This window comes from Anoplolepis gracilipes, chromosome 4 (assembly GCF_047496725.1).
Source record: "Anoplolepis gracilipes chromosome 4, ASM4749672v1, whole genome shotgun sequence".
Lineage (NCBI taxonomy): Eukaryota > Metazoa > Arthropoda > Insecta > Hymenoptera > Formicidae > Anoplolepis > Anoplolepis gracilipes.
The window spans coordinates 7,794,006-8,023,321 of NC_132973.1; the positions used below are offsets into that span (position 1 = coordinate 7,794,006).

The 229,316-nt window shown below is 31.6% G+C and overlaps 18 protein-coding genes, 1 long non-coding RNA gene and 1 pseudogene across 78 annotated transcripts; 15 read left to right on the forward strand and 5 right to left on the reverse strand.

Annotated features, from left to right (window-relative positions):
- Positions 1–600: 600 nt before the first annotated feature.
- Positions 601–7,353, forward strand: LOC140664704 (cytochrome b5-related protein-like). Of its 2 annotated transcripts, none has more exons than XM_072890116.1 (6): positions 601–1,005; positions 2,845–3,092; positions 3,476–3,743; positions 4,049–4,340; positions 4,699–4,914; positions 5,271–7,353. In XM_072890116.1, exons 1-6 carry the CDS (start codon positions 960–962, stop codon positions 5,545–5,547), a joined length of 1,347 nt encoding a protein of 448 aa, XP_072746217.1. In that variant the 5' UTR covers positions 601–959; the 3' UTR covers positions 5,548–7,353. The 2 variants fall into 2 exon arrangements, with proteins under 2 accessions (XP_072746217.1, XP_072746218.1); XM_072890117.1 differs by lacking the exon at positions 601–1,005 and adding an exon at positions 1,119–1,221.
- Positions 7,215–13,089, forward strand: LOC140664703 (cytochrome b5-related protein-like). 4 transcript variants are annotated; one of them, XM_072890114.1, is made up of 6 exons: positions 7,215–7,353; positions 10,096–10,343; positions 10,729–10,996; positions 11,365–11,656; positions 11,971–12,213; positions 12,579–13,089. In XM_072890114.1, exons 2-6 carry the CDS (start codon positions 10,119–10,121, stop codon positions 12,853–12,855), a joined length of 1,305 nt encoding a protein of 434 aa, XP_072746215.1. In that variant the 5' UTR covers positions 7,215–7,353; positions 10,096–10,118; the 3' UTR covers positions 12,856–13,089. The 4 variants fall into 4 exon arrangements, with proteins under 4 accessions (XP_072746215.1, XP_072746213.1, XP_072746214.1 ...); XM_072890112.1 differs by lacking the exon at positions 7,215–7,353 and adding an exon at positions 7,910–8,382; XM_072890113.1 differs by lacking the exon at positions 7,215–7,353 and adding an exon at positions 7,920–8,382 and having other exon boundaries at positions 11,998–12,213.
- Positions 13,090–13,320: 231 nt separating this feature from the next.
- Mhc (myosin heavy chain) lies at positions 13,321–62,334 on the reverse strand. Of its 40 annotated transcripts, XM_072890105.1 has the most exons (27): positions 62,219–62,237; positions 59,077–59,473; positions 54,412–54,555; positions 52,495–52,651; positions 51,996–52,228; positions 51,560–51,623; positions 50,908–51,006; positions 46,220–46,323; positions 43,713–43,850; positions 43,059–43,328; positions 38,701–38,871; positions 34,971–35,150; positions 34,426–34,844; positions 32,673–32,790; positions 30,461–30,724; positions 26,925–27,134; positions 22,272–22,645; positions 21,798–22,026; positions 21,142–21,425; positions 19,965–20,043; positions 18,777–19,506; positions 18,198–18,559; positions 17,686–18,081; positions 17,245–17,589; positions 16,774–17,022; positions 15,882–15,949; positions 13,321–14,255 (listed from the first exon to the last, which is right to left on the reverse strand). In XM_072890105.1, exons 2-26 carry the CDS (start codon positions 59,281–59,283, stop codon positions 15,908–15,910), a joined length of 5,868 nt encoding a protein of 1,955 aa, XP_072746206.1. In that variant the 5' UTR covers positions 59,284–59,473; positions 62,219–62,237; the 3' UTR covers positions 13,321–14,255; positions 15,882–15,907. The 40 variants fall into 40 exon arrangements, with proteins under 40 accessions (XP_072746206.1, XP_072746205.1, XP_072746201.1 ...); XM_072890104.1 differs by lacking the exons at positions 15,882–15,949; positions 19,965–20,043; positions 32,673–32,790; ... (1 more) ...; positions 46,220–46,323; positions 54,412–54,555 and adding exons at positions 20,656–20,734; positions 33,563–33,680; positions 39,849–40,019; positions 50,256–50,359; positions 54,624–54,767 and having other exon boundaries at positions 62,219–62,334; XM_072890100.1 differs by lacking the exons at positions 15,882–15,949; positions 32,673–32,790; positions 38,701–38,871; positions 54,412–54,555 and adding exons at positions 31,779–31,896; positions 36,429–36,599; positions 54,624–54,767 and having other exon boundaries at positions 62,219–62,332.
- Positions 62,335–78,870: 16,536 nt separating this feature from the next.
- Positions 78,871–82,867, forward strand: Usp30 (ubiquitin specific protease 30). The gene is made up of 6 exons (XM_072890724.1): positions 78,871–79,340; positions 79,736–79,888; positions 80,114–80,277; positions 80,464–80,892; positions 81,100–81,435; positions 81,826–82,867. Exons 1-6 carry the CDS (start codon positions 79,241–79,243, stop codon positions 82,081–82,083), a joined length of 1,440 nt encoding a protein of 479 aa, XP_072746825.1. The 5' UTR covers positions 78,871–79,240; the 3' UTR covers positions 82,084–82,867.
- Positions 82,868–86,391: 3,524 nt separating this feature from the next.
- Med18 (mediator complex subunit 18) lies at positions 86,392–87,947 on the forward strand. 3 transcript variants are annotated; one of them, XM_072890259.1, is made up of 3 exons: positions 86,392–86,428; positions 86,841–87,100; positions 87,237–87,947. In XM_072890259.1, the coding sequence occupies exons 2-3, from the start codon at positions 86,895–86,897 to the stop codon at positions 87,694–87,696; spliced, it is 666 nt and encodes a 221-aa protein (XP_072746360.1). In that variant the 5' UTR covers positions 86,392–86,428; positions 86,841–86,894; the 3' UTR covers positions 87,697–87,947. The 3 variants fall into 3 exon arrangements, with proteins under 3 accessions (XP_072746360.1, XP_072746358.1, XP_072746357.1); XM_072890257.1 differs by lacking the exon at positions 86,392–86,428 and adding an exon at positions 86,441–86,616; XM_072890256.1 differs by lacking the exon at positions 86,392–86,428 and adding an exon at positions 86,602–86,739 and having other exon boundaries at positions 87,237–87,946.
- Positions 87,948–88,601: 654 nt separating this feature from the next.
- LOC140664470 (RNA-binding protein 1-like) lies at positions 88,602–96,689 on the forward strand. Of its 8 annotated transcripts, XR_012046460.1 has the most exons (7): positions 89,088–89,286; positions 90,087–90,302; positions 90,601–90,690; positions 91,878–91,925; positions 93,679–94,274; positions 95,628–95,714; positions 96,081–96,689. XR_012046460.1 is itself a non-coding variant. In XM_072889599.1 (6 exons), the coding sequence occupies exons 2-6, from the start codon at positions 90,094–90,096 to the stop codon at positions 95,831–95,833; spliced, it is 456 nt and encodes a 151-aa protein (XP_072745700.1). In that variant the 5' UTR covers positions 88,602–88,740; positions 90,087–90,093; the 3' UTR covers positions 95,834–96,689. The 8 variants fall into 8 exon arrangements, 7 of the variants coding, with proteins under 7 accessions (XP_072745700.1, XP_072745697.1, XP_072745699.1 ...); XM_072889599.1 differs by lacking the exons at positions 89,088–89,286; positions 93,679–94,274 and adding an exon at positions 88,602–88,740 and having other exon boundaries at positions 95,812–96,689; XM_072889596.1 differs by lacking the exon at positions 93,679–94,274 and having other exon boundaries at positions 89,087–89,286; positions 95,812–96,689.
- A 769-nt stretch (positions 96,690–97,458) lies between these two features.
- Positions 97,459–105,279, forward strand: LOC140664471 (RNA-binding protein 1-like). Of its 3 annotated transcripts, XM_072889605.1 has the most exons (5): positions 97,459–97,613; positions 98,555–98,770; positions 99,103–99,195; positions 104,015–104,101; positions 104,474–105,270. In XM_072889605.1, the coding sequence occupies exons 2-5, from the start codon at positions 98,562–98,564 to the stop codon at positions 104,475–104,477; spliced, it is 393 nt and encodes a 130-aa protein (XP_072745706.1). In that variant the 5' UTR covers positions 97,459–97,613; positions 98,555–98,561; the 3' UTR covers positions 104,478–105,270. The 3 variants fall into 3 exon arrangements, with proteins under 3 accessions (XP_072745706.1, XP_072745705.1, XP_072745707.1); XM_072889604.1 differs by having other exon boundaries at positions 104,015–105,279; XM_072889606.1 differs by lacking the exons at positions 104,015–104,101; positions 104,474–105,270 and adding an exon at positions 101,669–101,899.
- LOC140664440 (uncharacterized) lies at positions 102,012–102,794 on the forward strand (annotated as a pseudogene).
- A 320-nt stretch (positions 105,280–105,599) lies between the features above and the next one.
- On the reverse strand, positions 105,600–110,217 carry LOC140664732 (SET and MYND domain-containing protein 4). 2 transcript variants are annotated; one of them, XM_072890151.1, is made up of 7 exons: positions 109,290–110,217; positions 108,454–109,009; positions 107,790–108,112; positions 107,311–107,519; positions 106,910–107,034; positions 106,449–106,658; positions 105,600–106,248 (listed from the first exon to the last, which is right to left on the reverse strand). In XM_072890151.1, the coding sequence occupies exons 1-7, from the start codon at positions 109,597–109,599 to the stop codon at positions 105,927–105,929; spliced, it is 2,055 nt and encodes a 684-aa protein (XP_072746252.1). In that variant the 5' UTR covers positions 109,600–110,217; the 3' UTR covers positions 105,600–105,926. The 2 variants fall into 2 exon arrangements, with proteins under 2 accessions (XP_072746252.1, XP_072746253.1); XM_072890152.1 differs by having other exon boundaries at positions 105,601–106,248; positions 108,454–109,023; positions 109,290–109,428.
- Positions 110,218–111,041: 824 nt separating this feature from the next.
- LOC140664733 (aquaporin AQPAn.G) lies at positions 111,042–143,107 on the reverse strand. Of its 3 annotated transcripts, none has more exons than XM_072890154.1 (5): positions 142,511–143,107; positions 140,020–140,146; positions 128,034–128,224; positions 113,008–113,151; positions 111,042–111,718 (listed from the first exon to the last, which is right to left on the reverse strand). In XM_072890154.1, exons 1-5 carry the CDS (start codon positions 142,610–142,612, stop codon positions 111,320–111,322), a joined length of 963 nt encoding a protein of 320 aa, XP_072746255.1. In that variant the 5' UTR covers positions 142,613–143,107; the 3' UTR covers positions 111,042–111,319. The 3 variants fall into 3 exon arrangements, with proteins under 3 accessions (XP_072746255.1, XP_072746256.1, XP_072746257.1); XM_072890155.1 differs by lacking the exon at positions 142,511–143,107 and adding an exon at positions 140,393–140,515 and having other exon boundaries at positions 111,043–111,718; XM_072890156.1 differs by lacking the exons at positions 140,020–140,146; positions 142,511–143,107 and adding an exon at positions 130,088–130,417 and having other exon boundaries at positions 111,049–111,718.
- Positions 143,108–148,916: 5,809 nt separating this feature from the next.
- LOC140664365 (aquaporin AQPAn.G) lies at positions 148,917–159,150 on the forward strand. 3 transcript variants are annotated; one of them, XM_072889399.1, is made up of 6 exons: positions 148,918–149,216; positions 154,659–154,916; positions 155,680–155,964; positions 156,219–156,428; positions 157,300–157,339; positions 157,457–159,150. In XM_072889399.1, exons 2-5 carry the CDS (start codon positions 154,659–154,661, stop codon positions 157,336–157,338), a joined length of 792 nt encoding a protein of 263 aa, XP_072745500.1. In that variant the 5' UTR covers positions 148,918–149,216; the 3' UTR covers position 157,339; positions 157,457–159,150. The 3 variants fall into 3 exon arrangements, with proteins under 3 accessions (XP_072745501.1, XP_072745500.1, XP_072745499.1); XM_072889400.1 differs by lacking the exon at positions 157,300–157,339 and having other exon boundaries at positions 148,917–149,216; positions 155,680–155,958; XM_072889398.1 differs by lacking the exon at positions 157,300–157,339.
- Positions 159,151–159,609: 459 nt separating this feature from the next.
- Positions 159,610–160,781, forward strand: LOC140664366 (uncharacterized). The gene is made up of 2 exons (XR_012046446.1): positions 159,610–159,745; positions 160,557–160,781. It is a non-coding gene; the product is annotated as an uncharacterized lncRNA (long non-coding RNA).
- Positions 160,782–161,341: 560 nt separating this feature from the next.
- On the reverse strand, positions 161,342–168,073 carry LOC140664362 (uncharacterized). The gene is made up of 2 exons (XM_072889394.1): positions 167,597–168,073; positions 161,342–165,879 (listed from the first exon to the last, which is right to left on the reverse strand). The coding sequence occupies exons 1-2, from the start codon at positions 167,747–167,749 to the stop codon at positions 162,490–162,492; spliced, it is 3,543 nt and encodes a 1,180-aa protein (XP_072745495.1). The 5' UTR covers positions 167,750–168,073; the 3' UTR covers positions 161,342–162,489.
- A 1,206-nt stretch (positions 168,074–169,279) lies between these two features.
- Positions 169,280–176,629, forward strand: LOC140664363 (sodium/potassium-transporting ATPase subunit alpha). Its single transcript, XM_072889396.1, has 10 exons — positions 169,280–169,573; positions 169,894–170,206; positions 170,575–170,703; positions 170,992–171,398; positions 171,891–172,160; positions 172,754–173,068; positions 173,270–173,693; positions 173,836–174,124; positions 174,377–174,947; positions 176,498–176,629. Exons 1-9 carry the CDS (start codon positions 169,307–169,309, stop codon positions 174,945–174,947), a joined length of 2,985 nt encoding a protein of 994 aa, XP_072745497.1. The 5' UTR covers positions 169,280–169,306; the 3' UTR covers positions 176,498–176,629.
- Positions 176,604–179,641, forward strand: Cpap3-b (cuticular protein analogous to peritrophins 3-B). Its single transcript, XM_072889397.1, has 4 exons — positions 176,604–176,759; positions 178,221–178,538; positions 178,724–179,120; positions 179,413–179,641. Exons 1-4 carry the CDS (start codon positions 176,723–176,725, stop codon positions 179,537–179,539), a joined length of 879 nt encoding a protein of 292 aa, XP_072745498.1. The 5' UTR covers positions 176,604–176,722; the 3' UTR covers positions 179,540–179,641.
- Positions 179,642–181,769: 2,128 nt separating this feature from the next.
- On the forward strand, positions 181,770–185,285 carry LOC140664755 (protein obstructor-E). Its single transcript, XM_072890195.1, has 5 exons — positions 181,770–181,989; positions 183,048–183,242; positions 183,621–183,805; positions 184,566–184,798; positions 185,107–185,285. Exons 1-5 carry the CDS (start codon positions 181,941–181,943, stop codon positions 185,141–185,143), a joined length of 699 nt encoding a protein of 232 aa, XP_072746296.1. The 5' UTR covers positions 181,770–181,940; the 3' UTR covers positions 185,144–185,285.
- Positions 185,286–186,532: 1,247 nt separating this feature from the next.
- LOC140664844 (protein obstructor-E) lies at positions 186,533–189,888 on the forward strand. Its single transcript, XM_072890364.1, has 3 exons — positions 186,533–187,541; positions 188,432–188,849; positions 189,410–189,888. The coding sequence occupies exons 1-3, from the start codon at positions 187,286–187,288 to the stop codon at positions 189,435–189,437; spliced, it is 702 nt and encodes a 233-aa protein (XP_072746465.1). The 5' UTR covers positions 186,533–187,285; the 3' UTR covers positions 189,438–189,888.
- Positions 189,889–193,090: 3,202 nt separating this feature from the next.
- Cpap3-d (cuticular protein analogous to peritrophins 3-D) lies at positions 193,091–197,865 on the forward strand. Its single transcript, XM_072890576.1, has 5 exons — positions 193,091–193,246; positions 194,439–194,657; positions 195,571–195,838; positions 196,839–196,973; positions 197,177–197,865. The coding sequence occupies exons 1-5, from the start codon at positions 193,192–193,194 to the stop codon at positions 197,190–197,192; spliced, it is 693 nt and encodes a 230-aa protein (XP_072746677.1). The 5' UTR covers positions 193,091–193,191; the 3' UTR covers positions 197,193–197,865.
- Positions 197,857–208,286, reverse strand: LOC140664939 (protein obstructor-E). The gene is made up of 3 exons (XM_072890577.1): positions 208,072–208,286; positions 200,471–200,875; positions 197,857–199,271 (listed from the first exon to the last, which is right to left on the reverse strand). The coding sequence occupies exons 1-3, from the start codon at positions 208,118–208,120 to the stop codon at positions 198,958–198,960; spliced, it is 768 nt and encodes a 255-aa protein (XP_072746678.1). The 5' UTR covers positions 208,121–208,286; the 3' UTR covers positions 197,857–198,957.
- A 13,782-nt stretch (positions 208,287–222,068) lies between these two features.
- Positions 222,069–225,709, forward strand: LOC140664495 (uncharacterized). The gene is made up of 5 exons (XM_072889637.1): positions 222,069–222,225; positions 222,748–223,155; positions 223,514–223,656; positions 224,337–225,154; positions 225,706–225,709. Exons 1-5 carry the CDS (start codon positions 222,069–222,071, stop codon positions 225,707–225,709), a joined length of 1,530 nt encoding a protein of 509 aa, XP_072745738.1.
- Positions 225,710–229,316: the final 3,607 nt, after the last annotated feature.

Genomic DNA, 229,316 nt, shown 5'->3' on the forward strand with positions numbered 1-229,316 from the left:
GTTTTTATTCCTGCACGCATAGGTAAGTATTTTTCATTTGATAAATGATTGATATCATGATGAGGCAATATATATATGATACGTAGTGCGAGCTAAAAGTATTTGTTGTACATTATAGCAAACATAAAATAATACGCAAAAGTAGATATTAAACACTAGTTATTTTTATTTAATTATTTATTTATTTTATTTATTATTTTTATTTACTTTTTTTATTATAAAATATATTTTACAACAGCTGGAAGAATGTAGAGATTTTTAAAATAAATATATTAAAATAAAATTTAATGATATATTTTTTGACATGTATTTATAGCTGAATTTTTCTTTGACAAAATAATTAATTTCGACGAAAAAGATTTTACATTTTTTATCACTTGTAATCAAATTGATCACATTTATACTAAAATATTATGGTTTTTCAAAAATCAAATAAATATTAAAAACGGTAGAAATGATGATAACAGTAGCATACATATATTATCAATAGCTCCCTCTCTCTCTCTCTCTTTCTCTCTCTCTCTCTCTCTCTTATCTAATATTTATTTAAAACTACAAACCGATAAAAACCGATAGAACCGAAGAATTTACATATTTCATTGTATTCATTGCATTTATTTCAATTTATTTATTGGTGACATAAATGATGCGGCCATTTCATTTAAATATGTGGCGTTATTTCATTTAAATATATGGCGCTGCCAATGGTCTCAGAGTCCAACAAAAGTTTCATATTCATGGTATCAAAAACGACGTCATTATCAATGTCAACTGTCGTGTACCGAGTAAGATACACGAACCTGAGAGTATATTTATTCTTTATTCATCAATATCCCTTCCACGTTTCATGTCTCGATACCCTTGCACATTGGCTGTGTCTCGTAACCGGATTATTGAAGGATAAAATGTGTAAAAGATCATTTACTTGATCGAGAGCTCACGTAGCGTATACTCCAAACATGGATACGTTAAAATCAAATGGACATATCATCGACGCATTCCGCAGTGAGTAAAATAAATTTTGTGATGATAAATTTGTTATCGCATATAAATGCAGGCAAGTGTACAAAAAAAAGAAAAAAGATAAGATGTTTGTTTCGTCAATTTGTTGCTGCAATCTGTGAGACATCAAGATAGCTGTGATAACTGTCTAATACATAGCTGAAACAGTGTTTTGTTACAGTGATATAATGATACTCGTTGAGCGATAATTATTAAAAAGTATATATGCAACTCTACTGTATTATTAAATTAATAATTATTATTTTTATATAATATTTTTTATATAACTTATATATTTATATATTTTTTATATATTTTATATATTTTTATATATTATGTATATTTTTATATATAATTTTTTAAATTAATAACCGCTAAATAATTGTTTAATAAATCAGTTGATAATCATTGACACAAAAATGCATTATTCTTAAATAATACGAATTACTTATTTGACAGACGGTATTGAAATATTAAAGTTGAATGCTTGAAAACATGTTTTAAGTAGAAACTGCTAGTAGATATGAATTATCATTCTGCTACTGATTATATATAGTAGATAACAAACACATTTGCAAATATAATTGCTATATGTGAATAATGCTTATATTTTATGGAATTTCTATGCAAATTTATTGGTAAATGTTGTTGAAATGTTTCACTTCCCCGATCACTTTAATTTTCATGTTACATATATTATAGCAAATAAAATCCTGAATCATGTGCAGACTTTAAATCACGTTGCAGACTCTTTATAGTTTCTGAGACACTTTAAAAAAATTACATTTTTATTTCTGATTATATTCAGTTTTTCCTATTGTGTATTATTAACACTGCTTCTTTGTTGACATTATTAGTTTGAATACGTTATTTTTTTTATCTTTGGTATCATTATTGTATTATAAAATAATATTACACAAAATAGGTATAAAGAGCAAATATAATAACGTTTTTAATAAAAGTAGTAATGTATTTCAAAAAACAACGTTAAGATAAAGCCGCAATAGGAAAATCAATTTTTCTGATCTTCAGCGTAAAATATAACATAAATAATAATACAAATATAGAATGGTTAAAATTGTTGAAGTGTAAAAATAAATAACAAATTGTCAAATTATAAATAGCGCAAAAAATTATCAACGCGTGATAAACAAAAATATCATATTAAAACCGCTAACATAACTATTTTTACAAACAGTTATTAATTCAGGATGTTGTAATAAATAGGTGCTATAAAGGTACTTTGAACTATAGTCGGAACAAAGTATCGTTATAGCACATATTACAACATCCTGAATTAATAATATTTTGTAAAAATACTCATGCCATTGGTTTTAATATGATATTTTTCTTTAGCGCCCGTTGATCATTTATTCAGCTATTTATAATTTGATAGTTTATTTATTTTTACACTTTGACAGTTTTAACCGTTCTATGTTTGTATTAATATTTATGTTATATTCTACGCTGATGTCAGAAAAATTTGGTCGAAACGTTTGCTTAATTTTCCTATTGCGGCTTTATACATGTCGTGGGTTTTCGAAATACATTATCCCTTGTTTGTTTTGTGTAATATTATTTGTTATCGATTTATCGAGCTCTTATTTATGTATAGTTTTTGTATTACTGTTATAAAATTTTATATGGTACTTTATTTTTATTTCTGTCAATCCTCAGAGCTTTCAACGTTCGACTATACGAGTTTTAGAATACAAAAAAAAGCTTGTATTTTATTATAAGATATATGCGTAGAGAATTCATCTGGAAGAATATATAGTTTGATTTCAAGGAAATTTAAACTTCAAATCTATCGTATTCCATTTTGTTGTGTATGTTTTGTAGAGGAGATTAAGAAAACCTTCAGTATGTCAAAGACCAGTACGGTGCCCGGATTGGCTTATTTAGCAGCGAGAGAGAAGCCGAAAACTGCGGCTAATTTTCTGAATGCTAGAAGACAAATCGATGGTGCGGAAGGATTGTGGAGAATCGGAAACAAACTCTACGATTTAGAAACTTTTGCGAAATCACATCCTGGTGGTACAGAATGGATTCGGCTCACAAAAGGAACCGACATCACCGAGTTGTTCGAGGTATCAAATCAAAAACAAAATTATTCTTCTTATTCAGAATTATTCATCTTAAAGCGGCGTTGTTGTAGTATTTATTAATGTAATAAAATCATAAATTAAATTGATTTATTTTTAAAATGTTTTTTTTATTGTTAATAGTTATAATAAATTTATATTAGTTTGACTTTTTATCATAAGATTATTTTTATAATCAGAAGGATAGTTTGTAAGAATATTTTCTCAATAAACAGAATTATAGATTTTCGTTATTTCTTAAGATATAATTTAATTTTTATTCAAATTTTTATGATTATTTTTTAATAGTCATAATTATCTATATAATTAAAATTATATATACTTATTGTTGTGCCTTCAATTGAGATTTTCCAATTCTAACATCGTAGAGTCATCACCTGACCGACAATGCCGAGCGGCTACTGCCAAAATTCTACGTTCGTGATGCCGCGACATCGCGATCGGTGCCATTGACCTTTTTATCAGGCGGCTTTTATCGCACATTCAAGAGACGCGCGGTCGAGGCTTTGAGGAGCGTCGATTTTCATCGGTCGTCCACGACGACGAATCTCATCACCGACTCCTTGATGGTCACGACTTTCGCACTGAGTCTCGCAAGCGCCTTCGCCCATTCTTACGCTATTGCCGTTTTCGCTAGTGAGCATCCTCGAAATTTTAAATAACCGAAATGTAACTAAAAACATTTGTTAACCAACAAGTAACGCAATAATAAATAAAATTAATAAAAGCCTTTGAATGTATATAAACAATTAAATATTAAAATAATTTTTCAATTTTAAATGTGAGTATATATGTATATATTTAGTGTATAATACTTGTTTATTTTTCTCATTATACTATTAAATATATTAAATATATCAATCTTGATCGATTTAATTATTTGACTTTGTTATAATTAATTATAATAAATAATGATTATATAATTATTTAATTAATTCTAGGCATTTTTCTGACATGGACGACCATTGCTGCGCACAATTTCTTTCACATGAGAGACAACTTTCGTATGTACTATTTCGATCTCAGTTTATTTTCCTCGAAGGATTGGCGTATTTCGCACGTAATGAGCCATCATATGTATACAAATACTATATGGGATTATGAGATTTACGTAGTCGAACCATTTCTTCAATGGATTCCTCGTAAAGATAAATCCTTCTTCGCGGGGATAATAAGCAAAATCATCAGTCCTATCGTCTGGATGTTATTGTTTATTGTTGAAGGTCTTAAACGGTAACAGTCCATTTTACATTCTTTTATTAAATTAAAAACAAATTAATATATCAATTTCCTGCAGTATAAATCTAGGTTTTGAATTTTACATTAATTTTGTTTTTTAATTTTAATAATCTGATGCTGATTAGGAATTTATATATTATTTTAATTTTATTATATAATCTCTCTCTTGTTTTTTAATTCTGAAATATATGTATATATACTATTTATAAAACATTTTTTTATAAAATTTTCTTTTTATAAAAGTTAAATTTTAAATATATGTACCAATACATACTATTTTTCGATGTTGTCTGACAAAATTTCAACTTCTTTATGATTTCGATATTATACTAAAGATTTTAATCATTTTCAGATACTATTCGGTATTCAAGGAATATGGAATTTTTGAATTTCGTGACATCATCCCGCTTCTGCTGCCTTTGTCGATGAGTTTGCTGGCGCCCAAGATTCTCGTCGCATTGAAGCTGTGGCTGATAATGGTGCTGCTCAGTAGCGCCCTGTTTGGTTTGATTGGCTTCAACGCGGCTCATCATCATCCCGATATTTTCCATGACGGTGATATCTACAGGTTACACATCGATTGTGTTTTCTTTCATTAAATTATTGAATCGCTCTATTGATTAGTCTCTCTAATATTGTTTTTCTTTCATTCTAAATAACAAATAATAATATGTTTTTAAAAATTTTTTTAGCTTCTCACTAATCTATATGCAAGTTTAAAATTGATTTAGTTTTAATTTAAAATATTTTAATTGCAATTTTAATTTTAATGTTGACATTATATAATATAATTCTAATTTTGACATTTTAATATAATCTTATAATAATTTTTTAAATAGCAAAACATAATTCTCTTGCATATTTATTATTTACTTTAAAGTATATTTATAATTTTTTTAATTATAACTTTTTAATATTCCCAAGAAATGATTTGGACTGGGGTCTACTAGAAATGGACTCAGTGCGCGATCGCGAGGTGATCGACGATTCGATCTTTTTGGCTCTCACAAACTTCGGTTCGCACACACTGCATCATCTGCTACCCACTGTGGACCATCACTATCTGGGACTGTGCATGCCGGCTTTTCTGCAGACGTGTAAGGAATTCGGCCTTAATTCGGACAAATGGACGCAGTGGGAACTCATTAAGGGACAATTCAGGCAACTCGCGCGAACCGAAACGAAGAAGAATCATAGATAGTGATTCTTATCTTTGCCACGAGACTCTTTTGATTCCAAATTTCTTATATATTGTTTATATAGTTTTTAACATAAATGTATGACCTAATTGAATAGTGTGTTTGTAAGTTGAATTAAATTTCTTTAGAGTAACGTAAATCAATAAGATATTTTATAAAAGAGATAAAATTTCTTAAATTTAAATTAAAATTCCATGTAAACATGTGGAAAAAATAAATAAATATAGATTTTTCTATTTCTCAAAAAGCAAGAAAAATCATTTGAGAAAAGGTGTATATTTGCTTGTTAAAACCAAAAATTATTTTTCACTAACGTTTTAAATTGCTATAAGTTATATTGTATGAAAAATTAACTTGACAGTTATATTGACATTAAACGTTCGTTCGCATTTATAGTAGAATGCGTAATGAACTCTATATTGATTTTGAATTTTGGTTGAAAAATTTGACATATATAAACGAGGTAATTTAATTCTTATCATTATTTATTGTTTATTTACTTTAATAAATATACATACTTTGTCTCTCTTTATAAATTACAATTAAGTTTATAGATACGACATCATTTGGATGACACATGTAATGATACGCGCTGTTGATTAACCGTTTTTAACGACTCGCTTTGTTCGCGTTTCTTCTCGCACGTATATAAATATATGATTATTTAATAATAACTTTTTTTTTATTTACGTTCAACACTTTTACTTGTTACGTTGTGCATCTTGCAAGAGCGAAAATGTTTATATGTTTATTTAGTGTTCTATTATTTTTCCTCTTTATTTTTCTGTGTGCGTATGTATGCATGTGCGTAAATATCAATATATTTAGCCTCGATTGGCTTTTGCTTTCTCATCGTCCGCTCGCATGTCCTCTCGCTCTCTTACTCTCATTCTCCCACTCTCTTTCTTCCTCGACCGTCAGCTCACATGGTGAAGCAATATACACCATCTCTTACGTCCCCACCTTTTCCTTCGATCTTTTTGTGCGAGCGTTAATTTTAATTTTTCAATTATTTTTATATAAAAACGCTTCTGTGAAATACTTGATTATCTCATCAATACATTTTCTATTCTTTTTAAATCTGTTTCTTATACAAAAAAAAGTGTTGATATAGAATATGTAAAGAAATGTCGTGTAATCATATATTAATCTAATTTAAGTTCAATTTGAATCATAAAGATATTGTTGCGTCGCAAACAAACCGTGATAGAAATCATAAGAAATAAATCTGGCGCACAAACACTATTTTTTACAATCTCGATCTTTTCGCACGATTCTTTTATCGATTCTCTTCTCTCTGAACAGTTATCTTTGTATTTTTTCTTATTTTTTATAAACCGCCGATTTTTTAAATAAAAAACCTACAAAACATACAAATAAAAAAAGAATCATTAACCTACAAGACATACAATTAAAAAAAGAATCATTAACAATAAAATTATGAAAGCATTTGCTCGATCAAATACATAATATAGTTCAACATTTTATTTGTGAGTTGTTGATTCAGTTATCAAAGGTTAAAGAACAAATCAATATTTAATTTAGCTGTAATCAGCGATCGTCCCGCATGTGTAAACATTACAATTTATCACTTTTCCTAATAATGATTAAAATAATCCTCTCAGTCTTTCTAAAGAACCTGTGAAATTCACGGTGCTTTAACGAGTGCAGTGAAAATTAATTTATCGTTGCAATTTAGTATATTTTGTACTACTGCAACAAAGGAAACGATATCGACGCAATTAATTCAGTTGAATAGGATGTAAATTTTCCTGCATCATCTGATTAAGGTTTTTATTCCTGCATACGTAAGTATTTTTCATTTGATAAATGATTGATATCATGATGAGATAATATATGTATATCTGATACGCAGTGCGAGTGAAAAGTATTTGTTGTACATTATAGCAAACATATAAAATAATAGGCAAAAGTAGATATTAAACACAATAAGCAATTTTTATTTAATTATTTATTTATTTTATTTATTATTTTTATTTACTTTTTTTATTATAAAATATATTTTACAACAGCTGGAAAAATGTAGAGATTTTTAAAATAAATACTTTAAAATAAAATTTAATAATATATTTTCTGACATGTATTTATAGCTGAATTTTTTATTTTAGAAAATAATTAATTTCGACGGAAAAAGTTTATCATTTTTTATCACTTGTAATCAAATTGATCACATTCATGCTAAAATATTATGGTTTTCCAAAAATCAAATAAATATTAAAAACGGTAAAAATGATGATAACAGTAGCATACATATATTACCAGAATAGCTCTCTCCTTCTCTCTCTCTCTCTCTCTCTCTCTCTCTCTCTCTCTCTCTCTCTCTCTTTCTCTCTCTCTTTCTCTCTTATCTAATATTTATTTAAAACTACAAATTGATAGAAACCGATAGAACCGAAGAATTTACATGTTTCATTGTATTCATTGCATTCATTTCAATTTATTTATTAATGACATAAATGATGCGGCCATTTCATTTAAATATGTGGCGTTATTTCATTTAAATATGTGGCGCTGCCAATGGTCCTAGAGTCCAACAAAGTCTCGTATTCATCAAAAACGACGTCATTATCAATGTCAACTGTCGTGTACCGAGTAAGATACACGAACCTGAGAGTACATTTATTCGTTCCTTATTCATCAATATCCCTTCCACGTTTCGTGTCTCGATACCCTTGCACATTGGCTGTGTCTCGTAACCGGATTATTGAAGGATAAAATGTGTAAAAGATCATTTACTTGATCGAGAGCTCACGTAGCGTATACTCCAAACATGGATACGTTAAAATCAAATGGACGTATCATCGACGCATTCCGCAGTGAGTAAAATAAATTTTGTGATGATAAATTTGTTATCGCATATAAATGCAGGCAAGTGTACAAAAAAAAAGAAAAAAGATAAGATGTTTGTTTCGTCAATTTGTTGCTGCAATCTGTGAGACATCAAGATAGCTGTGATAACTTTCTAACACATAGCAACACATCTGAAACAGTGTTTTGTTACAGTGATATAATGATACTCGTTGAGCGATAATTATTAAAAAGTATATATGCAACTCTACTGTATTATTAAATTAATAATTATTATTTTTATATAATATTTTTTATATAACTTATATATTTATATATTTTTTATATATTTTATATATTTTTATATATTATGTATATTTTTATATATAATTTTTTAAATTAATAACCGCTAAATAATTGTTTAATAAATCAGTTGATAATCATTGACACAAAAATGCATTATTCTTAAATAATTCGAATTACCTATTTGACAGACGGTATTGAAATATTAAAGTTAAATGCTTAAACATGTTTTGAGTAGAAACTGCATAGATATGAATTATTATTCCACTATTGATTATATACCTAGTAGATAATAAACACATTTGTAAATATAATTGCTATATGTGAATAATGCCTACATTTTATGGAATTTCTATGCAAATTTATTGGTAAATGTTGTTGAAATGTTTAACTTCGCCAATCACTTTAATTTTCATGTTCCATATATTATTGCGAATAAAATCCTGAATCACGTGCAGACTTTAAATCACGTTGCAGACTCTTTTATAGTTTCTGAGACACGACATTTTAAAATATTACATTTTTATTTCTGATTACGTTCAGTTTTTTCCATTGTGTATTATTCACACTACTTCTTTGTTGACATTTTTTGTTTAAATATGTTATTTTTCCATCTTTAGTATGATTATTGTATTATTAAATAATATCATACAAAATAGGCAAGATAAAGTGCAAATATATTAACGTACTTAATAAAAGTGGTAAGGTATTTAAAAAACAACATTAAGATAAAGCCCCAAGAGAAAACTCAAGCGAACATTTCGCTCAAACTGACTTTCAGCTTAGAACAGTTATTAATTCAGGATGTTGTAATAAGCATGTGCTATAAAGATACTTTGAAATACAGTCGGAACAAAGTATCTTTATAGCACATATTACAACATCCTGAATTAATAATATTTTGTAAAAATACTCATGCCATTGGTTTTAATATGATATTTTTCCTTAGCGCCCGTTGATCATTTATTCAGCTATTTATAATTCGACAGTTTATTTATTTTTACACTTTGACAGTTTTAACCGTTCTATGTTTGTATTAATATTTATGTTATATTCTACGCTAATGTCAGAAAAATTTGGTCGAAACGTTTGCTTAATTTTCCTATTGCGGCTTTATACATGTCGTGGGTTTTCGAAATACATTATCCCTTGTTTGTTTTGTGTAATATTATTTGTTATTGATTTATCGAGCTCTTATTTATGTATAGTTTTTGTATTACTGTTATGAAATTTTATATGGTACTTTATTTTTATTTCTGTCAATCCTTAGAGCTTTCAACATTCGACTATACGAGTTTTAGAATACAAAGAGAAGCTTGCATTTTATTGTAAAGTATATATGCGTAGAGAATTCATCTGGAAGAATATATAGTTTGATTTTCTGGAAATTTAAACTTTAAATTTATTGTATTTCAAATTTTTTTGTGTATATTTTGTAGAAGAGATTAAGAAAACCTTCAGTATGTCAAAGACCAGTACGGTGCCCGGATTGGCTTATTTAGCAGCGAGAGAGAAGCCAAAAACTGCGGCTAATTTTCTGAATGCTAGAAGACAAATCGATGGTGCGGAAGGATTGTGGAGAATTGGAAACAAACTCTACGATTTAGAAACTTTTGCGAAATCACATCCTGGTGGTACAGAATGGATTCGGCTCACAAAAGGAACCGACATCACCGAGTTGTTCGAGGTATCAAATCAAAAACAAAATTATTCTTCTTATTCAAAATTATTCATCTTAAAGCGGCGTTGTTGTAGTATTTATTAATGTAATAAAATCATAAGTTAAATTGATTTATTTTTAAAATGTTTTTTTTATTGTTAATAGTTATAATAAATTTATCTTAGTTTGACTTTTTATCATAAGATTATTTTTATAATACAGAAGGATAGTTTGTAAGAATATTTTCTCAATAAACAGGAATTATAGATTTTCGTTATTTCTTAAGATACAATTTAATTTTTATTCAAATTTTTATGATTATTTTTTAATAGTCATAATTATCTATATAATTAAAATTATATATACTTATTGTTGTGCCTTCAATTGAGATTTTCCAATTCTAACATCGTAGAGTCATCACCTGACCGACAAGGCCGAGCGGCTACTGCCAAAATTCTACGTTCGTGATGCCGCGACATCGCGATCGGTGCCATTGACCTTTTTATCAGACGGCTTTTATCGCACATTTAAGAGACGCGCGGTCGAGGCTTTGAGGAGCGTCGATTTTCATCGGTCGTCCACGACGACGAATCTCATCACCGACTCCTTGATGGTCACGACTTTCGCACTGAGTCTCGCAAGCGCCTTCACCAATTCTCACGCTATTGCCGTTTTCGCTGGTGAGCATCCTCGAAATTTTAAATAACCGAAATGTAACTAAAAACATTTGTTAACCAACAAGTAACGCAATAATAAAATTTAATAAAAGCCTTTGAATATACATATAAACAATTAAATATTAAAATAATTTCTCATTTTTAAATGTGAGTATATATTTAGTGTATAATCTTGTACTTTTTCATTTTTCTGATTATATATTAAGTATGTTGAATATAATGAATATATTAATCTTGATCAATTTAATTATTTAATTTTATTCTAATTTATTAATTATAATAAATAATAATTATAATAATTATATAATTATTTATTCTATATTATATATTATATATTAATTATATATTATATATTATTTAATTAATTCTAGGCATTTTTCTGACATGGACGACCAATGCTGCGCACAATTTCTTTCATATGAGGGACAACTTTCGTATGTACTATTACGATCTCAGTTTATTATCCTCGAAGAATTGGCGTATTGCGCACGTAATGAGCCACCATATGTATCCCAATACTTTATGGGATTATGAGATTTATGTGCTCGAACCATTTATTCAATGGATTCCTCGTAAAGATAAATCCTTCTTCGCGGGGATAATAAGCAAAATCATCAGTCCTATCGTCTGGATGTTATTGTTTATTGCTGAAGGTTTCAAACGGTAACAGTCCATTTCACATTCTTTTATTGAATTAAAAAAAAATAATCTATCAATTTCCTTCAGTTAAAATCTAGATTTTGAATTTTACATTAATTTTGTTTTTTAATTTTAATAATCTGATGCTGATTAGGAATTTATATATTATTTTAATTTTATTATATAATCTCTCTCTTGTTTTTAATTCTAAAATATATGTATATATACTATTTATAAAATTTTCTTTTTATAAAAGTTAAATTTTAAATATATGTACCTATACTTACTATTTTTCGATGTTGTCTGACAAAATTTTAACTTCTTTATGATTTCGATAGTATACTGAAGATTTTAATCATTTCAAGATACTATTCGGTATTCAAGGAATATGGAGTTTTTGAATTTCGTGACATCGTCCCGCTTCTGCTGCCTTTGTCGATGAGTTTGCTGGCGCCCAAGATTCTCGTCGCATTGAAGCTGTGGCTGATAATGGTGCTGCTCAGTAGCGCCCTGTTTGGTTTGATTGGCTTCAACGCGGCTCATCATCATCCCGATATTTTCCATGACGGTGATATCTACAGGTTACACATCGATTGTGTTTTCTTTCATTAAATTATTGAATCGCTCTATTAATTAGTCTCTCTAATATTGTTTTTCTTTTATTCTAAATAACTAATAATAATATGTTTTTTTAAATTTTTTTAGCTTCTCACTAATCTATATGCAAGTTCAATATTGATTTAGTTTTAAGTTAAAATATTTTAATTGCAATTTTAATTTTAATGTTGACATTATATAATATAATTCTAATTTTGACATTTTAATATAATCTTATAATAATTTTTTAAATAGCAAGACATGATTCTCTTGCATATTTATTATATACTTTAAAGCATATAAAGTATATTCATAATTTTTTTAATTATAATTTTTTAATATTCTCAAGGAATGATTTGGACTGGGGTCTGCTAGAGATGGACTCAGTGCGTGATCGCGAGGTGATCGATGATTCGCTCTTCCTGGCACTCACAAACTATGGTTCGCACACACTGCATCATCTGCTACCCACTGTGGACCATCACTATTTGGAACTGTGCGTGCCGGCTTTTCTGCAGACGTGTAAGGAATTCGGCCTTAATTCGGACAAATGGACGCAGTGGGAACTCATTAAGGGACAATTCAGGCAACTCGCGCGAACCGAAACGAAGGAGAATCATAGATAGTGATTCTTATCTTAGCCTCGAGATTTTTTTGATTCCAAATTTCTTATATATTGTTTATATAATTTTTAACATAAATGTATGACCTAATTGAATAGTGTGTTTGTAAGTTGAATTAAATTTCTTTAGAGTAACGTAAATCAATAAGATATTTTATAAAAGAGATAAAATTTCTTAAAGTTAAATTAAAATTCCATGTAAACATGTGGGAAAAATAAATAAATATAGATTTTTCTATTTCTCAAAAAGCAAGAAAAACAATTTGAGAGAAGGTGTATATTTGCTTGTTAAAACCAAAAATTATTTTTCACTAACGTTTTAAATTGCTGTAAGTTATACTATATGAAAAATTAACTTGACAGTTAGATTGACATTAAACATTCGCTTGCATTTATAGTAGAATGCGTAATGAACTCTATATTGATTTTGAATTTCGGTTGAAATATTTGATATGTATAAACGAGGTGATTTAATTCTTATCTTTATTTATTGCTTATTTACTTTAATAAATACATACTTCGTCTCTCTTTATAAATTACAATTAAGTTTATAGGATACGATATCATTTAGATGACACATGTAATGATACGCGCTGTTGATTGAACGTTTTTCGCGACTCGCTTTGTTCGCGTTTCTTCTCGCGAGTATATATATATATATATATAGACATATTTTTTAATAATAACTTTTTTTTTATTTACGTTCAACACTTTTGCTTGTTACGTTGTGCATCTCGCGAGGGCGTAAATGTTTATATGTGTATTTATCATTCTGTTATTTTTCCTCTTTATTTTTCTGTGTGTGTATGTATATGCGTGTGCGTAAATATTAATATATCTCGCTTGGCTCTCGCCCTCTCATCGTCCGCTCGCATGTCCTCTCGCTCTCTTACTCTTATTCTCCCATTCTCTTTCTTCCTCGACCGTCAGCTATAATGGTAAAGCAATATACACCCTGTCTTACGTCCCCACCTTTTCCTTCGATCTTTTCGAGCGAGCATTAATTTTGTTTTGTAGGATCATACAAAAATTCGAAAAAGATGACGCGACTTCGTGTTCTCCGGATGTGATGATCAATCAATTGCTCGATTGCGAGGTGACGATGCCGTTGAGAGCTCCGAGCGAACTCTCGGGTTCGTTGTATATATTCGTGTCTTCGTTCGATGGACTCGATGAGGACGATGATGTTCTTCCTCCTTTTCCTCCTCCTCTTACCCTTCTTTTTAGTTTTCAGATGTTTGAGTTGTTGTTAAATTCTTGTTCTTTTTTTTTTCTTTTTGTTGATTTATAATTATTTGTGCGAGTTTCTCGGAAGGAGCTTTACAGTTCACCATCAGGCTGCAGGTCGAAGCGTGGTGGGAATGCGGAACCATCTAACAGGGGTTTGAACGCTGGTCGGTGTGACTGAAAGGAGACAGAGGCGCAAAACGTTAATCTCTTGTCAGTTGCAAATAACCGTAAATGTGCAGGAATGTATTTGCGGGTTTTAATAAATATAAAAATATATAAAATTCTTCACGAATTTAGAAAACATTGATACGGATATTAAGGAGGCGTAGGGGCAGGAAACACGTGACACGTTCTCTGTGTCATTTGCTGATCCAACTTTCCTTGTTTTTTAACATTTGCACCCGAATGCGTCAATAGAATCGAGATGACGTAACGAGGGTCGTGACACCTCTATGTTTTGCTAACGAATAAATGCAACAACGTGATATCTGGCATATTTTACAAAGAGAGAGGGGATTTATCTCAGACATATATAACTCTCTCGTGATATTAGTTACAACTAATCTCTTTGCAGAAAATCACGATTTATATGTTACAGTTCTTAATGTTAATACTGACTTGTTAAAAATAAAAATTAACAATGATGATCTATTAATGAGAAAAAAAAAGAAATCTTTTCAGATTGAAAGAAAATAAAATAAACGAAGGTTTTTACTCTCTCTCAAACCAGAGCAAACATTGTATCTCATAGATAAAAGAAAATTAAAGAAATCACGAAAAATTTTAAAAAGAGGAGGACGCATGTACAAATATAATCGGCATACTTTAACTTGAGTAAGATAGAAGAATATAAAATTCCTCGAGGATTATTCCAAAGAGAATTAACGTGAAATTTTGCGACTGACTCCTGAGCTGAATGACAGAGAAGTGCGAAAATGCGCTAAATACTACTAGGCCAGAGATTGAAACCGGTTAAATAATTTTGAGCTATATTGAAAATTAAATATACTAAAAACATATCCAATATACATTCGAGAAAATAATTCAAGAATAATGAATAATAATTCATACACAGAGAGAAAAATTTTTTTAAATTTAATAAAATTTATGTTTGAAATAGTCGAAAAAAGCTATTTATTTCAACAAACTAATAAGATTATTGGATTTTTAAAATAACGTGTATCATATCATATTGTTTAATTCAACGAAATATAACTTTTTTCACTCAATAAAGATAATGTTTCATATGACATAATGTTGTTTGAATAAAATCAATAAATCCAAACAAATCGTTCTCTCTGTGTAGATTGATAAATTTATTTGTGTGTTTTATTTAATATTAATTTAATAAGTAGGTTTTATTGAATTAAGAATATTTTTTTGTTTTATACATTGACTGGTTTTTTTGCCGCGATACAAGGTTGTACCTGCGGAAAATAATTTCCGGTTCCAATCGCTATTGATAGAGTTCGAGAAAATTGCTCTAACGTCGTCTGTACACTAAGGTCTACTAACTTTGCAATGTCTACAAGAGAGAAGGTTCAAGGAGATGCGATACACAGAGTTAATGACGAAGAACAAGCTCGGATCCACTCGTGAGAACGTTATCTGACACACAGGTGCAAACGTGACACTGACGGATGCAGGGGGGAGTCGTAATCGCGTGTTCCTCTCGCGTTTCGTAAACTCCTGATCGTATAAACTCTGATCCATTCTCTTTCTAATCTGCGTCTAACTCTATTTCTCTTTCGTCACACACACCTCACGCACGCGCCTCACGACACGTGTTACGGAACTTACATGGACCAAGCGCGGCGTGTGTGCGTTTACTCCAACATGGAGGGCGCCGCCTTACGTTTCTGTTGCGGCTGTACACAGGAACACAGAGATCGCTAATTAGACACCATCCGCAATCGACTTTCGCACTTTCTTATTCCGATCTCTGAATAGCTTTGCGATTTACGTATCGAGTTCCCGAACGCGCGATCGATGATTTCTAACGATTTTCTCGAGATTTATTTGATTTTTGTCACAATGCTTTGCCGAAGCCTGATGAGACTCTTTTTTCTGATAAAACGATTTTTTCTAATAAAACGCGACATACAGAGTGGTCCTAAAGTGACTATCTATTTTGGTGAAATTAAAGATATTTTTAAAAATTATCATACACTGGTATAATAGTTTGTCTATTATTACCTATATAATACAATTTCATGAATTTATAAAAAGCTGTAGAGTAACATTGATGGTCGCTATGTAAAAGCTAATATTTAAATTAGATACATAAAGTATATGTTTTGTTTAAATATATATTTTCATGTCTTATATAAAAGTATTTTTTATAATTCCTATTATTTTACAGAATAAATAGTCACACTTTAGGAATACCCCGTATTTCTGATTGCAATATTAAGAAATAAATCTCTTAAGGAAAATCACAAAATTTATGATTAAAATTAAATTACATATATTAATTTCAAACAAAAAAACCTAATAACTTTCTTAAGTCTTTTTCGTTTTTTTTAACACTATTGCGATAAAATTAAAAGCAAACGCTATTCGACAAATACTTGATACTATTAAATAACAAGAAAATTAAAAAAAAAAAAGAAGATATACATATCGTATATTTCGATATCGAGCGTTAAAGATTCAAATTCTAAGATAATGATGGAAAGATTTGATAGCTTACCACTGGGCTGAGTCCGCGCGCGGCGCTTCCGCCACGTCCCTTGGTGCGGAACTTAGTGATAGCTTGCTCGGCAAGGTCCGCTCTCTCCTCGGCCTCCTCCAGCTCTTGCTGCGCCTTACGGAACTTGGCAAGATTCAACGCGGCGATCTCCTCTGCTTCTTCGATCTGCCTCTTGTATGTCTTGATCTTCTGCTGGAGTTTGTCGACCAGATCCTGCATGCGCTCGTGGTTCTTACGGTCCTCGTCCGCCTAGAAACGAGAATAGCAAACGGTTACTTAAACTATGAACAAACATGAGATATAATACAAAAGAATTAATAATTTAATTTATTAATGATTATTAATTTAATAATAGGAATAAAAAATTTAGAAAAATGCAATCTGCTATTTAAATTAATTCCTTTAATTATAAAATGTTAATAGGTACAACGCGCGATCAGTGTGATATTTATCGATAAGGCGGGACTTTACCTGGAAGCTCAGCTCCTTGATACGACGCTCGGACTTGCGCAGATTCTTCTGGGCGTCGGCATGTCTCCTTTGCTCGCCGTCGAGCTCGTTCTCCAGCTCGCGCACGCGCTGCTCCAGCTTCTGGATAGCCTTCTTGCCACCCTTGAGGGCGTTTGCCTCGGCCTCGTCCAGGCGTACCTGCAGTTCCTTGATCTGTGTCTCTAGGGCCTTGCGCAACTTCTCCTGAGTCTGAGCGTGGTCCTGCTCGGCGCGTAGTTCGTCTGCCAATCTGGCAGCATCCACCATTGCCTTCTTCGCCTTCTCCTCCGAGTTCTTCGCCTCGTTCAGCAGCTCGTCCAGATCGGACTAACGGAAAAAAAATATATGCCATAAATATGCGACCTTCTTAAACAAAGAAAAAAGTTCTTAAAATATTGTAGAAATTAATTATGTGACACTCACGTGGAGAGTCTGCAGTTCGGCCTCGAGTTTCCTCTTGGCGCCGGAAATGGAAGCGTTCTGGGCGCTCAGTTCGTTCAGCTGCTCGTGACAATCGGCCAGCTCTTGTTCGGCCTGGCGACGACCGCGATCCGCTTGTTCGAGAAGAGTGCGGCTCTCCTCGAGCTCGTTTTGCAAGGCATTAGCACGACGCTCCGAGATACCAAGGAGTTCCCGGGCTTCGTCGCGCGCTCTCTGTTCCTCTTCAAGAGCGGTCTGCACGTCCTTGAGCTGTTGCTGGTATCGCTTGATGTTCTTCTGCGCTTCAGCATTCGCCTTGTTTGCGTGGTCCAGCGCGATCTCTAGCTCGTTGATGTCCGCCTCCAGCTTCTTCTTCATGCGAAGCGCCTCAGCTTTGCCCTGGGGAGCAAATTTGATTGTAAGTTCAGAGCATCCATATAATTTATTTCTGTATCATTTTTCATAAAAGTGTAAAAAAAAAAAATTAAAATAAATTTTCTAAAAGCACGACTTACCTTGGCTTCTGCTTCGAGGGAAGCTTGCATGGAGTCGAGAGCACGTTGATGATTCTTCCTGGTATTCTCGAATTCTTCCTCCTTCTCCTGGATGCGGCGGTCGATCTCCTGTCTGACCTGGCTGAGCTCGAGCTGGCTGCGCAGCACTTTATTCTCTTCTTGTTCAAGAGCGGCCTCGGCCTCCTCGAGAGCGGCCTGAAGCTCATCCTTCTCAGCCTCCAAGCGCTTCCTGGCCTTCTCGATTTCGTGAATGTTGCGGCCACCTTCGCCGATCTGATCCAGCAGATCCTTCACCTCGTCGGCAAGGTTCTTGTTCTCGCGACGTACTGCCTCCAGCTGTTCCTGACCTTCCTCGTAGGCGCCTAATTAATCAACAATTAATTTTGCGATGAAGTTAGAATAGTTTAAATAAAAAATGTTATTAAAATTAAGAGAAATTAATTTATTAATGAATTTCACTCATTTTAGCAAATTAATTTTAATTCATTTTAATTGATCTTTTAGGAAGTTTTCGAATTTTAGTTTTCGCTTATTTTTATCTTGACAGTTTGAAAAATTGAAATCTCCAGTTTCTCTCACCTCTGAGCCTGAATAACTCGGTGCTATAGTTGCGACACTCTTTCTGACTGGCGTCGAGCTCAGCTGCGAGATCGTCGACTTTGAGCTTCCATTCACCGATGATCTTGTCGAAGGCCTTCTGTTTCTTCTCAGCGGCATTGGCGATGGCAGTGGCGCGATCCACTTCGATCTGCAAGTCCTCCACTTCTGTGGACAGCCGTTGCTTAGTCTTCTCCAGAGCGATGACCTTTTGATTGAGAGACTCAATTGTTTCCTCAGCCTCGGCAAGTCTGGCCTGCAGCTTCCTCTTTGCCTCTTCGAGCTCTTCAGCCCGGGCGACGCCTTCGGATTCGTACTTGGTGCGCCACAGTTGTGCCTCGGCATTAGCCTTGCTGAGCTGACGTTGAAGATCGGCCTTGCCCTCCGCTTCTTCCTCAACCTGCTCGCGGATGTTGTCCAAATCGTGTTCCAGGTTGCGGAACTTGCCAAGTATGGTGGCACGTTCGCGCGACTCCTCGTCCGCGAGCCTCTTGGTGTCTTCCAATTGCGTAGTGAGTGAGATTTTGATCTTTGACAGCTGGCTGACCTGTGATTCGGCGTCCTCCAGTTGACGCAGCAGATCGCTGTTCTCGATCGACAGCTTCTTCTTCGCGGCGTCAAAGTCGTTCAAGGTGCGGTTCACCTCCTCGAGCTTACCCTGGGTCTCGTTCAGCTGATGTTGCAGTTGCTTGACGATCTTCTCTTGAGCAGCCTGAATTTCAAAGAAAATTTTTAGCGCCCGATCGATCGCTGGAATTTTTTATATCGAGCTCGCCTTTAAATAGTGTCTTGATTATTTAAGTTACAAAAGTAAAAAGAAACTCTTTAACCAAGAAAAAAATGATCAATATAGTCTGTCAATTTTATCTGGTGTAAAAAAATTGAAGATCTTCTATCTTGTCGAAAACTTTATTTTAATTTTTCAGCTGATAATACTAATGACTAAGACACAAAAAGGCAAGCTCGCATATTTACACACACATACGCAAGCGATGCTGAGCAAGCGGGAACTATTGACTCACACGTCAGATAAATAGTTCATGAATGAGCTTGGGAAAAGAGGTAGATCCACAGAGATCTTTTCTGATGGCCGTGGCTGCGTCTCTGCACCTAGCGAAAGCTGTTAGTCGCGTTAATCCGGATATTATTAACGAGGGACCGGGGGCTTACCTTCTCGTTACTCAAGTGGTCACAAGACGTGCGTAAGTCGTTGCATTCGCTGTAGTATTGAACCTTCTCCTTCTCAACCCTAACAATTGACACGGAAACAATTCATGGGATCACAGATGAATGACAATGACGCGAATTATTTCCGATTTGCATTCCAGAATGCCGGATCAAATTGTCTCATTGCAATTCGTCATTATTTTTCGTAACGAAAATATAAGTAATATGATTGATAATAAAAAATAAGTAGTAAATAAAAATTACAACTATTTAATTAAACTAAAATTGAACATTTTAGTTAATTTAATCCGAGAACTTAATTACTAACATACGATACAAAGATAAGCTCTTAAATTAAAAAAATAAAAAATGATCAATAAAAATAAAATAATAACGAATTTATATTCGTAATTTATTAATTTCTTTAAATATTTTATCTGATTTTTATCTGAAATTTAACATATTTTTGCATGTTAACAATGGATATTTAATCCAGCATTCGTATCATAATTCATGATAATTCGACTAACAAGACATCTTTCCAAAATATATATCATTCCATTCTGGTAATTACATATTTTATAAATCAAGAGAATTATCAAGGGACGTACAGGAAGTCCGAGATTACATTTGGAAACTCAACAAGATGCACGAGGAGACACTCTGGTCATATCTCTTTTTCATTTTCAAATACCTTCTCCCGCGAAACTTGATCCGTGAGAGCACGCGAACCATTCAACTCGGCGTGGATGTCATGTCGACCCTTTTCAGCTCTATCGCAAATATTACGTTAAAGTCCCCTGTTGCTTTTACAATTTATTTTCAACTAAAGCCATTGATATAAAAAAAATTGAAACTTGTCTCCAGTTAATCACTTTCCTAATCGCTTTACGATAGAGCATAAGTTTCTCTCAATAAAAATATCCTAAATTTGTATTATTATTTATGAATGTGTGAAAAAACTCTCAAAAATCTTTAAATTATAATATTACAAATAATTATCCAGTTTTTATTATCTAATAATTCTAATATTATCTAATATTATTAAACCGTTTTATTCCCAATTTCTCTTCGTCAATTTTAAATTTATAAGAAAAGTTTATTTATATAAATAAAAATGTTTTAAAAATTCTATTATTTTTTTTTTTTTTAAGAAAGTGAATCAGTTGGATAAACTCACCTAGCCTTGAGCTTGTTGAGGGTGTCGATCTGTTCGCCCATCTCGGCGACAGCGTCGTTGTGCTTCTTGCGCAGAATGGCCAGCGAAGATTCATGCTGGATGTTAGCCTCCTCGAGATCTCTGCGGAGCTTGCTCAGTTCAGCTTCGCGTTTCTTGTTCAGCTCGATCTGAGCGGAAGTGGCACCGCCAGCCTCCTCCAGGCGTTCACCAAGCTCCTCAAGCTCGCGAGCGAGATCGCTGCGCTGCTTCTCGGCTTTGGCACGTCCGCCGCGTTCTGCCTCGATCTTGAAGAGAAAAATATTCACATTATTATATATTTCCATAGTTATGATGACAAATCATCGTATAAGAGACAACAAAAATCTGATTTCTTTTTTAACTAATGTTTCTTAACTACTTTCAGAAATTTTTTATTGAAAAATAGATTTCTCTATCATTTTCAATTGTTTTCAATTTATAAACAATTTTGAAATTTATTTTTTTTTTAGATTTATAAGAATTAAAAAATTTAATAAAATGTCAATTTTAATGAAATTTTTCAAGAGTAATTAAAAGATATAAATTTAAAAAGATTCAATGAATTAAAATATTTCTTTTTCGTTTTTTTTTTAACTAAAAACTTTGAAAGGCTGTAAAGTACACTTTTCTTATCATACCTCTTCCTCAAGTTCTTCAATTCGAGCCTGCAATTCCTTGATCTGCTTCTGCAGTTTGCCGACAAGGGATTGCTCGTCCTCGAGTTTAGCGGTCAAGGATGAGAGTTCCTTGTCTTTGCGTTGAATAGTTTGTTCGAGTTCCTTCTTATTTCTCTCGAGATCAGCGACGGCTTCCTGTGTGAGTTTCAGATCACCTTCCACCTTTCTCTTTGCCTTCTCGACGTCGGCACTGTAAATTTAATTTCAACAAATTATATAAATATCCTTGTTATCATAACAATATTTTTTTTACTCTTTCTTTAAAAACATTTTATATTATATTGTAACAAAATTAATTTCGCACAAGTGTAAAAAAATAAACTGTTAATAAAATTTTTTCTTTAACAAAAAGTCTTTATCAAAAAATTAAACTAAATTGTTAGACATTCTATCAAGAGATCAAATTCTTATCAAATGCATCGAATTATCGCTTACCGTGATTTCTTCTCGCGTTCAAGGGAGTCCTCGAGCTCATCAAGAGTCTGTTCGAGCTTGAGCTTGACTTTGTTAAGGTGGTTGACCTTATCCTCAGCGGCCTGGAGCTCCTCGGCGGTCTTCTGGTTGACTTCGCCCTGATTCTTCTTCTCTTTGTTGAGTTTGTTAATGAGCTCATCCTGGTGAGCGATTTCATCGTTTAGATTTCTGATCTGATGGTCTTTTGTCGCTTTATCTTGCTCGGATTTCTGCAGATTTAACTCGAGATCCTCGATATCCTTCTTCAGGCCAGACACTTCTTGTTCGAGTTTCTTCTTGTTTTGGAAGAGGTTGTTCCTTGCATCTTCCTCTTCCTTGAATCTGTCATTGAGATCCTATGCGAACGAAAAATATCCAAATAAATATCGACAATATTTCTTCAAATATTATGTTCAAGTGTCCCAATTATTATTAAATGTATGTGTGTTTATGATTGTATTTATTTATATATTTAAAGTTTTTAATTATTGTTTTTTATATATTCGATTTTAATTATTCTATAAATATCCCATTTTATATTTATATTTGCTTTCCAATATTTTATTATTTAATATTCTACTTTATTTCTCTACTTTATTTTTTATAGTATTATTCTTTTACACTTTATTCTATTCTATTAATATTTTATTCATTTCTATTCGCTTTAATATTATTATCGCAGATGTGATATCTTTAAAAATATGACTCAGAAAGTGTCTTATTTTTTTAAGATGACATAATCGCAAGATTCCTTTATACAGAAGAAGTATTTAGGTCGATGACAGGTTTACGCATAAAATTTATCCCGCTGGAGTATCCTTTGACGCGCGCCAAGTTGCCTTCATCAAGAATGTCGAACGCATCTCTCTTCCTCGCTACACGAATTCGCGATTAATTGGCAATGACGTGCAATTGCAGGGCTTACACACATACGAACGCCTAATATTAGTTAATGCGGGGGCAAAAAATATTGGCACGACGTCTCGCCTGGCCGATGCGATCAATCTCCTCGTTCATCGCTTATCTCTTCATCGTTTATTACATTCGCTGATTCGGCGAGCCGAGTCTATATTTGTCGAGAGAAAAATTTGGTATTTCTCGCGAGCTTTCTTCTATTTCTTGCGGACGTTTCAAGAACAAACTAAAAAAAATCCGACGAATAAGAGGTGAAAAGAGAGGTTGTCATGTGGAAAATGAAAAAAAAAAAACACGTGTCCATCTTATTTATAATTAATATTCAGACAAAAATTAAAATATACCATTTTGAAAGTAAAGAAAAAGAATCATTAACTAATTAATTAATAAGTCAAAGAGACTCGCGAAGAAGAAGAAGAAGAAAAAAAAGAGAAAGAGAAGGGTGTAATTGAAAGCCGAATTATTTTTTCTCCCACTTAATCTGGTGCAACGTACCGACCACGTGGAAGTCGAGATGGAAAAATTGACGAGGATGACATAAACCTCGTCGACGATGATGAAGAGATCACGAAGGAGATACGGCTGCATGATTATGACGCACGCGTATGCACGCGGTAACGGGCATATAAATATACCGTACACCTGTTACCTCCTTCGTTTTCTCTCTCTCTTCTCTTTCCAGCGCGCTCTTAAAGCTACCGCCCACTTTTAATAACCTGGAATCTGGGATCTGCTAAATTTGCTGCACGCTCCCTCCCTCCCTCCCTCCCCTCCGTTCTTTTCCCCTCTTTCTTCTTCCTGCATCGTCTAACCGTAAATGGTGTCCAACATAACGCGGCCGTAGCCTTCCGCTTCTATGATCGCGATCTCTCACGACCGGGTCAATCGCGATGAACTCGATGCGCGAGCTTTTAATAGGTGGCACGCGTGATCGTGATATTAGCTCTTTAACGAAGTAAAATAGCCGCTTTTGATATATAGTCTATGATAGTTTGATAGAATTAGAGACGAATCGAAGGAACTAAAATCATGTTTAAAACATAAAAATAATGATAAAAATAAATTAATAAAATAAATAAGTAAATAGATCAAGATTAAAAATAAATAAGATGCTAAAGATAAGTAAAGAATACTTGATGTAATAATATAATCGATGAATGCTATAGATATTCTTGATGGTCTTTTAAAAGAAGTCTGACAAAGAGATTATTTTATTTATAATCTCTTAATAATTTATAGCATAAAGCCTCATAATTTATAAATAATTATCACAATTATATTATAATATCTTTTATTTCTATGCATTGTATTTTGATTTGCAAATAACTCAACAATTTTTATTTAATACTTTTTGTTTATTAATTTAGCTTTAAAATACTTTTTATCTTCATATATCGTCGTTTTTTTTTCATTTTCGTCTAATTTTATCGAGATAGAGTATTAAATTGCTCGTTGGAGAACGACGAACGGTAGATGTTACGAACTGACGACGGGCATCGGAGGGCGTCGCGATGACAAGCAATGACGGGTCGGCTTAGCCGCGACTCTTAAGTGAATGTTTAAGACGCACCGTTAAAAATAGTCAGCCTGGAATCTGGCTGGAGAGAAAGAGAGAGAGAGAGAGAGAAAGAGAGAGAGAGAGAGAGAGAGAGAGAGAGAGAGAGAGAGAGAGAGAGACAGGAAAAGAGAGAGAAAATCTGAAATTCTAGTCACGATTACGACTCGTCTATTTTCTGCGAGCGACGCCTTCAAGAAATTATGACCTCTTCTCCAGTACACGTTTGTATGCGTGCTTACTATTGGATAAAAATAATGTGTTTCCACGCCAACGCGAACGTCCAGAATTTCGGCGTTCTCTCAGCTTCCTCTAACATGTATTTACAACGAAGAGAAACAGCGAGGAAAATATAAAATTATCGTGGAACGCGTAATGCGAGAAACTTCTTGGGAAACCGATCCCAAAATAATTTAGAAATCGAGCCTAATTATTGCGAGGAGACCTGTGTAAGATAGCGGATTAATTAAGAGTCAAAGAAAGAGAGAAAATTGAATATCAGACAAGTGCCTTTGAAAATTTAAATTTTATAAAAAATTTCATAATATACAAGAGATAAAAATAACCCTCGTTAATAAACATATAATTGTTATACTTAAAATTGTAGTATTTAATTCCTAGACAACTTTCTAATATTTTTAATCCGCCTCGCTTAACTATTTTTTAAAAAGTCTTTAGAATTCAAAGAAATTGATCAGGAGTGATTTATTATAAATTCCTCTATTTCAGAGAAGATTAAATATGTTAGCAATGTGAGTGTCATTGAAGGGTCACGTTTCGTGAAGTTTCTCGGCAAGTGTCGTCTGTGCGCAACGTTGAGTCGTGGAAAGGTATAATAAAATTATGTAAACACTCACGTACATTTATCATAATTTTAGCATACCTCGATATGAATATATATAAGCGTCGTCCGTGTAACCGGATGACGCGTCCGCGACTCGCTCGGCACTCGGCACGAAGAAAAATAGCGCGTCTGACTAATTCCGCGCCTCTGCTACTTTGTCGTGCTACTTCGCGCGCCTGCGAAGCCGTAATCCGCCACGTAATTCGAGCCGATTTAAATCACGAAAACACTCCCTCCCGCTGATAATTAATGGCATCCCGATTTAAACCACGTTCTTTTAAAAAAATCTCTCCCGCTCTTCGTCCTCCTCGGAAAGATTTATGAGCGATAATTTAATACGACATAAATTCGGCGACGGAAAAGGAAGGAATTTCAATCGTAAGAATAAGATTATTTTGTTAAGTTTTAAAATTTCTTAATATTTTTGTAAACTAAAAAAATTGTTAGGATAATTATGAATTTTTCTTTCCTCAACAAAATTTCATCTTTATTAATGTTATACTTTGTTTAATGCTGCTATTAATATTATTGTTTAGTATTGTAATTTGATTTGAAATTTATTAATTAAATATAATTTAATAGATGCGACTGCATTATAGTCATCTATGTGCGATGATGCTAATTATATGACTTCTTGCCCTTCTGCATTAAATTATTCGCAACTTGCGCCACTGTGCTAATTATGCCGCTAATTATATTACTTTCTGCCCTTCGTAATTAACTCACTTATAGCTAGCGTCACGTGCGAGTAAATTCGATAATAATTTCATATTGCGATTTCTATAATTATCACCACTTTTTATTGTTCTCGCTGAGAAATTCTTTCATATGGAATTCTTATTAACTAACATAATTACACATAATTATACATGCATTATCAATAATAACAAAAATATGTTTTATAATCTTTATTTTTAATAATTTTGGCAATATTATTTTTTTTGTGCAAATTAAATTAGCAAAAATTATTTTATTTTGTATATGTTGTCTCCAATTGTCGAAAATTATGATAATAATTCTAAAGTTACGTGCATTGAAAATATAATAAAGAAATTTCATGTATTTAAAAACCAATATTATTTTAAAATATAATTTTTAATTTTCTATTAATATAAATCAAAATTTTTACGTAAATCTTTATGATAATCTTAATAGGAAATATTTTTAAGTTTACCATTAAAATTAATAATTTTTAAAGAAAATTGTTAAGTTTAAGATTGGTAATAAATCTAAATATAATGATAATCCTCAAGAAAATGTTAATAAATAATAATTTTTTTTGATAAATTAAAAAAAATCAATATAAACAAATTATTCTTACCTGAAGCTGTGACTCGAGGTCGGCTTTCTGTGCAGCCAATTTCAAGGACTTCTCCTGATAGTCGGAAAGCGAGCCCTTCTCACCCTCCAGCTGGCGTAACAGATTGGTCTTCTCGGTGAGGAGCTTGGCGTTCAGATCCTCCAGCTCTTTGCGCAGCTTCTCTTCCTTTTCGAAAGCTTCCTGTGCTTTCTTGGCTTTCTCTTCCAGCGCCTGGAACGAGGCCATTAGATCTTCGAACTTGGTGCCATTCACCAGCGAAGTCGGATTCTCGATCAACACCGTGTCGCCCATAATCGATCACTCTCGAAGAAATTAACCGAGGAATGCACACGCGATTAAAGTATGTTACACTTAATTTCAATTCCTATTCTCACAGAAATGGGACGGGAAAAGAGGGGGATCTTCGTCGCGCTAGAGGGATCCCGGAGAATAATCGATCGATCGAACGTCGCGAGAAGCCTCGACTGAAGGGGAGGCTCGATCGCTCGAAAAGACGAAAGGAAAAACAGCGCAAAAGACTCGAATACGAGTCCCTACTTTCGTATCTCGAGGTATCGAGAAAAACTCGGACACACCTACGCGGTAAGTATATATACGTATATATAACTGTGGGGCACGCGAGAGGATGAGGCCTTCTCCCTCTTTGTTCGTCGTCGGGCGGATTTCGCGTAATTTCGAAGGGGTCGGCGCGAGGTCGCGGGTCCAACTGGTCCCGGTATCGGTCCAAGCCCAACTTTTCTACCCGTGTCCCTCTACCGTAACCGTCGATCCGGCGGCCAGTAAGGAGCGAACAGAGCGACGATCCTGATCGTAGGCGTCCCCACTCCAGTGGCGCCTCGTCATGCACACACGCATACACTGCATGCGTAAAAATATTTATAACCGATCCGTTATACCACCCCTGAGGGGAAGGGGAAGAGAGCAAGTTGCGTCGAGAAGGGGCCTGGACAGAATTAGAAGCGATCTGAAAGGACCGCCGCTCTCTCCAGCGGCCACCCCCTTTTTGGCGGCTCCAGAAGGTGCAAAGTGGATAAGTGGATCACTAAGAGATCGCCAAATGTGAGAAGATATCCAAAGGCACATTCGAGCGCACTTAGAGTTGACAAATTTTCTGACTCTGTAATAACGTGTCTCGAATTTCTTTTATCACGAGATGATACTATTTGTCACTTTATTTAGATTTAGTCAAATATGTTTCTAAGAAAATTTATGTATAAAATATATATATATATATATATATATATATATATATATATATTATATAACAGAAAAAATGTAAAATTAAAAATAAAATTACTATTCAATAATGTTATAATCAACTAAAAATAATGATAGAGTCAATTAATAAGATTAAGCGTTTTTATAAAATTCCAGAAAGACTGAAATAGATTTGATAATAAATTCATTTGCAGAAATTCTTTAGCAAAATATCGAGCAAAATATTGAATTTGATGTTATACTGATGACTTCAGATTCAATTTTGGAGAAAGCAATTGGCATTCAAATATATATCTATAGAGATATAAGAGTGAATACACATTTAGACGAAATTAGAAGCAACAGCATTCCGGAGGAGGCAAAGCAAAATTTGTAAAATACGGCGACCGTGTATCCTGGCTTTAGTGCTGAAGGACGAATAATTGTGTAATTCTTTTCGAAAGAGCCGAAATCTATTAATAAGAAGCCGCTCCGGTAACATGATCGAACGTTGATTCACCGTCTCGGTTGCCTTTATTATGCTTCTAATTCGGGAACTTAGTGGTATCAGTGAACCGAACTGGAGAACGAAAACATACAGGGGCTCCTCTAATTTTCTCGTTAATTCGGGATTATTAGAGTCGAAAATATAGGCAATTTGATAGCGCAGAGAAGAGAAGAAAATCAAAAGTTTGATAAAATTAAAAGCATCGATATTCTAAAAAGGGTCGCTTAAAATTTGCAGATTTTCCGAGATCAAAGCAAAAGAAAATTTTTTGCTACTGAAATCTAATCCGTGCTTTGAAATTAAAATTAAATCAACAAAAGGAATTTAACAGTATTTTTTAAAATAAGAACAAGTATTTTTGGAAAAATAGTGAAACTTGGACAAATCGAATTTAGAGCTAATAAATATACATATATAACGATTTTAATAAATAAAAAAGAAAAGAATTTATGTATCATAATTTTCTAAAGTTAATTTATATATATACATATTTAAAAAAAGATGTAAATGTAAATATAAATGCCAGAATATTAATTAAATTTGACACAACTGTTTCTTGTAAAATTATGTCTAATAAATAAGTAAAAAAGGCAAGTATCGCGTATTTCATAAATATAAACCTAATAAAAAAATTGTTGAAGGAAAAATGTGCGCTATAAATCTAAATTACGAAAGTATTACGAAAGTAAAACAGTACGTGAAAATAATTCGATTTCGGAGAAATGCCGACTTGAAGATCGTGAGTTTGCGCGAGAAAGCAAACTGGAAGACCAGGCGGTGGATAAATAAACGGGTATGTCTGGAAACTGGAGCCGTTACGAGCCGAGCAAAAGAAGAAACAAATTCCACGGACGAATTTGAGCGCAGGATGGCACAGTTAAGCACGAAACTGTAGTCGTAAATCATCGTCAAGTTGAAGCTTTATTTTGCCAAGCTCTCGCAACCTTCAGCGAATTATCGATTTTCGCAGAACGATTATTTCTCTTTTGCAATACTTTCTCTAAAGTAGTGAGCGTTAACAACTATTAACAATTTATTATTTCTCTATAAAAAAAGGTTAATAATTAAAAATTTCGAAGTAAAAAGTGAATAACTTAGAGAGTGAAAGTTTATAATTCGTAAAGTTAATTTAATTAAAATATCTAAACTTTATAAATTATATAATTATATAATTTATAAATTATATACTTAAAAAAACAGTTAAAATTAAATTAAAATAAATCAAAGTGAAGACTGAGAACTGTACATAACAAAATAAAAATAAAATAAATATTATAGAAATTAACAATAAGAGAAAATACAAATAGCATCTCTGAATTATTAATATTAACGAAAGGAAAGATGTATAAGAAGATACTAAAATCTTCATCGTTCTTATAATCAATACACAGGATGTTGATCGAGTATCTTACTTACTGCTTTAGAGTTTAAAACTATGGAAAGATAATCACATATGTAATTAATTAATGTATAAATATGTTGTCATGATGAATTAATTACGTAAACAGTTAAAAACTCGATGACATTTTTCGAAGAAAATTTGATTCTTCTATAGTTAAATCAAATAATAATCTTTCAATTTTACAATATATACTTCAAATTCTTATTCTTTTTTTTTTAATAAAATATACATACAAGACTTAATATCTTTTTTAATCAAATAATATAACTTAAAATCGAATCACACAAATAGAGACATATATATTTTAACGACAAACAATTAAAAAATTTTGAACAAAAGAAGAGATCAATTAGAGACTCAATGTCTTAATAATAATTTTCTTTGAGCTAAATGATTTGTGTGCAAAAAATATCTCAAAGAGAAACTTACGGCCATCTCGTCCTCGATGCGAGTGACGTTGAGAAGAGGCTTGATCTTCTGCCACAATTTCCACCATGGCCAGGTGCGAAGTTGGAGGTACTTTCTCAAGTTTCTCTGGACGACTTGGAGGGCCAAGCGTTGCTCTTGGAGCTTCTTGTAATCTTTACGGGACAAATAACCTCTGATATAGGCTTGCATCCAAGACACAATCTTGCTGAGACGCTCGTCACGAAGTTCTTCCATCTGACCCAAGACTCCGGCACGGAAGAACACCTATTTTTTTTCAAAGATAAAGAGAAAGCGAAACATTGAGATATCGTTCATCAGGATAACTCTTTGAGATGATGTACCTCGCTTATCAATCCCATATCATGATTAATTACCGATCCTTAATTTGTAATAATCAATGAAATTTATAATATTTGATTTGAAAAAATTCAAATAAGATCTCTGGAAATTTTTTGATAATTTAAATAAAATTTAAAATCCAAAAAATTGTTTTAGCTCAAAATTATACAAATAGTTATATAGATAATTCCATGAGATAGATAATTTTTATAATTAATTTATAATATCTTATTTAAAGAGAGATAATCATGGTACATCGCATATATTAATTAATTTCCACAAACTGGCCTTCCATGCCGCTTTTAGCTCAGAAAGGGGGTCGTTATTCAACGATAGGAGGTGGACAGAGATTGCCTCACACTTATTATATCACGCTGAAAATTGTTTTGGCATAGGTATCCTTTGTTAGCATGAATGATGATAGAGCTTGTCATTAATTTCCTCGAACGAGGCTGTAAAAATGGTTAATCGCCGAAGCCGCGTAGTGTTAAATTAATTGTCGGCGACATTTGATAGCCAAAGTCAATATAACTGAAGAATAGAAACATTTATAAAAAGAAAAAATATTCTAATAAATAATATTTTGGAATTTCGAAGATTCTAATCTTAATATCCATTTCTATTTAAATTTTTAAATTTTAATGATTTTTTATAATTTAAGTATTTTTGTAGTCTATCAAATTCTTTAAAATTTTAAAATTATTATTTTAAATTATTAAAATTGCAATTGTCAAATATTTTAATTTACAAAATTAATTTATAAAATTAAAATATTTGATTTTTCTCGTATTTTAATGTTGACAAATAAATCGTCGACGTTGTAAGAATCAAATTACACGAACGTCCAAAAGACATCATCAGAGTATTCAATGATTCTGAGATTTGTCTTTCCGACGTTCTTGTTGCCCGTAAGTTTGCAATAGCATTGGCGCGTCATGACATTATTGTCACAACGTGGACCACAACAGGTGTCCGATACCTTAGTGTGACCCATGCGGTACTGATCACTCTCCAGATTGATCGCTTCCAAGATGATCTGGGTAGCCTTTTGTGGCTCGCAAGGCTCTCGAACGGCATTGGCGCACAGAATTTTGTATCTGTGTTCGTGGCCGACCACCGGTGTCAAGTATATTGCGGTTTGGTGTATTTGGTCATACATATTGATGGTATCATGTGTGTGTTCACAAAAAACAGACAGAAAAAATCAACACGCCAGGTTAGAGACTTATTGTATTATGATTCTCGTTGCTGTAGAATCGAGAATATATTTTGAGGGGAGGGGAGGAGGGCAAAGAACAAAGAGTAACGAATACATAGTATCTTTCCAGGATACTATAATTGGGGAGATCCTCTCGGTATTGATCTCTTCGACAAATTAAAGCGCGAGTTTTTAAGAGTCTTACTGTTGAGAATTTAATCAAAAATTCTAACATGTATAAATTAAATTATCATATTTTCAGATAAATAATTTTTTATTAAAAGTAAAAAAAAGATGATAATATATAAAAGATTAAAATGTTGCTTAAAAGTGTTTCTCCTGAATTCTCGCGCTTTGAGATGCTGTCAGCTTTACGTCTACCACCCAGTCGCTAGGAGCATTGACGTATCACGAGTTAAGAGTACATCACCAACGATAATAGACAATTATTTGCGATTGACAATGTTCACGTAATCGAGACTGTATCTCGCCCGATTATATCAATCATTATATTTATTATCAAGAGATTCTAAAACAATTCGAAATTAAAAGGAAACAAAATTCTCGATCATCGACCATTGTTGATCGCATTCAAACTCGTGTTTCGAGATGGTCGTTGTCGACCAGACCGTTGTTGTGATTGTTGGAGGCAGGAAAGAAGAAAGGAAAACGTGCCTTGGTGTGTCCAAGACGGTACATATCAGGGTCGAGGCCGGTGGATTCCAAAACGGCTGCGGCCGCTTCCTTGGGCTCCTTCGCCTTGTCGACCGCCGCCGGAGCCAAAATCTTGTACCTACAGGGTGCCGGGGTATACAGGGCAAAGGGGGAAGGGACAAACATGCAAACTAATTAATACAGGGATTCTAAATACGAATATTCACATATTTATACATATCTTCTCGTCGTTCCAATCGGCTCTCGCTACTTCCCAATCGCTAAATTTATTTGTAAAGGGATCGAGGTCTACTTAACATCTAGGGAATTGATATTCTAATCTAATCGGATCTAATCCAAACGAAATCAACAGATTCGGAAATCTCATTGGTTCTTTAATCTGTTTTTACGAAACGAATCACGGGGAAAAACTGAACGATCAATCGGGTGACATTCAAATACGATTATACACGATGATGACGTTGCATTCAATGAGGAGAACGACGTGCTTTTACAGAATGAGATTCCAGTGTGGATCGTCTTTAAATTTCGCTAACTTAAAATTAATCTTGAATTAATTATTAATTTGTATTATACAGTTTTACCGTCAAGACGTGACAGAGATAGCCTTTATATATTAATAATAAAAAATTTGAATATTTAAAATTATACGAATAATTTTATCAATTGACTTACATTGATTACTCTATCACAAGATTTATGTCACCAGATGCTAAAAATATTTTTGCGACTTTAAAGCGAGAAATTTCGGACCATCCACGTGGAAAGATATATTTTTGAGACATTCTTTGAATATGGAATATAGAGTGACTCTAGTCCATTATTGTTTAGAGAATCAACGGAGAAACGGAATCGTCAAATCTGTTTATACGAGGTTATCATCAACTAGCCTTGGTGTGACCGATCCTATAGCTGTCCGGATCAAGAGCGCACGCATCGAAACACTTAGCCGCGCCAACCTTGGGATCTTTCTCGGCCGCCATTGCGGCCGGCGCTAGGATCATGTAACTACATGGTACACAACATAAAAGTCCAGTTACTATGTACGTTCAATGCTTAATAAATTTTTCCAATACTTTTGGAGAAATTAATCGAAAAATTATAACGTTATACAGAATTTAAGTTAGGAATTTTTTAAACCATTTTTGAATATATGTCTCTTAAATTGAAATTATTTTAGTTACCTATAGAGTATTTCGAAACCTGCCATTTTTGTGCGATTTAATAATTATTGTTAAACAAGAGACCCCAAGCCTTTTAATAAGAATATAAATAAGATTGTTTTATAGCTGTCAAAAAGATCTGCTACTATGTTTAAAAAGAGATTATATAGTAAGTAAATCTAGCATAATAATAATTAAACTAGTCTTTCTAAAAAAAAAAAAAAAAAAAATAGTAATTCAATAATTTGAGTTTCTCTAATGTAAACTCAAAAATAAGTTAAGTAATAGCAGATGTTTCTAAATTAGAAATCATTCGGAATGTGCTCGAGAAAATTCAGAACAACTATTTTTTAAAGTAAAATTCGAAATTATTGCAAATTTTTAAATTATTTAAAATATTAAATAAATTTTGAAATATTACATCTATAATGCAGTAAAATATATTAAATTATTATTTTCTTAACGCTTATATATAAGAGACATTTTAATATTTTAAATGCTTCTACCAAAAATTCATTCACTTTCTCGAGCCATTGGCTTTTCAATTATCCACAAAGATAATATAATCAATTGAAAAAAGAGATTCTCACCGTAGTTTGAAATCGGGATACACCATCCTGTTGGGGAAACCTTTGCGACAGATACGAATGCCTTCAAGCACACCGTTACAAGTGAGCTGATGCATGACCAAGTGAGAGTCAATCACGCCCGGCTGCTTCAATTCATTGGGGATAATGCAACGGACAAAGTGGGGCTGAGTGGCACGCAGGGTGGCCATCAGATTGTTCAACTGCTCCTTGTAGGAGGACGATACGGTGGAGAAACCACCGCCCTTTTTGCCACGTCCACCCTTGCCGCCGCCGCCGGCATCGGCACCACCAGATTGACCGGGATGGTCGGCGAAGATTTCCACCAACAGCTTGTTGGTAGATTTCTTGAATTGATCGACCACCGTGTCGTTCAGCGGGTCCTTGTTCTTCTCCAGCCAGCCGGTGATATTATATGGTACCTGAGACCCGAAGAAATTTTCAATTTTATCAGTATCGAGAAGATTAATTTTTTTGTTAAAGAAAGACAATAATATTAGGCTCTCTTTTCTTTGTGTTGAATATTTTTGTATAAAGTCATTACATACGTTGCCGGCATAATGACCAATCGCAAAGTGGGCTGCCTGTTGGCCTGGTTTGGGCGGTTTTGGTTTCAAAAAGTTAGGACTCTTGCCAAGATGATTGTTGTTCAGCTTCTCCTCAAAGGTCTTGTCAGTAGCTTTGGGGAACATAGACTCCTCTTCAAGAATGGAGAGAATACCCATAGGCTATATCGTGAAAAAAGAAACGGACAAGTGTGTTAGAATTTATATATCTCCAAAAATTCGCATTTTCCAAGAGTAGCGTTACGCAAATAAATATACATAATAATTATATTTCCAATGAATTAATTGTGTAAACATTTTTTTTAATTAAATTGCGAGAAATTCAAAGTCAAAGTTTTAATCGTAAAAAAAGTATCTGTAAAATATATCTCGCGCAGCAAAATCTCGTTAGTGTCCCAATTTTTACTGAAAACAGATTATTAAATGCCTCGTTGATACTTTGTTATCTACTTGCTTGATACTGTGTCATTAATGTACTTTTACTTCGGTTAATCAATTGCTTTCTCGAATGTAAGATTCATATATGGATTAATTGTCGATTAATAATTAATCTTGTAAACTCTACGTACAAGACAAAAAAAATACTTCAACGCTACTCTTAGTATTGCGTTATCTGTAATTCTACAGTATGGATATACCTTGAAGCGATGTTTCGGTAACAATTTTGCACTTTACTGACATTTCTATTCGCATACATTTCTGCATCGTAGAAGTGCAACTGTCTTTTTCCGATACATCGAACTCTTTGTTCATTATATGCTACAGCGATATACACGATGCACCGGATCTATCACGCAATTTTGCACAATCATAGAAAACGTTGATATTTAAATTATATATAAAATTTTTTAAGGAAAGCAATTATATATATGTATATTAGATGTAACTTTATAAACAAACTTTACTTCGAGAGAAATTGATTTAAACACAAAAAGTACAGAATTTAAAAAAAATTTAAATATAAAAAATATATAAGGGCATTTAATATTTTTTATTTAAACTAAATTATCTTAATTTATTTAATTTAAATAATCGTTTAACTATTTAATTTATTTTATAAACCGTGTTAAGTAAATTAATTTGGGTCTAAATTCAAGGTTGTATAAATTCTTAAATAGAAAATAATAAAATATAATATGTAATAAAATAAAATGAAAAAAATAGTAATTTTTTCTAAAACTGACAAAAAATTGGGAAAAAATTTGCAAAAAAATCGTAATCTTACGCGTTAGATCCGTGACATTCTAATGTAAAGAAGATGATATGTACATAATTAAGTACACACAGTCAAACAACATTGGTAAAAGGCACATAACATTGACAAACAGTCACGAATTCGTGGCCAAGCTGGATTTTTAAGCGGTAGTTTGCTAGATAAGTTACTGGATCAATAGCCGAATGATCCAGGCTCGAGTCCGTGTCCTGCGCGGACCGGTTTACCTTCTCGATCAGATCGATAGTTTGTTGGAGATCCATGCCGAAATCGATGAAGGTCCAAGCAATACCCTCGCGCTCGTACTCTTCTTGTTCGAGCACGAACATGTGATGGTTGAAGTATTGTTGCAGCTTCTCGTTGGTGAAGTTGATGCACAGCTGCTCGAAGCCGTTGTACTGCATCGGAGTTTGTTCATGCACCACGCCGCACACAGGCACACAGCGAAGAGAGAGAAAGATAGCGACAGAAAGAGAAATAAAAAGAGAGAAAAAAACACAGAGACAAGAAAAAAAAAACAGGATATGAGCAGGACACCGTCCGTGTCCAATCGGGCGGTCTCTCGATTGATTATGATCTGAAACTTCTCGCGGAGCAGTCGAAAGGTGATGGCGTCGAGAAGACGAAATTTCAGAATCGATCGATTGGAAAAACGCTTAAGAAATTTCATTTTCTAATGTGTATTGATTTAAGTAATTAACGATCGCTTATTATTTCGATTCCTCGACGCCGGCGACTCGTGCTTCACCTGTCGATCGCTGCCACGAGTGATGAACAAGAGTGTAAAAGTGTGACGGACTGGAGGAAGTGGAGTTAGTTGATCGAGCAGACAGGCAAGACGGAAACACATTCAGCGAAGATGCCGTTCGAGCGAAAATATATGCGTGTGATTCGAAGAAATCACGAGCCTCTCCTCTCAGGCCCGTTTGATCTGTCGACCTGTCCTGGCGGTACCTTCTCGATCAGATCGATAGTCTGTTGGAGGTCCATGCCGAAGTCAATGAACGTCCACTCAATGCCCTCGCGCTTGTACTCCTCTTGCTCGAGGATGAACATATGGTGGTTGAAGAACTGCTGCAATTTCTCGTTGGTGAAGTTGATGCACAGCTGCTCGAAGCTGTTGAACTGCTCAACCGAGTGGCGCAGCAACGGGAGCCCATGCGAACGGGGAGGGTTAAGCGAAGAACAGAGAAAAAAAAAACAGGGAAGAACAGCCGTCATTAATGCTGTTTGGAAGGAGAATACTCGACCGATGACTTCGATTTGTAACTTTCATCGATCATAAAAGGGTCAAAAGAAAGGAATCGATACCAGGGTCAAAGAGGCATCGATAAGGTACTATATCTTTGCAGTTTATGAACAAACGAACATGCGACGAAATCGAAAAATATTTCTGAAAAGCAAGATCTTTAAAAGTAGATTTTATTTATTTTAATATATTTTTTTTAATTGACTTTATAAAAATTAAACAAAACGTTGGAAAAATGTTTAAAACTGTCGTATTTCAGACATTTTTCGCATTACGTCGTGTAATATACCGCAATTAAATACCAAACACATTTTCAGTTAAACATTTTAAATATAGATAATTAATCATGTAATTATTTAAATCTTTGATTAAATCTCTAATTGGCATAATTCACTTTTAATCAAATAATAGTAGAAGGCTGTTTTTCAAGTTCGTCGCATGACGTATGATGGGAAAAGACACTCGCTTGTGCCGTTATGTGGTAAACTTACATGATAAACACTGACAGTACATTCGTCGTGTTAACTAATTTTATCCAATTAATTTAATTTATTAATTGGATAAATTTTCAGAAATGAATTGCGGGGTCGACACTCTATGTGCTTTTGTGACAAGGTAAGGGACGCAATTATACTGGGTCATTAATTATCACTATTTATATTTTACAAATTAACTCTCACTTCTCGAGCAAAGCTAGTTTCTCGCTAATTTCAGTCTCGCGATACTAGCGTTTAATTTTTTATTCTAAAATTCATTGTTTTCATGTAATAGAAATTTCACTTCATGTTCGTTCCAGTCTCTTCAGGATTGCGAACCAGACCCAGTGGATTGTCGAAGAAGACATAATGATGCCTGACTATCGTTCAATCCGTTGAACGATCTCGAGGGAATATTCTTCACGGACACGATCAGTGCCGTTACAGGAATGTGACGTTACGAGGGAACACGAAAGGGGAAAAATGGCTTAAGGTACCCGTACTAAGTACCTTGGAAAGTAACGCTACAAATTATCGGCGTTTCTTCGTCATCGTCGAAGAGCCGACGAGAAAAGATTATAACAGACGTAAAAGCACGAAAAGAGTCAACGGCGAAGCAACATCTACAATTCAACGATTCGGTTCTGTTCTTTGCGAAAAATCGGCTTTTCGTTCACAAGCTGGTTCGATATCTCTCGCTCGTTCGTCGTCCACGAAGCCGGATCAGCTCTTAGGAATTTTGCTTAAACCTTGATTTGCGGGGACTGATAATACCTTCTCGATCAGCTCGATACAAGCTAGCAAGTCCATGCCGAAGTCAATGAACACCCAATCGATGCCCTCCTTCTTGTACTCTTCTTGTTCGAGTACGAACATGTGGTGGTTGAAGAACTGTTGCAACTTCTCGTTGGTAAAGTTGATGCAGAGTTGCTCAAAGCCGTTGTACTGTCGTTTTTGCAATTGCACGTACGTGCATAGGCATGCGACGGGAATAGACGTGGAATAGACGGTAATGGATAGAACAAGGTAAACAGAAAAAGGTAAGGGTACAAAAAAGGAGAGGAACAAAAATTATTATACATCAATTAGACGAACACTTTTACACAATTAAATAAGTGTTTGTGTCATATGTGTATGGAGTATCTGACATTTTCAGTTTATCTCAAAATTCTGAAAAGTCTAATCTCGAGAAGAAAAATGAATTTTATATATTTATAAAATATAAAATATATATTATTTATTTAACTTTAATTTCTAAATTTCTAATAAATTTATTGTAAATCAAATAAATTTTATTTCACGCGTGCTTTTGTAATACATAATTTAAATATATATTTTTATCCAAGTTTTAAAATTTTTTTTACACTATTGAATATATATTGAGTAAATAAAAAGAATCTAAAACAAAATATTTTCTTTTTTCAATTTACAATTCATATCTGTTTGATAAAAATTTGATTGTACGACGTCGACGTGAAAAATTTATAAATTTTATTTTTGATGCACAAACAGAAACTAGAACTAGCCTAAGTAAAATTTAAGAGAGGTATGCGTTCATCGAAACAATACACGCGGCCGAAATCGCGAAATCAACAGCACAAAAAAAGGAAGAGGAAAATGAAGGAACGAACATATATGCTTGATGAGGAAAATCAACATGAACAGAAGTGACTAACGATTATACAAAAAAACAGTGGGCGATCACTTTGTTGAATTTTAAGACAATAAGCGTTAGTGTAGCGGTCTCCTCTGATCCGTGATAAATAGCCAGGGATTTCCGCTTGCCTAATAACTCAATTCTCGTATCGTCTATTTTGGTCGTTATTCAGCTTTGAATTATTATTTTTTTATTTCCAGCCGAACACCCGTCTATCAGGTTTTTGCTGGCCAGAATCGATCCGTCGTTTGTCGCCTTATTGTACCTTCTCGATCAGATCGATACATGCGACCAGGTCCATGCCAAAATCAATGAAGGCCCACTCAATGCCCTCCCTCGTGTATTCCTCTTGTTCGAGGACGAACATGTGATGGTTGAAGAACTGCTGCAGCTTCTCGTTGGTGAAGTTGATGCAGAGCTGCTCGAAGCTGTTGAACTGTTCGAGAGCAAGAAACAGGCATGCATACGTGTATATGTCATTTTATAGTTTTCTTCCCTTTCTTTCCTCCGTATGTCTTGGCACGTCTTTTTTGCACTTTTGTGATTTTGTCGCTCTGTTCCTTTCTTACACACGTGAGGGTCAATTTACAAAGGGTTTCTCTTCAAAACACACGTTTTTACAGAATTGTGAACGTACCTCAAGTTTCGTTTCGAAACGATTGATATTTAAAAATATTCTCAATCAAGTTTCCTTTTTTCTAATATTGTTACACATGGAAAAATTCTTTTTTTTATCAAGATATTTTAAAATAATTTTGCTTTATCTAACGCAAAAGATTTTATTTTTATTGTTAAATTTTTCTTTTAATATATTCTATTATGTTTAGCTTTTTTTTCTAAATTTGTCAAACTATAAAATAAGAGAAATCAGATTCGTAAAATATAGAATATAAACTATAAAATATTCGAATTCTATCGTTTCGATCTATTCGAAACCTGAGGTTAATAAAGATCTCATTATGAGAATCCATAGGATTTTACAGGGTGTCCTCGTAATATGAATCGGTGTTGTAGCGCACCGTTTATTGATAGGACAGATTGGTGTCAACCTTATCACGACCTAGCATGAGGTCGCTTTTTAAAAACTTGTGATATGCTGCGAGAATGCTCGAGTGTCTCGATTTTGATGTACAGAATATCGATCGATACATTTATGCATATTTATTCACAAAAAAAACATAAAAAGGGTGATTCAAAATTGAATTTAATATTGAAAATTATTAAATATTAAATAATACTTTATATTATTAAGTCAATAAAATTAGTTAAAACTTTCTTTATGGTATTAAACTATTTTCACTGAAAGAATTGTTAGGCTGAATTTTTTTTATACTGAAATGTATCATCGATTATTCTGAACATAGGATTGTGATTTGAATGGCATAAAATGTCTGATCACAAACGAAATATCTTTGTAAATACCAAATATAGGGTTCAACAATATTAGTCTACTTTCAACAACTACGATTATCAACTGTGTCAATTTTACGTCAAGGGGGGAAACCAACGTAAAAGGGTTTCTGATTGATCTTGACCGTCCTGTTCACCAATGGACAGTTAAACACTGCACGTGGCAGGTTCAAGAAAAGAAGGTAGTAGACGGATTAATCATCTTTAAACTACCATAGTACATACATAAAGTAAACTACCATGTTTACTTTACGTGAAGTCCACTGTTTCGATTATGACAATAATGACAATGGGATATTCCTTCGATCACTGAGGGAAAAAAATTAAACTCTTTACCTCTGATGCTGCGTGCTTCTCTTTGAATCTTTGACAGAATGAGAGTTCTTTGGGAATTCTAAGAGTATGCTTTTGACAAAGCGATTCCTATACATATAATCATGCCGTTTCAATGAAAAATTGGAGGCTAATAATAAAAGAAATTCTGCTATTTCTATCGAGGCGTGCATTCCAAGAAAAATTCGAGGCAGCTAGAAGGGATTTTTTTCTGAGTCATGCGTTTTTTCGTTGAAAAATGACTATTCTAATTTACATATTTTTACATATATTTTACATATCTCGGAAAAATAATAAAAATAAATAATTACTATAGATGCAATTCAGGATGATACAGAATTATTTAGAAAATTAACGATCCATTTAAATTCATGTTGGATTTACAGTACCTCAAATGGGGGTTGTCTATTTAAGGAATCATTCATCAAATTATTCAATAAAAATTCTCAAGTTCATTCCGGATAATATAAATTCATTCAGGAGATTAATGTAACGCCTAAACGCTGGGATTTACAACAGTCCAACAGGTCGTCGACATTAAAGGAATTATCCATAAAGATATTAAAAAAAAATTGTCAATATTATTCTGAATAATGCAGACCCGTCTAAAAATCTAAAGAGACATCTAAATTCACAAAGAAATGAGAACATCCGAAAAACAAAAGGTCTACAAAGATTTAAATCATCCTTGAAGAAATTCATCGAGATTAACTGTTAACGACAAGATTAACGTGCGATTAGCCACTACTAGAGTCTACAACGATCTATATAGTCTACATAGATCTCTTAGAGAGATCGCGTGGGAGAGGAGGGCGGATCGATCGTTCACCTTCTCGATCAGCTCGATACAAGCTAGCAAGTCCATGCCAAAGTCAATGAACTGCCAGACAATTCCCTCCTTCTTGTACTCCTCTTGCTCGAGCACAAACATGTGATGATTGAAGAACTGCTGCAACTTCTCGTTGGTGAAATTGATGCACAGCTGCTCGAAGCCATTGAACTACGAGATATCGAGGTACCGAGATATAATTACGGGATCTAAAGGAGAACCTTTCGACGACTGGTTCGATACGATTGGTATAAAATACCATGCGAATCCCGATCGCTTCTCGTGACTCTCATTTGGTTTCGAGAATCTCTTTCTTTCCTGCTTTACTTCGTTATAGGAGAAAGTGAGGTTTGTGTAATGGACGAAAGTGTGAATTCTTCGCACCTTCGCGGTCATCTTTTTCATGTGATTGATTTCATTCGTGATCACGTCGACGATTTAAAAGAGAAAACAAGGCTGTTGTTGTTTTTTTGATATCGTACAAGGAGTATCAAGAAAAGCTGTATAATAATCAGAAAAGTTTATTTTCTATAGATATTTGAGTATTAAATATTTAGATAATTAAAATGCATTTAATAAATTCGACCAATCTCTGTTTAAAATTAAATTTATCTTAACACGAAACAATTGTATGATTTGATCGTGCTTTTTTAATCGATCAAATATCGATAGAATATAATAAATACTGTCTTATCATTATTATACAAATTTTTTTAGACACCTTGTATAATATGACAGCGATATTTTACTGGAAATATGTTTTACTATTTGTACACGAGAGCTATAATTGACGAAAAAATAAATTGCTAAAAACTTTACGCAAAAATCGTCGACGATCACGTTGATATATATATATATGTGTGTGTTTGTATGTTTTTGAATCACGGCTACGGGGAAACTTACGTCGAAGATCTCGAAACCAGCGATATCCAGTACACCAATAAAGTGCTGCCTCTTTTGCTTGGTGTCCAGGGTCTCGTTACACTTCTTCACCAGCCACTTGAACAACCTGTCGAACATCGCTTTCGACATGGCGCCCACAGAGTAGGCTACCTGGTCTTTGTTACGACCCTGGGTGACGAACTCGTTACCGACCTTGATCCTTGGCTTCAGCAAGTTCTTGTAAAGATCAGCACAGTCGCAACCAAGCAGCTTAGCCACGCGATCACCTTCCTGTAATACAAAGCATAATTATTCCTCCCGCAATATTTTTTTCTGCTCTCAGTGCGAGGAGAAATGTCACATAACGATAGTGTCTATTATCAAAGGAAATAGATAAGAAAATATCCGTGGCAAATATCGCAAAAGTACTTAAAAGATTTTAGAATATTTCTAGAAATAAATAAATATAAATATATAATATATATAATAATGGATTATATATGTTATAATTTATTAAAACTGGCGCATTTAAATATTCTAAGTGAAATAAATAAATTATTATAATATATATAATCCACTTGTACATTATTATTAAAAACGACAAAAATAATAAAAAATTATTTTGTTATAAGTATGATAATTATGGTTTCTCTAGTAGCTATTTGAAATTCTCACCTCAGTGCCATCGGCTTCAGCCTGTTCCTCACGACCCCTCTGCTTGAATTTCATGCCACCCATATGCATGACGGCCGCAGTGATCTTATAGATGTTATCCTTCTCTTCCTGGGTGAAGCCCAATACATCGAAAGCTTGCTGTTATAGAGAGAATCCTCGTTAAAATTTTCATTCTGCCGTCATTCTCATGTCAGAGATTGTTTAAAATTATTGAAATTAATTTGCGAAAGATGTTCTAAATTTTTCGAAAATGTTTTATATATACACTACACTTTTTCTGAATTTTATTTGATATTGATTCAGAAATTTAGAAAAAAATGATTTATTTAATGAGTTGGAGAATAATTTAATAATTCTTTATCACGAATCGAACAAATTCAGAAAAAAAAATCATCCAAACAAAACGAATGATAATCTTTAGACTTCTCTGACATGATTTTGTTATTAATTTCAAAATTTACATAGACAAGAGCGACAATTAGAAAAAGACACAAAAGGACAACACAAATAGTTACACTCCCAAGCACGGCAAACGATCGATGTAATCTATTACATTGTACATTGTTCGGCTTCGCGCGTTGGAAGTTGCATGAAAAAAAAGAAAAGAGAGAAAGAGGAAGAAAGCTAATGCAGCGTCAAGCACGATTTCATCATTGTTGATTAAGGTCATTTATTGGACAATTGATCGAAGTTTCCATCTTAAAGCTTGAAAAAATTTGGAAAAAAAACTCTTACAATTAGAAGCTCTTGAATTTCACAAACGTCGATCAATTATAATTCTAGATTAATTGATCTTTAATCAATTAAACTAAAAAATTAAAGTTAATCATTACGTTGATCGAAATAAATGACCGTAAAAATTCAGCTTCAATCAATCGTGGGTCAATCGATTCCTCTTCCGTTTTTTAACCATAATTCTGGAAGGAAGCAAAGAATCAATTGGACAAAGATTGAAATCAGCTGGCTATTGATGAAACCGATTGGAAGCGTTCTCGCAGCAATGGCGAGTCGAGAAGCGAAAGCAAAGCTCGTGTTATACGTGGCTATAGCTCCTTTTCTTTGAGCTGCTGGTGTCAACGAATTAACACCGTCTACGTAGTCGTCTCAGGACTACTCTGCTATAAGAAGAGAAAGAAGATAAAGAAGAAGAAAACTTGAAGAAGAGACGACGAGAGATTGCGAGCTGGATCTTTAAATCGCGTTCGTCGCAAAGTGCCCTCTTTGTGATAAAGAGGAACAAGATCGCCCTTCAGGGTCAGCCTGGACGATTCCTCGTCGTGTCAATTCCAGCCCCTCTGTTTCTTCGAGGAGTAACTTGAATTGTCGTTCGTCTTTACTCAACGTCGCCCTCGATCGATGAAGAATCGCTTCCTCGAGGCTGCGTCCAAATCTACCAACCTGGGAGGCTTTTCCAGGGGGGAAATAATTATCAGGGGAACCAACGGGGTTGTTAACTACTGGAACGTAACGTTCAAAGTATCGTTGAATCTTTCAATCGGGATAGAAAAGAATTCCCTTGAGATTTCTTCAATTTCTCCAGGTGAAAAAACTGGAGTCAGTACCAAAGGGCAATAGTACTACTATGGAAGTTGATGAAATGTCGTATTATGTACATGGTAGTTTTATGCGGAGATCAATGAAACAACAATATCTCTATCAGAATTATATTAAATTATATATCAGAATAATATATGATAATATTGTAAATAATGTTACACATAAGATAACGTTTATATAAAATTAATACAAAATAAATATTATTATATTTTGAGATGATTATATAGTAATTTTTGTAAGATTTTGTAAGATGTAAGATTTTTAAATATAATTTTTAAATATAATTCAACTCATAACAAGAAAAAAATTAATAGATTAAAATAAATTGTTTTCATCTGTTTATGTTAATGTATGCATCGAGAAATAAAATCCAAAAAACTTTAAAACACTAAAGACAACATTAAACTTAATTAATAATTAAATTATTTTTTAAGATTCATTTTTTTAAATTAATTTAAAAAAATAGTAATAAAAGGTAAAATAAAATAATTTGAAAGTTGAATGAAAATATTAATAAAGTAATAACTTTATGTAATTATATTGCTGTTTATTATCATCCGTGTAATATATATATATATTCCGATATCATAAATCAATATCTGGGATAGAAAAACAACAGCGACGTCAATCTTCGAAAGATCAACTATCTTTATCTTTAAAAGATCATCTGTCTTTATCTTGTTAATAAATTATTTATATATATATATATATATATATATATATATATATATCATGTTATAATTAACTCTTATTATAATGAATATAAATTATTTATATTCATTTTTAATCTAATAATAAAATATTCCACAAAATCTTTTGACCTGATTGAGATCGCTGTATTACAAGGGGTGGGTTCCATATATTCAAATGATACAAAATCGAAATTTGATGGCCAAGAGAAAGGGGAGCAATGTTTCTCCACAACCGAGGTGATAACTAAGGGGACTTACGTCCGTCAGCAAACATTCCTCGCCATCATCGACGTTGGGGATCGTGATCTTTCCTTGAGCTACGTTGTAATAGTCGTATATGTTGTCGGATAAGTAACAGATATCTGCGAAGCATTTCGAAGAACAAAATTGTAGTTTCAATAATAATTATAATCTCGACATTCACGGTCTCGTTTTCGAGGATTCGATTATCGAGCCATCCTTGATTTATTAGCGGCCATCGACTTGCGATGTCGAACGTCGAACCTTGATTCTCGATCAATATTATGCTGTCAATTTTTGAGACTCAAAGTTTCTGTATGATTATATTTTTATCAGAAAGATTTTGAAGAATTTTATCTTATTTAAAGAGATTTAAAAAATATCTAATAATGATAATAATTATATATATTTTTTTTTCACAATAATCTCTTTTTTGCAAAAAGTTTATATAACAATTCTGAGAAATTAATTATTGTAGTATTTTACAAGAATAAATTTTTTCTTCTTTAATACTATTTTATCGCTAAAGTATTTCAAAAACTAATTTTCTTTCTTCTCAATATATTATTTTTATTTAAAAATTATTTCTTTTACTTTTGACAGAAAAATTTTTAAATTCCATTTGACAAAAAAAATTTGATACTTTCCAAGAAAAATTACTTGGAGAACAATTGAATCTCAAAAGAAAGGGAAAACGAAGATTATCATGGCATATGCGAATGCGCATTTCTAGCACATACATACATACACACATATATATACGGGGTGGACGAGAAATTTGAGGGCATATCGGGGAGCGGGGCGATCAGTTACTATCTTATTTCGACAGAAGAGAATACTTCTCCAGTGTGAGAAAGCCTCGCGCCCCCAATCTCCCCGCACCCCGATTGCGGCGGCAGGCAGCTTTCGCAGGCGGGGGGCGAGGGGGTGGCGAATCCTCGGACAAATCTCAGCACCACTTTGTTCATCATTCAAAGTAAAAAAAAAAAACAGGAAATAGAAAAATAATTCTTTTCATTACAGAAATTTAACACTAAGTCAGCTGGAAAAAAGCATCTATTACACTTTAATAAAATTTGAAAAAAATGACATTTTTTATAAATCCTTTATAAATTATTATTAATAAAATATTTGACTGTAGTATTAATTAATAATAATTACTAAAATAATTTAACTTTAATCGTTTGACAGATAATTTCAACAGAATTATCCTTCTAAGACATTTTAATATTTTTTCCGCGGCAAAACACAATATAAATTAATGCTGTTAAATTATTTCATAAAAAGCCAAGTGGGTCTGAATTTCGCCGAGGCTCAGAGGCACCCTGGGGGCTAGACTTACATCCGTTGCATCCATTTCCAGACCGTCGTTGACTCCCGGAATTCTGGTCTTACCCTGATTAATGAACGTGTAGTTGCTGATCCGGTTGCTCAGCATGGTCAGTTCTGTATTAGTTCACATTTTTTTCAACTCTCGATCTTATAATCAGCAAGCGAGCGATCGCGAGCGATCACCGTCGACACTCCGATCACTTTGCAAAGATTTTATTCATCCCTTTTTTTTAACAACACACTTTATTACTCATATTAATTCGAATAGCAAATAATTTGTAATTTTTTTGTGATAAATTACAAATAGCAAGTAATTTACGATTGATTAAATAAATAATTAATTTAAAGAATTAATTAATATAAATATTTTCGTAAAAAGCGATCGAAGTCGTCGGTGTTCGCAACGATTTGCAGAAAAAAAAAATGGCAAGTTATTGGCAGCAAGTATTCGCTGAAAGAATGATAGAGCAAAAAAGAAGAAAAATAGAGAGAGAAATTGAGAAAGAAAAGAGAAAAGTAAAGAGAAGTTAACACAGATGTCCATGTGTGATGCTGTAAAAATATTTCTAGTTATTAGTATGACATGTTGAAGAGCTGCAATGAAAATATAGAAGAACAAAGAGCTAAAAAGAGAAAGAAAGTGAGAAAAAGAAAAGAACATTAAATGAGAGAAAGAGAGAGAGAGAGAGAGAGAGAGAGAGAGAGAGAGAGAGAGAGAGAGAGAGAGAAATACAAATAACATATAAAAACAGATACAGATAACATATAGAGATAACACATAGAGAGAGATGACACATAGAGATAACACATAGAAAGAGATAATAACACAAGTAACATTTCACACGTACAAAAAAATAAAATGGCAAGTAAAAGCTATACAAAAGGTTCAAAGTGTATCGAAAAGAATTGTTATTCAGTGTAATACTCAATGAACGACAATACTTCTCCAAAAGCGATCACTTTTCACATTTGGAAAGGCGACAATTATGTACACAGAGGACTTAGTGCTTAGAGAGTCAGACCAGCGAATTTCGAATAGAAAATAAAACAATTAACAGAATCATCAATTTAGAAAATGATAAAATTACATAATAACAAGAAAGAGGATTTTTTTTAATAAAGAAAAGCGTGAAAAGCTTTTGTAGAAATTTGAAAAATATAATAAAAGAAAATATGTATTTTTTACGTTACTAATAATAATGAATTATTTATAAAAAAAATTATTAAAATAAAAGAAGTAAGAGATTGTTTATTTCTTTTATCTCGACGCAATCATTGACGCCGGCTGATCGTGCCCGTTGCACTTACATCGGTAACCAAAAGCTCTTCGCCGTCATCGAGACCGGGTATCGTCGTCTTGCCTTGCGACACAAAGTAGTAGTCGTTGATGTTGTTGGACAGCAGCAACATCTCTACAGGATGACCGGGTGGAAAGAAAAAAAACATGCGGGTGGTTAAAACAACCGATGGTGGACCATTGTTTCCTGCTGGCTTTCCATCGTGCTACATCGAAAGGGAGAAGGGCCTATCTACAAGGAATCTGTGAACCCTTACGAGTTTATGGGTTCTCTCAACTGAGTCTTAAAAAGGCAGAGATATAGGGAAAACAAACAATTATAAGATGGAGCTACCTGCACTCATCAGGGGTTAGCTCGACGAGGAAATCATCGACCGCTTGCATTTTTTCGTTTCTTTCAAGTATTATGTATATGTATTATGTATACACATATGTATCTATATATATTTTTTTAATTAAGTTATAAATTTAAATCTTTAGAATCAAAAGAAACTCGTTTCAAAAATTTGTTTCCTATTTAGATATTTTTTTTTTATATATATTAGGAAAATATCTTGATATTAGTTTTGGTCAATTTTTTATAAATTGTGTCTAGACTGATTTTCTGTAAGTAATTTTGATGGGTGTATTTTTTGAAAATCTCTGAGAAAGAGTCAAGCAGTTTGAGATGATTCTCTCGTCTACGATATCAACTCGATACTCAAATTACTCTCTCAAAGTACGTGTCTACAGTACAGCTCTGCAAAATGTCGCTACTCCTTCTGCGGATTGCGCTAGGAGAATGATATTATATACAAGATGTTCCAACTCTTCTAGGAGAGATATCTACACACACTGATATGTTACACAAGAGATACGTGTCCGTCGTCATCGAATTTTTTGAAATTACATAATAATTTTATCTTATTTAAGAAAAAAACAAAAGCAAATAATGTAAAAAGTATTTTAATTAAATAAAATTTGTTTAAATTATACTAATAACAATTCAAATTCAACTTCATAATTAAAATTTTTGAAATTTTTTCAAAGATTATTTTTATTTTCTTTTATAAATTAAAATTGCTTTACTTACAAAGCTATTAAGACATCGTGAGCCTCAATAGATAATATTTTTTTATTTAAAATCATTGATATGTTAATTAAAAAATAATTTAACGCTCTATGAGTGAACATTAATATTTGTGCCATCCAATTTAATTGCGATGAAAATCGACTTTGATGAACATGTCTCTCCTATGATAACCTCGTTTTAGAGGCATTATTAATTATCTGCTACAGTTGTTCTAGGCAACGATATACAGTTAATTCAAGAAAACTATTGATTGGCCAGCAAATCGAGGTGTCATATACATGAAGGGCAAGAGGTTGGCAAAGATAAACGAGAGGCGAGAACCCTGCGATTTTTCGTCATCGTCAGGTCCTTACGTCGGTCAACTGACACTCCTCGCCGTCGTCGACGTTCGGGATCGTCGTCTTGCCCTGAGATACGAAGTAGTAATCGTTGATGTCGTTCGATAGGAGGCATATTTCTGCATGGAAGTGAGGGACACATAATTTGACAATGAGAAACTTTACGTAGATGCGTGAGAGGAAGAAGGGCGACCCTCTGGGCGATTATCGCGCCTCAAATTTATCCTTTCTCTCTCCCCAGCTTCCACAGCACCTGTCTCATCTTCCTGACCTAATCTCGTTATCGGGATCGAGAGCGATCGCAAAACTGTCCCGAAGAAATAACCGCTACCTCGAGAAAATTAATTTCTCATTTCGAGAATAATTATTAAGATTAAATTATATACTATTTTTAATATTATAACGTTATTTTCTTGTATGTAAATAATTGATATAATTAATTTCTCATAGATAAATAAGATGTATTAATGAAACTGAATTAAATTAATTATAATTTTTTTCGTTATATTATATTTCAGAAATATATAAATATAATTAATTTTTCGAGGCAGCGATAATTTATCAATACGATTCTTAGAAAGAAAACATTTTTTACTTAAATCGACGCGTGATATCTAAATTTCAATCAGATTTCAGTTTCTTTCTCGCGGAATATCAGTGATCTTACCCTTCAATCCCTTGACTGATCCGGACATCATCTGGTAAAAGATGTGATAAGAACGTTCCAAAGTTTGTTGAGAAATGACACGAGCCTTCTCCAGCAGATCTATACAGGAGTAAAGATCGTTTAAATATACCACGTAAAAAGAATACCGCAAAAGAATATTTTATGATTTTAGCAAAAGGATCGAATAAATTATATTTGTTAAATAGTTTATTAAAAACATCTCCGAGAAATAAAAAAAAAAATCAGCGTTTGCTTGCAGGTTCCTGCTTGTAATTAAAAATAATATTTTTTTTTTCGTTTTACTGATAGAAATTCATCGAAAATACAGTGTAAAAACGCACGTAATACATTGTCGTTTATAGCACGAAATTAAGTAAGGAGTCATGCGATGACGCGAGCGAAATTCAAGCCAAATGAAACCAAACGTAGCGGTCGCGCAAAAATAACTAAACGCAATCGAATGATGCACACGCGAATCTAAGCCAACTGCGTTTCTACGGTATACATGTTGGGTCATGACGATAATAAACGCGTTGCTCTTCCGTCACCTTGACGTGACTACTAAACATCGATATTGCGTACTAATTTACTACGCGAAATTAATAATAACTGCGATTTTTTTTTCAATATTCGCAAATAAATTAATACTTACAAGTCTCGATATCAGCACCGGCTAATTTTCCAGAGGGACCGAAGTGAATACGGATGAATTTACCCTATTCAAGAGAAGACGAAAATTAATTCGTTTATTAAAATAATTAAACTTTATTAAACTCTCAATCGCGTTCGACCAGAGAAAAAAAAACAATTATTAAATAAATGAATTTCATGAAGTAAATTTAAATAAAACTAAATTTCACTCACAATTTTAATTCTAAATTTAATATTAAAAAATATTACACATTTCTGAGTTTTAAAATAAAATTTTCATAGAGCAGTTTCTTCTTTCTCTCATTTTGTCGATATTTTTTCGAAATGCTATTATAAACTTCTTACGCAATCGTTTATCTTAACTAAATATATAATGGCTATTTTGTCTTGTATATTGGACGCTTCGTATATTTAAGCGTTAAAATAGAAACACTTACGAAACGAGAGGAGTTATCGTTACGGACGGTCTTGGCGTTACCGAAGGCCTCCAGGACGGGATTGGTTTGGACGACCTGGTCCTCCAAGGAGCCTTTCTTCTTCTGACCTGGCTCTTCCTTCTCCTTCTTGGTCGAGGCACCGACGGTGGCGAAGTACGCGATTACCTTTTTCGTATTCTCAGTCTTTCCGGCACCAGACTCACCAGTGATCAACATAGACTGATTCTCGCTGTCTGTTGGAAACGAAAGACACATAAATTTTACACAATGCACGACACAAAAATGGACAAAAGTCAGTTTTTTTTTTAACTATGTTGTTTCTAAAAATTAAGAAAGATGTCTCTTACATAATTTTATCCACCAACTTCGAGATAAATTAATTTATCTAAATTGTTAGAGAAAATTATGTCTCGATTTTTTTTATATTAAAAGTACTATAATAATTTTTTCCAACGGCATTGCAATTAATACTGTCTTGAATAATCGTATTTTTACGCACTGGTAAGCATGTTGACGTAAGCTCCATCAGAAATGGCGAAAATGTGCGGCGGCACTTCATTACGCCTCTTGCCACGATACAGTTTGGCGCACCTCGAGGTGTACACGGGGAATCTTTTATAGGGATTGATAGCCACGCAGAACAGGCCGGAATAGGTCTGCAAAGGTAGAGAGATCGACGATTATCTAAAAATCAATCAATACACTCGAAAGATCGAGAGCTTAGACTTCCATGGCTCTACCGGTCTCTGACGGTTCGCCAAAACGAAGATTTCTCGATCCTGAACATCCGTTTCACCTCCGCAAGAGAGGATCACATCGCAATTACGTGCACAAAAAGATCGACATATTTCTGCTATCCGAGATTCCGAAATTGATAAAAAAGATTAATTATGACAAAGAGCATGAATATTTGATCTAATAAATAAAATATACAATTTAAATATGTTATAAGAATTTATAAAAAATTTTTTAAATCTATAGATTTAATAAAATAATGTTATAAATTTAACATAAAATAAAAGATTATTTGTAACAATATACATAGTTTAGTTCTGTTTAAACTTCGAATAGTTGAAATTTGTCTGTAAAATATAGTATCGATAATGTCTGATTATTGCAATATATCAAAATCTTTATATTAATAAAAATTGTTAATTTATGAATAAATTAATATTATTCATAAATAACATTTAAATACAAAGAAAAATTAAAAACATCCATTATGTATATTAATTCAATATATAACATTTTTTAATTTCTTATATAAATTGAAAAGTTTAATAAATCAATCAGTCAATATCGATGACATTAGCGAAAAATACACATAAAATAATCAAAATATGGAAACGAAAAACAGGTTGCAGGAACAGTCCATCTTCCATCATAGAGGATGCGACTCGCGTCTCGAAACGAGAGCATCCTTTGGAATTTCTGCTTTGTGAATACGTGGAGAACCTGGGGCGCATTCGATTAAATACAGTGGATACAACATTCAATAAGAGGAAACAAATAGCGATAGAAAGATCAATCGCACATTTTGTGCGAATCAAAAAGGAAAAAGATGTCATGAAGAATTTATTAAAATATATTTTAGCAATGACGGCAAAGCATGAAATAAGAATATTTCTTGCTTCGCATCTTTTCAACATAAGTGTCAAATCGATGATCAAATTATGAGATAAATATCATTATCAATTCAGAGGAAAAAAAAAATAATTTTCAATATTGAACAAAAATCACAGAAAGTCGTGGCACGTCATTGTGCTTTTTAACGACGTCATCCTCTCACTAAAACGAAAACTCATGCATCTTCCGATGATTAAAATATAGAATGTACACGAAAGTCATCGTCATCTTTGCAGGAAAAGGATTATAAAAAAAATGATAAAAAGATCGATAAGAAGACATCGTGGCACGTCATGGTGCTTTTTGTGACGACGTCGTCCTGTCATTAGAAGAGAAATGAATGAATAAATAAAGGTAGAAAAAAGATCATGCATTCTCCGATGATAAAGATATCAAATGGAAAAAGGATCATCATCCTTGCAAGAGAAGGATCATCGGTGGAAAACATGGAAATAAAAAAAAGCCAGGAGACGTCGCGGCACGTCATCGTGCTTTACGACGTCGTGTTCCTGAAGGATTCGCATCCTAGCGAGCTTTTTATCGCGGATGACGATAAAGTAAAAATTCGAAGGATCTCCTAGGAACATCGCGTGACGCGTTCTGGCGTTTTGAGCGACGAGAGTCAATCCTTCGAAACACCGTCATTCAAGAAAATTCTGAGAGAAAGATGCGAGATTGTCGCGACTCGCAAACAGGAGAAAAACACTCGAGACCAGACAAAACTAGACAAAGCCCCCTTCGTTCGCAGTAGCGAGGGAAGAGAGCGAGCATCTCTCCGTCGCTGCCTTACATAGATGAGCTGGGCGTAGTAACGTTGCTTCAAGTTGTGGAGGACCGAAGCATCGTTGAGATAGGTCAGATTGGACATGTCTTCGGCTTTCTCATACTTGGGCGGGTTCACCTGCTGCAGCTGGTCCTTCTTGAAATCCTTGGTCTGTCATCGGGCCCCGAGAGAGAAAGAAAGGACGGATTAGCGGTGATAGATCACGATAATCGACTTACGTAGATTAATTTGGCGTAGTAACGCTGCTTCAGGTTGTGCAACACCGATGCCTCGTTCAGGTAGGTCAGGTCGGCCATATCTTCGGCTTTCTCGAATTTTGGCGGATTCACTTGGGACAGCTGGTCCTTGCGGAACTGTTTCGTCTGCGCGAGCATTGCAAAATCTTTTTTTTTTTTTTCTTTTTTCTTTTCCATGTCTTTTCTCTCTTTTTTGTTCCATCATTATTATACGTATCAACCGATTTTGTTAATCACGTGTTGCATTTAATAATTTTACCGATTTCTCAAAGTTATGTGCAAGAAAAATTTTAAAAACACTCCCGAGTTCTTATGTAAAGTATATTAAAAAAATGTATTTTTTCTTTTTAAGTCAAAAAGAACGAATATCTCGATTTCTTAAATTTTTGAAGATGAAGATACAAAAAAGTTATATATATATATATATCAAATTAATAATTTAATTTAAATATTTATAATAAATATATATTAATTAAAAAATGTTTTTATGCAATAATTTCAAATGAAAGTTAAAAATTAAATAAAAATATTTAAAATCGTCTTTATTCAATTTTGTAGTTTAAATGTTTTTAAACTTTTTTATGCAATTATTTATTTATAAAAATATATTTATAATTTATCGAGATGTAACAGCATTCAACTTTACAGCAGAAACCGTCTACGATTGCTATCTTTAATATATACATACTTACGCTCTACCATACTTTTTAACGCTTAAAAATTAAATTAAGTTTTATATATACGTATAATTATGTAATCAATCTTTGTATATGTAAATTATAATTAATATGTATATATTATAGTTAATAAAATACATAAAAAAATTATCCTTGTATATTTCATTGTTATAATTATTTCTCCACTATCAACTTTCAATTAGTAGAATAATAGAAACGAGAAAATTAAGAGAGAGAAGTTAGTTAGTATTATAAAATAATTATATATATATAACTATAATATTATACTATTATCATAAATATTTTAAATATCAATAAAAACATTAATACAATCTCATTAATTTTGTAAAAATTAATTTCTACAAGATTAGAGTTGAAAGAGAATTGACATGAAAATTAATCGCGATCTAAGGATGGAAAAAGGGATTGCGCTAAAAATCGGCGTAAGAGATAAGGCTACAGAAAGAGACGAGGCATTTTTTCTCGACGATTCTATTGCGTAAGAAAGATTTTTGGCAACTGCTGATGACACTTCTGTTTCTCTCTTTTCTCTCTCTCTCTCTCTCTCTCTCTCTCTTTCTTTCCTTCTTTCTCTCCTCCTTTCGCGGACGTGTTTCTCTCGGGCCTCGCGCACGAGAATTTGCTGCTCTAAAAATACGTTGACCCGCGTTTCGAGAAGTGGTGTTTCGATTTATTATTACGCTAGGCACTAGCGACGACGATGCTAACAATAGCGTTTAGGCTTACTGTTGGAACGAGGCAGTACGGGTTTGCTGAACCATTATGTAACCGACGGAAACACAGAACGGGGCCGTTTGTTCGAGAGTGCCCCGAAAGTGGAATTCGGGCCTAGTGCGCAAAAATAGCACACTTTCCTCGAAATCGAAAGTGTGTAAAATGTGTGGCGATCTTTTAACGCGACGTTGTACTTGAGAATATGATTCAACCGTGATTGGGATTTAATATCATCGATAATTATTAATGAAACAATTTAACTTATTGATATTTTATTTATTTTCTAATCGCGAAATATATTAGCAAAAAAGAAAAGGAGAAAAACAGAAGGTAATGAATAATAAAATTACATAATTTTAAGTTATTTCGAAAGCACTTTTGAATAAAATTTTGGATTTCAAAACTCTACTATTGTATGTTTCTCTATTGTAGAAAAAGAAACAGAAAGAGAGAGAGAGAGAGAGAGAAAGAGAAAGAGAGAGATTAAACAAATATTAAGAATTTCAAATCTGTCATTTTGTATTTGTAACATTCCTTTAAAGCAATATTATAAAAATTCATATAAAAGTTTGATAATCTCGAAAATCTTCCTAATTTTCTTTTACTTTTGTAATGCTACAAGAAAATTAAAAAAATGTTTTAAAAATAATGACGAGAAGAATTGTATAATATATTGATTAATTAGAGTCTGTCGAGAAACATTTTTATTAATGTGAATTGAGCGAGAAATATTCTAGCAACAAGATTGATATCGATTATACGTCTTCCCTTGCTACATTAGAAATCTTTATCATAATTTCTGGCTAATAGAAATTTGGTATCAAAAATAATATTAATTATAACATTAATTGTGAAAAATCGAAGATTTACTGGAATTTAATAGAATTCTGTAAAATAAAAAAAATAAAAATTTCTATATTTTTCTTACAAATTTTACTAATTGTATTTACTAATTATGCCTTAAATTCTATTCATTCTACATATATTTTTATTATTCGATGAACGTTACGAAGAACAGTAACAATGTGACACTCTGTCTACTATTGTTATATAAATTTCAGATTTTGTTAGCAAAATAAAAATCTATATACTTACAATATTTTTTCTAAGATTTCAATGTAATTACATACTCAAAATTATTTAAAATTTTCTCAAAATTGATTGCAAATTCTCGCTAATTTAAAATCTCTTTCTCGTCTCATGAGAAGAGAGACAATGAAGTATCGTTAAAATTCCAGCGTCTTGTTGTAAAGACAAATTATTATTGCTTATTTTCGCTAGTAGAAAAGAGAGAAGGAGAGAACAGAAAATCACCCTTTACATAATGCATTTTTTCACAGGTCTCGAAAGAGATTTTATTTCTGTCTAAAGAGAAAGCCTACGCCTTCGAGCGATCGAGTGACAGAAGGTCGAGAGTACTCGGTGGCGGCGGTTTGCGGCCGGTTTTCTGTTCTCCGAAAATAGATCGCCAGCAAGATCCCCGTTTCTCCCCCTTCTTTTTATATATATATAGAAGCGAGCAAACCCCCTCTCCCTTTCTCTTTCTATCTCTATCTTTCTCGGCCGGCCGAGCCGGCTAAAAAATCGCCAAGGCAGCGGTAGATATCGCGCCTCGATCCTTCCATGGCGATCGATGGAAATCGCTGTGCGGTAAACAGACGCTCCCCTCTCGCCTTCCGAAAAATTTATACGAGCGAACAGATTTATCCGGCGGAATCGGAATGCGCGCCTTCGCGTTGACGCCTCCTTCGTGCGTAATCGAAAATTCGCGTGAACGATTTCCCGACGTAATCGCGTTCTCAAAAAATATTACGCCACTTTCAGGGTCTAGTTCGAAGGAGTGAGAAAGAAAGAGGCAACGATTGTTGTAAAATTTGGCAAAGATTTTAAATAAGTCTTTATATTATTTGCATTTTTTAGATGGTAGAATGATTTATATCTTTATATTATATTGAAATTTTTATTATTTTTAATGCAAAAACATTTTTTCCCTGCAAACAATGAGATAGAGTCGCGTATTTAAAAGTTACAGTAGAAAAAACCGTTCTACGACAGACAGGTAGAAAAGGAAGACGTATGGACAGACCGATGGCGCTTTCGATGTAATAGGATCGCGACGTTGATTAAGTTATGATGTAATTGTGCTATTTAATTCATAATTATGATAACATAGCAAAAAAATTAAAAATAAAAGCAGTAAAGAATTTTTTTTAATGTAATTCTAAATTGTATTCTTGTTAAATATTTAAATTGAATTTAATGAAATAAATTAACTGTATGAAATACAAAGACAAAGCATCATATATATATATATATATATATATATATATATATAATATACTCGAAAATATAGTCAACGTTATGATTATTATATACTTAAATTGAACAATTATCAAACATTCAAAATTTGAATTAAAAAGTTACCTGGAGTTTCTTATACTTGAGTAAAATATTTAAATTATGAAAGTATATATTTATATAAAGTATATATATTATTAGAGTATATATATTGTAAGAGAATCACAAGTATTGTTGTGATTCATATACTATTTTTACAGAACATTGAGTATTTTTTTAAATTAATTTATTAAATAATATGATTTCTTAAAGTGCAAATAAAGTAAAATCGCAATTACATTGAGAATTTCAAAGTATGGAAATTTGGAATACTCGTTGTAATCACTTCCGGTGATATTATAAGACAAATATCAGTGTCTTTTTTATATACTCAATATTCACAAAATATTGAATAATCTTTAAATATCTTATCATTTGATTATTCGAATAACGGTCGATTTCTTCAATTTTAATTTCTTCTTAAAATTGTTTAAAAACTATACTTGGTATAAAAATTAAAAAAAAATCTATCTTAGAGAGAAGTAAAATATAAAACTCCTTAAATAAAAAACCGAGTCTCTCTCTTATTGGTCGGTTACTATTTTCCAAGCAACTTGATATGTTCATTCTAGGATAATGGAGGTCATCAAAAGAAGAGATTATTTGCATTCAAGTAGTAGACATACCTCGCCGCCAGGCAAGCCGACGCTAACGACGTCGCCCTTGGTGGCTTTAATCTCGCCGAGAAGGTAACCCTCCTTCTCATCAGGTACCCAACACGCCTTCTTCGCGTCATAGGGTTTTGTCTGGTCGATTCTCTTCTGCTCGAGAGAGACGAAGAGGTATGGGGTCGGATCGGGATCCTCTCCCTCCTGGGGCTTCACGGCTGGCATCCTCGATGCTTCCTCTGGGCTTTACTGGCGGTAAACTGATGCCGTGGCACTCACAGGCTATCTCGTGAGGTCTCGCTTCTTTTTCGGTGGGAGGGGAGGACTGTTCCTCTTCTTCCTGTCGTTTGCCTTCCGGGCTTGTTGTTGGTTCGGCGGCGGACGGACTACTTCTGGCGGCACGTTTCGGGCGGCCCTGGGGAACGATCGGTTCGAAAATCTCGATTGCTCCCAGTTACCTAAAGCTCCCTTTACGAAACTACAACTGGTCATTGAGATATCTAATATCTTTCTATTAATATCCTTTAAGAAGGATAAAAATAAAAGCAATGATTATATATTTCAATTAGTAAAGATTACTTCTACTCCAATTATTTTTAATCTAATTTTCAACTTTATTTAATAAATACTATAAATACTCTTTTGTGCGCTAATTTAATATCTCTAAACAATGGCCGAGAAAATATACTTTATGAGATGTCTCGAATATCTCACAAAAATCAATACTCTTTCATAGATTTTTTTAAAAAGATTTTAAACTTAAAGTTTATTTTCTTGAATAAAAATGTTAATTATTTATCTTTATTTTATCTTTTTATAACTAATTTAAAAAATTTTTTAAACTTGTTTAAATAATATCTACTTTTGTTATTTAAAATATGTATGTATGTATTATAATAAAAAATATAGAAATACATATTTTTTTTACATCTGTCTTTAAAGTTTAAAAACTTTTTATTTTGAACATTTGTAATTATTTAAAAATTATTGGATCGCGTCAATATATTTGTTAAAAAAAAAGATTAATGTTATCTTATCAAGTTAGCATTTACGGAATAATAATGTAAAATATATCCGAAATATTTTATTAACAATGTATTTCTTTTATTATTTAATCAATTTGTAATATTAAAAATATGTTTTATGAAAAGATCAAATGGGTAATATTTCTTAGCCATTGTCTTATATGAGAAGTCTGTAGTTTTGTAAAGACGAAAAATATTTTAAGATTATCGTCGATAATCGTCGGCTTTTTTCTTTTCTAGTTTCACTTAAATATTAAAAAAAAACCATTTTTATAGTAATAAAAATGTATTTTATCCAATACGCTTCACCTCAGATCGATTTTATGTGATGTTGCTATAATGTCACTGGCACTAATACTGAACGATTGTGTGTGCATCACGAAGAAGAGTCGTGAAGAAGAACGCGATAGGGTATTGCATAATCAGATAAGAATACAAAATGGAGCAGGCATGAAGCGGCTCTGGCGATCGGACCAAAAAGAGCGATGTGTATCGCATTACAAAATCTTCGATATTTCCGTTCCTTTGAACAAATATGAAAAATATATAATATATAAAAGAAATTTGTAAACTTATTGGCTTAACAAAGTTAATAAAACCTAAACTTTAAATGATAAACAAAATCAGGCTTACATATATGAATCATAATACAGAACAATATTGAAAAGAAGGAAGAAACGATATAAGTTTTAAAAGAATAAATGCAAATAAAAATATAGAAAATAAAAATGATAACACGAGAATTTTACATCTAGACCTGCTGAATTTTTCATCTGATAAATAAAGAATTCACGAAAATTTAATAAATGAGAAATCTCTGCAATTTTTAATACAAAATAAATTTTCTAAATAGAAATTTTACTTGCATAGAGAAATGGATTCTGTTACTTTTTTATCAATAAAAGACTATTACAGTACAATTAACTTTTTTAATGTGCGAATTTTTTAATTTAAGGCAAAATAATTTGCACAAAAAATATTCAATATTACTATAAAATATTGTACAGAACATTTTTAAATTAAAATAAAATATGTCATAATTTTATTAAGTTGTTGAATCATATTATCTAAGAAAATTAAACAAAATTGAAAAAATTAAACTTTTATTTGCAAATCTGGAATTAACTAGCAAACATTAATTATGAAAATAATCTCTAAATTAACTCAATGCTTCTTTTTTAATCAATATATCTATGTTAACTTAAAGTTAATACAGACTCTTTTGTTCTATATAAATATTTAAATAATTTTATATATTATTATATATTATATACAAATGATAAATTATAAATATATAAATATAATTGAGACAATAACACAAATGTGATTGCGTTTCGATGACTCGTTTAAACCGAATTGAACGCCTATAACTCAAACTTGGTAGCGTTGCACATTTATATATATTTCTGATGCATATTTCATTGCTTCCAATGAAAAAAAGAAACACGATTGGAAGTCGATTTAATGGAGACCGGAAATCCTTTCTTTTAATTTTATCTAATCGGGACAGAGAAGAAGGTGGGAAATATAGAAGAAAAAGAAAAAAAAACGAAAAGGAAGTGCACACTATGTCTTTTCACCGGGGGATTATAAACACACACAGGTAAAGGCCTCTTCCCAAGAGTCCTGACACATCCTCGCTCGCACCTCGGATTTTCACACGAGTACGGCACTAATTGTAAGAATCGACGAAGATCGAAGACAGTCACTCCCTTAAAAAAAATCACTTTTCGCCCACCTGGGGGTGACTTCCTTCCCGGGACAGATTCGGCACAGACGCACACGCGATCCTACCGAAGGAGAGCTTGAAGAGTCCTTTCTCGACCACTCGGTCCTCTCGCGAGTGCCACAGATTCTTATAGACCTAGTTTCACCCTATCGCTGATAAATCCAATTCTTATCACCAATCCGCTATAGCGTGTACACACGTGTGTCTGGGTATTCGTTGATCTCTCTGAATGTGCAACCCGATAGATGATGCGTATTGGACGATATCCGGATGTTACATCCGGATGTTTTTTTTTCTTAATATTTTTCTTTTTTTTTTGTCTTAATCAAAAGAGAAAAGAGAAAAGTGAAAAAAAAAGAAACAAGGCCGGCGACGTCGTGCGACGGACGCGACGTGATGCACTTACGTTAGAGAGCCGTTCTGTCGGGGAAACGCGCGGGGGCTCCCAATATAAGCGCGTGCAACGTGATCCTGGGGTATAACGTGGCCACCGATTCGTCGATCTGGTCAACCAATCGTGGATCGCGTTACTTCCACGGTCAATCTACCTTTTTAGGCGGACGATGATACCGAGAACGCGGTGCGACAAGGGGTGGCCGCGACGCCAACGAGTGAGATGAAAATAGACATCGGAGCGAGACGCTGATGCTCGTCGGTCCCCTCCACGGACTAACGCCGCTGATGGCTTCCCCCGCTTGATACCCTGGGCTACCCCCGGCCGTGGCGAACGTCGCGGACCTCGAAATGGAAGAAAGAGGTGGCGGAATTTCGGAGGATGCGCTCGCTTCTTCACCGAACTCGATTCCTCTGCGATGTCGTCGAGAAAAAAAGGAAGAGAGTGAGAAAAGGGAGAAAAGGAAGGAGCAACAGGCCACGTGGAAGGCGCACGTGGCCGCGAGCGTTATTCGGGGTGCGCGTCGGTAAACGGTGGTTCGCTCATGTCCGGTTATGTCAAAACAAATTGACAGTTGATTGGAATAGATTGATATATATTTTTCATATTTATCTCATGTTTCATTCTTGTGCTTAATCGTTGATAATTTTTTCAGCAAAATCTCATCATGTCTTCCATGAGCTATTATTTTTTCCCTGGATAATTTAAAATTTAGACTAAAAAAACATTTGACACTTTTGACAAGATTTTTCGAATTTCTCGAGCCTAAGAATTTTTAATTCAAACTCCGGTGAACGAATATAGTGCTTTTTCTTTTCTTTTTAATCATCTTTTTCCTCTTTATACATTTTTTATAAATATTTACTGTTTTATTAATTTCTTTGTCATAGCATCTGAAGAATTTAGATATAAACTATATCATGTAGATAATACATATATTAAAATACGGTATGGACAATTAAAGTTGGCAACAAATTTTAACTTTAAGATAGAAATAAATGACAAAAAGTTCAAGATTCAAGATTTATAAAAATTACAAGATAGTTTTTTACAATATATAATAATATATGTAATAAAACAAAACACATCTACATAAAATACCTTTTTTTAATTATATTTTATCTTGTTTTTCTTTTCTGTTTTCTTTGAGACATCGCTGATGCACACACATATATATATATATATATATATATATTATATATTGTACATACTCAGCTCTTTGTACAACATATGTATAATTGCTGCGTAAAACTGTAAAATTGATGATGAGAACTTGATGCGTATGGCGTCTGTATTTATACATACGCAATCGAGCAGATCAAACAACGCGCTTTCTTCTCTTGAGAGAACCTTTAAACGCGCTCCAGTAAACGCGCAGTGGTCGCGGACGAGCTATGATCAGACGAAGACGCGGTACGTGGATCTTTCACGGTAAATCGCGTAGAAATAATATTTACGTTAACCGAACAGCGCTGTAAAATTTTATGTCGTCATCGTTTCGATCGCTATAACACACCGTCACATCTCAAATGCATCAAAATAGACATTGATCATATATACATATAAATAAATATTAACGATATAAATGGAATTTTCACATCAATATCTCTGAGATATAATATTATTGCAATATTTATAGAAATTATAAAATTCAAAATTATGAAATAATATAAACTGAAAAATTATTTTTATATTTATTTATCAATATTAATATTAAAATATTATTGTCATTTTTTAAATGGTATATTATAAAAAATATAGACAAAATAAAATTTATTCTCTTAATGTCAATATAATAAAACATTATTCCATTTATCGTATATTATATTTTAATATTTATACAAACAATCCTATTTTTGTATCATTAAAAATATCTTTTTTTTCTTTTTTATACAAAAAAAAATTTAATAATTTCTTTTATACTAAAATCACAAATTTTTTAACTTTAAAATTTTAATCTTACCTTCTACTCTAATTAAAATATTTTACGAAATAAAAAAATGTATACTTTCTACATTACCTAATATGATTCTAACACAACATCCTAGATATTTGGCCAATATGTGATAAACTGCGAGATTTCTCTTATTCGTACAATTTCAACAGTTCAGCATAGTGCAATAGATAGCAATGCAGTTTTCTCGCGGAGAAATTGGATCTCTTCCAGTCCTCGTTAATGACAGGAAGAGATGCACAGAGGACGATGATTCTTCGGTCGATGTGTTGTACGGTATGTGTCATAGGGTCGGTTGAGAAACTCGTCTTTTCCGTCAACTCATAATGATCTGCTAGAACCAATAAAACACGTTGTAAAACATAAAAGATGTAACTAAATCATACAATGTTAAAAAAGATTGTAAGTCAATAAAACTTTATTTTTGGAAATTTAAGAAAAATTTATTTAATTAAAAATTAATTCTTTTTTTATCGAAGTCATGTTAACTCAAGTATACTTAAAGGAAATATACATATAATTAAAGAAATATATTTTTGAAAATTAATTTAAAACGTATTTTTATTTAATCCGCGAATTTTCATTCACATGATGCTTATCATCGCTCGATTATTACGTAAATTATTACGGTCGATCGCGCATCATTAGGTCGCGTTTATTCCACGGGCGTGGGTGACCGACGTCAGCGTGCCAAGAGAGTCATGATAGTTACGAGCAAACGGTGTGTGCCAAACGCATGCGTTAGACTAAGCGAAAAGAGAGAAGTCTCTGAATCATTTAAAACTTTAAGCCACTTTGCCTTACTAATTTTCTTGTCGCATGACTTATCTCGAGATGTCAAATTAAAGAGCGAAAGATAGCACAGGAATTCATGAGTTTCTATTTTGAATGAAACACACATTGTCGTTACGTATTTTCTGGCCAAAAAAATTAATATCGTTTACAAAAAACTGTCTAAAATTATTTATATAACTTACAAGTATTAATCGTCTTATTTTATTATCAATTCTATAATTCTGATATATAATTGTTTAAAAATACTTTCTATAAAACGCATACAATTTTCTTTTATAAATTTTATTATATTTAATAAACTGCAAAATAAAAAACTCAAATTTAAAAAAAGAAATGTTTTCTCGGAAATAAAAAAAAGTAATTAAGTTAAAATAAATTAAAACAAATTATTCTCATTATTAACAATTCGTAAGCATATCGAAATGATGGATATTTATCAAAATAAATTTGAATAATTCCAGAGAAATAAAGTTATGTGATGCTAATTGTTTATAGAGAAGAGCCAATGGAATATTATGAAAAAAAGCAACAATAAAATTCGAAACATTTCAACTTTGATGAAAAATGTTTCGAAGAAAGATTTGTTCCAATTATGATGTACGTTTTCGTATTTTATTTAATTCAATTCTGTTGTGTGATTTATATAACAATTTTTTATAAAAGTACATCGTTTCTCTATTTTTTATTTTAATTGTGACTTACACTTTAATGAGACATAATCATTCTCTCATTTTTTTAAATAAATTGTTTTCACTAAAAAATGAACTTTAGAATCGGAACAATGAAAAATTGTCCATGCTTGACAAATAAACATAATTAGAGTCTCATATACACTGAGACCTTAAATCATTTCGCGAATAGTACTTTGTGTATTAGAGGTGCAATTTATCGATGAGTTTCCTCACGATGCCTGGCACGAGTTCAGTGATTTTCAGACGAACGGTGGTCGTCCGTTAAATTAGCGCGATACATTTTTTCGCGGTCGAAACTAAATAAATATATGACAGATTTACCTGACAGATGAAATGGAAAAGTAAAACGAGTTCGTAAAATATACAAGCTTATAAGTTATACAAGATATGCCAAAAACACTATTTTTAAAAACACACTTATTTTTAAAAATTATAATTATATTATTACATGTATTATTATAAATTTAATATTTTTTTATATTATTATATATTTATAGATATTAAAAAAAGAAGCTGTTAATTACTTTTATAACGCTATTCTAAAAGTATTTATTATTACAAAGAAAGAAAGATCTTCTCTCGAATTAAACCTAAACGTAAATAATTAAATAACAATGCTTATTTTTTAAATTATAATTTTATATAAATCTTATATCAAAATTTAATCCGACACCGAATGGTCCAAATAATCCTAAAAGTCTAATGTTAAAAATCTGTTTTTTTTCTATTTCAATTATCTTTATCTGATATTTTTCGCAACTTGCTCTCAACAACCACGTTATTTCTGTGACTGATCATGAAGAAAATAAAATAAATTCTTTTGCTTTATTCTCATTAATTCTTGCGGTTATTTTTCAAAAAATGTAAAATGTACACCACATGTACAATTTAAAATAAATCTCTATTTATCGTATTTTCTATTTGATATTTTCGTAATTTTTTGGCGTTTCAATCCATTTTACTCTGGTACAAGCGATCGGTCCAGATGACGTCGGCCGATGTTGGCCGCGGATCCGATGTTCTAACGACGCGCACTTCTATAGTCAGAGATCGTAGGTATGCGCGATGAAGACGATGGAGAGAAGAAGAGACACGAGGGGAAGTTCTCGAAACACGCGTGTACGTCCGCACACGCACATGCTCGGCGGAGACCCGAAGCATGAGAAGTGCGAGCAGGAGAGACCAAATCTAAGATTATTTCGGGATCGGCGGAGATAAACCGGGCCAACGTCGAGATGGAAGAGCGGACACGAACGAAACGAGCCTCGCTTCACCGACGAGAGCCTTGAAGCTTGAGTCATCATCGTCCTCCCGTTATCGACATCGTCGAGACAATTACGAATTTGATATTACACAAGCGACAACGTAATAACACGAGCGTATTCAGATTTCTGCTAGTCGCATTCTTTTCTATATAGTGTATCATCTATCTGAATCATACTGGATTTATATATAATTTATTTGTAATCAGATACTGTATATATATCAAATTATATTTGTAATACGCTAAAAGAGCTAATATTTCTAATCAGATTTTTAAATGCAAAATTCTTGCAATATATCTTACATGTATGAAAAATATTCTTCATAATTTTAATTCTTTTATAATTTTATAATTTTATTAATGAATTTAAATTTTATATATGTATAATAAATATATTTATTTATTATTTTATTTTTTTACATACCTTGTGTAAAGTTAGTATTCACTAAACGAGAGCGAGAAAGATACATAAAATTACTATAAATGAGTAGATTAAACATTGAATTAGATTCAAATAATTCGTCATTAATCTGAAATGTCTCAGTGCTTTATTTATTGCATCGCTAAGTTTTGGATCGTCCTCAATTACGAACAGAAGATATTAAAAGCTTCTGTAACGTATAAATACCCGACGAAATAAATCTAAAGCAATAACAACTAGAAAGAGGTATTCTTTTTTTGTACTCGCATAAAAATTTAAAAATTTAATATATAAACTATTTTAAAATAAACTATATGTAGAAATTTTAATTCTACAAAGTTGTGCGAACCAAATATCTTAAATGCAGTAATTAAGAAATCAAATAGTAGATACCTGTATAATTTACTTAATATTACAATGCTTTCTATAATAATTATATAATTTTTATTTTTTTGAATTTTCTTTTCTATATTTTATCATATATACATAAATATATCTTATCTTATTTTATCTATTGCGTATATTTTCTTTTTTTTTTATTTAATTCTGCAAGCGATCTCATATCGCGTCCTCAAATCTCAAATTATTTGTTCATTAACTGAAATTGCAATTCAAGAATTCATAATGAGTAGAGTAACTTGCTGCGAGATGGTGTCTTCAAAAGGAACTCTTATAACCGCGAAGAACAATTTGGCGGTGGTACAAGAGGTACAATGGTCGGTTAGTATTGCATTACGTATGTTCTCTCGACCGGCTTGCATTACGCGTGGTACCGACCCATTTGTCGACGCGTCAACAAGTATTTTTATTAGCGCTGAAATATTTTTATTATTATTTTCCGTGATTGTCGAATCAAACCGAGATTGAAACGAACGAAATCTCCGTTCGGATTCAAATAATTAATTCCCTTAACGTTTCACGCGCTAGTCAGTTACGAGTCATTCCATATGCACGCGCAAGTTTATAACGCGTTTCATATATTTCCGCTATATTCGCATTTGATGATCTTAGCTCTCGAGCGAGCAAATGCCTCGCTCACCAATAAAGGAGAGCGTCCGAGAGTTTACGATGCGGCTCGATTTAATAAACGTGAAACAAAACGACTTGAGAAAATATTAGAAATTGTTGTACCATGCCGTGTTGCTAAACGACTCGCGCTTACTTCGAAAACTGCAAAAGTGAGCAAGATTCGATGTCCAAACCACATCCATAATAATTAACACATCTTTATAAATTCCAATTCTTTCTCTTCAATTTCTAAATATTCTTAAAAAAAACACGAAAATGACAGCTCCTTTCGTTATAAAATTATAGATTTAAAAAGATATTATCTATTGAATATATGAAAAACTAAAAAATTATATGTGTACCAATATTATTTTTCTATATTAAATTTTTTTACTATTTAAAAAAAAATTCGGTCAAAATTTATAATTTAATGTTAAATATCTGAGCTTAAAAAAAATTAAATTAAAATTTATAATTTAATATTAAATTTCTGAAGCATACTTCGAACACTACAAAAGTAAGCAAGATTCGATGTCCAAACTACATCCATAATAACTAACACATCTTTATAAATTCCAATTTTTTCTCTTCAATTTCTAAATATTCTAAAAAAAACACGAAAGTGACAGCTCCTTTCGTTATAAAATTATAGATTTAAAAAGATATTATCTATTGAATATATGAAAAACTAAAAAATTATATGTGTATCAATATCATTTTTCTATATTAAATTTTTTTATTTAAAATTTATAATTTATCTTAAATTATAATTAATCTTAAATTTCTGAACGTAAAAAAATAAAATTAATATTTATAATTTAATATTAAATTCCTGAAGCATATAAAAATACATTAAAATTTATATTAATATTTACTAGGGAACGAAAAATGCTTTTCCCATTTTTTGACGAGAAAGCTCAGACAACGACCTATAAAAGCGTCCGCGAAAAACCAAGAATACCGTCACTGGACCAGCAGCATCTCTCGAGTCCGAATCGTGCCAAGCGCATGCTCGGCTCGAGATAACTCTGCTCAGGAATGTACATGATCCGCGTTATTGCTATCGCAGAACGTATATATGAAAATCAGTTTTCTCTCTTGTTCTAACATTATTCTTCGACTCCGTGGAACGCAACATCTTCCTCGGCGAGTCATCTCCCAGAGTCGATGCTGTGACGACGACGGCGAATAGAATGTACTCGGGTATACCACCGGTATTTCGTCCCGATGCCAAGTTCCGCGCCTGTTGTTCTGTGCCCTGGTGGGCATCTCGCGCCAGGAACGATCACCGGTGTCGAGGCACCGACGCGACGACGGCACCAGATGAGGGATGGTCGTGCGGTGAACGGGCGCCTAGCCGAACGATGATCGAAAAGCAAGGCCGCCTGTGACGCGAAACGGAATTTTCAGATGAGGAATTTTGCGGTCGCTGATACTTGCATATTCCACGGGAAAATGAGTAAACATGGGCGATCGAAAAAGATTCTGTGATCTCTTGAAAGATAACGCGAATTTACAGCTCAAGCAAATACGAGCTGAGAAATAACCATTTGCTAGGAGTTGAGAGAAAAGTAAAGCGCGTGTAAGAAGTTCAAAATCTTATTTAACACATGCTTATGTGTCAAAGTAGTCAGTATCCCCTTTCCCAGTCTCTCTCGCAGTCCTTATCTTTTAGGATAAAATCTCAACAAATTTTGAAACAAATAAAATTTAATTGTCGAATTCTGTTAAACGAGAAGACCATATCGACTTAAATAAACTATTGGACGCGTTGCATTTTTTTTCTGGATTCCTATAGCAAATAATTATTTTCTACTTTATACACTTTGTATCGAGATTGTTATTGCTTTGGTAACGAAATGAGAATGAATTTGTAATTATACGGAAATAATTTTCAGAATAATCTACAGATTTAATACAAGTAAAATTAATATTAATTAATCTCTTTCTTTTCAGTATCCGTATATAATATAATAGATAGATTGCAGGGAGAGAATTGCATTATAAAGTAATATAATACATTATTTTTTTCTTGTAGAAAATCGAAAAAAGAAATGCAATCGAGGACACTCATAACATCAAGTGCAAGTTCACCGGAAGTGTATTAATTCCTGCATTCGCTTTTCCTCTCTCTTTCTAGACGCAGCTGACCGGAAATGAAGTTGAAATAAGTTCGCGGTTGTATCGCTAATTAATGTTATTAATTGGCCGTCGCGAGCGACAAACATCGACGCATTTCCTTCTTCGAGAGACACGTTTTTTGGCATCTGTCGCTCGCGCGATAATAATTACAAGTTATGATGTTGTGTAATTTGCGTGTATATTCGCTAATTCAGCCGACGCCGGGATCTAATTCGAGCGAAGATATTTGGACGGGATCCTCGAAACTGTGATAATTAATCCCGTCGGGAGATGACGGCTCAATGAATGTGACTATGCGGGTGAGTTTTGTTGGCATCTGAGCGAGATAAGTCACGCGATTAAATTACATTGTATTACATTACATACGAATAAAATTGTATTACTGTCCGGCTATCGTCTCCATTATCGATCTCATAGATATGGCGTTTTTTTTTATAGCGTTTGCAAAATTTTCAAATTAATTTTATTAGACACAATTGATTTAAATAAAATCTAAGAGACGCAAAATGCCTAATCGATACATTTTCGAGTCAATAATTATTTCTCATGCAATTATATTCCCTTAAAGATCTTTCTTGACTCTTACTTTCATAAATGGATCTTTGCTTGAATTGTAAAACAATAATTCGAGTAATTCAACAAACAAATCAACAGATATCATTTTACAAATCATTCTTTTTATTTCTCTCGAGAATTCTATTTTCGACGCTTATTTTTATTATGACTCATCGAATTTTATGTACGATTATAAGTATTTTATTGTGTCAAGTTTTCGATCTCTCTCGCGTGATGCCATAATAACGCACACCGAGATAAATTTTCAGACTCGAGGCTTTGAAGCTCGAAGAAGAGAAGACGAAGAAGAAGAATTACGTAAGGCGCAATAAGTCTGTTCGGCCGGGTTCTTCATTCCAGATCTCACACACAACACCCTCATTTGATGCTTCTTCGTCGCTTCTCTTGGTCCCACCTTCTTCGCTGTCGTGCACTATACCACCTTAGCCCTCCGTGTCAGCCATCGTCGCTCTCTCTCTCTCTCTCTCTCTCGCTCTCTCGCCGCCATGATTCGCCTCTGAGGTTGACAGCAGCTATTTTCGTTTCCCAGCGACAATATAGTAGTCACCGTTTAAGCCGCTCTTACTGAGCCGAGCTTTGGCCCACCTCTCTTTTTTCCTAGCAATTTTTATTTCTTATTTATGAGAGATCTCTGGTGAGATTATTCTTTCGTCCACTACTGTTCCTTCCCGATTACTACTTTATCGATATCGATTGATTAATGAAGTATAAAACGCTAAAACAACTCAGAAGTATGTATTGTATACATGTGTCTCGTAAAATATGAGTATAATCTCAGAAAGGAGTTTAGCACGCCAGAAATAATAAAGGAAGTTTATTTAAACACGTTTGTATTATCTCAACTCGATCTATGCTACTGATGATTTTACAGGGGCATTTTATAATCGAATATTTTTCGTTACATATATAAAAATTATATTAAAACGTAAAGGGAAAAAAATGTGAAGAACAAAAAAAACGCGGATATCTTTTTTTCAAAATTCCACTTACCTCTAGTTTCTGTTCTCGAATACCACCAGTGTTTCTAGCAGTCGCAATTGAGTCTCACGATGTGAGCGTCGCCTTATACGTGTATTTCTCACGTTTCCGCGGTGCGTATATTTGCGTATCTATACGTAACGCACACGCATTTACCTCGCGCGACGAGCGAATGACGTCAAATGCACAGTCATCGTCGAAAGATGTAATTTTCTCAGTCATCGTCGACCCGATTTTTCCTTCAGCCCCTCGCGAAACATCCCTTGCATCCATCCTTCTCTGTCCTGCGGCAAAAGAAAAGGCGGATGAATCGCACGACCTTCCTTCCTTCCTCGTCGTCATCGATACGTATCGACGTATTAATGTGCACGTGTGTGGGCGTTGAAGACCGGATGCACTGGTCAGTAATGCACTTTGGCGCGTGCCATCTTTCTCTTGTACATACATTCCTGTCACATGTAAATCAAATATTAAAATTGACTTTGACGTTGATTTTCGAATATATATGTATAATTAAATTAATAAAATGTCTTTATTGACTTTCTCTTTCTATATTCGGAAATAATATTTTTAAAAACTGTATAAAATATGCATAAACATAACCACGCTACTTGTATTTTTCTTAATCGTTATATCGCTTAATATTTTTTTATTTCACAATACGTAGGTAAAACGAGTCCGATTGCAAAGATAATAACAATCTAGTAGCATGCAATGTACAGAGTAATAATATGCGGCAAATTAATGACTGTAAAAAATATTAAAAATTTATTCTGTCATATATAAGATATGACATAGAAGAAAATATGTATGATGTATGAGAAGGCTATTATTAATCTACAATTCTCCATCAATTTTTCATACAACTAACAATTATCTTAATATTTCATAAATAGTTATGTGTATATCTTTCTATTTCTTGTCTCTTCAGTTTCTTTTTCTTACAGAATTCTATTTTTCGAATTTACGTTTGCAGATCCGTGCGCGATCACACTGTGCTTATTTTAAATACTGTATTTCTCTGGTATTTCTGCAGAGGGTGCTAGCGCACGGACTAGTTTTCAAGCCATATATCATTTTGTATTTCAGGTCACACCTAATAATAAGAATACAACTAAATAGAACACACAGTACAAAACTATAGAAACACTGTTCATTAGTTTAAATTCAGGCGAAAATCGACAAATTACCATTAGATATAGATTTATATTTGTTTAGCATAGATATAGAAATTGTATTCTTATCGTACGCGTTTAATTGGAACTTGGAACAGTTGTTTAATTTTTGTACATGTGAAAAATAAAAAATGTAATTTTTACATTAGATAAATAACACCTAGAGAGTTACACAGTCGTATTTAAAATAATATAGAACATTTTAAAACTATCTTTAAAACTGTTCTAAAAGAATGTTTCTCTGTATTTGTAAAACTTATATATTTAACTTATAAAAATTCTAATCTTAATATACACAGAAAAATCAATTTGTTATAAAATATATTATATAAATAACTTATTGCAATACACTTTCTTTTACAATAGAAAACACTAATTTAGTATGTCAATTAAGCATGTTATACAGTAAATCAAAAGAGTAGATTTAATATACATTACATGTATATTCCACATTTTTGGACGTTTGATTATATAAAAAATAATTAAATATATATTATATTGAATTTGTTTGATAAAACTTAATCAAGCTTATTTTAAATTTGCTACCGAGATCAAATCTTAGTCGATTAAGAAAATCAATAGCAATACATCTTTAGCTTCTTATTAGATTGTATTTTTTTAAATGTTAATTATAAAACTACAATTTAAATAACGCGACAGATTGAATTGAGTATCATACAGTATTAGTGTACGATGAAAATCGTGTCAAATAAAAGTCCATTCACTGATAGCAGAATTTCACTAGTTCTTAGAATAGATAATGTAAACGGATCGCGAAAATTTAAGAATATGTAAATGATTTGACTTAATGCAATGTTTTTAACATATTTTATTTTTTATTACGATTTTAACATTGTATTTTTAATCTTATAATCTTTAAAGTATCACAACAATCTTTAAAGATTATTTTTATAAAAAGTATTTAAACAATTATTTACACATAATTTCAATATATTTACATTACGAATTGTGTATATTTTATAATAATAATTATATCACTTAATAATATGAATTAAAAATTCTATGTTACAATACATGTCAACAAATCATAAGATACATCAATAACTAAAAAAACCTATTAAAGTGTTTATTAAATTTATCTAAATATGTGAACATGTTTATATGTAAAATAATAAATGAAAAAATCAATTGTATGTAATACTTATGTATATATATTATGTATATATAAATATATATATATATATATATATACAGTGAATATTTTTAATTGTATATATAAAAATAAAAACCAGAAAGATTGAAAAGGCTTTAAAAAATAAAAATTATACTTATTATGTCGGCTTCTATATGATTGTAAAATTTTTATTTTTGGCATCAGGTCGCAGCGTATGCCGAGTTTTCGAGCGATAATGTGATATGTAATTGTTAATGGACAATTTCGAACATATTCTAAAATTTATGTTATAAATTATATTAGAAAAATTGTATTAAATATTTATGTTTATTTTATTCTAAAACACATAGTTATGCTCGTGCAGCGAATAACGAAGCATAATTATAATTTAACATAATGTATAACTTACATAATCCATATTTTTAACTTCTAAATCTAATGATATCCATAATTGAAGTAAATTATGATATAATTCAGAGAATATTATAAATTGTTCAATTATTTGCATAATTTGTGTTGTTTCTATTATTTTCTAGTAATTGCCATCTATATTGGTATTTCTCCAACAAGACAAATTCTCAAAAGAACACGTCGAGATTAAATATCAGGCTATTAATTTTTAATTCGTGATAATACTTCTTGCGCATATATGCTTATTTTAATTATTAATTATAATCAATCTATATGGAGTTATAAAGTACTTTTGATATATTATAATGTTAATTGTTTCAAAGTTGAAATTGTTATTAAAACGTCATTAAAACGTTATTGTAATAAATAGGTAAAAATGGTCATAAAATCACGTCTTTTTAATGTCTTGAAATGTCATCGATCTGTAACATTTTTCCGTCATTACGTCACGTCATTTTTGGTTCGAATTGACCAAATTTTGACGTGAAAAATGACATGTGCTTGCTACCTGGCAAACTTTGCGGATGTCAAGAATAAAACACGTGCTCACTTTTATGGCTGTCACACGTGTAGAAATTGTAAAAATAAGTAACACTGACATTATATGACTATTTATATATGTTATTTGTCGGTACGATGTCTTTTAACTGCATTTCTTTTGTACTTTGAAACTGTTAATTTTTTCTTCATTTTTTATATCTTTTCTAATCTATTTCTTTCTAACACGTTTAAATATATCCTTTATTTAAGTATAATATAAATTTGAATATATAAATACACTGTTTGTGAGTGAGAGAGAAAAAGAGGGATAGAAAGAGAGAGAGAGAGAGAGAGAGAGAGAGAGAGAGAGAGAGAGAGAGAGAGAGAGAGAGAGAGAGAGAGAGAGAGAGAGAGAGAGAGAGAGAGAGAGAGAGAGAGAGAGAGAGAGAGAGAGAGAGAGAGAGAGAGAGAGAGAGAGAGAGAGAGAGAGAGAGAGAGAGAGAGAGAGAGAGAGAGAGGAAAAGAAAGAGTCTAAAATGTATGTAATATATAGCTAGAAATTCTATTAGCATAATATATACGATTGCATTTTAAGTATGCACTTTTCACTTTCGTTGCAGTTACGTATACTTTCGATATTATCGTATGATATTTCTGATGATACAAAAGGTGCATCTTTTTGAATTGGATTAACATTCCTCTTCTATCTTTTCTATTCGTTTTCTTCTATTTATCACATATTACATTCAAGGATATGTGTACATACATCGCAAAAGCATATGCCGATTCAAGATTCTAATCTTTCTATCTTTTATAGTAGAATTCGATGGGCAACAATGTAACGGTTTCCAATTTTTCGTGTTTGCGTCTTCTTCTTTCTTTTTTCTTTTATGGCATCTATTTAAAATTGGGGATGATAATACTTTCAAGCAATAAATATTTGGAACTTAGAAATTATCGTAATGAGATGCAAAATTATTTTGGGGATTTTATTTTTGTTAATAATATTGCGAATATAATTTTTTGAATTATCGATTTTGCTTTATTATTGAATATCATAACGTTTTATAATTATTTTACATAAAATAATAAAAATTATGAAATTTATAAATTTTCAGACATAAGTATATTTTAACTTTTATTCTAATAGACTTATTTTTTCATCAGAGATGAAATGACTTTATAAATTTTACGTTATTTTCGAGTGCAAATAATTTCGAACTACAGTAGGGCAATAATATGTGATTGAGTTCTGTATCAATTTTCTAATTTTTGTTTCTTTCTATTTGTATTACTACGTCATATCTTACTTATTGTTATAGGTATATGTATACGTGCATGACCAAGTGTAGTGAAGAATTTTATCATTTCATTGTGATCGGTAAATAATCCATGTAATTTGTAATGGTGTGAAATATTTTATACCATTTATATTTAAATATTGCAAATAAATATTAATAATTTTGATAGTTGTACGATATTTATACATTTTGTCTTTTCGCGAGCAGAGTTTGGCTAATTTTATTTCAAGTAATAAGATAAAATTATAAGGAAAAGAAATTAGTTTTATACGTAAACAACACAACAAAACTTTTATTTGGAATTAAATTTATCTTTTACAATTAGTAATTAATACATTTTTTATTCACATATTAAAATTTATTTGACTAAATTAATTTCAATTTTTTATCTCATTAAAATTTATTCAGCTTGTGCATTGTGTGCGCTCAACTAAGTATGTTATAACAATAACTTTATTTATCATTCCTATATCGTCTTAATAAATTGTAGGCTATAAAATTTTTAATACATATTATTGTGCGTAAACTGTAAATATCAAAAATATGAAAACATCTCTATTAGTCAGTGGACAGATGACTTTCAAACAATATTTTTATTTACATTTGGAAAGCTCTTCTTAAGAGCAACCATAATGTTTAGTTACCAGTATATCTTTAGTGCTTCAAAACCTCATATTGTGTAGTGAAAAGTTTTCGGAGTCTCTGAAATCAATAATAGTGACACAAAGTTTTCTATACAAATAATTTTAAATATAAAAAACCACATCACGTCATCCAAGTACAGAATGAGAAAGAAATCAACTCCGCTTTCGCTTCAACAGCGCACTGAAATTCATCGGAAAGCGAATGCAGGTATCGATGCAATTAAAATTGCTGATGATAATAAAATAGTTATAAATATTAATCAAATAAAATATAATGAAATATGTGAACTGGTGAAGCAAGAGATAAACCTACAAAGAAAAGCAACGCGTGTCAAATATAAAAAGTTGGACGATCAATTGAAGAAATGGTGTCTAGAACAGAAAGAAGCAGGAAACGTAATTACCCGCAAGCTACTTTATGTGAAAGCAGAAGAAATTATAAATAATGTTGGAGGACCACCATCAATGGAGCTAACGCCATGGCTGCGGAAATTTAAAAATCATCACAATATTCAAGTATACAGTACTAACCTCCAGTATGAAAAAGTGGATCAAAAATTGCTTGATTGGTTACTAGAACGGATAATCACAGAAAATAAAATTTTATCCAAGATGCTTCAAGATAAAACCAACAAACTTATCGACGTGTTTGGTGGACCATCAACAGATCAGGCAAAATATCGCTGGCTGAAAAGATTTATGAATTGTCATGACATTCTAATAAAACTTATTTTGCCAAATTCTGTTCATAGAGGTGATGAGACCAATCTATCTGATTTGGATAAACAACTACTTAATTGGTTAAAAGAACGGAAAAACTTAGGAGATACAATTTCACACGAAATGCTTATAGGCAAAATATGGGAACTTACGAAGTTTCCTAAATCAAAGAACGAAGAAGAAAGCTGGGTGTGGAGAATTAAAAACCGTTATATTAGAACAGCATGTTTTTTTAAAAACATGGATGAGATTTCGCAAAATGTCGTTTAAAGAAATGATGAGGCCAATCAATCAGATGCCAAAAAAAGTTTATTCAAGAATTCAGTCAGCGATTAGAGAAGACAAGAGAAAAATCGCAGAGAGTGCTTTTACTTGTTGAGACAATTGCGACGTATCTTCTGGGAAAAGATGAAGATCATTAATACGAAAAACGACGTGTCAAGATAAAAAAAAATTTATTCTTTATTTTTTTTCTCAATATAAACATATATATACACCGAGACATGTCCGATTTAAAGAACAAGTCCCGGTTGTCCCGGTCAATTCGCTAAATTATTAAATTATATCTTATTTAAACTTTACGACATGTATCGATTTGTTTCTAAATAATTATATATTATTAAAAATATCAATGTTACGTTACAAGAATTAAATAATAATCGCTATAATATTAGAATAATAAAATATATGTGTAGAGTCTATATATTTTGAAAAAAGTAAATATTATGTAATGTAAAAGTAAATTGTTTGGTTCTTTTATTTTGTTCGTTTACTTATCGACGGTTATAAATATTCGAAATAAGAATACATTTTTATGTTAAGAAGAGAGTTTATATTTATATGTTCATATTGAGAAAAAAGTAAAGAATATATTTTTGTTTAGCTTGAGAAAAGAAATAAAGAATAAATACACATATATATATATATATATATATATATATATATATATATATATATATATACGAGATATAATTTAATAGTTTAGCGGGTTGATCGGAACGACCGGGACTTGTTCTTTAAATCGAGACATGTCCGGTGTTTGTATATACATACATGTATCTTACAAATCGCTCGCGTTCAATGTTCAATCATTCGCGTATGGATATTCGAGCGGCGTGTATTCGTGAAAAAGTAACGTCGTAGAAATTCGTCGTCGGTATTAGAAATTTCGTGCACGTGGGTTTTTGTCAGTCAGTATTATTTCGGGGCAGTGTTTGTCGTTTCGAAAGCATGCTCAAACAAATAGCGAAAAGGAAAATTACGCGAGCTGGAATGCATGTAGGTTAGAACACCGCCCGTCTCTGGAAAGCGATATAATACATAATACAATACATAATAATGGACGTAGAGAGAATCGCAATATTTGCCGGCGTAGGCTTCGCCATCGCCGTTGGCCTATTTGTCCTGTGGGGCCCATCACCCAAACCCAGGAAAAAAGGTAACGTCCGCAACCTTAACCCCAATTCAATCAAATAGAAGTAATCTGTTAAGCAAGATTGAGAAATTTCTTTGTCGTACTCTCTATTTTTTATTATTGTTGCTTGTTTTTATTTTCAATAATAATATAGTTATTATGAGAATAATAGCAAAGGCACGCATTATCAATGATATTTTGCAGCCGCAGTATATATTAAAAATACAGTTAAGTTACAATTTTTCTTTCTGGAATCTTAAATCTTGCTAGAGATTTACTTATTTTGTTTTTACATTCGATTATTGTGGCTTTTCCAATATCTTTAATTTTTTAATATTTTTTATGATTAATTTCATTTAATTATGAATTTCTTCATATCTAATACAACATTATGATAATCTTATTTATGTTTTCTTTAGGCCAAGTTGTCGGGATCAATAATTTGGGATATACATGTTTTCTGAATTCTCTCTTGCAAGCCCTGGCTGCGTGTCCTACATTTATTCTCTGGCTTCAAAGACAGCAGGAGAAGGACAGACACTTTGCTGATACACTGTTCTCTGTGCTCAAAAGTATAAGATTTTGATCAGATATTAAAATTACAATGTCCAATCCTTAAATATATTAAACTTTTTATTAACAAGTTAATTTTTCCAAAACTACTTTTTAATTTTGGAACTTTAAGATCTTTAACCTTTCACATACTTTCATACAAATTTTTTGAAATTATTCATATATACAACTCTTAATTCTTTATACTTTTATATTTCTTATACTGATCTGTATTTATCTTGTAGAAATTAACGGTTTTGCGGATGACTTGTACGGTGACGTGACACCTGTTGAAATTATTTCTTCCGTTGGTTCACTATGGAATTTTGGACCTGGTCATCAAGATGCTCACGAGTTGTTTCATGTAGTTCTTAGTGCATTAGATGCTGAAATGCAGTCTGCAAATAAAGTATATGATTCAAAATCATTCTAGTACTATCTATCTAGAACATAATTTGTTTGACAATGATTAAATTGGTCAAAATTGCAAAAAAGTAAAAACAAATTTTGTGTTTCTCCAAGATTTTTATAATTAATTAATAAAAAGTTAGCTTTTACGTGATCACATACTAATTATTAATTATCACGCTTTCAGAAAGGCTTGTCTGACGCGCTACCGCCAAGTCTGAATACGGAGTTAAATATGAGAGAAATAGCTGATACTCCTGAAGCTCAGAGTCTCAATCTCAGAAGTGCATCCTGCAATGACATTGCATCAGTAAAAAACGGCACTGATACTCCAAAAGGCTTCGACAAGAACTGCAACAATCAAATGATGACCTCGACCTCGTCCATAGCCAGCATGTCTCCGAGCATCGGGTGCAAACCCGGTATGATTCTCGCCAGATCCTCGGAATTGCTGTCGCGAAGTGTTCAAACTAACGGCGACTATAAGAGCCCCTTCAGGTCGTGGAAATCTCTATGTACCATGCCCTTTGTTAACATTCCGTCAGTTTCGGTAGAGACACATCCGTTCTCAGGTTTGATCACCAGTCAAGTTCAGTGCAGTGGCTGTTCTTTGAAGGTATTAAAACAAAAGATATCAAGTGAAAGCTAACACCAATTCTTATTAATCTCCGTAACTAATTCTTATTAATAATCCGTAATTAATCTCCCTTGAAAATAATTTCTTCTGTGCACATAATTCCTCCTGCAAATTTCAATTATTGCATCAAACATTTATCAATAATATGTACTAGATTTTAATATCAATCTGATTTTTTTTTTGTAGTCTTCAGTACGTTACGACAAGCTTGAGACCTTGTCGCTACCGTTACCCGCACTCCACTCGTTCATCCCACAACACCATACTCTAGAATGGTTGCTATCGCGTTTTGTGGATAGCGAGATGGTACGTGATGTGCAATGCGATGGATGCTCGTCGCGTTGTCCCGCTGTCAAGACCCTTACTCTCGGAAAATTGCCCAAGTGCTTATGCTTGCACATCCCGAGGACTACGTGGAGCTCCTCGGGCGTGCTAATTAAAAGGAACGATCAGATTACGTTTCCCGAACTTCTGGTGCTAGATCCTTATACTTACACTGAAACGAAAAAGAGAAGCGCGCAGGTGAGTTTTGAAATCCATTTAGGTATGTTCAATTGAAACGTGGACTAAGATTATTGTTCCATAAAAGTCTCATACTATATACAAGTTTTGTATCATATATAATAAATAAGAGAATTTCTCATTTTATTATAATTCAAAAATTTGAAATTAGAATATAATTAATTTTATTGATTAGAAATTGTGTAAGACATTTAATTTATCAAATTACAAAAGTTAATATATAAAATTTATTAATCTTATTTTCTAAGAAACTTAATTTATTAATTTAAAAGATTTATTGAAATTCATAACTTGGAAACTGAAGAATTATTTAATTTAGAGATATATAATCTCAAGCCTAAACTGGTATATATAATCCAATTAATTTATTTCAAAATTTTGATGTTATAGGGCGATGCGGTAAAGAGTCAACTCGATCGTGGTTTTACAACGATACAGGGTAAACATAAATACCGATTATGTGCAGTGATCGAACATCGCGGCCCGGTGGATTCCGGTCACTTTGTTTGCTATAGACGCGGAAATAAAACGGATCACTGGCTGTACACGTCCGATATTATTGTCGAGAGTGTGTCCCTGACGCAGGTGCTGCTTGCTAGTCCATACTTGCTTTTCTACGAGCGCATTACCAGCGTTTATCCTAGCTAGGAATAAATTTTCGAGGTGATAGGCAATCTATAGGAATTACATAATTGCGCGTCGAATGAGAATCCGTTCTTTTTAGCCATGCTTTCTCACGCTTTCAGCTTTTAAAGTGAAACGTATAGTGATGTGGAAATAATATGGAAAGATAGAATCACAGATTTGCATATAAGCGTGTAGAAAGTGCAGCTGAAAAAGAACAGGAATAAGATTTGAAATATATAAGAGACTGTCGAATTTTTCATAATTAGTTTAGAATCGCTCGATATTTGCGACGTAATTGCGATAATACTTTGTTATATTCTGCGACTATAGAACGTGTCCTTAGGTGATATTTTATAGCAGTGGCGAAATATATCAAATATATAATCCAAAATTCAGAAATATTTCAACAGATGCGATAATAATTGCCATTAATAAACGTTTTATGCATCTAATGGAGTAATTAGTTTCGTGAAACTTCTTACTTCTGACACATAGTGATAGTAGATTTCTATTGGAAGAGACTGTCAATTCTTATAAATCGTTTTTTGATCAATTTATCATCATTAAACTTAATTTTAATGAGGACTAGGATCGTGCCAATGAAAATATCTCTGAACTAAATTTATCAAGAAGGATAAGCAAGATCTTGTATTTTTTTATTATATGTTTATATCTTATAGGGCTTTTATTCAAGCTCTCGCGATGTGTGCAATTGTTAAAAATATTACTATAATTATAAAGACTGTGAATCTATTATTTTTTATTTGTATATAAAGTATTGTTTTTCTTTCTGGTTGGCATACAGAAACATGCTAATTACCAGAATAAATTTACTTTAAGAATTAACATAAAATATCTAATGTATGTAATTTGAAATCTTATAGAAAATGTATCAAATTGAAATAAAATATTAAAAATTCAGAACTTAAAGATAAATCTTATTCAAAACTAAAAAATATGATTTTTTATTTTGCAAAGTATAATTTCATTAAAATAATAAATTTAAAAATATTTAATATTTTATTCTGTTTAACTGTCATATTCTACTTTTTTTATTACAAATTAAAAACAATTTTAGTACAAATAAATTCATCAAATTAACTTGATCCAAGTACATGTATAAAATAAATAACTCAACCTTACCTTACCTCATTTCCAAACCTCAGTAGGAGTAGAGAGAAACCTGAGAGGCGCCATGAAGACGTTTTTGAGGAAACCCATTTTCACCGCGGTACAGTGGCGCTAACTGGATCGATTTTAGAGCCGGTAGAACTACGTAGCTGGATCGACTTTCCAGCGGTTCGCGTCCGTGCTAGATCCTCAAATAGCGAATAATATTATACATATCTACAAGATGTCCGGTAATAATCGCTCCACCTCTCTAGGGCAGATAGAGCAGGTCAAACTGAACATAAAAGTCCTGTATCATTTTGTGATTAGCGCAATAATTATTGAACTATTAATTAAGAACGCTCAGGGTATGCTGAACGCTACATGCGACGCGCGCTCATACGTTGAGCGTTTTTAATTAATATTTTAATAATTATTGTGAAAATCGAAAAATGATACAGAACTTTTATATTCAGTTTAATATGCCTTAGAGAGATTATTATATAAGCCCTGGGACGATTATTATCGGACATATTGTAGATATGTATAATATTGTTCGCTAAGCGTTTTTAATTAATATTTTAATAATTATTGCGAAAATCGCAAAATGACCTAATACTTTTTTGTTCAGTTCACTGTACTCTATCTGTTCACAAGCGTTGGCTCATTAGTTATGAGACACCCTGTATATTTATATTAGAATATATATAAATACATATTATTTATATGTATTTAATATAATTTTATTTTATTTAATTATTATAATTTTATTCAACAGTTTGACACGTTTAATTCGCCTATTTGGTTTATTACAACTTTAACAACAGAATCCGTTTGATATACTAATTTCGGGAAAAGAGAAAACTTTATTAATTGCTGCTAATTAACGCCAATTATGCAGTTGACATACTTGTGCGCGATTAGTAATATGCGTCATTTAACATTCTCGAAAATCGTCTTTCTGATTTTTATTAATAAAACAATATGTATAAAGATCGGTAATGCTGTCCACGATCAGTTGACTGTCGCGGAATCGACAGTATTTTTATATATCAATATGTACATAAAAAGTCTTGAAACATAATCGGTTCATTAATAAGATTTTTAAATATAGTGCACCGAGAAATATAAAAAATGTCTTTAATATTTAAGTAATAAGATATATTGCAAAAATATTGCGATTGTTTGCATGACATAATGCGAAAATCATATAAATTTCTCCTCTAGACGATCATACAATATAAATGTGAAATAATTGATTATTACTGTTAATGAATAAAACTCTTTTCAACTCTTAAAACTCGATTCTTTAACAAGGTAAAAGAAATGCAGTTCACAAGTAATAACATATCTTTTAATATGTTTCATTTCTTATTAGAAGAATATATTTCGCAAAAAGGTATGCTGCAGTAGTTATTATGCACATCGAACAATAATAATATGCCGTCAAATATTTTAGAAAATTCCTCTCTGAATTATTAGAAAATATTTTGCAAGGAGAGATCGTGAAATAATTCAGTTCAAGCGGTACGCTCGGAAATTTTTATTCTGAGTTACTAGGAGAATATATTTCGCAAAGAAGGTATCGCTCTCGCCGCCGACCTTGCCGCCGACCTTGCTTGTAGCGATACCTTCTTTGCGAAATATGTTTTCCTATTCATTCAGAAGCAAATTTTCGAGCGTTTTAAAATACATTACCGCTCTTGAAGTACATTGCCCATATTTATGTAAAATATTTTATTAATAAAAATTGAACTTTCGAGGATATTAGAAGACACATATTACTAATCGCGTACGAGTATATGTCAATTGCATAATCGGCATAATTAATTAACAGTAATTAATAAAGTTTCTTTTCCCGAAATTAGTGTATGAAACATATTCCGTTGTTAAAATTATAAAAAACCAAATAGGTGAATTAAACGTGTTAAACTAATGAATAGAATTACAGTAATTAAATAAAATAAAGTTATATTAAATTATTAATATGTATTTATATATCATATATATAGTTATATAAGAGTCTCTTGCAACAATGATCTCAGTTAATTAATTTTTATAAGTAATATTTCTTTTCTTTTCAAATCACGATTAGTTGTTACAGAAACTGTCTCGCATCAACTTTTTTATTAATAATACAAGAAATTATAAGATTAAATATTGTAAAATAAATTGCTTGTTTCTAAAAAAAAAAAGAGAGAGAGAGAGAGAGAGAGAGAGAGAGAGAGAGAGAGAGAGAGAGAGAGAGAGAGAGAATATAATTCATCGATGTGTTTTCTCAATTTTTAATGTTATATATAATTGTTAATGTGAAATATATGGGAAACATATTTCTACATTTGTTTAAATATAAACGATATAATCCATCATATTATATCATCACTCACATTTTAATCACAAGAATCTTAATCCATTAAAATTATTTTTAAACTAATAAAATGCAAAGTGGAAGTTTGATTAAAATGATACACATCATAATTCAAATAATTTTTATTGTATCACAAAAGTTACGATAATTTTAAAATTATGTTTTCAATAAGACGTATAACTGATCGTGAACAGCATTACCGATCTTTATACATATTGTTTTATTAATAAAAGTCAGAAAGACGAACTACTAATCGCGCACAAGAATGCCAACTGCATAATTGACGTTAATTAGCAGCAATTAATAAAGTTTTCCCTTTTCCCGAAATTAGTATAGATACACATTAGTGCTCGTGAAGTACATTGCCGATATTTATGTAAAATATTTTATTAATAAAAATTGAACTTTAAAATTATGTTTCCAATAAGACGTATAACTGATCGTGAACAGCATTACCGATCTTTATACATATTGTTTTATTAATAAAAGTCAGAAAGACAAACTTTCGAGGATATTAGAAGACACATATTATTAATCGCGTACAAGTATATCAATTGCATAATCGACATTAATACATATATATATATATATATATATTACTTCATAATATATGTTAAAGTGAAAAAAGATCACGCGCAGTTGCAATTAATAATATGTAATAAAATATTAATGAATGTATATGTTTCGTACTTTTGAGATCCACAGTTATGGATCTAGCACGGACACGAACCATAATTTGTGGATCTAGCACGGACGCGAACCGCTGGAAAGTCGATCCAACTGCGTAGTTTCACCGGCTCTAAAATCGATCCAGTTAGCGCCACTGTACCGCGGTGAAAATGGGTTCCCTCAAAAACGGCTTCATGGCGCCTCTCAGGCTTCTCTCTGGTATGAGCATTGTGTAGATATTTTGATATCTATGTTATTAAGTTCACGTAGATATATATAATTGAGTAAAATATTAAATAGTGAAATAAAGTGCGGAGAATTACAGAGAAAACGTTATTTTTTTTTTCAATTATTTGTCTCAACAAAAAACAGAAATTTAAAAATTAGAAGAAAAAAGGTTTACTAAGGTTAGACGAAAAATATAGAAAACGCATTTTAACGAGAAAAATTATGTAGAAAAGTTTGATTGTTTATTAATATATAATGTATATAATAAATATAATATAAATAATATATAAAAAGAAAAAAGGGTATGTAAATAATCATATATAATAAATATAAGCATTATTAAAAATATCACATCTATAGTAAAGGGTTCTTTATCTTATATCATTTGTCTTGTCAAATATAGTTTATCCTCCAAAAAAAGAAGTATTATTTCTCGTGGAAATTTACACAAGCCAGCATGACTGCTCCAATCAGCACTGCCATGGATAGTTTGAGCGCTGCTCTAAAATCCAACATTATTCCCAATCAAGAATATCTGCTACAAGGCTCAGTATTGGATACCTCAGTAGAAGTATTATTGCACAGACTTCGTGGTTTGTGCGACAATGTAGACACTGGACCAGAGCCCTTCTACGATCATGAGATGTGTTTTAGTATTCGAAGGTACAATCCTCTTCCTTTTTCTCTTCTTTCTTTCTTCTTCTCTTTCATCTTATTGTAACGAAACAAGATTATATAATTATGAGAAATGAGACTGTACAACAATTGCTTTGAATTTTAAGGGTTTATTTGTTTTTAGAGGTTCACCGCAGGAACAACCACTGCTATTGCGAGTCCGACGGGCTCTAGACCCAATTCACTCAGACATGCCATGGCAATTACGATACATCGGGCAACCTGAATTAGGTGATAAATCTCGACCGACAGTCGTACGCAGTAGCATTGATATCGCCACTAGCAACACTGTGGTAGAATTTCTTACCGAGCTGGGCTGCAAGTTGGATTTTGAATATGTCACTCGTGGTTACATGTTCCGTAAAGGCAGGATGAAGATTACAGTGTCGAAGATCTTTAAGGTGAATCAAGGCAAAGTGCCAGAAGGTGTGCCAGAGATGATATCACAAAGTTATTTGGTGGAGCTGAGTGTATTAGCTCCCAGTGGACAAGATGCTATAGCAGAAGACATGAGAATATTCGCTGAACAGCTACGACCTTTGGTGCAACTGGAAAAAATAGATTACAAGAGACTAGTTCATTAGTCATAGATTTTTCTAATATTGCTTAAATAAGTAAAGCATAATGTAGCAAAAAATTGATTAGACAGGCTAAGCTAATCTTGCAATTAAAAGTAAAAGGCAAAGAAAATTTTTAAAAAATGTTAGAACAAAATATTTTGTAGTAATAATACGTTTAAAGGTGTTATATAAGCTGTTTATAGCATTAGTATAAGATTAAAATAGTGGCTAGGATAATCTTTAATTCAATATTTGAGTATTTAATAATATCAGTGATAAAAACGAAGAAATAGAATTTTGAATTCTCTTATTAAAGTTATATTATTAAAGTTTTTTTCTTCAAGTTTGTGTCTCTAAAATTTTTAATTTTACACTATAACTAATACAGTGTTAAATTTATACAAAATATCAAGAAAAAATAAGTCGAAAATATGGCGTGCATGACATAAATTAAATTATGATATAATTTTTCATTGAAAATATATTTAAACTTAATGTCTTTAATTTATTATCTATTTATAATACAGGTGTGTTAATAATAAATTGCTCTGTCAAAAACTAGTTTTTTCGCATTTAATATAAAAATTCTTTCTTGAAAATATATATATCACAAATTTGTTAACAATAAATAAATGCATTGAAAAACTTTATCGAGAATTTACAAAAAGTAATTCATTATTAGATAACTATTTATAATAAGAATTTATTAAAAATAATTCATTAAATAATTATTTTCAAAATTAATTGGATTGGTTTAAATGTGACCTACAATCTCACAACAGAAATTGCGTTCAAAAACCTATTCATTGGAGACAGTATTAATTGACCAATCAGAATAAAAGAAGCGACAAGTTCTTTGTTCTGATTGGTCCACTTGAGTAACTTCAGATGACTGATTCTTGAACGCAACTAAAATAACACGTTGACTGGAAAAGAAAAGAGAAGAGTCAAGACGAGATTAAGTTAGGTAAGGTAGCTCATCCAACAGACTCCATTTTGTGATATTTCTACATCTGTTGTTGCACCAGCTGGTCCACGCTAATCCTTTGAACAATAACTCTTTCAAAGGTATGGATTATTTATTTTTAATTAACAGATTGTTATTCGAAGCGATTTTATTTTTAGGTTATATTCGCGCATTAGGCGGAATCAAAAGGAAGTTGCGGGTGGGAGATTCACCCCTCAAAATTTCCATGGCGTCGTTTCAACAACGAAAAGAAACATCTTTTCGTTGTTGCAGCCAATAAACTGAAATGGCCAAAAAAAATACTGTTATCCAGAGATGAGAAAAAGATTAAATACTTCAATGAAAGATAACAAAATTTAGAAAGATACACGTATTTTGTGAGAAATTAAGTAATTTAATGTTGAGTTTTTTTTGGGGGGGGGGGAGGTAGTATAAAGAAAAATATAACGAAGATTCGACAAAGTGCAATATGGCGTCCATATTGTAGACACGTCTACGACCGATAACAATAGCCTCTCTCTGGATTTGGTTTGGATTTAATTACGCGGTTTTCAATTGAACGGAAAGGATAGAGTTCTTTCTTTTAAAATCTTTCTAGAACGATTATTATTCACGCATATTGAATATAATATGCAATACGACAAAAAGTAAAGTTCATTATTTATTAATGAGTTTTTTTTATTCGAGTTGCATTTTAATGAGCATGCTAGAATAAACTTAGAATTATATATATTTATAAGTAGGTGTTTGTGTCTGTGGTTGTTATAATTACATAGTAACCTTTGTAGGTCATACTTTTTTGCTCTATTCTTGGTCACATGTGAGTTACTACAATGTTTTATAGTTTTACTTGTCTCAGAGTGCTTGGAAAAATTTACAAAAATCTACAAAAAATTATATCCTTGACATTTGTACAAATTGATTATACATATGCAACACAAGTTAAAAAACATTTTAAACATTTTTTAAATCGATTAGGACTATCTGGATATTGTTAAGATATTAATAGAATCAAAATGATTCACATGTGACCTTTAAGGATTAATATGAATGATAAAAACATATATCGTTACTTAATTATGAATTATTTTTTAGATTTCATAAATTGTTTAAAATTAAATAATTATATTTGTTATATTGTAAATATTCTTTATATGTTTCATATTAGATATACATATATATATTGCTGTTTATAATATAAAATATTGCTATTAAATAATAAGCAAGGAGTTGAAAGTTTTAAAAAATATATCATTCTATATATGATATTATTCGTTTATCTAATTTCAACAAAAATAAATTGTAACTTTCTATTGAAGAAAGTTGTGTTATATTAAATATGGCAGCCATGTATTTGAACATATTTTAAATGTATATCATGTTGATAATATTATAAACTTTTTGTATAGAATATATTGTATATATGTACCTTATAATGAACTTACAGACAGAAAATGTCGCGCTATCGTGAATGGGATCTATCTTGTAAAGTCTACGTTGGCAATTTGGGTAGCAGTGCTAGTAAACATGAGTTGGAGGGTAAATTCAGTAAATATGGTCCACTGAGAAATGTCTGGGTAGCCAGAAATCCACCTGGTTTCGCATTTGTGGAATTTGAAGATCCACGAGATGCTGAAGATGCAGTGAGAGGACTAGATGGAGTGTAAGTCTAAAAATTAGTAATTTTTATTAATGATAAATCCAATCTTTTTCTATAAGCAAATGATTAGAAATAATGAGACGTAAACATTAAGAAATAAATGATCTATCATTTAAATAGTTCTGATAAAAAGGAATGATTATTGAGTATCAATTATTTATCAAATTATTACTTTATACAGTGGTACATAATTATTTGTTGTAGTTTCTATCTTTCCAAAGTGTTAAAAAAATAATTCAGGATGATATAATTGTTTTTCACATAACTAAAAATATCAAGTAATGTACTTTTTACCTTTCAGACACTTGTGTGGCACACGAGTTAGAGTAGAGATGTCTTCGGGAAGAAGTCGACGAGGCGGTGGTCGCAGACCTGGTCCTAGGTATTCCAGGTAAGGAAACCTGCAGCGTTTCACAATAATAATGTAAACTTTACAGCAAGAAATATGTTAGTACTGTGACAGAGACTAACGAGGCGTACGTAGGTATCCCTCGTCAACGTAGGTATTCGTGATGGAAAAGAACATCTTTTTCTTACCTAAAAAATAGGAATGTGCTCAGATAAACAAACAGTTTTTTCTTTTTTCTTTCTTTTTTTTTCAATGAACACTTGCACATCACAGATTCGATAATTTCCCCTCTTTATGTCTCTGTGTGTAGAAGTGTTGATAAACATATTTATGTTATATATTTATACATTGTGTTTCTTTTTCTTTTTTCTCTTTCTCTTTTTCTCTTAATCGTCGTGTCTGGCTAATCCTCCTTTTTGCTCATGATTGAGTGTTTACAATTCAAGATAGTCGATAATTTTGAGTCAAGTTACGACATGCGAGAGGTCTCGCAGAGATATCAGAATTAGAAGTTAAGTCTGCATGTGAGAGAAAGACTAATACCAGGGATTAGTCAGAGCACAGCTAAATCACACTGCATGATCGCGAACAAGGAGATATTGAGATATTTAATTTCGACGTACTAAGATAAAAGACAATGAGATAATAAATCGAATTCCTAATTCCATTCTTTGCACGGATTATTCATTAAATGTAACAAATACAATATATAACACAATAATTTTTTTTCATATAATTATAGTATTAGACCAATAAATATATATTGTATTTAAAAAATTTTTTTAAATTAAATATTAATGTGTTAAATTCTGTTTAATTTAAAAGCCACTTATAATGATGAAAAACATGTTTAAACTTTAAATCTATTTTTAAAATATACATCTGTTTTAAAAACATACAGAGAAATATATGATAATATGTTTGACACTCTCAAAAATTTAATGAAATAATCTATATAAATTTATAGTATGTTAATTTATTTATTATTTCAATATTATTATTATGACATAATATGATAATTATTTTTGAAACATTCCTAGCCTTTTATCTTGATACGACGAAAGTCGAAATCTCTATTTTGAGTTAGCACTTAGCGCTTATTTTATCTATCTCTTTCTTTCATTATTTCTCTCTTTCTATTGTAATGTCCTCATATATATGGTTCAACAAACAATCGGTTTTATGTATGATATATATATATTTCTCTGTTTTTTTTAACAAATTTGTAGGTCCCGGTCGCGCAGTCCACGTAGGAGATCTTTGGGTCGTTATCCGAGGTAAGTTTTTCTCGCTTCTCCTAGTCTCACCTTACCCTGTTGCAAAAAGATCCGCCTCGCTTTTATATCTTTCTCTGTCTTCCTTAATATCAGAATTGATCACAGTGTTTAGGAATTACTAAGCCAAATGAAAATCTCTCAATACGTGAGGCCAAAACCGGCAAAAATACTTGGCAGACATACATTAGTTTTTTTAATCTTTTGTAAATCTTGGTCGTGAAGCCCATGGAAATTACCGCGTACCCGCTATTCCAGGTAAGATTCTGTTTTTCAGGTTACTTAACTATTTTTTGCACTTCGCTTCGTAAAAGTTTTCAGGATCTATAAGATTTGGCGAGAGAAACCAGATGGTGCCCAGTAGGTATACACATTTCGCAAGCTTGTATTCATCGTAAGATACGCATGTTTATACATATATCTATTGCACGCATTATATCACTAAAGATATATAGTCGCTAGAAACATTTAGAGATATTTGAAGAGAGCGATGTGGGAAACGAATTAATGAGCGAATTAATAAATAAAAAAATTGAATTTATTTACTTTATCAACATTTTCATGAAAATCGATTTTCGCTAATTAATTAATTTTATCATTGTTCTCTTTTCAAGCGAAACTTGTAATTAGAAGGTTGAGATATGTCTTAAGGTGATAATCGATCATGTAATGAATCGTGTGCACTCGAAAGACGAAAAACAATTAATACTTGATTAACAATTGAGTGTAGGGGGAAAATAGGACCGTAAATAAATCATGCGATAGTAGTAGATAAAAACGAGGAATACTTTAAAAAAATGTAATAAAACAAAGCAGAGAGTTCTAAAAATCCGTGAAATTAGCACGTGTAATAGCTTCAGGAGAAGCTGAATTATATTATAAATTTGTCATATTGTTTTTATCGATTTATTTTTTAAATGTTTTGAGACGAAAAATTCTTTCGGTATTTAAAGTTTAAAATGACAAAAAATTTTTAACTACATTTTTGTTGAATGACGACATGTTGAGATTGCAAAAAAAAGTAAAAATAAATTTATTATCGAGCAATAATAACAAATAATAAGTAATACTTTCTTATTGACAATAATACAAAATAATACATTTTATATCAATTCTTGAATTGATTTCTTCGTGTTTGATATTTTCTACTAATTAATAAGAATATTTTACTCCGACTAATATAATAATAGGAAGTAATATAAATTGAAAGTTTTTTAATTATAATATTTTGATTCTATGAAATAGTAAATATTTTATGATTTTATTTTTCTTACGACTTTGGATACAGAAAAATATTAATCGAAAAGGACCACTTGTGCTTTTATCATTTTTTATCGCACACGCATTGCGGTATAAATTATGATTTGAGTATAATTATGATTTATTAGAGTATATAAAATTTATTAATTTATTGAAGTTACAGTTTACTTGATAAAAAAATTATACTCGATGCGTTGCAACGAGAGCGTATAACGAAAGAGATATATAGATCCATCGCATATACATATAGATCCAAGTCAATCACTACGAAACACAAAGAGTTATTCCTTTTTTTGTATATATTTGAGTGGGCAGTCTAGGATAAAGGAGAATGTAAAAATCAAACGGCGAAAGGCGAGAATATATTTGCAATTTCGTTTTCGATTCGTAAAGTTTTTTTTTCCATAAAAGTGATAAAAATTGAAAAAAAAACGCGATATAGTGGCCAGGAGTATGATAACGTTGATGATTATATTGCTAAAACTGACGTTTGCAGATTCTACCAGCATCAACTCCTAGCTCTGCTCGTCTCCCCGCCACTACTACTACTGCTACTTCTACTACCACTACTACTACAACCACCGTGAAAAAGCGTATTCATACGTGAAAGCAAAATTGTCAATCTCGCAATCGTCGTCAATCGAACTGAACAAAAAATCTATAGATATGCCTGCCTGCCCACTAACTTCCCAACCAACCAAGTCACCATCAGTCACCACCAAGTCACCAAGTATAGGAAGCCGCCCATACGTCGTGTGTCACGTCACGTCACGTCGTTCGTCGAGGTTCTGCGTTGTGGTGTTGCGACGCGCATACAGTACACAACAGCGCAACAACCGAAACAACAGTTTGCGTGCTGCCGGAGTGCTGTCAATATCGAGAACGCCATCTTTTGTTGCTGTCTCCCCGTTCGACATCGTTGCATCGCTAAAACAAACCGTCTTGAACCGAAACAAAACCGTTCGTCGCACTACGAGACTCTTTCATTTGATAACCACTACTATTACTACTACTTTTCCACCACCAACCGAACGTCGGATGTTGTGATCCACCTTCTTCGACCTCTTCGTCTCAGCTTTAGCCTGGGGGGCGGTAATATGCACCGAATTAAACGTCCAAAAAAAAATCCACCACCGTGAGAAAAACGTCATCATCGGCCGTCACCATCTCAAACAAATCCATTGCGCTATACCAAAAAGAACGTTCTCCGCAGAATAATTCTATCGGCGCGTTTCTTCATTCGACTGCAACGACTGTTTTCTTGACTGTTCGTCGTTTTAAAACCGACGTTTCTATTTTATCACTGCTACTACTAGTATTACTGCTATTACTACTACTACTACCACCACTACCACCACTACTACTACTGCTACTGCTACTGTTACTGTTACTGTTACTGTTACTGTTACTGTTACTGTTACTGTTACTGTTACTGTTATTGTTACTACTCGTCGAGCATCATTTAGAGACATAAGTTTAAAGACGATGACAACTGAACGCGCGAAAATTGCTGCCGAGAGATCTTCTCGACCTTCGACTCTTTGAGAACTCACAAAAAGCGAAATGATCACCTACTACACACCATCCCACCACCATCACTCACCAAACAACCAACCACTACTACATGTTCACAGTTATCTGGTATTTCACCGATTTTCAAAGATTTTTTATCTCTATCTCTATATCTATTTCTACTTTCTGTCTTTGTTTATTTTTCCTTTTTCACAATATATCACAGTTAGATTTTTTCAGATATAATATTTTAGATTTATTGTCATTTCGACGGAGAGTTCTATCCTGATTCGATAAAGAATTAATGCTGTTATTGAAACTAGATAAATGAAGTTTTTGAATTGTTTTCTTAATAGAATTGTTAATAAATAAATATAATCAATAGTTGAAAGAATCAGAGAACTTTCAGTCGCATATGTAATATAAATTTATAGCTATATATATTAAGAGATGTCACACATTTACTGATAAAAGATTTAATTTGATAACTAAAGTTAATCCTCTACTTTCTTTGATTGGTTTCGCATTCAATTTAGTGAGCCGCCATTTTATATTAATTCATTATTAATTGTATCTAACTATATAATTTTTATATATCACTCTTTAGGAAAAATAGAAATTAGACAATTCTAATTCTCTTGCAGTTGTCTTGCAATGATTTTTCATATCTGTGTTCTACGATACCACTTCGCTCCGTTTCGAACAGATATATAACTATAATTTTACAAATTCCAATTGCTTTTTAACTGTAGTGATAAATAAGCAATCATTAATATTTTATAATAATATTAATATATTAATTTTATTGTTTATGTACAATAGTTGTTATTACATGATCATTCGCGAAGCTCGTAATGGGGCGAAGAAGCAAGTTCTAACAATCTCGTCTACTTCAAAATGAAACCGATATCTAAATGGTGTTCAATTTTTTAGGTCGAGGTCCCGCAGTCCTCGCCGGAGATCATTGACCCGAAGCCGCAGCCGAGATCGCCGTTCACGTTCGGACTCCCGTGACAGACGGTATTAATATATATTAACTAAAAAAAATTGTTTCTAAAATGAAAAAAAGAAAAAAAAACAAGAGAACCAGTAAAAAAAAAATTACAACGCATTCCAGCCGTATAACTTCTCTTTACTGATGTCCTGACATGACAAATCTACGTTCGAGAAGACAAAGGAGACAAAATTTAAAATTGATATGCTGGATAAAAAAAATCTTTTCATTGTTCGACACGGCAAAAGTTCCGCAATTGTGTGATCAAAATTTATCGCAAATATAGTAACATCCTCTCTTGCGATAGAAGAGTGGAAGGAGAGACTAAAGATGTAAACAAATTTTGGATAGGATTCTATTTTCTAAGCTTTGTATTCTTTATCTAATTACAGTTAAATGCTAAAAGTTCAAGAGAGAGAAAATGGACCGATTTTACATGTCAGATGGAAGCTAGAAAGATAAGAGATAGAACGAGAGACAATTTTGTATGTACATAATGAAAATTGTTAATTATCTATACATACAGATACACACACGCTCACATTCGGAACTAATAAATAAATGATTATAATAAAAAAAGAAAAAAACGTTCAATAAATTTGTAAATTACACGAGTTTAATGTGTAAACGTATTCTTATACGTTCATTATTATGTAACTCATAAAATACAGATGAATTATACTATTATATATTGCTTCTGTGGTACACTTACACACACACACACACACACACACACTCTCTCTCTCTCACACTCACACGCACATATATAATACATCTACGTACATTACATCACGAACAATTGCGTATATCAGATCTGATTAATTTTGTTGATGCTATTTACAAAATAAATCTGATCATTACTTTTATGAGGTTTGTGACGATTATTATTGATATTTATCATCTATGTAAGAAAAAGAAATTTATTTTTGACATTAAACACACATTTTATATTTTCTTTTTAGAATTTAAAATATAGCACAAATAAACTATACATAATAAAATGAAAATTTACACTGCTTTGTTTATATCATAGACATAAGAATATCTATGGTTTATATGTATATTGTGAACATGAGTTATTTTTCTGACAATGGATAATAATATATAATCAATGTAGTATCAATGAACAATATCGTTTAAGCTTATTTTTATGTATATTTCTTTATGTTAAATTCAAGAAATCAGTGTAACTTCTATAACAAAAGTCTGGACAATGAAAAAAAAAAATGAGTACTTATTTCATAATACCTATTTTATATTAGACAAATAACTTTACGAACATATAATTTATATTACATATAAATAGGTAGAAATTCCAAGTGTGCGTATGACAAATTATACGCGTTATTTTCTTTTGAAAATTTTTAAAATTTTCGGTTAATCTTTATTAATAAGTAATAATTAATTAATATGTATAAAGAAAAAAGATCTATAAATCCATGATCAGTTAATGAGTTGAAAAATTCAGCTGAGATAATTCGTTATCAAAGAAAGTTTATAATTAATTAGGCCGTTGATTGGTTTAAATGTCATAAATGTCAAACTTGTGTGATGGCTGTGAGAGAAAAAAATAGAGAGAGAGAGACTTTCAACTAAAGTCCCTAGGGATTTAACATAACACTGGGAACAATGCAGCTTGGAAAATAACCCACCAATCACAAGTAACTGAAAGGAACTAGATCGCATTCTGACATATCAGCTGATGCTCTATCTATGATTTGACATGTCTATGAGCGTGCCGAATGGGAGAAGGTGGTTATGCTGGGGTTAGGTTAGGTTAGATGAGTTAGGTGGCTCGTTTTTGATAGACGCCATTTCGTGGCATTTCTACTCTACGTATTATACGTGTGTGGTGGTGGTAAACGATCGTGTGCGGTGGCAGCCAGCGGGTCGTGCTGATCTTTTGAGCAGTGACTTTTTCCAAGGTATTAACCAGGTCATCGTTCTCGAAACTATTTTTTAGATTAAATCCGGTCGACGTCGAGGAAAAAGTTGCGGAGTGCGCGAAAACCCTCAAGTCTTTCCATGGCGTCATTTCGACAACGAGGAGTGAGCGTGTTTTCGTTGTCATGTCTGATGAACAACAATAGCGGGAAAGAAGGCAGTCGTTCAGAAAAGAGAAATTTATCTTTTTTTAATAATAATTAAAAATCTATTATTTCGAGCGACGCATGTATATTTGTAAAAATTAAATAACTTGCTAAAGAAGGGGGAGAGGGAATAAAAAAAGCGATGAAGATTCGATAACGAACGTGACATGGCGCCGTTACAATTTCCAATCTCTCGGTAATAATTGATGAATTTGAACGCGATTGCGCGGCTGTCAATTGATTGAACGGAATGGTAGAAGTCTTTCCCTTAGAATTTTTTCAAGGCAATTATCGCGCTCATTGGTGTATAGCAATAGAATGGAAGAATAATTATTTATTGATGGAATGTTTTCATTATTCTGATTACATTTTAATGAGCGTGCTACAGAGCAGCTTTAGAATTTATTTATGTATATTAGATTTGACCATTTTAATTACATGTTAATGTTGATATGAAATTGTTGACAAAAATATTTGGATCATTTTTGAATTATGAATTATTGTTTTGATACTCATAAATTTTTAAAGTTAAGTTTTATTATGTATATGTTACTTTTTTTATGTTTTAGCAAGAATTGAATTTTAAAAATCTGTTGTTTTATATATTACATGTTTATCTAATTTCATCAAAAGTTAACTAACTTTCTATTGAAAAAAGTTATTTTATATGAAATGTTACAATTTTATATTGTAATTTAATATATTATACATACATATTATTTGTCAATATTTTCTGAATTTTAGATTGTTGTACTTACTTGATAATTAATTTGCAGGTAGAAAATGTCACGCTATCGTGAGTGGGATCTGTCTTGTAAAGTTTATGTTGGTAATCTGGGTAGTAGTGCTAGCAAACATGAAATAGAGGGTAAGTTCAGTAAGTATGGTCCACTGAGAAATGTATGGGTAGCCAGAAATCCACCTGGTTTCGCATTTGTGGAATTTGAGGATCCACGAGATGCTGAAGATGCAGTGAGAGGATTAGATGGAATGTAAGTTCAATTGGTAATTATTAGTAATATTTATAGTAATAAATCTAATCTTTTTATAATTATATATAAATTGTTAACTAGTAATAATAATATGGAAGCACTAACATGAATTTATTGAAGTTGAGAAATTATAAACAATGAGATAAATTATATAATTATCTATTGTTAAAAAAACTCTGACGAGTGAAGTGATTATTGAGTATCAATTATTTATCACAATTATCACTTTAAAAAATTGTTATTTAATCGCCGCTTTTATCTTTTTTTTTAAAGGAATAGAAAAATAATTTAAGATGATAAAATCGCTTTTTACAGCTAAATTTTTTTTTCAGACACTTGTGTGGCACCAGAGTGCGAGTAGAAATGTCATCTGGAAGAAGTCGACGAGGCGGTGGTGGTCGTAGACCTGGTCCAAGATATTCCAGGTAAGAAAACTTGCACCACAGTAATGGCAAAGCTTACAGTGAGAAAAAATGTTAGAGCTACGACAGAAACTGACAAGTCCCTTGCCAATAGGTATTCATGATGGATGAGCATCTCGTTCTTATCTAAAAATAGGAGCGCGCTCTTATTAGGGAAACAAATAAAGCACGGGTTTTTTCTTTTTCTTTTTTTTTTTTTTTTTTAATGAACATTTTTCAGTGCACATTATCACTACCATGTGATTCGATTTTTCCTTTCTTGTGTCTCTGTGTGTAAAAATGGCGATGAACATATTTAGTATTTATATATTTATACAGCATATTTTTTTTCTTTTTCTCTCTTTCTGTCTTTTGAGTCATCATAAGTCTAGCTAATCTTCCTCTTCGTTTACGATCGCGAGTTCGCAGTTCGAAATAGCCAATAATTCCGATTAAAACATATAGTGCTATGTATTTTTTTTTTTTTTTTTTTTTTATAATTATGCCAGGATTAGAGATGTTAAGTCTGCATGAGAGAGTGGTGAAAGTTTTATAGGAATTAGAGCATGGCTGAATCTGCATTGCATGTTTGTGCAGATAGAAGGATCCCAGCAAAGATAGTTATTTTGACATCAAAAAGACATCAAAGGTAGTCTTTTAGACATCAAAATAACTACTTTTGCTAGCTGGGATATTGAGACACTGGGACTTTTAGTTTTCATGTACTAAAATGAAAGATATTTAGAGGATAAATCAGATTTTTATTTTTTCCACAATTTTTTCCATAATTTTTAAAGATTTATTAAATGTATTAGACGCATTAATATTGATTGTTTCTACAATTATAATGTTAGATACCAGCAAGTATTTTTTGTTTCCACAATGTAAAAAATTTAAATGTTAATGTTAACAAATTTTACTTAACTCAATACACTCATGGGACAAAGTTCTTGTTTTAAATTTAGTATTAAAAACATAATACATGAAATACATGATATCACTTTCTGTTATGAATTTAATTAAATAATTGTTATCTATATAAATATCTAGTCGAATATTTTAATTTTCTAGTTAGTGATTTTTTTATCGTTACTAATAAATTATAATAAATTCTTTTAATGTGTATATTAATAACATGTATTACATAAAGTAATATTTTTTAATAGTATTTCACTACTTTGTTCAATTTTTAAAAGATATCTTACAATTTTTTATCTTAGAATTAGAAGGGTAGTTAATTACGTGGTGAATCGCGTGGACACTTGCACGGTGGTAAGAAAAAAAATAAATAAATAAATAGTGCTTGATCAACAATCGAGTTTTGGAAGAGAACTATGAATAAATTATGCGATGGTAAATGAAAAGAAGAGGATTTAGAAATTATGTAATAAAATAAAGCAGAAAGAGAGTCAGAATAAAAAAATCTCAGGAATGTATATTAACGCGATAACTTTGAAAGAAGCAAAATTGCACTTTGCACTTGCAGAGTTCTTAATTTTATAAATTTACGTATCATCATTATTGATTTGAAGTGCTTCGAAAGCAGGGATCTTTTTGGTATCTAAAGTCGAGGGTGACACTTTTGTAAAGTTGCATTTGCATTTTCTGTCAATGACACTATAACGCGATGAGGGAGGTTGAGATTATAAAAGAACAAAATTATTATCTAGTAATAATAAACAAATAATTAATAATACTTTCTTAATGACAATAATGCAAAATAATATATTTTCTAAATCTTAATTTTTGAATTATATATTTTGAATGATTGCTTGGTGTGTGATATTTTTATTAATAATAATATTTCTTTGTAGTTATAGAAAGATAATATATTGAAATTTTTTTTACTTAATTCTATTGAGGTAAATATTTTAAAGTTTTATGTTTTTGCGATTTTAATATAATTGTTACTGTCCTGAAGACTTCGGATACCGAAAGATGTTAATGGAATAAGATAAACACTCGTGCTTTTGTTAATTCTCATCGCACACGCATCGCAGTATGCATAAAATTGAAAACTATAACTTGAGTATTATTAGAATTTAAAAACTTTATTAATTTGTTTTATTAAAATTGTTGTTATATTTGATAAAAAAAATCGATATATATATATATATATATATATATATATATATATATATATATATACTTGATGCGTCGCGATGAGAATGTAATTTATAACTGAAGCGATATAGATCCATCACATATAGATCCGAGTCGATGAGCACGAAGCACAGAGAGGTCCTCTCTTCTTTTTTTCGTATGCATTTGAGTGGGCAGTCTAGGATAAAGGAGAATGCAAAAATCAATCGGTAATAACGGCGAAAGGCGAGCATGTGTATGCAATTTTATTCTCGATTCGTAGCTTTTTTTTTTTTTTCCTTTCGAAAATGATAAATGTTGAAAGAACAAAAAGAAATAAAAAATAAAATACGCGATATAGTGGCCAGGAGTATGATAACGTTGATGATTATATTGCTAAAACTGACGTTTGCAGATTCTACCAGCGTCAGCTCCTAGCTCTGCTCGTCTCCCCGCCACTACTACTACTGCTACTTCTACTACTACTACTACTACAGCCACCGTGAAGCGTATTCGTACGCGAAAAAAAAGCAAAATTATCAATCTCGCAATCGTCGCCAATCGAACAAAACTGAACAAAAAAATATATATATATATATATATGCCTGCCTGCCCACTAACTTCCCAATCAACCAAGTCACCATCAGTCACCACCAAGTCACCGAGTATATAGGAAGCCGTCCGTACGTCTGTCACGTCACGTCACATCGCCCGTCGAAGTTGTGCGTTGTGGTGTTGCAACGCGCACACAGCACACAATGGTGCAACAACCGAAACAACAGTTCGCGTGCTGCCGGAGTACTGTCAGTGCCGAGAATGCCATCTTTAAAAAAAGAAAAAAATAAACGTTGTCTTTTTTGTTACTGTCCCCCCGTTCGCCGTCGTTGCACTGCAAAAACAAACCGTCCGTCGTTCTACTACGAGATTCTCCCCTTCGATAACCACTACTACTACTATTATTACTACTACTACTACTACTACTACTACTCTTCCACCACTACCACCATCACCACCACCAACCACCAATCGACCGATCACCGGCTTGTTGTGATCCACCTTCTTCGACTCTTCGTCTCAGCTTTAGCCCGGGGGGGGGGGCAGTGATACTCACCGAGTTAATCGCCAAAAAAAAATATCCGCCACCGTGAGAAAAAATGCCACCCATCGGCCGCCACCATCTTGAACAAATTAATCGCGCGATGCAAAAAAAAAAAAAGATTTTCCACACAGTAATTCTATCCATCGGCGCGTCTCTCCATTTGACTGCGAACGACCGTCTTCTCGACTGTTCGTCGTTTCGATACCGATGTTTCTATTTCACCACTGCTACTACTAGTATTACCGCTACTGCTACTACCACTACTGCTACTGCTCCTACTCGTCGACCATCACTTAGGGACGTGTGTTTAGCCACGACGACAACTGAGCGCGCGAGAGTTGCCGCCGAAAAGATCTTCTCGAGAGCGAATGCAAAAAAAGCGAAATGATCACCACCTACTACACACCATCCCACCACCACCCACCAACCAACCAACTACCACCAACCACCACTACATGTTCACAGTTGTCTGGTATTTCACCGATTTTCAAAGATTTTTTATCTCTATCTCTTTATCTATTACTATTTTTTGTTTCTGTTTGTTTTTTTTTCTTATTTTCTAATTTATAAGCATTTATTATTTTGGATTTATTGTTGTCGTTTCGGCGAGGAATTCTGCCTGCTTCGCTGAAGAATTAATGCTTTATTAAGGGACTAAATAAATGAAGCTTTTAAAATGTTTTTAATCGAATTTTTATAAATAAATGTAATCATTGTTTACTTGAATCGGAGAACTCCAAGCCGACGCACATGTAATATAAAGAGATAATGTATCTGTCACATCTCTCATATATATTGAGAAATGTCACATTTACTATGGTAAAAGATTTAATTTGATTACTAAAGTTAATCCTCTATTTTCTTTGATTGATTTCACATTCGATTGGTGAGCCATCATTTTGTATTAATTCATTATTAATCCTGTCTAACTGTATAATTTTTATATATCACCCTTTAGGAAAAATAGAAGTTAGATAATCCTAATTCTCTTGCAGTTGCCTTGCGATGATTTATCTGTGTTCTATCATGCCGCTCCTCTCCATTTCGAACAGAAAATTCAACATTATAATTTTTTACAAATTTTAATCGCTTCTTAATAACTGTAATTAAGCAATCATTCCTAAATAGAATTATTTCACACGAATAATATTAAATAATACAATGAAAATAATTAGATTATTAATTTACATTATTTTATCATCAAGAATAAAAATTAAATAATAATTAATAAATGAATAATTTCTTTCAAAGAAAAGCAATACGAAAATGATTATTGTATATTTAAATAATTACTATATTAATATAATTATTGTACAAATTTATTATGTTTAGTATGTGAAAATTAATAATCAGTTATATTTTTAATGATTGCTTATTTGTCATTATTTTGTAATTATATATAATTCTATATTAGTAAATTTTGTTAAATATTTTATTAATAAAATAATATTGTCATATGCATACACACCACACATTAAAAATTAATGATTTACACTAAATATATTAATAGTTTATAGTAATATTAATATATTACTTATTGTTTATCTTTCGATTATTAATGACGATTTGCAAAACTCGCAATGGAGTGGAGGGGCGGGTTCTTATAATCTCACTTGTCATCTCAAAATGAAAAAGATATCTAAACAGTCTTTAATCTTTTAGGTCCAGATCTCGCAGTCCCCGCAGGAGATCACTGACTCGGAGCCGCAGCCGTGATCGCCGTTCACGTTCGGACTCCCGCGACAGACGGTATTAATATATTAATCCCGTTAATTAAGAAAAAGAAATTATTTCCTCTATAAACAAAAAACAAAAAAGGAAAACAAAACGAGAGCACCAGAAAAAATTAATGCAACAGTAACGAAAATTTACAATGCTCGAACACGCCTCTGAGGAAACGAGGGCTTTTGTGTGAAATTGATTGTGTGGTGTGATTGGATAGATGGATAGAAAAAAAAATCCTGTCATTGTGCGACACGAAGAGAATTCCACATTCGTGTGATCAAAATTCATCGCAAAGACGGCAATGTTGTTTCTCGCGATAAGAGCGAAAAAAAGACGCGCAAAAACAGTTAACTAAGATTCCCTTTTCTAAGCTTTGTATTTTTTATCTAATTACAGTTAGGTGCTAAAAGTTCGAGAGAAAAAGAGAGAGAGAGAAAGAAATGGATGGACCGGACAGAAGACAAATAAAGATGAGAGATAGAGCGAGAGGCAATGTCATAAAAATTGATAACACAATATATACATACCACATATACATGCATACATACATATATACACCTGTGCTCGCGTCGGAATTATGAATGATTATGATAAAAATACAATAAAAATATTAAGTGTGAGATATTGAATGGTTTTTGTGAATTACGCGAATTTAGTATATAAACTGTATTCTTCTCGTAAGTTTCACTATTATATATTTAGCATCTAAACACATAAATACATAACGAATTATACTGTTGCACATTTACACATACATATATATATATATATTTACGTACATTATATCACAAACTATCACGTACATAAAATTGATTGAATAATTATGTCAAGCTATGCTACTTGCAAAGTAAATTCAATCATTTTTTGTGAAGTTCTTAATTATTATTAATATTTGTTGACTATTTGGCAATAATGCGAGAAAATTGCGAAAATTTAGATTTGTTTTGATCATTTTATATTTTGTTTTTGAAACTTAAGACACATCTGTAGATAATATACAAATGAAAAATTGTAATATTAATAGTTTTTATTTGTATATTGCGAATGCGACTTATCTTTTTTCGTCAAATCATGGATAAATATAATATAGTAAGTAATGAACAAAGCACTTTTTGAATATTATGTCTTATGTACCTTTCCCCTCTTACGTTCAGCAATCTAAAGATTATCAGTACAATTCAATCTTTTATGGAGCAAAATTCAGAACAATAAAAAAATGAGCTATTTAATATTCTTTGATAAGATTATTTAAGAGCAAAATATATGTATAGTAGGATATTATTTTGTAATTTTATAAAAAATTTAGAGAAAGCTATTTGCAAATTGATGGGAATAAAAGTAATCTTTAAATACTGAAAAAGCAAATTAGTTTTTTTGTGTTTTTTTTTTTTTTTTTTAAGGGAATAGTTTTACAAGGGAAAGATCTTTTATTAAATTATGTACTATAATATATTTTGAGTTTAACCTTTTAGAGTGATTAATTTACAGTATAAAATATGTTTTTGCTAAAATTCTCCGTGTATCATGAATTGAATAAATTTGAAAAAATATGTATATATTTGTTCTTTATTTATTATATAAATTATTTATATTAATTATAGAAGCAATCTATCTTTTATACAATCTAATTTTCGTTGATAAATTTGAGTTTAATCTAATTTGATTATATTAATGTGTGTATATGAGCATCTTTTTTTAAATATATTCAAAATTCATATCAATTCTACTTTCCACATTGTTCCGATAATTAATAAAAAATTAATATCAAAATTATGAAACTCACATAATATAGGGAAGTTTACAATAGGTCTACAATATTCTATACAGATTCTTTAGGGCTCCATGATGATTAAATACAAGTTGTGTTGCCTAAAGCAAGGACACATAATCTGACCCCTTGCTGACAGAGGTGGTAATCTCTAAAAGGTAATGCCAGGGTCTCATCTAGCAGCTTCAAAATCTCCAGGTAAGCTTTTAATGCAAGCTCGTTTTTGCCCTCTTCGAGATTCGTCGACGCGACCTTGAAAAGTGCGTCCGTGTCTTGGAGGGTCCTCAAGCCTTTCAATATATTCGTGCTCTTGCCACATTTCGTGCATCCAATCATGAACTCGTTTGTGTCGCTTCTGACTAGCAGCACGTTGCCGCAAGATAATCCAGTTTCGCATTTAAATCTGAAAAAATGGCATCGTATAATGTTGACGTCAATATATTATGCTGTTGGATAGAATAACTAGATAATTTTATTAGTTTAATTTTATATTTTTACAATTATATAAATCAAAATTCGATATCTTCATTATAATTTTATTAATAACTATTGCAATTTTAATTATTTTAGCATATAATTAACATTTGATCGTGTCAAATAAACCTGAGTATTGTTGGATCCAATTCTTCCAAAAGCGGCCAGTGTCCCGAGCACGCTTCACAATTGCAATCAAACCAATATTGCACTCTCAATCTTCTCTTTCGCTCAGTCTCGGGCGTGGTTGTAAAGATTGGACCGTAATTTTCAGAGATCTCTTCACCAGTTCTGATTGTACGAGCGGCACGAACAACCATTGTCGTGCCGATAAAGTATCTAGTAATTAACATTTCACATTTACAAAATTTAATTTAGTCTTTTCATTAATAATTAATAATAAAATAATTTTTATATTAATGCAGAATTAATACATTTTCAATAATTAAAAAATTAGTTTACGTTAACAATATTTAATATAATTAAAAGAGTTACATATATTTATTGATAAAAATTATTGATATTTAGAAAAAATATGCTTTTAATAAAAATAATATTTTAATAATGAATGAAACATAACATTAATTTACCGTACTACGCCAGGATTACATGAATGATTTAACATCGCTACCGTAGGATAAACACCACCGCCTATAAATATACTTTTAGCCTTGGCGAGTGTTTTTTCCTTTTTTAGTTTTATCAGTTCTGAAATCTATAGAAAACAAACGATACAGTTTGTAATTGTAAAAACAATAGAATAATGCAAATTTAATTACGATTTTGTAATAATTTATTATTATAATTATTAAATATAATAATAAATATTATTATATTATTTATTATTATAATTAATTATTATAAGTAATAATTTATTATATTAAAATTAATATAAAAATTTCTTTCATGCAAAAATAAAAATGTTTTTACGACAACAATTCACTACAGTCGCACGCGCAGAAAATTATAATATTGTGTTAAGTTTTGTTACCTCATGCGAATTAAATTGTAGCAACTGCAAATTGTGTAACAGCAGTTCCGCGATGAACAACTCTTCGTCGGACAATTTGCTGTCCGCCGTATCGGCGGTTTTTATACTTTCCGGTAAATACGCGCCAGTTCTTAGCAATCTGAACAACCAAGCTGCCATATAAGCTCTGTGAAAAATATCTTCTGGCAACCTTTTGTCTTCATGGGTCACTAAAAAAAAAAAAATCATTGTCAGTGCAAGAAAGCAAATCTGCATATCGAATAAAAAAACTTGGATACTTGTTTCATTAACAAATAATTTAATTTTATGTGATAATTTAAAATGAGAAATTTAACAACATATTTACGTAAACAATTGCACATATCGAAACCTGATAAAAGTAATCATCTAATTAAAAAGTACTTTTTTCAGTTAATTATCATTTTATAAGTTTCGTTTAAATTACAAAATATTTTTATACTTTTATTTCATTAATCAACCTAAATTGTAAAAGGCCATGTAATCATCCCCTCGATACGGATTCTTTACGGAAATATTCAAACTGCTTCCGGAATCCATGAGCTGTTTCTTCAACTTCATAATTTCTTCGAAGGATTTCTGCGTGATCGCCCTTAAAGCTAGAAAGCACGTTACCGAAGCCTTCGAATGCCAAAGGATCGGCAGTAGTTTGCATTCCCGCAGATGCACTTTAGCGTCCATGTCTCTGCAACGACGGCTGCAGTATGCAACGCAGCTGCAAGTGCAACAAGCCGCCGGAATTGACACGAATATCCTCGCGAAGCACAAGTGGCAATGAGTGAGTCTGAAAGTTAAGAATCGTGTGTTTTAGTTATGCAATTTCATGTATTTAAAATGCATATTTCGATCAATGATAAATAAATTTAAGAGAAAATATAAATGGAAGATAAAAAATTAAAACATAATAAGCAAAATAAGAAATTATTATAAAAAACTATATTTATGTTATGATCATTTTATATAATGATATATCCTATACAATATAAGACTCCTCGAGTTAATTAATCCTTAATATTGTAGAGTTTACATTCTCAATTGTTTGATGATAAAATAATAATAATAATATAAATAAATAATTAACAAGATAAATGGAAAGAAACGTAGAACCAGATTATTTGGATCCACCTGTTTTCCGCCAGCAGAAACGCACAATGCGGTCGTTCCACGATTACAATCTCTCCGGGCGCTATATCCCTGGTTGCCACGGCGTGTCTACCCATGTCACCTCCGTTGTCCTTGATCTCCACTGCGCTACTGGAAGCGGGATACCGAGGATTCCTTTGCTTCTCGGGAATTAACTTGTCGCGATTCTCTTCAAAACGTTGACTGGACAGACTTTGCTTGTCGTTAACTCGTGGAAGATTCTTCGGGACGGTTTTGTTGAGCTGTTTACCCTTATCCATCACCGCAAGCATCATCCTGATGTCTATCTCGAATTTCTGCTTGCGCTCCAATGGTATTCTAGCGTCGTCCAAAGTCTGGAGAGCCCGTCTGAACGAATTGATCGCCCCATCATGCCTCTTCAGGGCCAACAGACATCTGGCCCGTCGCTCCTCGAGTTTGTAAAAGAGATCCTTTGGGTAACCGAGTCGCGAGGCCTCTTCCATATCCTCCAATGCGTAGTCGTAACGCTCCAAGTGATACAGCGTGGCCGAACGATTCGCCAGGATGACGCTTAATTCTAAACATTTAGACCTGCGTTTACGATCAATCGAGATAATTACTAAGCGACGTAATTATGATTGCTAGAATAACGTCGAACAGCTTTTACGATAGCTCTGAGAATTTTTCAAATAAATTTAGGAGCTTATAAAAAAACCAATGAAATTCTACTTACCATAAACATTATAACATTATATTATTAATTGCGCAAAAATATAATTTTACATATTTAATTTGATTAAATATAATATACAGATATTATAACAGACATCACACATAATTGTTTAATTTATTTATACCTGTTGACGGTGCTAAAAGAACTGCGTTCGAATACATCTCCAAGGCCTTTGTAAATTCGCCGTGACCAAAAAACTTGTTTCCAGTCTCCTTCAATTGAATAGCACCACTGCTGTTCTTAACCATAGGCCTCTCTACGTCCAGGGCTAATTGGTGAGCCTCGGGGTAGCTCAGAACGAAAGCCACCCTCTCGGCATTTGATTCGAGAGCGGCAAATTTCTTGAACTCTTGTTGGCGAATCGCTTTTCTCACAGTCAGCAAATTCGAGCGGAAAAATCCGCCGATTTCCGTTTCTAATTCTCTTTCCAACATAATTTTAATAAATATTTTTTGTATGCAATAATTAATAAAACATACTAGTAATTAATGATATTAATGTTTAAATAATTTTAAGATAGTATTAATACATGTCTATTATATATTTATATTTTTAATATTTTAAGTATATTTTAAGAATTATGTAACCGTTATTGGAGATTAATTCCTCGTTGATTAGAATTATTAATTAAAACCAATTCTTTGGTATTAATTAGCAGTCAAATTATTTTACTAATTAAAGTATATTTTTGGAATTAATTCCGTGTAATTAATTTTCACGTTAATTTTTTCAAGAAAATCATTCAACAGAGTCGTTGAACTAGTTATCACTATCTTTTTGAGAAACTTGACATTATTTATTAATTAGACTCAATTAATCACTTCAACTAATTGACGAACACATTCAAATGGTACATCGCTGCTCGACGACTCGAAAGCACTAACTTTTGGTGGCGTGTCTAGTTGCAACCAAGACTATGCATGACTATTTTCGCTTGCGCTATTTTGAGATACTCGGTTTTAATGTGGAAGTGTGTGTCTGTAATGTCTCTCCTAGTTAGTGACAATGTAAGTTTACGTCCGGATTAGAGTAACTAGATCATCTGCCGCGATTATTTGCTCTTTTAGATTTCAAAAGGCGTGTCATACATGTTTTGAAAATTGAAATAATTTATTATTATTATTATGAGAGGAGGGACCAACAGAGGGAAGAATTCGTAAATATAAAAACTCATACGCGGATAATACCGATGATAAAAGAATATATTTGTTAATGTTTTTTTCATTCTTATCTGTGTACAATGTTCTAATTAATTTTTAAACTATGCTAAACTATATTATAGGTCGATAAGAGATAAAATTAGTTTGATTTTTCAGTATAAACTAACTTAAGTATAATATATACAAAATTCAGGGTGGCGATGTATAATCTAATGAATATAGAATTTACGCAAATTGGTAATCATCTTTAATCACGATGAGATTATGCTTATGATTATAGATAAAAAAGCTATCTCTTGTTCTATGCACATTCTAGGGGAAAGAATACATTTAAGATAAAAAGATAATTTTTCAAGAAAGACATCGATCCGATATCATACACATTATTGTATAATAATCATGCATATGCTTTTAATCCGTAATATATAATTTGAATAATTAGTAATATATAATATTATACTAATTAATATTAATATAATATAAAACTTTATTTTTCGTTTACATTGTACACAACATAGTATTATACAATAATGTCGATATATTTTCGATTATGCTTTCCGATTAAATACCATCAGCTAAAAAGATACTAAAGATAAAAACCTAATAGACAATATAATTTAATAAATGATTTTCATGTAAATATATAAAGATTAATACATTTAAAGAAAATGAAATATTTAAAAAAGACATATATGTGCATATTAAGTATACATTTACATATTATGGAGCAATTTTGATTGAAATAGTTCCCAGTTTTCTGAACTCTCTAATCTACAGAGAGTCGGTCCAATATCTTACTTACGTATTTATATATATTCTCTGCACAATCTTATTTTTACAGACAATTTTGTCATATTCAACAATAATCAAAAATAATCATCATCTTTACTACATTTTTACTCTTTATTTACACTTGGGAGATTTCCGATTTCTAGTTTTTCGTACAATTATGAATAAAATCCGTCTCACGTTTTAGAATCCCGGAGGAGGCCTCTCAAAAGTCATACGAACCCTCGTCGTCCTCCCTGTGGGCCCTCAGGCCCATCCTGTATACACCGCCGGCCAAGCAGCCGCCGACGATCGGGCCTACCCAATAGACCCATATGTTCTGATACTCTTCCTCCACCACGGCTGGGCCCAGAGTCCTGGCGGGGTTCATGCTGCTACCGGTGATGGGAACCGCCGCCATATGAGCCGCCGTGATAGTCAAACCGATCGCCAACGGGGCCCAGCCCTTCGTGTCGGACCTCTTGGCATCTGTCACAGCGTGCACCACCAGTACCAGCAGGAATGTGATGATGGCCTCCATTACGGTACCCTGGGATACCGACACGCCGCTTGCCAACACAGTAGCGCCCAGGCCATTCTCGGTTTGTGTCTTGGGTATTATCAGCTGAACGGAACGACGCGATTCGATTAGATAATTTGATGAAATTTTGTGGGGAACTTTTAATTGCTCGATATAAGATAACCATAATTAACATTATAATTAATATATTGTATGTCTATGATGATAATTTTTTTTTTTTTTTTTAATTAAATTAAGTTCCTTAATACCACACAAAATTAGTGTTTTGATACTAAAATTAAGGAATTTACAAAATAATTGATTATTTTGATTTCTAAGAGGTTCATATAATATTCTTTATATGATTTTCAATCATTTTATTCTCCGTGTGGTTTTAAATCATTTTATTTTTACATTTAAATAATTACCTTTTATATTTTTATATTTAAAGCATTTTATATTTATTGTAAGCCGATAACATTTTTTACTAGCCATACGGCAAGCAATTTTTTAATATATCGTTAATTACTGTTAAATCACAGCACATATAACGGATATATGAAGATTTAATTTTTCCTACATGCAACTAGGCTTAGATGATGTAGGATGATACTGATGATTTAATAATTAAATCGGTTTGTGGGATCAAATTAATTTAAGCCGTAAGCAAAATATCGCACACGAGCACGTGTGCCGGCTGCCGGCTGCTCTCTCGCGCGTGACCCAGCCGCTGATCGCTTGCGCGACTAGTTTTTGATGCAATGGGTGTGCGTGCAGTTGATGGAGGAGGAGCAGAAGGAGAGAAACGGACCTTGACCTTGCGCAACGGCGATTTAATTGATACGGACAAGACGGAGTTCCGCGCCAAATCGAAATGACAGCCTATCAACGATTGATTTCACGCTTCGGCCCGACGATCATTATGATTGCGCGTGTGTAAGGACCCACATGTATACGTAAAGCGTGCTCAAATAAAAATGTCATGTACATGACCCGCTGACCTCCCCGAATACATTTTATTACTTATGTAATGCGATTGAGTGGTTAGCGATAAATTCGAGATAATTTCGATTAATTTTAAATTACAATATTAAAAAGATTAAACAATGATACAGAAAATGCAATGCACTATCATCTTCCTTAACACTTAATTAATTAAAATTAGACTAATTTACACTGCATGTCACATACACAAATTCGGTTTTATTTTCTCTCTTTGTTTTTTAATCGAACAAGTTGAAAAATAAATAAAAATTGACTTAACAATTAATAAATATGAATTTAGATTATCTTTAATATTCTTAAAAAAATGATAAAGCGTTGCATTTTAAGTCATTAATGTATCAATTTTAATTAATTAAAATTTTATAAAGTAAATTTTAATTTAGTCTTACCTTGAGAACAGCGGAACCTGCAATAGCGCCACAACATTGACAGATCACATAACTAACGGTTTTAAGAAAACTGCAATTTCCGCTGACCATTAGACCAAGTGTCACCGCTGGGTTCACGTGACAACCAGAAATCGGACCTAAGACCTGAAAATTCAAAAATTATTATATAGTATTGTTAATAAATTTTTATAATAACTATTGAGTTGGAAGAAAAGTAATGTCGTATTTTTGGGTAAAAATTGGAACAAATTTATTTATATTTAAAAACAATCTTAATCTATAATACAATGATCGTTGTTTTCTATAACCTTTTGCCATCTTTCAGGCAGCTGCATAATTTCTTGCGCGTAGAACTTGTATATTTTCTCATCGAAAAACTATTGAAAATGATTTTTGCAGTCCTCCAAAGAAATGAATGTCTTATTATAAAGGAAGTTTTGCAAGGATCGAAATAGGTGGTAATCAGAGGGAGCAATGTCTGGCGAATATAGCGGATGTGGTAAAACTTTCCAATCCAGTTGCAATATTTTTTCCCGGGTAGTCAAAGAAACATGAGGCCTGGCATTCTCTTGATGAAATAAAACACCTTTTCTATTCACCAGTTCCCTGCGTTTTTCTGCAATGGGTTTCTTCAATTCATTGGTCCAATTGGACCACACTTATCCGAATTAAGCCATACATTTTTTGAAAGAGAAGCTCATAATAAGTTCCACCAAATACGCAGCATTATCTTCTCTGAATGAAGTTCAGGCTTTGGAGTGATCAACGGCTTTTCTGATTGCTTTCTTCAGGATCGTCAGCGTTATTGTAAATAACTCATTTTTCATCACTCGTTATAATCTGTTTTAAAAATGAATCATTTCCGAAGCGTTTAAGTAATGAATGGCAGGTGGTAATGCGATCGATTAAATTTTTTTCAGATAAATCATGCGGTATCAAAACATCAGGACGATTCACATAATACCCCAGCCTATGTAAATACTCGATAACGGTTGTATGTGATAAATGGAATATCTCCACAATCTCCCACGTCGTGTATCGTTGATTTATTCGATTATATTCTTGATTTCGTCGTCATTAACGACAGCCGATCGTTCAGAGCGCTCCTCGTCTTTAAGTTGTCGTGTCACCAGCACGAACCATCTCTGGCACATGCGTCCAGTTATAGCATCTTCTCCATACACCGCACATATTTTTTTTCGTTTGCGGGTTTTTCCTTTTTGCGGAAATAAAAAAGCATCAAACAACGAAAATATAGCTTGTTTTGCTCCATTTTTTTCTCGATCTCAAATGAACGCAAACGCTTCTACATATGTTTTATGTACGTTAAATGATACTTAGAGACCCATCTATAGTGTCATCTATCGTGCAATGTCATCTAGGTTGAAATTTCTTTATTACAAAAAACACTAAAGGCATCTATTCAGAAAATACAACATTACTTTCCTTCCAACACAATATTATAATTATTTTGTACAATAATTATAATATTTATAACAATAATTGTACTGTGTGGCTCACACAAACTTAAATATAAATTAGAAAAAAATCACGTGTATTTTTTACTGTGTGTCGTAAATTTTATATTATTATAATGAAATACAAAATCACGATGTGTATAATGTGTTTTTTTTATTTTCCAAGATTTTATTACAATTTTTACTGTGTCATGTTATTATTATATTCCTGATTAGAAATGTCTAGTACAATGTTCGTGTGCTTTTCGATCGGCGAACTTGTGACTAATAAAACTGTGGGCCGTGAGAAAATTTCTAAAGTTCGTTTCGTAATCATCATGAGGTCTCACGCCCACCGCAAAGAGAAAGAGAAAGAGAGAGAGAAAGACGAAATTTGTTTCTCGGATTTATCTCGAACGATTTCCCAACGATCAACGTCGCCGCGGCGGGCGTTTTGACAATCTCGCAGCGTGTCACTGCGTGTAACGCCTGCTTGTAAATTCCCCTTACGTAGCCGGCATGTAATTACGTGGAGATCGCATAAACGACTCGAAACAATCTCGCGAAACGGCCGACCTTTTCGTAGATAGATGGATGACATAGTCTGTTACTCTCTAGGAACATCTCTAAGATATATATTTCATAAAAATGTATTTTAAATATATATATATATATATATATATATAATTTATTTTTAAACTGATAAATAATGAGGCAAAAAATAGTCGGATATTCAAATAAATAATAGATAAAAATAATGAAAGATTATTGAATTTCAAAGATCGTATATATAATTTTATAAATTGAAATATTTATTAATCTATTTATATTAAAACAAGTTAATTTATCAAAAATATTTAACTCGATAAAGTGGAAAGAAGAGAGTTTTAAATTAACATAAAACACTATTTTTTAAATTATTAAAATACGCAATTATGCAATTTATAAATATATGTTTATATACATGTGTTATACACACACGCAATAGTAAATTATATAGATCTAATATAAATCTAACATATATGTACGCGAGACCTAGAAATGCATATGTAAAAATCAATTTTTTAATTCATTCTGTTTTGCTATAACTTTACTCACACAAATTTTTTCTAATATTATTTTTCGTTTAACAATTTGTGATCTTTTACTATTTTAATTAGTTTAAGTTTTCAACGATAATTAGTGTCGTGATCTTATAAATATGTTTACCAACCTATACAATATCTTTAGTATGTTAGTATCCATATAAATTGAGGCACGTGTAGTGCATCTAGAACACATCCACACGCAACACATATAATGTTTGATTCACAATAACATCGCGTGTGGTTTCTAATCGACAACAGATGTAACTGCGATAGACGAAAGTAAACCGATCTAATTCAACTGCATAGTTTACGAATTGTAAACTTGCATGTAAATTCCCTTGTACACTCATTTCATAAATTGCTGGTAAATACAACATATATTTAACATACAATACAATTATATTGACGTGAACATTTTATTATTAAAATTACATCCCTCAAATTATTGTGTACGATGCAGTATAGTTTTATTGCGCGTGTACGGTAAAATTAATCAGACGATTTTATAAATAATAAATTTTATATAATTATTAGATTATTTTACAGCACACAAAATCAAGATTATTTTATAAATAATGTATAAAATAATTATATATAATATCGTAGAGATTTTTTTTTTAATAAAAACTTTTGCATGTACATGTGTCAATAATTATCCCGAAACCATCAATATACATAGGAGTACTCTCTCCTCACGTTTACGCAAACACACGTATCTTGATCTCAGAATCATTCCAAGTAATCCGGCACGATTCGCGCAGACTTCACGGCGTCGGTGGATTCATCTAGGTTCAGATTCGGGCCCGTTGAGCCCGGTATACAACGAGGGGCCCGACGCACGCGGCCCAGTTCTCATGCACGCCGACAAGGTCTCGTCTCGCCGCGGGCGATCGGCACACATATGCGCCGACCAGGATTGCGTAATTTTCTCTTCTCTCTCTCTCTCTTTCCCTCTTTTCTTTTGTCCCTTTATCTCTCTCTCCTTCGATTCTCATCACCGTCAATTCGCTGATTCTCGTCGATTTGTGCCATATCGATTGTTAATTCCGAAACGAGCAATTGCCGTTCGAAATTGCACGTCTTCGAAATTCGGCCAAAAATTCGAAGACTTCGTAATAGAAATCCGATCTTATCGCGGAAAAAAGATATCGAATAAATGTATAAGGTATCCTTCAAACACTTATCGTAATTTTAATGAGACGGCCTCTCTTTAATGATGGATTTCATAATAAAAGATTTTGGTCGAGAAATGATTCGCAATTGAAGCGGGCGAGATCGACAATCGAGAGAGACAGATTCTTTTGTGTCGGTCCTGGAGGGAGGAGAGAACCGAGCGAGACGTGGCCTTGCGGCTTGCCAGGTGAAATGAAAAATCCCCGGGCTGCTGCACGGACTTTAATTGACACGTGCTCGCGCGACGTATATCTGTCTCGGAGAAGAGATCCGTGGAATATATATTATAAAGCGCGTCGTGTGTGTTTAAAGCGCGCTTTAAAGGGGAAAGTTATGCCACTTTCCGCGACTCATCGGCCTTCGTTCGCAACATTGTTCCGAGAAAAGTAATAAACGGACCCCCGTGGATGCCCGCGCGAAATTCGCGCCTATCTCGGCGAGAGCCTCCTTTTTCGGGGCCTCGATTCTATCTCGGAGCGATCACGATATTTTCGGCCCGAAATGTCGTATTTTTTCAACTTGATACTTGGTCCGACGGAGACTTCGCGTCACGTGTTTATTTCGAGGATTTTTTAAATCTTAATCTTCAATGAAACAAAAAGTATGATAAGCTTATTTTTTTTTTTTTTTTTTTTTGACGCGGCTCCCTCGTGGACCTTACGCTCAACTTTGTCTGTGCTTTCAAATTTTAATTTTAAATCCAGAACAGAAAAATTAATTTCCAACATCCGTTCCGGTTCGCTGTATATCGTACGATCTCAAATTATCTCGCCGTTTCGCACCCTCGGGGGTTTCTCTTACGACCCACAGCCTGCAGTCATATGTAAGCAGCATATACGCATTCCCGCGTGCAAAAGACACAGGATCGGACTCAAAGGAAACAATATACCGACTGTCAAAGAATATAATTAATAATAAATAATAAAATGAAAGAGAAAAAGATAATGAAATAAAAAATGAAAATAATTGTCACATTGCTTTCTAATAAAGATATTATAAATGTCTTCAGATAGACATTTTTTTGTTTAATCATAAATATATCATTTGAAAACAATTTCAGATAAAAAATAGATTTTAGTTGAATTTATTACGTATATTATATATATATATATATATTAAATAATTGTATTAATTATATTTTACATAATTATTTAATTTAAAAAAGTATAAATTATATATATCATACTGTCGAAAATAAATTCGTTTCTTATTATTGATAAAATTTATCGTGAAAAGAATAAATCCGAACCTGAAGATGCACGTTTGTTGCACACGTGCCGCGCTCCTTCTTCGCGCGAACGAACGTGCACGTGTCATACGCATTGCTGAAACTTTATCTCGAATTAGCGGCGAGCAGGTGCAAGAAAGATCGCACGGTAAGCTGTTCTAGAATTCGCGCCCGATAGGCAAAGTTGATCGCCTTGAATCATTTTTCTATCTTTTTAGATAGATCATCTTTGTTCTTATCTACTATTAAACCGAAGGCTGCTGAAGATTTCTTGTTTCGGCAGTAAAAAATCGCAGTAAAACATGAACTTTCGAAATTACACGCGAAATGAGAAAAGTGTCTGACATCCTGCAAAAGCTGTTGACCTTTTTATTTGCCATTTAAAAAAAACTTGGCAGCAGCAAAATCATAATGTAATTCTAGTAATGTTAATTAATAACTTAATATTATTAATTAATAAATTATTAATTATATATAGTATTGTATTTATATACGGTAGTGTACGTAATATTTTGAACAAATAATAAAACAATAATTATCTTCTGAAATTCACGTGTGTGCACAAAATTTATTTCGAAGCAAAGTCATTTTAATTAACTGTGTATATGAAATAAAATTAATATTATATAGCTAAATGTTAAAAAAAATTAATAAAACGATAGATAGAGCAATTAAGATATTCGATTGATGTGTAATTCAAATGTCGAAATAAATTCGGTCATAATTTAACTCGGATCAAAATCGTGACAAGTGATTTGTGAAACCTAAAGCAATAATGGTAATGAATAATAGCGAAGAAATGGGATTAAGATGTTGAGAAAGTATTTCACGCTAATAAAACGAAAAGGATATCGGGATCAAGCATTAACGAGACGCGGGCAGTTTGTGACGCAAATTACGCGTCTCTCCACCTTTTCGAGACGAGCCGTCATCGTCCGTCGACTCGTTCGAGCGTTAAATACGACTGCGAGCGAGCATTAAATAATGGACTTCGCCGACGTATTGTCAGTAATTACCGTAAGGTGTCTGGGCTCGTCGTGCCGTTACAAATTCGTACACGTTGTCGGGGCTCCTGCAGCGCGGAGGCGCAGGATCGGATTCGCAAAACCCTCCAGAGAAATCCTAATCTTGAGAGATTACTCTAGTATATTTTTTATAGCACATTAAAATATATTATAATAATTTCGCTATTTAATCAAAATTGCGCAGCGATAAAAAATGCATTGAAAGTACGTTGATAATAATTAATTATTAATTATTAATTAACAATAGAACCTGGAGAGATTTAATCTTTTATTATGTGCATATCAAATTTATTTTTAGCCGTACAATATATTCCACTACGTTATAATTTATAATTAATATGTGTACACACATAATAATTTACATTTTTAAATTATTAATCATTATGCAAACCAATTAATTATTAAAAAATATATTGAAGATTTAATTGGGGGATATATGTATGTTTCATCTTTCAATTTCTTCAAATATAAGAAACTTATATAATGTATCAACGAAATTAAATAATTTAAAAAGTCGTATGGCTAGAGAATATCAAGCTCATCACAATTGTCCATCAATCTGTCCTTATACTTTTCAGTGCGGGCCTGTATGTAGAGACATAATTGGGCTGCGTGACGCACACGAGCTACAAGACGTAGGACAATGATCTTTCGCCTGTGGGTCTGCTTGCGTAACAACGCACGAGGGAGCGGTACCTCTCGGTGCCCGAAAAGGCCCCCAGCAGGATGACTCTAATGTTTGCCAAGGAATACACGCCGCTTTTACCGCAGAAGCGATTTTGTCTTACAATTAGATATATCTTTTTTTTAGATATTCCACGCGCACTGATGTACATTAGAAAAAAAGATATTCAATTGAATTTTTTAAAAATTTAATTTAATTAATTAATTTTTTTTTAATTTTCTTTATCGAGGTCATTTTATTAGTTTTTTATTCTATAAAAACGTTATCTTTGATAATAAAATAATGAAGAGATAATTAGAGAAGCTCTTGCATATCCTTTGATAAAATTATATACTTACGTAATTACAAATTTTAATATTATTTTAGCAAAACTTATTTGTCTTATTTTTATATTTATAATATATTTTATATTTTTTTATGTATGTTTTATGAGCGTATATTTTTATTTGTATTAATATTTCACTTTTTTCTTTTTTTTAATATTAATTTTATAAAATTATTTTAAAAGACGTTTCTGCTGTCTGTCTCAGTCACGTTTTTATATCAACGCAAAGTTAACCTACGTTTTGCATAAATTCATTGTTTCTCGAATTTTGATTCATAAAATTTCTAAAATTATCGCATATAAAATTTGAAGAAATATATAGCAAGCTTTAAATTGTTTAAAGAAGTCGCATTAAAATGACGTAAGTTTCTTAGGCTCGGGAGAAAATAAGGTATCGGAACGTAAAAGTGTCGAAAGCCTTGGCCCGACTCTAAAATCAATATTGGCGAGCACACGAGTTTTATGCAAATTCCTCCGAAAGAAAACAATGCGGCACATATTGCACAAAACTGGTGGGACGTAAGACATCGCGAGTATAGAGATGAACTACGAAACGAAGTAATGCTAGGCGAGAGAAATATCTTTCGACAAAATAATTAGCATACGTCATAAATTATACAACGAGAGACGATTATTAATTCAACGTCATAAACGTAAAACGAGTAAGAATGCACTCCCGCCGCTCATTTATCTCGCGCTCGCAATTCGCGAGACAGGGGACGCTCTAAGACGCAAGATAGTAGCAAAGACATTTGTGGCGATTACGCGAGCAAACTCAGATACTTATCTCACGCGCGCTTGTAATTAATAAGACACTCCCTTGTGGATGATTTCTAAAAAGGGAGCACTCTCTTACTCCCTTAATTATCGTTTTCCATGTCATACTTTTCGTTCACTAATTTAATTACGTTGGCTAAATTAAATTAAAATAAAACTTAATTAAATAAATTTAATGAAGGTGATAATCAATTTAATAAGACGTAATTAATTTAACAAATAACTGCCAACGCCCTGAACGGTAATTTCATCCCTAAGTTAACAAAAAATATCTTCATAAAATTTTAATTACTTAATATTTTGCCCATTCATTTTGTTATCCGAATCATTGAAATATTGGTACAAAAATTATGTATACACACAATTTAAGGGAAAATATTCCTTAAATTTTTTGCCAAACCGTATATATTAATTTAATGCATGTTTATTATGTATAGAAGAGTTTTAAGAGAATAGAATTTTAATTTGAAAGATAGAAATACTTGATAAATCATTAGGTTAATAAGATCAAATGGATGGAACATGAAGATTTGATGAGTGAGAATTTTCGAAACATTCTACATCTTGGAAGATATGCACGCTTACATTGTGCTCCTTGAGATCTCATTCACATATATCAATTTGTAGAAACGTCTTTAGGATCTGTCATCTAGTTTAATTCAACAATTGATGTTCTCCAAATCACGATCATCTCTGCATCATTGCTGCATCTCGCGTTGCGTAAGCGTTGTGCCCTCGCTCTCGCATATTAAAGAGCCGCGCATTTGCGTATAATGCAGAGCGAGATGCGTGCGATTTGCATTCGGAACAGGATCGACTGTGACTTTGCACATCTACATCTCCCTTCTCTCTTTCCCTTTCTCTCGCTCTCTTTTTCTTTCTTATTCGCGCCCTTCCCATTTTTTCTTGCTCTCCCTCTCGCTTCAAGTCTTCGTCCTCTTCCCCTATAAACTTCCCTTTCTTTTTATTTTTAATACCGTCATCCTTAGTCGGCTCGCAAAAAGAAAAAAAAAAAAAAACGGCAGAATGCGAGATGAGAAATGACCAAACTGCACAAAGTTGCAAGTGCACTTTGGGAGAGTTTTTTTATGATAAAGCTCGACTCGTGAATTGTTCTTCTTTGTCTTTAAGTTTTTTACGAAACCCAGATTCCGGATTGAATTTAAATAACTTCCTCAAATTAATTATTGCATTGTAAAACATTTTTTTGGATTAATTAAAATTGATCTAATCAGATTTTTGCTACTGATATAATCAATGCTGTGTTTTCTGTTACACAAATACATTTACAAAATATTAATAAATAATAAATTTTTCTATATAGATAATTCCTTTCAAATTATATATAAAAAGTTTAGGATAAAGAAATTTTTTCATTAAAATAAAATAGAAAGAAAAAAAAATTAAAACATTTTAATTAAAGCTCTAATTAAATATTTGATTATTTCAATTATTTTGTAAAACTTGATATTAATTAATTGAAGGGTTCGATTTAATTTATAAGAGTAATTGAAAAGTTCGAGAAGAAGAAAAAGAATCGACATAAAATGCTCGTTGAATAAATTTAAAATCACGAAGGGGAGAAAAGAAAGACGATTGTCGCCGACAACGCAAGGTTGCACGATTTTAATCGTGGCGAATTGCGGGTTTCGCAAGCTAATGAAAAGTGCGACATGCGCGCCCGGTGCTCGTGCTTTTTGCCGGGCCTGCATCTCGAGATCTCATTGTCAGCATACTCGTATCACGTGAAAGAAGAAACATTTTCTGAATATTTAACAAATGCTAAAATAATAGCATATACTATAAACAGATCAAACAAATGTTGATCTAAAGTCAAGTTCGTATAAGAAAAATTGAATTTAAAACAAACTTATATTAATTAAATGTGAATTAAAGTGACATATTAAAAATAAAATTCTTATTTTAACTTTTATAAATTATATTTATCTTTAAAAAAATCTTTACATCATTTTATATTAATGTTATAAATCAGTACTTCTTAATTAAAAATTTCTATGTGAGTCAAAAATTGCAATTGTGTTAAGATCACACATATTCAATAATAAAATTAAAATCCTATTAAATTGCATTCTATTAGATTTATATAAAATATTTGTGTAAAAAACTAAAATAAAATTGATAAAATTTCTTAATTCTTATAATAATGAATAATTTATCTAATAACCATAAACACACTAAGAACCCAGTAAGATGTGCGATGTTGGCGCAACGATTACGCTATGAGGACACATCTTGTCGTGCACTAGATCCGCGCGATAATTATCTTGGACAATTATTTCATCTAGATAAACACGTGTGGAGTCTCTCAAATATTTTTCCACCGTTATTTATAATACCTCCTTTGTTCAAATCTCCCTTTTTCTTTCTTACTGAGAGAAAAGTCACTTGACATTTCTCTATCAATAGTGGCTTTTATTGAACGACGATCGGTTGTGTACAGCCCACTTGTATAAATTATGACTTTTATATCCCTGGACACACACACACACACACAGATAGAGTCGGATCTATAAATAATGCGACTACAGATGTCATCCGGGGATGTGTCCATTTTTCTCATGCCGGCTGTGCAAAGCAACTGGGACAATAAAGCGCGATCGTCAACACCGAGACAATATCGCTATCGTTGCCCGTTAGACGATAAAGAGAGACTTAGCATTCAATTTTCGTCTGAATGGGACCGTCGAGTCGAGAACGTGTCTTAGATCTCGAGCAAAGAATTTTCGATTGAGTCGCGTCTTAACGAGATGACGCATGGTTAAACACGCTTGTGGATGATTATATCATGATTGAGATATAATTGGATATATAAAAGTTGGAAAGAAACACGCACGTGATATCGTTTCAACTCAAAACATCAATTGGTTGCAATCTTGTAAACGTACAAATTGTTACTACGACAAAAGAGATTTGTCAAGTGCAAACAAATATTTAAGAAAATGTGAATCCTGTGGCTGAAAAATATATTAATCATTAATTTATGAAAGAAAGAAATAATTTTAATTTCCAAAAAAGATTTTTTAAAAGTAATAAAATATAAAAGTAACTTAAAAACGAAATGTCAGAAAAATTTTAAATATAATGATATTAATGTAATGTAATTAAAATATTTAACATAATAGCACTTTTTTAAAAAAAATTTGCGGAGTCAATAAAGATATATGATTTAATAAACTAATGATGGAATAAAAAATTTGAAAAAAATGAATTTTATTATAAATATATGTAACATGATAATTATATGTAAAATGTTATCAACATTTTGAACTTATTACAGTGTAAAGAGGACTCGACTGTTGTTTTTCAATTATTATTCTACAATAAATAAAAATTTTTGAGACCCGAAAACAATTAATCTCTTCGATTTAAGGTGTCATGTGTCATTATTTGTCCTCTTCCCTCCCCTCCTCTCCTTAAAAAAGAAAAGTAAAAATTACGCGACTTCTAAAGCATCGTAGACGTTCACATCCGTGCCGCGGGCTGTCGGAAAGTAAAGTATCAAAAGGGCGATGTACGGGCGGAATAAGAGTGAACGCTAGTCTCTCGGGCTCCGACTCTCGAGTAGGTTGTCAGAAGCCTTCGGGGCACAGTTGCACCATCTCCGGACGGAGTTAGACCCCCTTGGGCGAACCGGCGGCCTTATTTACCCTTCCACTACGCTGGGCCCGGGCGGCCCACACACGCGTATGCCGTGTACGCTTCAATTAAAACGTGTTTACCGCGACTAAACGCGAAGTTCACGATCCGAGCCTTTCACGAGAAAAAAGTGCCAAACGCATTGGAAATGCGAAAATTATCAATATGAGAAATAAATAAACAAATTTTTTTTATTTTAAAATATATGTTTAGTGAATCTCTCTTGAAAAATATGGGGTGAATTAAATTTAATTGCTAGCTAATCGCCGCGATTCTTGTGATGAAATGAGATGGAAGTCACCAAAGATACGCCTACATTTTCCACGTATATTATTAATTAAATATTATTTATATTATATTTATTTCATATAGTAATATTATTTTAAAAAAGTCAAATTTTATATTACATATTTGATTTAAATCTTTTTCGAAAAACAACTGACATATTAAATGTTAATTTCATCTGAGTAGTAATGTTTATTAATATAATATCAATTATGAAAATTATTTGCTATAATTAATATTTTTCTTTCTTTTCTCTCCTGTAATATTTATATGTGAACCTTGATAATTTGTTTCAAACGTCCACCGTTCGGCTATAGTAATCATTGAGAATATTCATGCCGGTCAACGAGCGGACCATTCATCTCCTCGTGATCGCGTCGCGCGAATTCTGATTGATACAAAGGAGGCCGCTCGAGTGCTCTTCGCAAATCGACCGGCCGTTCGCCGAAAGTTCGCGTGTCGACAGAACACAGTGCGCTATAAATTGTTTCGAGGACGAGGTCAGCTCGCGAATTCGAAAGGACGAGCGTGATTTAAGGATGAGATCCCCTGTTCCCTCTAATCTATTTAACCGTCTCAACGAACGATCAGTGATTGTTTTTGCTTATCAAAAAGGTGCGTACTGATATTAGAAATAGGGAAATTTGCAAGTCGAAAACTTTGAACGTTTTAAATAATCTTTCTTCTATTTATAAATTGAACAAAAAATTGAAAAGAGCGAATATTTCACAATTTATCACACTAAATATTTATTTTTATTACGACATATATTATTGTAGCCTCTTTTTATTTTTTATAATCTAATAAATCGTGTGTTTCATATTTTCATGATACATACAATATATTTTTCATTGTTTTTCTATTTCATAATTCGTAGTAGAAAAAATGTAAGAATAAAAAAATCAAAAAGAAAAAAAAAACAAAGCAATCCACGTGATGCACAAAACGCTAAACGCGCGTAAAATTACAGAAAATTATGGATAGTGGAAAGAAGAGGCTTTCATGTTGAACATTGGCTTACACGATTGTGTAATTCATTTCATAATGAGACAATTTAGGTGATCGTCGCTGATAAGAATTAACCACGAGCGAAAATTGAATCACATCGATATCATATGGCGAACGATTACCCCGCGATATCCGTATTTACCTCGATCGAATCGCGATTAAAGATCACTCCGTTTTACTGATAGTTATCTTATCTTCTTCTCTTTTCATTCCTTTTTGCCGAACAGTGATTTCGATTGGAATGACGTATCAGACGTTTTACATAAGTAAACTTACGCGAGAAATTATCTATGTTCAAATATCTTCCAAAAATTTTTTACATAACTCGAATGCTTGATCAAACAATACAAATCATGAGTTCATCTCCTCTTTTTTATATTCAATACTATTTAGACATTTAATTAAAATATATGAAAGAGTACATCGCGAAACGTTACGCGGTGAATTGAATCTTTCATTCTTCATAAAGAAAAAGATCGATTCACGAAACGAGAGTGAGAGCGATTAGATGACTGAGTCACAAAACTTTGACGAAGTGAATGGACATCCCCACTCTCTTTAGAGTGTTCCTACCTGTTTGAAATACAAGACGTCTGAAAAAAAGTGTCTGTAATTACGACTGTTTTTTGTTTCTCGACGAAATATAACGTACATTTTATATAACAATAAAAGCCAATCATAACACGTATAATTATAAAATTGCAACCTTAAGTTATTGTGGAAAGAATTAATAATTATGCAGTTGTTAATTACACGGTCTTACAGTCGCAATTACAACGGCGACAAAAGTGTAAAGTTACTGTACATTGCTACAGGAATACAAGAGGAATGCGCACGTATAACAACTTCTACAGAATTCATGCATATCTTTACAAACACACGATCTTTTAAGAAGCGCGTGTCTCCGATCCATTCAGCGAATATCCGAAACATAATCGTGATCGATGTGGCTTATTTAGCAGGCGCGAAGAGCAAGTTTTAAATGCGAGAGATGCTATACAAAAAAAAAAAAAAAACGGTCAACACACGATATGTTAGTTAATTATTAATCGTGACGTAACAAGCGAGGCGACAATACGCACTTCTTTCTCATACGTGTGTCTTCTTTAAATGCAAATATCATTAAAATATCGTCGAGAGGATAATGTTATTCCTTTTTTCAGAATCTTCCGTTGTATATTGCAAAGCCTTTCGTGAATATTTTTGCGAAACTGCAAACTGTTGCTTTATCTGATTTTAATCCTCACTAAATGAGAATTTATCTTTTCACCAATTTTGCATTATGGATTAATTAAACGTCTGAATTGATGAACAAATTATTCTACTTTGCGTTGCTCAAGATATTTCATGATTATTATGTAGAGTCGATAATTATTTTTTAAGTAATAATCTTTTTAATATAGGAGACAAAGAGAGAGAGAGAGAGAGAGAGAGAGAGAGAGAGAGAGAGAGAGAGAGAGAGAGAGTGTGTGTGTTGTGTGTGTATGTGTGAGTTTTATATTAGTAGAAAGTTAAATTTTCTTATTATTAATTGTCATGCGTGCTACAAAAATACCGTGAAAGTATACACATGTGAATAAATTATTATTGCAAAATTAAATTAATTTATATCGATTAATATTGATATAAATTAAATATTAAATTACATATCTTTATTGATATAAAGTGAGATAAAACATCAAAAGTAGAAAATATTCAAGAACGTAAAATGGAAAAATTACGTATATGAACTTTTTACGAGCAAAGATAAGAATTTGCAGACATAATAAAATATTCTCGGTGAGCAAATGCATGTCGTTTTAATTCATATCACAATTTTCTAGTATATATACTTGCGCATTTATATTTCGATGATTAAACTCGAAATGAAAAGAACAGAATAATAGAAAGAAAAAAGAACTTGTCATAATTTTGATATTTTACATATCTCTATTTCTCTTTCTTTGAATTTGCACGAAAATATTTTTACCCTATCAATCCTTTCCTTTTATTGTAAAGTATACTCTCAAAATTGTCTGGTATAAATAAAGTACACTTTGTCTGTGTTATTTATCATAATTAGGATTGAAATTTAGTAATAAATTCAATCTAATTTATTTCATTTAAATTTACTATTTTAATTTTAAAAATTAATTAAGCAAATCATTAATAAACAAATTCTGTATTTATAAATTCTCGAAGTTTAAACTTTTTTTTAGAACATTTTAAGTAAATTTAAGATTATTAAATTTAACATTTTATATATCTTGAATTTTACTTATTCCATTAATTTTTTTAAATAAAATTTTTACGATTAGGAGAACAATAGCAACACTCACCTGTGCCAAACTTGCTACAGCGAGGCCAAAGGTAAACGCAATGTGTACAACGGTCGGCGGCGTATCCAGCCACGTGATGCAGGAGGCACAGCCTATGAGGACCAACAGGAACGTGCCCAGAATCTCGGAGAACAGCATCACCAGGAAGTCGAGCTTGGTGACCTCCTCCAGGCCGACAAACTCCTTGACACCTGCGAAAGAAAATCAAAGAGTTAAATTCAATTATAAACCATCTTATTTTTCTAAATTTATGTTTTTTTTTTTTTAATTTTATTCAATTTCTATAACTTTATAATTTTCGTAACCGCGTAATTTAACCTACTTGATTTAAAAAATTCCTATGGATTCAATTTCATAATAATTCTTGTATTTAAAATAATTAAATGAAAAAGGTACATTAATTTTTATGAGAATTTTCAATTTAAAACTTATTTATTTATCCAGTAAAATTTTTATGAATTTAATCAAGCTTTTTGTAATTACTTTTTTATTTAAAGTTTATTAATTAATTTACAGTTCAATTTATATTAACTTATAGATAAAATTAGAGTTTAAATAAAAACGATTAAAAAGCTAGAAATTTACGACAGAAACAAATTTTTATCACGATATCAAATGATGTGTAAGATACATGTGCCTGATAACTTATTGAAGTGCGGTAGAATGAATTACACAGTTATGATTAAAAGGTGTGATTAAAAGACATTCATGTGATAACATATCCAAAATAAATGCGATACAAATTAAAGATGAAAGTTAATATGTCTGATGTATTATCGCGAAGAATTTCCCGAATATAAATAAACGCCGAAACACTTTTACGTACGCCGATTATTTCGCAACAATATTCCATAAGAGATAACACGTCTTATAAATTCTAATCATTAAATGTTTTAATATTTTTTAAATACTCGTTTATTTATACAGTTCTTAAGTTTAACCCTTTAATGTTACAAACACTTTTGAATTTAGTTTATTTTTATATATTTAATATATTTCTTGAACTTTTAAATATTTTTAAAAATTTTTCTTTGATTTTATATTATTTGATATTATTTATTTAATATGATTTGATATTATTTATTTGATCGATGTTATCATTTATTTCACTGTATTAATATACATATAATACAACGAGAAATTGTTTTAATATTATAATTAAAATGTTTTTATAATGCAATTCTCATTTTATTTTATAAGATTTAAACAAATAAAAGGATATCTTCTTTTCTCACCTTGTACATGGGTTATATTTTGGATCGCAGTAGTAGAGCGCGCAGTTTACCTATGTAATTTACTATATCCAGTCAACAAACGACTCATATCTTCGTTTGCATGCATCGTCACGACGATTACTACCTTGAATCCCATACTTCTACTTATCATTCATTGATCGACTATTTCCTCTTTTATTTTTATTCATGGGATTCAAATTTTATTTTAATAAATCTTTTCGTATTTTTAAGATACTTTAAAAAACTGTGACTTCATTCTTGACATTTATCGTTGATACATTTTTGAGAGAAACGCGAATATTACTTATGTATAAATGTATAACAAGGGAGTATTTTATATTTGTGTATATTTTTTATTTATAGGATGGAAATATATTTTGTGTATATTTTTTATTTATAGGATGGAAATATGTTAAAATCACTGACCTATAATGCGAAAAAATTTTACTATCTAGCGTCTCCTATGAAGTCTTATTTCTTTTCAATTCTGGAGGAATGCATAGAATAAAAATAGCGCACTACAAAAAAAAACAAGATAATTTACGATATAATAAGTCAAGAAAATAAGATAAGTATCTTAGAAAAAAACACAAGATAATTTATATGTGATATAATAGATATAAAAAATTCTAATAGAGAGATACATTATATAAAGAGAGTCCATTTTCTGTAAACACTTCTAGCTCTTTTCATTCACGAGTCTCAATATAATGACGCATAAAAAGCAAAGAATATTTAACCATACATAATCAATATATTTTTCTCGCATAAGCTTTTTATAACTTTTTCGTCGACACTCAATGATCCCGTGTCACATACCTTTCCACTGTTTGCTCATAATTGCTTCGATGCCAGCAAAGGTTCTCACTCTACCACCCCTTTCAGATTTCCCTTAAATCTCCTCAAGGAAGTTACCCACGTCGGCGAAGACGAGCCGATTTCGATCGTCCTCGACAACCTCTGGACAGAAATCCCCCTCGACGTTTCCGAACGTACTTGTCACTAATTTTCCACGCTATCGGATTAGGGAATTAAAAAAATCGAAATATGTATATGCGTGGGAAAACACGAAGAGAGGACCGGCACTTCCTGCGCTATCGCGAGAGCACACCACGTGAGAGAGTCTCTGGGCGACGTGCGCGCGAGTTTCGCCTTCATATATCGCTTGCGTTCGCCAACCACGGGGTCCTCCCTCTTCCCAAACAACGCGCGCGCGCGGATCTCCCTACCGCCCTCCTGTCACCTCTTCGGAGCCTCCTACCGAACGTGCGGCGAAAGCTTCTTGAGGAAGGAAGAAGTTTGAGGATCGCTCGTACATGGGGTACAACCACAGGCTTCTATATAATACTAGACTGCTATAATATCTATGCAAAACGACTCGGAAAAATGATGCGAGGTGTGGTGGTGGGGATGACAGCTATATTTCGCGTGGGCAAATTGTACTGGGTGTGAATTAAATAAAGTCGTACGTATTATCCGTGATAGACGGATTAAAATATGTTGTATAAATATTGTGACACCCATAGTGTCGCGTAGATACCTGTGCATCATGTTCGCCTATATCCGTTAACTATATCAATCTGGTATTATAAGTCTATGGGTATAACCGAGATTCTATCGTTCTCGATCTGTCAAGATGCAAAACTGAGATTATCGTACCTAATGTAATTGCGTCGCCTATCCTTGACACGTGGCGGAGTTTAACATTTTGACTACGAGTTATTAAACATGATATCAAAGAAATTTTATAAAAATCTTATTATTGAACTGCGAAAGAAATTATTGTTAAGATATTAAATAATTAAATTTAAGAAAATAATTAAATATATTTTGACAGTATATGTATCTTAATCTTTTTTTAATATACCAAGAAAATGATTGCGCAAAATTTTAAGATGTGTGAGATTTATTTATTTATTCAGATTTTGTTTTTTATTAGGTTCGAAATTTTCGCGTCTAAAGTCTAAGAGTTGTTTACAAATTTAGAATATATTTCCAACATTTCTTTACTTATCTTTTTGACGTCATCTAGACAAGTTTTTCATTTACATTAAAAATACATTTTTTGCATTATAGATTTATTGAATGTAAATTTTCGTATCGCGTATCGCTTCTAATTAATTATTATAATTATCATTAATTGACTAATTAATCATCGAAAATTACATTATTAAACAGTGGTTCGAAAACTACAGAAATATATAACGCATGTCATATGTAGTAAAACAACAATCCATGAATGCTACGTGAAAACGTTCGGCATGTGTAATGCACGTGCCTCGTCCTGTACGCGTGCGTGGACAGTGCCATTCATGAATTCGCGTAACTAATTTAGCAGATAGATGACCTTTAACGATCAATGCTAATTTGTAATTTATATTCTCATATAATTCATTGAAATTCTAATTGTAAGTATTTATAGAAAACACGTTCGAGAACAGCAACTTTTAATTAGCCTCAAATTCGTCATCATCTTTACTAGCTACTTTTCATTTTTTTATTTATTTGTTTTTCATTTCTTAATTGTTTATTGACATTTCTTTAATTATTCATATATCAAATATCATATTTTAATCATTTTTTACTTTAATCATTCATATATGATTTATTGACATTTCTTTAATTATTCATATATCAAAAAAAAATTAATGCAAGTTATTTGAAAAATAAAAGTGTATAAATAAATAATAAAAAGAGATAAAATATAGAACAAAAAGAAAAATAATAATAAAAAAAGGGAGACATATAAATAATATCAAATATATGTACAAATGTTATGAGAGATAATAAATTAGCAATTTTCACGTTAAAGTAAGGCAAATGAAAAATGACGAAGAAATCTGATTACAGTTTAATTATGAAAACTAAACCACAAATTTTGTATAAAAGTGTTGAACCAGTTTAATTGTTCCGAATGTATAAAATAATATCAATCAATTTCTGTATATTGTGATTTGAAAAAATAGAGTTGTTTGTATTAGTAAATTTATGGATGATATGTTGTGTCAGTAAACTGTCCAATTCGATTTTAAGCAATTCAATCCTTCTCTCTTTTTCTCTTCACTTTCATTTTCATCGCCGGATAAAAAGAATCGCTTTTAACGTTCGAGCTGAAAAATCGCTCTCGCGTGGGCGTGACGAGAGGCGATCTCTTTCGTTATAAAAATTCAATTCAACGTGACGTACATTAAGTCAACGTGTTGCTGTAATGCACGGAGCGATATAAAAATGCCTGCAAAGTTTGTCGATACCACGTGTCCTTGGCGAATTCAAGATAAAGAAAAAATAAACATACTGGGTAAACTGAAAGTTGGGGCGCAGGAAAGAATTTTTTTTTTTATTATATTTATATAACGTAATTAATATGATACGTAAAAATATGTAAAGTTTATTAAAGAGTCTTCGCGTAGCAAAAATTAAAATTGTAAAAACAAGAATTCTACATTACACAAATTTATTTCTTTATAATTTAATAAAAATAAAATAAATTTAGTTTTTACTCTTTTTACAGAAATTCCTGAAAAATATTTATTCTATCTACAAAATAAAAAAAATCTTTTTCCTTCTCTTTTAATCTTATGACAAAGTCGCGTATATTTTTACATCATCACGCGTTATCAATGTTTATCAATGCTACCTGCGGCAGATAAATATTGCGCCGTCGAGCAGATTCTCTCTCTTCTCTCGATCCTCTCGCCAGAACGCAGTGGCAACAGACACGGTAATTAAACGCTATTAATTGGGTCGTTACGCGGCGACGAAGCGACTCGGTTGTAAATAGCTTCCGCAATTAGCGTTGTGCATTCGTCGTCGCTACTGCACTCGCGTTACATTCTCGCGCGCAACACTTGCCACGAGAATAATTACATTTGTGTTGCTTATATACGTAACCGGCAAAGAGAATTCCTCACATGCGGACGCGTTACACGCCATATTGCGTCTCGCTCTTTACTATATTGATTCTGATAGAAATTTAATAAAAATTAAATTGGTAAATTGTAAATTGAAAATTAAAAATATGTGTAATAAGCGCTTCTTAAACTTAAATTAAAATGGCAATAAAAGTAAAAATTTTCAATACATTGAATTAAATTGTTAACATAGTTATATTATATCATTTAATGATTTATGTAAGAAAAACTTAAGAATGTATTAATATCTAACGTAATATGACAAAATCAAATATAAAATAAATGCGCAATTCTTTTTTAGCATTTATTTTATATTTGATTTTGTCATATTTACGTTAAATATTAATACATTCTTAAGATTTCTTATATGACAATTTAAATGTATTGAAAATTATTTGCTGCTATTGTCATTTTACCAATTTAATTTAAGGGGACTCCCTACTGTGACGGTCTGAAGAAACAGCTAATTTTTAGATACGGATCATAAAAAAACTAAACAACGTATTAAATTGCAGTTTTGTATTTAGTTCTAGAATATTACAAACTATAAAAAACAATTGTAATAATTAAGAAAAGGATTGTTATAAATGTCTTAAAACATTTTTCTCAAAAGGTCATTTTTCTAAACGGTGTACACGATTTCTCAATCTCTATTGATCCGATTGCAATCTGATTTTGCACACATCTTTATTATTATATTCTTTAAGCATTAAAAGACGATTTTGTTAAAATTTTTTTATTTTACGAAAGTTATAAACAAATTAGTGACAAAATTTTTCGCGAAAATCGGCATTTTTTTCAAAACTTTGTTATTCGGCCAATTTTCAAAAAATTAAAAAATGGCTCCGTTAATGCTTAACAATTGAAGTATAATTAATGAAACAATTTGGATTTTTGGTTTCAGATAAACCAAAATTGAGTTATTAGGTACACCATTTGGCCTTTAGTAAAAAGAGCCCATCAGTTTGGAGTTGTCTTAAGATTAATTTATAACAATCCTCTTCTTAATTATTACAATTGTTTTTTATAGTTTGTAATGTTCTAAAACGAAATATAAAACTGCAATTTAATATGTTGCTTAGTTTTTTTATGATCCGCATCTAAAAATTAGCTGTTTTTTCGGACCGTCAAGTAAGGGGTCCCCTTAAGTTTAAGGAGCGCTTATTACACATATTTTTAATAAAAATTATTGTACAATATCGACAGAATGTATATACTCTGTAACATATTACTGCAAATGTATTTTATTTTATCGCAGTAAACGCACAGTATATACGAAAAAAGAACACACGAGAATATAGTGGAAAAATATCAAAATTTTCCTTTAACTTACTTTTTATTTGCTATTATTTCTTTTTTAGAATGAATTGTAAATATTACGTAGAATGTATTTATCTTTGTTATCATGATAGATATATAGATATATAGATATATAGTTGGATAGAATCACAGTAACATTGAAATGATAATAAAACTCAATAAAATATTGAGTCACACATTAGTTTGAAGATTAACCGAAGATATAGCATGCGAACTTAATGTTTTATTTGTGTCCCGGAAATTGCTGTGAGTCTCTCGATAAAGTGTGACTCGAGCTCTAAAGAGTACTTACGTAAAAATGTTGATTATCAAAAAGTCTCATCATACACTTCATTGTAGTATATCCTTTATTAAAAAAATTTAATTTAAGCGAATCGATTTATGTTAAAATAATTAAAAGATATATTACTTGTAGATTATTATTTAATAGACACTGGCTACTTTAATAATTATAATTATTCTCATAATTAATAATTATAAGAGATAAATATAAACCATTTAGTTCTATTGCATATGTAATAAGTCCTTCAAGTGCATAGGCGGCAACATAAAGAAGAACTGATTGCATCTTTGCAGCAAAGAGATCTCTTTAACAAAACGATGGAACATAGTAACTCGTTTAATTTTGTTTAATCGTCTATCGTACATGTGAAATTAGGCGATTTAGATTCGTCGTGATAGCACAAATGAAAGACGTTTATGCGCTGTTCTGAGAAACGAAAAAAAAATGCGCACAATTATGCAATTCGCGTTTGGGAACTCGCGAGGGGAGGAATCCTAGCGTTCCTATGCAAAACACACCGCAATACTTTAATGACATGTCCGATGAACAAGGCATTGTGATCGAAGAATGATTTAACATGAGATTAACTGATGAGATCATTGATTGTTTTCTGTGTAACTCCTCTTCAACTTCCGTAATCTTCTCACAATAAAATTCCTATAATAATGCATCTGTATTTTATCGCGTAAACGTGCAATGAGGAAAAAATTCATCACATAAGGGCAATTTATTCGTCTTTAGTATATTTCCTAGGAAATACTTATTGAAAAAATATATTTTATTTATTTAATAAAATATATTTTATTTATTTAATATATTTAATTTATTTAATATATTTAATTTATTTAATATATTTAATTTATTTAAAATTCTCGAAAATGTTAGGCAATTTATATTAACTACGTGAGCTAATATGACTTGTGTTTACGCGATATGTGTGTGCAAAAATGCTTTATTTCGCTTCAGGTAATAGACAATTTATGTATTAATATTAATCATCGACATGCTGTATAGAAAAGTTTCATTAATTGAATGAGATGGCATATGTTTTGCGCGCGACATTTATAAATTGTGTTTCACATAATCAGCTGTCTGATCAATTACTCTTGCGACTTATTAGCATTGCAAAAGTGTAACATGCAACTGATCTAGAGGAAAATCATTCATAATCACTCTTAATCATTCGGATCATTAGATAAATCTTTATAATTTACATTTAACGACCGATAAAAGATCTTTTCTACAATTACATTTGAATTTTAGCATTTGCACGCGATTTTCAAGTGATATCGGAAATGTTTAACAAATTTTTATGTAATAACGTTTCATTATATTCAAACTTCTCAATCAAATCACATTTTGAATCACAAATGTGAATCCTGATATGATAAAACCGAGAAAAATTGATTAATCGCATTTTAATTATTTACAATTTATAATAAATATTGTCATGAATATAATGAGTCGCGTTTTATCGTATCTAAGAACAAAGACAACATTTATCACGTAGAATGACATAGATGTTTAGTCCGTATAATTTTGAGCAATTTAAATTTCAATAGGGGATGTTTCGATTTTATTAGATCGATGGCGAATGACAAAATCTCCTAAAAATGTCAAAAAAAAAAACAAAAGTTGTGTAAGTAATAATGTCAAGACTAATACAAACCGCACATTCGTACGTGCTAATATGCTTAAAGTACATCTCGCGTAGTGTTTACGTTGATGTCTGTAGCGCGAGTTGCTTTCTGTAACGGAATTTACATAGTTTTGATCTTTGCTTAGATCCTTCTTAAGCAAAAGTTTATAACTAACTGAATGAATCTCTCTGCATTCCTTAATGTTTTGTTCAGCCCCACTCTGGTGACCGTGAATCAGTACGTCATTGTCAACAAATAATGTTATGTTTCTCTTCTCTCTTAATGTAACTATATATATGATCGTGGTAATAATAAAAATTGTGACATTAAACCAAATACAAATTACATTTAATTTAATGTAACTTTAAAAATAATTTAATATAAATTAAAACATGAGACTAATTAATTTAATTATAAGTCAACTTAAATAAACTTAGTACAGATTTGTATATATTGTAAAATAAAATTTGATAAAATCTTAAGTTATTAAAATTTAAGACAAACTTGGTTGTTATATATTTTAATCTTAGGCCTAATTATTTAAGGCGCGATATTTAATACTCAAAAATTATAAAGATGTACAATCAATTTTTTAATTAATGACATGCCGACAGATGTTCGAAGAATTCATCATCAAAACGAATCTCCGAATTAATGTATTACAACTTACATAACAAAAGAATACGTTGTAAAACACAATAATATAACGGCAAAAAATGGTCAAACAAAACAAATCATTTTAAATGTCACGATATGTGAGAATTTTTACTTACGAACATTGACGGTATCATAATCTTTTTGTAATCGTATCAATTAAGTTTTCTTTTGGATCAGAAGTTGCACTTATCGTAATTTTAACACGTTATAAAAGTTACTCGCTTTATTTTAATTTATTTTATATGAATTTATTCTTATATACGTGCGTTACACCTGGCAAGTTTTACGCTTCAGAGACGGCAATTAAATAACAACAAGTTATTTTTCGAGCGTGTGTACATTTTCACAAATAAATTTCACAAAAATTTTAAATTTTAATTCAAGGTGAGAATTGTCGACTCTTTGGCTCGCTATAAATGCATAAAACTTAATTGCATCACGTCCCCGGAAGACTCGTAAAATAAATTTTGCACGATAAATCGTAGAAAACAAATAATAAAATAAGCATAAAAAGTCGAAAAGAGTCCACTAAAAAAATTAATTTAAATTTTTAATTTTTAATTTAAATTTTTATTTATTTTATTTAAGGACTTTTATCTTATTTAACAAATTAACAAATTGATACAAACTTACGCAAGAATGCAAAAAATTCAGAATTCATTAAAAAAGAATTCTCGACGTACGTTCTAAGAATATTTTTGTCGGCTGTTCGAAGAGATAATTAATAGTATGTCCGCGAGAAGAATAGCAATAAAATGACGGGTTAGCGATATGCGATTAAAGAGCGCGTTCTTTCTAGGCGTAATAACTTGTAAACACGCATCCTCGATCGTCGCATTATTGTGGCAATCATCGAGATCGTTAGGACACAATTTCTCGAACGCATAACATTAATGGTAGATGCTAATCGCACGCGCGGAAGCCGCCGTTGCGAATTACAACCAAGAACACTATAATTGTCGACGCATAGAAAATGAGGCACGTCAACAAAGCCACGGAATGAAAAAAATTCCGTTCCGTACAATTTGCTTATTTCCGTTCACATCTCATTCCGAGGTTTCATCAAGTAAAAATAATCTTTCTGTATTTTTGAAGAATTTTGACAAAGCTAATAATACAAAATAATAAAGAAATACATAAGTATTTAATAAATTAAAAAATAAGCACAAATGTAAAAAGAATACACAAACTGTAATTTTTTAGAAATATAACATATATACCAGCAATTATTGATATGTGTAAAATACAATACTTAAAGAAAGAATAGAATTTTTTATTTAATTTTTATCGCATTTTTATAAAATTAACAAATGTATTTTGTTTGAATGTATTGTTTGCTGTACGTGATATACTATACTATGATATAGTATAAATAAGTATTGATAATCATTGGTAATTAGAATTCAACGTAATATACCATACACAATTTTTTCGCTTTGTAACTTTATTTTGTTTAAAAATGACTTACGACAATTTCATTAAAAAATTTAAAAAAAGTAAAAAACAGAAAGGAACTAACTTTTCTATGTATTTTGAGAATAATTCTTATGTATTTTGTAATAACTACTTACATCTTTTAATGTGATTAATTCATGCATTGTAAATTTGTTATTTATTATCGTTGTAAGAAAGGTTATTTTACTTAAAAAGTGATTTAAAGATTTAATTTTATAAAGAACAAAATAAAATTATACTAATAATAAATTATAAATTATAAGGTATATACTTTATATAATAAACAATTTTTTAATTACACAGCTTATATGTTTTTGCATTCTTTTCGTGAGTCGCAATCTATCGAGAAAGATTTAAAACGATGTAAAATTAAACGCGTGTAGAGCTGATACAGCTATACCATTCCGTCGATAAAATAGGGATTCATTACGCTCACAAAAGTAATCAAAATTATTGCAAAAGAATATTAAAATTGCATTCCATTGATTTAAAAAAAAGTCAGCAAAAGAGTGTAATTTACTTGTAATAAAAGTATAAATTCCGAATATTTAAAAGTATAATAATGTTGCGATTTCTTTTCACAATGAGTGATATGTATATCTATGAAAGATTTAAAATTACTTGTGAATATTATATTTTTCTAATACATATTAATTCTAGAAATTTCATTTAATAGTGATTCATTACACAATTTCAAGAATTAAGGATTTTAGCAAGATTGTAGTAAATTGCATCACAATGACATTACACTGTGTATTAGGATTTCCCCGCAGAAATTAATTAAGCAGAGAATTGCCTCTCGTGATCCCTTTCTCGGGACACAATGACACGCGATACAATATGTTATTCAATTTTATTTAGTTTCATAATTGCATAATGATATGCAGCGATGCATTCATATAGATACGACGTTAAATAATGGTTGTATATTCTGCAACGAAGATGCACCTTTAGTTTTGATATAGTTATGCATACGATCGATTTGAAAAATGTCCGTGAGTATAATAAATGATATAATTTTCTGAAGGAAAATTGAATAAAATATATATATTAAAGATCTGTCAGCTGTGAACTATTAAATGAGTAAAATTCACATCTGTAAAGTACTAATTTAAATACGCAGATCATTTTACATAAAACATTTATATATAACAAAGTAATATTTAAAACAAAATGTACAAAATTTTTGGTAGCTTCATACAACAGATTAAAATTTAATAATATGTAAAATACAAGATAATTTCATAATTTAGATTTATGAATAATATTTTTTTTTATTTTACATAATACGTAATTTTGAAGAACTTAATTTTTTTTTAAATTAAAGATAATAAGTGATAAAAGAATTGAAACAAAGAAAAAATTAAATTTGAATATTTTTTTTAAGAAATATGTATTATTTATTTTTCCCCTCTGATAATTATATCTTTTATGTTCTAAAATATAGGAATCTATATATAAAATTAATCATCGAAATGTACTTACGCTGATAACGTTCCAAATCAAATCCTCCATCATCCTGCTTAGGTATCGATGACGCATGACGCTGTACTCGCTCATTTTCCACGTATCCTTCGGGGAACACTGTAGATACATTCATCCCGCTGGGTTTCTGGAATTTCAGAATTTAATACAAATTATTAATAATAATATATACGTAATTCCCTTGAGTCAGCACAGTTCTCGTTTTCCTCATGTTTTCCAATTTTCAGATTCCGAGCATTACTCGATTCTCAGTACAAACATTCCTCACCATAACAAAAATTCAAATATATAATAGATACGAGTAGAGTGTATGGAAAAATTTGTAAATATTATCTATTACAGGCTCCTTAATCTATCTATATCTACGTCATACCAATCTTCCATGATTCATGATATTCAAATTGTTCCTGTTCATATTGTCATGCGAAATGTTGTGCAAATATGAACAATACATGATGCAAACGAAGATAAAAAAACAATATAATTAATAAAAAATCGTGATTTGTTTTTAGACTTATTTCGTACAGACGGAGCAACGATCAAAATGACAATCGCGACTATTTCGTTGTGTCTTTCGCTATACAACTGCATTCTTTATCGAGGTCTCGATCGCGTATTAGAATAGTTGCTAATTTGTCGTCAAATTCGATGTATTAGCATCTTTCTCAACCTTGTCATGGATCGTGCCAACAAATTCGATTTAGAAGATCGAAAGATTTCTTTTACAATGAAAAACGAGAGAGAAAAATAAATTAAAATTAAAAAGAAATTTCATGTTAATATTTTTGGCAATGTATTTATTATTTTAAAAAGATGCGAAATAAAATATTAACTTATTATTTCTTTTGCTCAATTAATAAAGTTATTAAAACAATTTACGTAAAAATTAATTATAAATAGTAAAAAATATTATATTTAATAACAAATAAAAATTAGATAAAAGTTTTTATAATGTCCTCGTAAAATATATTGTTCTTATTGTCACAAAAATTACTATTACCCACATTTGACTGATTTTAGACTTCATTAGTTGCTTGGTGAAAATCTAATTAACGTATGTCTTCTAGTTCGAAAATCCTCGTTTTCATCATGAAATGCATGAGAAATAGAAGACGAAAACTTTGCGTAAAAGTATAAACCTTAAAAATTGTACAAATTATGCTGAAAATTTGCATAAACAGCTGTCGAAAATACTTTCCTTGACTTATTTTATAATCTCTTCACACGGATAAAGCTAATCAAGCATACATATATCGCAATAAATTCTGACTCACGACTTAGGTACGATGATAAGATGCTTTATATGTATTGCTCTTATCATTGCATTATAATTATCTTGGTAGCGTCATAGCTTACGAAAGCGGTATTCGAACAAAAGAGTGTAATTTATCTTTCGTTTGCGAAAGTAATGAAAATCGCGTCCAATTGCGTAACAACAATAAAAACTGATAAAAGCAATATTTTATATATATGTCAAGATATCAGATAAGCCATATTTATATTACACATTTAGCGGTAAACAATTATAAAACATGTGTATAATTTCGAATCTTACTTTTCTTCTATTGAAATTGTAATCAATGATATTTAGTGTCAAGAGTAAGTCAAAAGATATTTACACATTACATTTTTTAAAACAAAATAAATTTTACTTTTTCAAACTCTCAAATAATTCTTAAGGGGATCCAAAAGCTGTTCTATATTGTCGACCAAAATTTAACCTAACATGACAATATATAAAAGTTTTACAATTTATACGCATAAAATAAGATAGATTTCTGCTAGAAATTGCATGAAGGAATATTTGTGAACTTTTAGAAGTGACGTCTGACGTGAGTTTGTGTTTCAGTCTTGCACACTCACAGATGCATGAGAGTAATTTTTTACAGATTTTGAAAATTTTTTTTACTAGGCTTCTAAAGTCATTTCCAAAAGTTTACTAATTCTCTTATGTTATTCCAAACGCGAAGGCTATATCTCTTGCACGAATATACCGTAGAACTTTTTATATTAAATAAATATTGTTACGACGTAACTGTCATCTTTTAATTTTTTATCATTTTTATATAAAAAATTATATTATTATATTATATTATTATTTTTAATTATTTTTTTATTTTTATATTTTTATTATATTTTTATTATATTTTTATTTTTATTTTTTTATTTTACTCTTAATTATTTGTAAGACTCTAAAGTTATTCGTAAGATTAAAGGCTAAAATAAAAAAAATCTGCAGTTGTAAAAATTTTGAATTGTTATTAAAAAAGGTGTAAAAAATAAATTTTTCAGAAATAATTGTGAAATAAATATGTGTTTATACTCACACGTACATGCGCTTAAAAATCATCCTATAAATTTTTTCTCATCCGAGTCACGTAACAATCATCAATATCAGAGAGTCTATTTAATCGTCAATTTTAAAGATTACACTTACAAATTATTTTTGTCAACTCCCCCGAAAAATTGGCAAGAAAGAAAAGAAACTCACCCACGGACGGCGATTCAGGTTCAACTTCTTGGCTGCTGTGTTGAAGACGAGAAACTCGCGCCACAGGCTCAAGTAGGAGGCCCTCTCGTCAGGACGTGACATCCTCGTGACGGCCAGGCTCTGCAATTTGCGAGCCACGACCTGCCACCCTCGTCGGCCATCAACCCGCCACCGAGACTTGCTGGATCACCCTCGCGTCCTGCAAGCGACAGGACTGACCTCGCAAAGACGACGACCAACGAACGATCACTGGTAGGATCCGCCACGATTTACCCCCGTCGATCCAACGAGGGTGTTGGTGGTGGTAGCAATGCATATGACGACCTTGGCAGCGACCTCGTCGAGTTGCGTGACGATGTACTACCGCTGATGCTTCTGTTCGCAATGTTCCGGTTGCATCGGTCTGCTTACGTCGTCCTCGATATTGTCGTCGCCCCACAATCACAATCCAATAAAATCAAGCCGAGCAACCCGATAAAATAGTCTTCGAATATTTGAAGCGAAAGAGTGACTGTGTTGTTCTTGAGATTTAATAATTAATGATGGACTCTTAATTCGAAGACAGCTTTTTGTGAAATTATACAATCTTTTATAATTAAATAAATTACAATAAATAAGTAATTTCTTCCCTTTCTTCTTTTCTTATTTTTCTTGCTCATATTTTTCAATTCTGCTTTATTTTTCTTTCTTTTTCTATTTTCTTTTTTTGTTTTTTTTTTTTAATCACTTTTTCTTTTCCTTTTTTATTATTTTATGTGTTTTAAATCCAGGTGAGATTTGATAAACCTAAATTTTGTTACGTTTTACTTCCTTACGACCTTTGGCCTTTCATAAATCTTCGACCGTTATAAACATACAGTAAGCACTGCCAAGGCCATTGATAAGATTCTGTTAGAGATTTTACGCCGGGAATCTCCGACAGAGACTTCCGGTCAACATCTGCAACGACCAATTATTCTCTCAGCTTACAATTAGATCTTGTCTGTGATATTACATGCAATTGGGTCAAAAGTTTTACGCAATTCTTGCTTTGTTAATAATACGGATACAACTTCCTCAAACAAAGCTAAAAATTATATTTATCTAGAATTTTAAACATATAGAATTACATCTCTTGTACCAAATACTAGAATACTTTTTTTAATATCATATATCATTATATCTTGATAATTACTATAGAACTATCTTGATTGAGCTGCTTTAATTACTAATTATTCGTAATTTATCGTAATATAATTAATAATAATAATTGTAATATAATAAATGATAAATTTAATTTAGCGTCATAAAATTAATTTAATTCAATTTCATTTAATCTAATTTCACATATAGAGTTACATCATTTTTTTCCGAAACCACTAATTTAATCTGCTTCATAATCTTTTGAGTGGCAAAAATAATTAACTAAATAATTTATGATGTTACAAAGCAAAATATGTCAAAATATTTAACTAGTTGTTATCGTAATGTAATTTAATTAAGCGTCATTAAATTAATTCAATTTAATTTAATCTAATTTAACGCGCATGCAGGACACCTTCTCCCGAAACTACTGATTTTATCTTGTAAATAGTGGAAATTAATTATCTAAATAATTTTTTACATTACCGAGCTACGTTAAAATTTATTTCAATTTTATTTTTGTGGAATTCATGATTAAAGCCGACTGATGATTCGCTGCTAAGTTATTTGTTATTTAAAATTCCTCCCCGTCTCGGTACAATCCCTCCTAGCGTTTTATTTCGCAGCAGTTAACTGATATTACGACGATGGTGAGCTCGCGTGCAGATAAAACCGTGACAATTAGCATAGGTGAGGTCAGCCGATGGACGCGATGAACATGGGGGAACGTCATATCTGCAGTTTCTTGCACTCGTCCGCCCGTAACGATCGGCTTGCGACGCGTGGCGCCGCAGAAAATTTCTCGCAGAATTTGCATAATCGCATATTATTAATATCAATTTATTAAAAATACAACGTGTCAATATTTTTTTTGCAGAGAAAATTTTAACTACTCGCCAAAATTGAGTTATTTTATTTTATCGATCTTCAAAAACAAATTTGAAGACAATCTCTCTTTTGCAAAAGAATTTAAATCAAAGAGTAATTACATAAAGAAAACAGAATATGTATATTTGAAACAGAAAAAAATTATTTAATATTAAAGTATTAATTTTTAATTAATAACGTATTAAATTCTGCAACTACAATATTATTTGAAATTTTCAATATCGCAAAATATCTTAGGTTAAAATGGTTTAGTTATATATTTTTGCGGAATTTCTTATACATATCTTAGAAATATCTAATAATTATTAGATGCTTTTCTAGGCATTTTAATAAAAATTAAATATATTGCTTCAAATATTAGAATAAAATACATAAAATTGTTAGAAAAACAAATCTTTTTTTGTACCGCTCTAGTTGGAAAATTTATTTTTAAATTTATGACTTCTCAATGTTGCTGTAATTTAGAAAGAATAATGCGTATCGATCTATTTTTTATCTCGATTTTGTGCGCATATTAATTTAGATAAAACGAAGCTTGATATATGCTTGAATATCTGGTTTTCTTTCGGCTGTCTCCTTGAAATCTGACATGAAGCAGTGCCTGAAACTGTTTCTCGTACTGCATTGATCTGTATCTGCATCAACGCATCCAAATTAGAAACGAGATTTAATGTGAAATCATAAAGATTTAAAAATAAATATATACAAAATACAGAAAAGTATAAATAGAAAAAATAAATTATATTATATAAGATATACAAATTTACGAATTTCAAATCTATTTTATAAATGTTTGATAAAAAAATTACTATACATATGTGTCACAAATTTGCCTATAAATAAAGAAAAAAAATGGTCATGAGTATAATAAAAATGTTAAAAATTTTAAAAATATGTATGACACTCTGTCTATTTTGGATATAAAATTTAATAGAGTAAAATATTATTATAAATATTCTATAACTTTAAATATCCTACGGATGGCAAATTAAAATACGATTGGATAACAATTAACTCACGAAAAAATATAGATGGACTTATTATTACGATCGAGGTGACTTTTTTCGTCGAGCTAACTTAGAAACCGAAACAATATAACGAGGTCAAATAAAAGAGAAAAAAGAAAACTGTTCGTTTACTCTATTACAGGCGCTGATGGTCAGCAATAGTGTGTAATAACAATCAATAAGATATCATAGCGACTTGTTAATGTCGCCTTTTACTTATTTTGATCAATATTATTATATCATAATTATTCAATTATATTATATTGTAAACCTGTTCTTTTATATCATATTTAAAAATATTACAATTATTTATTTATCTTTCTTTTTATTTATATTATTTATTTTATTTATTTAATTATGTATATAGTGTTTCAATATTAATTTCATGTATTAAAATTTGATTTTTTTTTTTCTTCTAAACGTTTTATTATAACGGAAATTTTAAATAGATAATTTCGTTGCTAAATGTGTTAAATGGAAACGTTGATACGTGTCTCATGCATATTTTTTTTTATAAAGGAATAAAGTAACGAGGTAGTTGACAACGCGCGACAGTCACGTGAAAAGAGCAGTAATGATTTAGCGATGACAATCCTGTTATGCTGCTATGTGGAATATGCTGTTCAGACTCGGAGAACGCAAAATGATTCATCGGCTTTTGGCGGCACAAATCAAGATTGTTTCTATGTCGTTGAACTTGTGTTATTGTTCTATATATAACAAATGCAAATTTTTTAGACAATTAATTCATAATGAATACATTTTTATTAAAAAAATTAATTAATTTAACGAAATTATTAAATCTTAGTTTCCTTAATTTTAATATATTTTTCTAATATTTAAATTAATTTAACTCTTTCTCATCCAGAGAAAGTCCTTTCCTTAAAAAATTTTATATCTTTATTTTTTTAAATTAAAATTTTTATATCTTCTTTATAATTATTTTCTTTACAAATATATATTATTTACATTATATGTTCTCTTATCTCTAATAAAGTTTCCAATATTTTCTTATTATTCTCTTTATTTATTAATCTCCCGTCACAATAAAATGCATGTGTATTAATTAATGCACAGTAAATATGCACATCTGTACTTAAACCGCGATTTAATTTAGCCGGATAACAACGCAGTCAAGAGCTCAGCTATTTTTCCAATGAAAATAATCTTCCAACAATAGGACACTCCTCTGCAATATATGCGCCGTAATATTTGCATTTGCAGTTCTAAATGTGTTGCTACTTGTTGTATACAATTATGATACTTCTAGCATGTGGCATAATTATAGTTTTACTTTGAACGAAACATTACGCGACTAGAACGCTTTGTCCGAAGCCGTCATTATTTCATTCGTTCGATAGTTAATTGGCTTATTGCTAGTAACCTTGTGCATCAGGATGATATATGTATAGTTAAAATGATAAAATTCGATGTATTTTACTATTGCCGTAATGTATTGCATAATATTAATATTAAAAATATCATAATATTAATATTAAAAATACATAATATTAAAAAATATATGTAGAAAAAAAATGTATATAAATTATAACTTTTTAATTGTTTTTATCAAACATTTTTAATTTTTATCATTTATAATTACGTTTCTTTATAAGATAAATATCTAAAAATTGCTAATTGTAATAATATTAAAAAATTTTATTAAAATTTTTATTAGAAATCATAAATATTTTATTATAATATTTAATTTTACCGGGTCATGATATGAAATTCATTATATGCGTTTTAATATTCAATAATTCTACTATTTTTTCACATTTTATTCGCATGCGTCTATTTGGATATATACAAGCGCAAGATACATCATCGTTGGATATAGGGATGATTGTGCGTGATGAATCGCGTTTTGGGTTACACGAATTGATCGAACAACTACTTAACATTTTGTCGCGTCGCTCGCCTCCGCCTACATATTTTCTGAATGTCGTCAATTCGTTTGTACGCTGTTTGCGATAATGACATTCCACTTACTTGCACGATTGGTTTAACAAAACGAAAAGATTATGCAAGACGGCAGGACCAATATTTCATGTTTAAAGATATTAATGCGTAACTACCGCTGAATTTCCATATTTATATTTTACGCAAATTATACGAAAGATTAAATTTAGGAAAGTAAAGTTAAATACATTGACACTTAGAGATAAAAAAAATTTGCAAGCAAATAATAAAAAAAAAATTTTAAACAGATAAGAATAAAATCATGCTTGTGATAAATAAAATTAATACAAGAAAATAAAATTAAAACAAAAGAAATAAAATAAAAATAACGTAAAAAATAATTAAATTCTAAATAAAAATAGAAAAAGATATAAATAAAAATAATTCAAATGAAAATAAAACGTAAAAGAATTATTTTGTTATTTTTATAAACAAATTTATTGTAGACAAATTTAAAAATATTTACATTAAACTGGAAATAAATTGAAACGAGATGAAAAAAGATTATTGAAATAAATGGAAAGAAGAATTATAAATCGTAAGAGAATTATAAATCGTAGAGCGTTTAATCGCAAAGGTGAAGGCTAGAATGAATTCACCGTGTTTAGAGTAGTCGTCGTTGCGGTTAGACGACTCCCCCTTCGTTATGCATCGCATGCTCTACAAGGAAGTACCGTTGAAACCGTACTTTCCTTTTCCTATCAGGAAATCGCCATTTCCGATTATACGGAAAAACTACAATCTAAAGAAATTCAAAGAGAAAAAGTTGCTTGTTACAAGAAAAATTGCGTTGTGATGTCTCCCTATTGAAAATTTTATTTTTACGAATTATTAAAATTTTCTCAATTTATATATATATATGTGTGTGTGTGTATGTGTATGTAAGAATTTTTACATAAAAATAATATTCTAAAAAGAGAGAGAGAAAGAGTTTTATCAGTTTAAATAAAACGATTATTCAACGATATCGTCGTTCAAACGAGTTTCTTGTTTCCTTTCCAACTTCCTAAAGCAATCGCATTTCATAAAGAATTGGAGAGAAAAGATTGCAATATAGAAGCGAAATATAATAAGTTACAAAACAAGCAAAAACTAATGATTTTTTAATTAAAGCTTTCGTTAAAAAACTTTTAACTTTTAAAAATTTAAATAAATCCAGATAATTTACTCAAAATCAACGTATCAAGGTAGAGACATTTTCACGTCTTGTCACAATCTTACGGCGGATTTTCAAATTTGAACTCATATAAGGCTCACATAAGGCTTTACATTTATCAAAATATTCGCGTATATTCCACGCGTGGATTCATCTACGTTGTTTACGCGCCTGCATTCGCCACTTTTAACCGCGATATCCCTTCTACTCTACTGTCAGCCAGCCAGCCGGTAGAGTACCAGAACAGATATCTACCTACGTGAGGCCCGACCGGCCCGAGAGCTTCACTTGCGACAGTTGTCGTTTGGTCGCTCTCAAGGAATCATCTCGGCTTCATCGTAAACCGGCTCCACTCGAATGATTTTTAGAAAAATCCTCTAAAAGTATTCGAAAGACTTTCAAGCCACTCTCGAATAAATCTCGAAAAAATTTTATTCAGTAACTTTTAACAAACTGTCAAGTATTTATCAAGAGACTATCAAACGATTTTGGAGGAACATTTGGAGATCGTGAGCAGCTGTTGACAAAACTATAAAGGATTTAGTATAAACGTCAGTTACAAAATTTCGCGGTGAGTCAAGACCTATTCATTATTAATTTTATTTAAAAATTTTATAAAAAAAATTTTATTTTTAGTTAAAATAATATATATATACTTATTATTTATTTATGTCTTTGGATATATAGTTAGTAATATGTAATTTAAAAATAATTAACTGATTGTTAAAAACTGAATAACATTTACTATAGTAAAATAAAGTTATTCTGTGCTTTAGCAAACGTATCAAATATCAAAATTTGTCGGAAGTTTAATGGATATGTGGGAAGGATTTCTAATAAAAAAAAACATGTTTAGACTGTTATCTTAGTTAAAAGGCTGAAATGCAATCGTGCTGTTAGATGCGGAATCTAGCTTTTACGATTCGAATCAGACTAGCAATTTAATGTGAGATGCATGCGAGATGCGTATACAAATCCTGATCATTTTCACTAGATACGTGACATTCATGCCAACATTTAAACTATTTTTGTCTTTATCGCACGTTATTTTCGCTAGAAGCTACACAATGATTTATTATTGTTCCTGATATTTTTTTCTTGATATACGATATGAATAAAACCGTGTCGCAGTGCTTGATAATTTAAAATACAATTAACAAGTGCTAATTTAAAAAAAAATATATATATGTATACACAGAGATTATTATTACTAATTACTATTATTACTAAATTATTTTTTTCTTTATAAAAACTTTTAATTAAATAAGTAATTCGGTCTCAGACAACGATTATTAATATATAAATTGCAGTGTGCTAGGAATAAATGTGAACAATTGGATTAAATTAGAAGGTAAATTAAAATAATACCTATACATTAGATTAAAAAATGCAAATAATAACAAAATAATAATAAATTATATAACACAAAAAGATTAAACATTTAATTTAGACTTTTGAATTTAATTAAGATTAATTTTAGACTTGTTTGAAATTTATTAAATATAATTCAAAAATATTTTATGTATCAAGAATTAAATTACATATATATTTATAGGAATTAAACTTTAAAGCTAAAGTTAAATTAATATAAGTAAACTTAAACCTCTGACAATTAACGATGCAATGAAAAAGCCGTTGGCTTATAAAGTGAAACGAGTGGATTGCCAGTCCGACATGGTCGAGCTATCCTTTAAAGGGATCGAGAAGAAGTCGTACGATGTCCACTAAAGAAAAATAAAATAAATGGAAGGGAAAAATCCTAAGAGACCATATAGGGATAACGATCTCTCTAACGGTCGGCGATAAATCACCGAGGATCTAACGAACGATTTATACTTCCGAATCGACCCGTCTTCGCTTTCGCGAAACGATCAACGGCAATCGTAGAGGAGCAAACCCGAAGTGGATTCTCAGATAAGATAGAAAGAGGGGGTTTTATTGCCGCCAGGTGAAACGCCGATATCGATAATCGCGTTGGGAAGAATGACCTTCTTTTCTTCGTTGCTGAATGTAATAAAATGTGTGAAAGCAAGTAGACGTTAATAGAAAAAAATATATTGTACAAGAATTTATGAATTATGACAGAAAAAAAGCAAAGGAACGAAAACGCGTTCCAATAAAAGTTCAAAGTTTCATTCATGTTGCACCATTTCTAATTGCTTGATGATTGTTGAAAAATTAATTTAAATAATTAATATTAAGATTGCCGCTTTATAAAAGAATGTTTGAATATTTTATAACAAATTTTCAGTCAATATAATATTTCTTATGTACACAACAGGAAAGTTAAAATTTTTACTTAAATAATTATAATAATATATATTATAATTAAACACAATTCAAATTAAAAAATCATCGAATATTTATGAAATATCAAAATTATATGTTAATATATAATAATATTACATAAATAAATAAATAATAACAAATATATAATAAAAAAAGGAGGTGAATAATAATAGTACAGTGATATTATATATGTGAAACAAATAAATAAGAGCATGCTTGATTGTGTTTTTGAAGTTAGACAGTATTTTACGAAGATTTTCAAGGAAATTTAACAAGTGATCCTTTTCGATTTACGTTCTCGCGTAAAGCGTTCGTAATATCTAACGTACAGAGATTTGCCAGAGCAAATAATAAATAATTGTTTAAAACATTAACAAGAGACGATTTCTTAACAACAATGTGGAATCGTATTTGTAACTCGATTAACACTCGCATTTGTGAAATTAGTGCCACGATCATGCTAAAAGCAATCAGATAAATGGAAGCAAAGCTAAATATAAACAATGAAAATAAAGATCGGAGGTCGTACTTTCACAGAATTTCCCGACGGTGTCATACATACGTCGCCCGCTATATTAATGTGCGAACATTACCGCTTTTACGATCCCGCGAAATTACCAAGCGGAATTCATTAATTTAGCAAATTACACCATATGAGTAAAATGCATAGATAGTGACAGGAACTTCCATGAAACTTTAGAAAATTTCAAGAATAAATATAAAACATTTTTTCAAAATTTCTTGGCTGAAAAATATTTGATGGAAAATTGATGAAGAATTCCTGTTATTACACTGAAAATTATATGCAAAATTTGACGATTATAATTTGCCATACACATTTATGTTAATTATATTAATATTATATTAATAAACTTGATATTGTATAGAAATAAATATTATATAATATTATAATATAAAATTTTTATAAAATAAATATTAAAAATAATTATTATCATAAATTTTACACAAGATATTTTTTAAATAAAATCAATATTATTGTTGGACTAAACTGTGCAAAAATGCTGTTTGATTCCGGCAAATCCGGCAAGTCCCTAATTTAAGCTTCATTGCTGTTTACAGTCTAAACATTTGCGAAAATAGGAAGCTGAGGAAACAAATATCGCACGAATCGCATAAAAACATCAACAAATAAATCCGGTTCCTTTAATATCTACGTGGTTTCATAACGACGCGATTTAGCAAATCGGTCGACAAATAGTTTTATGACACATATATATATAGACGGATGCGAAGGAGGAACAATCTTGGGCTGTGACATCATCTGTAGGATCCGATCATCTCGTCTTACGACTTTAGTAATGACGACCATGTAATTACGCAATCCGCCTGTCAGATACTTTTTTGGAAAAACATATGATTGTTCTTGACCCAGTTTTGCTGTTTAATCAAACAGATATTAAGAAAAAAAGTACAAGAACGAATGAGAGAAACTAATATCTGAAAATTATATCTAAAGCAAAATAGTGTTTTTCTTTAGAATAAAAATTAATATGTGATTAAGATAATCTGTTCGTAATTTTATTTTATGTAATATTAAAGAAAACACATCGCAATAATTTTAATAATGATTTGTTGCCAAATGTTGAAACGTTAAGAGAGAAATTTTTTATTAAACAATTTTATTTTTATTTCGTTGATTTGATCGCAGAAGAAAAACTGATTTTAATTAAAACGCGTAGGTGATGATCAACGAGCTTTGGGGCGATTAAGTAATTCGAGACGATCGCGCTCGAGACGAGGATGTGATGATCTGCATACGTAATGCAGCCTGTCGAAGCTTTCGTCGCGGCTGTGCTCGTAAAACGCGTGTCCTCGATCTAGATCCACTAGTCGTTTATCGACGGAACCGCTAAACATCGTTAAGAAAATGTTATGCAAAACAGAAAAGAAAAGTCCATCAAATTTTATACGATTCCGCATGAAAGAAAAAAAAACACTTTCCGTACAGAATACTTTTCATTCATTAAAGAAGATCGTAAATCACACATCTTTTTAATCTATCAAAAAAAAAAAAAAAAAAAAAAAAAAAGAAAAGATAACTTGACTATTATCTTTTAGAAAAGACTATAGATAACAATTATATATCTTAAAAATTATTTTTTATAGTATAATAAAAATACAAGAGAAACATCTCTGTATCAATTTTCTAATCCTGAAATATTTATTTTCTCTTCATATTCCTTTGAAAAAATTCGTATTAAAATTTTTGTTTCAAGATAAACGATTATATATGTATTTTTTTATTCTTTCTCTCTTATTTTATTTCCTTTTGTATATATATTTTATTTTTTATTTATTTTCTACAAAAAGTGTCTACTCAAAAATTCCCTGATTCTTCAAATATTTTTGTTCAAAATTCCAAATGAAGAAAATATTTTCAAGATTTTTTAATACAACTTTTTCTAAAATAAATTTTTGCCTACATTATTGCGTTTTCTAATGTTTTTCATTCATACGAAGGAAGAAGACAGAGCTTTTTAAGTTTTAAGTGCTGTATTTGTAAATGTAGATACTAAAAAAAAACTGAATAACTTTTATAAGATAAACATTTTTCACTTGCATAAAATTTTAATTTTCTTATCATTAGAAATTATAAAGAATGTGTACTGTATATTTGAATATTATATTAAGATATTAAATATAATATATATATGTATCTATTTATAATATATTTTAAATGCATGATTTGTTTGGCTGGCTGATGCGTGTAAAGTTGGTGAAACTCACTAATTGTTGAAAATTGTGGTTTTATTTTTAATAGTTCTAGAGTTTTTAGAGTTCTTCACAAATTAAACAAATAGTTCTAGCTATTCAATAAAAAAAAATTGCTCAGGACAAATTAAGTCGCCTAGTTCACGCAGCATTTTACTCTGTTTATTGATAATGTTTTAAGCATTTCTTGCCAGATATTTTAAGTGCTTGAGAATTTCACAGTAGTTCTATAGAACTATTTTTATAAAAAGTTTCTGTAAAAATTATTATAATATTTATTAAACCCCAAGTATATATAAATACTAACTTGAGAGATTTTGTTTTGATAGTTCTATCAACTCTAGAACTAATTAGATTTCGTGTCAGTCTGTAATCGCTTCTAATTTCCAGAGAGGATTCTATGCGTAAAAATTATTATATTATATAGGATATATATTTATTAAACAAATTAAATCAAAACGCCGATATAACAGGAAATTTTATTTATATGTTTTGGATGATAATTTATATAATTAATATTCTAATAATTTTTACGCATAAAACTTTTTTGTAGAACTATTGCAGTACTCTCAAGCGTTTAAAATCTGGCAAGAATGTTAAAAAAATCGTCAAAGGACAAAGTAAAACGCAACGTGAACTTGAACGTCTTATTGTTAGTCTGTCCTAAGCCATTTTTTTGTTTAATAGCCAGAACTATTTGTTTAATCTGTAGTAGAACTCTAGTATTATTAAAAATAAAGCTAGCATTCTCAATAATTAATAAATTTCCATGAAATGAAATGCCAGTTTCATTCACACAGACTGACCTTACAATATGAGAGCAAAATTATTAAAAAGAGAATTTTCAAAAGAATTCCCTGAATCCCAATAAAATTCCATGAAGATTCCCTGATTTTTTCAGATACAAAAAATCCCTGAGAATTCCAGATTTTCTATGTTATTTCAGGGAGTAGACATCCTGTTTTATTTAAGTATCTTATTTTTCGCGTAGATGGTGAATTTAAAAACTGCTTTGGGCGCTGACGAGCTTACCGACAAGAAGGCCGGTCTCCCTCGTGGACTTTTGGCAGAATTTCTCGGTACCCTGCTGCTCAATTTCTTCGGCTGTGGTGCTGTAGTAACTGAAAATGTTGTCGCTATCGGTCTGGCCTTCGGTCTTGTGGTGGCAAGTGCGATTCAAGGAATAGGTCACGTTTCAGGCGGTCACGTCAATCCGGCAGTCACGTGCGGTCTCATCATCATCGGCAAGGTAAAGTGATCACATCATATGCATAGTTTGATATAATAAAGCTTTTACCCTTAATTCATCCAAAATCAAATAAAATATCAGACATGCCAAATATTAAAATACTCGTGATAAATATTTTTTCATCTTAAATATAAATTATATAATAAATAAAAATTTATATCATTATCAAAATAATCATTGATTTTAATACTTGACTTAAAACTTATTAAAATATGACTCGTGAAAAAGAAGTTAATTATAATTTAATATAATGAATATTATCAGAAATTTTTCCTCGTCTTTCTATACACAGATTATTCTCATTTTCATTATTTATTTCTAATTTCTTTAAGAGTTCTTTTAAATATAGTTTTATTTAGAATCTCTGGAATCTTTTAAGTCGCTAATGTATATAAATCGTGTGTAAACCGAGAATCGGCTATATTTTACTCCACAAATGAAACTTACACTCATCCCAGAAATTTAATATCGCCGATGAAAATTGATCGTCCACAAGGAAATAAAACTATCTACATAAAAACAACTGACTGATTGTCTGTTCAAATCTCGAATTAATTAAACAAATTACGTATTAGTATAACAATACATTTTCAAAAATAATATCATTAATCAATCTTTGAATTTTGATCGAATATTTAGATTAATTACATAATTCGTTCGAATATCTTGATGTCTGTTCAAGTTTGTTTTTTTTTTGTCTTAGTTTTTAATCTATTCAATCTATTACGTTAAGATAAAATTATGATTCTTATATTCTCGGCAGGTACCGATTATCAGAGGTATTCTGTACATCATTGCGCAATGTGCGGGCGCTATCGCAGGCTCGGCGATTCTGCGAGCCCTTTCGGCGGATAATATGGAAAACGCCCTGGGTGTAGTGCAGCTCTCTCACGGAATCACTCCGGTCCAAGGACTCGGTGTGGAGTTCATCCTCGCATTGACCTTGGTCCTGGTTATCTGCGGTGCGTGCGACGCCGCTAAACCGGACAGCAAAGGCATCGCCCCCCTCATAATCGGCCTGGTGGTCACCGTCGGCCATATTGTCGGCGTAATGTTCCAATAATTACAAACGCATTTTCTTTTTTTAATTTTTAAACTAAATCTTTCAACTCAAACTTTTAATTCATTATTTAAAATTGTGTTCCAAAATTTAACGAGTATTCTATTATAAAATTATATTTTAAAATACAAACGTTCGTTTCTAATTAATAGAATAATATTAAAAATTAATTTTTTCTTCTCTCTTTTCCGTTTTTATAATTATTTAATATCTTTGTAACAATATTTTTTTGCAATAATCAGATACCACGCACAGGCGCTGGGATGAATCCGGCGCGTTCACTTGGCAGTGCTGTAGTGATGGGCGCCTTCCATGACCACTGGGTATACTGGGTAGGCCCGATTATGGGCGGCATAGCTGGTGCGTTAATCTACGTGCACGCAGTTGGGCCCGCCAAGGAACCGGAAGTCCCTACCAGGACTTACGCTTCCGTTGCCAGCGAGGAAAAGGAGGTATATTATACCACGAGAATGTGAAGCCACTTTCAGACACGAATAAAAAATATTCAGTTATCAAGATGTTGCAATTAATTCTCTATTTTCAATAAAAAAAAAAGAATTCGTTATATATTATAATTATTACTTTTCAATAAATTTCTCAATTTGTTAAAATAAATTTTAATTTTTTCAATTTTGATTAAACTTTCTACATTTTTCTTAGTAAAATTATATTATTTTTTTGTATAAGTTTCTTTATATGAAATATATATAAAGATGTTGATATAGAAATTAAATATCATGTTATAAATTTTGGATTTTTAACATGTCTGAAAAAATGATTGTGTGGAAACAGTTAAACAAACATTAACAAATGTAAGTCTGGCATCTTCCTCTGCATTAACAAGATTTAATCCGCTTAAAAATCGTTGATGCATGCCTCTCTACTTATAGATAATATTTACTATAATTTATAATTTTCAATATTTTTGTCCTTCTTGTCGATGGAACTCTAGAATGTCGAAAACTCAAGTATTTATTCAATTTTTATGGGACAAAAAAAAATATTATATATATTATATAACGCATGCGTATTTATAATGCATAATGACAAAATGTGATAGACAATTGTTTTAAAATCCAAAAAATAAAATTTAAGTAACTTTTCATATCATTAAAACGTAAAGTTGGAAAAATAATTATTCATATTTTTTTTAAGAAATGATAAAATATACAAGAGCGTACACCTGCTTTTTTCAAAAGGAATTTTTTTACTTATTTTCTCTCTTTTTTTATTCTTTAAAGATCTCACAACTATCGAATCTATGCACAATTTTTCTCGAAATAAGATTTTCATTCTAAGTACACGATCATCTCTGTCCCACAGAGGTTCGAGTATATTGACAGTGGACATAACGGACTTTAAGGTACGAAGATGCCCAGACATACACACAAAAACGATTTAATAATTCGTTTGTATAATGCAGAATACTTTCGTATACACGAAAAAAAAAAAAAGAAAACATAATATCCTTGTTTTGCAGCTCCAGACTCTTACCGCCAGGAAACACGACAATCCCGCTTGATGTTCTAATCAATACTTTAACAATCTTGTCAGTTCGTCGTCAATTGTGTTATCGATAATATGATAAGAATTATTAGACGGCTTTTATTGTGAAAAGTATGAAGCGCAAACTGCAAAACCGAACTTTACAATTATATTACTTGTTAAAAGAATATTTTTAGAAAAATGTCGGTTTTTAATGATCGCGCTAAAGACGACCTAGAGATGCAATTATTGCAATCACAAATATTGTAGTATAAAATAAAAAGTACAATTTTTTAATAAGATTTTTACACGTTTTTTAGCTTTGCTAATAATTCTGTTGAAATGAAAAACATTAATTTAATTTTAAAAATACATTATAATGCCAAATATCATAATTTTTTGTAGAAAATATATTGCCAAATCATAAAAATATTTTTATTATATAAATTGTATAATTAAAGTTTAATTATATCACACGTTTCTAGATCGTCTCGAATCATATAAGAATGAAAATACAAATATATAAAAAAAGCCAAAAACAATCTTTTGTTACAAAATACATATTTTATAATGCCGAAATCTCATGCCACATTAGATGACACATGCAGTTGACATTTATAGATATAGGAATATTATATATGCTATATAATATAGATATATTATATAATACAATATATATGTATATTATATATAATATATATATATATATATATATATATATATATATATATATTTCTATATTTATACTGATATTGCAATTGCACGTATTGTATTTTGATAACCGATCGATAGAATATTCGACTGAATTTCTACTGCGCTTCATTAATAATTGAAAAATCACGCAAATTGCTAAAAAGTGTTTGACATTTGATTTTATGTTTAATTATGACACGTAAAGTATTTTTGGATGTGTGTATACGCTTCTTTTCATCAAGACAAACATAAGTCAACAATTTTCGAACGTTCTTTTAATTTGTTTTTAAGTATTCATTGCTCTCTTATTATCAGCAAAAATCATATCTGAATTTAATTTCTAATACTTTTTATCCTTATTTAATTATTAATTGAGACTGACCACACGATGTTATAACAATTAATGAGTCTAATAGTTTAATAATTAATTTAATCACACATAAAAATACTTAATTTGTAATAATAATAATGTGCAAGTAAAAAAGATTTGCCTCAATGGGATTATATTTTTATAAACCATATCTATTTTTATTGATATATTTAATTAATTTATGCGCTTGCGTGACTTTTCGATCATTTTGCTTACAATTAATGTTAAATTAATGCAGATGCATGTCCGTAACCATTTCGCGCAAGTTTACACGCAAATTTATAATCGATTTTCAATATATTTTCTACTTGTACTCTGAATCTTTCATATCTCTATGCACGAGAGCTAATATTTGATTAAAAGCCACTAATTTCGTAAAATCGCGTCGTAAAAATATGACTAATTGTCAAGCGTGATCACGTGACATTTAATCTATCTACATATATTTAACACACTCGCAACAGTATGCATTTTTTTTATAAATGAAAGTATAGCGTTACTGCATTATATATTATTATATATATGTAATTAATAGATTATATATTTATGTAATAATATAATGATCCATAAAATACATGTATTATCATAAATGTAAGAATTATATGTAATGTTGTGTACGAAATAAAGTCTAAGTTTTTATACAATTTTTCCAATATATTCACTCTCTTGTAACTAATAAAATATTATAATGTATTAGATAATTATATATACTGTGCGTGTATATATACATATATATATATATATATATACACATATATATAATATACATAAAATTACGGTAATTATTCGGTAAGGAGTCAGCTCCGATTTCAATAAACTTGACATATTATCAAGGTCATTACTCTGAATAAAGTTACAAAGATTTTAATCAGCGTTCGTTGTTAATTATAAAATTATTAACAAAAGAAATGTAAGGAATAATAATTCTATAACACAATATAGAAACTATATGTTATTGTATGAAATTGCTGAAAATAAGACAGAGTTGTATTTGTTTACGTTTCTTATTAACATCAGCTTGTAAAATAATGATTTATTTTTTTATATTTCGTTGACATTAATTGCCCTCTACAAGGTACCGAAGATCAACGAGAGTCAGTACAAAACAGACTGCTCTATAATTCATATCACTTACGAGAAGAAGGAAATTTTATAAATTTCTCGCTTTAACGAAGTAGAAGACGAGTTGTTAGCATATTTGTGCGCGAAAAAAGTTATTCGGTAATTATTCATAATAGACTCTATTTTATGGAAAACTGGAGAGCCATATTTATACTATTCCACACAAAGTAAAATTAAAGTTATTAACGTAAGATATTGTAATTTGTAGTTTTTTATTTAATCTGTAAAATCGATTTTACATACACAAACTTCCGTGTAATACTGTCAGTGTCTTGATCATTTCTACATTTTCAAATTTTATTCTTTTCATTTATGAGAGGACATGAGAGACGAGACGAAGCTCCGTCCCCCTATACTCAACTTTCTTTCCCAGCATATATTTTCCAATACGTGCTGGCAAAAAACTTTCAGGTGAAAGCGTACATGGGACTTCGTCCCATCCCCGTGCCCTCTCACATAAATCTCTCAAATAAATCTCTCAAAAAAATAACAAAACTCGAGGGTATAAAAACTATCAAATAAAACAATCAGCGCGGAAGTTCCCATGTAAAATTGATTTTACAGGTTAAATAAAAGGTTACAAATTACGATATTTCAAATACGTATATATCTCAAGAACCAAGAGATAAAATTCAAAATATGTATTACTCACGAATGTACTCTTTTATTTTTAGCAATTTCGTAGAATAATATCTATAGTCTATGATGAACCGAATTACTATTTATCTTTTTTATTAATAACTGTATAATTAACAACGTGCACCGACAAAAATTTTCATAAATCTTATTCAGAATGATGATCTTAATAACATATCAAGGTTATTGAAATCAAAACTGACTCCCTATTACTGAATAATTACCTACATTCTATACTATATTAAGTAATTTTTTTATTCGTTTATCTATTTAGTGTTTGGGAAGAGATGTGTAAGAGAGAGAAGCAGAGAAGAAAAAGAGGATGGACAGGCATAACAAATATCGCCAAGGGCTCTTCTACACTTACACACATCATATTCTTTATATTTCATACATAACTCCAAATATCTTGCACAAAGTATCGGAGTAACCTACATATGTTATCATCTTCAAAACTAATTAATGAAATAATTCTAAATATATGGTTATACTATCGTCATATGTATATCTAGTACTTCATTATCTCTTATGTTCCCAATGTTGTAAATGTGCTAATTTCTAAAATCTGTTGCATCAATAATGTATTAAAAAAAATTGTGATTGTAATATAAAAAAATAGCAGACTAAATTCATTAAAAAAATTATCAGTTTAACTGTGCTAATAGACAGTATCGATCAATTATCTTTGATTCGCATTAATTTCAATCAGTATTAAAATCTGATTAACGCTTTTGTCATGCTTTAATTTAATAATTATAATAAAATTATATATCTGATATAGTTTAAAATATTAATATAGATATTTTCAAATATTATTATAGATATTGGATTAAATGAATTGTATATTCATTATGATCGTTTTCAAAGATAGAAAAAGATATTTAATTAACTTGAAGAAAAAGAGGAACTTGGCAAACGACAACTAATTGATACAATTGGTTGCATGCTAAATTTTAATGCTAAAAAAAAAAGAAAAAATTTGACGAATGTAAGAACCGTAAAGTCTGTTTGATAACCAAAGCAAATACAAAAAGGAAAAATTTATCAAGAGATATGGTGTTATATATGTACACATTTTTCTGACTTTAGTTTATTTTAGTTTTCAAAAATCGGGACTGTTATAACCATCCAGTGGTTGTCTATATATTACTTATATACATTTTCTCATTGCAAATGCCGAATTGAAGAATAATACTCCAAACATCGCGAATAAGACCGCTAAAAATTGTTCTCAACCTCGAAAAAACTCTTTATTTCGAAAATGGCGTAAGGCAAATTTGAAAAAATCAAGACAAATAAAAGATAACAGACAAGATCAAAAAGATTGAAAATTCTTTTTTTTAAACTACTCTCTTAGAAAAATAATTCTACAATTACGAAAAAACGTACAATAAAATTCTTAAAAATAAATCTGATGCGTTAAACCATTAAAATAACATTAATATTAGCTATTTTCGAAATAAATAATTCACTCGGGCTTACGAGTCACTTCACTTTCGCGAAGTCTACGTTTTCAAGCAAAAAAATTAAAGATGCGTCAAAAAAATTTCAATATAATCTTATTTATCTTTAATAGAATTGACGCGATATTATCTTTCGTCCATAATCATCGAATTCCGAAATGATCGAAGCGACCAAGTCGTAAAAAACATTTTTCAAATTAAAGAAATGCGAGACGAGATCCTTCTGTAAAAGTGTGTTTATATGACGGATTCAATTTTATAATATGTATTGTGTATAAATTTTTCTTGCTATTACAATCCGTCTTAATAAAGAATTAGCACTGAAATAAAACAAATAGTATAATATTGTGATTAGCAATACAAGTAATAAGTAAAATGCAAGTAATAAATAAAATTAATTTTAAGTACAAAATTAATTTTATTGCAATGTATCACTTGCTTTATAATTGCAATATTATAGTATCTGTTTTATATTTTGATGGTACAACTATTACATAAACAACATCAATCCAGCAGTAATATGTTCCATAATCCGTATAATCCGACATATAATGTTAATATTAATGTTACCTAAATTAAACAGCGCGATGTTTATTGATATTATTGATGTTTATTGATATTATCAAAATTAATTACCAATAGTACGAAGAGCTTCGGACATCTAGCAAATTCAAGAGCATGATTTTTACTTGGCGCAGCACCTCAACAAAATGAATGAACCAATAAAATAGAATCAAACCTTTTTTAACCCTCCATTTGCGAAAGTTTGTCTTCCAAACTATCTTGACTGTCATTAGTATCATTCAAATTAATGGTGTCATTACTATGCGACAGCTCGATAACGGAATCGCTGAGATTACTGTTAGATTTCTGCACTTCCAGTACGTCGTCCGATGATTCAAAGATCGAAGCAGTCTCAGAAAGATCCTGGGTGTCCAGTGACAAAGTTCCGTTGTCAGGCTGATTCTCCGCTTGTGTAACGCTCACCTGTGCAGGCTCCTCCGTCTCGGCATCTAATTTAATTTCAGTCTCCTGCGCAACCTCAACCTCCATAGCAGTTTCCTCTTTGATAGTAGTCACGTTCTCCATCTGTATCATGCAGTCTTGTTCAATCTGCTCGTCAACCTCCATCGATGACTCGGTGGACTTCACCTTTTCAGACGCGCTCGACGTGTTTATGTCCGATGCTGATGCAGTGATGCCGGAAATTTGTGTGAGATTGCTCAGCATAGTCTCCTGCATTTTTACCACATTGTCGGTAGTTTCTAGGATGTTACACAATTCGCGACTCATCTCCTCTACTTCCGACGTTTCGCCAGGTTTTACGATCATGAAACGTTTGTTCGAGTATACCTTGTTGCTCGAAATCGTTGGGACCTTCTTCGCGGGTGGTGTGCTGTTTGTGATAGTCATGTTGCTGTTGCTGTTGCTGGTAGTTGTCGTCGTCGTTTTCGACGAGTTCTGAATTTCTTTCTGAACATTTTCCAATGTTTCTTCTACAGATTTGTCCTCTTCTTGCACCGATCCTTGCTCAATGTCCTCCTTTCCTCCTTGCGTTGGATTAATCTTCGCCGTTTCTGTTTCGACATCGTCATTGTATTCCCGCTCCTCATCGTATATACTCTGCTTTCGTTTCACAAACACTCTCTTGAGCGGCAGTTGCTGCTCATCTTCGGACTCATCGTGCCGTTCCGGCAACATCTCATCAATCGCCTCATAATCTTGCTGCGCCTTTCTTGCCTGAAGCTCTTCGATCTTCAGCCTCTGCTGCTCAACTCGTTTCTCCAGTTGCTCCAACTTCTCCTTGGTCTCCTGATCCTGACCCTGGGAAATCACTTGTGTCTTCTGCGAAGCGATCGAGCTCTTCGGTATGACCGCAGTTCCGCCGCTGGGTGAAGAGGAAGTCTTCAGTTCAAATTTCTCAGAATTCAGAATACCCGTATCGGCTGCTTTTTGACGTTGTTCTGCGGATTGCAGTACCGCTTGCACCAGACTCTGACTCTTGTCAAACGGTCGTTTCACCACTACTCGCTTCACAACATTACCAGTTGGCAATTTTGCCAATTCTGCGGGGTCTATCGCAGTGCCGTCCGGATTCATAATGACTTCGCGGGTAGTATCGCCTTGTCGGATGATTCTACGTACAATCACGCGTTTAACCTTGTGCGAGCCCGGAGTACCGCTTATACCAGTTTCTCCCTCCTTGGATGTACTGACCGGTGGTCCTTCATTACTGTTTCCTCCTGCCGGTTTCCTCAATACGATTCTTTTAATCACTTTAACCGTATTAACGGCTTTCGGAGTGGACACAGCCTCTGTCTTGTCATTATCTTTATGAATCTCCTGAGAAGTACTTTGAGATCTCGTCACTGGAGTTAATGGGTCTTTAGACTGATCCTGGCCGGCGTTTTGCTGATGTTTCAATGGAATCTTGTGTTCTTTAAATACCGAGGCAACAATCTTCTGTACTTGCGCCTCGGTTTCATCTACTCGACCACTCTTGATATTCTCATCTTTGATCTGCGGCGAAGTTTTCAAATTGCTCTGCGAAACAGTGGGAGTTGTCTGCTTTACAGTCTTCTGTTCTTGAATATCGCGACGTTGAATCGGCATCAGCGTCTTGATTGTCTTCTTCACCATGTTGCCATCCTTGCTACGCACATAAACCACTTGTTCCTTCCGTTCTTCCTTTTCCTGTCTATCGGATTTCTCTTCTTTGTCCTCTCTCTCCTCTTCCTCTTCCTCCTCTTCACTTTCCGAAGCTCTGGGGATTGTCTTCGGCAGTTTCTTTGCGATGTATGCCGGCGGCGTGTAGTCATCATCGCCGTCCGAATATTGATCCTCTTCCTCTTCTTCTTCGTCTGAATCTAGCTCAAGAGATTTGGCCTTGTTGTCGGGTTGCAGACCATCCGGGCCCATCTTCTCGCCTGCCTCGATGTGTTGCTTGATATGCGTGACATAGTCGGCGCGATTACGACAAGATTCTTGACACACATCGCAAGTAAGGCCCATACCTGTGCGCTTCGTGTGCGTCAATTGATGCACCTCCAAACTCTCTTTACGTTTAAACGCCTTGCCACAATCCTCGCATACATGGCGTTTCTCAACGGAATGGGTACGCATGTGTCTTGTCAAGTGATGCGAGAGCAAGAAGGTGCGCGGGCACAATTTACACATAAATGGCCGATGACCGGCGTGCGTGGATAGATGCCGGGCTAGCTTAGTGCTAGTGTGGAAGGCTTCCTTGCAGTAATCGCAAACGAATGTCTTGTCTTCGCTATGCAGCATCTCGTGTCGTTCCAAGCCTTGCTTGTATTGGAAGCGTTTATTACATATGTTGCACTGGAATGGTTTATCCTTTTTATGCATCGCATCTTCATGCTTTTCGAGTTCTTCCGTAGTGAAGAACTCGCGATCACAATGTTGGCAAGCATAACGCGCTTCATCCCGATGCACTTTCTCATGACGTTGCAGTAAATTCAGCCGTGAAAATTGCTTTTGACAGATCGAGCATGAAAACGGCTTTTCATCCGAATGTGTACTCATATGTTTACCAAGGTCATATTTGGTAAAAAAGTGCCGCTCACACTCGGTGCACTTGTAGTTGCGATCGCGATGTGCGCGCTGAATGTGCAACGCCAGAGCCTGACGCAGAGGGAATGTGCGGTCGCACTGATCACATGCATGCACTCTGATCTCCCCGGGCTCTAGTTTTCTCTCCTCCTTAGTATTATTTGTTTCTTCCTGCTCACCCTCGCTACCTCCGTCCTGTTCCTCTTCGTAAAGGTCACTAGATTGATCTTTCTTTTCATTTTGTCTTTCTCTTTCTCGTTCCCTTTCTCTCTCTCTTTCTCTCGTTTCGCGTCTCTCTCGGGTTTCTCTCTGATTATCATTATCAGAGCGTGGCTTCTTGACGCTATCATGTTGCAATCTAGACTCGGCAGGTCTTTTGGTGCCGGTCTCCGGTGGATCGTTGGGGATAGGTGGAAAGGGTCTGGGCAATACCCCAGATAGAGGATAGTCCCGCAGTGCTTCATCAGCCTTCTTACATTGCAATTTGAATTTATATGAGCGATCCAAATTCCAGCGGCACATGTTACAAATCATCTGTGGCATCCCATCTGCAGCATATACCTGTCGAGAACAAAATTGCGACGGTTTGTTAATGATATGTTCAAGAATCCAGAAAGGAATTTCTTCGCCATTGGAGATGCAGGAGAGGTTTCATTGTAGACTTATCATTTTCGTAAAGCTTATAAATTTAAAGTTAAATAAATTATAAGTTATATGCAATTTACATAATTATATTAAAGCTGTATATATGTGTATAATATGTATAAAGATTTGATTAAGATCTTTATTGATTTGAAAAAATATTTTATTTGTAAAATTGTAAGAAGTAGCAAGACCTACTGTTAGTATAAATATAAATATAAAATAAGTTACATGCAATTTACATAATTATATTAAAGCTGTATATATGTGTATAATATGTATAAAGATTTGATTAAGATTTCTATTGATTTGAAAAAATATTTTATTTGTAAAATTGTAAGAAGTAGCAAGATCTACTGTTAGTACAAATATAAATATAAAATACATATATATAGTAATAAAAGAAACAGATTATTTTTTTTATTTAATTATTAAAGAATAAAACATTATAATTTCTTTTCATCCACAATTTCTACTTCCTAAGACTTCTTAAATTTTTTTAATAGTAATAAATTTTATGTACAAAATATACAAATTTGCAGTTCTTACCAAAAATTACACATATATAAATTACACCACATCATGTATATAATATATAAAATACAATAATGATATAAATATTGTAAAAAAATAAAAAACTCAATTACATATTGATTCTGTATTGAATTATATATCAAGAGTTTAATTAAATATCATATGTATATAACATACATATATAGCAGACAAAAATATAGAAAAATAAATGAATGCAATTCAATTAATAGATATACAACAGCAAATGTATTGATAAGATGTAAGAAATATACAGTACTAAAGATGAGATTTAAAATACTAGAATTAAGAATAAATAAAATCTCATTAACAAAATATTAGACAAAGTAAATTTGATTTTCCAACATATGTATTGCACAAATTTTCAGTATTCATTTAAATATAAAAAAATGTACATCATAAATATTAAAAATCTATCATAAATATTAAAAATATTAAAGTGTGTACACGCAATATGAATGTATAAATAAATAATACATTTTTTACATAATTAGATGATATATATATTATATTTGCAAGTTTCATTAATACACATACGTGCACTTACATATGTGATTTTCTGCTCAATTTTAGCTTTCCTCTTTTTTTTAAATTCAATTCCTATCATTTATGTTTTTCACATTTTAATTTTCATTAAATAAAATAAAATTTTTAATTTTATTTTAAACTGTTTACTTATTAAAAAATAAATTTTCATAAAGAATTTTAATTGTAAGACCTAGCGGGTCGAGATGGAGATAAAAAAAAATTTAAGCGGGAACATTCAACTATACGTTGCGTCCTCTCTCGTCGCGAACGCTGACGTCACGATACCGGATCAGTCGGCAATCTTACTGTCCACGTTACCGATATCACCACGCAATCTCCATCCTCGATTTGCTCCCGATACAACAAACACCCCCCTTATAGCTAATAGTCCTATCCTCTTTTAATCATCGCTCTAAAATTCCGGATATAGGGAAGGAGAGAGATGGGACTCGGATAACGCGTTAGCAAAAAAAATCGAGACATCGACTCGATGCCCCGTGGAGAAGACATTATATGTCTATATATATATATATATATATCTCGCGGGGCCACTCACCTCGATGGCGACGCAGGACATGATTTGCAATGTGAGCGGAACCTGGAACGGCTTGTTGTGCTCGCGCTCGTAGATGAAGCTCAACGGCTCCGCTTCCGTCAGGCAGAATCGGCAGACGCGCCGCGAGCGCAGCGGCGACGGTCTATTCTCCATGTTTTTAGCGCCGGCTTCTCCGCTTCGGCGACGGCGTGGCCCGCTCCTCTCTCGGCGCTCGCGAGATCACACTCCCCGAAAACAGCTCGGCTACCGCGGGAACGCTGGCGTACCTGTTTTCGCGCGGGCAACTCGCGGCTGGTTACTCCCCCGATTCGCTCTCTCGCCCGTTCGACTCGCTCGACTCGCTCGACGACGCCGAGCGTCGGTAAGCGTCGCTCCGTACTATTCTCTCACCGGAGAATATCGGGTACGTTGTCACGGCGCTATATAATGGCGGACGAACGTGGAACAGGGTGGCCAAAGTTGCGTTTCTCCTACTGCTGCGTAGAGAAGTGACGGAGAAGACGGCGTCTCTCAGATAGCAGGTCTTTGCACAGTGGCGCCGTGTCAATGTCGCCGGATACGAGGAGCGAGAAGGCTGCGCGGCCGGTAAAGCAGGAAACGCGTTTGTCACCGATCGTTTGCGCGCAAGATCAAGTGCGATTTTCGGCCAAGAGATGGCGCGCCTGTATTCGTTTGCGGCCGCAAGAGATGTCAGGTTGCGTATTCGCACACTCTCATATAATGTGTGCGTTCCTTCTAAATCAATATATGTGTATATTCTAAGATTTAAAAGCTACCCAATAAACGCTAGATATTTTTGAAATATTTTTAAAATGTTTCTAAAATCCAACATTAACATCCCAAGAATATTCCAAAACATTCCGGAATATTTAAGGAATGTACAGAGAATATATTCAAATAAGCACAAAATGTTCTGATTTTTTTTATTTCATTTTATATATTTCATACATAATCAAATTTACACTGAATGTTATTGTTCATAGAGTATTCTGAATATTTCATAATTAGTTGAATGTTCTATGAACATTTTTCTAATATTCCAGGATATCCAGGATATTTTAGGAATATTTAGCATTTACTGGGTATATATTTCTAAGGAAAGAAAGATGTAATTTTTTTTGTAGAACTATTACGCGACTAACATAAACAATTTGCAGGAACAATTCATATTTTTGAGCGTTCGTATAATAAAAAAAAGTTGTAATTTATTAATTAAATTCTACCATAAACGTTACTTTAAATGATTTAAGAATGAATTAAGAATTATGAAAGTTAAATTTATTTTAAAATATTGTTCGCGTATATAAAATCATTTTTCTGTAAATTCCTATTCTACGAGTTTTTATCATTTTATATTTCAATATAATATATTTATATATTTTTTAAACATAAGAAAAGTAATATTTATTTCATTACGTTATCAATATATAGATTATTTAACAAATGTTATGATGAAATGTTATGAGAAAAAAGTAAAAGGTGTTCTTTTTCTTTCTTCTTTTCAGAATAATCGATTCCAAAAAATCGTAATGAAAAAATCGCAAATCGATTCTCAAGCTTGCTACGATTTAAATAAACTTCTCACATGTGTCTGCTTCATGACACGTTTTGAAAAATGTACATTTTAATTTTGACAATATATATCTTTTTCATATGTAAATTTTGAAAACATTTCATTTTTAATACATGACTTTACTCGCGGCTTAAAATATGTGGCAACTTTTATGTAAGTCGCAACGACAATATAATCGCGATCTGGATGCTCTTCGCCAAGATGTCGACACGAACGTGCACATTCAACCGGTAGAGGATCTACTACAAAGTCTGCAAGTAGATCCTGAACAAGGATTATCGACGATTGTCGCGAAAGAACGTTTGCGACATCAAGGACCGAATGCATTAACCCCACCGAAAAGGCCCTCGGAAATCCTTAAAATTCTGTATCGATTTTGCGGAGGATTCTCCTTGTTAATATGGGTGACAATTTTCAAACGATTTAAACTTATTTCTATCTATTATGCCTTTTAAAGAAATAATTTAAAATACAGAGAAATTTTAATTAAATTAAAATAGATAGTATTTTTGGAAAATATTTCTGGCAATTTCCTTGGCCTGTTACGTTTACAAAATAATAATTTTTATTTTTTTAAATAATTGTTTATTATATCTTAATTTTTGTATTCTTTTATTATTATTATTAAATATTTCTTTACTTTGTAAAAATTTATTTATATAAAAGTTATATCTGTTTAAAAAAAAATCTTTGAAAGGTTCATCAAAATGTGACAAATTTCAAGATAGGTGCGATTTTATGTTTCGGCAACTATTTTCTGGAATTGGCAACTTACGGCGAGGCATCCGAGGATCATCTCTGGCTCGGTCTGGTCCTGATCCTATTGGTCCTGATTACCGGTATGTTCAGTTACTATCAGGATTCCAAAAGCTCGCGCATCATGGACTCGTTTCTGCAAATGGTACCACAATGGGCCAAGGTCCTGCGGGACGGCGAGAGAAAGGAGCTGCCAGTGACTGAGCTGGTTGTCGGGGACATCGTCCTCCTGGAGACCGGCGACCGAGTGCCCGCTGACATTAGAATCCTGGAATGTCAAGGTGAGGTGAGATGCGTTCTATCACCAAACAGCATATGCACATAGCATATTCTTGTTTTCTTGCGGAACAAAACCAGAACCTTTCTCTTCTCGCTCAATCGACACACTCGCGTCGATTTTTTTGCTTTATTCAAACTTTTACCGAAGGAAAGTAGAGAAGAAAATTATTCGAGAAAATATATAAACGCGAAATTATATGTTATTACAGAAATGTTTCAATTTTTAACAGATTAATATGCTGCTTCAATTGCCATTAATATCGCAGTGCAAAAGAGTTAACTCTTCTAGAAAATTTCGCTTTATTTTATATACGTATGTAGCGCAAAATTCTAGATTTTGTCATTTAACTTGCTTTTCGTTTTAACAAAGGTTTGAAAGTCGACAATGCATCAATTACGGGGGAATCGATACCATTGATACGAACGGCTAATATTCCTCAAACCGGAAATATTATTCACGCGAGAAACATGGTATTCTTCTCCACAAATGTCGTTGAAGGTAATGTGAGAAATAGAAGTTTTTTAATAAAATAAAATGCAATTTAGAGAAAAAGAAAGAGAATCTATTTATAAATACACACATACACACTCTCTCTCTCACGCACATGGCATAAAACGTGGAAAGAAAAAAATAGTATTTTTAATTCAATTAAATTTTTAATTCTTTCATTTCATTTTAATAAGCATATTAAATAATTAATTTATTAGGTGGACAATTTTTAATCCACTAAAAATTTTTGTTTAACCATTATCTTAAATTATTGCTAATTTAGTCGTCATTTAACAGGTTTTGGAAAAGGTGTTATAGTGGCTTGCAGCGATTATACGGTAATGGGAAGAGTGGCTAAATTAACTTCAAGACTATCAACTCGACCTACGCCTCTATCTAAAGAGATTCATCGTTTTATGAAAATGATCTCGGTTTGGGCAATTTTTCTGGGTGTCTTGTTTTTCTTCATGTCTGTAGCAATGGGCTACAATTTGATCGACTCTGTCATGTTTCTGATCGGCATTATCGTGGCAAATGTGCCGGAGGGCATCATCGCCACGGTGACGGTCAGTCTGACCTTGACCGCCAAAAGGATGGCTAATAAGAACTGCTTGGTAAAGAATCTCGAGGCTGTCGAGACCCTGGGATGCACTGCCGTTATTTGCAGTGACAAGACCGGCACCCTCACGCAAAATAAAATGACCGTAAGATTCACTTTATCACATTGACAAAATTATTGCAAAAATAAAAAATCAGGAGGAAATAGGGCTAAGAATGTTTTTACTTATTTCATAAAAGTGTATCCGTGTAAGTCAGTTAATTTATTTTCTCCCACTTTTCGTGCTTAAAAATTGAATTTTTTATTTACATGTTACATATATGTAACATACATTTTATTTAGGTTTTATAATTATTCTATTATAATTGTAATCAGTTAGTATTTTTATTTATATCATAATTTTATTATTGTCATATATGGATGTCATTATTTTTTATTACACTCATAGACACAATTTTCTATGTTTCGTTCTGTTTTATTTATATGTCATTTTTAATATTGTTCTTTTTGAACAAAGATTGCATGGTGTTATTCTTTAATTGTAATTTGACGTTTCTCTTGTCTCGACATCCATCTGTTAACGTTCTGTTGCTTCGAGTGTATTATCAAGTTTCTTTCATCGATTGCGTGACTTTAGGTGCGACACGTGTGGTACGACGGTCAGCTGTGCGAGGTGATGGCGTCGGACACGTGGCGGAAATATGTCAATAGTCCTGGTTTCGAGAATCTAGCTAGAGTGGCGAGTCTTTGCAATCGTGCACAGTGGGCATCAACGGCTGAAGACAAATTTCCACAGCCATTAAACAAAAGAAAAATCTTGGGAGATGCTTCGGACGCAGCCTTGCTGAGGTGCATGGAGGTCCTCGTGAAAGGAGGAGCTAATTCCTTCAGGAAGGATTATGTCAAGGTGAACAAGCCCGATTGCGATTGCGCAAGAAATTCAAATTTAAAATATCATAATCGTAAATGTTTTCAAATATAATTTAAATTTTAAATATAATTTAATAAATTTGATTTTTTATTTAATAAATTTAATTTTTTATTTTCAATTTAATTCAACAGATTCTATTCAATCGTATTTTTCTATTTGCTTTAATAAATCTTATTTTTAATTAGAATTTTAAAATATAATTAATTCTAAAATAAATCTTACAAAATTAAGATATAAAATTTCAGTATATATTTAACATATATTTGAATATTAATAATTAATAATATGAGATTTCAATGTTTTCAAATATAATTTAAATTTTAAATATAATTTAATAAATTTGATTTTTTATTTAATAGATTTAATTTTTCATTTTTAATTTAATTCAACAGATTCTATTCAATCGTACTTTTCTATTTGCTTTAATAAATCTTATTTTTAATTAGAATTTTGAAGTATAATTAATTCTAAAATAAATCTTATAAAATTAAGATATAAAATTTCAGTATATATTTAGCATATATTTGAATATTAATAATTTATAATATGAGATTTCAATGGGTCTTTAGATATTGGAGATTCCTTTCAATTCGACAGACAAGTTCCAAGCAAACGTGCACTTCTTTCGTGGCAGACACCTCGTGTGTTTCAAAGGTGCTCCCGAACGAGTTCTCGAGCGTTGCTCAACAGTAGCGTCCGGTAACGAAACTAAAATTTTAAACGAGGAGACGAGAATAGCATATACGAAATCCTGTTATACTCTGGCAAACAACGGAGAACGCGTTCTTGGTTTCGCCGACCTCGAACTTTCACCCACAGTCTTTCCCATGGGTTATCATTTTGAGACCGATCCTCCGAATTTCCCGCTTGAAAATTTGAGACTGGTATTTCAAGTTGTATACTTTTTAACGAATTTATTAAGCGTGAACTTTTAATTTTTTATTTTGAAATATGTAATATAAAACTCAATAAAATCTTTTGTTGCTATTCAAGAATTTTGAATCTAATTCTTGGAAAATATATTCTAATTTCTGTCTTCAATTATATTTTTCTTAATTAAAATAATGCATTCTTCTCATCGACAGATCGGTTTGATCGCCATGATGGATCCACCGCGACCAACTGTTCCTGATGCCGTGTATAAGTGTCGCTGCGCCGGAATAAAAGTCATCATGGTAACTGGCGATCATCCCGACACCGCCAAGGCAATCGCCAAGTACGTTGGCATCATCACAAATCACGATGACAATGATGACGCCAACAACAATTCCAAAAAACGTCACATCGTGATGACGGGTTTGCAGTTACGAGATCTATTACCGGAGCAGCTGGATCAGCTGATTAAACAGTATCAGGAAATTGTGTTCGCCAGAACGTCACCAGTGCAGAAACTGCAGATCGTCGAGAGCTGTCAACGATTGCATCTGATCACCGCGGTCACCGGCGACGGTGTTAACGATTCCCCAGCTCTGAAGAAGGCCGACATCGGCATTGCCATGGGCATCGCAGGTGTTAATTTATATTTTCCATAACAATTAAATGTCGATATTATTTTTAAAAAATAAGGACCTATGAAAATTTGTAAGACTATCGAATTCAAAGAAAAGAATTCAGGCGTTTAAATTCTTTAATACAAACTAACGATTAATAGGATCCGATGTGAGCAGACAGGTGGCGGACTTGATATTATTGGACGACAATTTCGCGTCAATAGTGACGGGTATCGAAGAGGGTCGACGGATTTTTGACAACCTGAAATCGAGCATCGCGTACACACTGGCGAGCAACGTGCCAGAAATAACGCCTTTTCTGGCGTTTATCATCTTTGGAATTCCCCTGCCAGTTGGCGTGATTTGTATTTTATGCATTGATCTGGGAACAGACATGTGGCCTGCAGTCTCTTTAGCTTACGAGAAATCCGAGTCAGATATTATGTTGAGGTATTAAATCATATATGAAACGTAAAAATAAAATTTAGCAATTATATATTTTTAAGTTATAAATATTTAAAACTTTTCAAAGGTTTGAAAAAAATTCTACTCTTTGTTTAATTCAAAATAAATTTAAACTAATCGAAATTTAATTCTAGATCTAATTATAAAGATATTTCTGAAATTAAATGTCAAACAAGATACAACAAAATATTTAATTATTTAATTTTATTTTCCCTCCCCCTTCCATTAATTTCTCAGGAAGCCTAGAATACCTCAAAGCGATCATCTAGTCAGTCGACGTCTGATTTTCATGGCGTACGGCCAGATAGGTGTGATCGAGGCGTGCGCGGGTTTCTTCACTTACTTCGTGGTAATGGCGGAACATGGTTTTCTACCTACACGATTGCTAGGATTGAGACCGCAGTGGGACAGTGAGGCGGTGAATGACCTGGAGGACAGTTTTGGCCAGGAGTGGACCTACGAGCAGCGCAAAATCCTTGAATACACCTGTCACACTGCCTTCTTCGTCAGCATCGTGACCGTCCAATTAGCGGACGCGATGGTCTGCAAGACCCGTCGCAATTCACTGCTGCGTCAAGGCATGGGCAACTGGACTCTGAATCTGGGTTTGCTCCTTGAAATTGTTTTAGCCTGTCTGATATGTTATGCACCCTATATGGATCACATCCTAAAAACGTATCCTCTGAAAGCGGAGTGGTGGCTACCCGGAATACCATACGCTATCATCATTCTAATTTACGAGGAGTTGAGGAAATGGTGGATTAGGAGAAACCCGGATGGCTGGTGGGATAGAGAAACCTCATACTAGGTAAAATAATGATGTACAATGCTTTCTTTTTTATAAAAAAAGAGATTGAGAAAATAAAGCACAACGATTAATCGATTTTTTTAACTCGAAAGTATTAATTTAAAATCTTAAAAAATGTTACTAAATTAATAAAGCTGCTTTTAAATGTCTTTTTTTAATTTTTAGAAATCCTTTTATAATATTTTTATTAATTGAAGAATTATAAGATCTTGAAGAATTTATCTTGAAGAATTATAAGATAACAATATTTTATTAATCAAATATAATATTTTGAATATATGTGATTTTAAAGATTGTTTTTGAATCTAGTACAAAATAAGACTTATGTTGTTGAAAGAGATGTAAGAAAGATATTGCAATATTACATTCTCTAACATGATGTACCAAACGAAAAAATAGTTTTGTAAATGGCAACCTTTCGCGACTCTACATTTTCCATAGTCGTGATCACTCGAGATCACGATAAAAGCAACCCTTCACCTTTCTAAATAAATTACCGCAAATATAACATCAAATATTAAACACAATTAAGTGAAAGAATTATATTATTAAATTTTTAGATCTAAACGTATAAACATATAATCATAGAACATATTTTTAAATAGTTTTCTCTCCATCATTTGTAAATAATTTAGAAATAAAAATTAATATATTAATTTTTTATGTATACCTTATATTTATCTATTAATATTAAACTAATAAGTTTAACAACAAAAGTATGGGTTTATGAGCACATTGCGACTTTAATTGTTGACAAAAATTATTGCTTAAATAAATTTAAAAAAGAATAAAAATTTCTTATTGTTAGCTTAGCTATTATCACTAATTGAATAATATTCTTTATTCATCTTAAAATGACTATATAACTAACAATAAGTAATGATGTGAATACAAAAACTGAAAGCAATAAGAGAAGAAACTGGAATTTCACGTCGTTTCTTCAAAAGACATTAGCATCCTAAAAATATCTCAAATGAATGCTAAGATTATCTTGATTTTTATTAGATTGTACTGTTCCCATCGCATTCTCCGTGTGCGATATTATCTACATTTTACTTTGAATTTACATTGTATTCAAATTTTCGAGATTTTTCAACTTTTAATATAGATTTTAATATAATTATATAATTATATAGATTTAATATAATTGTGTAGATTTAATAACATTTTAATTTTTTGTTGTATATAATGTACAATTAATTAGATATACATGTTTTAAAGAGGTACATATAATTAAAAATGTAATATAGAAATATATATTATCGCTTACACACATATTGAAATTATCGATCAAAATTTTACTGACATCATTTTTATCAAAATTTCGGGAAATATTTGACAAAGATAGATTCTTAATGTATTATATATGTATATATAATATATATATATATACACAAAAGTCGCGTAGTATACATGAATGTTTATTTTGGCAAGCGTATCAGTTAAACTTAATGTCAGTAAAAATGTAATTGATGAAATAATTGTCAGTGTTTTAAAAAAAAAAATTATACACTTGCCAATTTAACGTACTAATAAATGCGTATGTGTAGGTGTATGTATGAAAGATTGGCGGTTCTCCATAGAACTTTACGTAGTCACCAAGTGTTGTAACCTCGTGGAGGACAAAGTGGGGGCCACATATAAGGCCTCGACGGCCGTCCAACGGGGCCCAGTAGTCTCTAGTCATCAATTCAATCACGTTACTACGACTGGATCATCACAAAAAGTGACGTCACTCTTTCTCTTTCTCTCAATCACCGTCATCCTTTGTCAGGATGAAGACGAAGGCCCTTTTTCTTTTAATTTGCTTAGGTGAGCTCTTATCACAATTTATGTTATCGGTTTCAAGTGAAACCAAACTAATATTGCTAATACAAAATCCAAACAAAACTAGATTTTTCAATAACTGTTTGAATTTTTTTTCTCGTTGCAACAGTGTACATAAAAGTGTCATAATAGTATCTGTTTACCTTTCTGCAATATACAATTGTGCCTTATTTTTTATTTATTAATAATTTTAAAATTTGCACTATAAAGAAATAATTACATACTAAATTACATACTAAAATTTTCATTTCTTTAATATAGTACAAATTTTAAAGTTAAAACTATTAAATAAATAAAAAAAATAAGTCACAATTGTCTATTGCAGAGAAGTAAACAGATATTATTGTAACACTTTTATGTATACATATTGATAAAAATCATTAATTTATTTCACGTGTGTATGTATTTATACACTTGGTAAATATAAATTTTAAAGTAAGATAAAAAATAAAGTACAGTTGATAGAAAAAAATATTAATATTTATATTTATGTGATATATGTATATAAAATCTATTATACATATATAATATAAATTACAAAATGAAAACTATACTTTCTATTTATATTTTATATTATTTTTTATTTTATTTAAACGTATTTTATATTATTGATAAAATAATGTTAAAATAACTAAAACTTTTTTTATTAAATTTTTAATTAAAAATAAAAGAATATGAAGGAGAACAGATTTTCTAGACGCGTCCGTTCAAGATCGTTCGCTGGCTACGATTGTCTGGTTAAAGATGTTTGTCGAGTCAGAATCTATCGATGCTGCGTTCGAAAGCTATCAAGCTGAACCGATTGAACGATATTTAAGTTCTGCACGAGCGACCGATCGAGTATACATATGGAAGCCCGGCCACTTTCTCGCTTTCTTCGCTCGTGCTCGCGAGGTCGACCGGCGTTTCTTCAGGGACGCAGACGATGTGCCGCCTTGAAAACGCGCCAAGAGACCAGTCGACCCTCTGTCTTAACATTCATTCTTTTTTTTTTTTTTCTTAATTCCTCTTTATTTTTTCCTTGCTGAATAACTCGTGACACAAAGTGGTCGGATTCGAAAAATTCAAAGGACATATGAAGAATTCAGAGTAATGAAATAAAATAGCTTGATTCTTCCATACAGACTTGATTTGACAAATCTCAGATTCAAGTTTTATATCATTTTGTTTGCAATTATATGTACGTACATACATATACTATCAATTTTAAGGATAAGTATATATAATATTTTTTCTCATTGTGCAATAAAAAAAGTAAAAAATATGTATAATAGTACGTATATTTAATATTATAAATAAAATAATGCAAATCATATGGATACTCTAAATTTTTGACTGTACTAATATAAAGTAGTATTAAAAAAATAACTTTAAACACTTCAGTCGACAATACTTGTTCCATGATATCTTTTATATAATTTTTCTTCACTCTTTTTTTCCTGCCAGGAGCTGTTACTGCTCTGACGAGGAAGCAAGAAGCCGCCGAGCAGAGTCGTCGAAGAGCCGCTTTGGCAACGACGACGAAGAAACAGCAATCAACCGTAGAGGAGGAATACGAGGACGATGAAGAGCTCCTGGATCAGTGTCCTGAGCCCAATGGTTATTTTCCTGATGCGGAACAATGCGATAAATATTACGACTGTCGAGACAACAAAATAACGGAGAAACTCTGCCCCGACGGTCTCGTCTTCAATGACTTCAGCCCGCAACACGAGAAGTGCGATCTGCCGTTCGGTATCGATTGCACGAAGAGACCTAAATTTCGTGAGCCACTTCATTGTTTATAATACGCAACGATTCGCGAAATTGATCCACGTGTATTTTCTGTTGATGATATACAAGCATAAAAATTTTAATAATACTTGTAGTTATATTTAAAAAAAAAATTTCATTTCTTCTGGAAAACTACTCTATTCCATTTTCATTATATACATCTATCCATCTTACAGAAAAGCCACAACCATCGCCACACTGCCCTCGCATGCACGGCTACTTCGCCCACGAGGACCCCAGAAATTGCAACACCTTCTACTACTGCGTGGAGGGCAAGTTTAACATGATCACTTGTCCGGAGGGTCTCGTCTTTTCCGAGAAGACCGGTATTTGCAATTGGCCGGACGAGGCGCAGAAAAAGGGTTGTGGTTCTCGCGAGCTCTTCAACTTCACCTGCCCGAAGGTCGACGATAGCATTGCCGCAACGCACCCACGTTATCCTGACACCGAGGACTGTCAGTATTTCTACGTGTGTGTCAACGGTGAAATTCCAAGGCGAAGTGGATGCAAGCTCGGCCAGGCGTTTGACGAGCGCACCGGGAAATGCGACTGGGCCAGGAAGATACCCGAATGGTATAAGAATTATATATTTTGCAAAATTTAACTTTACCGTAAGAGCAATGGAAATAAATGATTCTAAACTCTGTGTAAATCAATTTAAAATTGTAATATCAAAATATAGCATGTGTCTTTTCTCCGTGTAAAAAAAAATATTTTTTTCTTTACTAAAGTCTTCAAGAAAGTCAATTAAATCAATTGATAAAAACACACATATTTTATATATTCTTTAATTTGCTCGTTATTAATAAATTCATATATTTCTCTTTTTTTACCGCTAAAAATCAACGTATAATTATAATTATAGCAAAGACTGGTACAAAGATCAGCTGACTGACGAAGAATTAGACGCCTTGGAGAATCCACCACCAAAACCTAAACCCACTGGTGGACCAAGCAGAAGAAAAGGCACCAGACCACCAACTCACCAGTAGAATATTATGTCCTTAGATTTTATTTGTATAGGTCTTTAAGTCCCTTTATTTTAAAACCGTCTCATTGTATAATAAATTTATCTTTATTATAAATGCGCTTTTTTCAAAAATATATATTTAATCCTAAATCCTAAATTTTTGAAATAATTCGTTTAAAAAGAAAATCCTAATTTTTATATAGCAAGTATTTTAAGATATATCACACAATTGTAATTATAAAGAAAATTATTCAAAGTCCTTATCAATGGCAACTAATTATATTTTTATGTATCTATAATTAGCATATTCATAATATTTATTTTTAGAAATTTGCTTTTTCGATTTTTCGAATTTTTGTTTTACTTTTATCTCTCGTAAAATCGATATTTCGCTAATAATCTCATTTGCATGAATCACAATGATGTAAATCAAGGGCTTTAGGATTTTTCCGCAATAAATTCCGATCGCGTGTTAAATTCACGTGACCAGTGAAAGTGCGATATTGGCCGACGTTCCTTGCATTTCTCGTATTAGAAATGTTTCCGAAATCCAGCTCTAACGTAATGCTTTCATAAACGTGAAAGATAGTGAGATGAAAATTATTTTACATAAACTGAAAAACATGTCAGAACATTGACATTCATTATAAGCGAAATGTCATAAACAAGGAAATACGTATATGTATATATAAATAGCTGTATTAAACATAATAACAATAAACAGTATATTATTTTATTAATATTTACAAAATAAAATTAATTTTATTTGTTTGTTTTGTCGACAAATGATTAGGGCAAAATTTTGTAAACTTTAAGCGGCTCAATTAATATGCTGTATCGTTCGAATCATTACAATTTTTTCACTTTCGCGAAAAAATATCGAAAAACATTGTAGAAGCGAAAGCAAAACAGGAAGATCATCGCTGTATACCTTAAGGAAAAACTTGTGATTGATTCAACAAAACACATTTTAGCTGCAATAAAATATTGTAGTTGTAACATATATCCTATCAAAAATTAAAAATCTTATCAATATAAACAGCTAAAATAAATATGTAATACTTCTAATTGATATGATTAATATCAATTCAATAAAGAACATAGCATCATTTATATTTTAATATTTAACATTGAAAAAAATAAAGGAAAAACAAAATTGTTTAATTTTTTTTCATTGTATAATTTTTTAATCAATAAGAAAGTAAACATTAATTAAAAGTAATGAAAAAAACGTAAATGTACGCAATGAATTAAAACATATTTAATATTTTATAATATTTTTGTATAAAATATTTTGTAAAACATGTTAAAGAAATTTCAAATAAAATTTTATACTTTTTTTAAAACACATAAAAAGTTTCTCCGATTTTATATTTTTTAATATGACTATTGACATTATAAGTATATATAGAACTAACTTTAATATTTTACTGTAATAAACCATTCTCGCAAGATAAATTCTAACAGACAGTAACAATGTCTCAGATTTTTTTAAAACAATCAAAGCGAGAGCGAAGGTGAATGTTAAATGGTAATTATAAGAGTAGAAAGCCTAACAAAAGGCTGTTATGGTCAACCGCAGTCAACGATGCGTAGTTTAATACGCTTCTTTAAAAGTGTTTATTTAGAAATAGAACGAAACCATACTTCTGAATATTAATGGTTTGTTACATTTTAGAAATGTTTTTTTCATCTTAAGCTTGATTTATAATATTTAACAAAGTTCTTTTTTTGTTACTTCTATTATTTCAAATATTAATATGTTTTTCTCATATATTTTTGTTTTCATATTATCATATTTTTTATTAATTATTCTAAATATATTTTCCACATATCCCTACTTGCACAAGACACTTTTTTACCGAAGTATAATAAAGTATTCCCTGCTTGTCCATTAAACTTATAAAAAATTAATACAGTACAATTCTCATAAAAAAAATAATTAAAATATTAACAAAAATTGTTTTTTTTTTTTTTATTCATCGAGATTTGTTTTAACGTTACTCTTCCGGACGTTTATCTGTCATTGCCGGATGCATTGCGATTTGCATTTTTCTCCTTGAAGAAAAACGCAAGGACGTGGAGGTGAGAGCGCTGAGAGAAGGAAAGAAAGAGAGAGAGAGAGTTAAAAGTATTCCTTCCTTATGTCTCACTCTCGTTTCCTTTCCCTCTCTTGTCTCCTCGATTTTCATTCTCGACCGGTGTCCGTCAATAAAATGTGACGGCGAAAGTGGGAATTGTCTGTGATATAGTGGGGATCCATCGGGTATAGCCAGCCGGCTGGTAGACGAAGAGCTGCAGTTACGCGAGAACGACGCCATTCCAAAGAGGGACCAAAAATTAGATAGCCTAAAATAATTCGTCCATTACAGTGAATTTCAGTGCAAAGATCATCTCGCAACAGAAAAGTATAAGACCGGAAGATGTTCACGGCCGGGATCGTCACGTTGCTAGGCGCGATTGCGCTGACACGTGAGTATCGATCGTTGGATTATCATTCTCTATAAAATAATGCAAAATGATATTTGCATCGCATTTATATAATTATACAAAAATATCAAACTTATTTAATTTCTTGCGATATTAAAAAATTAATTATTATTTTCATAAAATTATTTCTGAAATATATTATCATAAAATATTATTTACAGTCAAATATGTAATAAAACATTATTTATTATCATTATATTACCATTATGACATCATTATATTATCTTCATATTATTAATATATTATAATTATATTTTATAATTAATTATTAATATATTAATATTATCATAAAATATTATTTGCGATTATTATATTTATTATAATTTGATGTTTTTAAAAAATTTTAAATTTGTAAAAGTAAAATATAAATTTTGTTAATAATTTTATAAAAAGATACATGTATTAATATACTTTGATATTATATTTTACAGTTTTCTCTGAATTATAATTTCTGTTTATTTACTTTTGATATAATAATTATTGCAAAATTCGTAATTTCGAAAGCGGACTGAATTCTTTAAACTTTAAAGATTGTATTAAAGTAATATTAAAATATTAATGCACAAACGCATTATGCATCCTGCAGTTTCTATATTTTTATAATTCTATAATTTTTTCATTTTTATAATACTACATTAGTACATCAGTACAATAGTATATTATAGAAATCTGTTTGTAGATTCAAACATCAAATGTGTGTGTTAATGAATTATTTATTCATTGACAGAATCACGATAAAAAAAAGAATGCGAAAGAGAGCAACGCTCGAACTCGGATAGAAATGTCTATTGGTATTAGAACTCAGAGCAGAGACAGTGCGAGAGAGCGAACTTTCTAAAGCGTAAATGTCAGTCTCTCGATCAGCGGGTTGCATAAGTGCGGCTGAACGTGGTCGAGACAAAATTACATAATGACGAAATATAATAATGCCGACCCGACGATAAAGATCGAACAAGTTCGAATGTCTTCAATTATCGGAAATGCCACCGAAAATTAATTTTCTTGAAAAACCGCAAATTAATATCAATAAAATGTTACAGACGCCGCATTTAATTGTCCCAACAAGGACGGCCAATACGAGGACAACAAGCAATGCGACAAGTACTACGAGTGCACCGACGGCATCGCAAGGGAAAAACTGTGCCCAGACGGTCTCGTATTCGATCCTCTCAATCGCAAGGTCAACAAGTGCGACCATGTATTTAACGTCGACTGTGGTGATCGACTCGAATTACGTAAGACGATATCGATCAAATTATAATATTTCGTAAAGGAATATCTTTTTGAAGGAGAATAAGTAAGCACCTGTACTAAAAATTGCTAACCTTTTAAATAAAATATATGTAATAATTAATTTATAATATATATAAAATAATATTATTATAATTAGTTGTTGTTAACTGAATTTTTCTTGCTAAATACTCTTCAATTCTTATATTTTAAATGTGTTTTTTACTACGTTGTGCAAATCACATACCTATTACTTTTTTACATCTATATCGGTGAAATTAAGACATTTGATATTTTACATACATTATGCATTAATAATTAAATATATATTTACTAATTCTATATCAATGAAACTATAAATAATTAATGATTCTTGTTGATAGAACCCCCGCAACCAACAAGGAAATGTCCACGACGAAACGGATTCTTTGCGCATCCCGATCCGACGGTATGCAATGTATTTTACAATTGCATCGATGGAGAGGCGATCGAGATCACTTGCACCACCGGACTGCATTTTGATGAGTATAGTGGAACTTGTGTATGGCCTGATAGTGCTGGTCGTGAGGTAAAAAAACCTTTGGTATTTGTTTTAGCTTTTTATTTTTTATTTTTGTTTAGCCATTATGAAAATTAATATATTAATGATATGTCTACAAAGTTAATTGACATTAAAAATTTCAGAGAAAAAAAAGAGGAAAACAAAAACTTTTAAAAAATATTTTTAATATTTTTAATATATTTATAAATATGTGATATATATGAAAAAAGTTAGAGTTACATATGTTTCGATGAAAATATGAAGGAACATATTTAAAACTCAAACAAGCTGCGAACTTATCCGTTAAATCTTTAATTGGGAGAAAGTACATACGTCGTATTTCTAATACACCTGTAGCGTATATACTTTCTCTCTTACATTTACAAATTCTTCAACAAATTTAATTTAAAATATTTAATAAAATTTAAAATATTTCTTTACTCAATTATCAAAATTTAATGTAATTCTAAAGCAAATTTTTCAAATTTTGAATTTCAGAATTATACTTAAGAGAACAGATAACTTACTCCTTTCCTTACAAGATGTAATTAATAAAATTTTAATTCTGTATTTAATTTGTTAAAATTCCTACTATTACATAAAATAAAAATAAATAATTAAAAACTAAAATGGAGATTAAAACATCGATAGTGTTTAATGTAGAAAATATATCCACTAGAATTTATCTCGTAGGAATAAAGTTTAATAATGCTAATAATTAGAAAAATGCACATCTTATTATATTAATTAATAATGATGAAAACAAAAAATAAATTGTGTAATGCAGGGTTGCGGAGTCTTGGGTAAGAAGCTGCAGGACGGCTTCGAGTGCCCGAGCGAGGGCCAGGTAGACAGCAGGGGTATGCTGGTTGACCATCCCAAGTTCGCGCATCCTGAAGATTGCCAGAAGTTCTATGTGTGCTTAAACGGCGTTACGCCACGTGAGCAGGGTTGTAGCGACGGCACGGTTTACAACGAGGAGCAGCAGAGATGCGACGCGCCCGAAAATGTCCCCGGATGGTACGAGTCGTTTGTCATTCATTATATTATTATTATGTTATCATTAACAAGCACACGTGATCTGATTAATACTTTCTAAGTACAGCCAATAAGTTTTCTTAAATTTTAATTTTTCATTCATAATTTTCGATTTAAAGATCTTATTTCCAATCTTCATTTATATATGTATATATATATTTTTTTTTCATTTTTTTAATTATATATTATGTATATATTGTTTTTGAATTGATTAAAGTATTATTAATGTTATTACTGTTATCCTTTCTTTAAAGGCTCAAAGAGTTTAATAATTATTGTTTGTCTTGCAGCGAGGACTGGTACAAAGACGACGACAAGAAGCCGTAAGGAAATCATCAGTGTTAATCTATCCCGTATCGGGACATTTCATGTTTCGCTCTAATCATGTCACCTTCTTCGCTCAACAAGTAATCCCATTGTGTGTGTTTAGCCATTTGAATGTTTTGGAATACATTTTATTTTTACCTCATGTGTCTGCCATTTTTTAAAATCAAATCCCGTTCTTCCTTTTCCATTCTACTAAAATGAACAGCGAATTAAAATCATTTCTCTTTGTGATAAAAAATTATTCAATTATTAAAGAAACTCGAGAATTTTGAATATTTAATGTGTCATTAAGAAAAAAATCAATTAATAATTGTAAATTGCAATTACAAAATTATTCAATCGATATAATTAAAGAAAATCGATAATGTGTCATTAAGGAAAAAAATAAATTAATAATTGTAAATCGCAATTATGACTTGTAATTGTAGCTTATAAATTATGAATAAAAATATTAATTTATATAAATATTTGTTCGTGAAAAAAAATAGAAAAAAATTCAAAATATTTGTCTAATTAATAATATCACTTATGTATTTTAACTATTAAATAATTATAAATCTTCACAATATTTTAAACAAAATCCAATTTATATTATATGTCAACTAAAAGGAAATAAAAAAAAACGAGAGATATTTTTTTTATAAGATTATTAAAATTAATTGGCACACATATATTCTTTTTGAGAGTTAATAAATTTTTCTACAATATAACAAGACTTTGTTTTCGATAAGTACTCCAAACGACATTCGAGGAGCGTGTGTAAAGGCCTTGAATCGTTCTCGTTACGAGATCGGTCGACTATCACTTTCTCCCGAACTGCTGGCTTGTTTCTCGTTTTACAATTTATTGTCTCTCTCTATCCCTTTTCTTTTTCTTCTTTCTCATATTGCTTCGCTTTAGTATACAAATATGTTCTTTTCAAAGAAAAGTTTATTCATACATGTGCCTAACAAACTAAAAAAAATTTATTCGCTTTTTATCAATGAAAAATTAATTTATTTCTCTTACATGACAGATACGTTGAATTATTGCGCACATTCTTTCATGCAACTTTCCAATTTACGAACATTCATCGCAAATGTCACTTGTTGAAGATTTTTGAAGATTTAATCTATTAAAACGCAGATTTAAATTCAGCTGATTAATGATATTCAATTTTGTCATGATTATATGAATCACGACGTGATTCTTTTCTTTCTAACAGACAGAATTTTAAATAACACAAATTTAATATAAAATTAGCAATTACAAAATAGTACATGCTACAAAATAATGATTTTTATATCACTCTCGTTTATCTATTTTAATTATTTTTTAATTTATGAGAATATATTTCTCGCGTTTTGTTAATGAAAATGATTAATTGGAGCGTAATTGAAATGCATTTAATTTGAAATAATTGGACATCTATTTCACATCTTTAATATACATGAGATCATTTCTTTCATTTTGTTTTTAGCCCTGCAAAATAGAAAAAGATGATTCCAAATAGTTAATTAGCATGTAATCACTATTTACCGAATTAAAGAAACAAATAAATAATTGTTTCAATAAAGCCATGAAAAAATTTCTCTCGTTCCGCTTTCGGAAATATCTCGATTCGATCTACTAATAGAATTGATTAGATACCTAAGTCGCAAATGTAACACGCTGCAGTCGTATTTGCAATGCAAGTTTCAAACTAGGTAGGAACAGCAACAACAAGTTGCCGTAGCAGGAAGTATATCTGAAATCTATATCTCTTTTGCATCGATAATAGTGCAATGCAATAAAACTTGCGCCCGTGTATTCATTAGAATGTATTCGCATCGGAAGAAAAGAGAGTAACGAGATTACGATTCAATCAAGAAGAGAGAGAAAGAGAGAGAAAGAGAGGACTTTCGGCAAAAAGAGGGGCAAAGTCGGGAGAAGGGAGGATCGGAAAATGTGCAGCAACAAGGATCTGCCAAGGTGGTGGTGAGACTGCGAGCGAACGAAACAGGACTCGTTCCGGGCCCTGCAGTCACATTTTACCAACGTCGCGACGCGCTGCTGTCGACGTAGTCGAAGAGAAGGACAGAGAGAAAAAGAGGAAGAGTTTTCTGGGGGAATTTTAAAACAGCGACTCGAAAAACTTTGGGATTTTTCTCCGGGATATCAAAGATGGGAAAACGCGTGATTTTTCGCCGTCTTCTACCGTTTCTGAGCCTGGTGACCTTGAGCTGGGCACAATTCCGATGTCCGGAACCCAAGGGCTTTTTCCCTGACCCGGAACAGTGCGATCTTTATTACGCCTGCGTGGACGATCAACCCGAGGAGAAACTTTGCAAAGATGGGCTCGTCTTCAGGGATGATAATCCCAAGAAGGAACTCTGCGATATTCCAGCAAACGTGCCTTGCGGTGATCGCGCACTTTTACGTAAGGTTCAAACTATATTCTCTAATCTAGGTCTTCATTAATTATTATAATTGAATTTAAATTAAAATTATTATAATTCTTCTTGTTAAGCGAAAATTTTGCCTGTCTAAGATTCTCTTTTCAGATTGTAAAAATTAATAACAAAATAAAATTTTTCGAGATTTTTATCAACACAGTTTCGTGTGTAAAAAAAATTCACGCTTGAAAAAAAAGATATGTGTATTTTTGTTCATATTATTTAATCTTATTTAGACCAAAAATTTTGAGCCTAAAAATTTGTACTCAGCAGAGAAATAGAATTTTTCGAATCGTATACGATGCAAAATTATATTTAATTTAAATTCCTTTTATCTAAATATACTTCTGCAGCTCAGCAAACTAAAAGAATGGGCGATTCGATAGTGTCACGAAAATAGAATGGTGCAAACCGGTTTTTCGACGAACGAACAATCACATTCTTTCTCGAATATGGCGACACTTTAAATCATGCCAAATCAGTTGTAGACTTTTGCATAAATAATAATATTTAGCCATACAAATATATGTACATATATAATAGGATATAAAAATTTTTGATTAAAAAATTAAATATGAAATAAATTTAAATTTGACTTCTTAAATGTTCAATGTAAAAATTGTTTATATAATTTATGTATATGTATTAGGGACTATTTTGGTTATAAATTCTAAATCAAAGTGCATGTAGAATGTAAAAAAATATAAAAAATCTATTATAATAATTATATGATATTTATTATAATAATTATTATGATAATTATATGATAATTAATATACATATAATATATAATATTAATATAAAAATTATATATTATATATATAAAATAATGAATATATATATTACGTAATAATTATTATAATAATTATGACAGAGGAACCACATCCTAGCAAGGGTTGTCCGCGCGCAAACGGCATCTTCAGCCACGAGGATCCGACCGCGTGCGATCGTTTCGTCAACTGCATCGACGGGGTAGCGCAGATAGTACCCTGCCCACCCGGTCTGATCTACGAGCCTAAAATGTCGAGCTGCGTTTGGCCGGTGGACGCCACTCGCTTGTGCGAAAACATGAAACGCGACGTCCTGGACGATGGCTTCGTCTGCCCGGACGAAGACGTCGCTGGACCGTCCGGTAGGATTTTGCCGCATCCCACGTATCCGCATCCCGAGGACTGCGCCAAGTTCTACATCTGCAAGAACGGCGTGGTGCCGCAGAAGGGTCAGTGCGACCCCGGCACCGTGTACAACGAGGAGATCTTCAGATGCACCGAACCGGAGAACGTGCAAGGATGGTGAGTGTACTTCTTTCTCTTTTTCTTTTTTTTTTTCTCCCTCTTGAAATTCCTCTCCTTATTTTCTTGGCAGAATTTTGACTTTAATCTTGGAATATTTGTACATGATTTTGAATATCATTATTGTTTAATTATGGATTTGTTTGTCTCATTTAAAATAAAAAAAATGTAAATATATAAATTATTAGTTTAAGAAATCTAATTTTAAGAAAGCAATTAGAAAAAAGATTTTAATTTAAAATACAAAGAATTTAAATTGGTTCTAATAAATTTTTCATCTGTGTTAATGTTTCAAGAATTTTAATTAAGATTAATTTTAATAATAGATTCTCTGAGGAATTTGTGAAATCTAGCTCTGCTGAATATGTTCTTACAAAAGTTTATAATATTTTTCGTTAATTATGTCCATTAATTCTTTTCAATCGTTCTTTGTTTTTAGAAAGAAAATTAATTATAACTACAATTATAAAAAATTATAATTTTAACTTCCATCTCTTTTAATTTTTTTAAAAGAGAGTATTGAATTATCTTTTATGACGAAATGCAATTTAATATTTCAGCGAGGACTATTACAAGCGGAAAAACTGAACGAGAAACACCGAAGGCGCCGCAATTATAACTGCAGTTACATGTGTAATGCTCATCTTTTTAAACGGACAATAAACGCGTGTGATATGCACGCTTACGTAAAAGTCGCCACGCGGTCTTTGCGAGAGCGAACGTGCTTTCGTCCTCTGCCCGCGACATATACTACCCCCTTTCTCCTTTTACGTAAACAAATTTACCTTTGGAAAATCCACAACATATTAATTGTAATCGTCGGTTGCTAACTTGCGAAAAGAAAAGATCGACGATATCACAACTTCTATTAGATAAATTCTCCCCTTTTGAACCGGTTCAATTTTATGTAATTAACGATTATATGCGCGCGAGGTGGAATTTTAATTATATTATAAAAACATACATGCGCATAAACTTGCCATTCCGTGATTAAATAACTTTAAAGAGAGAGAGAGAGAGAGAGAGAGAGAGAGAGAGAGAGAGAGAGCGAAAGAAACGAGATTATTTATTATATTTCAATCGGAAATATATTTTAAGTCATTTTCACTTCCATCTTGGATGTGCAATACTTTAGATAACATCATTTTTACTTATATGAATTACACTGTTATGTCTCAATGTTATTTATTAATTAAATATTAATTAATTTTCATATGTAATTTTATCAAGGTTATTCTAAAGATGTTTAAAGATATCATGCGAAATCTATTGTGCAATCTATTGCATAAAAAATATGTAAAATAAAAAAATAATAAAATAATAGTCTATAAACGTGAACATATGATTATATTATTTATCTTATAAATCCTAAAATAATATTTTCACAAAAAAGAGATATTTCAAAATATGTTAAATAAAATATTTAAAAGTTTTAAATATATATATATATATATATATATATATATATATATCTTAATTATTTTTTAATAATATTTAATATATATTAAATTTAAATAACGTGAAATATATTAAAAAGGCATAAAAAATATAAAATAAACAAGATTAATATATTATCAGAGGTATTACAAATTACTATTAATTATTAAAAAATATTATTTTTAGAATTGTTAAAATAAAAAGAGATGTGACCTAAAAATATTTCATTCAAATAATCAATTTCAAAATTCAAAAGCACTACTTGAATGACATTGCGTTAAGTTTTTCATCATGAGTTTTGCATCTTATATACTGTTGTAATGTTGTGTCGTGTAACTTAAATCGTTAATATTTATCGCGTGTTACGATGAACGGTACTTTCTCTGACGTGAGAGACTGAACGTCAAAAATCTCCTCACCCCACAATGTTCCAGAATGCATCGCGAAATCGCATCTCTTTGAATATATTTCGATCGGATTTCACTTCAGTAAATCAAATGTCAGTTTAAGAATTAGTTAACCGATTCGTAATAAAAGTTGCATCTCAGGTTACATCTTATATTGTCATCTTTCTAGATACTATTTGACACATTTTCTTAATTTTTGTTATATTTTATTAACAAATTTGTATGCCTTTAAAAACCGAAATATAAGAACAAACGGCAATGTTTCGTTTGATTTGACAGGATTTAATAACAGGGTAAATAATAAAACAACAAGCCACTGTTTTTCTAGCTAGCAGACAATTTCTCCTCTCTTCTTATCCGCCTGATAGCAACCTTTCTCTTTACGTAATCCGCGATGCGCTCGACGAAATACATCAACTATTAATTTTATACCTCAACTATTAATTTTTTACTTAATTCGTAGTGCGATAAATCCATTTAATAAAAATAAAAATAAAATAAAATATAAAATGTAGAATTTAATTTAAAAAATGTAGAAATGTGTTTAATTAAAATAATAAATTGTAGAGTTTAATTTAAAAAAATTAAAACAAAATATTTTTTCTCTTTTAACACTTTAAGTGCTAATAAAATAAAGCTATCTCATATACATTATGTTTAAAATAAGATGAGATATCTGTTGTTACTGTTCTAGCATGTTTTTCTGTTATTATATTTTGGACAATTTATTAATAGAAAGTTACTAATTGTCATTGAAATTATTAGCTATCATCGTAACGTACCCGCTCCGAATGTCTGATCAATCTATCGACCTGTCCGGTTTGCCTCGACTGCTTTCACTATCTGGCAATCTGGTCCCTCCTCTCCGGGACCAGCGCGATAGGTCTTGCGTAAGGCCAGTTATAAGACCGGGGGCCTCACTAACATGCCTGGGTGTTTGTACAGGAAATCACGTGTTCGCACCACGATAATGATATATGAAGAACGCCTCTGCGCGCATACACGTTTCGGTTATACGATAACACGTGTTACAATGCACTTAGATGAGAGTATATATTACACTGCAGTCGATGATATCACGGAGCACAAGAAAATTGTACCTTGACATTAACTATTAAATGTAATATGTCCTTGCTAAATTATCATATTGTGCGAGAATCTCGCTTTCTTTTTAATAATGCAGAATTTGTATTGCTAAAGTGTCACGTGCGCAAGAGAAATTGGATAATTAAAATTTTAAAAGAATTTAAAGAAGATATTCTCCTCTCTCTTTCTACATAGTTATGATAATTTCTGTAAACAACTATAAAAATATAGTTATTTAAATTTGACAGTCATTAATTAAAATGGACTGAAATAAAAGCTTCATTATAATTATGGTTTATTAATTAACACAGACTTTCATTAATCGAGTAATCTTTCAAGTACATCTATTATAATTGCGTGTGATTCCTCAAATTGCGCAGTTGATGTGAAGCGTGTTGAAAAATAGTCATTCCACTTGCACAGCCATTCTCTTCGTTAAAAACGCAAAAATGTTACGCAGTATTAAGTATGCGGAAAAATAATAAGCGTGCTTGTGCAACATATTGCTGTAGATCATATACGTTAGAGATTTGCATCCTTAGACATTTCGAGAGGTGCAAATTGCGAAAGGAGATCGCACTTTGACATTAACGTCATTTATTCATGCATGATGCATCGTGATAATCGATCAAGAAGTTAGAATGATTAAAAAAATGATAGATCGTGAAATGAGTCTCTCGAAATGTTCCTCTAAAGCTAAAGAAATAGTTTTCGTTTCTTTATCTAATTAATCATTACGCAAGATGGAAAGAGTGTTTAGTTTTAAATATAAGTTTCTTAAGAGTTCTTATAGAAGATAATTAACACATCTATTATAATTAGTATTGCTCAGAATTAATTGAATTATTACATTCAAATATATTTGGATTATATAGATTTGATTTTTATTCAAATCGCACGCGTTTTCCTTAAATTCAGACTTTACTTGACTGATTTTAAAAGGAGAATAAATTAATTTTATAAAATGCTTTAAACGATGCGACAAATTTCCCTCTCATCTTTTATCCTATATTCTTCGTACAATCAACCTCTCATTATCCTAATTCATAATATTCTTACAGAATTTGCTTGATAATAAAATTCGTAAAAAAATCCTACCTACACATTTTATAAAAAAATTTCTAAAATTTTCCTTTCCCGAACAATTCAAGAGACATCACCATCGAAGAATGCAACCGCAAGACAAACAATTCGTTAAGCACGACGCTGCCAGTCGACACGTAGGCAAACCAGGGACATTACAGGGGGGACATATCCTGGTGGGGTCTGACAAAGTCGCGGTGAAGGGAGTGAAGGGAGACGATACCACCGTCCCCGAGGTTTACCGAGGCCGACATCTAAAGTGCGCGCCAATCGCCGACTTTGCTGTCAGTAGTCAGAGACAGTCAAGCCGACGAGTGTGCCGGAAGAAGATGAGCTATTCGAGGAGCGTGACCGTGCTGTTGCTCCTGGCGATCCTGGCACGTGGTAAGTCCACCACCAGCATCCGCACGAAGGTTCACCTTCACCTCGCCTTACATACACCTTACGTCCCCCGATGCCACGCATCTCCGCCTTTGGATGCGCTTCTCTTCTTCTTCTGTGCATCGAAGACTGCCTCTCCGCAGGCGTGAACGATTTCTTCTTCTTTCGCTTCGTGGACTCTAAAGGATTGCGACATCATCCACGATTCGCGAGGCTTTCACCGCCGAGACACCATATGTTAAGATCCGCGAGTGTGACATAATGGCGGACATTAAGAGCAATCGATGAAAAATGTAATGAGACTGCGATCTGCTTTATCCAATATAGAGCAGAGCAAGTTTTTATTAATTGTTTTTGCCGTTTGTTCCTTACAAAAAAAGACATTAAATATTTTTTTTAAGTACTTGGGTATCATCTACGTTTATCAGCTATTTTTAGCACTTATTTTTTAATAGAACATTAGTCTGACCATTTTTATGCATATTGTAGATTTTTACGTATAGTCTGTACTTTGTAGAAAAAATTTGAATTTCTCGTTTCTGCTAACAAACTTTATTTTCTGTTGTTACATCTTTTTTGCATTTCTAAATGTAGAGAGCTTAGTACGATGCCCGTTACACTTCATCTCACTTATAGGAATGTACGTTCGTAAAAAAAAGTTTAGAAAAACATTTGGGCATTCACGAGGCCATCATGCGAATCGAGTTTTTTTTAATGGAAATTTAAATCAACTACACTTGACCGACGACATCGACATTTTTCGTCGACACAGATTCTCGCTTTTATCATTCATGGAAGTCTTATGTCGCAACGTGTTTCTTCTTTTTTTTATTACAGTTTTAGTATATAATTTTACATTTTATTTTTACACTTGTTGGGATATTGTTTGCATGTTGTAATAATATATATTTCCATTTGTTTGCTATCAAAATATATACTTGCATAAACATCTACAGTCTAATAATTAATATTGAATGACATATGCTACAACAAATTATTTTTATTCTAATGCTAATAAAAAAATAATAAGTTATATCATATATTAAATAATATGAACAATACAGCATAAAAAAGTGATATCAACCCAAATATTCACATTATTCAAATTATTTACTATTTTAAAAAAATGAAAGTTTATTATTAATTAAGAATTATATGTCTTTCTTTATCGCAAAAATTTTTTCTCATTTTGCAGTTCAGGGCGTCACTCTATTCAATGCCCCGTCATGTCCTGATCCTTACGGGATCCACGCTTACGCTCATCCTGAAGACTGTGGAGCTTTCTTTCTATGTACGAACGGTACTTTAACTTACGAGTATTGCGAAAACGGACTTCTGTTTGACGGACACGGTGCTGTTCACAATCATTGCAATTATAATTGGGCTGTAAACTGCGAGAATCGCAAGGCCGACTGTAAGTATCACGTTATATTCTCGATATTCGAATCACGTTATTTATTGGTAATTTTTAAATGTTTATCTACTTTATCTAACAGAAAAATTACAATAATGTAATTGATGTGTCCGAAAAAATAATACACAATATAGTATAAATAAAAATGATAGTATAAATAAATAAAATAAAAAATAAAATTGAAATATATAATTTCACTGTTATAATTAATATGCTACAATATTATTTACATTATTATTTTTTCATATCATTAAGTTTTCACCAAACTCCATGTAATTTATTATACATGAAAGTAAAAATCACATATTACTCGCGAAGGAAATATTGTGAAAGTAAAAGTCACGCGAAACGAACAATTTTGGCGGCGGTTTTGTGGGTCGCGTTAACGCCAATCATCATAATTTTGCCCTCGAGCAAATCTCTTTGAATTACTTATCTCTGAATCGACTAAGGTTTGGTGTAATTGCGGGACTTTCCACACAATTTCCAGTCTTAAAATTTCAAATTCTTGCATTTTATTTCGCTAAAAAAACCCAAGAAAAGAAAAGTAATTACCTATAAATGTATTTTGTTTTGTTATGTGCTTAAAAGAAAAATAAAAATTGTTTTTCCGTAGGTCCTCGTTATATATATATATATTACATATATTATGTATATGTTAATATATATAATATATATGTAATATATTATATATATGTTAAATTAGTTCCATTATTCTAGTTTTATATATAATGGAACTAATTTAACACGCTAGAAACAATTCTAAAATAGAAAATATTAAAAATCTCTCACTCTTACTATTTAAATAAAATTTAGAAAATTTCTTTTTTCCATCAGGTAATGTGCATTTAATTTACTTTCAAATTTACTTTGCAACTTTCGAGCCAGTCAAATAAAAGTAATTTTTTTGTAGACACGCCTATTAGCAGTCCAGGTTGCGAGTATCAGTTTGGCATGTACCCTGACAGCGACAGCTGCAGCACCAGTTATGTCAAGTGCATCTACGGCGATCCGCATCAAGCCCACTGCGACCCGGGTCTGGTCTACAATGCCAAGACTCACACGTGCGTCTGGCCCGACGAGCTACTCCCCTTCTGCAACCCTGAAGCTATAGTCGGTTTCAAGTGTCCGCACAAGCTGCCTCCCAACAGCCCCGCTGCCAAGTTCTGGCCTTATCCGAGGTAAAGTATTTAATTATACAACTTCCGAGAAATCACATAACGAGAATTCATGCGGAAATAAAACTGGCGATCGAGATCGATGCACTCTGAACAAGCATCATTTTCTCCTTCAAAACATTTACAAACAGAATGATATATCAGATCCTAACGAACGATTCCTGTAAATTTCCAGTTACATGTTTACCAATTTATACGTGCAATATTTTACTATACAGCTACAGGATGTAATAAAATTCTTTATCTCGATCTTTTGCCTTGTCTCTTTTTCGCTACTTTATTATTGAGGAAGATTCGTAGGAAGAAAATATTGCACGCCACCGAAAGATTGTAAGAGTAAAAGGAATCAATGCCGTTAAATGTCAGGCCATTTGCGTTTGTGCGTAGTATCTCGATTTAAGAACCGGTCGCCTTCCAAAAAGAAACTGGGAGAAAGAGAAAGAGAATAAAAAAAAAAGAGAAAAAGACATACGTTACGAATGTCGCGACGCATGTTTTATTATTCAAATTTCAATTTTCTATCAAATATTTCAATCCATAGTTTTGTACGATAATTAACAATAGTAATTAAATGTAAGAGATGTTAGTTTTTTTCTCGCAATTAAACGAAAATTAGATGATGCTTGTCTTAATCTGATATACTACTATTTTATATTTTTATCTTTTTATTTTATTAAATTTTATTTTTTATGTTTATTTCTATATATATTTCTATCCATATTTGCATAACGTAATGGATTCAATAAAATATTCATTTTATACGCGAATATTTTGAAAACTAAAGTGAGAGTTGTTTAAAATAAAAGAAGCAGGCACATTTTCTTCTATAATTTGCTGTTACTTTCTAATTTTACAACTGTAAATATATTTAATTATATTTTTTTAAATATAGTAAAAAAATATTTTTTCACTATTTTGAATACATACGACAGATTAGAAATTAAGATTTTTTTTTATATTTATTCACGTGAAAACACAAAAATACGCGTTTACAATTTTTTAGATTCCCTGTACCGGGTGATTGCGGGAGATTGATTACTTGCGTGGACGGTCATCCGCGACTTCTCACCTGCGGAGATGGAAAACTGTTCGACTCAGTGAGCCTGACTTGCCTGGATCCAGAAGAAGTTCCTCACTGGTTTGTACATTTTACATTTTAGAAAGCAAAAATTATCTCGACTTTTTATTAATTTAAATATCGGTCAATTTTTTAGAAAATATTTTTAATAAAAATTTAAATATAAAAATCAAAAAATTGCTAAACAACTTAATTGTTTAAAAAAATGTAGAAAAATATCCTAATTTTTTTAATAATAATTATATTTTTTTGTCTTTTTTCAGTAATAACGGTGTTTAAGACTAGAGCCACATTCCTGACAACCACCTGGTATATTAAATCAGTAAACAACGAAAACAGACAATAAACATTAAACAATGAAAAACTATACGTTTAATGACAAATTAAAAATTATTTGGATAAAAAACATATAACGTAATATTAGCCTGATATTTATATATAAAATTGACATATGTATAAAATATGAATTTTATATTGCAAAAGAATTGAATTATTACAGAACAGATTGACCTTTTCAAATTGATTAAAGATGCGAAAAAAGATTAATTAATTATAAAAATAAAAAAATATAAAAACATAAAACATTATTTATTAATTAGACACACACTTTTATAGGCAAAAAATAATCAGAAAAAATTATATTTAAAAAATTGACAAAGCGAAATAAAAAGTAAAAATTTCTGCTTTTTATGTTCGTTGAGCGTTGTTAGTAGGACAAATAGTAAACGATAAAAAAAGGAAAAATTAAAAAAGGTATTATTAATTATTATTATTAATATACGTTTCAAGAGAACTAATTGCACAACGCGTGAAGGATAAGTACGATATATAGTACACGTAGCATATAAATTACAATATGTAAGACGTACGATGTATGTGTATTTATGATAAATAGAACAATGTACAGAGCCAGGCAATTTGTTGAATAAAATTTGAAGATGCGTATAAAAAATATACAACATACAGTTTATTCCAATCGATCTACACATAAATGATACAAGTCTTACGATTACGCGAGAGTGAAAGGGGAAGGAGAGAGTGAGGGAAAGATATTTACATCTCGACCAATGTGACAGAATGCAAATGGTGAACGATTCTGGAAAAAGGTGTTCATAATTAACGAGATGTTCGTAATTAATATTATTATTAATTAATAATACGGACTCTCCGTTCTCGAGAGAGTTTGATCGGTCAAAGACATGGGTGGATCAATCGATATCGATGAGTTTCGGTCTTTGATGTTCCATGATGATTGTTTATTGAATCTAATAAATTTTTTCCTGCATTTATGCATATTTTGCTACATTCTCATAAGATTTATATGTCTTTTGAAATTTGTAAGACTTTTTTATTTCGTATTTTAATTGATTTATAATATACTGATTTCAATTAATTTACATATTTTTTAGAACTTTCAATTAAACGGTTGAAAAATTTGTTTCAACTTTTTAAGTTAATTCATTAATCTCATATACCTCAAATTAATAATCACTTAATTAATTAATTCATTAAATGTATGCATATTCTAATTGTAAATTACTTAAAATAATTAATTTTTTGTTTTCTTTGTAAAAAGAGAATTGTGAAAAGAATTGAAACATACAATTATAATAGTTACACCGCCCTCACTTTTGTTGAAATTTACAATTTTTATAATCGTAAATTATATCTTTAATGTCCAAGATAAAATAAAAAACTAAAACTTTTATTCGCTACCGAAATTTTTCGGGAGGACATTCTTAAGGACTCGCGGAACATAACTTAACTTCTCCAATATCGAAGATAATTTCAAGATATTAAAATCTGTAGACCTCTAAAAATCTTGAATTTGATCCAACCAATAGATTCTAAAGTAATAGATTTACAGGAGGGAGGGAAATATCTAAAGAGACTCGAGATCACGAGAGAACTTCTCGAGTTCTCCTAACCGATCGACGATCGACGAGTTCGAACTCCTAGATCTCGCTCGTCACAAGGGATCTTCTGGTTTCCTTCGTCCTTCCTGGTGGTTGGACATAATCCGAATAATTCCGGATCCACTATTTTAATTTCGGGCGCGAGAGCGCAGTTGAATCGGCAACGCGCCTGCCGGCAGGGGTGGCACGCCGGGCGGCAGATTCTCCTCCTCAGGATCCTGCTGCTCGTTGCGACCCTCGGACAATTCGCCCTCGGTGGGCGGCGGCGTCGTAGGAACGTCGCAGTCCTCCGTCGGTGGTACCACGCACCTCAATGACCGCTTATCGAACACCAACATGGCTGGGCAGCGCTGCAGCCGCGGGTAACCACCCTGGCACTGCCAGTAGCGATTGCACGATTTGCCGAGGGGCACGTTGCCGTTGGCGTCATCGTTGCAAAGAGCTGTAAGCAGATTGCGTCTTACGCCGAGCTCAACTAGACATATATCCCTATCTCTTTCAAGGAACTTGTGCTAAGTAATAATCACGATAAAGTATTGCGTTGGTGATATGTTAAAATTTTCATCTACGCTTGACGATAATATTTTGTGTTTAAAATATTTTCAAGATAAAATATTTTAAAAATATGCATTTTGAGTTTGTCAACTTTCATCAGGCGATTTCTTAAAAAATTTCTTCCTTATAAATTGGACGCGGTAGTCAAGGTGAAAGTCAAGAACTTTCGTTCGGATTCGATCCGCTAATGATGGATTGACTTGAAATTTAATTATGCAGAGTGCAAACATTCTTGGATTTTTTTCGAAGAAAAATAAGTATAGAAATTATTATTATATTATTTCTGAAACTTCTAAGCATCAAGACTTTTTACTAATTTTTTAAATTAATTATTAATCGAATGTTCCATCAATATTTAAACAGAGATTTTTTTTAACATTATATTTGTGTGTTTGAAAAAAATATAATTTAAATTTCAATTAATTCAAAGCAAATGTTTTAATTAATTCTTTTCTTTTGTTTTTTTAAATTTATTTTAAAATATTGAAAGAAATATTCAATATTTACTAAAAAATTATAAATTTTATAACATTTTCATTAAGTTTCAAGCTTGATAAAGAGATACAATCTCGCATCGATCGATGCAGACACATTTGACATTAAAGATCAAAGAATTAGCGCGACGCGAATTAATAATGTTTCATCTGAGATTCCAAAGGCGAGGACGGGAAGAAAGGCGCGACGAGAATTCACTTCACATGCTAATTAAATGCCTCGCCCCTTTTTCCAAGTATTAGCACTTGGAAGAGATCGAAGAGCAGACAGGAGGAAACGCGCGTCTTGTTCGTTCACTTTCGAAAGTGAAAATGATCGGAACAGCTGTGTCTCTTGGATTAAATTTACATAAAATTGCGTCTTCAGAGATACTTCAATGAAAAAGCCGAATTGAGCAGTTAGTTTCGGTTGTAAGAATAGATAGAAAAAATCCAATCGAGAGCTCAAAGTTCATAATAAAAATTAATTACTGTTCGCGATTTTATTTTTCAAAACGCTTCGTAATTTTTAAATAATCTCTGACCGTCAGCTGTAATGAATCTCAAGTAATCCCCTAATAAAATTCATTCCCTCTCTGACGATGGTACTCACGATGCTTCTGACATCCTTCGACATTTTCGGGCCAGTCACAGGACCTGGCTCTCTCGTTGTAAAGCAGACCACCTATGCAAAGCTGTTCGGTGGCGGTGCCGTTCCAGCAGGTCCAGTACCTAGTGCAGGAGGTCTCGTGGCCAAAGATACCGTACAGCCAGTCGCAGTGCTCGGTCGGGATCGGCGGATTAGCTTGACGTTTGCCATCACAGTAGTTGGCCCGCCACGGATAATCGCAGCCCTCGGTGACGCCGCGATGTTTGCCGGCGAACACGAGGCCGTTCGGACAATCAAACAGCTCTGGCCGACCGCTCACGCACTCCCAATAACGATCGCAATACTCGATGTCACCCACCACACGCGACTTGGTCTGGCACGGATCCTCCTGCTTCTGGCCCAGCGAGCCTGCAAGCGCGGAAACGTCAATATTCCTTTTACTCGTTCTTCATTCTTCTGGAATTGGGATCTTTCGGAGTGATTAGGACGATGGTAAGGAAGCCAGATTATTCAGGAAAATCAGGGCAATTATTTCCGATCGCTGAATTTTTGCACAGGAAATTTTTTTATGTATATACTGTTTATAATTAAGAACGATGATTAGACTATTAAAAAGTTTTCCCCTATCTGCTTTTTTCCTTTCTCAACGCTAATCGAACTAGAATACTAATTATCTGGAAGTTTCTTAACGAACTTTGCTGCCAATTTATCGCGTCATTAACCTCTCCCAATCTGCGTTAATTATATTTTCCTTTCCCTCTCGTTCGTGTGAATGAGCTGCGATTACGAAATATCAGAGTGCAGGCATCGATGTATGTATCCAAATCATCATTTTCACCTGCACATGTTCTCGTCGAAGGACACCGAATGACGACGCGAATATCAAGGATATATTTATCTTGTATCATGGATTCTACTCACGCGCGCAGTTTCGGAATTTTAACATTGTGCTAAATCGAAATCTGTTGATTTGAAATCACGATGACGTAAAACGATGTTGCACGCGCGAAATTAAATCGCTATTCAAAGACATCATCCGATTGATTGATGCGAATATTAAAATGCACATCCTTCTTCCGCATCATGTAAATATGCTAAATATTCCTAACGAGATATGATGTCACCAATTTCTTTCGTCGATTCCTACAAGTAATTATGCATGATTTCTTGCACACATCGAAAGTGGAAAGTTAAAACCAGATGCCAATGACGTCGTTCTTTAAGAATATTCTCGTTCGAGACATTCCTGTTCCAAAGATACATAACAACATTGTTTTAGTATCTCATTTTATATTGGAATGTATCGTAAATTTTTTAGAAGATTAGAAGGAATATTTTATGATTTTAATAAATGTTTTAAATAATTCAATTTTATCTCTCATGATTGAGAATCATTCAATCGATCTGTAGTTTTAAAGAATAATATTCCAAAGATTTAAAAGAGTAATAATTCATTTTTTTTTTTATTTTAATTTTTCATTCAGTTAAATAAAAATTTCAATAAAATCACCGTTCGACTTTCGTTCGAGAACTGTCGAAGGTATGCATACACTACTGATACCGGTTTACCATAATGTTCGAGCGTTTCGCTAATGATTCGGCCCGCGCACGTTCGGAAAAGCAAATAGTAAAATAAGGTGGGAAGCCGACATAAGGCGCGCTCCCAAGACGGCTCTCGAGTGAAAGTACCTAGCCTTGACTTGCAACCTTCGGGGGCAGTCCTGTTCCACACCCCTGCTCCACCTTTCTGGACCCTTCGTGAGTACCCGAAAGATTCGATCAACCAGCCGATTCGTCTAATGTCATTCTCATTTTATGTCTCGACTAGAAAAATTCTTTTACTTTGTTGAAGATATTAAAATTAAATAAGCTTCTCTTATATAATTTTTTCTTGCCATATAAATTTTTGTGACAAAATAATAAGTTTTATATTACATAGATAACTTGAAAAAATTTTTGAAAATTTGGAATTTAATTAAATTAAATGGAAATGGAAATTAAATTAATTTCTTTATTTGTATTTTTAATTTATATATAATAGCTAAGTGTCAAAAATTTTTTCAAGTTATCTATGTAATATAAAAATTATTATTTTGTCAAAAAAATTATACAACGCATGAATTTCTATTATCTTAATAGGTCGATCATATATAAAAAATTTCAATCTTATCTCTCTCTTTCTTTTCTCTTATTCTCTTTTTAAACAGTACTTATATGCTACATTATACCGCCTGCTCATCCTCGGAAGATTTAATCCGGGAACGAAATAAAGCCCTCACTCTTGCTCAACCGCCCCGTTTGGATCTGTAGATCGAGATTGAGATGAAAATAAAATAACTTCAAAGAGCAACCGACCGAAATCTTCGACAGGTACAATCTCTCGGTGCTCAAAGCGAGATGAGAAGTCACGATCGTATCTCTAAAATCATTTCGCAAAGGACTCCTAATGATATCACGTCTCAAATTCTTTATTTGCGTCTCAATCTTGATTACATTCTTAAACCTCTAATCATATATGATGCTTGAAATACATCGTTGTATGTTACGTCGGTAATTTTTTATTATAATAGTTAATAAATGTGTATTTTTTTAAATACTATATTAACACTTTTTTGGATCTTCAAAAAATCTGTTGAATAATATAAAAAGAAAATAATTATATAGATAGATAAAGTAGATAAGATAGACTTCTATCAAATAATATGACAATCTCGATAATAATTGTGTCAGTGATCGTGACGTTTATATATACTATAAACATGCTGTTATGGGCTTTTATTTGCGAAAAGATTGTACGCTGTTAGCCAACTGTTGTCCGAGCGGATAAGGGAAGGAAAGCGAAGCACGATCGATCTCACGATACAGATAATCTCGTGGGGAAGCGAGCTTCGTCCGTCTTGAGAAAGAACGTCTAGAGATTGCGATTTTCCACCGGCAAAGAAATTGCGTAAGACCATGGCCTTAATTATCAGTGGAAATATCGTAATAATTTTTGGGATAAATAATACAATATTCAATGATGTAATTGTTTAAAAAGATATTTTTCTATTTTGTTTCCCTTTTTTAAAATTTCAAATTGCAGGTTTTTATTAGTATCTTATTTTTTTATTTCAAAAATTTTAAATATTAAAATCTCTCATAAAGTTTAAGAAATTTACATATATATTTTTAAAGTAAATATTTCTTGAATTTAGGAAAACATGTGTGGCTTTTTTATATGGAATTTTAAATTTAAAAAATTTAAATTTTATATATAAAAACAATTTCTTTTATATACAATCTTTCTTTCTACAAATTTTTATACAATATTTTACGACAATATAAATTATCGGTTTTATAAATGCTATTTTTATTTTCCTATATTATTAATTTAAATATTATATACAGTATATATAAAATTCTCGTTAAATCAATGACGATGATGATTGCAACGTATTCATTGATGCGATTATCAGGAATTATGCAAATGCCGACAAGGGTCAGCCTAATAAAAGCTGATGACCACCCGTAAGGGCGCATCTCGGGCACGAAGAGTGAAGAAGGATAAATCCGATTAGTCTCGCGAGACCGGCGCGATTAATTTCGATTAAATCGATTTTGCGCGGGCGGTCGTCACGGTACCGCGAATAAGGTGGAGACATCCCTGGAACGTTGTCGTAGCGGATTATGCAAGCGAGACGCTTAGTTAACACGCCGCGGTTACTTTCCCTTCCTTTATGACTCCTCGTAAAGAGTAAGTAGTCTGAGCAGCAATGGCTCGGTGGCCGTTACTCCTCGTCACTCAAAGCAGGTGCGGTCAATGCGGTCGTACTGCGATTTGCTTCTTCGCGAGAGGTTCACATTTTCCTAAACTTCCGGGAAACACGAACGAATGACTGTTCGGGAAATTTCTCGCTTTACAGATTTAGGGATCGATTTTTTTTAACATGGAATTTTCGTATGACATAGATAGCTATTTATCAGTAGCTTATTGTTAAAAGAAGATCAATGCTACTGAGTGTTCATCGAGTTTTAAAAATAATGTGCAAATATTCCAATATATATATATTGAAAAAAAAATCCTCTATAATTTCTCACTTGAATTTAAGAAATTATATCAAAGAACAAAACAAAAGATTACGATTATTTTGGAAGAAATTATATCGATATTTTTTAATTATACTGACTTTACTTAGCAATCTTCTTTTCAGTTTACTTATAAATATTGTTATTTTTTTAGATAAATTTTTCATTAATAAGAATCACAATCTCACACAGAATTGAAATAAAAAAGATAACTCCTTGTTATCAGACTGAATGTCGCAAAAATTCATTAGACTGAATGAAAAATGTGCATTAAATTTATTTCTAAAAATTTCCGACTGCTCTCTTTCTCTCTCTCTCTCTCTCTCTCTCTCTCTCTCTTTCCTTCTCTCTCAACTTTTCCATATTCCTTTCCCTTAACGAATCGGTAGAACCTGAGGCGAGACCCCACCTTAGCTCTGACTTTGTTAAGTGCAATGTTCTCCGATAAAAGCACGCCGCGTCGCAACAAGAGCGGAACGTGTTTATAAAATCCACTTCCACTTTTCTTCCTTGCGTCCTTTTTATCGTTCAATCGATAAATTAAACTGAGTGGAACGTCCGGGGTTCTTCTTGCTATTATATCGCCACTTCCGGAACCGGCCAACGTTGACGTTACGATTCGGCGCCGCAAATGTGTCGCGAAAGCAGATATTATGAGAAACAGGTAGATATAAATAAACAAATAAATAAACTTTCTTCCACGAAAGATATTACGCGCAGTGACAACCGATTAGTTTCAAAGTATTAATATCTTCAAATGTCGCCGTAGAAAGTAAAATCTCTTGCGTAAGCGTTGCAGAACCGAGTTATCGATAAATATATATTTTTGAAAGCACCGCTGTCGTCGATATCCGTAATTTATCGTAATCATGACGAGAAGAAAAAAATATTAAAAAATATAATTATAACTTAATATCATTATACCGGAGTAATAAAACTGAATGGTTTGGTACATAATTAGAAAATGTAGATTAAATGTACACGATCAAATATTATAAAAATTCAACAAAATAATGAGAATATTTATTTAAAGTAAAGAAATTTTTCTTTCCCCCTATTTTATACATTTAAACGAGAAGAGAAAGCAATAAAAACTATAAATAAAAATATAAGAATATTTTATTCATGTATACAATCAAAATAATGCCATTTCTCTTTCTCGGTAGAAAATGAGCTACTTTGACACGCTTGAAGATCCAGACTTTAGAAATTTGAGTGGATATAATGAAACCTATAAGCAGCATACTTTTGCTACAAAGGGTGTCCGTAAATAAATATATGGTCGTAAGAAATCGAAAGAAAGATAGGGAGAAAGAGAGAGAGAGAGAGAGAGAAAGAGAGAGAGAGAGAGAAAGAGAGTGAACTGCACAAGCTGAGCTACTTTCATATTTTCACTCCTGACACACGAGAGAAAGTTCTCGAGATGTGTGAAACCCGGTGAATGGCCACTATTGTTCTTACGAAGATGCGTGTAATAATTAAGGAGCAGAAGATCTGCTGTTTATTACAGATTCTACGATCCTCGAATGTCGCGAGAATTGTGCAATGAAAATTGTAATCGAGTTAATTACCTAATTCTCAACAACGCTATTCTTCTCTATCAGATTAGTAATTATGTAATTTTACCGCGCGAGATTAATCGAATTTCTACAACTAAAGTTTTCTTTACTATTGGCGAATATAGCATTAATTAATATAGCATTATATAATAAAATATAATTTTTTAAATATAATAATCTTAATATTTTTGAAATATAATTATAAAATATTTATTATTATAATTTTTATAGGACTAATAATAAATTGTATAATTTTATCCTATAGAGTTTATTTTTTTCAATTTTTGTTTACTCTCTTTTATCACAAAAATTGTAATTACTGAATACCTAATAGTATATAGTATTAATTTAGTAATTAATTGGATTCTTATATTTATGATAATACATAATTAAAAATGGAATAATTTTAATTATAAAAAATAAACAACAATGCTCTTATCATTAATAAGCATCATAGAATAGAACAATAATCCATCCATTGAAAACGAGAAAATAAAATGCTGTTGTGATCATCGTCGATCTCTCGAAGGACACGAGAGAATCGCTTTAATCGATACAATGTCCGCGATCATTGCAAAGAATCACGAAGGAAAGTAGAACGGTCCGCATGATTTTTCAGTTTCACTGCGACGGCTGCGAGAAAATTTCACCGTTTTCATTCTCGCACCTCGCTCACTCGATTGGGTTTTTTATCGAATGACTCTTATTTATAATAAATAACCACATACATGCCGATCTCGAAAGTGAAAGCCAAACGATCAAATCAAAATCAAAGATGATCGATATTCTCTCCTGTGATTTCATTCAATTAAATAATGTTACTGAATAATATTATTAACAGCATCGAGATAAGAGATATAATTTTATTTACACACACACACAAATAATTTATAAATATTGTTTCATAAAAAGTTTATAATTTTTGAGAAGCCATTATGCATATCAAAATGAATTATAACTATACATAATCAATTTTTATCATTGATAATAGCTTCGAAATTATATAAATATTTGTACCTTAATATAAAAATTAAATAATAAAATTTATTATCATGTATATTATGATTAATATAAACATTTTGTAATTAGAGAAAGTATGAGAATTATCACACAATCCACTATTATGAAAAAAACATAAATATTTAATTACGAATACATGTATTTTACACGAACAATTAAATTACTTTATAAATACAGATATCATCAAGAATATTATTATATGTTTAAAATAATTATAGATTTTATTACTATCTACTAATAAAAAAAATATCTATCTATAATAATAAAAGAATAAACAATTTTCACTATGTTTAAGAAAAACAAAAAAATATATATTTACTTAAATATATGTATTTCATACAAGTATTAAGTACATGGATTTATCATATGTGGCATTATTAATTAATACATTGTTGTTGCAATGAAATTTGTACGAAAAATTTTATTGTAATTTTTTTTTAATAAAAAAAATCTTACAATATGTCCACGTATTTCACAAATTATAAAATTAAAAGAAAAATAGCATTAATAAATCTTAATTTATATTAATTTATATTGTATCAGTAATTTATATTGTATTGTATTATATTGTATCATATAAAAAGGCATCAAATGTTTTTATTTTTATTCAATATACTTTTTTTTACTTTTATTAAATAAAATATAATAACCTCATACTGACCAGATTACCCATTAAAGTATTATTAATAAGAGATAACGTAAACGATCTCGCAAATATGAAAAAAATATCTCCATAAAAAAATATTAACTCTAAAAATATATTAACTATATGTATCGATGTATGTGCATATATATTCAATGTCAAAATAAACTGATCGAGATAAACATTATCCTGCACAATCAATATGAATCAATTAATATCTCTCTAAGAATATCAGGAGCGAAATAAAAAAAATCAAAGCGAAGGAGAACCAGAAGAAGCAGAAGAAGAAGAAGAAGAAGAAGAAGCGAAAGACTCACCCTGTGCAGCCAGGAACACTAGGACGAGCGAAAGAACGTGCTGTGACATTCTGAGGAAACGACGTGTGATGGATTTAACTCGAAATGTGTCAATTCCTAGTCGACGAAATATCCCAATATATATGCCCGGAGAGAATACTCTCTCGTTCTGGATGTGTGAGAGCCGAGGAAGCTCAGCTGATGAGTTTTCGTGTCGAGACTGTTCACTGGGAGAGGCGTTTGCCCGGTGTCTTATATGAACTCCCCACTCTTCGTCTCTGACCGATCTCCGGGACGGTATAGGAAGGTTCTACCTGGAGAACACATTTGGTTTCGTCTATCGAGAGTTCTAGCTGATAGCCTACGATACTCGACCGATGATACCGTCATGGAACACACCCGTTAGAAAGAATCTCCTTATGCGTGACTCACAGGAAAGGCGACACACGTCCTTATAATACAATAATAATAACATCTTTATACTCCGCGATTTATTACGTACTGAAAGGAAGGCCATTAGTAGAATCGTTCTTAACGCTTCGTTTGTCATGTCAATGGGATGATTCCCTGGGACTAACGGCACTTGCATATACATAAATAATGATTTTCTTTACGTTTAATTTGCGTTGGTACTTATCGTTCATAATTGATTAAGTAAGAAACTTAATCATATCACAATATATTCAGTTTTTTAAGAAAATGTAAATGTGTTTTAATGATTTTTATATGATTTTTCCAATATTCAAATTAATAAATACTCGATAAAAGTCATCAAAACGTATTAAATATTTTATTAATTTATATACTTGTATGTGCTAACCAATAAAACTATATTCTGTATCAAAAGTAATCTTTATCTTATCTTTATTGTTTCGATTCGATAGAAGCGTAATATGTGTAAAATACATCATTGATTTTAGTTTTAAAAATCACATATTTTTTTTAACTTTCTTCTGTAAATATATAGAAAAAAAGAATGCTTTTTGTATTTAATTATAAATAATGAATCTATTTCATTAATCTATAAATATGCATATTTATAATTGTATTAAGTTACAATTATTATTATAATTTAATAATTAAATCACCAGCTTTCTAAATTTGTGAATAATAATACATATAATTTCCATAAAATCTTAAAAATAAATCATTTTGGAAAAAAATGTTTAAAATGCCATGTTTCATATATTTACAATGAATAATTATCACTATCATAAACAAGTGTAAACTTATAAGTCATAGCTCCAGAAAATATAAAAATTTCAACCTCGTGCTCTAACTTGAATCTCATCCATATAAATTAACTGTACACTACAAATCGTTATCAATAGTTGGCGTGTTTTATAATTGTATTTATTCATATATAAATTTCCTGCGAATAAAACATCGTGAGGTTCAACGAAGCAGGACTAATTAATGGATGAGATTTCAACTTGCAATGCGGACTCTTGTACGATAAAAGAGATATTCCGCTGTAAAGACTCTTAAAGAGGGGAAGTGAAATTCTGTTCCGAGGAAAACGAAATCATTACAGGGAACGGTATAAATTTGTCAATTCAGAGGAAAATTCATTCAGTAACAATTCATTTATACACAAAAAATTACTTGTCAATATAGAAGAGAAACAAAAAGTTTCTATACTATTTTTTCATATAAATTATATATATATATATATATATATATTGAAAGATAAAAAAAAACAAATAAAATAAAAAGAATTGTATAATATAATAATTTAGTTCAACTTTAAGTTTTATTTTTTAAGGTATAATATTTTGTTATATTTTTCATAATACTGTTTTAAACATTACTATTACTATCGCATGTTATATATAATTTTATATATCTTTAATTTAAAAAAATAAAAATTTTACATCAGTTAAATTAGTACAATGATTAAATTTTTCTTTTAAAATATTTTCTAAAATTCAAACAATAATCAATAAACTAAAATTGATTTTATTCCAAATGGAGCGTATTAGCATTACAGTTATTATCGCGACATATTGTGAATCGAAGCGTTCAAAAGCATGTGGCGCCTATCGTTTCCGTTATCTCGAAGCACCACCGTTAACCGCGACGTTTATTTCGCGTGCATGAGCGGCCTCGACGAGGCCTTCATGGTTTCTTTCCCTCTCTATACCCAGCTGACCAGCTTCACGCGATGAGATGGTGAAAAGAAGAAACATTCTCAATGTCGTTTGAAATGCCTACTTCTCACACAAAAGTGTCACGTCGATATGACAATATACATTTATATAACAAATAATACAGTATGAACGATTCTTTTGTTTCGACAAAGAATATCACCGACGAACAAGGTAATCTTCAATTTCAAAATGTCTTAATACGCATGTTATAACGTTATTATATATGTTAAAATATTATTTAATTGTTTTGTTTACTCGGTCTTTTTCAAAAACAACTTTGTTATGCCACATACATAATTTATAGAACGTTTTAGATTATATGATATAAGTATAATATTAATAGAAAGATATTTATAATATCAATATTTATAATATTAAGAGAGAGTAAAAACAAATATAATAGAATACAAAAGCTCCTTTCTTGCCATTTTTTATTCAACTCCTCGCGATTAATTGTGAATTTCTGCAAAGGCGCTCAGACCAGCTCCTGACCATTAAAAAATCCTGATCATTCGCTGCAACGACATTCCGATGAAAATCTATGGCCGAAAGAATTCGACGCGTTTCGAGGACAAATACATTTTTTTAATCGAAACACTGTTTTATTGCGAAGTGGAGATGAAAAAATTTCGCTGTGAATAAACTATAGAAATTCTTTTTGAAATGCTAAATATTTTTCTCTCATTTCAAAACTTGACTAAACAATTATATTTCCAATGCTAAATTATAGCGCATTCAGAGTGCAGATGAATTGTTTGTAAACATGTAGTGAAAATCTCCTAATTTTAGAAATTAGAAAGCCGCTTAATTAACGTTAAAAAATGCTCCAGACTCTTATAGAATGTCAGAATGAAAGTTATGCTGATTAATATCAAACACAATAGTTTGTTAGATTTCTCACTCGGTATACACGATATAAATATGAAATAAATTTATAAAAATATTGCATTAAACAATCGACAGCGCTTTCCGGAAGAACGGGGAGTGTTCGAAACATCTGGAACAATCTTTCAGGGATTTTCACCGGCTATTATTATGCAAGCGAAGACAACGACGAAGAGGACAAAAACGCACGTTTATTGGATAAAATTATCACGATGCTCGGTGGGAATGGTCACAAAAGGAAACGAGACATATAAGAATAAAACAATGGGGCACCCAGTTTCGCAAGTCTCTCGCAATCCCACCCTCGATTCGCAAAGGAAGAAGTTGATCGTATCAAATTACTCATGATTACGCGGGTGTTCGTGTTCTATATCCTATAATTGAATTCTATAAATTTAAAAAAATAAAAAACTGATTAAATTCAAAATAAATATGAAATATAAAAAATATATGTTATATTTAAAAAAAAGTATATAAATAAATTAGCAAAATTATTTTATATATGTTTTTATATGTATGTATCTTTCTTTAAATTCAATATTTATACTATCTAAAATAAAATAACATTTAAATTAGATATAAATTTGAACAATAATAGAAAAAAATAATAGAAACATGAGAATCTATGTAATATTAATATGATAAATCAATAAATTTAAATAAAACGCAGATTAATAATGATAAAAATGTAAAGCGAGACTTATAAATTTTAAATACTATAATATTATATTTCTTAATTTCATTAAAAATGAATATAAAGATTTATTAAAAAGTCCTAAGAGAACGCCTAAATATTGGCAAGCCGTGTTACATTAAAGTAAAACCGGTTACATCTTGAAAAAGATTTAAAAAAAAAGATATATTATTTTTGTTCAATTTACTATAATATAATATAATAATACTCGTTATATATAAATATTTTTTATTCTCCTATTAAGCATTAATTTAATTTAAAATTAATTTAATTTTGTATTTCTATTAAAACAATCTAATTGCTTTTTAGATTTAAGATTATACTTAATTTTTCAATCAATCATTTACTTTAGATAAAATATGAAATTGAATATTTACTCTTAAGGAAGAATTAATTTTGATGTATTATATTTTATAAAACTATCGCGTGTGTATGTGTGAAAGAAATAAGATGGATTAATATACGTCGATTAAGACTCAATGATAATAATTAGGAAAATATTGTACGTAATTAATCACACACTTTGACTTTATACAAAATTCCGTAATGATGCTACTTTCTGTAATGCAATCGCATTAACACGTTGCGCATGACTGTAATTGACTGGATGTAGTAACAGCACAACGCGTGCCAATAAGTTTCTATTTTTCCAAACTTACGTAATTAACAATATATCGAAGTACAAAAGTCTCAAAAATTATTTTGAAAATATTATAATTTATTAAATATTATAATAATATTTTGTGCATAATATTATAAACTGTAACTCATACTAATGTATTATTAAAAAAAATAAATATATATATATACACTGATAATAAATAATTAAATACAATACTAAAATATTCGTTGCTGAATTAAATAATTCTAAAAGTAAATGTAAGTTTTGATAATATTTATAATCTTCTCTCTTCTTCATAAAAACAACATATATGTGTATACGTATATGTGTTATCATTTATATTTTTTTTATATATAATTTGTATTTTACAATATTTTCTTTATATGCAGAGTGTCTACTCAAATCTTGTAAAAAAATTCCCTGAGAATTCCCTGATTTTTCAGATATTTTTGTTCAAAATTCCAAGTTAAGAAAATATTTTCAAAACTTTTTAATATAACTTTCTCTAAAATAAATTTTTTTATTACATGCATTTTTTAATATTTCTTATTCATACGAAAAACAAACACGGAGTCTCTTAAGTTTCAATGTTAGATTTATAAATGTACTAAAAAACTAAATAACTTTTATAAAATAATTTTTCATTTATATAAAATTTTCATTTCTTTATCTTTAAAAGTTACAAAGAGTAGGTACTTCATATTCAATATTATGTTAAGACAAATAAAAATATACATATATATACTGATTGTGAGATGAGACGCTGGTGATATTTCGAATATTTTGTCGACTTTAAGTGAGATTTTGTGTTATTTTTTTTGTGTCGTTCTGCAATCACTTATACTTTCTGAACAAAGTTCTAGATATACGTAAAAATCGTTAGAATATTTAATAAACAAATTACGTATCGAAACGCCAGTATAACGTGAACCTCATTTACGTCCAGTGTCTCGAGTGTCTCGTCTAATTTATATAATTATCTAATACAATATTCTAATCATTTTTACACAAAAAACTTTTTGTAAAACTATTGCAGCAATCTCAAGTGCTTAAAATCTGGCAAGAACGCTAAAAAAATTATCGAAAGACAAAGTGTCGAAGGCGTCTCAGTTTGTCTCGATTTTTTCCCAGCCTATTCTTTTAATGAACAGCTTTATTTGTTTAATCTATATATCAAGAATTCTAGAATTATTAAAAATCGTGGAATATATTAACATATGTACAAGAAGTCACGCGCGATATTTTTATTCAATAATATATAGACAAATATTATATACGAGTATTGTTTTAGAAAGGAATAATACAATTATTCAAATGTATTGACATAAACAAATAATCGTTAACAAGCAATAGAACAAATATATAATTTATTATTATTTTTATATATACATGCACAATTAATTTATTATAGACGAGCAAAGATACGAGTGTCTCAATACTTATATGTCCGGTACCTCGAACAATTTAACTGCTTAATTAATATTCTAATAATTTTTATACATAGAGCTTTTTGTAAAACTATCATAGAATTTTCAAGCACTTAAAATCTGAAAAGAAATAATAAAAAAATCGTCAACAAACAAAGGAAAATGCAGTGAACTCGAACATTTCACAATCAGTTTATCTCGAGCCATTTTTTTGTTTAATAGTTAGAATTATTTGTTTAATCTTATCAAAAACTCTAAAACTATCAAAAATAAAGCCAAAACTCAACAATAAATGAGTTTCTACAAAATAAAACGTCAGTTTTACATACACGGCTTTACAAGATCAAAAGTAAAATTATCAAAAAAAGAATCTTCGAAAATATTCCCTGAATCTCAATAACATTCCATGAGACTTCCCTGGTTTTTCCCCCCAAATACAAAAGAAATCCCTGAATATTCCCGGTTTTTCATCTTTTTTCAGTAAGTAAACATCCTGTATATGAGTATATGTTCGCACAATATCTTATATTTCCTAATATTTTTTAAATATTTTATAATTAGTCTGAAAAAATATTATTTTCTAATATAATCACATTTTATATGATTTTATTATATTATATTTATTTTATGTAACACCTTTAACATTAACTTTCAAATTAAGAGTATGTGTCATATCAGTATTGCAATGATTAAAACCTTGTTTAAAATCGCGAACACTTGTTACGAGGTGGAGTTACGAAACGCTGCAGATAATGCGGAGAAGTCACAAGTAATCACGTAAAATGTTCTATTAGGTGTCCCGGCGAGAAAGTAATCAAGGAAATGCTCGTGCTTTCTAATGTCTCTAATTGAGGCGCAGTTAATTTTTCCATTAGCAAGACATTTGATATGTAATATATCAAGCGATTATGTAAACTAGATGAAATGTCAGGACTAAATTATTTTACAAAAAATGATTATGCTTTCATGTAATAATCGCGCGTTCAATCAAGAGAAATATAATGTTAAATTTAAAACAGAAATTTTGTTTCTTTTTATATCTCTCTAAATCTGACAAATATATTAGTTATTTTAGCATTCTACATTGTGTTTGTAAAAGCATTCAAAATTTTGTATATTATTTATATATATTCTTAAAATAAAAAGAAACAAAATTTGAAGAAGAGGATAGATCACAAAATCTAAAAAATATCATAAAAAATGCAATACTTATTCCAGAAAATTTATCTAGACTAATGGACTATTCAGTACGAAATAAATATCTCAATTAAGCAAATATTTATATCCATCAGTCATTTATCATGTTATAATATCGCACAATCGTAATAATGATATTCATTACGAATTTCCTCACTGTTCATTGTAAACCTGATATGGTCACATCGATGTTGATGGATTCGTGGCTCCGAATAGGCCAGATTTGAGAGCCTCTGAAAGAGGCCCGAGGAAGATGTTGCAAAGAGTCTGTAGGCCGCTATGACCCGGAGAGCAAGGACCTCTGGTCCTTGGACCCGCGTTCGAGTCCACCACGTTCCTCTCCCCCTTTATTTTCTTCTGTTGCATCGTCCTTTTTTGTCGGACCCTCTTGCGGCCGCGTCTCATTCTGCCTCGTTCTCTGAATCCTTTTTAATTGTTTTATCGTCGTTCTTTCGCCCCCTTCTCGTCTTCTCGCTTTTTCCTCCAACGATCTTTTCCTCGAAATGTACTCGATTCATTAGAGCACTTAGCCAATAAACGCCTGCGGATATCCCGTATCGGGAATTACGTGGGACATTGATTATTCTTGAATAACTTGTATAGATATGTGCACATTTTCAATTATTGAGAAACATGTTTTCTTAGTTATCTGAATTTATGTTTCTATAATTTGTATACCTATCTGTTTAAAAATATTTTACATTATGCGCGGGGATAGAAAAAAAATTATTACTTTTATAATAAAATTTAGAAAGTTAATTAAAAATTGTAAATTAAGAAATATACAAAGTAGTACAAGATATAACGATTTAAGAGAGATTTGATTCATTTATTATACTGTTTTATTTGAATCATTCACCATATATTGCTACGTATAATTGTTCGATTCTAAAAATATCTTTTATCGAGAGTGAAAAAATAACAAAAATTATCACTTTTGATAAAATTATATTTGAGATTTTAATTTTGAAATAGAATTTAAAAAATAATGTATAATATTCTGTATACACTCTGTAATTTTTTCTATAGTATTTCTAGATGCAATATTATATTTATTTTCATTTATTTATTGAATCTTTTTTAGATTATGAACTTTATTCTTGTCAATGTTTATCAATTAAAAATTTCCAAAAATTCTAAAATTATTTATTTAATAAACAACGGGTTAATTAAAAACGACCTGACTAGCCAAAATTATTTAATTTATTTACACGACGTTTCGACCATATGGTTGTGGTCCTTTTCAAGTGTAACTATAAAGAAAATAAATAACGGATCAAACATTGATATATGGATACAATTTTTAACGGATTAAGCATAACATTTAATATTTATTTAATTTTAGTTTAAAATTATTCCAGTTTTCAAAATAAAAGTATCGAAAATATTTGATAATTACTCATATCAATAATAAATTCTTGTTCGTAAATACAAATGTTGATGACAGAGCCCGTAGAAGGTGTAATGTTTATTGTTGGTGAGACACCTATACTTGCAGCGATGTAATGCGTATCTTGAAATGTGCATCTTACATCACCGCCAGTAGCACACATGTATCACTATTTTATCGTATATCTCTTGAACACGTAGACAAGGGTGCGTATCGCAATTAAAAGAACTTCTAACGAACCAGTCGGCCTCATCGCGAGGTATAAATATCTAAACGCAAAATAAAAGATTTTTTCAATACAGGATGTATCAAAAACAGAATTCATAAACTGAAGAAAAAATGAATCGTACATCTGCAGAAGAAAAAGAAGTTATCATATAAAATTTACTGCAATCTTTAAACAAATTATTGCATGTACTTTTTACACAATTAAAAATATATAGAAATTTGATAAATTATATAAAAAAAAAAAGTTACCATTTTAGAAACGAAGGTTAATAACCTTCATTATCAAAATGGTAACTTTTGAGTCCTTCTATATGCGTTTCGTATAAAAATAACGAGAGCTACACGAATTTATTACTTAAATCCTACCTATATTTATCGTCGATCCTGCAACGTGCTGCTCGTTTTTGAACACTTGTGTTATTTATGCAAATTTGGCCCTCCGCCTCGGGCTCTGAACAGATTTTGACGTCATTGTGCCCCAACATTAGTCAGAAAAACTGGTTGCAAGGGAAAGAATAAACGACCTTCCCAAATTGCCTCTGTGTTTTTTCTCTCATTTCGATCCCTTGAAAAATCATTCCCTTCAATCCTTCATCTGTTATCTTTTACATTTCAAACTAATTTTTTCAGTAAAATTTACACATCAAATAAACTAAAGATATATCACAGATTTAGCGTAATATATGTCTTTAAGTCTCTACATCGATTATATAGAAAAAAGACTTAATTAAACATTTTAATTTCATTTAAATAATCATAATTTTTGTAGCAAAAAAAATTGAACTTTGATTTTAAATATTTTAAGTTATTTGAAGTATTTAAAGATATTTTTTGTGTGTATAATTTCATTCCAAAATCCTTAAAAATACTACTCAATGGGATTTGAAATCAAATGATAATTACGTAAGACTTTTATTCGTCATTATCCAAATTACTGCAAAAAAGTCCGTAAAGAATTGCGAAAATTATTCGGCGTAATCGCGAGGGTGATTGCTCAGCATGCATTTTACTTCGATAGCAATAACACTGTTTAAAACAGTTATCGCCGGACGATTGCGCTAAGTGCTTGTAATCCTCCGGGCAGCGCTCTATCATTGAGCGCTGAATTATGAACACGTAAGAGTAGTAAAAGACCACCTACGTCAGACGCACTCTCGCAGTGCGTGCACTTCAACCTGCGCCGAAATGAATTCGAATGAGCGTTGCGGTATCACCGCTCAGCGCCTGCATTTTTAACGTCATTTCGGATGGTTCCTGCTTTAATACATGACGTGTTTCCCAACCTGTTTTTCGAGTTTCATTGCACAAACGGAACGCATGCGCCGGAACAAAGCTTTAGTTAAATTCAATGCTCAAAATCTTCAGTAAAATTCGAGAAAAAAATATATTTTTTTATTATCTTTAAACCAATGTTGAGATATCGAAAATTTCTTAAAACATATACATATATATTTATAAATTTATTGGAGCTAAACATATTTATCGGGTGTAAAAAGCATTTCGTCTTACAAGAAACTGTTAGAAACTGATTCGAATAAAAGAATTGAGATTAAAAAATATATTAGTCTTGATATTGATTAACATAATACATATGCATATTTCTATTTACATTATTTAATAATCAATTAAAATTTCTTATTGTAATTTATTGAAATGCATCAATTTTATAAATAAGAAAAGGGGGTAATATTCCCAATGTTCTCCAACTAATGTCTACGTAGGGCATTCACCAGGTTTGTTCCTATATACATATCTATAGAATCATTCTGCTTCCAGAGAGTCTAAATTTGGTTGTTCCCTGCTGTGCCGAGATCTATGTCTCGGCGAAACGTCTAGAGATAGAAAGATAGAAATTTTTTGCAATATATTATATTTATAACGTTAAATATATATTCAGTATAAATCATTATTTTATATTTTTTAAATCAATTTTATTTTAAAGCTAAATAAAGTGACAAATTTTTGTTACCCTCTAGTTATCGTTTTGTTCATCCTTTTTGACTTTATAATAAATAGCAGTATTAAAAATCTGACAAATCTTTTTAGAAATAAGAAACAAAAAATGTAAAAAGCAGTTTATTGTAATTAAATAAAAATTGTATAATAGAAATATGAGAAATTTTTTATATCTTCTTTGGTACTAAAAAAATGTATGCAAAGCAAGCGTGCACGCATGTTTTCAGCGAAGATATCGTCCTTGTATTTGAACCTAAGTGGTATGCTGTGTAAGCCACTTTAAATTTATTGCGAGCTATTTAGTATTCGATTCAGTATCGTGCACGAAAAACATTGTGACACTATTGACAACATTTGCAACAAAGATAAAAATAATTTTCAGGTCATGATACAACATAGTGATTAAACTACAAAGAAATTATATATATATATATATATATATATATATATATATATATATATATATATAAATTATTAAAACAGAAATGTATCTAAATTAAAACAGCTTAATTTAGATATAATTTAGATAGATAAAATTTAATAAAATCCATAACAATTTGTTTTACAATTAATGATTTGTTTCTCGTTCATTGCATTTTGTCGACGGTCTAGTTAAAGATTAATCATTTCTTTTTTCATTCTCATGAATCAATCACGCGATTCTGCAGGCGGGAATTCCCGCCTCATTTCTCTGTCCTGTCGACATTCCATCTAAGATCCCCCTGTAATCTCTCGACCTGCGGTCTAAACTACGCTCGAGTAAAAACAACGACGAAAACTCGATCGGACACAAATCATGAAGACAACGAAAACTCAAAAAGCGACCGCTTCGTCGAACGCGTGATGTAAATATCAGCACTGTTAGGATTAGACAGGGATTATCATTCTTTGTGACTTTGATCGCAAGGTCATACGTCTCTGCGAACGGACACTATCATGAGAAACCTTAATTCTTATTAAGATTCTATCAGTTTAAATAAGTTATAAAATTATTTAAGTATTTAATTTATAAATTATTGTGTGATAAATCAAGTATAAGAGTAAAAATATGTCGCAGGAGTAAATAGTAAAAAACAAAATAGATATAAAAAAATGTTGCTAAAAAAAATTCGAAACGATTGCAAATTTCTAAATTTAGTTTGATTAAATCAAACTAGTAAATTTCTAATTTTAAATATATTAAATTATATATACATATAATCTAATCTTCTGTATATAGTTCTAATATAATTAAGATTTTAGTATTAAAGATTGACAAAGAGATTAAAAATGTTTTTTAAAAAATATAATATAATGTAATTTAATTTGTGGGTAAATAATTATATTTTACCACTGTTAAGTTCCTCGGAACCCATTTAAATAAAATTAATATCATGTATGCTATTATAAAGTAAAATAATATTTTATTCAAATCATACGAATATAAGACGATTAAAATTCCATCAATATTAAGCCAGATAAAAGCACACGAAACACTTAATTTTTTTCCAATCCTGTAAAAGTCTTGATATTATGCATGCCCGATTACGTGAGTCCTAAAATATCGCAGATCTCGCTGACACGTTGAAGAAGGAAACGGCGAGGTCATCGCGCGTGACTCAAGATCGCAACGTGAAATTCAAAGCCAGGAAAAGATTGGAGAACTCGGCGGATTCCAGGATTACGTGGACGCGATCATCTTTACTTTTTCTTTTTCTCATTCGCCGTTCTTGCCGTTCGACCGGATTCTTCCTTATTGCCGGGTCCGCCGAATCTCTTATCCAAACGGATAATAAAAAGGACGATGAGCCCTCCCGAGGAGGACGATAGGGGCCTCCTACATACCGCGGTCACCGCAGCAGCCATACGCAGGACCCACACTTTCGGTAACGAGTGCGTAACGAGTCCTCTCGAGAGTGCGTCCACCTTTGCATACCGGTACACCTCACCCCTTCTCCTCCCTCCGCCATGCGAATCTTGCAGGTGTGGAATTTTTCCTTCTCTTCTGTGCCGTAGGATATTGACTTGATCACACAGAAGACCTTGCAGATCGCCACGATGGACGAACAAAGTTAATTCGCGTCATTAATTTTTGACAAACTTTTTCAGCAATTTGTAATAATAACGTAATAAAAAAATCAAGTGTAAGCAAAATGTGAATAGAAAAAAATTAGCAAAGTATATTATAAAACGAACAAGGAAACTGAAAGAAAAGAGTGCCTCGCTAAAATATTTATGATAATTATTCCTGGGAAAATGAAGTATACATTGACAAATAGAATTTCAAGAATCAAAATCCATCATAGGAGAAAAACTGTACAGTTGTGCTATCATTAATGTAAGAGCAAAATTTCTAGACATGTTATATTCTGGAAATAATAAAATAATAGATTAAACGATGATCGAAAAAGCTTGTTCCAAAATATTAGATAGATCAAACACGAAAATAAAAGAAGCTTCTAGATCTGAAAATTCGTTAATTTTCGACAACAAGAGATAAGAAAAGAGCAGGCTTCGCAAGAGCGAAGCAATGATTCTGCACGTCTCTATTGTATCATTCGAATAAATATTCGTTCCATTTTAACTTACAAGTAATAATCCACGTTATCGTACACACTCAAAATTTCTATATTAATAATATTCTCCTTTAATAATAAATGAGTAATGAAAGCTGACAATGAGAAGTCCGAAATTATGTTCGCAAGATCTTCAATTTCGTTTGATGTGTCCTTTTTCATTTTCCAAGAAACAGATTAATAAATTGAAAAACAGTCACCAGGTAGCAAGGTATCGAGTACTATTCTTAGTACCGTTGAGTCGATCGTGACAATTTGTCATAAACGAAGATTTTAAGACCTCGGTCAAGCTTTTGGAATGCATATTTAATGAATTAAACAACCGACCTGGAAGGGTTAAAGTCCTAAATTCGTCTGGTAACAATATCCAGCACCTATCCTATCCGCAACGAACCAGCGAAAAAAAAAACAACTCCACGGACAGGACGAATGATCATCGCGAGCGTGCATGCATCCTTCGGGTGCATCCTAAATCTCGTCCAATGAGGAGTTCTCGGGTCAGAAGTAGAGGAGGGAGATACGAAGAGAAGGAGGAACGAAAGATCGGTGCGAAAGCAACGGTTGCGAGCACTTCCTGCGAAACAAGAAGAGGGTCCTACGCGGCGGCACCGCCGTGTAATTGAGGTCCTACAATCCCTATGGAATCTTGGCGGCGGTGGGGGTTGCCCTATGTAAGGCTCTGGAAGCGATCAGGTCCAGTTCATCCAGCATCGGGACTCCATCGCGCGTCAGGACTCGCGCCACCGATTGCCAGTGTCAGCGATTATCCTTCGATTCGGATCATTCGCGAAAAAAAAAAAAAAGTAAAATTTGGAAAATAGTACTCTTCGAGAAGAGTATTCTTTCTTCCTGGTGGAGGGCGCCGACCCCTCGCAACTGTCGTCGGTGCAAAAGAAAAATACCCCACGAGGAAGATGAAAGTGAACGTGACATTAGTCGTTGTGGTCCTTGCTCTGGAGCTCGTTGACGCGGCCAGGAGGAGAGTCAGATCCACGACAGCGGTGGTTACGAGGACGACGACGCCGGCGTCGTTCATCGGTAGACAGTTTGCCTTCGCCGGACAGCCCGAAGGTCAGTGCCGAAGGTTTCAGGGCCGAGAGTCTCGAGTTTCACGAGAGCTTCCTGCGTAACTGCGATAACGATAACGTAACACGTTACGACATGTGTTACGTTAACGTTAACATGTCAAAGACATAACGATATCCAAAGAATGCTTTTCAAATGACTCTATTATATATAAATTATTATTAGTGCTTTTTAAAATATATTTTTTATTTCGCTTAAGTATTTAATGTCTCTAATTTTTTAAAATTTGTGTGTGTGTAAATTATATTTATATGAGTATATAAAAAATGTAAATTATATATTTATTATATATATATATATATATTATAATTATATTATTTTTCATCAATATATAATTATAAATTTGTTTTCTTAATTCTGCTAAATTTATGTTGCTTTTTCAGAATTAATTATTTAATTAATTAATTCTTTCAATTATTAATTATTATTATTTATCTTGCGTACAAGCTATTAGAATCAATATCAAGTTATCGTTACAAACGTCTCGCGCACTAAATCAAATTTCAGAAATAGAAACTCTGTGGGATAACTTTGACATCCAGAGATTGGACAGTCGTTCAGAGATTTGGAAAAACGCCTCGGTGAATCATGACGAAGCCATTGTCGGCAGGCAATATCCGGGACTTCCGAGCAATCCGGGTGACACAAACGAGCTTCCGAGTCCTATCCCACCGCCGTCGCGACCGAAACCACCGCCGCATAAACCTCCACCACCGCCGCATAAACCTCCACCGGGCTGCCTGGGCCCAAGAGGTCAGTACCCAAGTCCGAAAAGCTGCGCCAATTATCTGAATTGCTGGGACGACGTGGTGATCGAGCAGACCTGCCCGGACGGCTTGCTCTTCAACGCTGCCGCCGGTTACTGCGACTTCGCTTCCAACGTCAATTGCGGTAATCGACCGTCTCCCACGCCAAGTAAGTGCGATCGATAATCATGTGGCGCGCATTCCATTCATGATTCTCGGCCAATTCGATCATCTTTCAATCGCTATTTTGTTTATTAGATCAGTAGTTCACGGAGTGAAATTATTTGCGAAAAATGAAAAAGAAGAATTTTTGCGAAAAGGACGGAAGAATAACATTAATATCATTCTGACGTAATAGTAATCACGATATATATGAATTTTTTATTATCTTTTTCTTAAAGATTTTATAATAATGTCTTTATAACTCTATTTAAATGTCAAAATTCAACAAAGAAAAAAATTGTTTTAATTGACACTACTAATAATAATAATTGAAAGAGTAAAGAAATAATTCTATTGCTTGGCAGAACCGCCGTTGCCGCCAGGATCGAAACAATGTCCAGACCCGAACGAACGTTACAGAAGCTCGACCAACTGTTCAGAATTCTACATATGCGTCGCTGGCAAACCTACCCAATTCTCCTGTCCTCACAGTCTGGTCTACAATGACGTAAGAATTCATTCTAAAATATGCACCGTGAACGCTCGCGGAATTTTAAGTCACGAAATGACACAATGACATGCTGCTTAAAATAGACTTAGCAGGAGTTTAATATATATGTATATATTAAAATATTAAAAAATTATTTAATATAAAGTCTAAAGAAAAATAAGTTAACTCGAATAAATTTTATAATTATTTCGACATTAATATTATGTAATATGTATAAAAAATTGTAATAATTTTTTTATAATTTTAAATCCTCAAAATATAAATAGCATAAAAATGCAAAAGTAGTAGAAAATCTGATATTTTATTTTTATGCATACTTCATTTTCATCAATTTCTAAAATAGTTTAATTATGCGAAATGTGAAGAAATATATTTTACATACATATATTTAACTTATTATTTATTAAAATTTTATATATTATATTTATATAAAATATTTTAAAGAGATATTAAAATCTAATAAATTAAAAAATACTGAAATTTTTAAAATGCTTGCATAAAAGTTTTTAATTTGTAGATATAAAATATATATTATAAATATATATTTAGAATAGAATTATATATCTAAGACAGAAAATTATTTATACGATTACATGTAAGATTATTATGAATATCTATGCACTGATCGTATTTTTAGCGTGAGAAATAAGTGATGTATTTTAACAATTTTCTTTCAGATATTGGGTGTTTGCGATTATCCATATAACGTAGACTGCAAAGGCGCAGCCACACCAATACCACCAAAACCTACACAACCTCCTCCCACTAATCCTCCACAACCTCATCCTACCAATCCTCCACAACCCCCTCCCAGCAATCCTCCGCAACCCCCTCCAAGCAATCCTCCACAACCTATTCCGACCAACCCTCCACAACCCCCTCCCACTAACCCTCCACAACCTCCTCCCACCAATCCTCCACAACCACCTCCCACTAATCCTCCACAACCTCCTCCCACCAACCCTCCACAACCTCCTGCCACCAACCCTCCACAACCACCAGCTTATCCTTCACAACCTCCACCAGCTTATCCTCCACAACCACCAGCTTATCCCCCACAACCACCAGCTTATCCGCCTCAACCGCCCGCTTATCCAACGCAACCTCAACCGCCCTATCTTTATGAATCAGCCAACCCATGGCTGACCAAGGTCGAGCCTGATCCTTGGCATCAGCGACCGCAGGCGTCCCAGCTGGAGATAAACCAAGAAAAAAACAAGCAAGAAACGATACCGGCTGATAGTCTACTACTAGGCAATCGACCCGCGATCGCGACGGAGACGTCCAGTCTGGTGAACCCATGGACTTTGTTCCAGGTGATACCAAGCGAGTTGGCGAACGGCTCGTGTAACAACGGCGACGTGCACAGACTCAACGATGCCTGCACCAACGTTATAGTTTGCAGGAACAATAAGCCTCAGATAGTGAGATGTTCAACGGGCTTTTCGTATGATAAGCCGTCGGACTCGTGCAGGCCCTTCAGCATTGCCAAATGGTATGATCTTTCTTTTCTGATGTATATTAAAGTGCATTACATTCATATATTAGCAAAAAAAAGTATACACAGAAAAAAGACTATTATCGTTTTGAGAATATTTTTATTCTCTACATCTAAATCTTAAAATTAAAATCTAAAAGATTATATAGAGTTAAACAAATACAAATTACTTGTTGAAAGATATTTAATATATAGTTCTACCAAAAAAAATATATTTTTACTATTCAAGAATAATTTTCATGAATAAAGAAAAAAAAATGTTGGATGGACAAATAGTATATATTTAAACTAAATATTATTATAATAAAATTAAGATAATAATATTACATTCTTGAGATGACTGTTATAATATTGAAAGAAAATTATATAATATTGTTGAAATTATTAAATTTTTCTAAAAAGATTATATACTGTTGCTTATATATGAAATAATGATTACGTTAACTGAAGTATATAAGTTTTAATTTAATACTAATTTTTTTCTGTATAAGTTATATAAATATATAAAGCAATGATTTAAATTAAAAAAATGTTTTCTTTTGTTTCAGCTAATTAACGAGCTTTTTGGAATTTTGTACGCTTTGTATTAAGGGTGCATATCGAACTTAATAAAGTATAACATTTTTATTAAATTATCATGTTAATTCTCAATATTTCCGCTATCTGTGCAATAATTAAAAATTTAATTAAAAATCCAAGTTCAAGCCGACAAAAATAACCAATAAGCAGTTCCTTGAAGATAATGAAAGTGTTTAAGATATAATAAATAAAGCAAATAAAGAAATAAATCATTAATGATATTTCTATCTCTATACTCTATATTCATTCCTACATCCCATAAATAAATGTGTAATTTTTTATTGAGTTTTTAATTATAAATTTGTAAGTAATTATAGGTTCTGTTTTACATTTTTTATATTTTAATCCTAATTATCCCAATTCAGTATTTATAGATAAATATAAATATAATAAAAAATATATCTAAATTTGAGAGTTACTATAGCTAATATATAATATAGAAAATCAAAATAGAATATAGAAAATCATTTTAATAAATAGTAATAGGAGAGAAAATAAAAAATAAATACATAAGGTTAAATCGGTTCAAGAGTCTCGCGCCAAGAAGTTATTTTTATGGGAAATTGCCATCGATGGTAAACCGCAAAAATCATGCAATTCAGACGGTTTATGTCGAAGTCACCAGATTGCAGCACGCGTTCTCCGTGTTCTCCAGGTTCTCCAAAGGAAAAGGAGAGCGAATAATGGATGGGAAGAAGATCGGAGAGATGCATTTCTAACGACCGAAGAAGATCATTGTGAGGAATTAGAGCGTGATCGAGTCACGAGGAGAAACGTGTTATTACAGAATAACATCACATACGTATGACACCCGGCAGACCGTCAAAATGGCCGACGAGCTCCCACTGCTCGATATATCGGCACGTAACTGGAACACATGTATTTTTCTTCTCCTCTAGAGAGCGTGCGCCAAGACGTATCTTCTCTAATTTTTTCAAACGATCCGCTAAGCAATCTTCTTGCGCCGTTTAACGGATTTATTAGATCGTGACTTAAACTACGCGTTTAACACCGAGCGGCTCTCGTCCTAATTTTCACGTCTTCATAAAGACAAATTGTCATAATTTCATCTCTCTTGTCATTATTATTTAATGTTGTACGATTATTAATGTCCATTATATTGATGTCAGTAGTTATACACTAAGAAACAAAATGGCATATATAATTGTTGGAATGTATGATATATACGGTTTAATATCGTATTTCCAATTCATGCTTATCCTAGCATTGCAGTCTCCGATTTTTATTTGAAACTCATAATGTAGAGATATTTGACGTATAGATTTCTAAAACCCAAAATCTTTTAATGAAATAAAATGTCTTCAAGTTTTAACAATTTAAATGTTGGATATCTGGACATTTTGAATTTTCATCAAAGATGTCGATCAAAAAGCTAACAAAATGATTGGAAAAGTAAAAGTTCTTGAAGTAGTATAATTGCAAACATAAATATTTTGCAAATCCGATTAAAATGCGTCATTTAATTCTTAATTGATATCGGCAGTACGTGTTGATAATATTAACTTTATATGTACATACACGGACTCATCTTATAATATCTGTCTATATGTTATATATTATATTGTAATTTTATTTAAAAATATTTAGTTAAATTAATAATTTCATTTAATAATATTTAATAATAAACTAAAATAAAATAAAAGTAAAGTAAAATAAAATAAAATAGTTCAGTTATAATTAGTATGCTTCAAAGTGATATTTATTGCGCGATCAATTTCTCTTCTCTCCATTTCACTTCTCTCGTTTTCGATGGTGCATTGTCGGAAGAAAAGATGGTACATTAAAGAGAGAACCATAACCGCAGTGATCTTTTTAAGGCTTTTCTTCGCAATCGGAATTTTACGCTTGATAGCGTAGATAAATCGGTGACGAAAAATGTGTTGTCAAGAAAAGAGACAAAAAAAGAGAACGAAAAAAAAAGATTTTTTAAATACCTTACAATATTTTTCGAATATCCACATGTTGCATATAATTAATGAATTATAAAATTGCAGCATATATTACCGTGTAACAATTATATAAACAAATGACTATATAATCACGCAATGATGTTATATAATAGCAGCGTCATAGAGTTATAATATAATGACCATATAGCTGTCATAAGATTATACGCCAATCGTGTAAATATGTGTAAATAATAACTGTGACATTTTTGTCGTCGATGTTTCTATATGCTTAAAGAATTCCGTAGAATAGTTAGAGATATTTTATTGTTAAATAAAAATTGTGATATTATCTTGTTTTTTTTAACAAAATATTTCAATGAAACCGGATGTTTTTGACCAAACAAAATTCGAGAAATCGTTTAGAAACGGACGATCGGACATCGAAAGTAGCGGTCGAGGAGAGTCTCGTACGTTTCACTCGAACTCGGTGGCGTAAAACTTGATAATTACGTAATAATACGCGACGTGTGTGTTACGTTGAGGCGATATGTGAAGCGGCAAAAGGTCCCGGTGAAATGTGAAAAGCGTGGCAGATCGAATGGCGAAGTGGGGAAGTCATCGAACACATATACGGCCAAGAATGCAACTAAAACATTATGATTTGAGAAAAAAATATCTTATCATGTTAAAAGAGTCACTAGTATCCTTAGTGAAAATTAGTTATCAGTCATCTCCCAGGAATTTTAAACGAATAAAAATAAAGTGGAAGAGAGAGAGAGAGAGAGAGAGAGAGAGAGAGAGAGAGAGAGAGAGAGAGAGAGAGAGAGAAAGAAGAGAGAGAGTAAAAGAAGTATATAAAAATATTTCTCAGAATATTTCTGCATATGTTATTTTTGATTATATATGAATTATTTTGTTATGTTAAACATATTATTTTGTATAATTTAGGTAGAGTAATATTCTAGAATATTAAAATATTTTGTGCAATTATAAAAATTTAAGAGCAACTAAGAAAATTGGTTTGTTCCTGAATATGGGACGGCAAAAAGATATCACTTTCCCGCTACTTTCTTGCTGCTTTTCTGCTGCCACGCCCGTTTACATTTGCGATTCTGCGAGAGATTGAAGAAACGCTCGATTTCAAATAAATGATGAACGCAAACTGAAAACTACATATAATGTAGCTAGTTAAATATACTTAAATTAGTAAATACTTGCATGTTTCTATCTTCGTCGCATAAAAACCTACTCAATCCGAAAAGAAGCAAATAAAGTGATAATATATAAAGCAAATAAGATAAGATAATTACAAATGTTCACATTCGCAAAATGATTGCGATAATGATTTGTGGTAACAGCGTTAAGGGAAAGAAAAAGAGAGAGAGATAGAGAGATAATCGCATAATAATATCCATATTACGGAAGGCTCGTTGGATTGAGAAAGGAAGGTATTCGCTGGCGAGCTGGCCGCGCGACTACACGGCCTCGACCTTTCCAGAAAAACTTGCCGTCAACGAGCCCTGCGATTAGGCACGCGTGAAAGATCAACGATGAACGCCCGCTGCTTGAGGCTACCACGTGCCATGCAAAGCCGTATCAACTGCCGCCGTATATATCGCCCGCGAACAAATATATTTTGTTTATGTTTCATTCGAAATAAAAATTCAGAA

Excerpts from the sequence above, each read along its gene's own strand:
- Usp30 (XM_072890724.1), top strand. The coding sequence starts at position 79,241 with ATGGACGTAGAGAGAATCGCAATATTTGCCGGCGTAGGCTTCGCCATC. Across the intron at positions 79,889-80,113 it reads ACTGTTCTCTGTGCTCAAAA|AAATTAACGGTTTTGCGGAT; the intron begins GTATAAGATTTT and ends TTTATCTTGTAG. Across the intron at positions 80,893-81,099 it reads GCAGTGGCTGTTCTTTGAAG|TCTTCAGTACGTTACGACAA; the intron begins GTATTAAAACAA and ends TTTTTTTTGTAG.
- Cpap3-b (XM_072889397.1), top strand. The coding sequence starts at position 176,723 with ATGAAGACGAAGGCCCTTTTTCTTTTAATTTGCTTAG. Across the intron at positions 178,539-178,723 it reads CACGAAGAGACCTAAATTTC|AAAAGCCACAACCATCGCCA; the intron begins GTGAGCCACTTC and ends TCCATCTTACAG. Across the intron at positions 179,121-179,412 it reads GCCAGGAAGATACCCGAATG|CAAAGACTGGTACAAAGATC; the intron begins GTATAAGAATTA and ends TTATAATTATAG.
- LOC140664703 (XM_072890112.1), top strand. The coding sequence starts at position 8,337 with ATGGATACGTTAAAATCAAATGGACGTATCATCGACGCATTCCGCA. Across the intron at positions 8,383-10,095 it reads TATCATCGACGCATTCCGCA|AAGAGATTAAGAAAACCTTC; the intron begins GTGAGTAAAATA and ends TATATTTTGTAG. Across the intron at positions 10,997-11,364 it reads CGCTATTGCCGTTTTCGCTG|GCATTTTTCTGACATGGACG; the intron begins GTGAGCATCCTC and ends AATTAATTCTAG.
- Cpap3-d (XM_072890576.1), top strand. The coding sequence starts at position 193,192 with ATGAGCTATTCGAGGAGCGTGACCGTGCTGTTGCTCCTGGCGATCCTG. Across the intron at positions 194,658-195,570 it reads CGAGAATCGCAAGGCCGACT|ACACGCCTATTAGCAGTCCA; the intron begins GTAAGTATCACG and ends ATTTTTTTGTAG. Across the intron at positions 195,839-196,838 it reads AAGTTCTGGCCTTATCCGAG|ATTCCCTGTACCGGGTGATT; the intron begins GTAAAGTATTTA and ends ACAATTTTTTAG.
- LOC140664704 (XM_072890116.1), top strand. The coding sequence starts at position 960 with ATGGATACGTTAAAATCAAATGGACATATCATCGACGCATTCCGCA. Across the intron at positions 3,744-4,048 it reads CGCTATTGCCGTTTTCGCTA|GCATTTTTCTGACATGGACG; the intron begins GTGAGCATCCTC and ends AATTAATTCTAG. Across the intron at positions 4,915-5,270 it reads CATGACGGTGATATCTACAG|AAATGATTTGGACTGGGGTC; the intron begins GTTACACATCGA and ends AATATTCCCAAG.
- LOC140664732 (XM_072890151.1), bottom strand. The coding sequence starts at position 109,599 with ATGTTGGAAAGAGAATTAGAAACGGAAATCGGCGGATTTTTCCGCTCG. Across the intron at positions 107,035-107,310 it reads TACAATTTAATTCGCATGAG|ATTTCAGAACTGATAAAACT; the intron begins GTAACAAAACTT and ends TGTTTTCTATAG. Across the intron at positions 106,659-106,909 it reads TGTAATCCTGGCGTAGTACG|ATACTTTATCGGCACGACAA; the intron begins GTAAATTAATGT and ends GTTAATTACTAG.
- LOC140664755 (XM_072890195.1), top strand. The coding sequence starts at position 181,941 with ATGTTCACGGCCGGGATCGTCACGTTGCTAGGCGCGATTGCGCTGACA. Across the intron at positions 181,990-183,047 it reads AGGCGCGATTGCGCTGACAC|ACGCCGCATTTAATTGTCCC; the intron begins GTGAGTATCGAT and ends AAAATGTTACAG. Across the intron at positions 183,243-183,620 it reads TGGTGATCGACTCGAATTAC|AACCCCCGCAACCAACAAGG; the intron begins GTAAGACGATAT and ends TCTTGTTGATAG.
- LOC140664495 (XM_072889637.1), top strand. The coding sequence starts at position 222,069 with ATGAAAGTGAACGTGACATTAGTCGTTGTGGTCCTTGCTCTGGAGCTC. Across the intron at positions 222,226-222,747 it reads CTTCGCCGGACAGCCCGAAG|AAATAGAAACTCTGTGGGAT; the intron begins GTCAGTGCCGAA and ends ATCAAATTTCAG. Across the intron at positions 223,657-224,336 it reads ACAGTCTGGTCTACAATGAC|ATATTGGGTGTTTGCGATTA; the intron begins GTAAGAATTCAT and ends ATTTTCTTTCAG.
- LOC140664939 (XM_072890577.1), bottom strand. The coding sequence starts at position 208,120 with ATGTCACAGCACGTTCTTTCGCTCGTCCTAGTGTTCCTGGCTGCACAG. Across the intron at positions 200,876-208,071 it reads AGTGTTCCTGGCTGCACAGG|GCTCGCTGGGCCAGAAGCAG; the intron begins GTGAGTCTTTCG and ends CCGCGCTTGCAG. Across the intron at positions 199,272-200,470 it reads CGAAGGATGTCAGAAGCATC|CTCTTTGCAACGATGACGCC; the intron begins GTGAGTACCATC and ends ATCTGCTTACAG.
- LOC140664363 (XM_072889396.1), top strand. The coding sequence starts at position 169,307 with ATGTGGCAACTTTTATGTAAGTCGCAACGACAATATAATCGCGATCTG. Across the intron at positions 171,399-171,890 it reads TCACGCAAAATAAAATGACC|GTGCGACACGTGTGGTACGA; the intron begins GTAAGATTCACT and ends GCGTGACTTTAG. Across the intron at positions 174,125-174,376 it reads GAGTCAGATATTATGTTGAG|GAAGCCTAGAATACCTCAAA; the intron begins GTATTAAATCAT and ends TTAATTTCTCAG.
- LOC140664470 (XM_072889596.1), top strand. Across the intron at positions 90,303-90,600 it reads GTGAGAGGACTAGATGGAGT|ACACTTGTGTGGCACACGAG; the intron begins GTAAGTCTAAAA and ends TTTACCTTTCAG. Across the intron at positions 95,715-95,811 it reads TCGGACTCCCGTGACAGACG|CCGTATAACTTCTCTTTACT; the intron begins GTATTAATATAT and ends AACGCATTCCAG.
- LOC140664733 (XM_072890154.1), bottom strand. The coding sequence starts at position 142,612 with ATGTCACGTCCTGACGAGAGGGCCTCCTACTTGAGCCTGTGGCGCGAG. Across the intron at positions 140,147-142,510 it reads ACCTGAATCGCCGTCCGTGG|AAACCCAGCGGGATGAATGT; the intron begins GTGAGTTTCTTT and ends CTGAAATTCCAG. Across the intron at positions 111,719-113,007 it reads CAGGTTCCGCTGTTCTCAAG|CTGATAATACCCAAGACACA; the intron begins GTAAGACTAAAT and ends CGTTCCGTTCAG.
- Mhc (XM_072890104.1), bottom strand. The coding sequence starts at position 59,283 with ATGCCAGCCGTGAAGCCCCAGGAGGGAGAGGATCCCGATCCGACCCCA. Across the intron at positions 34,845-34,970 it reads TTGGTCATTATGCCGGCAAC|GTACCATATAATATCACCGG; the intron begins GTATGTAATGAC and ends TTCGGGTCTCAG. Across the intron at positions 30,725-33,562 it reads ATAGGATCGGTCACACCAAG|GTGTTCTTCCGTGCCGGAGT; the intron begins GCTAGTTGATGA and ends GAAAAAAAATAG.
- Med18 (XM_072890259.1), top strand. The coding sequence starts at position 86,895 with ATGACTGCTCCAATCAGCACTGCCATGGATAGTTTGAGCGCTGCTCTA. Across the intron at positions 87,101-87,236 it reads ATGTGTTTTAGTATTCGAAG|AGGTTCACCGCAGGAACAAC; the intron begins GTACAATCCTCT and ends ATTTGTTTTTAG.
- LOC140664362 (XM_072889394.1), bottom strand. The coding sequence starts at position 167,749 with ATGGAGAATAGACCGTCGCCGCTGCGCTCGCGGCGCGTCTGCCGATTC. Across the intron at positions 165,880-167,596 it reads TGTCCTGCGTCGCCATCGAG|GTATATGCTGCAGATGGGAT; the intron begins GTGAGTGGCCCC and ends TGTTCTCGACAG.
- LOC140664844 (XM_072890364.1), top strand. The coding sequence starts at position 187,286 with ATGGGAAAACGCGTGATTTTTCGCCGTCTTCTACCGTTTCTGAGCCTG. Across the intron at positions 187,542-188,431 it reads CGGTGATCGCGCACTTTTAC|AGGAACCACATCCTAGCAAG; the intron begins GTAAGGTTCAAA and ends TAATTATGACAG. Across the intron at positions 188,850-189,409 it reads CCGGAGAACGTGCAAGGATG|CGAGGACTATTACAAGCGGA; the intron begins GTGAGTGTACTT and ends TTAATATTTCAG.
- LOC140664471 (XM_072889604.1), top strand. The coding sequence starts at position 98,562 with ATGTCACGCTATCGTGAGTGGGATCTGTCTTGTAAAGTTTATGTTGGT. Across the intron at positions 98,771-99,102 it reads GTGAGAGGATTAGATGGAAT|ACACTTGTGTGGCACCAGAG; the intron begins GTAAGTTCAATT and ends TTTTTTTTTCAG. Across the intron at positions 99,196-104,014 it reads CCTGGTCCAAGATATTCCAG|GTCCAGATCTCGCAGTCCCC; the intron begins GTAAGAAAACTT and ends TTAATCTTTTAG.
- LOC140664365 (XM_072889398.1), top strand. The coding sequence starts at position 154,659 with ATGGTGAATTTAAAAACTGCTTTGGGCGCTGACGAGCTTACCGACAAG. Across the intron at positions 155,965-156,218 it reads CCGTCGGCCATATTGTCGGC|ATACCACGCACAGGCGCTGG; the intron begins GTAATGTTCCAA and ends TGCAATAATCAG. Across the intron at positions 156,429-157,456 it reads TTGCCAGCGAGGAAAAGGAG|CTCCAGACTCTTACCGCCAG; the intron begins GTATATTATACC and ends CTTGTTTTGCAG.